Raw genomic sequence first — 283,405 nt, forward strand, 5'->3', positions numbered from 1 at the left:
ATGTCTCCTCTATACAATCTTGGAGACATACTGATGGAAAAATGTAAATCTTCTCTTCTGAGACAGGGTCTCCTTATGTAGCTCAGGATGGCCTGACACGATCCTCCCGCATCAGCCTGGGGCTCAGCGCTGGGGTTACAGATGTGTGCCACCACCCTGACTCAGATTTTGAGCCCTTGGATACCTTTACAGAGCTGACGCCCCATCTTGGAGAGGCAGTCCTTTCTCCAAGAAAAGATCTCCTATCCTTCATTTCCAGCCACCGACCCAGAGAGGGCCATCAGCAACCTCTTTTCTGGAGTGTTTCCCAGGTGTTGTTTGTAATTGTCTTTTTGTTGTGCCGTTGTACCAGCATGTGTCCCTGTGCCTTGCACGTTATCCTGCCTCGGAGCCAACATCACACTGCAGCTCAGTTGTTTTCAGTTCTGTTTCTTCCTAATACTTTATAAAGCTGAGCTCTGAAATGGGGTCTTGTCTGCATCATTTTGAGACATGCACCATGCACAAGAAATGTCAAATAGGGAAGGTGACAGCAGTTAAAATAGAACTACCTCAGAAAATATTCATCTCCATAGAGCCGATAATTGGAAAAATGCCAAGAACCCGGGCCAGAGAGACGGCTGAGTGGGCGGAAGTGCTTTTGACCGAAGCGTGATGATGACCTGAATTTGATCCTTAGAACCCACATGACGAGCTAGTTTCAATGGCATGCGTCTGCAGTCCCAGTGGCCCCACAGCAAGACGGTGGGGTGAGGAGGACAGGAGAAGGCCCTGGAGTTGGTCATCTTCTCGCCTAGAGCGACCTATCAGGTTTGCAGAATGGTGGGTAACAGTTTCCATCCCACCGGGAAGCGCCTCAGCAGGAAGGCATCAACTCAAGATGGCTTCTGGAAGTCCCTGAAACTGACCAGACTCACTTGGCCCCTCCCCGCCAGAGTAAACAGTGAAAGCTGAGACCCCCCAGCCCCTCAAAGGGAAGCTGAGTTGCAAAGAAGACTCTGGGACAGTGACCAGAAAGAAGCGGAACCTGGAGGAGCTGCCTGGAAATGGTTTAGACCAGCTGAGGCACCTGGAAAGGACACCCCGCCGTGCAGAGCTGCTACACGGAGCTGCCTCGTAGAGCTGCCTGCAGGCTGTGGCGTGTGCGTCAGGTTTCCCATCTCTGTGAGCTGTCACTTACGCTGGGGTGGGCTTTGTCGATGCAGCTGCCTTTGAGTCATGTCTGTTCCTATAAGTAACCCCTCACCCACATTCCTGTAAGTAACTACAATAAAAGTCACGGTTCACCGAGTTTGACTTTGGTTGTATCCGCACTTTGGTCTGTTGTGTCACCTCTTCCCAGGAAATGTTTTTTTGTCACACGGCACAGTAGCAAGGGAGACCCTGCCCCTGCAAAGTGGAAGGAGAGGCCTGGTTCCCCAAAGTTGTCCTCTGTCATCCCCCCCACCGCCCCCTCCGCCCTCCTCCCTCCCCCCTCCCTCCCCGCACCATGGTACATGTGCATCTGTACTCACACACGCATAGACATTCACACACAAAAATGTTTTCCTTGTTCAGATATATTGAAGGGGCTCTAGCCAGCCGGAGCACGGCAAGCACGGCTCTGGCAGGCCTGGGTCCTCTCCCCCATCCCCTCTGGCTAAAAAATTGTTAGATTGCATCCCTAAGGCTAGCCACCAAGGTCTGCTCCCTTATCTGGCCACTTCTTCCTCCTGAGGCTGACTACCAAGGTCCGTCTATCAAAGAACTGAAGTCCAACAACCAGAGGCCCCTTTGGCTCACCTAATTAACATGCCCAATTAAAATTAAACACCTTTAAAAAATAAAATTAAATTAAACACCTTATTCTAACACAGGCTTCCCCTTGTACCTTTATAAACTGCCACTAGCCTATGTGTCACATCTGTCCTCCTCTCTATCCAGAGGCAGGCATTTGTTCCAGTCCCCTGGGCAGGGATGGGGGGTGGGGGGACAGGACGCGGACACCTCTTTCTCCTCTCCCCTGTTCCCCTCCCCTTCTCCTCATCCTTTGTCTCCTGTCTTTGTCTCTTATTACTGCTCTTTGTCCCTCCGGGGCAAGTAAATCTCTTTTGTGCTGAGAACTTGGTCTTGGGCGTCCTGAGCTGATACATACAGGTCGCTTACATATATGTGTTATCTTTTTCAGAATTCTGAAAATTGAGAATTTAGTATTTATAATATATAAAAAAATTTTTTTGTTGTTGTTGTTTTTTTTTTTTTTTTTTTCCCGAGACAAGGTTTCTCTGTGCAGCCTTGGCTGTCCTGGACTAACTTTGTAGACCAGGCTGGCTTCGAACTTACAATGATCCGCCTGCCTCTGCCTCCCGAGTGCTGGGATTAAAGGTGTGCGCCACCACCGCCCGGATTTTTGTTTTTGTTTTTATGAAGAACTTTTATAATGCCAGAAAAAACCAAACCAAAACAAACCAAAACAAAAAAATACAACCCAAACTTTAAAAGAGGCCAAGGACTTAAGACAGCTCGTGAGAGAAGGCACTTAAATGGTCAACAACTGCACGAAGAGATGAGCAATCTAATCGTAAGGGGAACACAGGTCAGGGCACCGTGCAGCACAGTGGGCAGCTATTTCGCGCTTACCGTACCGGGCAGTGTATAGTGTAAAGTAATTTTATATGTCACCGCCTATGTCTTCATGTGCTCGCTGACTGTGCACTGTTTAAAGTAAATATCACAGATATACTTTCAATCACTTGATAGAAAATTAACACATTAAAAGTCAATCAAGCCAGGCATGGTGGCGCACGCCTTTAATCCCAGCACTCGGGAGGCAGAGGCAGAGGCAGAGGCAGAGGCAGAGGCAGAGGCAGAGGCAGAGGCAGGCGGATCACTGTGAGTTCGAGGCCAGCCTGGTCTACAAATCAAGCCTGGGACAGCCAAGGCTACACAGAGAAACCCTGTCTCAAAAAACCAAAACCAACACCAAAACCAAACCAACCAAACAACAACAACAACAAAAAATCAAAATCAGCAACTCTATAACATCAGACAAAGGAACAAATGTGGCTCCCACTGTATCTAGAAGGAAAAGTGACCAGAGGAGCTTGTGCAGAAGCGTTTGCGCATGCGCTGTTTCCCCCTTTCACAGCGGTGACTGGGGTCCTAGGTCAGTGGCCCCACCGGGTGGAGCCGCATGGACAGAGGGTCCGCGTCTTCACTGAGGCTGTTTTCTTGGTCTAAACACTCGTGTCTTCTTTGCTGTAGGAAGCACGCGCTGAAGCTGATCGCCATGGTCTACGTGGTCACCATCACTGGACTGTCGTGCTACATACTGTTTGTGGACGCCACGTTTCTCTTCGAAAGGGTGCTGCCCAGCGTGCTGGGGCGCCGCGCCATGTGGGAGCTTCGGGAGATGATGGCGCCGTTCTTGAATTTGGAGGCAGAAGAGTTGCTGCCATTCTAGAGATCCAAAGGTTCCCGATACACAGCTCTCTTCCTCTCCAATAAATTTTACATGTTCCCATAGTGTAGCAGTTAGCTGATTAAAAAAGTATACCATTCAGTATTTTATAAAGGGTATGGTTATTATGTAAAAATTCAGCCGGGCATGGTGGCGCACGCCTTTAATCCCAGCACTCGGGAGGCAGAGGCAGGCAGATCGCTGTGAGTTCGAGGCCAGCCTGGTCTACAAAGAGAGTTCCAGGACAGCCAAGGCTACACACAGAAACCCTGTCTCGAGAAGAACAACAACAAAAAATTTAGTTGATTGCAGAAAAAAATGTAAATGATTGTATTAGTTAAACGCCAGGTCTCGAACTCATGATCCCTTGCCACAGCCTCCCAATGACTGCTTTAATCACCTCCAACCCCAGCCTTGTTCCTTCTCCCACCCCTGCCCCACGTCCAGTCAATCACGCATGCGCACAGCCCCAACGTCCCTGTTGGGAGGAACTCTGAGGTCTTGGAGAAGGAAGGATTCCTTTCTCCTGTGGCCTCGGGCTCGGGAGCAGCAGTGGCAGTTCCTCCTTCCTCTCAGTGTTCATCTCTCCTATGGACAACCGTTGAAAAGACTGTTTCCTTAGCAAATACAACTACAGGTGGCCCTTGCGACGATGCTCCTGTCATCCCGTGTGTAAGAGGAAGCAGGAACAGGCACGCTCATGAACATACACATACGTGCTTGTATGCATGAACACACACCCACACACACGCACACGGGGGCGGGGAGGTTGAGGGGGCATACCACTGTGTTGTTTCGGACATTCTCGGAGAATTTTTAAAAAATGTATGCAAAGAATTGAAGAGGCTGGAACTTTGTTTTTTGTGAGGAAGTCCATTCTGTTTTTCTGCTTAACCAGCCGGATCTGGTTCTGTTACTCACTTTGTAGACCAGGCTGGCCTTGAACTCACAGTGATCCGCCTGCCTCTGCCTCCTAAGTGCTGGGATCGAAGGCGTGTGCCACCACCACCGCTGGGTCCAGATCACTTGTAAAATGTGAGGGGCATGTATGCCAAGGATGGAGGAAGTCATACTGAAGTGCACAGATGAAAAGGGCATAGCAGATATAGCCGGTCTGTGTGGACTGAAAAAACTTAGAGCATAGGACAAGATTAAGCACATGGAAATGTGATATGGACCTAAATATCCTGTACTGAAAAATGTTTTATACAGAATGGTTTTGAGACAATTGACAAAACAACACGCATAGTAGAGCAATGTGTCAATGTTAAACTTCCCCTATTTAACAGCTATTCTATCTATATGAAAATATCCTTGCTCTTAGGAGATGAACACACACACACACACACACACACACACACACACACACACATCAAACATGATGGGAGGGAAGGTGTGACATACACAGAGTTTCAAAGGAATAAAAAAATATTGGGAAACATCAACTAATAGATAAAATGCGCTAGGTTATTTTGTGAAACTGAATAATCAGATATATGTGAATTCTTCATTTTTATTTTTCGATTTTTCTGTTTGATACGGATTTAAAATGAAGGGGCAGGGAAAGAGTATGTGAATATGGGTGTAGTGTCTGCAGAGACCAGCAGAGGGCAGCAGATTCCTCTGGAACTGGTGGGTCTGAGCTGTCTGCTGTGGGTGATGGAAGAAGTCCCTGCCCTTGGCAACACTCTAAACCGCTAAACTACCTCTCCCCAGCGCTCTAAACCGCTAAACTATCTCCCCAGCTCCCCTTGAGATGAAAAGCTTAAAAAACAAACAAACAAACAAAAAACCCTACACAGGTCTGTTGGGATAATCTGATGTATTTTGATGCTAATTACTGCTTGCTGTTTGACCCACCTTTTGCTTAATAAAAAGCCATCCCACCTGGGTAGGGCAGGAGATGGGTGGGGCTTAGAGAGGAAGGATTCTGGAAAGAAGAAAGACTGCCACCAGGAAAAAGAAGAAGAAAGACCGCCACCAGGAGAAGAAGAGAGACCTGAAGTGAGGAGAGGAAGGCCGCCATGGGTTAGCTGGAGGAGAAGCACATGGTCGCTGGCGTGGATGGAGAATCCCGCCCAGATGAAGAACATGAAGAAGTATTTGGGATTATGGATGGGAGGTAGTTTAGAGGTTTGATGTCTGCCCTGCCCCAGGTTAACCAAGGCTGTTTTAAAATATAACAAGTGTCTGTGTCTTGATTGATTGCTAGCTGGGCCTACAGGTAATACAGATGATTTTAAAACAATACACATCTCATTGCATAAAATGTTCTGGGGGGGGAGTTGCAGCCCAACCATGTGAGACGAAAACTTCCCCAGTTCTCTGCCCCTCTTTGTGTAACTGAAAAGCAAAAAGACGGACAAACAGAAATGTGTGTCGGGAATAAGGGTGAGAACACGGAGACCTTAAAGTCCTTCAGAACCGTGCCCTGTGTTGGTCGTGCAGACAGTTCCCACAGAAGGGACTGGATCCGTTGCTTTCCTCATTGCTGCCACCAAATACCTGACGAGAAAGGGAGAGAACTGGCTTTGGTTCACTGTTTGAGGGGACACGGTTCATTAGATGGAGAAGGCGCAGGGCTGGGAACAGCACACAGCTGGTCACATTGCCTCTGCGGTGAGGGAACAGAGAGGTGAATGCTGGCGCTCAGCTCACTTCCCTACCCCCTCTTTTATTCCATTTACGCTTCTAGCACCTTGTGGCAGATCTTTTCCTCCTCAGTTCTCTGTCTCTGAAAAACTGCCACAGACACACCCAGAGGTGCCTGTGCTTGGTCTCCTGGGTGATTCTAAGTCCGCTTGGGTCGACACTGAGCATCATCCTCAGAGGGACCTGCGGTGAGGCAGCTCCTTGGCCAAGAGCCGGGGAGAGTGGATCCATCTCTGTAGCCAGCACTGTAGGCAAGCAGGAAGGGGCTGCCAGGACCTCCTTCCACGGGGAGAGATTAGCTGGCTCCACCCAACACACAACTGGTAGTGGAGAATGTCTCTGACCTGACTTTGAGTCCAAGTTCAAAGCTCTTATCACCACAGCACCCTGTCATCACTCAGAAAGCACGCACACAAAGACTTGTGAACTCTCCTCTCTCCTCACAGTCCCAAACCGAGCCCAGGCATGTACGTACCTATTCAATGACTCAGACATTCTTAGCTAGCAGCGTAGAACGGTGCTGGGCTCAGCAGACCATGGCCCCAGAGGAGCTGAAACAAGACCCGACCAGGCAACCAAGGCCAGCTAACTGCACTGCCCCACACCCCCAATCACTGCTCATGTCACAAAGTTCTCCCACTCTGCAGAGCTGAATGTTCTGACTTCCTGCTTTCCAGGGTGAGATGCTGACAAACTGAAAATAAAGACTGCCACTTTGCATTTCAAGGATAATCTTTCCCTAAAACCAAAATTTGCAGCTTTGTCAAAATCTCCCCCCCCCTCCAAAAAAAAACCAATTGTAGAAGTCGGTGCAACACTAACTTAGCCTTTAGCGTTGTCTTCTTAAAGCCACACTTCATTATTTGTGCTGTATGGTCATCACAAGAGCTTTATGTGAGCTTCTTAACCTCAAAACTTCCTTTCAGGGTTTACAAGTAAATCATCTGGTATTGAATCCAGTAGTAAGAATTTACCAAAGAAGTATAAAATAGATGCACCAAGTTCTGTCTCCAGTCTGGTCTGAACAGGTCTTTTATTTGTAAACAAGTTTTTATCCTACACACACACACACACACACACATCACATCACAAAACCCTTTGAATGTTCATTGTTTTTGATTGTGTGTGCATGTCCTGGAAATGCCCCCTTACCCTTACCAGCCAGTCCTCCCCCCCCATACCCCTCCCCTAAGAAGTTAGTCCCCTCCTGATCAGCCTTGTGAGCTTCATGACTAATCAGTAATCCAGTTAGCTTTTGTCTGTAACAGCCTGGTAGCAGCTTAAACTCTGGACGTTGAGAATTGTCTGGGGAGGCAGAGCTAGGTAAGTGTGCAATCAGAAGCTTCTCTCTGGGATCCTATTGATGGCTAGTTCCAGCACTATCCAAAACCAAACACGTTTCCAACAACCGATAGGTCTTATGGCTACAGAACACCAGCATCAAAGTGGTATTTGGGGCTTCTGAGATGGCTCAGACGTAAAACCACGTGCCACACCACGTGCCTGACAACTGGGCTTGATCCACCAAATACTGCAAGAGAGGTGCACACCTGAAATCGCAGCACTCCTTCATCAAGATGGGCTGCAGAGGCACTGTTTAAAATAAATATCACAGATACACTTTCAATCACTTGATAAAAAATTAACACATCATTGAAAGTCAATCAAGCCAGGCATGGTGGCGCACACCTTTAATTCCAGCACTCGAGAGGCAGAGGCAGAGGCAGGCAGATCACTGTGAGTTCGAGGCCAGCCTGGTCTACAAAGCAAGCCTGGGACAGCCAAGGCTACACAGAGAAACCCTGTCTCTAAATAAATAAATAAATAAAAATAAAGATTACGTATTCCCACTGCTGACCCTGAATCTGAGTGGCAGAGTGGGATGAGGTAGCATCAGGGCCTGCAGAACTTAAGTAATTTGCCCAAAGTGTCAGAGCCAGGTAGACCAGTGTGTTCTGTGTCTCCCTGTCACTCCCTCACTCCCCTGTATGTGTGAGGAAATGCCTTTGCTGTTCATTTGTCATTTACACAAAGAATCCATGTCCCCCTGTCCTTGCCTCTTGTACTGGAACGTCCAAGACTTCAGACCTGTCCATGTTAAGGCACTGTCCACCTCCAGACTGGAAATGCATTTCCTATCTTATGGTTTCAAAGAGCTACCTTAATCCGGGCAGGCTCAGCAAACTCGCGGCTCCCTGCTGGCAGCTTGGAGCTGGCTGAACATGAGCTAAAGAGACTGGGCCACAGCTTGTGGGGTTTGGTCACAGAGGTGTCTTTGTGCAATAATAGTGTGGGTCCCCCTCCCCCTCGCCGGCTCAAATCAGAGTTAGCTGTGCTATTTTGAATCTTCCAAAGGCAGACAACCCAAGAACCTATAATTGTAGAAGGACTGTGCTCGCTGGCAGCCATGTCTGTGTAGGTTGTGAAAAGCAGGTGGGCGGGCAGAGATTCCCAACGGAGATTCCCAACAGGGCAGCGTTCGACCCAAGCTCATCCTGTTGCAAGACAGCAGATCTCATTGTGCCTTCACTTCTGGCGATTAAAAACTCCTCACACATCCTCACACGGATTTACTGCAGACACACACAGAGGACAGGTCTATTTCCTCCCCCGACCTTACTGCCTGCTAGAAACCCTACGCTCTAGCAGTATCTGGAATCTGACTGTATTTGGAGTTGGGGGGCTTTAAAAGGGTAACTGTATTAAAAAGAGGACATTTTGTTGGGTCCAATCCTGAAGAACATGTGGGCAGCTGGCCAAGGCCATGCGGAGGTGGGAGAGGTATCAGAAGACAGCAAACCTTAGGCTCCTTGGCCAGGACTTGGGGTTTCCAGAAAGGTGAGAAATGCCTTCAGTTGTGTGAGCTCCATCCAGTGAGGTTGCTGGGGCCTGGCAAAGTGATGGTGTGTCCTGGGGAAGGCTACTGAGCCCTTCGGGGCAGGCTAAGTGACATGACTTGCAGGTTCAGAGTGAAGGGTAAGGTTTCTTATTAAGAGGCCATTAGGCATTTCAGGAAACGTGAGCGAGCGTGGTGGCTTACAACCATAACTTCAGGCCTGCCAAGTGGGAGAGCTGCTTAGAATTCGAGGCCAAGTGGGCTGTGTAGTAAGTTCCAGGCCAGCCTGGGGTTAGGGAACCGCATAGACACTAAGATTGCCTTGCAGAATGTTGACCCATGTGGGGTGCCCTCCCAGCTGGTGGCTGGGTGAGTCCTGGCTGGCTGCACACTTTACCTGCCCCTAAAGAAGCTGGCTCTACTTTGCGGCCCCAGTTTCGTCATCTAGAAAGCGATGGTTGGTAACGCCACTTACTTTCAGGGTTGGGAAGATTAAATCCGAATCTAGATCAGCTGTCAGAGAACGCGAAAGGGCGACCGACCGCCCGAGCAGGTTGTTCAAAGTTTCTCATTAATCATCTGGCCCGGGTCGTGTCCGGGAGCTATCAATTAGCAGGATGTGGGAGGGTGGGAGGGGGTCGGAGGATGAGCAGGGCGTAGCGGGGCTGACTTATTCTGCTGGCGCGCTCGCTGGCTCGCTGACCTGCTCGCTTCTAGCCTGAGAGGGTCTCTGGTGCAGGGAAGGCAGGGGCTCTCCCTCCTCTTCTCTGGCCTTTGCCTGCTGCGCAGGAAGTCTGCTCCACTTATGTGGGCTTTGGATCCCCGCGCTCTCTGACAAAGGTGTTATTATTTCTACACACATGACTCCTTTATTCTATAAATAAATAAAGCTCCAGAAGAGAGCCAAACACAGCCCTGGGGCTTAAAATAGGGCAGGACAAATAAAGCCGAGCACAGGGGGAAAAAAAAAAAAAAAAAAAAGAAAGAAAAAAGACCGCTCCGAAGGAGGCAAAAGGAAGTCAGGGGGTTTTGAGTGGCCTTTTTGGGTGAGGATAATTACTTTATTGCTTTCTAGAATGATTTAGAGGCCAGTGGGTCGGCTAGTAGAATGAGATTCCCAACAAGAACTCTTTTAGAGGATGCTATGACGATGATGTGGAAACGATTTCTAGTGTAAGACATAAAGCTCTAACTAAACCTTCCCCAGGGTTCGTCACTAGCAGATTTCATGGCTCTTGGTCTTTGGACCTTACTTGCAATTCCACCTCTCTCAGGAAAGGCAAAGCCGCGGTCCAGCCCTTTTCCTACCTCCCAGGGGGACGGACTTGCATCCTTTGATTGACAGGAAAGCTCAAAACACTACAAATAGCTTTATAAGAAAGCAGTACTGTCTTTGTCTCACTCACAGATACGGTCCCTCCCACAAATGAACTCCATGATTCCAAAGGGAGAGAAGTCATTTTATTTTCTTATTTATGAAGCAAAGCTCTGCCCTGGCTTTGTTCCCACTCTATTTAGACCACATCTAAACTCTTTCAGGGCCCCCCCCCACCCCCGTGTGATCTGGCTGCCGGAGTGAGAGATCATGGGAAGATAAATGACAGCCTTTCCTCTTGGCCTTTGCTCACTGGGCCTGTCACCGGAGCGTCTTCAGTCCAGTTGCTTAGGGGCAGAACGAGGTGGCGCAGGGCCATCTAATTAATATAATGATGTTTAATTAACATGCAGTGATAATTACCTGCTGCAGAGTTAACACATTCTGAACTCCTAAGACAGACCAAGGCTGGCCCAAAACAATGGCACCAAGAAACAAGATCAGAAACAAACGGTCTTGGTCACCAGGCCGCATCTCAAGAATCTTCTCATCAGCTCAGCGTTGTCTGTGGCTCTTGGGAGAGTGAGCTGCTCCCACGTGTGTGCCTCGTTAGAGCCAGAGGCGTTAGTGAAGCTCTTTCAGGGCGTCAGATCATCCCAGCTGACAGAGACAAGCGTGGGAGACAACCCTAGTGAGGCGAGAGAGAGAGAACCAGGAAGGTGTGCGCCCCGAGCCTCCTGGGAACTGGACTGTGGTGCCCCAGACACTCTGCATCTGTGTGACAGCCTTTCTTTCTGCAGGCAGTAGGGCCAAACTGGGTGGAATAAAGTTATTTCATAGATTTGTGACCTCAGGGAGGTATGTAAGCTCTCTGTGGCTTCTCCCACTTAGGGAACAAGGCAGGTTTACAGAATTTCTGCGGATACGCGGACCAGATTAAGCTGGTGAGTATTTACTCTCACCGTTATCACTTCTGTTGCCGTAGACACACTCGCCATCGCATCTGCCGCTGCTCTTGCCACCCCCATGACACCATCTGCCTCATGACCTCTGACCACACCCTGCTCTATGCGGGACCCTCAGACCCTTTCAGACTGCTTTATTTTGATCTCTTTTGCTGCCAGGTCACACTCATGCCTACCTCTGGGTCAGCCCGTTGCTTGCTGTCGCATCTTTACCTCTGTTTCACTCTAGTGTCTGGCATTATTTGGGTCCCAAACCCACTGGTGTTTTGAGACCTGATTGGGCCAGCTAGTGACAAACCAATACTGACTTCTGAGATCCTATTCTTGTTCTACCGATCTGTTCAAGTCTCAGGTCACACTCAAGTCTCTGGGTCAAATTTGAGTCCATGGTCCATCCAAACCCATCACATGAAGTCTGGCCGGGTGGTTCAGTGGGTAAGGTGCTTGCTGGCAATTCGGATGACCCAGGTCTCCAGAACCCACACGGTGGAAGGAGAGCCCTGACCCCCACAGGTTGTTCTCTGACCTCCGCATACAAATAAATAATATAAAAATAATGTTTAAAGCCGGGTGGCGGCGGCGCACACCTTTAATCCCAGCACTTGGGAGGCAGAAGCAGGAGGATCGCTGTGAATTCGAGGCCATCCTCGTCTAAAGAGTGAGTTTCAGGACAGAGATGTTACACAGAGAAACCCTGTTTCAAAAAACCAAAGGGGGGGGGAGGAGAAAAAAATGTGGAGGCCAGGTGTGATGATGTGCAACTCCCTTTCCAGGGGCAGAGTTCAAGGCCAGCCTAGTCAACACAGGTTAGCTAGGGTTCCACAGTGAGAGCCCCTCTCTCCCTTAAAAAAAAAAAAAAAAAAGGTAGCAAGGTGTATTACTTTTACCATTATCTTTTGGGAGGCAGGTTTTCTCTGTGGAGCACCAGCTCCCCTGGAACTCTGTAGACCAGGTGGCCTCAAACTCAGAACCACCAGCCTCTGCCTCCCGGGTGCTGAGATTAAAGGCGTGTGCCATCATCACTGGGCTGCCATTATCATTTTTACTGTTGTTGTATTTTCCATCGTGGCTGCAAATACTGTCTGTGTGATACCTGGGGGCTCCTATGTAAGGGACCATTTCAGATTGTGACCTCACAGCTTCCAGCATTTCACATACCCACCTCAGTGTACACTGCCTTTCTCACTCACTACTGACATCTCATTTTTAGGTGGAGAAACTGCAGCCCAAGATGTTGAGTTATGTAGGCCTTACAGCTCAGACTGCATACTTTAATTTTTTTTTTTTTTTTTCTGAGACAAGGTTTCTCTGTGTAGCTTTTGGCTGTCCTGGACTTGCTTTGTAGACCAGGCTGGCCTCGAACTCACAGTGATCTACCTGCCTCTGCCTCCCCAGTACTGGGATTGAAGGCGTGTGCCACCATGCCCAGCCCATTTGATTTTTTTTTTTTTTTTTTTTTTTTTTTTTTTTAACCAAAGGAGAGATGCTGATTTCTCAGGAATGGGGGATGATTTTTTTCTAACGACCCACGAATGGCACCTTGCAATATAGAAGGCACGCCTGCGGGTATTATGCTAGACCTCACGGTGAACTCAAGCAACAGAAGGCCACATGGAAACGGCCTGAGGGGGAGCAGGCGTGGCGGTTCGAAGCATTTAAAAGAGAGACATGCACACTTAAGTAGTAGTTGTGACACTTTCTCTTGGCTTCCTTAATCCCCTGGCTAGTTTAACAGACCACAACACTAATTGCCTGGCAATGGAGACTCTGCAGAGTCAGCATCCTGCCATGAAAGGCTTTGCTGAAAGCCAGGGAAGGTGGCACCCTGCACCCTGCACCCCCACCTCCCTGATGTTGCAGGTCCTGGGCAATACATGCTCCAGCCAGAGATTTATTTACCAGGAACTAGTTTTTCAATTTACCAGGAAGATTCCATCCGTGAAAGCAAATTTTCAAACCAGGGGTGCCTCACTCACCTCACACGTGTTTTTAGACAATTCTCTCCCCTCGGCCTTCTTACACAGAAGTTTCTGGGTTGAAGCTAACAGGTCATTCCAAAACTTGAGTTCTGGCTTAGCGGGCAGATTCTGGCTAAGGACTAGGAGAGACTAAATACGGCCCAGTAGATTAATGGTTGTCCTTGAGCAAAGGTGAGCATGGCAGACGTGAAATGTGTTGGCGTCTGAGGCCTAGGAATGACAGATGGCTCCAGCGCAGAGCGCCGAGGGGAGACATTTCGTTTAGCAGCGAACCTTGAAATAACAAAGTAGGAGCTTCACTTAACACTGTGGCAAGTGAAAAAAAATTTCAAAGGGCAGTTGCTAGTCATGTCCACGCTCCGCTGCTCCTGAGCGCTGAGGAGGTCTCTGCACAGGATGTGTTAGGCAGAGCAACCTGCCCTGTGATGCCTACAGAGGCCTGTGCTTGGGAAGGGGTGGGCGCTATGCAGGTCATCTGCACAGACTGCAGAACAGGATGTGCACCCTTGTCTTGAAAAGGTTGGTCTCTGTCTATTAGAATAACCCGGTTAGCCCACCACCCTGCTCCCTCTGGCCACCCCCCTCCCACACACACACTTTGGACTTGCTGTGTTGCCCTAATTTGGCCTCAAGCTCCTGGCCTTTAGTGATCCTCCCACCTCGGTCTCTTGAGTGACTGGGATTAACGGATGCACACCAGTATCTAATATTTAAAACAATTTAATTAACTAGATTTGTAATAAGATTACTTAAGGGAATTTGTTGAACCTCATCATTAATCAGTGGCCATGAAAGGTGATTGTTCTTTTAATTAAGAATGTTTCCTTGGGCTGGAGAGTTGGCTCAGTGGTTAAGAGTCCTGTCTGCTCTTCCAAAGGTCCTGGGTTCGATTCCCAGCACCCACATGGCAGCTCACAACTGTCTGTAACTCCAAGATCTGACACCCTCACACCAATGCACATAGATTAAAAAAAAAAAAAAATGTTTCCTTCAACTTATAAATAAATGGACAAAATGGATGCATTGAATGCATCTAGGTTTTGTGTGTGTGTGTGTGTTTTAAATCTGGTGGATGACTAGAAAATAATCGTGGGCTGCTAGCAAAGAATGAAGTGAGACTCACCCTCGGGACAATCGCTGACCTAATCCTATGGGGAGAGAGCTGGTGGAGTCACAAAGCCGTCCACAGTGACAGGCGCACTGTGCCTCAGTCAGGATCGTGCTGTACCTGACGCCACAGTCATGGCAGGCAGACCTGCAGCAGTTTTCCTCTTGAAGGAATTCTAAACCCAAGCTTGCTTGATTTGGTGTTGACTCCCGGTTTACAGGGCACGTTTAGCCCACTGGTGTGCTGGCCGTGTGACTGAACGCAGCTGGGGCTCCAAAATCCTCCATGTGAAGAGCTTCTGAAGAGCTTGCCCACAGCAGGTCAGGAGGTGGAAGTGTTTATTCAGTGAGGTTTTTTTTTGTTTTGTTTTGTTTTGTTTGTTTCCCCCCCTTTTTGTTTTGTTTTTGATGTCTACAGGACGAAATACAGTTCTCAGGCGCTGGAGAGGTGGCTCAATGGAGATCTTGCTTGGTCCCCTACACTTCAGAATCCAGCGGAGCATTTTCAATCTGCTCATTAGAATGGTGTGTGTCGGGGCTGGAGAGATGGCTCAGTGGTTAAGAGCACTGACTGCTCTTCCACAGGTCTTGAGTTCAATTCCCAGCAACCACATGGTGGCTCACAACCATCTATAATGTAATCTGATGCATACTGTATACATAATAAATCTAAAAAAATCTCTCTGCCCCTGGTCAAGAGCACTTACTGTTGCTGGAGGGGACCTGGGTTTGGTTCCTAGCACTTAGTGGTGACTCATGATAGTCTGTAACTGCAGTTCGGGAGATCCGAGCCCCTCCTCCGGCCTCTGAGCACACTTTTCCTTCGGCAAGTGCATGCACACATAAAATAAACCTTAAAATTAACAACCCACTCATCGCGTGCATGGTTCAGGATTACGGGGACACAAGGCAGAGGCTTTTGGAGAGGCATGCTGTCGCTCTCCTGGCTGACCTGCTCCTCTTCCTGTGGGAAATGCTGTGGGAGGGCTTCAAACGACCGGGTAGGGTTCCTGTAGGCTCCTACTTTCCCCTTTCTGAGGAGGTTTTCTCCTGCTTTCACTAACGTCTCTTCTAGTCCCCACCCCAACATAATGATAGTATCTGGGTCGAGTAACCAGGCAGAGAATGGCCATGTGACCCACAGGGCTAGCGTGGACGCAGGAACTTTCGCACAAACCAGAGATGATCTGGGTAGAGGTCGGTGCTGGGTTTCCGACCCTTACCATCCTGTTTTCTTCCGTGACAGTGTCCTGCTTGGAGTTTCCCCAACATACACAGACGCCAGTGGCTTCGATGTTAAGTAGCAGAGTTTTAAATTTTATACATACAGAGTTTTGCATGTGTGTAGTGCCTGCAGAGGCTGGAAGAGGGTGTTGGGACCCCCTCGGACCGGAGTTACAGAAGACTGGGAGCCCAGTGTGGCTTTTGGGAGTTGACCCCTGGTTCTCTGGAAGAGTTGAGCCATTTCCGCAGCCCCCGAGGCTATCTCACAGAAATTCAGTATCACAGTAAAATCCAACAGTGGAACAGATCGGAGCTCGGGCTCTGGCGGACAGGAAGGAGGCAGAGGCTGAGATCTCCCCCGCCAGCCCCTCCCCCACTCGCCGTGCAACCCCTCCGCGCAGCGCGGCTGCTCCCGGCGGCTCCGTCTGTTTTCAGCTCCCCTGAGTCTTTTGTTTTCTGGACTTTGGTGGCAGCTGTTATCATTCCAGCTGTAGCGGGAAAGGGAGGCAACTTCCTGTTATTCTATCCTGCCGTCTCCATGGGGGTGGACACTCCCTCCCCCTTCCGGGGCTGCCTGTGGTTTTGGGGGAGCTTAGAGTCCTGGAGGCGGCCGTCCTGTCGTCACGTGGGATGGAGGGGCGGCTGGGAGGGCACCTGGCGAGCGAGGGGTTCAGAAGACAATGGAGGGAGTCAGGGGGGTGACAGGCCGGTGGAGGAGGAGGAGGAAGGGGAAGGGGTGCCGCTGAAAGGACCAGGGAAAGAGGGAGGGAGAAGAAGAAAACTATGAGGAGATGGTTGATGTTTTTGGCTAGAAATAATTTGGGAGTAGACTGTGTTTATAGAGGGGAAAGAAGCGACGCGGTTCATCTTCACCAGCCCCTATGTGGTTGTTAGGCTTTCTTTCTTTCTTTTTTTTTTTTAAGATTTTTTTTTTTTTAATGTGTACAGTGCCCTGTCTGCATGTACACCTGCAGGCCAGAAGAGGGCATCAGATCTCACTATAGATGGTTGTAAGCCACCATATGGTTGCTGGGAATTGAACCCAAGTCCTTTGGAAGGAGCAGCCACTGCTCTTAACCTCTGAGCCATCTCTCCAACCCCCTAGCTTATTTCTGTAGCTTTAGTTTCCGAAATTGTGTGGAGTATGAATAATCAATGGTAAGTTTGTTTGTTTTGGTTTTTCGAGACAGGGTTTCTCTGTGTAGCCCTGGCTGTCCTGGACTTGCTTTGTAGACCAGGCTGGCCTCGAATTCACCCTCCTGCCTCTGCCTCCCGAGTGCTGGGATTACAGGCGTGCGCCACCATGCCCAGCATGATAATTTTTTTCTTAAGGTGTCTTGCCCACGGGTATTTATGTGCCCCAGGCATGTAGTACCCAGGCACGCAGTACCCAGGCACGCAGTACCCAGGTATGCAGTACCCTTGGAGGGTAGAGGAGGCTCAGATCATGCAGAACAGGTGTTACAGGCCACCGGGAACCTGGCTGACACTTGAACTCTGTGTGTTAAAATCATGGACAGATGGGCTGGGAAGAGTGTGTGGGACTCGGTGAATGCGTTCCACATTTTGGTAGAATTGTGGGTGTATGACATATCAATCAAAGAACAATAAAGCCAGCTGAAAAGTCACACGTCACACACTTTAACCCCAGCATTTGGGAAGCAGAGGCAGGAGGCTCCTGAGTTCAAGGCTAGCCTATGCTACAAAGTGAGTTCAAGGCTAGCTTCAGCTACCTAAGAATCTGTCGCAAAAAAACCTCAAATCAAATCCCCAGTGTCCCCTCCCCCCAACACACACACACACACACACACACACACACACACACACACACACAACCTCCTGTTCTGGGGGTGGGCCGGCAACCAAAGCCAACAAAAAGATAAGAAATTAATTAATTGTAGTTCTAGGTGGCAATGGGTTATCGATGGGTAATCTTATGTCCTGGGTCTGGCAGGGGTGGGAGAGGGAGGCTGGGGGGGGGTGATGACGATGGGGGGGCCCTTGAGCCGCTCCCTGACTTTGCAGCCAAGAGGATTATACAGCTAATATCCACCAGAGGGTAAATAGTAGTTAATTCTTAATTGTTAGCTCAGCCACTGCAATTGGTTCAACAGTAATTATTATCATGTGGTTTGAACTCATTTGCAAGGGTTCGTCTCCCTTTGCAGTTGTGCACCAAAACAGCAGTGCAGGGGCTGAGATGGCCAGTTCTGCCCTTCTGCTCTCTTTGCCCAAACGCTGAGTTCAGTGCACAGCCCCTGCCTTACAACTGCCACAACACAGGGCTTCTCACCTCGATGGGCGCGCGTGCACACACACACACATACATACATACATACACGTAATTTAAAAATAACAAAAAATAGCCGGGCGTGATGGCACACACCCTTAATTTCAGCATTCCGAGGCAGAGGCAGGCAGATCTCTGTTCCAGGGCAGCCTAGTCTACATAACGAGAGTCAGGACTACACAGAGAAAACCTTCTGAAACAACCAAACCAAAAATAATACACAAAAACAGATCTTTAAAAAACAGGCTAGTACTGAGTTTGGTGGCGTGGGGGGCTTGTAATCCCAGCTACTAGGAAGGCCAAGATATAATTTGAAGATCAGCCTTGATATATATCATACCAGAAAGGGAGCGAAGGAGAAGGAGGTCCTCGACACAAAAGCAAAATGTAAGTAGTAAAATACACACCAGAGTCCATTTTATTTCCCTGGAAGCTTGCATAGTGCGAGGGTTTTGTTTTGTGTTTTTGGTCACTAAGTGCACGCGGTAGAGCGCCACCAGTTGACCACGCGGAGCCAGAGCGGCCGCACCTGGGATGCTCCGTCCGTTCTCCCAGTCTCGGCAAGTCCTCAGTTTCCCCCAGGGCGCTGCAGGGCAGGAGGCCCTTTCTTCATCCGCGGGGCTCCTCCGCCTGCCGCGTCCGCCCCGTCCGTGACACGGAGGCGCCTACCAGAGCCTCCGCCCGCGCTCGCCACCGCCGCCCACTCCCAGCTCCGCCAGGAATGTGGGAGACCCGGCGGCGCCTGGAGTGACCGCGCGCCCGGCCAATCAGCGGGCCGCAGGCGTCAGGCCCCGCCCCTCCGCCCCGGGGCCTGTTCCCGCCGGGGGGCGGGGCGGACGGCGGGGAGGCGGCACCTGGGCGGCGGTGATGTCAGCCGGGCGCTGCGCTCCGGCCGGGGCTCCTGTTGCCGTGTAGGGCACGGGGGCGACGGCGGCGGGAGCAGCCATCCGGAGGGCGGGCGGGCGCCGGGAGGCGGAACTGCAACTTGTGGAGCTCGGCGGCGGCTGCCCTCCGCCTCAGGTAAGCCGGCGACCCGCGTCCCCCGGGACCCACCCTTCAGGGAGTGGGGGGCGGGCAGCCTCGCCCTGACAGGAGGGGCTCGTCGGGATCCCCGAGCCCTTGAGTCCCCGTAGCACAGGACTCCAGCCAGGGAAGTGTGCTCCCAGCTCACACCCGAACCCTCCTCCACAGAGTCCAGCCAGGGAAGTGTGCTCCCAGCTCACACCCGAGCTCTCCTCCACAGAGTCCAGCCAGGGAAGTGTGCTCCAGTTCACACCGGGTCTCCCCTCCACCCACAGTCCAGTCAGAGTCCAGCCAGGGAAGTGTGCTCAAGCTCACACCCGGACTCCCGCCTACACCACAGAGTCCAGTCAGGGAAGTGTGCTCCCAGCTCACACCCGAACTCCCCTCCACACCACAGCCTCCTGTCAGGGAAATGTGCTGGGACCTAAACACCCCAGACTCCTAATACCCTAGAATTCTAGTCAGGGACTTGTGCACAGTGTTACACAACATGAGTACCTCACCCTGCCACAGACTTAGCCAGGGAAGTGTGAGCCCACCTCACACCCAGACACCCCCCACCCCACCTCACACCCAGACACCCCCCCACCCCACCTCACACCCAGACACCCCCCCCCCCCACAGCCTCTGATACCGCAGAACTCCAATCCGGGAAGTGTGCTGGGGCGCCGGAATCCCCACCACACCACACCACACACTCCACGTTAGAGAGCTTTAGTGGCACCCAGCACCCTGCGATACAAAAAAATAGTGCACCTCTCCACAGTGATACAGAGACTCCAGCCAGGGAACTGCAGTGCGACCCCAGGTTCCCGAGGTAGTACCACAACTCCAGTCTCGGTGCGCTCCAGCCCTGAACCTCAGTTTCCCCCTATTTCCAAAGAACGCCCATCAGGAACATGTGCTTGAACCCAGTCTCCTTTCACTACCACAGAACCAGCGGGGAAGTCATGTGCACATGGGGACAGGGTTCAGGGATATTTAAAAATGTCACAAAAATTTGGGAACCATCATCCCAGAAAGTAAAGAGAAAGTACTTTTATCTTTTCTCAGCTTCCTTACATACTACACTATATGTTGTTTAGTGAAAGACTGTCAGCCAGTCAGGATGTGAGAGACCGACTTGGGTGTATTCACGGCTTGTGGGAAAGCTGGTTTCTTGGGGGCACAGTTCTACAGCGCTGTTGGTGCTTATACACACCAGAGGTTAGGAAGGCTGCTGACAATCTTTAGATCTTGCCTGGGGCTTCTTGAGAAAAGGTTGACTGTAGGCTGCTAGTCCTGTTTTCAGGGCTCATTTTTAGAGAAAGGAGTTTAAATTTTATTTTATTACTTTGTACTTCCAGAACAGGCTTCCACTATGTAGCTCTGGCTGGCTTGAAACTCGCTGTGGAGGCCTCAAAGTCACAGAAACCTGCCTGCCTTTGCTTCCTGAGTGCTAGGCTTAAAGCCTGTGGCAGCGCACAGTTTGGGGAAGGAGTTTTAACAGGGACAGTGGTGGAAGGAGTGGCATACAAACTTAATAACGAGAATACGACTTTTTCCAACTTGAGGGACCAGAACAAACCCTTGCATTCGGGAGGCATTGACAGCCCTGCAAACGGAACTCAGAACGTCTGTCTGTCAGCTGGAGAAAGCAATGTCTATTGGCAGGACTCTGACTTTTACTTCTTGCTTTAGTCTCTCTTTCTTGCCTGGAGATTTTCTGTGCACGAGTCACCCAGTGTGATTTGCTTTCTGGGGAAAATTAACTTTGAACACACCGGTTGTAACACCGGCCCTCTGCGTGTCTCAGGGCTCTTTCTCTTAGACCAAGCCCAGACTTCTGCCTGATGGAAGTTTTCCCTTTCAGGGCAGGAGTTCCTCAGCAGTGAGGATTCTCTGGTTGCCAGGTCAGGAGGAAGTGGGAGTGGACGTCTGCAGTCAAAAGCCGCATCTCAGACTCTGACTTAAAGGGCATTTCCAGGAGGTGGGGAAAGGAAAGCCATCACTTTAGTCTAGTAAACCCAAGTCAGGAAGTGTGGGGAGAGCGGGCTTTAAAGTTGGACTTTAAAGGATGTCTCTATAGCCAAACAGACAAAGTGTCCCTGTGGTCAGAACTGGCAAGGCCATTTTGGGTGTTGTGTGCTTTGTTTTAAAAACATTGCTCTTAGTTCCAGAAATCATGAAGTAGCACAGGGTATGTGAAGAGGAGCATTTTTGACAAGACTCGCCTCTCCTTTGAGATAGGATCTCACCATGTAGCCCAGGCTGGTCTTGAACTTTTGATCTTCTTGCCTCCCCCTGGGATCACGTGTGTGTGTGTGTGTATGAGAGATCATACCCAGCAAGGACAGGCTTATTGAAAAGGGAGTAGTATGTGCTTTATGGAAACAGAACACTTTAAATTTTGTTTGTGTCTTTTGGACTAAGGCATAGACATTGCTAATGGCTCAGCGATAATATTGGACAAAATTTTGGTATTTCTGTTCAGTGAAAGTCTGTAAAACCTACTGTGTTATCTAGTGCACTTTTTTTTTTTAAATTGGGAAGGAGATGTGGATTTCCTGTGGGCACTAGGGTGAGCACTGGGTAGCCTTGATTGACAACAGTATTTAATGACAACATGCAGCTAAAAGATGGAACTTCAAAAGCCAGGTAGTCAAGCAAAAAGTATCTTTAGGATACATACATACATACACACATACATATACACAGATGTATGAATGTATATATTTTTTTTTGACAAGCTTTTTTGTTTGTTTTTGAGATAAGGTTTCTCTGTGCCCTGGCTGTCCTGAACTTTCTTTGTAGACCAGGCTGGCCTCCAACCCACAGAGATCCACCTGCCTCTGCCTCCCAAGTGCGTGGAATAAAGGTGTGTGCCACCCTGCCTTGCCCAATTTTTGACACGTTTTAAAACAGTTTTTTGAGCAATCAGTTATTGTTTCGTACTCAATTTGAAATACCATTTCTCTTTTTCAGCTCATGTTTTATGTTTAGGAAGGCAGGTTTATAGCACGATGTATTTGTATGAGCTCATTGCCTGTGTGTGTGTGCCCTCTGTGCTGTGCTGTGCCTAAGGGGCCCACAGGAGGGCGTCAGAGCCCCTGAAACTGTGGACACTTGTAAAACCCCGTGTGGGTGCTGGGGACAGAACAGGTTCTGTGCAAGAGCCATGAGTACTCTGGCCCCAGCATGGTGTTTTCAAAGATGAGTTGTTGGGCCAATGGAGTAGCTCGTGGGTAAAGTAGCCTGCTCCAGGTCTAGGAGAGAGCGGGGTCTCCCACACGCTGTCTTCCAGCCTCAGCTCCGTGCAACATGTGTGGGACACACACACTGAGTAAGTACATGTAAAAGGAGAGTTAAGGGAGATTTGTTAAAAGACTAGAAAGGTGAGATTAGATTTTGAATCAATTCCTTTTGATAAACAGCACACGCCTTTAATCCCAGCACTCAGGAGGCAGAGGCAGGCGAATCGCTGTGAGTTTGAGGCCAGCCTGGTCTACAAAGCGAGTCCAGGACAGCCAGGGCTACTACACAGAGAAACTCTGTCTCGAAAAACCAAATAAAAAAATAAAAAAAGTAAATTTGCCCTACTGGACAAGAAACTTGAAATCTAGGCCACACTATAGTTCCCAATCAACATTGCCTAATCTGAAAGCTATCTTAAACTGTTCTTGAGAACAAGTTCATTGAGGGAGCATCAGCTAATTGTTCATGCAGTTTCTTTGTCACTCGTTGTACCAGCACAAGATAAATCAGAAAGAACAAGGTTGTTTTCTCCTGTTGTTGACCAGATGAGTCTTCTATACCTACGGACTATTTATATTTTATAGTAAATTATGCTGACAGTTTGTTACATTAAAATTGACTTTTTGAGGTTTTCATCTCAATTTTTAAGGTACCTATACTTTAAAAGGCACATTTTTCACAGTTAAAACTGAAGGAAAATCTTGTTTAACATTCAGCCTTTTCAAAGATGTCACATGTTTCTGTCCTGGTCTGAATTATCTTTACAGAACAGTCAGTGAATGAGTTAGTTAGCATCTACATATCCAGTTGTACTTGGCTCTATGTCTATGTTTTCGTTTGTTTTGTGTGCGTGCATGCGTGTGTGTTTGCATACATGTATTCATGAAAGGCCAGGGGTAGAGGGTAGGCGTCTTCTTCAGTTTGGCTAGGCTCACTGATTCCAACGCTCCAGAGAATTCTCTGCTAGATGTACACGCTGCTGTGGTGGTGGGGACCCACACTCAGCTCCTCGTGCTTTTGTGATGAGGGCATTATTACCAGCTGAACCATTTCCCCAGCCCTGAGAATTGACTCTTCATTTTAAAAATGTCAAAAGGGGAAAACATGAACAAGAAATATAATACAGTCACTTTATTTTCCAAGATTTTTCTAGAAAGTCCTATTAGTTCTGGAGTTGGAGGAAATCACACTTGCTGTGAGCCCTTCCAGAAGGTCCTAAGGTAAAAAGATTTCCATCCCCTTCTCAAATAAAAACATACATTTATCATTTGACTGTATGTATGTATGTATGTATTTGGTTTTTCCGAGTTGAGCTTTCTCTGTGCGGCTCTCTGGCTGTCCTGGAACTTGTTGTAGACTAGGCTGGCTTCAGGCTATCCTGGAACTTGCTCTGTAAATCAGGTTGGCCTGAAACTCAGAGATCCACCTGCTTCTGCCTCCCAAGTACTGAGACTAAAGGTGTGTGCCACCACAGCCAGGCTCAACTTACTTCTTTCTCTCTAACGTGAGTAGATGCTTTGTCTGCTTGCCTGTCCGTGCTCAGCATGCCTAATGCCCTTGAAGGCAGGCCCGAAGAAGGCATTGGATCACCTAGAACTGCAGTTGCAGACACTTGGGTGCTAGAAATCAAGCTGAGCAGTTTCTCAAGCCCCACAATTTAAAACTTGAAAAACCACTATCAAACAGATGAGTTTAAACAGAGATTCAAAGTTGTTAAGGTTAAAGCTCCATTTTGGGGCTGGGTGGTGTGTAGGCATCAAGTAAACAAAGTGTCTGCTGGCCAGCATTTTGGTGTGACTAAAAGTTCATAGAATTAGAGTTAAATCAATTATCAAACTGTCCCAAACTTGTGTGGCTTACGTAGTTCCCTCATGTGCTGTGTTACTTACGCCTCAGATCTATTGCAGTACATGTCAGAACCTATTGCCTCCTAAACCCCTACAGCATTTGTCACAAAAATTACAGATATTAATGCTTCTTTAAATAAAGCTTGTGGCAAAAAACAAACAAATAAACAAACAAACAACAACCACCACCACCACCAACAAAAAACCCCCACCTAAACTGAATGAACTCACCCAGCAAAATTTAAAGAGTTGCTTTTTTTGTCTTCTTTGATGTACAGTAACGATATTTGTGCTAGAAAGCAAACTAGTGAGCTTTCCTTTTCAGTTTTATTTTCTACTTTGAAGGAACTGAAATATCAAAAAAAAAAAAGTTGGATTTTTAGATTAAAAACTGGCCTCTCTGAAAAGATTTAAGTTTACATCCTTGTTAAGCAGTTTCAGGGTAAGAAAGGAGGGTCTGAGTTAAGTGTGGAGCAGTTGGATGCATTAAACAGTCTCTTTCTGAAATGTGGGCCAGGTGGGTCTGTTGTCGCAGTTTGTGACTGCATTGGGTGTTTGTGTCTCACTGGAACGAGGTGTGACTCACATTGTGACCAGCCTACACACATGTCTTTGTTTTTGTTGGCAAGGCTAAGGACTTGAGAATAGAAGACCATTTAGTGCTTTCTGTACTGTGCTACACCTGAAAATGCCCGTGAATGCAGGGATTGTATAAGCTTAAATTGCACGGAAGTGCCAGCCGTCACGGCAAAGAGCGTGGAGGGGGATCACCAGACACTGCATGTTTGGGGGTTGCTTCGGATTTCGTGGACACCCCATTAGCCTGCGTGAGAATGGGAAAGCACACATCTTTAGGAAAGCACGCATGCTGTTCATAGTGTATGCGTTTTTGATAGCAAGGCAGATGCGAGCCACCATGTGGCTGCTGGGAATTGAACTCAGGACCTTTGGAAGAATAGACAGTGCTCTCAACCTCTGAGCCACACATAGGACATGAAGGCAAGAGAGGGATGTGTGTATATGGCCTATCCCAGGGAATAGGGAAAGGGAAGTGGAGTGGTGGGTATGGCCGAGGTATATAATGTACATGTGTGAAATTGTCAAAGCATAAAATAAAAACCATTAAAATATGCTGTTTTCAGTGGTGAGATTTTATGCATAGCAGAGCAAACAGGATACAGGATAGTTCTTGGAAAGCTTATTGCTTTACTTTTGCCATCACTCTTGTCTCCAACCATAGAACTTTGCATAAATCTCACCTCACTGCTCCAGAGCTGTATAGGTTTCTTAGTAGAGAGATTTCACTGAACGTAGAGGAACCTGATGCCTGTCTTTGCTCTTGATTTTAATCAGAGCTCAGCAGCGTGGTGGAGTTGAACAGATGATGTCCGCAGATGTCATCTTTCTCTAAGATGCTGAGTCTCAGACCAACACACAGTACAAGGTTAGTTTTGTTAGAAGTGGAATTTGAACACGCTCTGCTTTTTCCTGTGAATGACGAAAGAGCCTGTGAGCCCGTGGGTTGTCCTCTAAATGAGCTGTGGGCAGATGGGGCCAGGGAGAAGGAGAGACAGGGAAACAGTGAGGAATCAGGAAACTGTCTGGTGACCCTGTGGCTCTGCTGGGACCATATGTACACTGTTATTTGGGTCTCACTGTTTCCCTCAGACCAGCTGCTTGGATGTTGTTGTTAAACTTTGCATTCTCCGCACACGCCCACCCCCCCCCCATCCGTCCCTCCCTCAAATCAGAGTGCAACTGCACAATGAGAAATCTTCTGAACACAGAATTAACATTCTTTTTTTTTTTTTTTTTTTTTTTTTTTTTCGAAACAGGGTTTCTCTGTGTAGCCTTGGCCATCCTGGACTCACTTTGTAGACCAGGCTGGCCTCGAACTCACAGCGATCCGCCTGCCTCTGCCTCCCGAGTGCTGGGATTAAAGGCGTGCGCCACCAACCGCCCGGCAGAATTAACATTCTTGATCATTTTCTCTGCTTAGGGACTTTGGTTCCAGGAACCACAGTGAAGGGAGGTTCAATGTGCCCTTCACATCACTTGGTGGGGGTCAGTGACTTGCAGTCGCTGTTTAGCTAAGTTTAAATTAAAAATCAGTGTATTTTTTTAATAATTAAAAGACATTATGGGGGCTGGAGAGATGGCTCAGAGGTTAAGAGCACTGTCTACTCTTCCAGAGGTCCTGAGTTCAATTCCCAGCAACCACATGGTGGTTCACAACCATCTATAATGAGATCTGGTGGGCAGTCACACACAAAGGCAGAACATGGTATACATAGTAAATAAATATTTAAAAAATAAAATAAAAGACATTATGCTGTGTGGAGGGGGGAAAAGAGTAAGCTTGGCATAGTGTCACATGCCTTTAATCCCAGCACTGAGGAGGCAGAGGAAGGTCTGTGAGTTCGAGTCCAGCCTGGTCTACAAAGTGAGTCCAGGACAGCCAGGGCTTCACAGAGAAACCCTGTTTTGGAAAACCAAAAAAGAAGGGGGAAAAAGCGGGGCAGGACTTGCCCCATAGGTGCTTAACTAGAAGTCTTGCTGTTTAAAACAGGTTGGTTCTGGCAAATTGTTAGCCTCTTTCAGCGTTAGTCTTTCCAATTGTAAAGTGGTAGTATTGATGTTTGTGTCTGGAATTCTTTGAAAGGATTAGAAATACTGGAAATAATGAGTCAAAATAAACATGGCCCTGGAGATAGGAAGCTTGAGGGTTTGGACCGTCAGTTTGGGAAGGTCCCTGGAAGCTGAAAAGTGGATGGTATTCTAGATTTACTAGATTTCTTCCGCCTGTGTCCTGGCACATTTGGCACATAGGTTCCAAGAAAGGATGCTCGCTTTTCTGGGAGGAGCATGTTGTAGGGACCTGAAGGAAGCGTAACTCCAGGTAGGTTCTCAGGTAAGCTAGGGGAGTGCCTGGGTGGGTCAGCATCACAGCACAGCCTCTTGTCTTTGTGTCTTTACTGTCCTTAGCCCTCATCTCAGTCTCACCTCCTTAACCAGAATACCCAGAAGTCTGCTCTGCAGCTCTGAGAAAGTCAGGGAGGATGTGTTTGTGAAAGTTTTACTAGCTACAGCCTAGGGATGAAGGGTGTGGGCTCTGGAGCCGGATGATTGTAGATTCGAATCCCTTGTCCTTGCTAGCTATGTGATTTTGGTTAATTAAATCGCTTGTGAACTGGGAGTAGCCGGGTGGTTAGGAGGATTAGGCATGATAATGTGTGTGAAACACTAACAGCATTACTCTCGGCAAAGGACCTGCCCTGGATTGATGACAGAAACTGTTGTTGCTTCATTGAATGTTTGACAAGCTACTCCCACTTAGTGTTTTTTTTTTTTAAAGGTGTGGAGGAAACTGATTATAAAGAAAGGTTTGGAAATAGTATGCTGGGTATCACTAGGTGAATAAGTGAAAACATGAGAGAGAACAGATGACTTTTAACTAAGAAGAGCACACAAGCAAAAATGGAATTTTAAAGGCAAATATAATGAATTAGTTCAAAATCATACTGGAATTCACTCATAGCCACCAACCTTAGTGTTCTTACTGTATAAACTAATAAGACAATAGACATCTCACTAGGTTTAGGTGAGCAATATCAGGGACAGTAGCTAATGCTTACCTAGGTCCTGCTACACAGTAAAAGCTTGTAAGCATCTTACATGTTTTAACCTAATCCCTGCATTTGCTCTAGAAGAAAGCATTGGTATTGTGTGGACCTGTCGTACAAGGGCTCAGAGGCCGCGAAAGGTTCAGCAGCTTTGTCAAGGTCATGCAGGTTGTGTGAGCTGGGCTCCAGCAGGCCTGGGGTCCGTGCTATAGACCAGGCTGGCCATTAGTCAGCAATGTGAGGAAGGTTCCAGGGCATGTTCCTGCCTCTGCTTTGGCTTTGTAAGTGGCGTGTGAAACACTTTTTAAGCGTTGTGAGGTTGCGGTGGAGAGATGGCTCAGTGGGTAAGAGTGCTGTTCTCAAACCACAAGACTGAAGTTGGAGTCCTGGCGCGAATGTGACCCCAGCTCTGAGAGAGCCCGAGACAGGATTGCTGTGGCTTTCTGGGTTCCAGTCTAGCCAAGAAATAGAAGCCCCAGGTTCAGAGAGAGAACCCTGCTTCAAAGGGGAAAGGAAGTGGCAAGGGACAGAGGGTGTATTCAGTGCCCTCTTCTGGCCTGTGAGTAGTACATACCTGCATAAACACGTGTACACACACTCACACAGACAGACACACATATACATATACATCTTTTTAAAAAACAGTTGATATTATCCACACGATGAAAGTAAACAAAAATTTAGAAATTTAAGTTTGCAGTGTGTGGACAGATTCCTAGGTTGATGGGCGTCTCCAGAGAACAGTCACATAAAAGCTTAGAGTGGATGAAATGAAGAGAAGCAAGTACCCAACCTTCACGGAGCATGTGACGTGTCGGAGCGGTCAGGCCAAAGAAGAGCTACCCAGGGAGGTAGAGCAGCAACAGGAAAGAAAATGGTGGCTGGAGGGAGGGAAGGAGGAGAGAGGGAAGGAGGGAGGGAGGGAGGGATGAGTCCAGTGTTTGGATTATTACACCACTGCAGGCAGCAGCTCATTACAAGGATGGCCTGGGGAGTCTGCCAGGGTTTTTGGGAACTCAGAGCAGTGTGAGTGACACAGGAGAGAAGGGACCGCAGGGAAAGTGAAAAGCTGCAGGCGATCATTTTATCTGTCCCCTCCCGAGGGGACGGCAGAGGAGTGGACGGCAGAGGCACGATACAGTAAGTAGCTGAAAAAGTGTGACCACGGAGAGAGTGCAAGGCGCTGGCGAGAAAGACAGGAGAGAAGCAAAATTGTGTGTAGGGTGGTGGGTTAATTTTGAATTCTAGAGAAGTCTTCCTTAGGTGGGGTGGAAGAAAGCTCTCAGGGAAATGGAAAAATCATGCTGTGGGAAGGGCTAAGTGTTGAGCGAGTTTTCTGCAGGCTGTCTCAGTAGAGGAAGCAGTGAAAGGCACTGAGCTGGCTCTAAGGGTTATTGTTCAAGAGGAAAAACTTGAAATAATGACAGAAATCTCTCATCTAAACAATACGAAGTGACATATTGACCAGGATATGTCTTGAGGCAGTCAGTTAATTTATTGAAGTGGAAAGTAGTGTTAGGGGGAGGAAAAAAAAACCAGACAAAGGGAAACTTGACTTGTTGAAGAAGGAATTTTAGGCAGCCAGACTTCATGGCTTGATGATTCACAGGCTGGCTTCTTGGGGGAATGAGCATTCTAAGTGGTGAGGAACAGCTGGTTTGGGTGCCACAGTCAGTCACTGGCTAAGGCAGAGCTACCACACCAGGAAGTGCTCTACATACAGGAAAGTGCTCTAGCCCCAGGAAGTGCTCTACATACAGGAAAGTGCTCTAGCCCCAGGAAGTGCTCTACGGAAAGGGGTTGGAATCAGAGACCATTGCCTTGGATACTACTTTTGATAAGGCTGTTGTTAACCTTTAACTAGTTATTTCCAGTCAGAGCTTTTGCTGAAAAGACACCGGGTTGCGGTATTCCAGATTTGTTGTGGTGGTGACATCAGGGTGATGGAGCAGAAGAGTAAAGCCATCCAGTAATTAAGACTGTGGCACATAATGATGACTCTTTATGGTTGGTTTTGCATTTTGCTATTTCAGTTATCAGCAGTCAGCTATGGCCCAGCTATATTAAATCAGAGATTCCAGAAATAAACAGTTTTCAAGTTTTAAATCATGTGCCGTTCTTAGCAGCGTGATGAAATGTCACACTGTCCTCTGTTTGCCGAGGAACCGTCCCTTTGTCCAAAGTGTGCATGCTGTGCATGCTACCTGCCTGCCTTGGCTACGCTTACGAGGCAGAGGCTGCGTGGAGATAGGTATGCATCCTACATGGTCTTCAAGAATTTTAGCCAGAGTTTCTTTCTGGGAATTTTTACTTACTGAAATTAAGATTTTGAAAAGATGTGTCTTCTGTGGCCTTTCACTTTGATGAAAGATGGATAGGAGAGCAATATGAGCCGGTCACTGAGGTAAAGAAGGTGGAGTTTATATTTATGGTAGGTTGACCTTTTGTTCTGGTGAAATCTTTACCTCTGGTCTCACAGCTTTAAGCATCTTTCTATTTTCAGTGAAATCTTGCTTAACAGTCAGAATGTACGTCTTTTATTTTGAGAGATTCATTATGGAAGTTAAGGATAAGCTTTGTAGCAACCTTCACTTACTTTTTTCTGTTTCTGTTTTCTTTCTTTTCTTTTTTCTTTTTTCCTTTTTTTGGTTTTTCAAGACAGAGTTTCTCTGTGTAGCCTTGGCTGTCCTAGACTCACTTTGTAGACCAGGCTGGCCTCAAACTCATAGTGATCCACCTGCCTCTGCCTCCTGAGTGCTGGGAACTTTTTTCTTTAAAAGATATATTTATTTTGTATACTGCCTGCACACCAGAAGAGGGCACCAGATCTCATTATAGATAGTTATGAGCCACCATGTCGTTGCTGGGAATTGAACTCGGCACCTCTGGGAGAGCAGGCCGTGCTCTTAACCTCTGAGCCATCTCTCCAGCCCCCTAGTTTACTTTTTAAGGAAAAATATTTCTTGGATTTTGCCTGGCTGTTGTCACAACTGTGTCACTGTGTCACCTCATCTGATCTTAATCTCTTTCTAAACTTGTCTGTCGTACTCCTGTGCAGAGGGAATGGCTTCTGGTGTGCTTAGCAGGTAAGAGCCCTCTTCCTAACTGCGTTTCTTGCTTACACTGGTCTTCCCTTCAGCCCCACTTGAAGCAGTCTCGCAGGAACACTTTGCTGAGAGGCTCCGTCCGAGCTCGGCCTACGGACTCTCTGCCAGGGATCAGTAACCCTCACTGCAGCTCTTAAATGCTCAGCTAATATGTAGGTGAGGAGTTTCAGTTGTCCACTCATTCAGTATTTTGAGTCTCCTAATGGTAGGCTTGTTTATTGCCACTCATTTGGTGTGTAGTTGTTTTTAAAATTTAAATTGTGCTTTGCAACTTGAGTTGTGCTATTTCAGTTAATTAGGAGGCCATATGAGCACTGCTTCTATTTTACAGATGAGGGAAGAGTTGTTTTTTCCAAAATAGAATCTGCAAATAGCTTGTGTCTGGATGACTCTTACTGGATGTATCTCGTTTTTTTTCAAATAGGTGATATGCTAGTTGAAGACCGTGACATTTTTTCCCAGTAGGAAGTAAATAAATATGTAAGGAGGATGAGGTTTCTTGAACCTGCGTGTGCTGAGGTCCATTGTCGGTTCCATTAGGAAGATGTGTGAGACAGGCATCCTACCTGGAGGTGCATGACTCCAGAACTGTGGGTCTTGGCCTCTGGGGGCCCCGTCACTCCGCTTGCCCATCTGTCAAGTGAGGGCAGTAACAGTAAATATTCATGTGGTGGCAGGGGCTTGCAGTAGAGGTGATTTTGACTCAAAGGAGACATTTGATGATGACAGGCAATGTTTCCCATACCATAGCATGGGGATGGGAGGAAAGCTGTCCTGACAGAGCCTCCCCTGTCCTCGGTGGCTGTTGGAGGGTCACGAAGATGAGGCACGACGTGGAGCACCAAGAGTTTGCTGCGCAGTCAGCATTCGCTGTGAGAAAACCAGCTCAGGGACCAGCCTCTGCGAGGGTGAGCCCCAAGGAGAGACCAGCCTCTGCGAGGGTGAGCCCCAAGGAGAGACCAGCCTCTGTGAGGGTGAGCCCCAAGGAGAGACCAGCCTCTGCGAGGGTGAGCCCCAAGGAGAGACCAGCCTCTGCGAGGGTGAGCCCCAAGGAGAGACCAGCCTCTGCGAGGGTGAGCCCCAAGGAGAGACCAGCCTCTGCGAGGGTGAGCCCCAAGGAGAGACCAGCCTCTGAGAGGGTGAGCCCCAAGGAGAGACCAGCCTCTGAGAGGGTGAGCCCCAAGGAGTTACTTTGTGATTTCGACGAGACAAAGCTGTGTGCTCAGAGCTTCCTGCTGTCATGTGCAGAAGCAGACAGGCGCAGCGGAGATGGGTTGTTTTTTATGTACGCTGTGTACGGACATGAGCTGGCTGTTACTCAGAGCTTTAAAAACAATTAATTCGTTTTCAAAGTGTTTCTAGTAAACTTCCTGCTCAACTCGTTTTTTTTCTTTTTCTTTCTTTCTTTTCTTTTCTTTTTTTTTTTTTTTTTGTGGAGATAATTTTGGTGTGTTAGCGTAAGTCCCTTCATAAAAAAGGTTTCAGTTTATGAATTTCCAAAGTATGTTTTGATATGTGGAACATGTAGCCTTTACTCTGACACCAAGACGCCTCCCGTGCTGGGCCAGGCCTTGCTGATGGAATGCCTCAGCTGCAGCTCGTTTGCTACCTGGAGCAGCGTGAGAATCCTTAGGTTCCCATCTATTGGTCGTTATGTACTTATACTTGAAATTGTTATTAAATTCCTTTTGCAGAAAATATGTACCAAGACCCATTTTTTAAAGTGTCATTAGGAGCTGACGAGGTGGCTCAGTGGTTCAGAGCACTCGCTGTTTGTACAGAGGCTCTGGGTGTGGTGTCCAGTGCCCACATTGGGCAGCTGATAAATGACTGTAATAATAGTTCCAGGGGCTCTGGCTTCCTCTTCTGGCCTCTGGGCCCTGCACATATGTGGCACTCATATTCAGCTCTCTGGCCCTCACACATGTGTGCTCAAAAGTAAAAAAAACAAAAACAAAAACAAAAAACCTGAACAAATCCAGGAAGGAAAATTAAAAACAAAACAGAACAAAAAGCCAGAGTCCTCAGCAGCCCTGTCACATAGAGGTTGATATTGTCTTCAAATGTCAAATATTCTGAGTATATAATTTTACTCCCATTAGAAATAATTTAACGTTGTTTTGTTTGCATTTGTGAAATACCTGTGAGCAGTTCTTAGGACTGCATGGTGCTCTGTCTATTGTGGAACATGTTGCTTGTTTTCAGCTTTGATGAGCATCTGTGCTGTGAGCATTTTCTGAGTATCACATCAGCCCCATCTTCACAGGAGAGAAGCTGCATTAAAGGGTCTGGGTGTGTGGAAGTCCTGAGCAGTATTGCTGTAATTAGCCAGAATTAACTAATTTTTGTTCCCATTAGCAGAGTGATGTTATTCTCACTTTGATAATATTTGGGGCTTTTTAAAAGAGAAAAAAACCCATTTTCTTTTCTATGTATTTGCTATTAATGTGATCAGATGTGCTTATGTGACTAAGGGCTTCATGTACCTTGACAGACGCCTCTTGTCATGTGTCCGTTTCATCTATCGTGGATTAGCACTTTTTCTTATTTTTCATAACTCTAGCTCGTGGTTTTTATTTGCCCTCTACTAGTTGTTAAACATATTTTAATCTAGTTTTCTTGTCTAACTTTATATTTTTTTAAAGTGATTTTACTTTTATCTTATTTATATACGAGTGTGGGTTTCAGGCACTTGCTAGCGTGCAGTTGCCTAAGGAGGCTAAAAAGGGTGTGTTGGGGGCTGGAGAGATGGCTCAGTGGTTAAGAGACGTGCCTGCTCTTCCAGAGGTCCTGAGTTCAATTCCCAGCAACAACATGGTGGCTCACAACCATCTGTAATGTGATCTGATGCCCTCTTCTGCAGATAAAGTTCTCATACACAATAAATAAATTAAAAAAAAAAAAAAAAAAGGAGTGTTGAGTCCTCTGAAGTTGGAGTCGCAGGTGGTTGTGAGGTGCTGGGAGTGGAACTGTGCTCCTCAGCAGGAGCAGCGTGTGTGCGTGTGTGCGTGCGTGCGTGCGTGCGTGCGTGCGTGCGCACAGCAACAGCAGTGACTGCTGAGCCATCTCTCCAGCTCCTTCATTTACGGTTTTCTTTTCTGTCTAAGATCTTCGGTTTGTTTCTGTCAGTGTTAAAATGAACTTTCTGCTCTGCAAGTCACCATTTGTGTAAACAGTGTTTAAAATTATATCTCAAAGTAGATGCCTACAGTTTTCTGAGGAGACTGACGTCAGGTGCCTGTGTGCCCACTGTGTCCTGGCGTAGAAACTTTCCTGAGCACATGGGGACGCAAAAGCAGCAGTTGGCAAGGGAAGATGGCGCTCTGAAGTGGGTCAGGCCTGCCTGCTTGGTTGTGTTCTGATTTCCCTTGCCTCTGGGTGGAGGTGAGCTTATTGAAGGCAGGAAGACTTCTGATGATACTCAGTTGGCTGATGAGCTGACCAGCCGCCTGTTCAACAAACTGTGGCCTTTCCTGGTATGTTGTTGTCCCACAGTCAGTTTTTGGTCTATGGAAGGTAGACTGTAGAAGGGCTGTGACAGGTCCCACCATGCCTGCGCCCTGGCCCCTCCGGCCTCTCTTGTTCAGTCTGAGGCAGGCCGTGGACCTGCACTCAGTGACTTCCCAGCTGCACCGGCCCAAGCCTGGAGAGGAAGTAACAGCACGGAACAGGGCGGCTGCATTGGTGAGGCCTTTCACTGCATCTTTTATAGATGCTTCTTACCTCAACATGAGGAGGTTAAACATTGTTTTCATCTCCATTAATTTGGGAGGAAACCACCACTCCACAGAAGCATCATTAACACAGAGCTTCTGGCTCCGGGCTGAGCTGCTCTACTTAGAGAGCGTCCTGTCACTGTGATCTGGCTTGTTTAGTGGAACGGGTAGGTAGGGTGCAGAAGCAAACATCTTAGGTTTTGGTATCACAGGCGCCTTGGGTAGAGCCCCAAGCTATTCCTGTCCTAAGGTTATGGCTCTGAATCTTACCCACCTGAGCTCTGGCTGCTTCTTCAGCAGGCGAAATATCTGCCTCTTAGGCCTCTGGGGTTAAATGAAGATGCCTAGCATAAGGCCTGGTCGTTTGCTGTAGGAGTTCAGTAGCGATTATGTCTTAGTTCAAAACCAAAATTGTAGCTTCTCTTTTTTTGTTCAAAAGTTTTAGAATAACTGGCAAACCTACATTGATTTTTTTTTTTTTTTGAAATTTTTGAAAGTACTACTAGTAGTCAGATATGAGAACATTTCCTTGCTCAGTATGTTCTGCTCAGGTGTTTGCTCAGGTCGTTCTGCTTAGAGAAGCTCATGATCAATCAGCAACTTGGGGCTGTGCAACACAGCCAGGCAGAGTGCACTTGTCCGTTAACGTGCAGCACAGCTCTCACCAAGGGCAGTAGCTCAGTGAGTCCTCTGCACGTAGCTGAGATTTCTGGCATCCTTTAAAGACTTGCTGCTTGCCCTTGATTTATAAACAAGAGCGTGAGAAAAGATGAAGGTGCTAAATATTTAAGGGGAGAAGAGTAAACTTAAGTCTCCACACTGTTTATAAGTCAGGTCTGGGGCCTGGAGAGATGGCTCAGAGGTTAAGGGTGCTGACTGCTCTTCCAGAGGTGCTGAGTTCAATTCCCAGCAACCATGTAATGTGATCTGATGCCCTCTTCTGACCTGCAGGTGTACATGCAGGGAGAGCACTGTATACATAATAATAAATAAATCTTAAAAAAATAAAAGTCAGGTTTGAGCTGTGCTTGTACTAAAGTAAGCCCTTGTGACGTAATGAGACTGGCACTGATACGAAATTGTCTCTGCGTGAAGAATCCAACATGAGGTTATCTTGCCATTTAACTTCTACTGTATGTTTGTTCAGGCTTTGCCATTTTAATAAGCCAAGCAGTTAAAGCTTTCAGGATTCTCACCCAATATAGTCTCTATCCTAGAGTTTAGGAAAGACATCCGTTGGGAATTATTTTTAAAAATAAAGTTTATGTTTTCTAAGTTCCTGCTTTATTTAATTACTATCTCTGAAGCCATGGTTGCATTTACTTTTTTTTTTTTTTTTTTTTTTTTTTTTTTTTTTGGTTTTTCAAGACAGGGTTTCTCTGTGTAGCCCTGGCTGTCCTGGACTCACTTTGTAGACCAGGCTGGCCTCAAACTCACAGAGATCCACCTGCCTCTGCCTCCCAAGTGCTGGGATTAAAGGGGTGCACCACCATGCCCAGCTGCATTTACTTTTTAAAAATTTATTTTTAAAATTAATTTATGTGTGTGGGTGTTTTGCCTGCTGCACCCTGGTGACCAAAGAGTCCAGAAGAGGGCATTGGATCTTCTGAAACTGGAGTTTCCAACAGTTGTGAGCTGCCATGTGTGTACTGGGAATTGAACCTGCACTTGAGCCGCGAGTCAACTTAGTATTGACGTAGAGGATGGGCTGTGCATGTAGGGAAGAGCGTACTGGGCTGCTGGCCAACATCCTTGGTTCTGTTCCGGGAGCTTGGACCTGTTACGGGGTTCCCCCACCTCCTCTCCTGCATCTTGGTAGGATGGAAACAAGATGGGAAATTCTCCTTTATGCCATACATACACATCCGTAACTCGGAATGTGAGTGTAAACTAGGGCATGTGTATTCCTCACGTCAGACATGGGTACCATAAGCATCAGTGATGGATTGATAGGACTTGTATGTTCCTGTACATGTCTAGTATTCAGGGATCAGTGCATCTTGTGACTGCTGCAGACTGAATCTAGGACATTGTAAAATGCTGTGTTCTACCTTACTGTTTCTCTAGAATTCCATGCTTGCTGTATGATTTCTTGACTGGAAGTCAAAGTGGACACTTGGGGACAGAAGTGGAGGTAACAGTGAGGAAAGTTGATAATGGTGATGAGAGAGAATGGAAGAATAAAGCCGATACTGACTTGACTATTAATGGGTGGCTCCAAAGGCCTGGAGAGAGTGTTTTATGGCCTCACGATGGCAGCCCAGCAGGCGGCTGTGTGATGCTCACGTGAAGCCACGTGGCTCCAGCCCTTTGAAACAGGCAGGGGTGGTGCATGCAGGGACACGTGCTGTGTCAGGGCTCTTGTGTCTTGTTGGCCGGCTGGCTGATGGAGTCAGTGCAGTGATTAGCTTTCCTTAGTGTTTGCCTTAGCTGTAACACACCTTCCTGAGGCTGAGCGTGACTCTCTGTTCATGGCGTGAAGACCCCCTTCTGACGTCCACTGTCCCAGCATCGTTTACTGCAGAAACAGAATGCCAACTTGGCATAAGTAAATCATGCAATACCCAGATCTAACCAAGGGACAGAACATTCTCCACAGTTAAGTGGAGACTGGGGACTGACTGTCACAGGATCTCTGGTGCCCCATATTTGGCCATGTCCCTTTGTTGGGGAGGCCCAATGGCACTCGAAGGAAGGATAGCGGACTACCAAGAAGAGACTTGATACCCTAGCACCATATTCAGGGGGAGGAGGTCCCCCTTGGTCACAGTCATAGGGAAGGGGGATTGGGGTGAAAGTGGGAGGGAGGGAGGAATGGGAGGATGTATGGGATGGGATAGAAAATGAGATGTAATATGAATTATTTTATCTTTCAATAAAAATGTGTTTAAAAAAAAAACAAAATAAAAAAGAAATAAAATAAGAGCATCACCAAAAAAAAAAAAAAAAAAAAAAAAAAAAGTAAATCATGCAAGTGCCGGGTGAGTCTGTGCCTTGTCTGCTCCCTTGCACATAGGTGCGCTCGGCATGAGGTGGGCTGGTGAGTGACCTCAGTGATGGTAACCTTGGCCCTTTCACCCTCTGCCAGCTGTAGGGAGGGAATATTCCTTTGGGGATGTGCGACTCTGCCCCAGGGTTTTGTGTCATTAACAGTCCTTGTTCTTATGAAATATTGGTCTCTAGCATGGAGATGGGAGGTAGGGGAGTAGGAAGGAGCCAAACTTTCAGGGGGTTTAAATACAGGTTTGAAGAAAAACATAAGACAAATTGGAACTGGACAGAAAACTCCGAATCTCTGTGGGGAGGAAAGGGAAGAGGGAAATGATGTAATCATACTATATTCTTGATGATGATGATGATGATGGTGATGATGAAGGTGATGAAGAAGCTGACGATGACCCCCCAACTCAGGAACCTGGCAGCCTGACTTCAGTGTCGATAAGTTGTGTGGTCTTAGACAAGTCATGCTGCCAGTTTTAGAGTGAATATGATCATTGTGGGCCAGCTTTCATAGGGAAGGCTCAAAAGTGAGGTGAGACCTAAAATGCTGAAAAACATTGGGCAGAAATGTAAGGTTAGGCTAAGTTTTCATATGAAGTATATTTTCTTCCTTTAAACAACCCTGCCCCAGTCGTCTGGTAGTAAGAGATGGACACAGCTTTTGCTTCAACTCCTGGTGCTGTGGCAGGCTTCCTTTTGTCCCTGTCCTTACCTGGGCTGGGGCCTGGGTGGATCCCAGGCAGCCTCCTGTGCAAGGCGGGCTGAGCCATGCTGCAGCCCCTCCTCTGGCTGCTCTCCTGGGGGCACAGAAATTGCTACCATGGCATCAGTATCAGCCCCAGCCAAGCATTATGCCTGTCAGTAAAGGTTTGGACTGGTGTTGGAAGCTCAGTGCTTATGTAAGGTAGAGCTTGACAAGTAGCTTAGCAGGGTGGGTCTATTGGGGTTTGAGGTGACATTGGCAGTGCCCGCTTGGGCTCCCCTTGTACTAGTGCCAGTGGCAGTTCGTGTTGCGGTGTGCGCATTGCTAGTTTGTTTGGTCTTGCTGTACTCCTATGGTTATTGACTAGCGTGGGCTGGTGTTCAGAAAGTGATCTGAGCTGACTGTCGAGCAGTTTAATTGAGCAGCCACCTAAAAAGTGTCTTTCAAATTTCAGCCTTCATAAGACGTTTGAGGGAACCTGTGGTGTCCTGAGCACAATTTAAAAAGTAACTCTGTCAACCTAGTTTGGGCTCACCAGAAGCTCTAAGCTGGCACTAAGTGGAGCTGTGCTGTGTCCATTAGATTGTCCTAGGATTGTCTAACCCATGGAAAGGAAACAAACACAAGTGGGGTGTGTCGCAAGACACTTCATCTGCAGGGTCAGACGATTTGGACCCTGTGGCCAAATGGAGGGAGAGATCACAACCCCTTTGTTAATTATTAAACAGCAGCTCTGTAGCTTCCTGGAAGCTCACGCGATACTTAGTGATACTTAGGCCTGATGGTGATGTAGTGGGGCCTAGCTTCTGTATTTATGAAATGGCTGACCCCCCAAATTGAGTAATTTTTCCCCAAGCATGAATTACTGCATGATCAGAATATTAATCTGTCTGTATGTATATGCAATGGCTCCCAAGACACTTAATATATGTCGCATTTACAAAACTGGTGGGTTATCATCACAGAGGCACACAAGCAAGCGAGGCATAGAAAATATCTGCCCAGAGCCTCCCAGGAAACACGAAAGTGGAGGACAAATGGAGAGGCTCTGCCTCCTGCTGACACCCCAAATCCCTGTGAGATGTTAGTCATGGCTGCAGGTGGGGACTTTCCAGTTGTTTTAGTTGCTTTTCTTGTCACATGACAAACCCCTGGCAGAGGCAATTTAAGGGAGGAAAGATTTGTGTGGATCACAATTTCAGAGAGTTCAGTCCTTCACAGCACGGCAGGGAGGCTCCATGGAGGGCGTGTGGTCAAGCTCCTCACTCACATGGTAGCCAGGCCAGGAAGTGGAGAGCTAGACACAGTCAGTGGCAGATACAACCTTCCAATGTTTCCTCCTAGTAGCCTATGTCCCCAGATCTACAGTGTCCCCCAGACAGTCAAACCAGCAGGGGACTAAGTCTTGAGAGAATGAGCCTGTGGGAGACGGTCCAGATTCAACACACAACAGAGCTCTCTTGCCAGGAGATGAAGCCAGTCTGCTTTGGTCAAGAGGGAGGCAGTTCCTGGCATTTCCAGAAACCAGTTGTGTTCAGCAAATTTCTGAAACTGTCTGCCATGGTTTGTGGTATGACTGAGCAAGGCCACTGTCTCGTACAGAGATAATCATGCGGAAGCTCCTACCCCAGCCCAGAGTGAGTTGTGTCTGCAGGCGTGAGCATAGGTCTGATTTCCTGTCTTCTGGTGAGTGAAGAGCTTGTGGGTTCTAGTCACCTGATAGGTCTCTAGGCCGGGTGTCCTGCAGGGCCTAGAGATAGGGAAGCCTGATGATTTTGCCTTGGCACACAGCCAAAGTGGTGGTGTGCTGGTGTGTGTGTGTGTGTGTGTGTGTGTGTGTGTGTGTGTGTGTGTGTGTGTGTACTGGCTTCCTAGGAAGCCTCCCTCAACCTGGACAGCTTTCATAATCTTTGATCTACATTATGAGGCTGGAGCTCTCCAATGCCAGGAGGTGGAAGATGCTACCAGCCTGTTACCATGATGTTTGTAGTGGAAGATAAGTAGCTCATTGTTCTATGTTCAGAGACTGAGCAGACTCAAGTTGCCATGGTGACAGGTTTTGTATAAAAACACCCATCTTCGAACCTCTCAGAGGGATATTGGCAGTCTGATTGTTGGTTTGTGAAATGGCTGATCTGCTAGCCAGTTTACTGTGTTGGTTAGAAATAAGAGACAGCATAGAATCAGAAGTTTTCCTTAGATGAGAAGGAAAATTTGTAGCACTATGACTCTTCTGTCAATTAAAAAAAAAAGGCTGCAGATGCCTCTCCGATGTGTGTGTGTGTGTGTGTGTGTGTGTGTGTGTGTGTGTGTGTGCGCTTCCCAGGAAGACTTGGATGGTCTTCTCTTGTGTGAACCCTAGAGCCTTTGGAGTTCTTACTTGGTCTTTTGAACATGCCTGTACCCGTGCACCTACCTGCCTGTCTGCGTTAGACGATTGCCTCTTGCACAGTTCAACCCAGGAATCCCCAGCTGTGCCGTCTCATTGTGACTCATGTCTGCCAAGGATGAAAGAGGAGTTTCCTGGCAGGAAGCTTGGTGCTGTGCAGAGAGAAGTGACTATTGTTAGAAGAAAAGCTGTTGAAGAACCAGAATTTTAAAAAGTCCTATCAGGAAGAGCTGGACCAGAAATGGTCTGCAGTGTTGCCTAGACTTCCGGGAAGTAAGTCAGGACAAGAAATGGAAAAAGGTCAAATGAGAACCGTTGTCACTGAGGACTGGCTGCAGAGTTAGGAAAGAGGCAGGGCCAGTTGGGCTTAGAAGCCACTGGAAACTCTCGCTCACTCCACACAGCGCCACACCGCCCTCTTACCCCACCTTGGCCTCATTCTCCTGCAATAGGAAGATCTGACATGCTCCCCGGGGAGGATGCTCTCTGGCTGTTTGAGGGTGGGACCTCGAAGTGTGGGGGAGGTTGGCCCCCTAATGTCCCGAGGAGGTAGGATGTGGTGGTTAAGGGCAGGCTGGCAACCAGGCTGGCAGACGCTTGGACCTCAGGAAAATAGGTTATTACGAAAGTGTTACCTGATCATAACGAAGGAGCACTCACGGTTTCCATTACTACACACTGAGACTTGAGTTCAGTGTGTACAAAGCACTTTTCTACCCTCCCAGGCCCAGTGTATAGATTGTGAGCCAGCAACTGGGATCTTAAGGACTGGTCAGTCAGTAACCTTAGGCTTTGCGTGCCATTTAAATCAGGGCCAGGTCTGCACAAAGGGTTTTGGGTGCACAAATTTTGTCCTGTTGGAGGGTTCCTGAATTTAGGTCCTGATCTTTGGGGGAAAAAAATCACTCCAGCCAGGATTTCTACATACTCAAAACATGTTAACCAAAAATTTCCAGGGTTAATGTTTTGTTCCTTCCTTCCTTCCTTTCTCCCTTCTTTTCTTGTTTCCTTTCTTTCATTTTAAAGATTCTGTTTTATTTTATGTGCGTTGATGTTTTTGTCTGGATGTATGTCTCTTGTGAGGGTGCCAGATCTCCCAGAACTGGAGTTACAGACAGTATCAAGCTACCCTGTGGTTGCTGGGAATTGAACCTGGATCTTCTGGAAGAGCAGCAGTGCTCTTAACTGCTGAGCCATGTCTCCAGCCTCAAGTTCTATAAAATATATGGAAATTTCTCCAACTCCTTAGCATTTCCTGTATAGGAGTCACCAGATGTGTAATGTTGTTAGTCATCTGTGTGGTTATTTGTGCTTTTGTTATATAAAATGTGTGTCATGGCTATGTATGTATGTTTGTTCTGTAACCCTAAGAGATGTGGACACTGTGACCGATTCATAGAGGTTAAGTAGCTCGCCTAAGCTGAGCATTGAATGGAGCTCACCACTGATGGTAAAACACTTTGTAATTTGTCAGAAAGTAAACCGTGAAAATAAATCTTTTCAGTTGATGAAACTGTTAAGTATCAGAGCCTTGGTTGTCTTCTACCTCATCTGCACCTGTCTGATTTCAAATCGTGTGGTCCTCTGCCCCGCGCCATCACACACAAGTACTTACTACCTCTAATTTGTAAAGGCAAATTAAAACACAAATAAGAGACAACTGCCATGTGTAAGTATTTAAAAAGCGTGGCAATAATAATAATAATACTAACAGTTGGTGTTTATTGGCTACAATGGCATACATTTTTGGGTGACACTCTGTGAACAGGCATGTGGATGAGAGGGAGTAGTGTTTGGCCAACATTGAAGTGATTCCTTCCTTCCTTCCTTCCTTCCTTCCTTCCTTCCTTTTTCTTTCTTTTCTGCCCCTCGAGGCCTTCCAAATGGAATTACTAAATGCATTAAGAATTATGTATTATTTGAAACCTCTTTTAGGAGGCAATGGGCCAGCAACTCTTGCTTAGTGTTCAGGGTAAAACACACTGTCTTGCAGAACTGGGTGGGGCAGGAAAAGGTACCTTCCAGGAGTGCCAGTATTTCCACACAGTTTTGCTTGGGACCAAGCACTGCTTAACAACATCATGTACTTTGCCGAGGCTGCATAGATGTAAGGAGGATTTGGCTCCAAACTGGCAGCTCGCCGATGCTGACTGGCAGTGCTGCTCAGATTCCTGAATCCTGCACAGCATAGTCATGAAGAGTGAGTGAGTGGAGAAAGTACGGGTGGCAAGAGTGGCCACGAGTTTAACTAGTGATGTCTTTCTTACAGCTGCTGTCCCCAGATTTTTTGTCCTAAATTGTTCATGCCTCTTAGAGCAAGTTGATTCTGAAGTTCTGTTAAAAAAAATTTTTTTTTTTTTGGTAGAAAGATGTGCATTCACAGATAATTTGGAACTCAGTAGCACTCACCACAAGGTCCTTAGCATTTTTATCAGTGACTGGCTGGAAGATGTGGTTCAAATATATCTGGGAGAGACAACTGCTGATAGTTAAAATCCAGAAAACAGCCTGGAAGCTGATAGAATTTTAATAGCTGCATAGTGTGAATCTACACTTAAAAAAAAAAAAAATCTAAAATGGGATGCCTTGGTTTGCATAAAACATGAGGAGGTTTGTAGTTCAGCACAAGCCAAGTGTGCAGTGTCACCGCTAGTGGGAGGTTAACCAGCTGGGGTTAGCAGGCTAATGCCAGTTAGTGCGCAAGTGAGCAGTTAATGGCCTTTGTGCTCCTGGCTGGAGCTGCCGCATCTGGAGTCTTTGCTCTCCTGTCTAAAGGGAAGTGTTGCCCACGCCATGTGTTGGCAGTGCTGGAGTGTGGATGTGACGCTGACCAGGCCTGCAACTTGTGCTCCTGCGGGCGTGGTCTGAAGTGGGGGAGCTTTGGGAGGTTAAGGGGAACCTGTGTGTGTGCCAAGCCTAAGAGCAGGCTTATGGGGTTTGATGATATGAATAGTCTTCACAAGAGTGTGGGGCAGACGTGAGTGCTGAGCCCAGGAGGCAGCAGGACTCATCCAAGTGTGGAGTGTGCCTTTGACAGGTGTAACTCTTAGCACGCAGGAGGTAGGTCTGGGAGGGCCATGAGTTCAGAACCAGTCTGTAGAGCAAGACCCTGTTTAAACCAAACCGGACCAACCAAGTGACCATCCTGGAAAATATTTGGATCTTGATCTTAGCCACTGGCTCTGGTCTCCTTCAGCAATGAGGTGCTGTGATTTTGTAGAGTGGCCCTGAGGTGCTTATTGGTGTTCTACATGTCGTTGAAAGGAATGCCCAGCCGCCCGTCCCCAAGGACTGCTGAAGAGGCTCTGGAAAGTCTTCTGAAGGTGGTGTGTCCTGTTCCTGCCTGGACTGTGGAGTCTTGTTTTGTTTTTGTTTCTGTTTTTAGAGACAGGGTTTCTCTGTGTAGCCTTGGCTGTCCTGGACCCACTTTGTAGACCAGGCTGGCCTTGAACTCACAGAGATCTGCCTGCCTCTGGTTCCCTAGTGCTGGCATTAAAGGTGTGTGCCACCACACCCAGCTTGGACTGTGGAGTCTTTATTAGCTTTGATTTTACGTTAGTGGATTAAATAGCAGTGATTATTATGTGCAGTAAAATCACTGCAGTTTTTTTTTTTTAATGTGAAAGCTGAGCCTTGCTTGGCAGATATTTTGCTTTTTTGTGGAGGAAATCATAAATCAGGATTGAAGGTGAATGCTGTTTTGACTCGGCTCTTTCCCTTTCTCTGCAGAGGAACGATCACTTGGCTCCGAAAGAGCTCAGGGATTGATGATACAGAATTAAAAACTCTGTTAGTGAGCGTGAACATCTACAGACTCAGGTAATTTTATGAAGTAATTTGGGGGAGTAGGAGCTCCTGCTTTATGCTTATTTGCCTGATCTCATTGGCGAGCGTATTTTCATTTTAAAGCTACTCTTTACATAGGATTATAGCTCAGTTTTTACATCAGGTGTTATATTTTATGGGTATGTAAATGTGTGTTTACACTTTCATATGTAGAAAAAGCAGTTGCTTGTCAGTGTTAAAGTTAGACAGAATTTGGAACTTAATTGTGAAGCTTAAGTAGAATTATGAATAATGAGTACAGAATATTTTGGAGTTAGCAACTTGCTTAGTGGCTAAAGCTGCTCCCTAAAGACATCTGTTGCTATTGGGGTAGAACATTTTCTTGGCATAACATGCTGGTTTTGAGTAATCTTTTTTTGTGGTTGATAGGCTAATTTCAAGATCTACTGGAGAAACAAAAGCTTCAGTGTAGACTTTTGATTTCTCACACTCTTAACTTTAAGTTGATTTCTGACACACATGTAAATGGCTGAAAGCATTTCCTTTGGCCACCAGAACAAGAAAGACCAGCAGCACAGTTGCTGTATGGTAATGAAACATGTAAGTATTTTACAAACTGAGCTGCCCAGCGTGGGGCTTTGAGCGTCTCTCCTGCTCCCTGCCCGTGGTAGTATTTGCTGGCATAGAGTGGAAAACTGGCTTTGCAGTGTCACCACACAGCCGCTGTCACAGTAGCCGCCAGAAAGGGTCGAAAGACCAAATCCCAGCTGTGTAGACTTTGTTGTAGAGACTTGGTAGGTGGTTGGGTTATGGGAATTGGGAACTGCAAACGGGGTTCTGTTCTGTCATTTATCGTTCCTTGTTCTACGGCGCGTTGTCCTTCCGCACTGAGGGCAGGAAGCAGCTCTGGCTTCTAACTCCGGATTCTCAGGGCCGACAGAATGACCTAACAAACCTCCTCACCTTCATGCTTTGGTTTTCAAACAAGACTTATAAGAATTCTGTGGAGCTAAAACATTTGCTGGGATTATGTGTATTTGGAGGGTGAGGGAAAAGACTGAGAATCATAACTCAGTGAAAGCTGCTCTATCCAGCCCAACCCGTGTCCTCTAATGGGGTTTGGATTTTATTTCTTTGGTTTCAGAATCTGAAATTGTGTTGAGTCCTCTTATGTGAAAAATCCCTCATGACTGGCTTCATATATACTTTAGGAAAAGAAGTCTCTTCATTGCTCGCTCTATCTATCTATCTATCTATCATCTATCTTTCTACCTACCTACTTACTTACATATCTACCTATTTAGGTTTTTTGAGGTAAGGTCTCTCTGTGTAGCCCTGGCTCACTTGGTAGACCAGGCTGGCCTTGAATTCAGAGATCTGCCTTCATTTGCCTCCTAAGTGCTGGTATTAAAGGTGTGTGCTGCCACCACCACCCAGTGTTTGATTTATTTTTAAATTAATGAATGATAAACTCATTTTTCTCCAATATATATTCTTTTTTGTATCAAATTAAAAGTTTTGGGAGTAACAGCACAGTAACAGTATTTACTTTGACAGAAGGAGAGGGAAAAGTCTGAAAGGTTAAAAGGGGTTTAACAGACACAGGACTATAGGATGATATTTGTCACAGATGTTTACCAGGCACGTCTACGGCTTTAAAACTCTGCCTTTTGCTGGGCGTGTTGGCACACACCATTAATCCCAGCAGAGCCAGGTGGAGCTCTGTGAGCTTGAGGCCAGCCTGGTCTACAAAGTGAGTCCAGGACAGCCAAGGCTGCACAGAGAAACCCTGTCTCCAAAAAACAAAAACTCTAAACAAAAAGCCTTCTGCCCTTTGTGTATCGGTGTCTGTATCAGTGCTGTTTTTATCTTTGAGCTAGATAGGGAAGTGGCCAGCCTTGTTGGCGTGGTACGTACGTTTTGTCTACTTAAGCGCTACCTGAGTTGCTGGAGACTTTAGACTAGAAATGAGTGATTTGGATTTATTAGGCACAAACATACAATTACTGGGACATGAGCTGCCTTCCTGTTTCTTTCCCCAGGAGAATTCTCACTGTCTGAGAGATCTAAATAGAGCCCCCAGCTGGGTGTGTTTGAGTGTAAGCCGGCTGGGTTATTTGCGCCACGAGTCATTTGTAAATGCTTTGTTAGCATGCTCACGCTGTTTCTCACACTTTTTGCTTTTCTTAAGATCTCTGCTCTTCTAGAAGTGTTTGGTTCTTGGAAAAATGCAGTTTTTAAGTAAATAAGGCGTCTTGCTGTTAGATCATATGATCGAAGATGGACAAAGCTACTCTTCATCTCCCCTCTTCCCATGGGGGCAGCAGTATAGGGAAGTGATTGTGTGTGTGTGTCTGTGTGTGTGTGTGTGTGGCAGGAGGCTGATGTTGGAGGTGTTCCTCAGTCACTCTCCACCTTGGGTTTTTTTTTTTGTTTTTTTTCTTTTTGGATACAGAGTCTTTGACTGAACTTGGCTAGACTGGCTGGCTGGGAGGCCCCAGGGTTCCTCTTTGTCCCCTTTCTGGGCCTGAGATGGCAGGTACACACTGCTGTCCTGGGCTTATGCAGGTGTACACTGCCGTCCTTGGCTTATGCAGGTGCCTTGGATCTGAACTCTGGCCCTCACACTGACACATTAAGCACTTTGAGCTGTGTCTTCCGCTCTATTCATAATGTTTTCTAAGTGTTAGTAAATATATATATAAAAAAATCTCATCAATGGCAAATTCTGATGACAATTATAATGGCTTACTTTATTAATTGGAAATACCCTTTAGCTAAGATTTCCTCATGTTTCCTGAGGCCTGAGGGGTACAATGGCCCAGGAGAGAGAAGTTAACTGAGTAACACGGTTCAGAGCCCTCTGCTGTTTTACAATTGGATCATAGGGATACCTATGGTATTAGAAAACCTAATTATAGTTATGCCTCATGGCGTAATTATAAGCTTCTCCTCCCAGACACGAAAATTAAATAGTGAAGTTTCTGTACACATACGTAGCATCAGTGTGAGCAACCCTGCGATTTCCCAACATGAAAAAGAGGTGTAAGTGGGCTAAGTTGACATTCTCCAGCAAGGACACAGACTAGGAGGTGGTAAAGTGGTTTATTCCTCCCCTCAAAACCAAACACTATAATTGCCATTTAAACCAGAACCTCAAAAGTCAGTGGCCAAGGCTCCCCGTAGTGACAAAACACACAGTCTGTGCTGTGCTCTTACTTTGTGCAGAGGGGTGCCAACGGCGAGCTTCACACCCTTGACTGTTTCACAGACTGACATTCGGAACTTTGTCCTCCTGTGACATATGTTACACTTCTATCAAAGCCAAGTTTTTTTCCCCTTTACTTTTAAGTAGCACTCAGTAATCTTTTATTTTAGAGTTAAATGATTATCAGACATGGGAGCTGTGGCCTGTCTGCCGTTCCAGGGCTCAGGAGGTGGAGGTCATCCATCCTCATTCACATTATGAGTTCAAGGCCAGCCAGAGCCACATGAGGCCCAGCCTCAAGAACCAAAGTAAAAATGAAAGAAAGAAAGAAAGAAAGAAAGAAAAGCAGTTGGCTAGCCGATGAGGACCTGACTGGAGCCTTGACAGGCGATTGCCCAAGACAGCGTGAGTCTACCCTGGAATGGAGAAATAAGCTAAGCCTATCTGTTTTATTTTGATGCTCTCGGGAAGTCTGTCAATGTTGTTTTCTTTTGAGACAAGGTTCATTGCTGACCTGGAACTCCCGACAGTCCGGGAGTGCAGACATGAACTACTGTGTCCTGAAGGGACTTGTACTTTGTTAAGGTAGACTTGCTGAGCGCAGATGGAGGCCAGGGATGGGCCCAGAGGCGTGTGGCTTGCATCCCACACACCGTGCTAGTGTCCAGGTTAGAGAAGGCCTGGCAGTCAGGGCTTTTGTGATGATGCCACTGTGTATGGTCTGCCCAGGCCAGCTAACGTGGCTCCTAGCCTTCTATTTTAAGATGGGTAGGTTAGGTGGTGAGGGGTTGGTAACTGCAAGGGTGGTGCTTCGGTCTGAATCTGTCCTGGATGGTCCTCCAGGCTGCACACGGGGCCACTGTACTTCTCAGTGCCCGAACCCCACTGCCACCCTGTGCACCATTCCTTTTAGACAACAAGTGAGTAAACCTGGGTGGGTGGAGGTGTTTACAAGTAACCCTGACACCACGAAGAGAGATTCACTGGTAATTTTGGCATGTTCAGGAAAAAGCTTTAGCCTTGCCTGTTAACTTTTGAGTTTCAAGGCCTGTGAATTAAACTGGGGGTGGGGGTGGGGTGGGGGGGGACACAGAGGACTGTGTGCAGGGCTGGTGACGTGGTTAGTTTATGTACTGAGGTACTAGAGACTAGGGGAGGGAAGAAAAGGAGTCTGGGGAGAGGACCCACATTCCTCTAGGAATGGCAAAGGGTCTTCAGAGAAAGCTAAGCTTTTAGTTTTTCTAGCAGGAGACTTGATCCTTCTGCCTGCCTTACAGTTTCCTCCTCCTCTCCCTCCTCCTCTCCCTCCTCTCCCTCCTGTTCTTCTCCCCTCCCTCCTCCTCCTCTTCCTCTTCAGCACATTTTGTTTATTCTCTGATGTGTCCACCCCATTCCCGAGTCCCACTTCCTCCACCCACCATATCCTCCTCTCACCTTCATTCAGTGTCTTTTTTAACCAGTGCAGTTGGGCTGATGCTGCCTGTTGGAGCCAGCTGATCTTGTTGGCTTGATCTTGCGCAGTAGCCACAATTGCTGTGAGTTCATAAGTACAACACCACATCCTGTCAGCAACTGCACAGAGCTCCTCCTGTCCTCCAGCTCTTAATGATCTTTTCTTTCTCCTCTTCCGTGGTGTTCCCTGAGCCTTGAATGGTGATAGAGTTGTCCCATTTAGGCCTGAGCACTCCTGCCTCACAGCCTTGAACTCAATGGAGTTTCCCAAGTGTTTGTGTCAGGTTTACCTTTGGTTTGCCTATTGGTAGTAAAAGTCATTCAGGAAATTAAAAAATAATACATCTATTAATTCATGGTGAATTTTATATAGGTATATAATCTACTTTGACAATATTAACCCTTCCTTATTCCTCCTTGTAACTACTCCTAGTTCACACCCCCAGCCCTGCCTCCCAACTTTCTTTTTTGAGGATTTTATTTTATTTCAAATCATATGTGTTTGCTTGTGTCTTTGTGAGTGTGTGCTGCATGTGTGTGGGTGCCTGTGGATGCCAGAGGCGTTTGAGGATTTTATTTTATTTCAAATCATATGTGTTTGCTTGTGTCTTTGTGAGTGTGTGCTGCATGTGTGTGGGTGCCTGTGGATGCCAGAGGCGTTGGATTCCCAGGAGCCAGAGCTGGAGGTGCTCGTGAGCTGCCTCATAAGGTGCTGGGGATCGGATTCAGGTCCTCTCGCAGTTGTGACGCTGCCTCGCTGGTCCTCCTCTTCCTCCTCTAATAGCCCGTGGATTCAGAGCGTCCTGCCCATGTGCTCAGGTGTGGGGCCATCCTCTGGACTGTGAGGGACACACTAGAGGGCCACACTCTTAGAGAATGTTGAAGCTGCCTCCCCCAGAAGCCACCAGCCATCAACAGATCATAAACTGATCCCATGCTGGGGTGTTGACTGGCTTGATCTTGTGCAGGCAGCCCCAGCTGGTGTGAGTCCACGAGCAGGGGTAGTTTTGTCCTGTCTAGAGGACACTGTTTCTCTAGTCTGTCCTGATTGCTGGCTCTTAAAACCTTTCTTTAACAATGGTCCTGAGTCTTAGAGGGTGTGAGGTAATGCCCTGTTTGTGGCTGAGTGCTCCACGCTGTGTTCTCTGGACTTCAGTCTGTAGTGGATTTTCATGTTAAGCATCATTCACTGCACAGAGAAACTTGCCTGATGAGTCCTGAGAGCAATCCTGAGCTGTGTGAACACAGAGATACAGCTTTGGAGTGCATTGGATGTTATGTCTGTTTAGCAAAATGATAATAGGACATTCTCCCCTAGGGCCTTGGAGCTCCCAGCCAGGGCTTCTGTCCAGCCTAACAGTACTAGGGACACATTTCCTACTTAAATCCAACCAGGAAGCAAGCACGTGGTTACCCCATAATATTCATTGTGCTCAGGGGTGTAACTTTCCGTACTGGTCATTTCTGTAGTTCACAGGGTTCACAGACTGGTTTTGGTCTCTATCCCCCCCGCCCCACCAGCCTGTAGAGTGCCTTCTGGGACTGTGAAAGCTAGCCAGCAGGGAAGACACTTTCTGGTTATTCAAGGCACAGTGGCAACGTCCTGTATTGTTTGGTGAGTCTTTGGAATGTCTGTGGCCAACTGGAGGTGAGGCATCCCACACCTGGGGTCTTTTATTTGGCAACGTATGGATTTTGGTAGAAACATTACTTGCTATATGGGGTAGCTCCAATTAAAAAAGTTTCTTATGTGGAAGAGCGGTGTGTGTGTGTGTGTTTATAAAAAAGTAGGTTTCCATATGGCTTTTCTAGACATCCTTAGGGCTTGTTTTTCCCCCATTCTTCCGACTTATGCCCTCCCCACTGTTCCCCTTTCCCTTTCATACTACCTGTGTTGTCCTCCCCCCCCCCCCCCACTTAAGGCCTGCCAACCTTCTTCACATCAGTGGTCCCTTGATAGCTTCCTAGATTCAACAGGTACTCCGAATTAAACACACGGATCTGAAGAGTCAACACGAAGAGCCATACATGAGTAAGAACGTGCAACATCTGCCCGTCTGGGTTACGTCACTCTTGCTCCCAGCTGACTAGAGTTCCTCTGTGTGTGGGCAGCACATTTTCACTATCCATTCCTCAGCAGCTGAGTGCCTAGGCTGGTGTGAGTAGAGCAGCCGTGAACAGGGATGAAGGCATGTCTCTGCAGTAGGATTGGAGTATCTTGGGCAAGGCCCAGAAGTGGTATGCTTGGGTCAGATGGTAAATCTGTTTCTAGGTTTCTGAGGAACTGCCACACTTATTTCCATAGTGACCTGCCTCACTCCTACCAGCAATTGGCGAAGGCTCCTGTTCCCCAGAGCCTCACTGACATTTGTTGTCTTTTGTTTTCTTCTTGTTCTTCTCTCTCTTTCTTTCTTTCTTTCTTTCTTTCTTTCTTTCTTTCTTTCTTTCTTTCTTTCTTTCTTTCTTTTTTTCCAGACAGGGTTTCTCTGTGTAGCCTTGGCTGTCCTGGACTCGCTTTGTAGACCAGGCTGGCCTCGAACTCACAGCAATCTACCTGCCTTTGCCTCCTGAGTGCTGAGATTAAAGGCATGTGCCACCATGCCGGGCTTCTCTTTTGTTTTCTTAATCTTAACTATTTCTCCTGGGTAAGAGGAAATCTAAAAGTAGTTTTAAATGTATATTTCCCATATGGCTAAGTTTGGTGAATGTTTTAGAGAGTATTTCTTAGCCATTGTATTTCTTCTTTTGAGAACTCACTGTTAAATTCCATATCTGTGCTGGGTGGCGGCGGCACACGCCTTTAATCCCAGCACTCCGGAGGCAGAGGCTGGAGGATGTGAGTTAGAGGCCAGCCTGGTCTACAGAGTCAGTTCTAGGACAGCCAGGGCTATACAGAGAAACCCTGCCTCGAAAACAAAAGTTTTACAGCTGTTGTGCTGTTTTCTTGGTGTTCAGTGTTTTGAGTGCTGGCCCTTCCTCTTCCCCTGCCACCTTTTCTATTGTGTAAACACAAGTTGCACATCAGTTCTGTTCTTTCCCAGGTGTACAGTGTTCATATACGCTGGAAGTTTTTGTTGGTTTATTAAAGTGTTGTCACATACTTTAACAGATTGTTTTCTGCAATTCTTAATGTGTAGGAAATGCTTTTCCGTAACTTACATGCAGTTCAGTGTTGAAGCAGCTCCACCGTGGGCTATGGGGCTGTTTGATGTTAGGCCATCCCTAGTCGCTCAGCAAGTCACTTCTGTGGACTCCCGTAAGTGTTTGTAGGTCCCAGCTTTTGTGCATTTAAAATGTTGCCATCTGCTGCTGCACTGCCCTTCAGTGAAATAAATTGATTTATGGTGACCAATGGTTTGATATTCTCTGGAGGGACACCCAGGAGGCTCTGAACAGGTAGTTGGTCTAAGGACAGGATCAGGTGTGTGGAAATCAGGCATGATGAGGACGCCTAAGGATTAGAACTGCCCTTTGTACCTTCTCCATTTTGTGCCCTGGGCATATGTCATCTCCTCTGCCAGCGAAGCAAGTGCACCGTTACTTCTTGTTTTCCGGAGCCTTTCCAAATAGTGTTCCAGGAGGAGACTCCTTTGTTAAAATGCTTGGCATTGGATGCCTTTCAGAATTCAGAGTTCTTCAGATTTTTGGAATATTTTTATGGATTTTTGGAATGAGCATCAAAAATGCTCATACTTTTTTTTTTTAGTGTATTTGAGATTTGGGCAGGGCTGTTAAGTTCTTACCACAGTTTCTAGCACTGAAAAAAGTCTAATGTTAACTCACATTTCTTAGATTGTTAAAAAGATTTGCTTTAGTTTCAATTTAAAAAAACCTCACAATTTGGGAGCTTTCTTGTTTTAAAAAAAAGTACATTTGAAAAATTTGTGTGTGTGTGTGTGTGCGCGCGCGCGCGCGCATGCTCACACACACTTGTGCATGGCGCATCACAGTGCATGTGTGAACAGGTCAGACGATAGCTTGAAGGAGTTGGCTCTCTCCTCCTCGTGGGTTCGTGGGGTTGAATGCTTAGCTTGCTGTTGAGCACTGCCACCCGCTGAGCCTTCCCCAAAGGCCCTAGACTCATTTTTAAAAAGTTTAATTTGAAAATTCTGAGTCCATTCTCACTACAAAGCAAATAGCAGATCCTGGAAGCTTCAAGGCCAGCATCTTAGCATAGGTGGTGTAGCAGCCTTCCTTGTCTCGGCTCACAGCCGTCAGACCCACCTGGGAGAAGTCTATCTTTAATTCATCTTTTCTGGGCATGTGCGCGCTTGTGGGATATGTAGAGCTCAGGGTTCAGAGTCCAGGCACACCAGATGTAGACGCTGGTTCCTACACCCTGGTTCCTTCTGGTTCCGTGTGCACGTATATGCCATAGCAAGCTTGCCCTTCTCTTCGCAGCTGGAGCTGGTGTATGTGGCATTTTGTGTGTAAGATTGATAGACTTCCTTGTGACAGTTTGAGAGTGAATCAGTAGTATGGATTGAAAACATTCGTAAGCATTCTCCTTGGGGCTGGTGGGTGTGGCACACATGTAATGTGCAAGGCCTGGCATCAAAGCAGCCAGAGCTAGAACACACCCAGTGGTTCATTTCCCAAGTACAGTTCCTTGAATTTCTTTCAGCGCAGTTTACCAAGTCTCATTTTGTTTTTACTTTTTTAAAATAAGGAATGCAATTGAGTGTAGTTGATTTCTAGAAGTTAGAGAAATGAAGTAAACGGAAGCCTGATGTGCACGGTCAGTGCCCCCTTCGTGCTCTCAGAGGCCTCCACTTTACCTCCCGTAGCCTTTGATGTGTCTGCCGTCCAGTAGTTGGCACAGGTATTATTTCTAACTTGCTGCCAGAGGGAGCGTCCTCCTTCCTGGGCCCCTCCTTCTTCCTTTTTGTCTTCCTCCCCTTCTCCCAGGCCACCAGTCCTGCTGACCTGCTTTCTAGGTGTCAGTAATGGCTGCTGTCCTCACCAAGGTCCTGACGAGCACCCTTTGTCTGGTTCAATGTCATTACTACCCTGTGACCTCTGCTTTCAGACTATGGGTACCACTGGGCCAAGTGACAGATCGCTGTTGTCTCTTTTGGCAGAGGGACATACATCAGTCTTCTGATTTTTCATCCTTTGACGTCCTGCCCACTTTTTTGAAGATGTTATGATTTCTTCTCCGTAATTTTAAAGTCTCTTTCTACAGAACCCGCTTACTCTCTAGGGATGATGCTATTTCCTTTATTTATTCAAAAGATCCAGGCCAGGGGTCACAAAGTCAAACGCCAGCAGGAGGCATTGAGATGACTAAACCGAATGAGGAGACAGACAGGGACCGTGTGTGTGCATGTGTGTGCGTGTGCATGTGTGTGTGCATGTGTGTGTGCACATGTGTGCGCATGTGTGTGTACGTGTGTGTGTGTGTTATCCTGTGCTCCATGGGAGCTTGAGCCTCATGTTGCTCCCTCTTCTATTTTCTCTAAGACACTCAAGTGTGTGTTTTTCTGTGTGAAATCTGATCATGTTGAAGTCATACTGGGTAGGCCACTGAACGGACGGGCAGAGAGTCACCTCAGTGTCAGACTTGCTCTTCCCTTTGCCACCTCAGCTTCTTTCATTTGTCACCTTTCTTTGTCTTCAGGGTGTTCTGTGTTTTCTGTTCTGTCCCAGGGGTTTAATCCTTTGTGTGTGACTTTTCTTTTTTCTACATAAAAACATCTCTGCCGTCCCTGTACTCCTGAACTTTCCTGATGCCATGTGTACTTGTGCTGTTGGTCCTGATGCTGTGTGTACTTGTGCTGTTGGTCCTGGTGGTCCTTCTCAGCCTTCGGAAACGGAGTCTTGCCATCATGTCTTTCCCAGCCCCCGTGTTCTACCTGTGCCCTCAGGACCCCATCTTTTTTCTGCCGTGGCTGCTTGAACTTAGAAGGCTTTGCATGTGTTGTTTGATTGGCTGGTTGAGACAGGGTCCCCTGCGGCCATGCAGCCTTCTACGACCTGTGTGGCTGAGGCTCCCTTTGAACTCCTGATCCTTCTGTCTCTGACTCTGAAGTGCTGTGCTTACAGGCTGTCACTGCCGTACTCAGCTATTGCCTTTACTTTTATATAATTTTGCATGTGTAAATTGTATGAGCTGGTATGTTTCACTGTGTATTTCCATAGATACGTATAACGTACTTTGTATCCTCTCTGTCTCCCTCTCTTAGTCCCACACCTGCCTCTTTCCTCACTCCCTTTACACCCCAGGAGCTCCTCACTCCTGTATCCAGCTGTTACCTTGGTAACGTGGTCTTGAGGCTCTGAGACTGGACTAGCTTGAATTTTCGTCTTTGAACATAAGTTTACCACCTGTTTTTACTTGCTCACATTGTTGCATCTTAAATATTTCATCTCAAAGATTTTATCGCTATTTGCTGTTCTTCTGCTGTTGGTGCCCCTTGGCCCAACTCCTCCTCTTGGAATGGGGCTCACTTATCTCCCCTCCCCCACCCAGCTCCTCAGTGGCTCTTCCACCATCTCACAGTGATGTTCTTCCTCCTAAGGCTTAGCTGCTGCTGTCCATGTCTTCCTTTGAAGGCCTTCACTTACAAATTAGCTTATAGGTGGCTTTTCCTTATCTTTCCTGCCTTCTCATGTGCCCAAAGTACTTTGTAGAAAGTGCAGCTCTGGCCAGGCCAGTCCTTGGGCTAGAAAATCCCAAAGAGCACTGTAGGTACTATTCCTTTCTTCTGTTTTCTTCCTTCCTTCCTTCCTTCCTTCCTTCCTTCCTTCCTTCCTTCTGTCTCTATTTAGGTTCTTACATCTCTTCCCCCTTCCATCCTTTTCCCCACCCTAATCCTTTCCAACACACCAACGTCAGGTAGGAGAGACAGAAGAAGGTTAGTGGGGAGAGGGGGCATTGAGATCTTTTTTATACTACTTCCTGCTGACCAGGGGCTTTGAGTTTCTTGGGATAAATCCAGGGCTTGTCTCCTCAGGATGTCTCCAACTTCTTAATCTCTTTTCTTGAGCACTTGATAAACCAGCAACAACAGCAGGAGCAAGAACCAGCAGGAGGAACAGCCGTGCCCCCTCTTGGGACTGCTCTTTCTATACCCTTTCTAGACTCTTCAGCTGCCAGATTCATGTCCCCAGAATCACAAGGCTGATGGGCTGCTGTGGACAGTCTGCAGCAGCCGTGTATCCCACACCTGGGCTTGAAATAAAACCTTTTACATAACATCACTGGGTTTCAAAGAAATCAAAACTCTCACTACAGACCTGAGAGTTAGCAAAGGTTGCTGCCTTTCTTGCCACTGTGGTCAAATGTCTTTCTAGACTCTTCTCTCACGGTCCTTCCAGGTAGCCTGTGCTCCAGCCCACTAGAGCCGTGACTATTGCTAAACAATTTATTTGGCACTGTGCTTCTGTTTTCTGTGTCTGAATTTCTTCTTCTTCCAGCCCTCTTTTAGCTACACGAAGTCTACATTGTTTACACTGCTGTTTGGCCCAGCAGTTCCCATCTGGGTCACGGCGCCTTTGAGGGTCACATACCAGATATCCTGCATAAATGCATTTACGTTACGACTCATAGCAGTGGCAAAATGACAGCTATAAAGTAGCAGTGAAATAATTGTCCGGTTGGGGCTCAGCACGGCATGAGGGCCACGCAGTCAGGAAGGCCGGCAGCCACGGCGGCAGCCCACCACGCCGCCTTCGGTGGCCTTTGGTTGTCCACTTTTGCTTCCTCAGCTCCTCATCTCTGCCTCTCCAGTGACATCTCATTATGTTGCATTAGGTTATTTTGCAGAACATTAACAGCCCTGTTTTCTAAGTCTTCTTCTTAGGAAGACGCTGTGATTTTAAGTATTATACCCAGTGCAGTGAAGTGGTGCGCACTGAACGCAAGCTTTAACTGAGAGTTCATGTTACTGATAGAGCGTAGACCATTGAACTTTTCTCCCCTTCCAGCTCAGCAGATTAGAGTTCATTAAGTCCTTTCTTCCCCCTGAATTCCATACTTGGCACATGACAAGCCACTTGGTCAGAGAAAACACTTGTGTCCCCAACTTGAATGCTGCTTATGCCTGGAAGGTCAGTTCCATGACCGTGTCCCAGAACAGCTGTCTCTAAACTATGGAGAATACATTACCCTGCACCAAGGCTGGGTTTTGTTCAGCAGTGCCGTGCTGGACAGAAATTGATTCAATAATGTACAAACAAGTTAATGTCTTCAATTCAGCTTTTAGTATTTTTGGCTTTGCCTTTTCTGTCAGTTGATAACAATTTTAGTGAGACTATAACCATATGTGCTTCTTGGTTTTAGAAGTCAACCTACTTTTTAAAGATCTTTTTTACATATTCATGGATGTTTACGTTGTTGTGTGCATGCTTTCATGTATGTGCAAGTACACATGCATGGTGTGTGCATGCTTACACATGTGTGTGAGTGTGTGTGTGCATACATGAGGAGACTGAAGTTGGTATCAGGGATCATTTTCCACCTTATTCACTGAGGCCTCTCAGTCAAACCCAGAGCTCACCAACATGGCTGGTTACCTGGATACCCAGAGCTCACCATCATGGCTGGTTACCCTGGATACCCAGAGCTCACCAACATGGCTGGTTAACCTGGATAGCTTGTTCTGTGGGTCCCTGTCTTCTTGCCTTCCAAGGTAAGAATTACAAACAGCCACCACTTTACCTGGCATTTTCTGAGTTCTGGAGCTCCAGACTCTGACCCTCATGACAAGTGCTGAGCCATCTCCCCAGTCTGTTTCACAGGATAATACAGCATTCCTAAAAAGTTTAGTTTATTTTTGAAGTTGTTTAACACTGAGAAAGTTAATTTATATTGTTCTCTTATTATTCTCATGTATGTGTGCATGGTGTGTGTGTGTGTGTGCCCGTGACAGGCAGAGCATACCTTTGTGAAATTAGTTTCTTGTGGTCATATGTCCTTCCGTTCATATTTCTGCTTTGGGGTCAGCTTGGCTGAATTACAGTGATAATGGGTCACCTGCTCCTGCACCTGGGCAAGCATAACTGGCTACTGCAAAGGACAGGTGGGTCACCTGCTCCTGCACCTGGGCAAGCATAACTGGCTACAGGAAAGGACAGGTGGGTCACCTGCTCCTGCACCTGGGCAAGCATAACTGGCTACTGCAAAGGACAGGTGGGTCACCTGCTCCTGTACCTGGGCAAGCATAACTGGCTACTGCAAAGGACAGATGGGTCACCTGCTCCTGCACCTGGGCAAGCATAACTGGCTACTGCAAAGGACAGGTGGGAGGGTGACTGTTCTGTGGAAAGGTAGACACTAGCACCTGGTTGGAGGAAATAGGTCATAGGGAGTGTGTCCCTGCATCTGCCTGAGGGCTTCTCCTGCTCACCAGCCTATGGGCTGACACCTGAAACTAGAGATAAAGTACATAATTCCTCTCTTTTGTTTGTCTTATGTGACGAGAAGAGGTGCTTGACGGATGCCATAAGCTTTTGGTAATTCCTCTGGGCTCTTGTCTTACCTAATATCCTGACAGGAGGATCTCAGGTTAGGCCTGGGCTTTACACCTATAGTCTCAGCACTCGGGAGGTGAGGAGGAAGGATCAGAGGTCAAGGTCAGTTACCAATAGTTTGAGTCTAGCCTGGCCTATAGGAGAACTTTTGTTCAAAAACAGAACAAAAAACCAGAATTAATGGATGGGTTAGACATATAAATGCTTTTCATCTTTTTTATGTAAATAACATCATTGTGAAAAAGATATCTTTAATCATTTGTCCAGCTTTAAGCTTAATAAAAGCATAGTGGAAACTGAGTCAAGGCTATTAAATATCTAATACTGTTGGTACCTATTTCTAGCTTTCATTTTACTGTGCTAACAATTTGTCCTCTTCTAAAATGAAGAGAGAAAGTGAGACAACATAAAGTTTTCTGAAAGAGAGAAGGCAAGAAAAGCTTTGGTGTTGCCCTTGGTTGGTATGGTTTTTCAAAGTGGGCTAGCCTGTGTGTGTGTGTGTGTGTGTGTGTGTGTGTGTGTGTGTGTGTGTGTGTGTATGTTAAAGCCTTTCATGTTAGAGGTGGCTTGCTATTCATGTGTGCACCCCCATTTTTGTTATTTCCTTAACTAGCGATTGGGGCTTATGGGTAGGAAATGTTTTCAGCCTATTCTCCTTAAAATTGTGATGGGGGTCTCTTGAGGCTTGCAAAATTTCCATGCTATTGTGTGTTTCCATCTTTCGTGGAAGCAGAATTTAAAGGGAGGAGTCTAGACCATTGTTGGGTCAGCAGTGCCAAAGTTCCGAGCAGGCTGCCTACTTCCAGCTCTGTGATGACCTCGCTCGGGTTTGTCTGCTGCCATGTGGAGCTCTGCTGCACAATCAAGTGTTATATAGCAGTGAGCCGATGGCACTGGTTTTACTAAAGCATTCAGCCATGTAAAATGAGTGTGTAAGACACACTCGCAGAAGGGGGTTAGTGATCTGGTGGACTGTCTTGGGTGTAGGCAGTGGTGTCTTCAGGGTATCAGGATCGTCTCTTCTTGTTTCAATGGGGGACTCAGCGTATTTCACAGAATTTGTAGGACGTTTTCTCTCTGAGCATGTGATAATTATGTCAGCCATGTGTTTGTACCTCACTGCCACGAGTCTCCAAGTGTGCTGGCCGTGCGGCCACCCCTGATGTTCTGAAGTGCACAGTCACGAAACAAGCCACATGCTTTGCACATCAATGTTAACACACTGCTAGGGAGTTACGCAGTTGTCCATCGTGACTCACTTTGTCTCAGTGCTTTGTTAAAGCTTATGCAGTAGTCTTACGTGTGTGCACAGAACTGATACACTCTGAACCTGAGCCGTGCTCACCCCCACGTGCACTGTGCCACATAGCTGTGCATGTGTAACTTTGTGATAGACTTTACTTGTTACAGTCAGTTCAGGCAGAATTTTCAGAGACTAACAGTGCTTCAGTCCCCAAGCTGCTTAGGAGATCTGAGTTAGAATCTTTCCCGGGGGTAGGGGAGACCTTTTCAGTATTGCCAGGTAAAACATGCCTTTATTCGCCACCACAGATGTGATGAGGAAGCAGCGCTGACGTAAAAGCACGCGGGATCCTTTTGATGTACTCAGGGCAAGTGCAGACACGTTGGGGTTTCCAGGAAACTGTAAGGACCGTAGGGTGTTATTTCACAGGGGAAGCGGGCTGACTGAGGCCCTCAGAGATCACTGTCAGGCCAGTTACCCCTCTGGTTTTATCCTGTTTGTTTATTTGAGACTTGGTCTCTCTATGCAATCCTGGCTGTCCTGGAACTCACCGTGTAGACCAGGCTGGCCTCGAATTCACAAGAGATCTGCCTGCCTCTGCCTCCTGAGTGCTGGGACCAGAGATGTGCACCACCACGCCCAGCTTTAGTCTCCTGGTTCTAAAGCTCAGGGATTGTGCTCTGGTGACATACAAGAACCTGCACACTGTGCCCTTTAACACGGGAGGGAAGAGTCCAGGCCTTGTGTCAGCTCTGGGCCTAGCAACATGCTACAGCCTCCGAACATCCGGTCCCCCCTCTTCACTGTTGTGGTTTTCAGTTTTACTTACTTTATATGTATGGTTGCTTTTTCCCTGCATGTGTCTGTGCACCACATGTGTGTAGCGTTCACTGAGGCAAGCTGCCATGAAGGTGCTGAGGACTGAACACAGGTCCTCTGGAAGAACAGCTAGTGCTCTTAACAGCTGTCTCTCCTGCTCTAGTGTTGTTTGTTTGTTTGTTTGACGCTAACTTGCCTTTCTTGTACTACTCAGCTAGATCTTCGGTTTCATTGCTAGCTTTGGCTTTCCACCTGTCCACAAAGAAAGAGTTTTTAAGTCTGCTCTTAAGAAATTAGACAGGCAGAAAGCCTGTGCTGGAATACAGAGACGTTATCTTGTTGCCTGAGAGGGTCTCCGTGTGACTAGTCACACAGCCCCATTGCGTAGGACGGTCGTCACAGCCCCATTGCATAGGAGGGTCGTCACAGCCCCATTGCGTAGGAGGGTCGTCACAGCCCCATTGCGTAGGAGGGTCGTCACAGCCCCATTGCGTAGGAGGGTCGTCACAGCCCCATTGCGTAGGAGGGTCGTCACAGCCCCATTGCGTAGGAGGGTCGTCACAGCCCCATTGCGTAGGAGGGTCGTCACAGCCCCATTGCGTAGGAGGGTCGTCACAGCCCCATTGCGTAGGAGGGTCGTCACAGCCCCATTGCGTAGGAGGGTCGTCACAGCCCCATTGCGTAGGAGGGTCGTCACAGCCCCATTGCGTAGGAGGGTCGTCACAGCCCCATTGCGTAGGAGGGTCGTCACAGCCCCATTGCGTAGGAGGGTCGTCACAGCCCCATTGCGTAGGAGGGTCGTCACAGCCCCATTGCGTAGGAGGGTCGTCACAGCCCCATTGCGTAGGAGGGTCGTCACAGCCCCATTGCGTAGGAGGGTCGTCACAGCCCCATTGCGTAGGAGGGTCGTCACAGCCCCATTGCGTAGGAGGGTCGTCACAGCCCCATTGCGTAGGAGGGTCGTCACAGCCCATTGCGTAGGAGGGTCGTCACAGCCCCATTGCGTAGGAGGGTCGTCACAGCCCCATTGCGTAGGAGGGTCGTCACAGCCCCATTGCGTAGGAGGGTCGTCACAGCCCCATTGCGTAGGAGGGTCGTCACAGCCCCATTGCGTAGGAGGGTCGTCACAGCCCCATTGAGTAGGAGGGTCGTCACAGCCCCATTGCATAGGAGGGTCGTCACAGCCCCATTGCGTAGGACGGTTGTCACAGCCCCATTGCGTAGGAAGGTCCCCGTGTGACTAGTCACACAGCCCAAACTTTTGACTGAAATTTGCTTCACAGCTCAACTTAGCGCTGCCTGCCGAGGACCATTAGAGTGTGAAGCCAGGGTGTGATCAAACCCTGCAGAGAATGGATGGCAGAGAAAAGCTTCCCTATCAGGGACCAGCCTCGTGCATTCACCTGGCTCCCTACGCACACTATTCCAGCCCAGGTCTCCAGGGTTTGGACTCGGATCTGTCTTGCTCTGGAACCTGTGACATAACCCTTACTATGTGTTACCTGTAGGAATGAGCAGCCAGCCATCACCCCTTTCCTCAAGGTCCAGACCAGGTACCGCTCCCTCAAATCTTTTTAGATTCCATAGTCAAGAGCCTGTGAAACCTTGAACCGTTCGTGCACAGCTTTGATTTAGGCTCTCGGTTACATGTTTCCTCTGCTAGGGTGTGAAGATCTTCAGGGTAGAAATGCCTGTTATGCTTGAGTGCAGACGCCGTGTACTTGCTGTGAGCTAAGAAAACAGCACCTAATAAAGGCTGCAGAGTGAGCCTAGCCTAGGGAAGGAGCAGGTGTGAGAGGCTAAGGGGAAGGGGGCCAGAAAGAAAAGGTGAGGTTGAAAAGCTGGAGTGGTATCCAAATTCTGCTGCTTGGGTTTACATTCAACAGGCATGTAGAGCCAGCGGGGAGCCAGCCTGCTGAGGAGACCTGCGACAGCGCTGTCTACACAGGGCTTGGGCGGAGGAGCCGCTCAGATTCCCTCCAGTGAGCTGGAGCCTCATCAACTTGTTTCCAGTACAAAAGGGCACTAGGTCACATGGAGGTGACACACTTCCTCCAGAAATCCCAGAGAAGGCAGGAAGTGTGGGGATGACTCAGCTAGGGGACTTCTTCCTGTGCAGGATGGGTGGTGGTGGCTGCTGGAGCCCTTCTTTCTAGGCTGACAGGATCCGCTTTGATGATCTGTGTCAGTGTTTGCCCCGCCTCCCCCAGGGGAAGCTCCGTGGGAACAATGAGACCAGGTGGGTGTACATCTGGGAAGTGTCATCCTGAAGTCCAAAGCCTCCAGCAGAGTGCTAGGGTGCTAAGGTCCATGTTGGTCATTAGTGCGCTGCTTTGTCTACTCATGGCAGTAAAGAATACTTGGCTTTTCTCTTTCTAGTAACCTAAGATTAGGTCTAGCTGTCGCACCAGAAAGGACTAAAACCTGTGGGGAAGTCCAACTTATATTAATTTAGATATCTGATTAAGAGGGGGCACTTAATTGTACTGGCATAGCACTTAGAACTAATAAGCCCTTGAGGTTTGACTGTATTTTATGTGGCCGCTAACATTAGGTTGATGTCGTTTAGCACAGAGCTTAAGGGGCAGCGGACGACTTGGGTTCTGGTTCTACTCACCACTCGCTAAGTAATCCCCCTGCCTCAGGTCTTAGTCTAATTTGTTTTCCTCATGGGGGATTTTGCCTGAATTAAATTAAATAATCTTCTTGTGTATTTACTAAAGATAAAGCCCTCAGTATCTGGTGTCTGTGTTTCCAGTAAACATTAGTAATTAGTATATAGGAAGTGATGCAAATAAAACAGCCAAAGGGTAATTGGGTTGGGTAGATACCAGGCAGTGCCATGGAACTAGGATGGTTTTTTCCGTATTCACGGATGTCAATGAAACAGCTTTACAGTACAGCGGAGCAAACCTGTACTTCACGCACCTTACAGCCTCTGTTGGCGGTATGCAGTCCTAGCATTGCGTCTTGCAAGCAACGGCTATGGGCGGTATGTAGACACGTGGACATAGCTGTATCCACGCAAAATTTTATTTACCACAGTGGGTGACATACCATGTTTGGTCATGTGGAGCCCCCTGCCCTGGGCACTTCAGCCAAGCCTGGTTCATCCCACACCCGGAGCTTGAAGGACTGTGAGGACAGCAGCTCCACCTCCTCATGGTCACTTACAAAGGGACTCAGCTTAACCGACATCAATGTGCCCTTTTAGAGGGTGACAGAGAAGCCACTTATTTAAGGGCTTGGAGCATTTTGTCGGAATTTGAACCCGAGGCTGTGGAAAGGATCAGGGTTGGTTTTATTTGATGAATACAAATGCAGACTGTTTTTAATTCTGTAATCGCTATATAGAAAAGGTTTGTGAACCAAATAAAAAGCTCCTTGTAATTGTGCTTGTTGGCACACTGAGGGTTTTCTTCCAAGCATGCTGTTTATATGGGTTTGGATCTTTTCTTGTTTTTCAGTTTAATAACGAGCTCTTGTTTTAAAATTAAACTTGCCAGTGGGCCTTTCTGTGAGTGGCTGACTGAGTTTGTATTTATAGTCTAGGTCTCTTTCTGAGGAAGTGACTAAAGTCTCTTGCATTCCATTAAGACTGCATAACAAAGACCATCATTGAGTCAGGGAAACAGGGCCTATGGTGAAAACTCAAAAGCCTGGTGGTTAGTGTTTATCAATGTTTTTATGTATTCAGCACTGCTTGGGCGAGATAATCAGGGCTTTGTGCTGAGGGCCAGGTTGGACGCTCACTGTCCTGCAGTGATCCAGAGAGAATGGCAACGCTGAACTCTCTCCGTGTTAGAGGTGTTACAGTGGGTGTTACAGAACGCAAGTCTAGACTTTCCTCTCTTCAAAGTGTTCTACCAGAACCCTCGACAATGCCCAGCAAAGAGGTTGATGGGACCCAGGAAGTGACTGATGTAGGGAAATCAGCCTTATTCTTCATCACAGCCTCCTGATGGGTTTCCCCATCTTGCCTTTTTGTGGTACTTAAAACAAACAAACAAACAAGAGGCCGATTAGGTTATATAGGAAGAAGTCTTTTTCTTTTGAGGGGAGGGCTCAGTTTGGAACACCTTCTGCTTGTTCTTGTAGCCAGTGACGATGTGTTGAAGGAAGAATGAGCTAGCTGGTCCAGCCTGGGTTGCCTTAGGTTCTGGGATCCAGGCCTGAACTCATATTTTCCCAGAAGGACCCAGTAGACATGATGGTTGGGACTGGGGCTGGAGCTCACTGGAGAGTGCTCGCCCAGCATGCACCGGGGCTCTGCACATGTTCCCCACACCATCTTTTGGAAAGGAGAGCAGGGCCAAGGAGGACTGGGCTTTGTGTTCAGTGTGCCGTGTTGGCTCCCTGGGTTCTCACACTGTTGGAGTGGTCGCTGTGGTTTGCATTCACTGCTGCAGCTGCTTTCTGCTCCTAGCACTTCCTGTCATCATCACTCACATCCACTATCTCAGTCTTTTCATGAGCAGCTCAGTGAGTCACTGTAACTAAGTTGTGACAGAATTATAAAACAAAGGAAGGTAAACTTGCTCTGCCCGCTGTCAAGTATGTCCACTGGCTGCTGCCTCTGTTCTCAGAAGCACCCTGCTGGCCTTCCTAGAAAGCACCCACATCTGGGAGCTCACAACCTCCTGGAACTTCATCTCTAGGGGATCTGATACCATGTACACACACACACACACACACACACACACACACACGCTCACAGACACACTCGCTCACACATGTGCACACATTCACACGCTCACACATGCTCTCTCACACACACTTAATCACATACACACTCACACACACACAAATATAAATCTTTCAAGATGAGAAATGGTTTATCAGTTGAACTTTATAATTGGAGTGCAGCTTGGTCTAAAATCAGGCCCGTCTTTATAAGCACTATCAGTTGCTGAGGTTGTCTGTGAAGCTTTAAGAAAAGCAAAATGCACGGACACTTCTGATAGGATATTGGACAGGGTGTGGGAAATCTCTAACAAGCAGCGACACCTCCCTCACGATGAAATGCCTTTGCGGGGGACGCTCTGTTTCGGTGTTGAAGCCTGTTCCTGGAGCCCGGAAAGAATAAAAGTAAGTAAGTACCTGTAGCTGGAGCTGATCTTCACTTCTCGCTGGCTTTGCACCTGAGGTTCTCCTGGGTCCTGGTGCGGCTGTACTGCCCTTGTATGCACAGATGGGAGTGGCTTCTTCTTAGGCGTGAAGCATGTAGGAGGGGCAGCGGTACCTGAAGTGCAAGTCTTAGGACTTAGGTGTCGCTGGTGTGCACGTGGCTCCTGTTGGACAGAAGCCTTCCCTCATGGGCACCTCCTTGCTTCTTTTTACCGTGGCACTTACATACCTCTGACTCCATCCTGTATCCTTTCTCCTGCCATTACTGCCTAACTCAGGGCTTCTTAAACTTTCCCCTTGTCACCCGTTTCCAATGAAGAAGCCTGGGAAGTAGGCACATGAGCTAGGGATCAAGAAATGCATTTCAGTGGCGTACAGCAGCAGTTAAAGATGATGGCTGAGTACTTGGTGCTGTGGGGCATTGAGCATCTTCATGTTTTCAGTTGATTAGTATTTTATTTTCAGACAGGGTCTCACACAGCCCAGCCCAGGGTGCCTGAAACTTGAGAAACAGCACAAGGTGGCCTTGACTTTGTGTGACCATCCTGCATTTTCTCAAGAATATTTTTATTTTATAATCTTTAGTGCTGAGAATGCTAATTTGCATTAAATATGTGAGATAAAATGGTTGAAGTATGTTTAGGGATATATAAGACAAATTTGAAATTCTGTTCTAATCCAAAGTCAAAATCCATTTTAACCATTAAACAATGAAATTCAAGCCACAATTCAAACAAACAAACAACAAAAACAAACAAACAAACAAACAAAAAAACAAGCATTCCAGCACAGTATAATCTAAAGATGCTAATTTGCTACTTCTGTGCTGAGGAGCGGAGGCAAGGAGAAAGTAAATATGTTGGGCCGCCTAGTGTCTACAGGGGCAGAAAGCTTTGTGCACGATAACCATGCTGCGCTTCACAGCGTACAGGTGTCTTTCTAAACTTTAATCTTTTAAAGGAAACTTTAAAATGTGAAAACCCATTGAATTACACCAATAAAATACATACAGAGGAAGACAGAAAAGCAAATTACGCTAAGGTGTCTGTGTTCCCAAACTGCTTTCTTGACCTAAAATTTATTCTTTTGTCCCCCGTGGGGGTTGAGTGAGTAAATCTGTTGTGAGTAGTGACAGTGTGACCCTGAGTGCCACAGCCTGGACGCTGAGGTGCTAACTTTGGAAGCAGACATGTGTTTGAGTGAGTGAATTCCTTAAACCTGCTGTGGTGTGAGTGTATGTGTGAGAATGTGAGAGAGTGTGTGTGTGAGTGTGAGCATGTGTGTACAGAGAGACAGAGCGAGGTAAGTAGAATACATCGGTTTTATTTTTTAAATGTTGACTCTGAGCTGAGGTGTCTCAATCCATAGCCAGAGGGCATGTGTGGCACAAAGACTGTGCTGTGTGTTCATTGCTAAGGCTAGTGTTTGAATTGATTTTTGGTCACTGTATATTCTGAACAGAATTTTCATGGGTCTGCATTCAGTTATGTGGTCCCATGTTGGGTATCCACCTGTGGTTCTAGGCAGTATACCAACAGCGTACATAGGAATAAGCATTGTGGGTAACCCAGACGTGATCTTAGCTACACAGGATGGAGAACTTAGGCAATATAGACACGCTGGGCCCTGTTATATAGGGCTTGAGCATCCCTGAGGCTCTGGTTCCTGGGCAGATACAGATTGACAAATATACTGTAAAAACCCCACAGCTGCTCGTGGAGCACTCACCATGTGTTCAGTACTCTGATTGTAAAACTTAATGGTGATGATTGTAGCAGGAAATCCATCTTTAAGGATTGCGTGAGGAAGTGTGGTGTGCACAGAGAGGCGCTGGATGTAGGAGAGGAAGAAGGTGGGAGGAAGCCCTTCACGCGGTTGTCTTGTTCAGTAACTCCATGCTAGTAGCTTGACGTGCTCCATTGACATCACAGTTGACCACCTACACCCTTTTTTCTGCTGGGCTATAATTTTAAACTTGACTATGGTTTGAAGTTTGTCTTAACATAATTTTTGTTTCTTTTCAGTATAGAACTTCTATGGATCAGTTTGCTAAGGACGTGCAAGATTGGAAGAGCTGAGAAACCCCAGTGCTGAAGCTGAAGCTGTTCTTTTTTTTTAAGTGAGTAGAGTTATCCCTTAGCTGGTCCTCTCTGACGTCCTCATACCTGAGTTGGCAGTCGGCACACCACATCTGAGAACTCACAGCACCTCCCTTCTTACAAGAGCAGCATGGTGCAAATGGGCACGTGCAGGTTTAGACGGGTCTCCACGGCACTCAGCGAGCTGGGCACTGAGTGAGCAGCACAGCACAGGCCTGGTAGCATACTGAAGACACGCCCTCTGCCTTCTCAGGTGCTTTGTTGCCTTCAGACTCTGTGGTGACTTGTCCTCAGCATCGAGGCTTGTTCACCCTTCAGTGACCCCACGGGCTGAGGAAGTGTTGTCATGTGGCTCTCTGGCCTCCCTTCTCCCCCATTCCGCTTGTCAAGTGGTGATGCTGTTGCTTGGCTCGTGCTGAGTGGTAGGCGTTCGGTTGGCTTGCTCACACTTAACTCTGTAAGGTCTCCTCCTCCATTTTGCTTGTGCGGGGCACTCCTCTGACCCTGTGGTCTCACCCCTAGGTACTTAATGAGTAGCAAGTAGTAGATACTTCAGTGGCTAAGAGGAGGGAGGATGCAGAGGGTCACAGTGTCCTGCCAGTCACCTGCATGGGCAGTGTGCATGTAGCACGGCCTGACTTGTGATTGCCATATGCTCAATAGCGTTACAGGGCTCGTCCTGCTGGGATGTGGTGGCAGATGCCTGTAGTCCCAGCACTTGGGAGGCAAAGGCTAACCTGGTCTGCAGAATGAGTTCCAGGATAGTTAGGGCTGCTCAGGGAACCCCTGTCTCCAAAACAAAAACCAAACCAAACAAAAAAAACCAGAAGAACGCCATTCCTGTCACGGCGGTGGTAGGACACCGAAGCCTTCTGGGCTGTGGTGGGAATAGAAGTGTAACCCTGGTCCTTCTAAATCCTGACAGGAAGGAAGGGCGGACGCAAGAGAAACGTTGTTCCATGTTAGAGAGAGTTGAGATGGCTGTCCCTGGATCTCTGGCCTTGAGATACCTAACCTCCTGAGGGCTCCATGTTTCACACATCGAGGGACAACCACACACCCTCACAAGATGGTTCATGAAACAGACATGACAGACGTTACAGTAAGGGCCATCTCCACAAAGTCACTGGTGCTGCAGACCTCCTGCCCTTGGGCTCCCAGGAGTCACCAGCGTCCTGACCGTGGGTGTCCTTGGGCAGTTTCACTTGCCTTTAAAATCTGTGGCTAGAATCAATCAGTGTATTCTGCTTTGTGTGCGGCTCATTTTGCCCAGGATGCATGAGAAATCCTCCTGTCACTAAATGTGGTTTACTTTCTAAATTCTCCTTGCTCTGGTGGCAGCTAAGTATGTAGTCGCAGGTCACGTAGGTAGCATTCAGTTTTGTTTCATTTTGTGTGCATGAGTGTTTTGCCTGCTAGTGTGTCTGTTCACAACCTGGGGTCCTGGCACCCGGGGAGGCCAGAAGAGAACAGTGGACCTCTGGAACTATAGACGTATCGATAGTTGTAAGCCAACATGTGGAAACGAGACCAAACCTGCGCCCTCTGGAGCAGCGTTTGTAACTACTGAACCATCTCTCCAGCTCCTTATCTTTTGTTTTAAGGAGGTATATGTATGTGCGAGGAGAGGTGTGTGCGTGTGATGCCCGTGGTGGTCAGAAGATGGTGTTTGACCTACTGGTGAGCCTCCCAGCATGGCCACAGGGTGCCCAACCCAGTTCCTCTGCAAGAGCAGCATGCCCTCTTAGCTGATGAGCCATGTAATGAGATGTGTGGTCTTCCCTCTGTGCTTTCTGAGGTCGGCCGCCTCAGGCCACAGAGCTCTCTGGGCAGTCATGTCTCTTTGTGTCTCTCCTTTGAAAAACTTTTGATTGGATCTTGCGTCAGGCACCCCAGGCCCACTCATCTCGCCATGTCTTTCTACCTGCCCTTCAGCCTCTCACTGCAAAAGGAGATCAGTACACACTCTTGTCCTCTCACCTTCGCTTGCAAGGGCTCACTGCACTGAGTCATTGGTCTGGTTCGAGGCCTCTGGTTCCTGCTGCACCGTCAGTACTGAGTCCCCGCTGTGATTTCTTTTAGATAACCTGTTGTTGCCCTGTGTCATGGAGTTCCTGCAGCCTTGGGTCAGCAGGACTGGCCCTGTCACATGGCTCAGCAGTTCTTAGATGAGGTGGATGTTGGGGTGGGCCAGCTCAAAGCCTGGGATCTGGGTCTGAGTAGTAGACGAGTTGGTCAGCTGGCCAGCTCTCCCACACACCCACCACCAGGGGGAGCTCTCTAGCACTGTACACCCCCACCCCCACCCCGGGGTGGGGGTCAGTTCTCCTGCGCGCAAGCCCTTGGGCTGGCTCACTCAAAGCTGTTGTCTCTTAACTCTCTAACATGGTCTTTCTAGGCCTAGCACTCAGCTTTGACCTCTTAATTATTTCTGGACCTATCTTATGGCATAGGCTGTGTTTTGTTCATTCAAGACCCACTCATCAGTTTAGGTTCTGTGGAGTGATGTGAAACCAGACTTCTTTGAAAGCAGAGATGTTGAGTTTTAGGAGGCCACATGATGGGCCCAGTTCCCTGTGGTGTTCTGAGCACCACACTCACCAGGAACAGGCAATGCTTTCATAGGTCCTCGAGGGCACGGCCAGGTGGGAGTCCTCCCTGGGATGAGTGAGATGCAGTAAGACTGGTCCCTTGGAACAGACAAAGGGATTGCAGAGGAGAAAAGAGAGGTGTGTCTGGCTGCCCTAGACGTTGTGACAAAAGTGACAGCCCAGAGGAGGGCATGGTGTGTAAGACTTCCTGAGGCAAGGGAGGGGAGTAAATGAAAACAGAACTAGTCGAGCAGGCTGGACTCAGGAGGAGCTTTTGAAAGGACATTCTGAACCAGTTCTGAAGGCCTGACTTCTGTTTTCAGAAAGCGTTCAAAAACAGTCTCTAAAGTGTGACTCTTACACCAGTAAGTAACTGAATACAATTACTGAACTGGAGAAATGTAGTTTTCATAACCAGTGTGGGCCTTAGTGCTTTGCTTCAAGGGGACTCTGTCTTCAGGTCACAGCTCTGCGTTCTTCTTTCCTGTGACCTCTTGGTTAGCCTCCTCAACTGTAAAATGGGGATATTATCATGCCCATAAATTTGCCGTTGCAGTTTAGCACAGCCGAGCTACCAGTGTGTGCACTGCCACTCCTGTCACTCTCCCTGGCGCCTTCCTCACTCGTGTTACTAATATCTGTTAAGTCAACATGGTAATTTCCAACTTTTTAGAAAAGACATCATGAAACTGAAGCATTGGGAAACGCCAACCCAAACCGCAGGTTGCAGAGGACACTTGCCCCGGTGTCCTTGGTGTGCCACTCGGCAGGTCCACCAGGGAAGGCCGTAGTCCTTCACTTGCCTTGGCTCAAGAGGCCAGCGGAGCGAGTTCACGGGGAAAGCAGGGTCGTTTTGCACGCTGTCATTTGAGGCATCACACTCTTACTTCTTGCTGGACATGTTGAGCGTCTTGATACTGAGGATCTTGGTGAGGGTCGCGGGGAGTGACAGCTCTGCAAACCATAGCCCGACTGAGGTGTCCTTCCAGCTGACCATGGGCAGTGGCTCCAGCTCTGTGGGAGCTGTGGCACATGCGGAGGAGAGGAAGGAGCAGAGACGGAGCCTCCAGCTCCACATCCCACTTCTCTGCTGTGGCCTCAGTTTCCTCCTGTGTGAAAACCAGGACTCTGGCTTAGGATGGGACAGGAGCAGAGGTGGAGTGTAGAGCACCAGTCAGTGTGCGTTTGTGTTTTCCCTGATGTTAGCCGCTTTCTCAGGCCTGTCCAGGATGAGGCTTTTTTTGACTGTAAGGGAGAGGAATGGTCTTGTGTTCACACATAGAAAACAAGTGACTGGACTGTATGTGAAGCGTGGCTCTATGAGTGTGTAAACCTGTTTCACACCAATACTACTTTAGCCAGCTCCAACATGTGTGCCTTGTGCATTAAAGGCTGTGTATATTTTTATCGGAACTAAATAATAGATATAAAATCCATTGCATGTCTACGTATGGCATAGTTGGATTTTGGGAGCTCCACTTAGGCTTACGTATGTATTTAACAAGCAGAATGTGTGGATTGGCGTGCTTTTGGTGCTTCGTCCTGAAGGAACAACTTCCTGTAGGCTGACAGAACAGTGAATCGGCCAGCACCTAGTGCTACCATTGTGTAAAGCTAAATGCCATGGAGATTCTACAATGTCCTGGATTGCACATCTGTGAAGTAGGTGTCCAGGTTCTGCGCCAGGCTCTCCTTTTGAGGGATGAAGGCGGTCCTTTGTGAGAGGCATACTCTCTGGGGGTTATCACGCTGGGAGGCGTATGTCTGTCTTTAAATTCTCTGTTCCCACATGGTAGTTGTGCAGTTAAGAGTGGGCCACATAAAAGTCGGGTTTGTTTTATTGTTTAGCTACTGAAGAAATATGTTTAAAAGCATCATTTAAAATACTGACATTGTCTGGTGTAGTGAGTGGAGCATGTCTTAATTCTAGCACTTGGGAGGCAGAAGCAGGTGGATCTGTGAGTTACTCAGCCTGATCTATCTGTGTAGCAAGTCCCAGGACAGCAGGGGCCGCACAGAGCCACCCTGGCTTAGACAGCAGCACCCCCTTCCCATTAAATATTAGCATTAAGGTGGGTGTGTTAGGGCATGTCTGCCATCCCAGCACTTAGGGCATTGAGGCAAGAGGATTCTGTCTATGGATGTTTTAGACTACATAGCTGGACCCCATCTCCCGAAAGAATTAAACAGAAATATTGGAGTATGTGGACGTAACAAAATAAGATAGGCATTAGATTGTGTTTTCACTTACTTATCATGGCTGCCGTGAGCCCCACAGCAGGAGCAGCACAAGAAAGCATTGAACCCATGTAGCTTCTCCCTGTGGCCTGGGAGGCGTCCTTGTGGTGTGGTGTTGGCATGGCATCATGCGCAGGAGCACAGCGGATGCCCCGCCTCTCCTCTGTGATACTGATGCTCGCTCTCCCGGCTGCTTGTAGCCTGTTGTACCTGGTTATCCTGCTTTTGGAGATGGCTGGGGCCGTGTGTCAGAACAGGCAGGCCCCTGTCTACATACACCTTTGTCTTCTCTTCCTTGGCTTAGGGAAGGTGGTGGGATCAGACAGCTTCTGCCCACACAGGCCTGCCTATATATCCACATAGCACTTTGCAGCCTCTGAAAAATTGTCACCGCCCACCCCCCAAGGAAAGCACACCCCCATGATTCTGTCCTGTGTGCTTTTTTTCTTCACACATCCTTGCAATCTTTATCACTTTGTTCCATGGAATTGAAGTTTCTATTTTCTGACTGGACCAAGTATACTCAATTTGAATACATTTTACTAAAACAATAGCAACAAACAAAAGATTAAACATTCTTTTTTTCCCCCTCCTCCTCTCCTCCTTCTTGTCCTCTTTTGGTTTTTTTTTTTTTGAACTCACAGTGATCCATCTGCCTCTGCCTCCTGCATGCTGCGATTAAAGGTTTTTTTTGAGACAGGGTTTCTCTGTGTAGCCCTGGCTGACCTAGACTCGCTTTGTAGACCAGGCTGGCCTCAAATTTAGAGATCTGTCTGCCTCAGCCTCCCTGAGTGCTGGGATTACAGCACCACTGCACCTATCTAGACTGAACATTCTTAGTCTGAAATCTGAAGTATTGCAGTACCTAAAACTTCTTGAGAGTGGTACTGAAGTTTGGATTTCGGAATATTTAGGGTTATAGAGTTTTTGGATTGGTAGTAATCTATTGGTAAAGTCTACATGGATATTAGGACTCTGAAAAGAAAATCCCTGAGCCAGAGCCAGTTCAAAGCCCACCCAGGGAGCTTTTCCCCAGTGCTTCTGGGATGGCTGCTCTCACCTGGATGACACAGTGCTCCGCCTGCTGCTCTTCCTGATGGGAATGCAAAACGTCTGATAACGTCGCTCACAAGTGGTTGGGTAGCCTTTCTCTAAGGTCTTTCTGACCACACACCCAGCCTCCTCTTTAGAAGCAAATGGAAATTTAGTTGGATTTTTACCTCTTGAAGTAAACACTTGTGGGTGTGGACTGAGTTTGAGAAAGTCAGGTGCTATTTGCTTATCTTACCAAAGCTGTGGGAGCCTTTTCTAGATCGATCTTTCTTTCTTTCTTTCTTTCTTTCTTTCTTTCTTTCTTCTTCTTTTTTCTTTCTTCTTTCTTTCTTTCTTTCTTTCTTTCTTTTCTCTTTCTTTCTTTCTTTCTTTCTTTTTCCTCTGAGACAGGGTCTCTCTGTGTAGCCTTGCCTGTCCTGGCCTTGCTTTGTAGACCAGGCTGGCCTCGGACTCACTGGGATCCACCTGCCTCCCGAGTGCTGGGATTAAAGGCATGTGTCACCACCGCCTGGCTTGGCCACTTATCTTAATGACTTTGTTTATTCTGTCAAGCTCAGGATGTGTGCTAGGGTCTCCTGGCAAGCAGAACGACAGACACTGCTAGGATGGTGCCTTTGTGTCAGGCTAGGTCCTTGCTATGGTCGGTATTGGTTTTGCCTGTGTCTGACACAGAACAGTCTTTCACCCTCCTTGGGCCTCCTGTCTGGCTGGGAAAGGTTAACACCTGAGCTCCAAGCAGGAAATGATAAGAGTTGCAGGCCTCCAGTCAGTGGCCTTCCCACAGGAGAAAAGAGCACACCTCTAGCCCACAGCACTCGGAACCCAGGTGGCCAGGAAAGCAGCAAGCTCTACTTTATAAGGCTGAGTGATCCCAGAAAGGCAAAGATATCAAACCCACCTGCCAAAGTGGTGCAGGCTCTGGGGCTGAGGGCTGTTTTCCTCAGTCTGTGGCCTGGCCTAATCTTGGGAGATAGTGCTGAGAAGAGGAAGAAAGTGTCTGTGGTGAGGTTCTCACCTCCAGGTCTGATGTCATTAGATGGCTCTTGTCAACTGTCATCTTAGGGAGTTAATGCTCTATGAAGTTGGTGTGAACCTGAAATAACTGGAGGAAATCCTAGAGGAGACACAGAGTTAATTTCCTGCTAGCCTCTGGTCACAGCATTTTTGTCATCCAAATTATTACCTAACCTTGTTTTATGTGTTTCTGTTTAGACACTATTTAATAGTTGAATCATTAACATTTAGCTCACAGCCAAGTGCTTTCTGACCCATGTCTGCACAGAGCTTGGCCAGAAAACATTCTGTTTGTCCCTGAGATTTCTCAGCCTTCCGGGCTCAAGATATCAGGCAGTCCTTCAGCACCAGGCTTGGGGAGAACTTTGGAACAGGAAAGTCTTCAGTGAGAGCTGCACCCATGTGAAAAGCTTCAGGGCACTTCACAGCGCGAGGGCTGAGCACAGTCACCGCTGCTCACGCTGCCCAAGGCCCCAGCCGGAACCACCCTGAAAGCACCTAGAATAGTGGTTTTGGTTTGCGCAGTGTTAGCACTGGACAAACTCATAAACAAGAATGTAAAGACATGTGAGTAAAGTGACACTGGTTGTTGGCCATGAGTCATCCCCTACCCCACCCCCCGCATCCACCAAGTGCGACTCACAGGGCATGTGGTTGAGACACAGATACAATCCCCCATAGAAGCTAGCTGAAGGTTGTGAAAGGAAATGACATTCCACCCCAGATCTTATCTATGTAAAGTGTTTCCTGCAGATTAACCATGCATTTCACCAAAGGTTTACCATGGAGCTGCTGTATGGGAAACTGGGTCAGGGGCTTTGGAGCATGTGGAGATAAGCTGGGCATCAGAGCCTTTGTCTGGCAAGAGAGAAAGATGTGGGTGTGGGTTTCTGTTCTGATTTCTGCAATCCAGAATAAAACGTGACTTTACACACCACAAATGAGTGCTTTGACGACACCAGGAAGGCGAGGTTAAGCCCCCAACCTCACCTGCTCTGCTCTCTAGCGTGACTTAAGTTTAGCCTGCCCCTGAAGGGTGGATGCCTTTAGAGGACAGAGGGACGCAGAGTGGTCCGAGGAAGCAGCGGGAGCCAAGGCCCTGAGGCAGAGGCCCTGATGGCAGGTCTGAGACCAGAGTACTGTGGCTAGTGGGAGGGACTGTAGGGAGACCGTGGCCACCAGGAGCTGTGACAGAACCCTTAGGATTAGGGTGTTGTGTGACTGCAGTTAGCAGCATTTAAACTCTGAGCAGATGTGCCTCAGTACTTGTACTAAGTACTCATTGCTGTGTTGTATTTTAAGGGTTAGTGCGGTGTCACAGCTTACAGATGAGGAAACGGAAAGCACAGAGGCTAAGTCACTTCCTCAGAATTCACAGCAGGTTAAGAGGACCTGGGACTAAAGCTAGGAAGCCTTAACAACTCTGCTCTTTAATGTGGCACTAAAGATAAAACTCTGAGTTTCTGAATGTTCTGAACTGCATGCAGGGTGTTGGTTGTGTGTCCGTGTGTGCGTTTGTTAAGATGGCCTAAGCTTCAGTCCTGTGTTTGCTGGTGTGCACCATTCCCCGTCTAAGCACCGGCCTCTGCTTTTGATGTTGTACTACCCCGTAAGACAAGGAAGCATCCAAAGAATCTTCAGGAACTCTTAGACTTGTTCCTGCCTGGTGAGGAACAGAGGTATGTACAGTGAGAACTCCCTGAGACAGACAAGATGGCAAGTCTTGGAAATGCGAGGTCTTTGAAAGGGTGGGAACTTGCTTCTAATGGGCAAAACGTATGCTTTCTAATCTCAGCAAAGCTGAGTAAACTGAGCTCTTGCTTGAGAAGAGTGCTTTGACGCTGTTCTGCTCCCAGCTGCATCAGCTTGTGTGCTGCAGGGAGGAATTGAGTATTCCCTAACCGTGCATGAAGCTGGAAGTTCTTGGAGCAAAGGAATGCAAGACAGGTCCCCAGATGAATTAGGGTGTCTAAAGAGAGCTGCCCCTTTCATATAACCTGCTGCCTGCTGCCTGCTGCCTGCTGCCTGCCTGCTGCCTGCTGCCTGCCTTCTGCCTGCTGCCTGCTGCCTGCTCCCTGCTTGCTGCCTGGTGCTTGCCTGCCTGCTGTCTGCCTCCTGCCTGCTGCCTGCCTGCTTGCTGCCTGCCTGCCTGCCTGCTGCCTGCCTGCCTGCCTGCCTGCTGCCTGCCTGCCTGCCTGCCTGCTGTCTGCCTGCTGCCTGCTGCCTGCCTGCCTGCTTGCTGCCTGCCTGCCTGCCTGCCTGCTGCCTGCTGCCTGCCTGCTGCCTGCTGCCTGCTGCCTGCTGCCTGCTGCCTGCTGCCTGCCTGCTGCCTGCTGCCTTCTGCCTGCTTGCCTGCCTTCTGCCTGCTGCCTTCTGCCTGCTTGCCTGCCTGCTGCCTTCTGCCTGCTTGTCTGCCTTCTGCCTTCTGCCTGCTGCCTTCTGCCTGCTTGCCTGCCTGCCTGCCTGCCTGCTGTTTGTCTGCCTGCCTGCCTGCCTGCCTGCTGCCTGCTGCCTGCCTGCCTGCTGCCTGCTGCCTGCTGCCTGCTGCCTGCTGCCTGCCTGCTGCCTGCTGCCTTCTGCCTGCTTGCCTGCCTTCTGCCTGCTGCCTTCTGCCTGCTTGCCTGCCTTCTGCCTTCTGCCTGCTTGCCTGCCTGCCTGCCTGCTGTTTGTCTGCCTGCCTGCTGTCTGCCTGCCTGCTGCGTGCTGCTTGCCTGCCTACTGCCTGCCTGCCTGCTGCCTGCTTTTTGAAATAGGATTTTTCTGTGTAACAGCTCTGGTTGTCCTGGAACTCGCTCTGTAAACCAGGCTGGCCTTGAACTCACAAAGATCAGCCTGCCTCTGCCTCCTGAGTGCTGGGATTAAAGGTGTGCATCATCACTGCCCAGCTTATTTTCTTATTTGTAAAGAGTCAAAGGTGTTCTCTTATATAGCCTTAATGTAATTATACAGCATACAGAAATATTCAACTATATCATCTGTTGATAATGACTATGGTGGCTGTTCTTGGTTGTCAGCTTGACTATATCTGGGATTAACTAAAGCCCGTGTGGCTCAGTATACCTATGAGGGATTTTTTTTTCTTAGTTAAATCATCTGACGTGAGAAGATCCAATTTTAATCTGAATCTTTTGAGGTAGGAAGCTAAACTTTATTCTAGATCTTTTGAAGTGGGACGTGGAAGGAGGAAGCCTGGTCACTGCCTGTTTGCTCATGCTGGTGAGTCCATTCCTTCACTGGTGTTATAGCTCACGTTTTTAGGATTCTGGCAGAAGACACCCAGCCTTATGAACCCAACAATACTGGAGTCTTGAACCTTCTGTTGGTAGACAATCATTGTTGGGCTAGCTGGATCACAGCTTGTAAGCCATTCTAATGAGTATATAAATGTAGATTATACACACACACACACACACACACACACACACACACACACATATATATACATTCCTTCTATATATGAATGTATGTATATATGTATATGTATACACACACACACACACACACACACACACACACACACACACACATTCATTCTATAAGTTCTGTTCCTCTAGAGAACCGTGACTAATACAGCTACTCAGTTATATTACATGCTGTCCATATCCAGGTCTTTTCCAGATGCTATGAAAAGTCCTTTCCTTAAGTTCTGTTCACCTTTGTGACGGGAGATCATGAGTAGCAGTTGGCCTTCATGTCTCTGTTGTCTCCATTATGACCTGCCGTGTCTCTGTAATGCTAACATTTTCATTCCAGAGAGCTATCTAGTAGAATGTTCTATAACCTAAGATTTGTCTGACTGTTGCCATACTTGTGCTGAGATTCAGGTCTATCGCTGCCGGCCAGTCTGTGGTGCTCCCTCTCCTTCCCTCCTTCCCTTTCCTCCTCCTCCTTCCTCCTCTTTCTCTTCTTCTTCCTCCTCCTCCTCCTCCTCCTTCTTCTTTCTCTCTCTCTCTCTCTCTTCTCTCTCTCTCTCTGACACACACACACACACACACACACACACACACACACGGCTTATTATGTAACAGTGCTCCGTCTGCATGTACACCTGCAGGCCAGAAGAGAGTACCATATTTCCTTATAGATGGTTGTGAGCCACCATGTGGTTGCTGGGGATTGAACTCAGGACCTCTGGAAGAGCAGACAGTGCTTTTAACCTCTGAGCCATCTCTGCAGCTCTGTTCTGCCTCTCTAGAAAGTGTATGGTGTTGGCTGGGCTGTTTGCCGCATGGGGCAGGTCTCACCTGCGTACACTACCCCTGACAGCCCTTCACCCAGGGGCTTCAGTGTCTGTTTCTGACCCTTACTAGACGAGATTGCTATGTTGCAGTGTGGCGCACATGGACGTCGTGGTGCCGCTTTACTGATGAAAGTGTTTCTTGCCCCATCCCCTTTTTGGGAAAGCTTAAGGACCCAGAGCTGAGCATGGGGCATCTGGCGTGCTGCTGTTGTGAGAAAGTAGGGGTCTGGGGAAGGCGGGGGGGGGTGGTGGTGATGGCTCTTTATTTCTCAGGGTTATTTTAAATCTAACATGATGGATACTGAGGTGGACAAGGAGATGCAAGCCAGTCACTGTTCTCTCCTTCTGAGCAGAGAAGTCTGTGGTGATGAGTTCTTCTCCAAAAGCCGCAGCCTGGAGAGTTGCCCTCAGTGCCTTATACGTGGTTGTATTGTACAGAAACAAACAGCTTTAAAGCAGCGAGCTTCGTTTGAAATGTGGGATAAGGCGGAAACTGTTTAGCGAAGGGACTTCTCGATCTGGGCTGGTAATCTTTTCAGGGCATGTATCCAGGGCTCTTGCACCCACCTCTGCTGAAAACTGGCTCACTCAGCACTGTTATCTGATGGGGATTGTGTTTCTTCTGAAAGCTGACCATTGTTCCGCTTGCTGGGAAGGTAGGGGCAGCAGGAAAAGACTGACGGCCTGCAGGGCAACACGAAACCCACCTGTCATCCTGGAATCAGACACTGTGCGTGCCACGTAAATTCCTCACTTGTGGTTCATAATGAAACAATGTGCTTTTGAACCTCTTGGTTCTTCCTCCTGACTAAGCCCTTCTTTAATGTTGAAGCTGGAGCCTTAACATTCTCTAGGAATTTATTTAGCATTGGCTGTGTTTTTATTCTTCTATCTTTTGGAGGAATTTGAAACAGGGTCTCTGTGTAACCTTGGCTGTCCTGAAACTTGCTATGTAGACCAGACTGGTCTCAAACTCACAGAGATCTGCCTGCCTCTGCCTTCCAAGTGCTGGAACTAAAGGTGTACGCCAGCATGCTTGGAAGATGTTCTTGTGTCTAACTAGCCTTGAACTCATGCCTGCTCTTGAACTTCAAATTTGCATTGTATTGTAAAAATCTTGACAAAAAGTTTGCCTGTGTTTACTGATAGGCCACCCCATACCCCTTATTGGGCGGTTTATAGTATAGTCATGTTAGCATTTGCAAAGTGCTGAATGACTTTTAAGTTTGGTAAATTTTATGCGGTATTTTAAATTATATTACAGTATTGTGAATTCTAGAATACGATTGTGTAAGTTATACCCCGTTAATTCATGCCTTCAGTTCAAGGGTGAGACACACACAAAAGGGATGATTTTAGTTTTCAGTCATAAGGTAATAGATCTCAAAATTTATTGATTAATGAGATTAGCATGTTCCTGACAATTATAGTAATTTTACAGGAGGCTTGAGGGTCTTTTCTTCCAATGGCCACTTCGAGCTCACTCTTTCTGCTTTCGGTGCTTGCCGCGGCCAGCCCCACCCCCAGTGTGCACACGTTGGATAACATATTGGGCACTTAAATGAACTGAGCAGTGCTGGAATATTTCCTATTGGCACATACTTCCAGAGGTCAAATTGAGTAAGCAGGAGCCAGAAATTGTACTAAAGTGGTGGGCTTATTCTTCAGTACAGATGAGATGTGGGCTTGGTGGAAATGGGGTCCTGCTCAACCATCCCCACAGGCTTTCTCCCTCAATAAGCACAGACCTCTGTTGTGTCTTCTCCCAGCAAATTACTTTCACTCAGGCTGAAATATGCTTGTTGGATGTAGACGGCTGAGTTCATTGTTGGAAAATGCAGGTAGTATTTTGCTTCCTAAATGAATAGTCCCACCCTTCCTTTCTCCTCCTTTTTTCAACAGTTTGCTCTGTTTTGTTTACTTGATATGTGCTTACTTTTTCTTTTGTTGACCCTGACCCTCATTTCCAGGAAACAGCATGCGTCCTTCCAGCCTCCCACCATGGTGCGTGGCGTGGGTTGTGCTTTCGCGGGTATAGGTAGAGCTTTTTGCAGCCATGGGTCTAACGTGGAGACAGCGGTTTTGGTGATCCAGGGCACCAGACTGCTTCAGGCACACTTGTTGTTCCCAGCACGCTGGCTGTTATAAGCAGCTGGCTCAGAAGGGACTGGAGAATGGAAACTCCCTCTGCGTGCTTCAAGTCTTGATTTCCTCATTTTGCGAGGTGGGGGAGGGAACAACACACACCTCTTAGAGATGTGGAGCAAGGGGCTTCAAAAGTTTGAAAATCTGGGGGTGTCAGGTAAACTCAATCATTCTTGGGGTCGGATTCTATTGCCTCTAAGAGACTGTATCTTCCTCACTGCTTTCTGGTGCCAGCTGATGGTAGCCTGCCTAGGGTGCTCTCGCCTCCATCGGGAGAAGACTTGTGTCCTCAGCCAGTGGAATACCCACCGAAAGTTCAGACAGGATGTGCCGTGTGAGCGGGAAGGCTCCTCTGCCTGAGCAGATGACATGGAGGAGATCTCCAAGGAGCTCTCTGTTGTCTGCCTTGTCTCCTGCTGAGAAAACAGGATGAGTTAGATACGCGCAGCGTCAGCAGCGGTTGGTCTTGCTGCTCATAGAATCCAAGCCCGTTTGCCCAGAACAGCCCAAATACAGCAAAGCTTCCAGACCTGCTGCCTTGAGCACCCACACATTCACTGTTCATGTGGCTGTTCCTACCATCTTCCCTCCCTCCCTGCCCTAGCTCCTGGGGCCCACCTTGCCTCACAGCAGGTAGCGAGGCTCCACTGTCTAACCCTCTCTTCCCCAGACATGCCCTTGCTCTCCTGGGAGGCATCTCTGCGCTCACCTCAATTTCATCTTTCTGTAGCCTTGGAGGATCCTGTAGGACCTGACACATATCTCGATTTTCCTGCGCTTTGTACTTGGGCAAGTCTTGACAAGCGTCACGTTCTTCGTGACTGACTTGAGCTGTCTGTGGAGGGGGGCTGCTGTTCAGGTAGATGTCTTCCTCGTAAGTAGACTCAGGGAGCACACAGTCGTCAGGTTGCCCAGCTTCTCGGAGTTTTCTCAACTGTCTCAAGTTTCTGTACTAGGTTATCCAGTTTGCAGAGAGTCAGTTTTGTCCTGTCTTTCGGCCACTTGTCCACCCACTGGCTATAGCCATTTAGGTCCAGGTTAGCCAGAGAGTCCGCTTGGTTGGAGCCCACATCATTATCCCAGGCCGGCATGATGCTGAGCTTGCAGAACTGCTCTGGATCGTGCTCCATCTGGTGTCGCTTCCTGAGTAGTCTCCTTAAACTCTCTGTCCCCCAGGTGCCTTGGGCAGGAGGGAGGAAGTGGACCACAGAATCCGCAGAGGCCGTCTCCTCACAGGAGACCATGTCCCCGTCCTCGTAGGAGAACATGTTCTCAGAGGGGAAGTGTCCCACTGAGAGGCTCTGGTTAGATTTGCATTCGGAAGCTGAGTCCTCTGCGCTGCTGTAGTCACTGCTGGAGGGCGAGGCTGTCATGGCGCTCAGGGTCTCCCGTCTCAGGTCTTCCTTGACTCGGGGAACTTCAGAAGAGAAAGTTAGTGTGATATCAGGGAGGAAAGAGCTGTGTGGCTTACCCTGCTGCCTGCTTGGAACCACCCCACTCCATGCAGTAGAGTCCACCCGCCTGTCCCCTCTGCCTCTGTAGACACCTCACAGCATGACAGAAACCCTCTGGGCATTGCTTCTTGATGCTTCCCGTGGTTGACAGTAGCTGACAGGTCTTAGAATCGTAAATGGGAAACTTGAAAATAACAGAAGTGTGAGTGCAGTTCAATGTACCTTCAGCCCACTATCCTGAGGTCAAGGTAACTAATTTTTTTTTTCCTTTTTGGTTTTTTGAGACAGGGTTTCTCTGTGTAGCCCTGGCTGTCCTGGATTCACTTTGTAGACCAGGCTGGCCTCAAACTCACAGCGATCTGCCTGCCTCTGCCTCCCGAGTGCTGGAATTAAAGGTGTGCGCCACCACGCCTGGCAGTAACTAATTTCTTAATATATACGTATATTTGTGCACATATATGTATAGATATATATTAAAATATATGTGGTTCTCACATCAGCAGAAATTTATTATCAAGTTTATAATAATATGCCTGTTCTACATTCTTAACTACTATTAAATAGCCTTAGGTGTCACCTACTAATAATTATTAACTTAGATGATTAATGACCACTAGGTTACTTAAGACCATTAAGTGGTACATGGGGTTAGTGGACCAAAGATCACAAATACACAGTCTTATAGTAGTTGAGAACAGACTGCTTTCTGGAAAGGTGACTGCCACGCACGCGCCCATCCTCCCACCATCTAGTAGCATGTTTATTCTGCATTTCCCATCATCCCCTGTAAGTAGAGCTGGAAGACACCACACACACACACACACACACACACACACACACACACGCACACGCCCATGCACATGCCTCTGTCATGGCCTGCTTTGAGGGCTGCCCACGTGAGACAGACGCTTCCAGCTCCTGAGACATAAGCAAAGGTGTAAGAAACCCTTCAGGTCCCATGTCTTAAGGATATGAAGCCCAACTGCTTCTGAGAATTCTGTGTTCTAAGATTGTTGGTTACTATGGCAACAAAGGAACCAAGTTATGGTCAGAAACATGTGAAGGACCAGGATCTATCCCTTCACTTCCAGAGTATTCTGTGCACATACAGTGGTAGGCTGAACACCATTTGTTACAGTCAGTCACTTCCAGGAGATCATTCCCACATTCCCCCCCATTTCCGTCCCTTAAGATTGCAGTTAAGTCTGCCACATGTTACTTGGGTTCTCACTGCTGTGCTGGGTCTCTAAACAACAGGAGCCAGATCTTGGGACTTCTCAGAAATTCCTTGTAACTGGTCTCTTTGTGCATTAAAATCTCCTATTGTTTCTGTGTCTCTAGAGAATTCAGGCTACTCACTTACTGTGCTGTTTTTGAAATTAATGAAGTGTTTTAGCGGGCCATGGGATACGTACCTATAACATAGCCCTGGGAGACACTGGCAGGAAGATTGTATGTAGCTCAGGCTGGCCTTGTACTTGTGATCCTCCTGCCTCAGCTTGTATTGGATTATAGTTCATTTATTTACATATTTTTGAAGTCCAACAACCGAGCGTCTGTCAAGTTCCAGACTTCTTATGTTCTGCCACTCTTATGTTTGCTGCAGCAGCAGCAAATTATATATTTATTTCTTTATTATCTGGTGTACGTGTGTGCCTGTGCAATCACACTACATAGATGCCCCCGAGTCTAGGATCCCTGTTTCTAGAGTCTGCTGATGTGGGAGCTGAGACCCTCCCAGGAGTCCTCAGCAGGAGCAGTTAACTCTCATTGCCGAGTCAGCTCCCCATGGGATGATTTTAACCTGATTCTGCTTCCTCTGTGAAACAGACATCTTTCCTGCAGAGAGATGGGCGATGGGGGGTTGTATTAGCCATTCAGAGCGATTTATTCCTTTCCATAGTTAATTAAGCACACAAACCTCTCCACTGCCTTGCTTTGGTAGTGCCCGGCCCCAAAGAAAAAGAGTTATTTAACATTTCATACAGAATAATTTCCACCTGCATTTATTAATCATAATTCTGTTTATGTGAAGTTTGCCTCTGCAAACACAAGGTGAATGAACATTCTAGTTAGTGCCTGTTCCTGCCAGCATGGCTCCAGACAGCAAACACCTGAGACTGCAGGAATCATAGCAGAGGAACCCTGAGTTAGTTTTCCTACCCAGTTTAGCATGGGAGCCTTGGTGTAGACTTCCCTTCTGAGTGCATTTGGCCATCTGAGAGCACAGTCCCAGAAAGGGGTCCTGTGCCTAGGAGGGCGACATGAGTGCCATCTGCTCTGGATCTTCAGAAACTGTGGACGCTGTCGACGGCTGACAGTCCTCCCTTTGCGATGTTTTCTACTTTAAAAGAAATGTTTGACAGGAAAGATGGGGAGGAAGTAGGCTCCTCAGGAAACAGGAAACTGGAGAGTGGTCTTTCCTTAGGAGAGTAGTAGCAAGATGCTAAAAATGCAGCCAGTCCTTGTTCGTTCTAGTCCTCATGGCGCTGTGAGGAAGAAGGTGGAAATGGGTCAGGGCTGAGGGGAGGGTGGAAACGCTCAAGGTTGGCTAATGAGAAACGAAGATTGAGAAGCAGAGGTGCTGGCGCCCAGTTCCCAAGTTAACCTAATGGAAAGTGGGGTTCAGGGCTGGGGGTGTAGCTCAGTGATAGAGCACTCGCCTAGCCTATGCCTGCTATAAATAATAATTCTTTTCAGTTTAGTTAGAAGGGACCTGGGGCAGAGCAGACAGGGCTGGAAAGAGTCGGGCAGGAGGCAGTTGCCTGGCTCTGGCTGTGTCACTGAGCGCCACAGAGTCCTCCCTCATCGGCCGGCTGCCAGTCAGAACACCCTGCTTCCCTCCCACTTCTGCTGGCTCTGCACTGTGTGTTTCTACCCGGCTTACTGCACAGATAAAGCTTTTGCTTCACTTCCCCAGGCTAAGAAAAATTAAGCTCTGGGAGTTTCCCCACCTCTGGCTCAGATCTCCCGCGGCATCTGTGAATAGACGCTGTTGTGTGTGTGCACAATGGCCTCCGTTCACTCGAGGACCACTACACACATCCGCTGGAAGACAGCTTAGTGCCCCATGTACATTTGAGGCCAGTTAATTAACTTGATACCGATTAGCAAATATTATAGATGAATCTTTAAAAACTTCTGTGAAGTTAAAAATGAACATTAAATATTATGTTTAAAAGCCTCCACAAAATGTTTAAGAAAACTTACAAGTTACAGGATAGGTATTTTAAGGGAAATATTTTAAAATCTCTTAAAAATAAATATTTTAGGTATACAAGGTAATTGGTAGTTGCCTGGCGCTGGGGCTGGGATGTGGTATTTCCCTCAATGGGCACAGGGAAACCATCTGTCAGTAAAGGGCAATTTGAGGCACAAGTGCAGTCATTAAATTTTTATTTTCTAATAGGCACATAAAGGAGGAAAGACTTGGGTAAGATTATTTTTGCTCTACTTATAGTAATTCATATAAAGTACTGTAATTTCATAAAATATTAAGCTCTTTTCATTTTCTCAGCCATTTCTTTGATGCTGGCTATTTATCTTACATTTAAACCGTCCCTGATTTGGAGCCTGCGCAGTCTCCAGCCCCATGCGCAGTAGTAGCCACACCTGGTGCGTACCTTGAGCAACAAGGCTCATCAGCCGTGGTAGTGGCTACACAGCTGCATGCATTGTCAGAATTTACTAGCCTGTACACCTCAAAGGGGCAATGTTGGCTATATATAGATTATATTTCAATTAAAAATGTTCTTGCAAGCTTGCATGAGCTGATGCATGAATGTGAATTGTGAACAGGTGTTAAAGCTATTTTCTTAAAATGACCTGGAAATGGCATTTGACAAATCTGTAGTCAAAGTCAAGAAAGGATAAGCTAGCCATAAGCTAATAGTTTTCATAAACTTCAGGAGTATGTGCGGGTGAGTGAATGTGTGTACACTTTCTCATGTGCGTCTGTCACCCATGGTTTATGTGCATCTTAACTAGACAGTGCAGCTTTTAGGAAAAGGATTGCCGTGTGTTTGGCAAGGGAAAGACAGGCACAACTTGCTTCAAGAAGACTCAGTGAGAATTTTTGTAAAGAGCTTGCATTTTTTCTTTTTGTGTTACAGCCATTTCTTTCTCTCTCTCTTTTTTCCCCCCAGCAGTGTTAAAAATCACTTACTTCTGATGTTTATTATATATACTTCTGGGTGATTATTTTGACTGCCTGTCTTCAGGTACATGGGAGTGGAGAAAGGTACAGCTCATGGGCAGGGAACAGTGGTTAAGAAGAATGTTAACTTCCATAGCTAAAGCCGGGATGGCGTGGGGCAGAGCGTGGTGCTGACAAATAACATCCTCGTTTGCTACCTATCGGGAAGAAATTCCAGCTAACATTTGCTGAAGCTTGCAGGAGCTCTGGCAATTTACAAATTACTTAAGTCAAGGAAAATAGACGAGAAAATACCTTCAATGTGGCCTCACAATATCTGGGCTGAAAATAAAGTTCAGCAGCCTGGAATTTAAAACTGTAAGTTTGAAGTAGGGAAAACTCTTACCTGATAAGAAAATGAGCCCAGAGTATTCATAGATAAATCTAGAGCGAACACAAAGTACGAGGTGGTTGTTTTAAGACTCACAACCTACAGAATACATTTAAGAAGTGGGCCACAGGCTAGAGCAAAATCATATCCCCCCCCCCTTTTTTTTAGTTTATCCCAGTGTTCTTATAAACCCGGAGGCAGCTGATCTGATCCGAGGTTAATTATCAAGTTGAATTTCATTTACAGATGTAAAGATTAAATCCTACTGCATATTGCAAGTGTGGGTTCTTATGCCCTATTCCAAGGAGTTTCTGGTTAAATAGACTAGGAACAGAATGTTCCTGGTAATTGTGTGTGTTGAGACAGGGTCTTACTCTGTAGCCCAGGCTGGCCTAGAATTTATCGTCAGACTGAGAGCTGACATGGAGCAAGAGTGAGGTCAAGTTGTGCCCACACCCTGACAGCCTCATCTTGAGACCGGCAGGAGTAGGACTGCTCCCTCCCTGCCCTGGGCCTGATGCCCAGGGCATGGAGCCTACCCCCCTCCCCGTCCCTCACCTCTGCCACCTTTGAGGTGGTCACATAGCCTGGCAGCCAGGTTTCAGGTTAACCGTCATTTCTCCTTATAAGGATGTGTCCAGCAGCACCTGGAATTCTTCATTATGCAAGTAAGGTATTCCTAGCACCTTGATCCTGGCCAGTGATGCACACTCACCCTGGAAGCCTCTAACCACCCCCAAAGGTTTAAATAGCCTTTGTTTCCCCCAATTAAATGAGCTGTCTCCAGGAAGATGTCACACTCACACGCGTGCACACACACACACACACTCACACACTCATGCCCCCTCCAGAAGGCGCACTCACTATTGAAGGAGATTCTGCATTGTACTCACCCATGCCCAGATGCCCCCCCCAGCAGTCCAGCTCTGCACAGTGAGCCTGGACACCCCAAGGGGCAGTATTCCTGACCCACCCTTCTCAGCCTCTCAAGTGTTCTACACTTTTGATCTCCCCGTGAGATCACCAGCCTCTGCTCTAGTAATCAGATGCTGTGAGGAGTGCCCTAAGCGGCAGGGAATCAAGGCTGTATGCTCAGCATGGTGCAGTAGGGTGGGAACCAAGGGAGCGTAGGTCGGAAGGGTGCCGCCTCATGACTGTGAGATCTCACAGGGAGGGTGGCATTGCTGGTGAGAGTGAATGCAGCTCGCGAGTATCGAGGAACCCCTAATAGAGAGGAAAGTACAGCAAATAGATGGAAGTGGACACCTTACTGGTTTCTGAGCTTGAGTGTGTTTCCTTGTCACCCAGAGGACTTGTTCCAATACAGTTTCCAGCTCCACCCTCAGAGTTTCTAGTTCAGTAGGTCTGGGTGGAGTCTGAGAATGTTTGCTCTTAATGAATTGGGTGTTTTATTTAAGAAGAACCCACAGATTATGAGAACAAACTGCAGTAGCAAAATAGGGAGGGTGATGACTCGTCTGTCACATGATCTTGATGACCTACCTACCCTTTTCTTCCTTATGAGACTTCTTTACTCTCAGAGCAACTGGTCTCACCAAAAATATGCTGGGGGCGGGACAGGAATGGAGCAGGGCAGGAGTGTGGCCATGGACAGTAGTTTGAGGGAGGGAGCTTCCTGACTTAGAAGCAGCTTGTAGGCTTGGTGCATTTTCCAGTTTTACTTTTGAAAACATAAATCTAGCGTGTTATATTTTAGTACCAACATAACACTGAAGAGCATTTTAACATATCACTTTACAGAAGTCTCAACTCTAGTACTGAATTTATGACCTTCACCATTAGATTTGCTCTTCCTCCAGTGTTATCCATAAGCAGCCGCAGTATCTGCCAGTCCCTCTCATGCCCCAGGCCGGGCATCCTCCTGGTTACACTCCACCTGCAGCTTTTGTCCCTGTACTGTCTCTCAGGAAGCCCTGCAGATTCTGCCTCTTCAAGTGTCCTGACTGTCACTCCCCCCTTCCCAGCTCTGTCCTGTCTAGTTCTCAGGTAGACTTTCTCACACTCTCTCTGGGTTCCTTCAGAAAAGCTAAGGAGCGGTTTTAGAAACATAAGTTCTATCAAGCCACCTCTGTGCCTCAGAGCCCTTTAACTTCCCCAGATGGCCCTACGTTACCTGGCCCTCAGCACTGCCAGTCTCAGTCTATTTCTTTACACTGCAGTTGAGCTGATGACCTCATTTCCCGAACCAAATGTGTCTAAGTCCTTTGCAGTGGTAATCTTAGGTCAGTGACATAAGAGCATCCATCTCAAGGATATTCGTGGGAGAGGGGGTCAATGTGACTCTCCAAAATGACATTTTATTTAGATTAAAGCTGAAAAAATGGTATTGAGAAAATGTTACCACTGGTCCACAGAGAGCGCCCAGTGCGTAACCAGCTGAGTTTCAGTGACTGTTGGCCCAAGATGGGGGGTCGGCCTGCTCCAGGGCATAACTCACATTCAGGACAGGGACCCAACCGCAGCTGTCTGTTTGCTTTCAAGTTAAAATCGGCCTGTTTGACCTACCGCATCTGAAGAACAAAGGGCAGTCTCTAGAAGTCTCTAGAAGTCCCTGGGAGTCCAGTGATGCACCGCTCCCAGTAGATATGAAACTTCTGCCACTGTGTGGTAGAAGGGTTCTTCCTGTGACCAGTGTGACGTCGTAACTGTCTTTCAAGCCAGTGTGGTGGTGACTGCTGCTTGCTAATAGCTGTGGGTTACAGTTGAGGATCAGGTGTGCTTTACAGTCTGGAAGGCCTCTAGCACTGGCAGTCCTTAGCCCACTGTGACTTTACTACGTGGAGGGCCTCCAACATGCCAGGAGCGTCATTCTTTGATCTGGCATGTTTGCTCTTGTGGAAATGGCTAGAAGTGTTTGAGACTTGGCACAGTAGAAGTGGGAGGAGGCCAGATTCTTGCTAGCCCTGAGTCATCCCAGGGACGCACAAAGTAGGCGTCTTCTTTGTCGGTTTCCATGTTGATACTACAACTATGGCTTTGATGTATCAAACGTCCCAGTGTGCCCGTGTCTTGATCTTGTGGCCAATCTGTATTCAACTGAATTAGCACGTAGGGTCATACAGTTATTTTGGATGCTGCGGTGTTTCTCAGGCCACCTGTACTCTGAAAAGTTCTGGGTGTTGGAGGCTGGCTGAGGTCAGACTGTGAGGAAGGAGACACTCCAGGTCTTGCTCTTTGTGTGAGGCCAGTTTCTCCCTATCTTACCCCGATATGTGTCTTCTTCATGCCCAGATTTCTTCCTCATGCGAGGATACCAGTCACATTGGGCTAGGTCCCACCCTGAAGGCTTCATTTAACCTCATTAGTTCTCTGCAGATTCTGTGTTTATATAGGGTCACATTCTGAGTTTCCAGAAGTCGGGGCTTCAGTATACAACTTTTGGGGAGCACAGCTGAGCCCCTCACAGACGATGTGAGCCTCGATGCAGCTAGCCTCACAGGAACATCTGGGCTTGTTCAGAAGTCTTCCATGAACCAGAAACATGGTTCTAAGTTGATTGAATTTAGCTCCTTGTCTGGCCCCACAGGATGTCCTGGCGCTGGTTTCTACAATCAGCAGCACCCCTGGTCTGTTTGGTGGAATGTCTGACGCAGTCTAAGCTCTGAGCTTGTGCTGCGTTCTTACTCTAAGGCTCGGTTCTTACTTTAAGGCCTTGTGTTTGCCTCGCCCTTCTCACACACTCCCCGTCTTCCACAGAAGCCTCGTTTGGCTGTGTGCTTTTGATACTTTGAGCTCTCCAGTGCTTTGGACGGACTGTTTATCCCAAGAGCTCACAGCTGCCTTTTCTGGCAGGTCCTTTAGCTGCTCGGATACTGTCCAGTGACACAGTCAGAGACGTGGGATGTGTTTCTTTTCTCCTCCGCACTCTCCGTGTCTCTGGTTGGTCCAGGGTCTGCCAAGTCCCTCTCTGCAGATCTTGGCTTCTGCCCTACTCTGTATTTTCATTACACTTTTTAAATGCATCTTATTCCTCATTGCTGCGTGTGTCAGGTTTTGGTGTCACTGGTACATACTGTCTCAGCCCTGGGCACTGAGATAACAACCGTGCCTTATTTGCCAGAGACCAGGCAAAGCTAAAACTTTTCTCCTTTCTCTTAAGTTAGTCCAGTTTTGCCTCCCCTGACAAATGTTCTAAAATACCATTGTCTTTTAATAAAACTGCCATGCCTGCAGGAAGTTGAGTCTAGGAAGAATGGCTCACATTCCTCCCTGTTATGCCACTCGTCATCCGGGCCACTTTAGGCCTATAGCAGCGAGGACAGAGAGGGAGCCGAGGGTCCTTTCTGCTTGTATAAGAGGTTGTAGTGACCATTACTGTTGAGGTGAAGTAGAGTATTGAAACCTCCCTGCTCAACAGGGAATGCATGCATTTCCCCAGACAGACAGACAGACCCAGTGCTTCCCTGTTGCCTTGTTTGACAGTCACTGATTGTCTGCCCTCACTAAATACTTTCTAAACTAGGTATTCTCCACAGGTAAAGATCTTTGGTTAGCTTGGGTCCCCACTGGTACTGTCAGTCTCTTGGGAGAATGTTGCCTGGGGAATTCTCCCCTGAACTAGAGTCGGCTTGCACATGTTTTGCCCTACTGGCTTGCTTGCCGCTAAGATGAAATTTAACGGGTGACAGTCATTTTCGCTACCACTTTCATAAGGGACAGGTTGCTCTGTTAAAATGGGCTTTACTGCCACCCCAAAGAAGCAAGCCATGTGTTTTAACAAATAGCATGATACACACTAAGATCAGCCATTAGAGCTGGCCTTCAGATGTGGGTTCCTCCCTCATGTTGTTTCTTTCATGAGATTATTTAAACCTTGAGCCTGTGCCTGTATCTGAGACGAGGCAGGCCTGGGGCATTGCTCTCCAGAGAAAGCCAGACACCCGAAAGCCTCTGTCACCAGTATAACTCTAAGGACTAGCGTTGCATTGAACTTTGTTGACAACCATTCCCTAAGACGTCCCAGAGCAGGACAGGCTTCCAAATTGCTGGGCTGTTAGGAGGGGCTCAGGCTTTCAGTCTCCACAGGGTGAGTGAGTGGTCTTAGCATCTGACCTCTGAAGAAACAAAGTTCACAGGGTCGTATTTAATTGCAGTTTCTCAGTTTTCTAAAATAATCTTTCCGGGGCCAGATACCCTATCAGAGCTTAGATGGGAGGAGATCTTTAAAGTTCTACCTGGAGGTTGAAGTATCCGGCCTAGTAAATGCTTTGGCTGTTTGCGTTAGTCCCTCAGCTGATTTTCAGGAGTACAGGCTGTTCTCCAGTCCGGGGCTGCCACCCTCCCTCACTTCTCCATACTTGTCAGCTGGCTTTGTTCCCTGGACCTGTGCCTGAGGTCTCAGCACTGAGGTGGTTGCTCTAGGTCCAGTCTTCCTTCCTGTTGTCTGGGAAGACTGTCTCAGCACAGGTCTGTGCTGCCCAGCCGCCAGTTTCTCTCTTGTTGCTCTCTTAGCCTAAGGCTTCTCTCGCTGTGTTTAGGCCCAGGACCCACAACAAGGTCAGGAAACATGTTGAGCTGGACAGATGTTCTAAGCTGGCTCTCTCCTGGGCGCCTGATGGTTCTTCTGCGCCTCTCCTGGGTTATTACGGGCCCACTCGCTTGTCCAGACAGCCCGGTGGTCACAAGTGGGCGGAGGCTGGGGGCTGCTGCCTGCACACCTTCTGTTCATTCTCACCCAGTGATCATTGTAGACCCGCAGGAAAGGAAGGGAAGGAGAGCCTGAATCATGAAGATCTGCCCTGGGGAAACTTAAAACAACAAAGACAAAGAAAACCAGCTATGCCAGGTTTCACTTAAACAGTAGCTGTGTAACCAGATTCATAAATCTTTTTACACTTAATTTGAAGTAGAAGCTTTGAAGATTTATATTCAGTAATCCAAAGTGATCATTTATTTCACTGAGAGAAAGAAAACAAAATATCCATGTACTGATTAGGTGGAGGAATTGATGCTTTTGGCTAATGCAAAGACTTTTTAAAACACTTTTTAAAGTTTTTTTTTCATTGTAAATTATGTGTGTATATGTGCCTCTGTGTAGATGTGTGCATGTGTGAGCACAAGTGACTGTGGAGTGCCGCCGATAACCTTAAATATCCTGTGGCTGGAGCTGCAGGTGACTATAGGCTGCCTGATTTGGGTGCTGAGAACTCAACTTGGGCCCTCTTCAAGAAAAAAACACGCTCCTAACCACTGACCCCCCCCCCCCCCCGCCGAGCCCTGAGTTAAGGGGCAGACTTTAAAAACAATTTTGTGTAAGTTGGCTATCCTGTAATCCACTGACCCCCCCCCCCCCCACCGAGCCCTGAGTTAAGGGGGCAGACTTTAAAAACAATTTTGTGTAAGTTGGCTATCCTGTAATCCTGTGTTGATTGGATTTCTGAACCTAGGGAATGAAGTATGGCAGGAGATCCAGTTAAGGAACATAGTCCGCGGAAAGGAGCCCGGTTAGCCTGGGGCGTGATGCCCTCCTCCCTAGCACAGCCACTCACCACCTCTTCCCGTTCCTCTTACCTCTAAGGCCCCAAAGGCTCTGAGTCTCCGAGGCTCCATTGCCCAGCTCCCTTTCCCTAGCCCAGGGTATCATACAAGCAAGTTCTTTGTAAACTTCTGGGAATTAGATGCATAGAGAAAGATCGCGAGAGTGGAAAATGGTGCTCTGAGTTTGTGTTTTGTTGCCTAATGGTGGAATTACAAGATGGAGTATCATTAAAAAGGCCGTAATCACGCGCGCTGCGAGCAAGCCCACCTCCAGCAGCCGGGTGGTGTGTCTGTTTCCTCAAGGAGAGAGTGTTGAGTATTTAACAGTGCAGAGCTAGTACCTAAAAGTCCAGTCAATCATTGTCACCTTTGTTTATTGGGGATGACAGTGATGGCTTGCCAGCTCCAACGTCACGTAACAGTCAGGGACTAGTATGAAGGAAGGTTAAGTTTATGTGGCTAAATCTCACTTTGTGAACTAGGAACACAAGGCCTGCACGGTGTGCTCTGTCCTGTCTCACATTGCCCGGCTGTGTTGTCTTCCACCTAGGGATAGAGGCAGTCCACATTCTAGATGCTGCTGGTGGCATCTGCTGAGACCCCAGTTGCTTTCCCACTGCTGTGGCTAAGGATGTGTCCCAGAGACTGGAGAGGTGGCTCAGAGGCCTTGAGCACTGGCTGTTTGCTCTTCAGAGGTTCAGGGTCAGTTCCCAGCTCTCGCTCCAGGGGTCTGAACTCCTCCTCTGGCCCCCATGGGTACTGTATACAGCACACAGGTACACACTCAAGCACACACACATAAAGTAAGAGTCAGTCTCTTTTTAAACGGGTCCCAGAATACCTCAGGTTTCCACGTCATATTATGGGAGAAGGCCAAGCGTATATGGAAGAAGAGCTCAGGGTTTGGGAGATGTCTGCGCAGGTCAGTTCTTTGCTGTGCAGGCTTGATGACCAGGTCCCCAGAACCCAGTGGCAGGAGAGAACCAACTCTCAAGGGTTGTCTTGTGACTTCTACACACATCATACAGCACACAGTTCCTGCATGCACACATGTGGACACACACACACCACACACACACACACACACACACACACACACACACACGCTTACACGTGAAATAAAAAGAAACAGTTCTCAAGACATCTTAACTTTTCCATACTCACTTCTCTTTTCTGTGAACGGGAGGTTAGCAGTTGGGTTTCTCTAAGTTGCTCTCATACTCAGCACTTGATAAGTGCCATTTCCTTTCCTTTCCCCTTTCCATTCATGTGCCCTCACTGCCATCGTTTTAGTCATAGTATATAAGGTAGAAATTGTCCTCTGCGCTAGCATCGTGCAGAAGAAAACTGCATGTCATGAATACCTAGGGATGCAGAGGTCAGCCTCCCCGTTGCTTCTACACCACCTGTAGTTATTTTACAGTTACCTAGAGAAGTGAAGTCCCCTCCCAGCAGGTGGACTATTCCCCAGGTCCCTCCCATCTCTACTACACTGAGTTTTTCTTTAAAAAAAAAAAAAAAAGTATTTAAAAAATTTTAATTTTGTATGCATGAGTGTTTGCCTGCATGTGTACTACGCACCATGTGTGTGCCTGGTGCCCCTGGAGGACAGAGAGGGCATCGGACGTTCAGGAGCTAGAGTTGTTACCTTCTCTGTGAGCGCCGAGAACCTAGTCCCGGTGCTCTTCAAGAGCAGAACAGGCTCTCAGCTGCCAAGCTATCTCTGTAGTCCCTGGTCTGACGCCTAGGATTTCTTCTGTCTCTGTGAATGCAAATGAATTGGCAGCATGGCTGTCTCTTGTTCAGTGACTGTAAAGGCTCACGTGTCTGCTCCAGGGCGGTCCAGTCGTCTGGGGCAATGTGAAGCCAGCATCCTTGAGCCGAGTACGCTCACCTCTGCTCCCTTTGAGGTCAGAGCAGCAAATACAAAAGTGAGCAAGTCTAGTTACGGCTCTGCCTCCCTCTTGAGCTTCTCACAGCTCAGCTTCACAGCCATCTGCTGAGCACCCGCCGCAGGCCCCTTGCCGTCCACACAGAAATGAAAGGACAGGCCAGTCAGTAAGCATGCGCAGGAACATTAGACAGACAGGACTCCTCCAGGCCTGCTGCCTCCCATGGGCGAACATGGAAATCCTCTGCTGATGGATTTCCGTCAGCAGGGACAGGCTGGGTGAGCTTGGTTAGTGGAGAGGTTAGACACAGTGGCATGTTGCAGAGAGGGAGCTGGGGCTCAGTAAAGATTCCTGCTTAGCACCGTTGGCAGGTCAAGGCGCCATTGCTAGCGCTGGAGGGTGGAGCCGCCTCCTCTAGGGTGGAGCTGCCTCCTCTAGGTCTAGAGGGCAGGCTCAGCATTCACATGCTGCTCTCTAATGGAGGCTGAGCCCAAGTGTTCTGAGACAGAGGGAAGCCAGAGTGTCTGGGGACACAGCAGGAATCAGAGCCCGAGTGCTTTCTTTCTTCCCTTGCTTTTATAAAGCTCGTGACAGGCCCACGTTTAAGCAGAACGCGTTTTCCGATGACTTCGAATCCTGAAGCTTGGAAGTGCCACCTAAAAAAGGTGTGCATAGCTAGAGCAGAGGTTTGTTTGCCTTTGGAAACTGCTCTGGGGTGGACTTGACTGAAAAGTAGGTGTAGAAATGGAAGATAGCCAGTGAGCTGAAAGCTCCCAGGGCCTGGACCTGATTCTGGCACACGGGGACCGAGTGAGACGTGTCACTGAATCCAGTGTGTATGCATGGGAGGAGGCTCCATTGCAGCACTGGTCCTGTCAGATGCTACACAGCATGGACACTCCTGACGCTGACTCTGCTCAAGCCGTTCAGCACACAGCTACAGTGAAGGCAGACTTCCAGGTTCCTGTCAAGGCCTCTCAGAACGCCCGTTCTCTCCTCTGCCCCTCCTCACCTGGTTCCCGCTCACCAGGGTGGTGTTGCCAGAACCTTTACTGAGATAAAAACAAAATCTAGGTCAATGATTTAAGACCTACAGTGTAGGTCTTGAGTCCTACAGTGTACCATCCTTTCGTGTAGATGACTCCGGAGTGTGTGTCTGATGGTGGCCAATGGCTGACTGTGTGCTGATGGATAGACAGCTGTTGCTGTTTTTTCTCTAGGCATCACCACAGTAAGCCTGGTGTAGAACTGCTGGAAGTGATGTCAGAGCGCACAAGACGCTCACTGTGGTAGATACAGCACCTGGTGAGCAAGCTCACCTTCCGGGGACTCAGCGTTTCCCAAGGTCACTGTGAAACAGTGTGCGTGGTGTGTGTGTTAGTGGGGGGGCTTGTGGGGAGGTTCTCCAGTGGATTCCTGGGTACTCTGTCATGGCATGTAGTTTCCTTGCGGCTTTAGGACCACAGGTGGTCTCTTGCCCTGGTGAGACTTTGGCTTACTTTTCATGCTTGGGTGGGGAGTAAGCAGCTAGTCAATTCGGCAAGATTTGGCTTGGTGTGGCATAGGATAGAATTTTTAAGGTGGTCTTGTACTGTAAGTAATCTGCAGATGATTTTAAGCATATGGCAGAATCACACAGGTGATGCACAAATGCCATATCATTTTATACAGGAGACAGCTGTGGGTTTGGTATTTGGAGTCCTGGAATCAGTACCCACAGATATCAAAGGATGACTCTACATGTCTCAGGATGCTGCAGCCCGGCCCAGGTAGCCCATGGGATGGCACAAAGATAAGATAAAGATCAGGATGTGCTCAGAGGGCAGGTCGTACAGCTGTATGGTGGAAGGCAGGTGCTCAGAGGGCAGGTCGTACAGCTGTATGGTGGAAGGCAGGTGCTCAGAGGGCAGGTCGTACAGCTGTATGGTGGAAGGCAGGTGCTCAGAGGGTAGGTCGTACAGCTGTATGGTGGAAGGCGGGTACTCAGAGGGCAGGTCGTACAGCTGTATGGTGGAAGGCAGGTGCTCAGAGGGCAGGTCGTACAGCTGTATGGTGGAAGGCAGGTGCTCAGAGGGCAGGTCGTACAGCTGTATGGTGGAAGGCGGGTACTCAGAGGGCAGGTCGTACAGCTGTATGGTGGAAGGCGGGTGCTCAGAGGGTAGGTCGTACAGCTGTATGGTGGAAGGCGGGTGCTCAGAGGGCAGGTCGTACAGCTGTATGGTGGAAGGCGGGTGCTCAGAGGGCAGGTTATACAGCTGTATGGTGGAAGGCGGGTACTCAGAGGGTAGGTTGTACAGCTGTATGGTGGAAGGCAGGTGCTCAGAGGGCAGGTCGTACAGCTGTATGGTGGAAGGCGGGTACTCAGAGGGTAGGTCGTACAGCTGTATGGTGGAAGGCAGGTGCTCAGAGGGCAGGTCGTACAGCTGTATGGTGGAAGGCGGGTACTCAGAGGGTAGGTCGTACAGCTGTATGGTGGAAGGCAGGTGCTCAGAGGGCAGGTCGTACAGCTGTATGGTGGAAGGCAGGTGCTCAGAGAGCAGGTCGTACAGCTGTATGGTGGAAGGCAGGCGCTCAGAGGGTAGGTCGTACAGCTGTATGGTGGAAGGCAGGCGCTCAGAGGGCAGGTCGTACAGCTGTATGGTGGAAGGCAGGTGCTCAGAGGGCAGGTCGTACAGCTGTATGGTGGAAGGCGGGTACTCAGAGGGCAGGTCGTACAGCTGTATGGTGGAAGGCAGGTGCTCAGAGGGCAGGTCGTACAGCTGTATGGTGGAAGGCAGGCGCTCAGAGGGCAGGTCGTACAGCTGTATGGTGGAAGGCAGGCGCTCAGAGGGCAGGTCGTACAGCTGTATGGTGGAAGGCAGGTGCTCAGAGAGCAGGTCGTACAGCTGTATGGTGGAAGGCAGGTGCTCAGAGGGCAGGTCGTACAGCTGTATGGTGGAAGGCAGGTGCTCAGAGAGCAGGTCGTACAGCTGTATGGTGGAAGGCAGGTGCTCAGAGGGCAGGTCGTACAGCTGTATGGTGGAAGGCAGGTGCTCAGAGGGCAGGTCGTACAGCTGTATGGTGGAAGGCAGGTGCTCAGAGGGCAGGTCGTACAGCTGTATGGTGGAAGGCAGGTGCTCAGAGGGTAGGTCATACAGCTGTATGGTGGAAGGCAGGTGCTCAGAGGGCAGGTCGTACAGCTGTATGGTGGAAGGCAGGTGCTCAGAGGGTAGGTCGTACAGCTGTATGGTGGAAGGCAGGTGCTCAGAGGGTAGGTCGTACAGCTGTATGGTGGAAGGCAGGTGCTCAGAGAGCAGGTCGTACAGCTGTATGGTGGAAGGCAGGTGCTCAGAGAGCAGGTCGTACAGCTGTATGGTGGAAGGCGGGGTGGGGCCCTGTAGATACTTTATGATTTGGGTTAGAACTCAGGCTGGGGGCTCTAGTCAAGGGATAGCAGTGTGACAAGCTCTTGTTCCATCAGTGGGATGCATGCCTGAGCTAGACTAGAGACACGGAGGGCTCTTATCCCAGGCCTGCCGCTTACCCACACTTACACATCTGCTTTTTAGCATCACTTTATTCTAGAAAAACTTGACTGTACTGTGTATATCTTTCCATTGTTTCCATTCTGGTGTGACTACTAAATATTATTGGCAGAACACAGTGGCGTCACTTTGTTTTCCATCGGCCTATTTCCCCTCACTGCTTCCTGGCTTTGCCCGTCGTCCTCTGTGACATGCCATTTTAGCCATCAGAAGAAGGGATGCATGCCCCATTGTGGATGCTCGTTCTACACTCACCGCACAGTTCTCTGTCTGCATGCGGCTCTTCTGTTTTCGGAATGTGCATGCCTGTGTTTGTGTTTATATGGATGGCTAAAATAACAAGTATTCCATTATTTGGTTTGTAGATATTTGGGGAGCTTTTAGTGTGCTTGTGGTTATGACAGAAAAACATTGCTAAGGTGTTTGAAAATCCTGTAGCTTAAAAGTCTGGGTAAAGTGAGAGATTTTCCAATCAAAACTGTAATTTCTTCTTTACAACTGTTATTTTGGGGTTGGGAGTTATAGCGAGGTGGGAAGGGGAATTCAGCTGTTTACTTCGGTAGCTGGTCCCACCCTGCTCATCCTTTCCAGCAGGGCCGACCTGTTAGCTCCACCTCTAGCTGTCTGTGAGGCCTCTGGCCTTCTGCTGGAGTACAGCAAGGATTTCCATTTTTGAGAAACGTCCAGCTGCCACTTCCCCCAGACCACTGACCCAGTAACCCTCTGTGCCCCCTTGGTCCTCCCATTTGAAGATGGCTTATCTGTGCTGAGCTTGTGTTGCTGTACACTGCTGATCGTGGTCAGCCTGCCACTGTTCATCCTCTGGTAGCATCCTGAGAGGAAAGTCTGGTTAAAAGTGTGGGGGGATTGATATAAAAAATTATATTTTCATAATAATAGCACAGTGTGATGCTCTTCCTGCCAGTCTGAATGTGCATGAGCATCTCTCCTTCCTTCAGGTGATGTGTGTGTGTGTGTGTGTGTGTGTGTGTGTGTCTGTCTGTCTGTCTCTGTGCTACCACCGACCCCCAGCCCCGGTTGTTTTCTCTTCAGTCTCCGTGAGTTGTATCTGTCTTGGCCAAGAATTCCAAGTTCACTTTCAGATGCAGACATTTTGGATTAAGCAAGTTAAGACCACTTGGCCAAATGTTAGTGTTATTTTCATCAAAGCTCAACGCAGACTTGCTGATTTTCGTGCAGTCTTTTCTCCTCCTCTTCCTCTTCCTCCTCCTCCTCCTCTTCCTTCTCCTCCTCCTTCTCCTCTTCCTCTTCCTCCTCCTCCTCTTCCTTCTCCTCCTCCTTCTTTCGTTCTTGTTGTTGTTCATATAAAGACTGGGACACTGGTCTGACCTAAAACAGCAGTTAGTCAGCAGCCCTACAAAAACCATGTGCCTGTCCTGCCAACCCTTGAGCCGCCACACCCATTGCTGGAACTTTCCCTGGTATTTTATCCTGTTCAGATCTGCCCTAAATGTATCCCTGACCAAGTCTGAAATTAGACTTCTAAATGTATTTCTGTTGGATCTTGTGTGTGTGTGTGTGGGGGGGGGGGAGATGGGGGCAATGCGCTCCATGCTATAATATATGAATATTATTCTTAGAAATTCCTTTTAAGATTTTTCTAGATTCATACTTACTAGTGAAGATCCACCGAGGTGACACTGCTCTCTGGCCCCATGAACAGTTGCTGCTGCTTGGGTTGCCCAGAATGGAAGGAGCTTTCCCTGTGGACTGTGGCTTTGAACACAAGCACTTGTTTGCTGTGGTAACTGTTTCCTGGTGCCTTTTCCTTCAGTGAGTGCCTTAAAGGAGCATATCGGGGGCTGGAGAGATGGCTCAGATGTTAAGAGCACTGTCTGCTCTTCCAGAGGTCCTGAGTTCAATTCCCATCAACCACATGGTGCCTCACAACCATCTATAATGAACTCTGGTGCCCTCTTCTGGTGTGCAGGTGTATATGCAAGCAGAACACTGTTAAATCTTTAAAAAAAAAAAAAAAAAAAAAAAGGAGGGGGGCATATGGTAGCCACCGGTAACCTAAATGTGAGCTTGCTGCCTTATCAGGGTTATGATGGTGAAATCTTAATTTTCTAAGTGCTTTTGTCAACTCAGAGAGCAAACAAATGGTGGTGAGTGCTTATAATCCCAGCCCTGGGGAAACCGAGGCAGGAGAATTGAAATCTTGAGGCCTTATGTGGAGGTGCCACCGGGTACAGAGACGGAGAGTGAGCACACAGAACTTGTGTAGATACTTAACACTGCCTTACTTCACTGTATTAAAGAAAGACCTGGCAACTGGTCTGTGTGGTCTCGGCACTCACAGGCTCCTGACCAGCATTCAGGCCAGAGAGGCCTGCCCACCATACCTGAAAGAGCACTGGGCTGTTAGTGTTGCTGCCAAGCAAACTCAGGGCCCCATCCATGCCTCCTAGATACACCCTACCACTGCGCTACAGTCCCCAGCCCAGAGGCTGTTATGCTCTACACAAATATAAGTGCTCTCAACGAGGCAGTCAAGTAAGCATGCTTATCCTGTTTTCTATTTTTTTATGGATTAATTTTGGTGAGCATATTTTTCTAATACGGGCCTTGCTTTGTTGTGCTGATATTCGCACATTTATAGCTGATCCTCATGCATGTTGTGTGTTTCTGTCTTATATGTGCATATTCATGAGTATGTGTGGGTGTGGGGGAGAGAGGGAGGGAGGGAGGGAGGGAGGGAGACAAAGTAGATACAGGGGTTCAAAGTTTGGAGGGGTTTTGATTTAAAAGATGGCCCGTTGTGTGTGTATGTATATACTTCTACTTTTAAAATGAAAAAGAATGGATCCCATTTAACCATGAAGCTCAGGGCTTGCACTCACTCTTCTGCTTACTCCTTTATGCTTGTAGTTTTAACATTTTGAATTTTCCGGCTGGAAGTGTCATCGTTAAACTTGTGTAACTCCTCTGTGGACTGCGCCCACGCAGAGCTATGAAAAGTGTGTTTTTGAGACAGGGCTTCTCTGTGTGGCCCTGCCTATCCAGGAACTCACTCTGCAGACCAGGCTGGCCTTCATCTCAGAGACTGCCTGCCACTGCCTCCCAAGTGCTGGGGTTACAGGCGTGCATTACTCTGCCCTGTATGAGCAAATTCTTAAAGCCCTTTGGCTTATAACCTAGCTTGCTTATGCCTCAGTTTCTGCTTGGTTGTATGCATGTACTTGGGCATTTTTGTACTATATTATTTTAATGTAAAGCAATAGTGAAATTTTATGCCTTTTGAAGTGAGTAAAATTTTAGAGGGTTCTTAGAGAAAATTATAAATCAGAATATGGTATGTCAAAATGTTGACTTATTTTGCCTATCAAGTAAATACTTGCTCTGATTGTAAGTTAATAATAAAACAAAACAAGAAGTAGTGTGTCAGAATTGTATGGGATCTGTTAGCAGAAGTGGGAATAGAGAGCTGACCATGAAGCTGAGAGCAGACCTATAAATACATTTATGAAAACAGAGTGGGGCGTGGGGTCTGCTGCTTGGAAACACAGGGCAAAGGCTTCTCCTGAGCAGCATGCCCTGTGCTCCCCAGCTGTTCACTGTAGGACCTGCAGCTTGACACCAGCCTATCCAGGCCTGCTGGGAGAGAACTGCGTGGGCGCTAGCACCGAAAAAGCATTAAAGAATGTGAAAACCACAAGTATTGACTATACCATTGCTGACTGTGGCTATGATACATGCAATTTCACTTCAGCTTCTTAGCCAGTGAAATCATATACCCTCTTCTTTTATCCCAGTGCTCAGGAGGCAGAGGTAGGAGGATCTCTGGGAGTTCGAGGCCAGCCTGGTCTACAGAGCCAGTTCCACTCATGGGTAGATGGTGATGCCACTTCAGAGTAAGTTTCCCACTGAAGTGGGACCAGATAAGCAGTGGACACCACACAGACCTTTGTTAAAAACTCGTGTTTGCTTTTTAAAAATTTCCTGTGAAAATATCAAACACTGTCTGCCTCATTTATAAAATAGAGAGGTGAACTCATTTCATTGCGTAGTTGTCATGGTTAAAAGTTAGGACGAATGGGCCAGGGCTGTAGCTCAGTGTTTGCCTGGCACGCACAGCCATGGGTTTGAGCCCTGTCACCGTGAAACAAAAACAAGATCCAAGGCTTATGGATGATTTATGTACAAGACTGGGGATTGCTGCAGCCCCTCAGTACATGGTACCTATTGGCATATTATAAACGTGTGTGTGTGTGTGTGTGTGTGTGTGTGTGTGTGTTAGTTATAGTTACACTAAAGGACTGCAGGCCAGAAGTATTTGGAAAAGACACATTTCTACTGATTATTAGAAGTGTTTTCTTATTATTTATCCCTCAAACAGTACAAAGTATCAGTTAGTTACAAAGTACTTTCATTGATGAAATACTGTTAAAGTAATCTTGAGATACTTCAAAGTGCTCTGTGCCAATACTGTATAGTTTTACATAAGGAACTTGAGCACCCATGGAAGCTGGTGTCCAGGGTAGTACTAAAGCCAGTCTCCCGTGGATGGCAGGAGACGGTTCTCTGTGTTACTAAATACTTTCCCTATATAAATCTTATATAGAACTTAAAATGGAAAATGATAGAACAGCAATTAGATGAAGCTGATACAGAAAAGTCTGTCTGCACCCCCAGGCCCTCAGCAGGCTCCCATAGTACCCCTGTGTCCTTCAGTCTGTCTGCACCCCCAGGCCCTCAGCAGGCTCCCATAGTATCCCTGTGTCCTTCAGTCTGTCTGCACCCAAGGCCCTCGGCAGGCTCCCATAGTACCCCTGTACACTTCACCGAGACCTACAACTCTGAAGAGCAATGTGGCCACCATCCTAGCAGACTTTATGATTTGTAGTTTGGGGCACTGGGCCCAAAGCCTTGTACGTGAGGCAGACACTTTGCCACCAGGCTTTATCCCCAGCTTCCTCCGGACTTTCATTAACTGGTTAAGACACAGGTGCTGAGGCCTGGTGCCCTACAGCAGGGGGTCAGGTGATGCATGCTGCTTCTGGTGCTCTCTGACTGCTGAGTGGAGTCATGATTTGAAGTAGAATTCATAAACCCACTTGCAAGCATGCACCACTTACAGCATGCTGTGATAACGTCATGGTCTTCCATTTCTTCCTCAGGTCAGAGCTGGAATTTGACAAACAGGAAGATGATGAGTGATGCAAGTGACATGTTGGCAGCGGCGCTGGAGCAGATGGACGGGATCATCGCAGGTAACCCGCGTCACCTGACCTCCTCTACCCGGTCCTGGCCCCTTGCTCTCTCAGTGCTCTCAGGACCCCAGGCTTCCGCCTTTGTGCTACTTCTCCGGTTCTGCCAATTATTCTGAGGTTTTGCTGCGAGATGTCAGCAGCTTCACTTCCATTCCCAGGGCTCTCCTCAAGCTACAGCTTGAGTGCGGTGTGTCAGATGTGGGTGACCTGTGGATCCCCCTAAGGGTGTGTTCTACCCTGCTTCTGTGAGTGAAGTCAGCATCCAGGCCCCAGGGGGCTTATGCCTCACTGAAGCGTCAGGTCTCTGGCTCTGCCAACCACGGCTCTCCTGTGAGGTGCCCAGCAGGTACATCAGTGTCTCAGGGCTAAAGGACAAACTAAAGCATCAAGCCCATGGTCTTTCCTGTGGAGGCGCCTCTGTCTGGGTTTATTTCTTCTTCCATCCGCACTTTCCCAACCCTAAAGGAGTCACCTGGGCCCTTCATGTTCCTGTTCAGTCAATTCAATCCTCCGGCTTCACCCTTTTCTTGATTGTGTTCAGAAGCCTTCCTGTCTTGCTGCACAACTTTTTTTTTTTTTTTGAGACAGGGCCTCTCTGTGTAGCCATGGCTGTCCTAGACTCGCTTTGTAGACCAGGCTGGCCTCAAACTCAAAGCGATCCACCTGCCTCTGCCTCCCATGTGCTGGGATTAAAGGTGTGCAGCACCATGCCCGGCCTTGCTGCACATGTCTTGCTTTGACCTACTGACACTTCCACCCATGTCACTGAGATGGAGCGCCCTGCTCCTCTAGTCCCTCCATCTCGACAGAATCTCCAAACACAGATCTTGTCGTAGTGTCCCCTTGGCCTGGCACCTGCAGTAGCTCTTAGGGGTGGAAGCACAGCTTGCGCCCTGACTTCTCACTAGCAGAGCAGCTGATGCGGAGACAGAGCCTCTGTGCTGCCTTGTCGGGACCACAGAAGTCCTGTGTCACGTTACAGTACTCTTGTGAGCGCCGCAGCCTGTGACAGTAATGGGAGGAGTAGCCATTCATCCCGTGGCTGGTCACAGCTGCTGGGCATCCTCACCCCGCCTCGTCTCTTTTCTGACCATCACCCGGAGGTGGCTTTCTGTTCAGACTCTTCCCCCTGAGGGAGGTGGCATGCTGGCTCCTTGTACTTGCGTGCCCTGGGGGTGCAGCTTCCCTGCCTCAGATCAGGGTGCTCCACTCACTCCTTGACCATCTTTCTCAAAAGCGTTATTTGTAGGCAGAGCTCTAGAGGGGTGAGCTTGATGGTGAAGAGTTCAGCAGTCTGACCAGCTAGGGGCCACTTCACTTTAACACAGAGCAGTGCAGTCTTGCGATGGGTGATGCGTGCTTTCAGACAGCTTTGCGAATACAGCAGAGGTGGGGCTTACTCTGTCATGACTCAGAAACCATAGCTTCAAAATCCTGGGCTCTCACCGAGCACTAACCTCTGAGACTCAGAGAAACCAGAGTAGTGATGCATCGGGAATAGTGTCTAGGCTAGTGTGCAGCCTGCCCTTCTGCTCTAGAGTATTTGTGTGCTGATCCCCATCAGACTGAAGGACCAGGGTTAGAGTCACTAAGGGATAAAGGGCTGGTGAGGTGGCTCAGTAGGTTTCTGCCCCAGGCCTGATTGACCCACATGGTGTGAAGAGAGAGCCAACTCTGTAGTTGTCCTCTGACTTCCACACATGCAGTGCGACACATGTATGCACTCAGTGATGTGTGCCTGTGCATGAGAAAACAACACACACATAGGACAATTAATTAAATAATTAAAATGTTGGAAAATTAAGGACTGAAGAGTTGGCTCAGTAGTAAAGATCGCCCACTCACTGCTTTTGTCCAGGATCTGGGCTCCATTCCCAGCATCCATGTCGGTCAGCTTACACATGCCTGTAGTTCCAGGTCTAAGGGAATCCCATGCCCTCCTCTTGCCTCCTACATGCGTGGAACACATATAAACTCATGTGGGAACATGTGCGTTCAAGAGAGCACACAAATAAATGTTTCTAAAACTTGTAGAAAATAATAAAGAAAAGAACACCAACTTTTAAATCTAATGTTAAGAAGACATTTGGTGGTAAGGCTATAGACAGAGTGACAGAGGAAATGCTTATACACATGTGCTCGCATGTACAAATTACGCATGCAGCTTATTGTACATTAGCCAGGGAACTCCAAGTCTGTAAAACTCATATTTTGTGGGAGGCATGGCTCCACTGAATCAGTCACTTCCAAGCCAACCGAGCTCCTTTTTCTCCTGTCCCCACAGATGATCTTTTGTTAGGCATCAAACCATTCATATTTACATCTGACATTTTTTATTTTTCAATTATGTAAAAATTAGAGAGATAGAGCTACATAATTGAATTATTTTGTCTTTTCCGTGTTCTTTGTGACTGTTGCTGGTGACTGGCTTACTTACCTTTTTCAGGTGTGGTATTTTACCTGTTGCTCTCTGACTTTTTTGGGAACCAGGTTCTAAAGCCCTGGAGTATTCCAATGGGATTTTTGATTGCCAGTCGCCCACCTCCCCGTTCATGGGAAGCTTGCGAGCTTTGCACCTGGTGGAAGACCTGCGTGGACTGCTGGAGATGATGGAAACGGATGAGAAGGAAGGACTGAGGTGCCAGATCCCAGACTCCACCGCAGAGATGCTTGTCGAGTGGCTTCAAAGTCAAATGGTAGTGTCCCTTCTGTCTGTGTGTCCCTTCTGTCTGTGTGTCCCTTCTGTCTGTGTGTCCCTTCTGTCTGTGTGTCCTTTCTGTCTGTGTGTCCCTTCTGTCTGTGTGTCCCTTCTGTCTGTGCGTCCCTTCTGTCTGTGCGTCCCTTCTGTCTGTGTGTCCCTTCTGTCTGTGTGTCCCTTCTGTCTGTGTGTCCCTTCTGTCTGTGTGTCCCTTCTGTCTGTGTGTCCTTTCTGTCTGTGTGTCCCTTCTGTCTGTGTGTCCCTTCTGTCTGTGTGTCCCTTCTGTCTGTGTGTCCCTTCTGTCTGTGTGTCCCTTCTGTCGTCTGTGTGTCCTTTCTCTCTCTGTGTGTCCCTTCTCTGTCAGTCTGTGTGTCCCTTCTGTCTGTGTGTCCTTTCTCTGTCTGTGTGTCCCTTCTGTCTGTGTGTCCTTTCTCTCTCTGTGTGTCCCTTCTGTCTGTGTGTCCCTTCTGTCTGTGTGTCCTTTCTCTCTCTGTGTGTCCTTTCTCTCTCTGTGTGTCCCTTCTCTGTCAGTCTGTGTGTCCCTTCTGTCTGTGTGTCCTTTCTCTGTCTGTGTGTCCCTTCTGTCTGTGTGTCCTTTCTCTCTCTGTGTGTCCCTTCTCTGTCAGTCTGTGTGTCCCTTCTGTCTGTGTGTCCTTTCTCTGTCTGTGTGTCCCTTCTGTCTGTGTGTCCTTTCTCTCTCTGTGTGTCCCTTCTGTCTGTGTGTCCTTTCTCTGTCTGTGTGTCCCTTCTGTCTGTGTGTCCTTTCTCTCTCTGTGTGTCCCTTCTCTGTCAGTCTGTGTGTCCTTTCTCTGTCTGTGTGTCCCTTCTCTGTGCTGTCAGTCTTTGGTGTGTTCCTTCTGTGTTGTCAATCTTCCCAGTTCCTCTCAACTCTGAAGAGAATATAAACTTTTTTCCTCATTTTATTTTATGAATATGAATATTTTGCCTGTGTGTATGTCTGTGTACTGAGTATGTGGAGGGCCTATAAAATCAGAAGAAGGTACCAGATTGTGTGTGTCAGATTGTGTGTGTATGTGTTTATGTATCTGTCTGTCACACAATAGACAGTTGTGAGCCGTCGTATGGGTACTGGGAATTGAACTATTCTATGAAAGAACAGACAGTGTAACCCTTACCCTCCTCATCTCTCCAGACCCTAAAGATAATGTTTGAAAAGACACTCTATTGGATGGGTGCCAGCAAGTTGTTCAGTTCCAGCTCTAGAAAGGACTGGCTTCTGGGTTGTATAAATGACCTGGTATGTCTTAAAGCAAATGTTCCTGTAAGGAGAAGAACCTTGCGCATCACAGGTGCTCTTTTGTTAGCAATGGGGTATGGGGCCACCTACAAGGACTTAATAGTCCAGTGAGTGAACTCTTCAGAAAACAGTAAAAAATTTTTAGCTGTATTTGAGAGGTGCCATCTAGTGGTTTGTGACAGTCATGTCACTTCCGTTTCTGTTAGCTCTTGCACATCTGGGCATCCTTCTCTGCACCGCTGATGTGGACACAGTGTAAATGTCACATCTGGCATGCCTTGAACACAGTCTAAAGAGCATCACAAGCACAGATGCAGATGAGAAGATACAGAGGGTGACAGGATCACTAAGATCCTATGCTTATGACTCGGTTGGTTGTGTTTACATAAAAACTAATGAAAGATCAAGGTCTGTTTGGCACACTGGAGGACTGAGAGCTGCCTGCTCTGAGAGCCGGGATGCACGCCCTGTTGCCGAAGCATTTCCTGTTACGCTGCACAAATTCTGGAGCTCCTTCCAGTCCAAACCTGAGCCTGGTGTTCCTGTTTCCATCCAGTTTGTACCAGTCAGCCATCTTTCAGTGGTGGTGCAGCTACTAGCTGCACAGGGTTAAAGGGTTAGGGACATTGGACTTTTAGAGACAGATGATGTCTGTTCGTGAGACTTGGCACTTGCCCTGTTTAAGAGTCAGGTTTGCTGGTTTCTTTGGGAGTAGCTTGGTGTTGTGAAGCTCACTGTTCCCTGACACATTCCTCAGCCTGTTCCTACTTCCTGTGTCTTTCCTCTGGCGGTCAGCACACAGTGAGAAAGGGATTTATTACTGGCCAAAGGATTTTCTTCTCTTTCACACCAGAGGCCACCGTGGCAGCCATGGCTCCAGAGGACCTCTTGATAGATAATTGACTTGTTGTGCCTTTCGGTCTGGTTAGTGTTTGTTTCTGGGGGCTGAGGGGGACAGGAGTGTCTGTAGTTGTGTTGTTAAGACCTGCACTTAGTCTTAACAAACCCCACTTGTTGAGTTCAGCGAGGGTCCTCTTCCTACCTGCAGTGCTGGCCACCCCCAGGAGAGCTCAGGTGACTTGGTTAATGATGTGACTGGACACTGCTTGTGGGGGTTTCCCAGAAGCCCTAGGACATTTGCTTTAATGTCAGCAGGGGGCGGGGTCTCAGTGTGCTGTTGTGTGACACAGGAGACTAAGATCACTTCCAGGGCACAGGCTTGCGGTGGACCTTGTCTGAGAAAACATCCCTGAGGCTCACATGAGAAGAGGCGCCTTGCAGAGAGCAGCAGGACCTGAGGGGGCAGGAGGGCACTGGGGTTGAGCAGCTGGAACCCTGTGACCCAGAGCAGCCAGAGGCCCGGGGAGATCACATCCCACATCTGAAGTCTAAGTTATGCACATTCACATTTTTACCCTTTAAAAGAATGTGCACTTGGATTGAAGTGTTCTTGTTTTTAAAGCGTAAGAAATAAGAAAGGCCTGTATGCCGACTGTTTAACAGACTGTAGTCTGGCCAGTAACGCCGCATTTCTATGCTCCGATCTCACAAGTGAGAAGCCTTGGTTGGCAGGCACTAAAGTTAGTATCATTCCTTCATTGAAAATGGCCTTTTGTAACCCCTACTGACTGTGAGGAGACTCTCCCGTCAGTCTGTGGCGTGATCTCTTTGCTGTTGCGGCTCTGGCCCTCAGATTGTTGGACTAGAAGAATCACAGTGAGAGTCTGCCAGGGCAAGTGAGCCGTGAGATAAACAGAAACCATGTGCGTGGTCATGCCTTCTATCTGCTGTCCGTAGACACGCAGTCCTCCGTCAGTAATGTCTCTAACACACGCTAGTGTCTCACCATCGTTGGGGGGGGGGGGTTCTATTCTGCCTCAAGAACCGAGCAAGTTCCATATTGGATAGTTTTTTTCCAGCCGCAGGAGACTGACTGCTGAATCATAAATGTCTTCATTTTTTAGAAGCATACAGTTTCAGAAATACTGTTAGACAGATCTACACTTACACACTGTGTCTCCTCTCTGTGATAAGCTATTAGCACATCTGTTTTCTTTTATCTAGCTACCTTCGTTTGCTTGTTTGAAGCAGTGTCTCTGGGTATCCTAGGCAGGCCTCGAGTTTTCATTCTGCCTCCTGGGAACCGCATTGCATTAATTACATGGAATAATTAAGGAGGCCATGGCAATTAGTAAAGAAGCAGTTTACGTCCTCTGGGAAGCCAGGGCCGCTCCCAGACCTGGCAAGGGTGATAATTGGAAGTGTAAGTGCCCACTGCACTAATGAGAACATTAGGTCCCTTAAAGCACACAGACTCTCAAACTGGCCGCCACTGAGTGGGAATCAAGACTTTGTTTGCTTAATTGGAATCATTAACCAGTGATTGTCATGTACCAGGAAGTACCTTTGCAGTGCCAGAAGCATCTGCTCTTTCTTCACCAGCGTGAACTGCTGTGAGGATCTGTACTGCCTCCCTTGGGGGGAGTCCTTTTCCTGTGTGGAAAGGCATCCTGTTAGATCCTTCGTCTGTAAGGTCTGCTGTTGCCTCCAGGCTCAGGGCGGAGTGCGCAGCATGTGTTAGCACAGTTGTACGAGACAGAGAGCATCACCCATCCTTCACTAATGAGGAGATGGAGACACAGAGCTGAGCAGAGCCTGCTGTGAGTTACAGCCCACATTAGACAGAGCCGTGCTGCCTCTATGTCTAGCTATAACCCCGTCTTCACTGCCTTCCTCCCACAGTAACCAACCTCCTCTACGTGATGCTGGACCCAGCTCTCCACTGGCAGTTGGAGGAATTTGCTAGGATTCTGTGCGTCTTGGTCTTGTTTCCTGCTGATGTAAAATACCTGACAATAGCAGCTTAAGGGTGGGAGGCTTTACTGTGGCTCAGGGTTTAAGAAGGAATCCCGTCCTCCGTGGGGTGAGACACGTGGCAGTAGGAGTGGAAGGTGGATGGTCACATTGTGTCGGTGGTTGGGAACAAAGAGAAGTGTCTGGTGCAGTAGTGCTTAGCGCGTCTGCACGGGCACATGCGTCACCGTGCTGTACCTGGAGGAGCCATTCCCCCCTGAACACGCATGCCTGCGCCGTTAGACCGCATCCCCGCTCCCTCTTCCCTTTGTTTAGCTGTTGGCACTCTGTCCTCTCTGTCTGTGTCTGTGAATTGAACAGTTCTAGATACCCTACTAATAAAGACTGAAAAGGGAAGAACGAATCCCAGCTAAACTGTGTATGTGTATGTACCTCCATTTTAATGTATGGACGTACACCCTGGCTTCTGAATACTAAGTGGAGACGTCAGGAAATTGTAAGCATCAGACCTTCTTCCTGTTGGGTTCTCAACGTTGGCCCAGGTTCCCTTTTTCTGAAAAGGAAGTGCACTGTGAGAGGTAGGTGGTAGCTCCTTCATACTCCTGCCTCTGTTCCTCCCGTGCCGCCTTCTGCTCTGTTCTTCATGCCTGTCCTTTGTCTTCTGCTGTCGTTGTCATCATCACCCCTCCCCCTCCTTCTTTCTGTCTCTCTGTGCCTGAGAGGAAGCATTTACTTATTTTTGGAAGGTTTTGGATCAGGAAGAAGGGATAGACAGAATGAGTTCGGCCTGATTGAACAGTGAAAACCCCAACCTCTCTGGATCCACGGGTACTGCGTTCTGTTACTGTTGCAATGGCGTTTTCATTGGCTCTGAGAAAGTATTTGTCATTTTATGGAAACTTTAGCTTAAAATGTCAAATGTGAAGACAGAATACAACCTAAAATAAAAACGAACAAGTAGCCATCTACCCACAATACACTGCGCACCTTCCTGCCTGTAAATACATGTAGTACATTGTTGTCCAAGGAGCAATGCCGAACAGTTATCAAGGTCCTGTTGTGTACAAGCACTGCTCTGGACACGGGGATACAGTGAAGCTTGTTCATTGCTTGAAAACAAATTTCCTTGATTCAAGATGCTGGCCTCCTGTTGGGAATGCTGGAAACAGATGATATAAATGTACAGTAAATGAGAAAGTGGCGAGTGTTGAGAAAACCCCAGCAGGGAGAAAGAACGAATCCGTGTAACTTCAGGCGAGGCAAGCACGCCTCTCGGAGCGTAACTTCTGGGTAAGCATCAGGATGTGAAAGGACTGAGCATAGTCTGGGTGACGTAAGCAGCCCATACATACGTACCCAGCAGGCTTGATGGTCACAGATCTGGCCACTGCTAGCTTCTGAGTCACATTCTTAACGTGTAACCTAAATTCAAGCACCTCCATTATCACAGCACCCTAATCAACACTGAAAGTATTCTGCATGTATGCGCATGCGTGCGTGTGTGTGTGTGTGTCTGTGTGCGCGCGCGTGTGTGTGCATGCGTGTGTATGTATGGAGGCCTGAGTTTGATGTTCAGTGTCTGCCTTGTTCACTCTGCCTGACAGTGAGTCAAGGTCTCACAGTTAACCCACAGCTAGTCCTGCTCGCCTGCTTGCTCCAGGCGTCCTCTCACCGATCCTGTCTCCACAGCCCTGGGGTTGCAGGCAGGTTGCTGTGCCTACCCGCCTTTTATGTGGGTGTGCTCAGGGCTTACTGCCCACCTCATGTTTGTGTGGCAAGCACTTTACCTGCTGAGCCATCTTCCTAGCCACCAGAATTTTTTTTTAAATTTATTTTCTGGGATGGAATCAAGAGCTGTGTACACTAGGCAGGTTCTCTTATCACTGAGCTACACTCTAGTTCTTCAGAAATACATTATCGGACTAGATTGAGTACATGCTGAAGAAAGTATTCTGGGTACAAGTCAGTTTTCCACAGATGCTCTGGAGCCATGGCTGCCACTGGTGGCCTCTGGGTGTGAGTGAGGGTGAGATCCTTTTGCCAGTAGTAAATTCCTTTCTCACTCTGTGCTGAACGTAGAGCAAGACAGGGCAAGGCAGGAGGTAGAGATCGGCAGAGAAATGCCCCAGAGGACAGTGAACTTCAGAAAGTGGGGCACCCACAAGCCCCCATCAAACCGGGGCCCTTCCATCTCTTGGGGAGACGACACTTGGCAGAGTAAGTGTCAAGTCCCACAAGGAGGCACCATCTGGGCTCAGAGGCCAAACGTGCCCAATTGCTCAGGTTGTCCTGTTAGCCGCGCCACTGCTGTCTGTGTTCAAAAGTCCATCCTGCGAGGCTCGGGGCATCTTGGAAGAGGGTAGAAGAAGAGAAGGTAGGAGCTGGAGAGAGCGGTGGACTGTCAGCCGCTGTGATTTCCTGCATGGGATTGGGCCTGCCAGCATTCCATCCCCCTTAATGAGAAGCTGTAGGCAGTCAGTGGTTGCTGGGGGAGGGGGAGACATTTCCTCAGCATCTAGCCTCTGCCCTGGTAAGTGGTTCCTAAGTAACTCGTTAAACTCACTGGGAAGACAAAAGACATGAAAGTAGAACTGAGGATGCCTGAGCAGAAAAAGGGTTCAGCGAGTGGGGACAGGGTAGGAAGGGCACACATACCTGAGGGATTCCACATACATGTATGAAAATGTACAGAACTGAGTATCATGCGTAATTAGCATATACTGATAAGATACTTTTAAAAATCAGTGCAAATTGGTTGGTAACACACGAGCATTGGTGCAAGACTGGACTGCCTGGATCCCAGAATTTGTGTGATGGCAGGCATGTGCCACCATTCCTGGATGATCTGGGATTTAGGTGACGTGGTGACTGGCATCAGTGGCAGAATGTGGTATCAGGGGCAGGGTGTGAAAGTGAGGCCGTCCGACGAGGAGAAGCTAATGACAGTCTTAGAAGGAAGAGCCAGAGCGGCTTATGAGAGACAGGTTGACACAGGCAAGGGGCAGGAGGCGGTGAGCAGAGGTGGGCGCAAAGCCTTTGGGTCAGTGTTGAGAGAAAAACTGAAGAAACTGAGAATAAGATGAGGCAACAATGGAAGCCCCAAGGGGAACTGGGGTGCAAGGTTCCAGAGGGCGAGGTAGGAGGATGAGCTTTGTGAGACTGGCCAGGAGGAAAACAGGAACGATGCATGTCCTTCCTGAAGGAGGGCGTGGACTGAGTCAGAGCACCACCGTGAGGTATTGAGCACCAATGTAAAGGAAAGGTGATTAGCCACAAGACCAAGCACTCAGCTTACACCCAACCCATGTATATGGAGCACTTGTCATTGTACCTTCATCAAGTCAGTGCTCCTACCAGATGCAAGACTTGCTCCCAGTGCAGCCTCCCCTCCCCGCCCCCTCCCTCCATCCCCTCCTCTCCCACCCCCTCCTTCCCCCCACCCCTCCCCCCCTCAGGTAAAAGGAATGGAATGCATGTGTGAGCGTAGAGAGCATGCCGCTTGGAGGAGGGCTTGAGTCACCTGGGAGGTGGATCATGGCTGAAGAAAGGACAGAGGTGACAGATACCTCACAGGCTTAACTTCACACACATTCTTAAGCAGAAGTGACAGGTAGAAAGATGACGTTTGGACAGGGCGTCTCTTTATCTACTTACGTACACTGCCAGCGGATCTTGATAATTATAAGCACTCAAATATCGAGACATTACTTACTGATTTGAATGATCGTTTTGAGTCAGTTCTCAGCATTCACTTTGGAGAAACTGGTTTTGAAATATCTCATTCTCTTATATTTGGATTGAAGGAAAATGCTGCTTATCTAGCTAGCGTTGCTTGCCCTCAAAATAAAGGAGCAGAGGGCCTTGCTCAGCAGTGGAACATGTGAGCATTTCTGAGTGAAGCCCGGGTTCACACACCAACCAGAGCCACAGAAGGAAAAATGAGTGACTCAGTGGCACATGACTATAGTCAGGGTTACCCAGGGTGCTGAGGCAGGAGATTTACTTGAGCCCAGATGTTTGTGACCAACCTGATCAACATAAGGAGCTCCACCCTATCCCTTAGAAGACAAAAAGTTCTACCTCTTGTGGTCACCAAACATAAAGCATTTTTAAACCTAATGAAGTGGGTTTCTAAAACCTCACATGCATAGGATTTTAAAGACAGAAGCCTCCTAATGTGCACAATCGGAATTAGGAGCTGAAGCGCCAGTGTCTGCCTGCACACTTTCATAGGTTAAGAACACACACTGCGTGTCCTGCTGTTTCCAGAAGGCTGTCCTGAGGGGGCTATGAACGTTTCATTTTCATGGTCCCCGCGTGTTTGTGTGTGTGTGTGTGTGTGTGTGCGTGTGTGTGTGTGTGATTCTGACTGCTCCATCAGACCCTCGTAAGTTAATTCTGGACACTTGAGTTAACAGCGTGGACAGGGCTGTGGTAAGGGTGCAGGCATGTGGTCGAGCAGCTGATGTTAGCATTGCACCCACTCTAAATACTGCACACTTGCTAAATTAGCTTCTGAGTTTTCTGCAGCCTCATGGGAAATGTGTACATCTTCAGAAGGAACACCCCAAATTCAGTCTTTTCTTTCTTTTCCCTCCTCTCCCCACTTCTTTGTCCCTTTCTTCCTTTTCCCTTCTCCCATTTTGTTTTGTTTTCAACCTATGACATGTGTCACCCCCAGAACTGAAGTAGGAATCTGGAGAGGTCGAGTGGGTGCAGGTTAGTTCTGGAGGGATAATAGACGTCCCATCACATGTGCCCGGTGAGGAAATGTGCACAGCTCGTGGCTCTTGGTTTTCCTGGTTCTAATTCTGTGTTTTCCTGGTTCTAATTCTGAAGAGATGGTTCTCAGTTCAATTCTGGATATCCCAGCCTGTCCATTTTGGATCCCTTCTGGCTTTTGTCTCTGTTGTATTTAAAGCAATATTCAGGGAACCCTGGGATACACTACATAATGTGGCTATGAAGTTACAAGGAACGCATCACAGTCTGGTCACGGTGGCGCATGTCTGGCACTGAAGCAGGAGAGTTAATCCTGGGCTACACAGTGACAGACCAGAGACGGGGAGGGGAGAGCCGAAGTGGGGGCCTTACAGGCTAGTTTTATGTGTCTTGCTCTTTGTGAGGCTTTTCATGACTTGGATATGGAAACATGGAAGAAAAATCCAGGCACAGTGGCTCATACTTCTAATCCCAGAAGTTGTGAGGCAGAGGCAAGTGAATGACTCTCCATGAGTCTGAGGCCAGCCCGATCTGCATAGTGAGTTCCAGGATATCCAGGGCTGCATAGGAAGATTGTGTCTCAAAAATAAATCAATAAAACTAAAACTGTAGAACAGTATCCGTACTTCCTTGGACAGTTGTACTATGCACAATGTACCAAATCAGATTAAAAGAAAGAAACGCTGACAGTAAGGAAAAGGTGAATGCGAGAACACCAAGCAAGATGCCAGGAAGGTGGAAGCTGATGCCCAGGGTTTGCCTAGGAGCCAATCTTAAGCTGTACCAATGAATAAGCATGTAAGACGTTAGTGAAGCCAAGACAGAAAACGATTACAAGGCTGGTAGGCCCAGCTGGTCAGCAGCACCAGCCTGAGTGTTCAAGCTTTGGTGGGAGGCCGCAGGCTTTGAAGGTTTTCCAGGCAGGAGAGCCTTCTCTTGTGTCTTAGAGAGCTGGGTGGAAAGAAGCCCGACAGACATTGCCCCTGCTGTCTGCTCCGTCAACAGATGCTGACAGTCCTGTGTGGAACCTGGAGAAATGTAGTGTCCTCTACCAGGTACTCAGAGCTTTGTGTGCCCTAAGGCTGTGCCCATGGCCACTGGAGCATTTCAGCAGCCACCGCTTTTTAGAGTCTGCGCTGGTTAGCTTCTTGTGAACGACCCAGCTAGAGACATTTGAGAAGAGAAGGTCCCCATCATCACATCGCTCATAGACAGGCCTGTGGGCGTGTTCCTAATGATCATGTGGAAGGTGCAGCCCACTGCGGGTGGGGGTGCATTTCTGGGAGGTAGTCTCGGGTTGTATAAGAAAGCAGGGTTAGTGGGCCTGAGGAGCAAGCCAGTGAGCAGCACTCACTCTTAAGTCCTCTGCTTAGTCCTCACCTTGACTCCCCTTCATGGTGGGCTGCCTTGTGACATAAGCCCTCTCCTTCCAGGTTGTTTTCACTCAGGGTTTTTATCACAGCGGTGCGTTTAGAACCAAGGCTGTGTACTTGGAAATGGTGTAGGCCAGTCACTTGTGTCTGAATGTTCAGTTGTATAGAAGTGCTCACCGTGCCTGCCCATTTTGAAGTCAGTTAATCCTTACGTTTTTCCACTCATGGCACTGGCAGCTGTGCTGAATTTAATTCAGGCCCTTTTGAATGTAAAATATGTCAGTTTTACTGATTGATAGATAACGTATCAATCCTGAAGGGGAGTTGACCTTTCCCGTGTTACTGTCTTCTTCAGACCAATGGGCACCTACCCGGCAATGGAGACGCGTATCAAGAAAGGCTGGCTCGCCTAGAAAACGACAAGGAGTCCCTCGTTCTCCAGGCAAGTGCCATTTCAGGCCGCTCCTTTCTCAGGATGTGTCGTGTCCTTGCCACTTTGGGTGACATACGTGTAGAGCACATTGCGCCTGTGGCAAACATGCCACCCGGCAGCACAGCAGCTGTCGGTGTGCATTCACATGGCACTGGGGACCGTGCGATGACTCGGAGCATAATAAGAAAGATGTGTGGGCTGTGTGTGAGCACACTGTTCCATGCAGGGACGTCAGCACGCAGAGACCAAGGGAAGACTGAAAGGGCAGCAGTTCCTCCTCACACAGAAACCCGACAGGCTGCTGATAGAAATGGCAGTGCGGTGGAAGGCAGCTGTGGTGTCAGTGTCTCTAACCCCAGCACTCAGCAGGGAGGCTGAGGCCAGCCTGGGCTACAGTGTAAGATCCTGTCTTATAAACAAGAAGTAGCATGCTAGGCCAGCCGTCCATACAGGGAGTGTGCAGGTCTGGCTGGGAGGCCAAGGGCATGTATGCCACCCAGTCCTCAGGAGCAGGTGCTCGACTCGGCCCTCAGGTCAGACTCAGTGCCACCTGAGGTGACGTCACCTGCCATCAGATCTGTGAGTACCTGTAGTGTAAAAACCTCAGTCTGAATGTGTATTAACTGTCAAGCTTTAAAATGATACACGAGCCCAGCAAAGCAGCCAGAGGGGAGCCCGCTTCTGGGAGCTGGCACAGGGTATGCTTGCTTGCTTTCTCGCGGTGTTCCTAAGTACAGAGCAAATGTCTTTATTTTTGTGTTTTGAACTAACTCGATCAAAGTGTGTTTACTCAGCTGGTGAAAACTGAGGAGAGACTTGTGGGCCTGCGTGGAACCCTGGGGATGGAGGGTGAGCCCACTGCTTCTTGGGACACTGGAAAGTTTCGCAGTACACCCTGGCCTTTTTCTTTGCCTCTTTGGTGCTGAGAACTGAACTCAGGGTCCTACACGTTCTAAATACACTGCACCCCTCTTTCCATGCCTTTGCTTTGAGCATGTTTGTGACCAGGTTTATCTTGCAAGAGCATATAAAAATTGAGTTCTTTGTCCATTTTTGTTGTTTTTATTATTGAAGTGTGAAATTTGAATGGTCCTTAATGTTTGTTTCAAATACGGACCTCACTTCCTCTGTTGCCCTCTTAATACTAGTTCCTGACCATCGCCTTAAAAATAAAAAATTTCTAATTGTAGCTGAAATTATTTCAGTATGTAAAGTATTGCCAGTTTCTGATAAGCACCAAGTTTCTCCTAAATCGAATAGGGATCCTTGGGTCATAGGGCCGCAGGTGTCACCCGGTGGTAGAGTGCCTGTTTGGTTGAGCATGCACAAGCCCTGGGTTTGCTCCACACAGAGCAAAACAAACAACGGGGAGCAAGCCCACTGCCCCCTGCTAGGCTGCCGTGAGTGATGGCCTTGGCTCCAGTCAGAGAAGGCAGCATGCTTTGGCGCCCAAAGCCGTTCAAACTCGTCAAGTCTTGGCTTTAAATCAACAGGTGAGTGTGCTGACAGACCAGGTGGAGGCTCAGGGAGAGAAGATTCGGGACTTGGAGTTTTGTCTGGAAGAGCACAGAGAGAAGCTGAATGCCACTGAGGACATGCTGCAGCAGGTGCGTCCAGGGCTGGCGGGGGCGGGGCCTGCTGGGCTGTGGTATCTGAGGGGCCACATTCCTGTCCTGTCCTCACAGCAGTAAATTCCAAACCCATAGATGGTTTGTTGCGTGTAAAGCCTAGAGTAGCAGAGTCTGAAAAACACAGAGATACACAAAGTTAAGAAGCTCGAATAGAACTCGGGATTACAGGAGTTCTAAGTTGACCCTTTGGACTCCATGTTATTTCTGACTCTCACCCAACAGATGATAAACAGCATATGAGACTTGTTTTTAGGCAATAACTCACACAGGCAAGCATGCATGTGCCCACACAGGGCTTGTAGGTGTGATGCAGCGGACAGGGTATGTGTGGAAGCTGAGCTGCTTCTGTTGGACATCGGTCGAGATGTGACGACATGTGACAGGCTCCTGACCTCCCCTGTCCTTCACGTTCTTGCAAACCCTGATAAATTCGTGAGCTTCGTGAGGGACTGAATTCACAAGCACCCTGGTCCCTGGCACACGCGGGCACCACGCACAGCGTCGCCGGTGTTGTCACCAGGGTTACGCGTCTCTGAGGGCGTGATGCGGCTCCCCAACAGTCTGATGACGTGTTTGGTTCTGTTCGGAAGAGGGTCACTAGGGCGAGTGACCCTCAGCAGTGTGGTACCTTGCCATTGCTTCACCCACAGCCTGCACTTAGCCATTGCTGCTTTGCAGTCATGACAGCACTTGCAGGGAAACAGTGTGTGAGTATTTATGTGGAATTCTGACAGGAGCTTCTGAGTCGGACCTCCTTAGAAACACAGAAGCTGGAGCTAATGGCTGAGGTCTCCAACTTGAAGTTAAAACTGACGGCTGTGGAGAAGGACAGACTGGATTATGAAGACAGGTTCAGGGACACAGAGGTGAGTGGTGCAGGTGGTGCTCCTTCTCTCTTTCCCTCCCCTCCCCTCTCTTCCTCCTTACCCACCCCCACACGCACGCCCGTGTGCACGAACACACACACACTCTCTCTCTCTCTCTCTCTCTCTCTCTCTCTCTCTCTCTCTCTCTCTCTCTCTCTCTCTCTCTCTCTCTCAAGTACTTGTGATTAAGGAAACTTTGTGGCCTCTCCTGTCCTCTTACTGTTAATCCTGATTTGGTGTTTGGTTGCGGGAGGCGAGGAGGGCGTCTGTCCATTTCACACCTTCATTTAGGAGGAAACACAGGGCTGAGGACGTAGCTAAGCAGCGGGGCCTTCCCTCCCCCAGCGCAGCCAAGGCCCTCACCACGAATGAAGTGAAGCAAGGGCTGCACACAGCCCTTCTTCAGGGTCAGCACCCTGTGTGCGGTTGGGTTTGCTTGGTTGAGGGTGTGAGGAGGTGTCCTGGGTCAGAGCCTGGCTGCCAAGAGGAGAGGAGGCAGTCATCTCCTTCCCTTTCTGTCAGACATTTGCATACTGACCCTGCGCCACTGCAGTGCCATGGAATGACAGGTGTGAGATCATGTAACCTATTCCACTGTGGCTTCCAAAATAGTTTCCTGTCCAAGATCCAGTTACTGCAGCAAGCCTTGGCTATTTGCTTCCTCTGTGGCAAAAAGAAATCACCATCTTGATTCTTGTTCTAGACTTGAAATTCCTTGTCAGTCGCTTTGAGCACATTCCACCTTAGTCAGACTGGGCTTCTTAAAGCAGAGGCCCTACTCAACCACCCTCCTTCAACCTTTCTCTCTCTCTCTCTTCTCTTTTAAAAAAAAAAAAATCTGTCTGCCTGCATACCAGAAGAGAGCATCAGATCTCACTATAGATGGTTGTGAGCCACCACATGGTTGCTGGGAATTGAACTCAGGACCTCTGGAAGAGCAGACAGTGCTCTTAACCACTGAGCCATCTCTCCAGCCCCCCTACTCAATCTCTTTAAAAGTCTTATTTTTGATGCTTTTTTTCCCCTTTGGTTTTCTGGGATGGAGTTTCTCTGAGTAGCCCTGGCTGTCCTGGAACTCACACTGTAGACCAGGCTGGCCTTGGACTCAGATCTACCTGCCTCCCGAGTGCTGGGCTTAGAGGTGTGCAGCACCGCTGCCTGGCTTTACGTCAGGGTTTTCTGTGAGAATCTGTTGAGATGCTTCCCTTTTTCCTCACCCTGCCGCCCCCCCCCCCTGCTCCCCGCTTCACGGTCTCGGCTGACCTTAAGTAGTGGCTGGAGCTGCAGGTAGGTACTTTTGACAGGGAGATGGGTGGGATCTAGGAGGCTTCCACACGGTGTAGGCAGAGTTGAGGTGAAGTCTTACCCTATACTCTGGTTGTGAGGCTAACCAGTTAGGGAAACGGAAGTGCAACAGGTGTGTTTCGGCTTTTTGTGGGGTTCCAGACCAGCTCCTGCACCTGCGCTCTGTGTCACACCGTGTCTGTGTCACACCGTGTTGCTCCCCGACTCCACTCTTCTCACGCCTTCTCACTCAGACCTCAAGTGCACACACTAACAGGAACATGGTCCTTGATCATTTTCCACGAAATGACCCACACTACTGATCAGATGGAGTGCGCGCATTCACAGGGTCTATTACAGAGTATGTGGTAATTGTTGGTCTATATTAAAATAATCAAAACAGTCCTCACGCGTTAAAACAGAATGGAATATGTGTTCTGGCTTAATGTTCCATTAAAAATACCTTCATCTTTCTATTCCGCAATCTTAAATCTCTTAATACTTTTTGACCAAGAAAACTTTGAAGGAACACTTAGAGCACTTCCAGAAACGAATATATTAAAATCTTTAAACCTTGAGGCTTGCGCCCCCTTCTGGTATAAGCACAGACGGCTAAAGTGAAGAGCTCTGAAAGGAGCCTGAACTGTTAATTGAAGTAGTCTATATTACATTTTTTTTTTAAAACATTTTTCCCATTAAGGAGATAGTTCCATATTTTCCAGCAAGACTTGTCCTGAGCATATCTGGCTTCTTCTAGGTTGGGTCTTTAGATTCATATTTAATGCGACCAAAACCAAGTAGATCATTTTTCTTAAAAAAAAAAAAAGGAAAAATGACCCCACTAGTAGTTCAGCTTTCTATAGTTGTTCTTAGGCTTTGCAGTCACCTCTGAAGGAAGTGGCGATGTTTGCAGCAGTGCCTGCTGGGAGTCCAAAGCTGCCTGTTAACGGTAGCAAAGCCTGTAAGACTAAAGGAAAGCAAGGCCACTCCTGACATCTGTGCAGGGAGAATGAGCTAAGGAGGGAAACTTGACTCTTTTTAAACTTGAATTGAGAATTTTTGGGCAAATTTTACAAGTATGTTCTTAAAGTGGTAATAGAAATGGTGCTAAATTATATTCTGTTATAAAATCATTTGGACTTAATTTCACATATAAAATGTTACTGTATCAGATATATGAATATATTATGTATATAAGACCCTCATCTACATTCAAGTTGAGATTCTTGGTTTAAAGAAATTTAAGTCTGGGCTGGAGAGATGGCTCAGTGGTTAAGAGCACCGCCTGCTCTTCCAGAGGTCCTGAGTTCAATTCCCAGCAACCACATGGTGGCTCACAACCATCTATAATGTTATCGGATACCCTCTTCTGCAGATAAAGCACTCATGTACAATAAATAAATCTTAAAAAAAAAAAAAAAAGAAAGAAATTTAAGTCTATATTTTTGTGGACTAGGCAAATTTTATCGAAATCTTTAAATAACTATATTGTGTCACAGAAAAGGATCCTAGGGTAAATGGCTAGTGTCTAGTTTATATGGAGATTTGAGGGTCCATAGACAATTTTAAATACAGAAATGGGTGCTAAGTGTCTTCGAGTTCAGTGTCAAACTGCCTTTGAGAGTTCATCACATTTCTGTCAGATTGTACTAAGCGTTGACATTAACTTGACACAGCCTAGAATCACTGGTCAGCAGTCCCAGTTGAGTAGTTGGTCTTTGTCAGGTTAGTCTGTGGACATGCCTGTGAGGAACTGGTCCAGCCTCTGCAGGGGGCCTCCATCCCCTGCACTATGTGAGAAAGCTGGGTGGGCTTAGCCAGGTGAGGGAGCCACTGAGAGGCCAGAGCAGCATTCCTCTGCTTCCAGCCTCCACCCTGGCTTCCCTCAGTGGTGTGAGCTACATTAACCCTTTCTTCCCCCTAAGCTGCTTTTGGTCAGAGTGCTTTATCACAGCAACAGGAAGAAAGCTAGGACCCATCACTAAGACAGCTTATAAAGACACGGTTTATTTTAACCCATGGTTTTGGAGATGGTAACTCATGATTGGCGAGCCGCGTTCCTTTGAGCTAGTATTGAGTGACATTATCATGAAATGCATGGCAGACCAGGAAGCAGAAAAGAGAAGGAGCCAGGGTCCCCAAGTCTCCTTCAAGGGCATGCTCCTAATGGTCCAAGGATCTCCGTGCAGGCTTTACCGCTCGCTTAAAGGTTCCACAAACCTTCCAGCTCCACACTGGGGACCTGGTCTAAGGATTCCAAGGACAGCATTTCCTAGTCAGTTATGGCCACATTTTTGTTTTCATAAGCACTTGAGGGCAGAGGGCCTGGAAACTGAAGTTAGTATTAATTTTTTTTTTTAAGATTTTTTATTTATTGTTATGTATACAGTGCTCTGTCTGCATGTACACCTGCAGGCCAGAAGAGGGCATCAGATCACATTATAGATGGCTGTGAGCCACCATGTGGTTGCTGGGAATTGTACTCAGGACCTTTGAAAAGAGCAGTCAGTGCCCTTAACCTCTGAGCCATCCATCTCTCCTGAAATTAGTATTTTAGTGGAAGTGTGCTTTGCCTGTGAGGAATGAATTTCTCCGCATCTCCCTTTGTTGGGACTGGTCCTCTTTAACTCATATCCAAGGAGCTGAGCTGGCTTAGTGCTTTCTGGCTGCTCTTTTGCTATGCCCTTCTCTAACTAATTTTTTTTTTTTTTTTTAAACAGGGGCTAATACAAGAGATCACTGATTTGAGGTTAAAAGTCAGTGAAATGGACAGTGAAAGACTTCAGTATGAAAAAAAGCTTAAGTCAACTAAAGTAAGTTTCTCTGGAAAAACAATAATTTTTAAACATGGCGTATCATTCTGTGAGCGGTATCATAAGAAAGCGTTTTCCAACTGTACACGATAGCAAACATACCTTACAGGTAACTGGTGTCTCTCGCGAGCTGGAGATGCTGAGAGCCAGAGCTCTCAGTCAGTGCAGGGTTGAGTGTCTGCCAGGGCTCAGCCTGTTGTTTCTGAGTTAGCTAGCCTTCTCTAGGAGCGGGTGCTGTTTCCTTCGTTATTCAGCTTCTCTTTCTCTGCCTCGTTTCTCTCACCCCTCTGTCTCTCTACCAGTCTTTAATGGCTAAACTTTCCAGCATGAAAATCAAGGTGGGGCAGATGCAGTATGAAAAGCAGCGGATGGAGCAGAAGTGGGAGTCGCTGAAGGTGCAGTAGACTTCGGCAGGAGCCCCGTGGCATGCTGCCTTCTGGCATGTGTCACTTTGCTGTGATGATGTTCTCAGTAGCATGTGCATTCATTGTGTGTATCTGTTGTCACTTGTCTATTAAAAATACATGCACCCTGGGGCTGGAGGGATGGCTCAGAGGTTAAGAGCACTGGCTGCTCTTGCAGAGGTCCTGAGTTCAATTCCCAGCAACCACATGATGGCTCACAACCATCTACAGTGAGATCTGGTGCTCTCTTCTGGCCTGCAGGTGTTACATGCAGCAGGACGCTGTATACTAAATAAATAAATCTTTTAAAAAAATATACATGCACCCTCATTAAAGAGACAGTGGGATTGCTAATGTAAGTAATGAACAAGTAAAATATAAAAGCATTAGTTTATACATTTATTTCTTAAACTATCTGACCCCTAAGCATCATAAAATACTCGTTAAAAGTTCACCCATGTAAGAATTCCATTTCATACCATCTGGAGCCTGTTCTCTTCAGGGTTGTCTGGAAAGCCAGTGTGTGAGCTCTCATTATCATGGCAAGGAAGAGAAGCCGCTGTTCACAAGCCTGCAGGGCGGGGTGGGGCGGGGCAGCACAGTGCGGGGTGGGGCGGCTACTCCTGCAAGGCTGCGGAGACTTCCTGAACTTGACTCCATCTTTACCTGAGTCAGAGGCTCAGAGCCAGCCTGGCCTCCTGGGTGGGTTTTCCGTAACACTGCGAGTACAGATAGCTGAATGAAGATTCCGAGGGTAAATGCCACACTGAATAAAAGGCACATGTTGTTATTGCGCAGCTCGGGTTTCTGTGACAGATGACAGCCTTCGAAATATAAATTTGCTAAAACTAGTACTTTCTAAAGCAAAACTGAAATTTTAAAGTGTCGGGGCTGCAGAGATGGCTCAGTGGTTAAGAACACTGACTGCTCCTCGAAAGGACCTGGGGTTCAATTCCCAGTACCCACAGGGCAGCTCACAACTGCCTGCAACTCCAAGATCTGACACCCTCCCAGAGACATACATGCAGGCAAAATACCAAAGCACATAGAATAAAAATAAATAAATGATTAAAAAATAAATGAAGTGTTAACAAATGCATCAGAGGCTTCAGAAGCTTTTGCAGATACGTCCTTTCAAAAGGAAGACTTAAGTCCTGGCCTTCTAGATCCTCTTTCCATTGCTGGGGGAGTCTGCCTTCTCCTGATGAGGGTGGGCTCTACCTCAGGTATGGCTACAGTCTCCCCTCAGTGCCCTCCCTGAGGCTACTGAAGCCCAGTGGCCATGCCAGAATCACGAGGCTTACCTCTAAATCTGAGCAAGCGTTTTTGAATTTTATTTTGCTTTTATGGCAAGTATCCGATTGTGTTCTTCATCTTTGACTAATTTGGTGAGACTTTGGATTTAATGCAGACAGAGCTTATACTTGAAACAGTTTCTCCTCACCTTTGCTCAAGAACTTGAAACAGTTACACTGTAATCATTACAAGTTACTTATATGAGTAGTGTTTGCCATCACCTCTGTCTAATTTGTGTTTGTGTGTAAGTTTTTGTGGGTTTTTGTCTCATTCCTACAGCCCCAAGTATTGCTATAAAGAGCTGCGTGCTCTATGAGTGTCCCTCTTCTGCAATAGTCTGCTGCTTTAAAATGAACTTACAACTTGCAGGATGAATTGGCGTCTTTAAAGGAGCAGCTAGAAGAGAAGGAGTGTGAAGTGAAGAGGCTGCAGGAGAGGCTGCTGTGCAGGACGAAAGGAGAAGGGGCCGAAGTCCTCGAGCAAGGTGCGCCCCAGTTCTTGTTAAAGTCCTGTGAAGCACAGGAGAGGGTCTGGTGCTGGACAGCAGAAAACAACTCCAGCGACATGGGTTCTCAAAGACTTACATTTGGATCTGGCCAGTAGTGCGCAGCTGCAGTTCTGGCATGTAGAAACGCAAGCAGAAGGTTGGGCGCCAGCCTAGGTGACAGAGGGAGGCCCTGACTCAGTTATTTATTTATTTATTATTTTTATTTATTATTATACACACAGTGCTGAAAAGGGCATCAGATCACATTATAGATGGTTGTGAGCCACCATGTGGTTGCTGGGAATTGAACTCAGGACCTCTGGAAGAGCAATCAGTGTTCTTAACCGCTGAGCCATCTCTCCAGCCCCTATTTATTTATTTTTAATATTTATTATGTATACAGTGCTCTGCCTCCATGTACCCCTGCAGGCCAGAAGAGGGCATCAGATCTCATTGTAGATGGTTGTTGTGAGCCACCATGTGGTTGCAGGGAATTGAACTCATGACCTCTGGAAGAGCAGTCAGCATTCTTAACCACTGAGCTATCTTTCCAACCCTCAATTATTTTTTTTCAAGTCTTGAAATATAATTTGTGTAAAAGCTGGCAATACTAGAAAAAAATGTATTTATCTACGTATGTACGTGTACATGTTCTAAAGACAGCCGTGAAGCTGGACACCAGAGCAACTTCTGACTCGTTTGGACAGATAGATTCCACTTGCCGGGGCTTTTGTATGGAAACAAGTAGCATTTTATATCTATTTCCTTATCCATCAGAAAACCCAGTTTATCAAGCCTTAAGGAAATAGGTCTTCCTTCCTGGGTTCTGATATACGTAAAACCATAGAACATTCAGGAATGGACCAGTTTCAGGGTTAAATCTGCGAATCCTATGCTGCATCGCTGAGCCATAGTGCCAGTCTCCCTTTAGAGTTTACGAATAGAATGGACACTTAAGTGAGTACACGTGGGCTGGAGATGATTTGCGGGTGCTGCCCACACAGAATCGGGGACTGGAACCAGTCTGAACTGCTCGTTGTCACTATGGGACCAGCTAAGTTCAGGATCTGAACTCAAGGGTTTAGAAACCTCATGGCGGTCTGATCCGATCCTGATACTGTCTGCATCAGCAGTGGACTCAGCTCCCTGAATGGGGGACACACTATTTAAGTGATGTTGGACTTGCGTGCTCAGTTGGCATACAGTCAGGTGGACTGGGCATTAAACTAACATGTGTGACAGTAGCCAGTCCACATCATGGTTGGCTGGCCTTGAGGCCTAACTGTCACACAGAGACAGCAGGTGTGGCAGGACGGAGCTCGGCTGCGGCTCACTGGTTGCACGGCAGCTTTACCCGAGGCTGCAGCACTGCCAGTCAGAGTCTCGGGGGAGCGCGTCGTGTTCTGGCTTATTTGTGAGATTAGAGTCCTAGTGCTTAGGTGAAAGGAAACCAAATACATACTAGTACTTTTACCACCGTTTGTTGTAATAGATGCTAACTTCCAGTCTGATGGGTTTTTCTGTGCAGATGAAAATATTAAAAAGAAGCTCAAAGAGAAAAGTAAGGTTTTGGTGTATTTCCATCGGCTTCTCGCTCGCCACCTCATTCTTTGCATGTTTCAAACGTTCTGTCAACCAGAGTGCGGCCGCTTCATCAACAGGCCTCTCATTTCTCCTCGCTGTGCAAAACAGGCTAGACAGGCAGGCCAGAAAACAAGGAGGAAGTCTTTCCTGCGCCCTGTTCACTCCCCAGTGCAGCAGGACACAAAGGAGTGAGCTCAGAAAGCGCACACACTCTCCAGCCGGTGACGGAGCCGGTGACGGAGATCCAGAAGAGAAGTCACTTGTTCCCAGCTCCAAATGGTACCACACCAGAGCTCGTGGTGCACCTCACTTTGTCTGCTCTGAACTTCATTGTTGAGCTAAGGTCTACATTAGGAGCTTTATGGAGCCCGGCCTATTTAATGCCACACAGAGATAAACCCGTAATTGACCACAGACAGTGAGTTACTTGGTTAAGGGAGCTTGCTTCAAATAAACAAGCAAACAAACGAACAGCAAGCTTCAGCAATTTTCTACTTGAAAACGTGTCAGTGAGATTTTTTTTTTAGTTACTATATTTTTTTTCCTTTTCAGAAGCAGGTAACTTTAGCTGAATAATTTTCCTGTTTCCATGTTTTAACTGTACATTCACTTTGGGGTTAAAATGTTCGTTTTTATTAAAATAGCACTTGTGTGTTTGGTTATCTGATTTTGAGGAAGCCACATTGTGCACACAGTAGCTGTTATGTCTTGATTTTTGTTTTAAGTGCTTTATCGATGAAGCAAGGCACTCTCCCTTCTGTGGAACTACACCCGTGCAAACACTACATTGCTCAGGCTCTCCCTGTAGCCTTTGCAGCTTGCTGATGACCGAGCACCGTCCCTTGACCTCGGTCACTGTGATACCATCTGTCGCTCTCACCCACTGCCCATGGCTTCCTGTTCTGAGAATTCAGTGCTGTCACTGCTGCTGCCACACATTTCATCTTCAGTGTCTAAAGGGGGACCCTGCTGTGTCCGTCTGTGACACTGTGGTGACGTAGGAAGTGCTTGTCTCTTACTGTCCCCGAAAAGAGTCACTGCCGTGTTTACCAAGAGCAGGCGGGTTCTCGCACAGGTTAGCTGAGCTGAAGCACCTTCTAACGATGTTGTGTCCTTTTCAGACATTGAAGTCCAGAAAATGAAAAAGGCAGTGGAGTCCCTGATGGCAGCAAATGAAGAAAAGGTACCAAGTGAAACTCAGCTGTCGCCGCTTTGTTTACGCTCTGCAGCACTGCTTTGACTGTTCTGTGCAGTTCTTTGAGTTCCCTCGGCTTACAGGACACAGTCACAAAACTCCAGTGACGTTCAGGGACCTTCCTTGTCTCTCCCTCCTGAGTGTGCACAGAGTAGAGAGGCGAGCAGCCCAGCTTCCACTGAAGTCCTCATGCTCCCTTTCCCCTTTGGAATTTAGAAACTATTCAGGCCATAGGACTGCTTTATATTCCGATGAGAGGAGAGACAGTACATTCTGAAGGGTGGGGCTCCAACTCCACAGACGTATGCACTGATGTGACACCAGAATTACTTTCTTTATATTCCTGACTTCTGGAGTTGCCTCGCCCTTCCTGAGAGGTGACGTGACAGAGGACAGACACAAGCCAGGCCCGGAGTCATTGCTGGTCCCCACCTTTGTCTCCAGTGCATTAGCCTGGTGCCTGTGTCTTGAGGGCTCTTGGCCGTGGTCAGCTTTCCTCACCCATATTTGGCTTTCATCCTGCTAGGAGCAGAGATGCTGCTGCCCTGGGACAGTGTCCTCCTCAACACTGACCTCACCTGATCTTGGCTGCCTAAGAACCACTGGGTTCAGCCTATAACGTCAGGACTACTCCTTCCTGTGTCCCTTAGTGACTGGAACAAAGGGACATGTCCCAGAAAGACTCATTACACCTTCTCCAATACTTGCTCGTCTGCTTTACATCTTTACTGTTTCCTCTCGTTCTCATCCAGAGAGAGAAAGAGAGGTGTGTGTGTGTGTGTGTGTTGCACACAGGTTCCTGCATATGACATGTTTTCCCTTATCTCTCTCCATCTTGTTGTCTAAGACCGTGAGCACGGAGCTTACCCTCGAGCTAGACTGGCTGGCCTGCAGGCCCTGGGAACCCAGCTCCTCCTCCACCTCTTCCCCACTCCAGAAGTGCTGTGGGGAAGTATCCACACAGCTGCCACGCCCGGATTCTGTGCGGATGCTGGGGCTGAACTCTAGAATTTTATCCACTGGCGTCAAACACTAGTCAGCAGGCTTGTCGCCTACTCGCCTCACCCACTGAGCTATCTCACTGGCCTTTGATTTTTTTTTTTTTTTTTTTTTTTTTTTTTTGTTAAATGCTGTCACATCAGTTTTGTTTTTAGAGACGGCGAATAAAAGAATCTATAAGATCAGAATTGTTGTTTCTGTGTCTTCAGTGCACACTGAGAAGATGCAGATATTGCCACTTGAGTAGTCCTCAAATATTGCACACATTCACAGGTTAACTTACCTTTACTGCTTTAAGAGCACAGCAGTGCTGATGCCCTGTTTTATTCACAGGACCGCAAGATAGAAGACCTCCGGCAATGCCTGAGCAGGTACAGGAAAATGCAGGACCCGGCAGTTCTGGCCCAAGGTAATAAAGTAGAATGCCTCTCTGGAAGCCTCCTGTGCCACTTGATGTTAGCCAGCCATGGACTTACATGCTTAGCCTCAGTTTCCCTCGTAGTTCATGTGTGTTACCCCAGATCTGGCGGCTCACTCACTCGCTGACAGCAGTGCCGGGCAGCTGTTCCGTCAGGAAGCACTCAGGCTCATAAGCGCGTTGTAGGCGAGAAGCTCCAAGAAGAGCGTTCTAGAGCAAGAACTGCAGCCACGGGTAGAGAGCCTCAGTGCTTCAGAAGAAAGGCCAGAGTGGCTGGAAAGTTGTGAGCGGTGCGGAGGGTGTGTCGTGGTGACAGGAGAGGATCTCAGTAGGGCCAGGCTGGGCATCTGCTTGTTAACAAGTGCAGGGACTCCAGTGACGGTTTGCTTTGCCTTGTTAGTCCTAGGGCAGTGGTTCTCAGCCTTCCTAGTGCTGCCTCCTCTAATACAGCTCCTCATGTTGTGGTGACCCTGACCCATAAACTCATTTTTGTTGCTACATCATAACTGTCATTTTGCTAATGTTATGAATTGTAGTGTAAATACTTGATATGTGACCACTGTGAAAGGGATGTTTAACCCCCAGGTTGAGAACTGCTCTCCTAGGGGCTGGAGACGGCTCAGACGTTAAGAGCACTGGCTGCTCTTCCGGAGTTCAATTCCCAGCAACCACATGGTGGCTCACAACTATCTATAATGTGATCTGGTGCCCTCTTCTGGTGAGCAGGTGTACATGCAGGCAGAGCACTGTATACATAAATAAATAAACCTTTTTTTTTTTTAATTGAAAAGGGAATGCTGTTTTAGGGCTTGAACCTAGGGCCTTGGACAAGCGAGGCATGTTCTAGCACTGAGCTATACCCCAGGCCTGGGTAAAGGGCTGAGTAACAAGTCGGCAGGGTGCCCTTTGCCAGAAGGGGGCTATGAGGGACACCAGTATCTAGAGCCCAGGAAGCAAATCAGAGGACTCTTAAAGATACTGTGACTGCGAGTTCTGGTGGATCTGAACCGACTGGGCAGATTACAGTTATGATATGCTAAATTAAATGGTGGGCATGAAGCGAAGGGAAAGAAGTCACAGAGGTAGACACCTGGGCTCTCGCCACCAGGCAGGTGACGGTACCGTTCATCAGGGTGGTCCAGGGCTGAGAGTTCTTCCTCAGATGCATGAAGTTCTTCTGCCTCACCTGCAGATGACTCACACACAGGAAGACTGAGGCTGTGTGAAACAATGTTAGGGTGCCTGCTCCTGTGCACATGTGGTCACCCTAAAATGATAAGCACTGAAAACACATCTTTTGAGAAGTATTTTAGTTAGGGTTTCTTCTGCTGTGATGGAGCGGCATGGGGAGGAAAGCCTTTATTTCAGCTTACAATTCCTTTTCACAGTCCACTACTAAGGAAAGTCGCAGCAGGAACCTGGAGGATGCTGCTCACTGCCTTGTTCCCCATTGGCTGGCTCAGCCTCCTTACACACCTCAGAACCACCAACGCAGGGTTGGCACCACCCACAGTGGGCCCTCCCACATTAATTGCTAACCAAGAAAATGCCCCACAAGCTTGCCCACAGCCTAATCTGGTCGGGGCCTCTCATCAGTTGATAGCTTCTCTTCCTAAATGATTCCAGCCACTCTCAAGTGGACATAAAAACTAGCCAGCAGTGAGATAATTGTGAAATACTCAAGAACTTAAAATTTTATTTTTAAAATTAATTTACTAGTGCTTGGGATCTGCCTCATGTGAATCTAGGCAAGCGCTCTGCCACCGAGCTGCACTCTCAGAAGTTTTAATTCTGGTGAATTCACGATTCAAAAGAAAAGCCTCTGCTTTGGGCCCAGGAGCTTCAAAACAAACAAATGAATAAATAACAGTGGGTATTATCTGTTTTGTTTATAAGGACTGATAAAGTCTGCCACACTCCATGAGCTACACCAAGGGTAACCCATAAGCGTGTCACTGGCCCTCCCAAGAGAGGGTTCTCACCAATGCGGAAGTGCGCTGACTGGCCAGATTCCAGACTGCCTCTTTACGTCTCTAGTGCTAAGGCTATAGATAGACCACCACGCTACCTTCCAAAGATTTGTTTTCTATTTATGTGCACGTGTGTGCTTATATGTAGGCAGGCATCAGATACCTGGAGCCGGAGCTAACGGGCAGTTGTAAGCTGTATAGTTTAGGGGCAGACACCAAATTGAGGTCTTCCCAGTCAGTGTGTGCTCCTAACCTCTGGGCCACCTCACCAGCCCACGCCTACCTTTTATGTCGCAGCTGGAGATCTAAACTCGAGTCCTCAAGGTTACATGGCAGTCACCAAACGACCTGTGGAGCCTCTGCAGTCCCCGTGTAGTAGTTGGAGATCAGATGTGGTAGGGCAGGTTTCACAAGTCATAGAAATCATGCCACAGGGAAGACTTACCAGGAAGAGACTTCTCACCGTGACCTGCGTTTGCTTAGCTACTGTTCACAAAGCTCTTAGAAGCATTTAACGTCTAGTAAAGTTAGAATAAAATGCTAGTAAAACCTCAGTTTAAAAGTTGGGCCCAGGGGTTGGAGTCACTGCTCAGCGGTTAGGAGCACTGGCTGCTCCTCCAGAGGACTGGAGTCTGGCTCCCAGCAGCCCCAGTACAGTTCCAAACAGCACCCTCTGCTGGTCTCTGTGGACACATGTGGCATACATACACACACAATGAAAATTAAGCCAATCAAGCGGGGTGTGGTGGTGCACGCCTGTAATCCTAGGAGGCAGAGGCAGCTGAATCTCTGTGAGTCCAGGCCAGCCAGGGCTGCACAGAGAAACCATGTCTTGAAAACAACAACATACAAAACAAAACAACAGAAAAAAAAGAAAAAGAAAAAAGAAATCTTAAAATACTCTGGTTTAATTGGGCATGAGAGGCTCAGTCAAGATGACCTTGAATTTGATGCCAGCCTGGGCTATGTTATAGCAAGACAGGTTTTTTGTTTGTTTGTTTGTTTGTTTTTTAAGGAGAAGAAAACAAAACAAAAACAAGAGAAGTTAAGGTCTTTAGATGAGTACATGGTTTGCCGGCTGGCACTACTTAGAGAGTAGATCTGTGTTCTGCAGGGATCCTTTACCCCTTGACTGCTGCTAAAACTTCAAACTCAGTGCTTTGATGGATATTTAGTTTCTTTTTTCTGTTACGGTTTTTCTGCTTTGGACTGGCATAAGATCCTTTGAAGGATCAGCTATCATTTTTCTTTTTTTTTATCCTAATTTTCTCTTTGTGTATTTTCCAAAGCACAGCAGTGACAAGAAATAAAAGGCTTAAATGGTGAATTAGATGGTTGTGCTGGGGTAGATAGGAACAGCGGTAGATAGGTGGGTAGGTAAATAGAGTAGATAGGTCAGTAGGTGGGTAGGTAGATGGTGGATGGTTGGTAGACAGACTGACTTTTAAGATAGGGTCTCAAGTAGCCCAGGCTGGCCTTGAACTTGCTGTGTAGCTGAGGATGATCTTGAACTCCCGACTCGTCTGCTCTCACCCTCTGAGTGCTAAGATTAAAGTTATGATTCACCAAACAGGGCTAAGCTAATATTTTTGAAGCCTGAAAGTTAAAAACAAAAGTACAGTGGGTTCTTAAAGTAAATTTACTTTCAAAACAAAACATCTTTTGTGTCGATACTGTTTGAAACCTGACTCCTCCCATCAGTACCACTGGTGGATGCTTGGTGTGGCCTGGGTCCTGGGACTTAGTTGCTTACAGTTTAAGATGCTCTATCTTAGGCTCTATGTTGCTCATTTACATATGACAGCAGGAAAACAAATGACTCGTGTGTGTGTGTGTGTGTGTGTGTGTGTGTGTGTGTGTGCGCGCGCGCTTTGCACTGGCACTACGGCATAATTCCCACTCCTTTTCCGAACATGGACTGTAGCAGCGTCTGCTTCGTCTCTTCCAGGCCAGGACAGCGACTGTGAGGCTCTGTTCCACTCCAGCTCCATCTCCACCTTGTTGGATGTGCAGGGCTTTAGTGACCTGGACAGAAGTACTTCTTCCACGCCAGGGGTGGGGTCTCCCAGCAGGGACCCCCTCAGCACGGGTGCGCCAGAAGAGGTACAGACGGGATGTTGGCATGCTGTTTCTATTGGAGGGGCTGTGTGTTCACTGTTGTGTACTTTCCAGTGCCATGTGACGTGGGTTCTTTTCCCAGCACCATTACTCGCCTCTTTTTAATAAATGCTTTGGACAAAATCAACATTGCTTATAGAACACACTTAAAAACAAAGCAGGCACATTGGCATGTACCTGTAAATTTCAGTTGTTGAAGAGGCAAATTTCTTTCTTTTTTTTTTTATTGTTGTGGTACCAAATAGGAGCTTTATTGATGAGACATAGAGCTGTGACAAAGCCCAGCAAGCCAACTGTGAGGGGAGTAGGGGACCAGAGAGGAAAAGCCTCCATGGGGGCTGCTGCCTGGGGGCCCTTTGTCTTCTTTTAGTTCTTTCAACAAGTCACAAACTGGAAGATCCGAGGCAAATTTCTTGGCTGGAAGTTTGAGAGTAGCCTAAAAGGACCCCAGTCTCAAAACAAACATGAGCATCTTTGAGGCAGCTACCCTAAAATACGAGATTACAGAGTCTGTTTTCTAAAAACTAAGTACAAATAAGTCAGGAGAGGGTAAGTAAGATTGTATATGCAAGTCTAGTTTTGTCGTTTCTGATGACTCACAGTTTTTAGACTTGGAAAAAGCAATCGGAGGGCAGAAGTCTTTGTTAATTCTTGTTCATCGAGGCTCAAGAACATCTGTTTTTATCACCTACTGTCCATCAGCACCAAGCTGGGGCTGGACTGTCAGCTTCCTGAGGAGTCTGCAGGGTGGGCAGAGGCAGCAGGAGCCATCCCCTCTGTGTGCTCAGCTCAGGGGCAGCAGGAGGCTTCTGAATGCAGTGTCTGGTTGTGGAGGCAGCCTGTTGGCTGGGACCTCCACTATCCCCTGGCTGGGACTCCCTGTGACTGCTCAGCTCCCTCACAGCTCTGTGGTGAGAGCACCCTGAGAAGACCAGGCGGGTCTGCATCACCTGTCACTCAGCACCATCAGCATCTCTGCTACAATCACAGGGCAGCCAGACTCTAGCAGACTGACGCTGCCTGTCAGAGCATGTGGAATGAGATGGGCTGCAGCCATTTTGGAAACAGTCACCGGTTACCCTCCTGGGTAAACCAGTTTATACCTTCTCACGTATAGAATGAATGCAGCCTTCCCTTCTCCACAGCTCCCCAGATGTCCTTCCAGGTTGATGTGCAGGGGAGGCCCCTCAGGTCGTTCCTAGGGTATCATCCCAAACAGCGTGCAGAGTTGGGAGCCTAACAAAACAAGTTATCTGTCCCCGCACACCCAGCATGCGTGGTGGGTCAGGAACAGGGTAACTGCTGTGAAGAGGGGGAAATGAGGCATTGGCTGTCCCTGGTCCATAACAGTCCAACCCACTAGACAGGTGTTGTCACTTCTGTATTGGAGGCTCTTTTTCTGTCCAAGTCGGCTTCCTCTTCCCTCTAAGTATTTGGTGGTGGTGGTGGTGGTGGTGGGTTTTTTGGAGACAGGGTTTCTCTCTGTAGCCTTAGCTGTCCTGGAACTCACTCAGTAGACCAGGCTAGCCTTGACCTCAGAGATCCTCTGAGCCTCTGCCTTGTCAGTGCTGGCATTAAAGGTACGTGCCAACACGCCCAGCTCCCTCTAAATATTTCTGAATTAACGTTGTCTCTGCTTTGTAAAGTGCCTTTTGTCCCCTGCTGTGCCTGTTCACATTACCTCTAACAGTCAGAACCCCTAAGAATCTTATAGTCTACCACACTAGGTGAGAGCCTGCCCACGCCTTCCTTGTAGCCTTTTACCCCCAGGCTCGTCGAAGGGCTGCTGGGACAGCTGCTGCTTGTTCTAGCCCTCCTCTGCCTCAGGAGCCCTGGATTCCCCAAGTGCAGATTGGTCCTTGTCTGTTAGAGTAGTTGCTGTCTGGAGAGACTAGGAGCTGGGGCCATCGTCTGCAACTCCGCAGTCATCCTGTGTTCGCTGCTCTCCTCTCCTGCTCTCCCCCTCTGTGTCTGTTGTTGATAATCCCATAGCAGACCAGTCATGTTTGGTGATGACTCTCTTCCTAGTCCTTTGCAGTACTGGGCATGAGTACTCTACACTGACCCACACAGCCAGTCCTGAGCAATAAAGCTGAATTGAATGAAAATTAATCCAAAGAGAAAACAACTAACATTACACACTTAAATGCTGGAGAATAATGTTCATCAATCAAGATATTAATTATGAAATAGGGATGGGGGAAGTTCCCTTCTTGCTAAATACATTTATATTGAAAGGGAAAAAACCCACCTCCAACAACAAAAAAACCCTGTTTCCTTTTGAGACAGAGGCTCACTTTGTTGTCCAGGCCAGCATAGATCTTTGGTGATCGGCTGGCTCAGCCTTCCAAAAAAAAATGTCCTTCGACAGCCAACAAGTATGCTACGTTTAGACAGTAGAGTTTACAGAAGCGAACGCAGAGTCTTTGCTACATGCCTCAGTTTAAAAGTTTGTTTTTATTACAAAAATGCATACGCACACACGCACACATGCACGCACGCACGCACACACACACACTGCCTGCACGCATTTTCCAAAGAGGTCAGAAGAGGGCGCCAGATCCCCTAGAACTGGAGTTAACAGGCATCTTGACCCACACTGCTGGAAGAGCAACCCGTGCTCTTAACTATTCTTCCCCCAGCCGTTGAGAATTCCAGTTTAATGGTGTTTGGTTTTCATAAGCGATTGCTCCAGACTGAATAAAAATGGTATGATGAGAAGTGACGGAGTTCAGTTTTAGTTTGAAGAAAACCAGGAGAAAAGAAATTAAAGTTGAAACTGAAACCTTAAAGTTTGAGAAAGAAATCAAGAACGCATGCCTGTGTGTTAGTGTATTTTCCCCATGATTAGGAATCTAGGGAGGTAGTTGTCCTTCAGGAAACATGGGTGAGGGCTAAGGAGATTAACCTAGCATTGACTGTAAAGATTTACACCAACCCGGGGGAGGGGCATAGAAAAGAACCCTATTTTACAGTGATAGGACTTGACATGCTCTGAGCTTCCATGGTGCCACTGCTCAGTAACAGGCAAAACTCACAGAGTGGGGTTCATTGCTTCCTGGGAGCTCAGAGGCAGACCTGAGTTGTGTGTGGTGGAGTGTGGCTAAGGCGAATTGTTGCTGAGTAGTTGGCACAGGCGTGTGTGTGTTCACTACGTGTCTTTACCTGGCCTGTGTGTATTCACTACGTGTCTTTACCAGGCTCACCGAGGGGTAAGCAGCTAGGCAGTGCAGGAGTGCTGGGTGCACACCTGTAATCTCATCATCGGCTGAGCTCATGGCCAGCCTGGGCTACATAGATGACTGTGACCAAACAGAGAGTTAGAAAAAGAGGTCATGAGTTAGGGCATCAAGCAAAGGAAGATACTGGGGGGCTGGGGGTAGAAAGGGGAAGGAGGAATATTAGTATTAAATTTTAATTTAAAAATTATTAACAAAAAGTATATAGAGAGGAAAGAAAGTAAGTGTGGCTGGGAACATAGCTAGGTGTGAGACACTGACGTTGCTAGCCCACACTGCACATAATTAAATGAAGGGCCCAGTGATCGGCAGGCTTGGACTTCACTGAATAATTGTAAAGTGTTTTCTCTGTGAGTTCCTGTTGTTGTCAATTTACCAGTACAGCCTAATAATGTTTATTATCAGGCCTATAATTATTGTTACAGCAGCATTTTCTAACCTGCTAGCAATCAATCAAGACACAGATGGCTGTTATAGTTTAAAATAGCCATAGTTAACCTGAGGCAGGGCAGACATTAATCCTCTAAACTACTTCCCATAGTACCTGCCCCAGTCCCATGCAGTCTGCTTCTAATAATTTCTGCCCTGCTGCCTCCCATCCATAATCCCATATTGGGATTCTTCATCTGGGCCAAATCCTCCATCCATGCCGGCCATGTGCTTCTCCTCCACCTCACCCATGATGGTGCAGCCTTTTTCTCCTCAGGTCTCTCTTCCTCTCCTTCTTCCCAGGATCCTCTCTGTCTCCCCAAGCCGGGGAACCTTAGCTATGCCTAGCTCATTTGCCCTGCCCAGGTGTAATGGCCTTTTATTAATTAGCATCAAAATACATCAGACCAACAAGCCCCCCATGCCGATCACACTCTGGGCCCCAGTTGTCACACATTACCAGAAATCCTCAGTATTAGAAAGCTTAGGGCTCCAGCCCTGGGACCCAGAGGTCTTTGAGAAAATGGTGCCCACATTTCACTGTTTCCACAGTGTTGCTGTTAGTGGTAACCAGAGTGCATTCTAACCGACATTAGTGCATTGCTCGTCAGTTACGGTGCATGAGTGTTGCCGACTTGTTCACACATTGAACAGTCATTAACCAGCATGCTGTTGTGACTCGCGTTACCGTCTCGCCAGCAAGAACGACGCTGCACACACAGGATCCTTCTGCAGTAAAGCTTTAATGCGTCTTAAGAGGGAGAGCATAAGCTTACGACAAGTAAAATGGAGACCCCAAACAGCAGAAACCCATCCCTTATATAGGAAACTGTTCTCCGCTTAGGATGTGTCAGTCCCTGATTGGCTGTTACTCATCAGGCGATATGACGCCACAGGAGAGGCAGAGCACAACAAGTGGAAAGTTCCTTCGCACATGCGCAGATTACTTGTTTACCAGTTTGGGACACAGGATGTCAGCGCCATCTTGTAATGGCGAATGTGAGTGCGGCCTCTCACATCTCCCCCTTCTCTTTTAATTAAAGGCCTAACTAAAAGAATAGGTGAAAACTGGCGCCACATCGGGTTCGCAGCTCGCTACAGTTTGTTGTATGGCCAATGAGCTTAGGAAAAGGAAATGGTCCGATCAAGGCTGGAGCATGACTCTGGACCAACTGATCGAGGACCATTTTAGAGGTACCACTCAGTGCCATCCCGCATGCAATGGGCAATTTTTCCCGCGGGGTGCAACGGCCACTGGGTGCACGTAGATATAGGGTGCCTTTCGACGTGCAATGGCAACTAGGCCCAGTCGAGTGCAAAGGCCACGCAGAGAGAAGAAAGAGAGAGAGAGAAAACTCGTTGCCCTTTTTTAGGACTTAAAGGCTGCCCGCCAAGCCGCCATCTCCCCCTATTCCTTTATTTAGGAAGCAATAAGACACCCATTAAAGAGAGTGGAGACAGAGGTAAATAGCTCATATTGTCGCAGAGCCATTTTACTGTAATGCCTCATTATGCAACTCTCCAGGGCTGCTGAAACTTACTCACTCCACCTCGTGCAATGAGCTGAGACTCTGAGGGTGCAGGAGCTGAGCAGCCAGCGACTTACTGCTTAAGCATGGATAGCCATATATCAGGGGAGGTCCCACTTTCTACTGCTGCAAGTGCTTGGGCAATAACCACCTTGTCTCTTTTTGTTTGAGCCCTGAGTTTACAGACCAACCATAGGGTCAACACTAACCCACAGCAGATCGCAGCTCCAAATAATCCAACCCCAACCCATTCCTTAAAGAAGGAGAAAGCCGAAGATATCCATGATGAAAGTCCCTCTGTAAGCGACAGATCTAGGCGTGTGGAATTAACTTGAATGATGGCAGTTCTTAATTCTCTTAATGTTTGCTCGAATTCTGTTGTCTAATTCGGCATCGGGAGTGGGAATGTTGACATGATCCCCCAGCATTGTTCCCCCTTTGTTATTATCACTTGGGTCATCACCAGGCTGAGTATCAGCATCTTTTGGAACCGTCTGGATTTTTCTGGTAAGTCTTTCTGGTACCCAAAACGGATTGTCTTCATCCTGTGGAAAAACGCACACAGCTCCCCTGGATCTTATAAGAATAGGATCCGGTCCTTTCCATTTGTTACTCAGAACATCCTTCCATTTGACCATTTCTTTTGGCCTGCTGGGCTCTAAATAGTGTCTTTCTGCCGCAGTATGGCCTTTATCATCTAGATTTAAAAAATTTAGGGTAAAGAGTGCCATGGAAATGGCCACTCTTGGTACCGAGGGAAGAACGCTCTCTATTCCCCTTTTTTGCTTTATTAAATAAGATTTGAGTGTGCGGTGTGCACGTTCTACAATCCCTTGTCCTTGAGGGTTGTAGGGAAGGCCAGTCAGATGAGTCACATTCATCTGATGACAGAACTGTTGAAATTTTTGTGAGGTGTATGCAGGTCCATTATCAGTTTTGAGAATTTTAGGCATTCCCCAAGCACTCCATGCTTCAAGGCAATGCTGTATCACATGTGAGGCCTTTTCACCCGTAAGTGGTGTGGCAAATATAATGCCTGAGCATGTATCAATGGAAACATGTAGATACTGAAGTTTACCAAAGGAAGAGACATGCGTGACATCCATTTGCCAGATTTGTAAAGGTCTTACGCCCCGTGGGTTTATCCCTACATGGGGTGTAGGCAAAAATTCACAACAATTTTTACATTGAGTCACAATGTCTCTAGCTTCTTTTCTAGTTATAGCAAAGCGGCGGCGGAGAGTTTCAGCCGTCACATGAAAGTGCTGATGAAAAATTTTTGCTGCATCCGCCTGGGAGGACAGTGCAGTGGCTATAAGCCGAGTGGCCTTATCAGCCAAGTCATTGCCCCGGGACATTGGACCTGGTAGGCCCGAATGTGCCCTGACATGGGTAATATATATGGGTGTTTTTCTATTTTGTAAGGCCAATTGTATTTGCTGAAAAATAGAGGCGACTTTACTAGAGGACTTAATGATTCCCGCGGCCTCCAATAAATAACAGCATTAACCACATAATAGGAATCTGATACAATATTTAAAGGCTCGGGAAAGATCCTTAAAACCTCTAAAACTACCAAACATTCTACTATTTGAGGTGAGGTTTCTTGGTAATCTTTAGTCATTATCTTATCATTAACCACATAGGCACCAATTCCAGTTTTTGAACCATCTGTATATACTATTATTCCATCTTTAAGTGGGGACTTAACGGTCATTTGTGGAAACACCACAGCTTGATTTAATGCAAATTGTAAGATAGGATGTTTTGGGTAATGATTGTCAATTCGTCCTGAAAAGGAGGTAATCCAAACAGCCCAATCATTGGAAGTAGCCGCCATGGTTTGAAGCTGTGCAGCAGTGTATGGTACAATCAGAAGTCTGGGCTCCTGTCCAAAATGGGTGATTGCGGCCTTTAGTCCCCTAAGGGCTAGTTGTGCAATAGCATTGGGATACCAATTTATAATTTTAGCAGAAGCATTTGGATGGATCCATAATAATGGTCCCTCTTGCCATAACACCGCAGTTGGCAGCTGATATGTCTTAAAGACACATAAATCAAAAGGCCACGTATTGTCCACGCATTGCAATTGTGCATTTTGTAAAGCTATTTCCACCTTTTGTAGGGCTTGGCTGCCTGCAGGAGTAAGATTCCTGGGAGAGGAGATATGAGAGTCTCCCTCCAAGATGTCAAACAAAGGCTTTAATTCAGCAGTAGGAATTTTTAAGAAAGGTCGGAGCCAATTAACATCTCCTAACAACTTTTGAAAATAGTTTAAAGTACGGAGATGATCTCTTCTTATTTCTACCTTCTGAGGCACAATTTTTGTAGGGGACACTATAGATCCCAGGAATTGTCCAGTATCTGCAATTTGTACTTTATCTGTGGCCACATGTAGTCCCCATTGTTCTAAAGTTTTTAGTAAAGAAGAATAGGCCTTTTGAAGCATTGTCATGTCCTTATGGCATAAAAGGATGTCATCCATATAATGAAGCAAAATTAATAAAGGATATTGCCTCCGTAGCGGCAGCAGTGCCTCTTGCACATAAAGCTGACACATGGTAGGACTATTAGTCATTCCTTGTGGCAGAACCTTCCATTGATAGCGCTTATCAGGCTCTGCGTGATTAATCGAGGGAATGGTAAAAGCAAATCTAGGCCTATCTTTGGGAAATAAAGGTATGGAAAAAAAGCAATCTTTAATATCCACAATAATTAAGTTCCAGCCCTTGGGCAAGGCAGATAACATAGGAAGACCTCTTTGTACGGGGCCAAACATATTCATTTGTTCATTAATGGCTCTCAAATCATGTAACAATCTCCATTTACCTGATTTTTTCTTAATCACAAAAATTGGAGTATTCCATGGAGATGTGGATGGTTCAATGTGACCCAAATTTAATTGTTCTTTTACTAGTTGAGTCACTGCTTCTAATTTTTCAGAGGACAGGGGCCATTGAGGAACCCATACAGGGTCCTCTGTTTTCCAAGGTATAGGTCGTGCTGCCTCAATGGCCCCTAGGAAAAACCCAAACCCTGTTTGCTTTGGTTTCCTGCAGGTGAGATGGGTTCGGTTCTCCCTTGTTCTTGCTTACCTAATCCTTTTCCCGTTTTATACCCCATTTTTAGCATGATACCCTTTGCTTGTGGTGAATATCTTTCAGGAGGGGCATACTCATTTGATAGGGTCAAGCCCATATGTTGCATAACATCCCTTCCCCATAAATTAACTGGGAGAGGAAGTACGTACGGTATGAATTTTCCCCGTTGACCTTCGGAAGTTTCCCATGTTAGGACCACAGAGCTAATCGAAGGACAGGATTGGTAGCCCAGACCTTGTAAGGCATGAGATGATTGGGTTATGGGCCATGCTTTGGGCCACCAATGAGAAGAAATTATGCTTTCATCTGCTCCCGTATCTAGAATGCCCTCAAATGCTTTGCCATTAATTTTTAAATGGAGCCTGGGTCTCTCATTTAGAGGGATCATCAAGTAAGCCGAATCGTTGCCTGAAGAGCCCATTTTGGCAACATTTGGTCTAGAGGATCCTCCTCCTATATCAGGGAGGAGTAACAATTGAGCAATTCTGTCCCCTTTTGAAATTGAGAAAACTCCTTTTGGACTAGAACATAAAATTTGAATCTCTGTAGAGTGTTGATTATCTACGATTCCAGGATACACTATTAAGCCTTGTAAGGTAAGTATGCCTCGACCCAGTATGAGGCCGACAGTTCCTTGAGGCAAAGGTGTAATGGTCTCTGTAGGAACTGGTTGGATATTCATTTGTGGCATTAGTAAGAAGTCGGAGGCGGCACGCAGGTCCACTCTTGTAGAGTGTCCTGAGCCGTGTCTCTGTTGTCCTCCTGGGCTTTGACAAACCGGTTCCCATATCTTTGAGGGCCCTGGGACCGAGGGCCCGACGGCCCGTTTTTTGGCGCGTCGGTAGCCTGGCTGTTATCGACAGTTTGATTGTTAATAGGTGGGAGGAGTCTCCCCTGCACATCTCTCACCGAGCGGCATTGGCTAGTCTTATGATATCCTTTGCCACAACGGTTGCAGAGAGTCGGTGTTTCTCCCCTTCTGTTTGAGTTTTTGCAGTCCTTTTTAAAATGTCCAGGCTTGCCACAGTTATAGCAAGTCCTCTGGTTGGTTTTACCAGCAGGGCGTTTTTGAGACTGGAGGATAGCAGCTGCTAGGCCCGCATTAGTAAGCGGTCCTCCGAGGTCTCTACACACTCTGAGCCAATCTTGTAAGCCCTTATTTTTTCTAGGAGCTATGGCGGCTCTGCACTCTTGAGTGGCTTGTTCAAATATCAACTGTTCAATAAAAGGTTCCACCTGCTCAACATCTCCAAAGATACGTCCTGCTGCTTCTGTCATTCTGGCCACAAAAATCGGAAAACGATTCCTCAGGGCCCTGAATAATTTTTGTAAGGCGCCTATTAGCCTCCCCTTTTTTAGAAAGCGCTTTCCAGGCTTTAATAGCTGTCTGTGAAATTTGAGCATAGGCTCCCCAGTGGTAATTTGTCTGATTCACAGTAAATTGACCTTGACCTGTCAACAAGTCAAAGGTCCAGTTTCTCTGTTCAGGAGTAAGGGCAAGAGCATTGGCCTGGGCTTGTGTTTGAGTGGCCTCATACCAGAGAGCCCTCCATTCCATGTATTGACCCATGTCTGGAAGTGCGGCTTTTGCTACCATCTGCCAATCAGAAGGAGTTAAGGTGCCAGTGCCAATTCTATCCAACATTACCAGGGTAAAATTTGCATTAACCCCGTATTTGCGGACAGACTCAGCCAATTCTTTAATTAGGTTATATTCGATGGGGGCATGTACTCGTCCCCCGTTCTCTGTTTCAAAAACAGGAAAAAAATTGTGTAATTTTTTACGAATCTTTTCCAGCCAAAAGGAAAATCCAGACCACAGTTTGTAGAGTGGAGGAGCGGTGGGTGTTACCCTATGAGAGGAGTTATGGGAGGGTTTTTTATTATTTCCTCGTTCGTCTGGGTAGTATCTCTCCTCCTCATATTTGGCTGCCTCCTCCTCTAACTCTGCTTCTTCCTCTGAATCAAGAGCCTCATTGTCAGAGGCACTGGGGCTAGAGCTTGCAGAGCTATCAATATTTAATGCCTCAAGTTCCCTTAATGGGTAAAGTCCTTGTGATGTCCCTTCTGGGGAATCAGGGGACTGCACTCCTTTTACAGGAGGGTTTTTAGCTTCTTTCCTTTTACGGGTATCCCTTTTCTTGCGCACACCCAACCTCTCACTACGTTCGGTTTCTGACATGCTATCCTGAACTTCCTCTAGGGCGACCTGTCCTTCCTCTACTGCCCTCTTGCAATTGTCATCCTCTAGGCAATTTTTTACAAGTAAAAAAATAAAAAATATCACTCCTAGAATCGGCCCAAGAAATTCAGAAATATGCATACCTCTCCGAACTTACCTATCCCTGCAGTTCTGAATCCTCCTTGAAGTCAAGGGGTCTCCGAAGGTGCTGATGATGGTGTGGTCAATTTCCCGGGTTTCGGCACCAGATGTGACTTGCGTTACCGTCTTGCCAGCAAGAACGACGCTGCACACACAGGATCCTTCTGCAGTAAAGCTTTAATGCGTCTTAAGAGGGAGAGCATAAGCTTACGACAAGTAAAATGGAGACCCCAAACAGCAGAAACCCATCCCTTATATAGGAAACTGTTCTCCGCTTAGGATGTGTCAGTCCCTGATTGGCTGTTACTCATCAGGCGATATGACGCCACGGGAGAGGCAGAGCACAACAAGTGGAAAGTTCCTTCGCACATGCGCAGATTACTTGTTTACCAGTTTGGGACACAGGATGTCAGCGCCATCTTGTAATGGCGAATGTGAGTGCGGCCTCTCACATGCTGTCAGCTGTGTGTTAGGCTCATGGTAGACGTAAGGATGCGTGCAGTGCTTGCTTTACCTGTGCTCATGCTGAGGAGCCTGTGCCTTGGTGCTGGCACGCCATGGCTGTTTACATCATCGGAATGCAGCACTTCTTGTGGTGTAAGGAACTTTCTTATTCAGGATACTTGCTATCTTAGAACCAAATTTAATCCCCTTTCTCCACAGTGTTTCCTCTCACTAACACTTCTTTTCCAGGTGTTTCTGTTCTGAACTGTTATAAACACAAGGACAGAGTTCTAAGCACAGGTGTATGTTAGGTGGACCGATTCTGGTATGTTTTGTTACTCTGTGGCCTGTGTTTTGCTTGTTGACTGATTTTCTTTTTACTTACTTTTATTTTTTTCAGTTTCACACTAGCATCTTTCAAGCCCCTTCACTAGTGCCACCGTCTGTGAGTCTGGAAACTTCTGAAATATCCAAGTTGCCTACCGATAAGCCTGAGACCTCATTTGAAGAGAAGTATGTAATTTATGGACTAACATTGCTAATATAAATGTGCAGAGAAATAGAGCAACCAAAACTAAAGGCGCGTCACACTGATTTACAGACATGGCTTTCAGCAGCATTGTGATGACATGAAAGGCATGATCAGGAGGTGACAGGAGGGCCCTGGGGACGTGAGGATTGACGTTAGCGGCCTCTAAGGAGCTTGGGTTGACTGTTAACAAAGGTGAAAAGCAGGGCAGGCACACTTGGTGCGGGGAGTCAACACAACAGGGGCACGGTCATTTCTCCATAGGCAAACATGTTTTGCCAGAAAATTCTCAAATTAATTACCTAAACCGGAATTAGGCTTAAGAAAATGTTTGGAAGTAGAAATAGCTTTCTTTGCACTATTTTTTTTTAAACATTTCTGTTGACTTATATACAGACAGCCCTACTACCTATGGTAGCCTGACCTGTGATTTTTTTTTTTTTTTTGGCTGTAAGTGTGGCCATGTTTCAGTTTTGCTATGGCTTTTGACAGGTACAAGGTAGTCACATGCCCTTTGTGGGAGAGATTTTGCCCAGCTATAAGCTAGTAGGGTGCCATAAATACGGATAAGGTAGACCAGACCAAGCTGTGTTTTTGGTAGATTAAGCCAAAGAGACTTTTGTTGTTGTTGTTGTTGTTGTTGTTGTTTGAGACAGGGTTTCTCTGTGTTAGCCATGGCTGTCCTGGACTCACTTTGTAGACCAGGCTGGCCTTGAACTCACAGCGATCCACCTGCCTCTGCCTCCCAGGTGCTGGGATTAAAGGCGTGCACCACCAAGACCGGCTTCAAAATACACTTTTGACTCAACACTGATTTGAGCTTCCTGTGGGCTCTCTGGGACTTCACCATTGTAAGCCCAGCAATGTCTGTGTGGTTTTCAATTCATGACATTAACGAGTGCTTTTTTAAAAATATATTTCAGTGATGGAAAAGCAGTCCTGGATGCTGCCGCTGAAGTCTCGCTGTGTGATGGTGTTTCGTAAGTCATATATTGTTGAATGTGAGGTGTGCTCAAGGCTTCAAAAAGTGAGGGTCTGTTCCCCCACATCTCGCGCCTAGTGTTTGTAGATTGTTAGTCTCCCTCATCACATTTCATTTGAAGTTCAGCACTTTTGTTTCATTTTTGTGCCAATTAGTACTTTTTTTTTTTTTTTTTTTAAATTCCAACAGAAAAGAATCCCAGCGAATGTGAGAGCTGGCAGGGCTGCTCTCTGCACTTACAGTTTAATAAACTGGACGAATGCAAATGCTTGTCCAAGTCAGAGTCTGGATTAGATTAGGAAAGCCCCAAAACAACCAGGAAAACCTATTTTCAGAACAGAGCTCGGATGAGATGTTTCTGTTTCTCTGTCACTCTTCGTGGTTTGGGCAGTCAGTACGACTGATGACTTACATAAATGCTACAGAGATGCCTTTTAAACTTTGCATAGTTGTTCTAGACAGTTTGTTTTGTTTTGTTTTGTTTTGGAGTAAACACATTCCTTCTTCAGCCTGTTTCTCTGCTTTGCCTTCCTTTTTTATCCTGCGTTGCTGGGGTCAGGCCTCAGGCCCTTACATGCCAAGCACACTCTGGCACTGAAGTACACTCCCAGCCCCCCCCCCCCCCCCCGCACACGCCCAGCCCTCGGCACACACTCAGCCCCCGGGACACACTCAGCCCCCCAGCACACCCCCAGTCCCCCATTTTTTTTGAAACTGGGCCTATATTTGCACATCTAGTTTTGAGTAATACCACATGAACACTAATCATGTGAAAGAGAATTTCTCTGATTTACAGGCTCCTCCTGCCTTCCTAGGCTAGCAAATAAATTACTGTGGTAATAAAGGATTCCTCTAGTGCACTTTCCTTTCTTCCTTCCCTCCTTCCCTCCCTCCTTCCCTCCATCCCAACCTTCTTCCCTCTTTCCTCCGTCCCTCCCTCCCTCTCTCCCTCCCTTTCTCCCTCCCTCCCCCTCTCCCTCCCTCCCTCTTTCCCTCACTCCTAACTTCCCTCTGTCCTTCCCTGCCTCCCATCTCCTTTCTTTCCTCTTTCCTTCCCTTCTCCCCTCATTATTTCTGTCCTTCCCTCCTTTTTTTCTCATTTTTGGAGACAGGCTTCATCTTGCTAGCCCAGGCTGATCTCAGATATTCAGGCAATTCTGACTTGTCTCTTGAGTACTGAAATTACAGGCGTGCCCCACAAAACCTGCCTTCTTATGCTTTGATCAGAACTATTAAGTGACTTGCTTTGCCAGATTCAGAAAATTTATTCCTCTTTGAAAGAAAAGTAAATTTTCATTCTTTCAGTAGGCAGATTAGATTTAAACAGGGCATGAGCGTCTATGAAGTTCCTGGCGCAGATGTGTAAGTGCCACTGTCCATGGAGAACACTGTACGGCCAGGGCAGTTGTAAGTGTTTTTCCAGCTACTGTGACATGTGTGGGACAGTTTGTGTTATTGGCACGACAGTTAGCCACCCTGCTCTTACAGAACTAAACGCTGCAATTTACTTAAGCACATAAGTGTCTGCCTGGATCTAGATCTTCTTTTATTACCAAGGCTCAACCTCCAGACAGTTTTTAGTTTGCTTCTAAGACGGTCTGCTTAGATGCAGGCACCAGAGTGAGCTTTCTATTAACCCTGATTATCATTATTCTGTTTCTAGAACTTCAAGTCTGCAAAAATCCAGCAGCCTGGGACATCTGAAGAAAGAGACATCAGATGGCATGGTGAGTTCTGTGGGATGGTTTTGGTTTTGTGGCCCACACACACTTTTTCCCCTTCCCCCTTGTTATCCTTAGAAGAAAATACTGAAGACTTAGATTTTCATCGGCCCCATTTTTTCACACAGCAAACACTCATTTTTAGCAAGACATTATGGTTTCTCTGATGGGAAGTCACTGGCTACCGTGGTGCAGATCCAAGAGTGTGTATAAAAGACTGAAAATACATAAGCAGAAGGCTGAGGCTCGTGGGCACTGTGGGAAATGAGCGCGACTGAGGCTCTGTGGCGCAGGGTGATGTCGACGGCTGCTTGTTGTAAGAGTGTGTGTGGCAGCCGAGTGTGTAAGAGGTTTGATGGCAGTCTGCCTGGGCTGTCACTGCCTGTGAGCGGGGAAGGGGGCCCACGCAGAAGCATTCAGAGGTAGCTTCTTAAGTTGAGTAAGTGTCCCCACTGCAGGGGACCTAGGCTGTCAGAGCCTCTGTGGCATTAGGTTAGGTGCAGAAAGCCAGCCAGGAGGTGTGCAGCGTGGCTTTGCCTGCAGAGGAGGCCGCAGTGAATAGAGGAGGGTGGGGCAAGGGCACTCAGGGGCTGCGGCTCTAGGAGGGTGTGGTGTTTTGGAACTGGAGGGGTGGTTACAATTCAGAGAAGTGCTAAATACCACCCAACTGTTTATTTTAAGAAGTGAATTCTGAGGGCTCTCGGATGACTCAGTGCTTCTCCAGAGATCCTGAATTCAATCCCCAGCTCCCACATGGCAGTTTATAACCTATGGCTTCAATCCCATGGGACCCAGTGCCCTCTTCTTCTGTGCAGATATACATGAAGACAACACACCAACATACATAAAACACATCATACGTATATGCATACATACATCTTTCTGTAAAGTTAATTTTCAGCTGGGCATGGTCACACTTTTAATCCCAGCACTTGGGAGGCAGAGACAAGCAGATCTCTGTGAGTCTGAGGCCAGCCTGGTCTACAGAGTGAGACCCTCTCTAAACAGAAGTTAATTTTAAGATCTAAACCCAGCACCCAGGTCACAAACTCCTGAAACTCCAGCTCCCAGAGACCCAACATCCTTTTGTGATCTAAACATACATACACGTGCGCGTGCGCACGCACACGCGCGCATTTACACACCCTTTTAAAACACCACAAAAAGTCAAGCAAGCCTGTGGCCGTGCTCTGCAGCACACTGGCCACCTCTCCTCCCCGTGATGTTGCCTGTGTGTGGGTGATCCACTGCCTGCTTTCTCCTCTTCGTCTCTGTCCAAGCCAACTTGGACATCCCCTGCCGGCATTAGTAGGAACGCGGAGGCTTTTCCTGGAGGACCGTCTACTTAGCATATTGGAGGCTCTGCTGGCCTCGAGGAGCTAAGTGGGCTACATCCTGTTACTGCAGACCTGCTGCTCAGAGCCTGGATGCAACCCAGGGCACAGAGCAGAGGCCACCAGAAGCTTTGGGGGAAGCTGGAAGTCTCAGCCAAGGCCATCCTGGTCTCTGCTGTGGACTACTCTTGAAACTCTAGCCTAGTCTTGGCACTGTTTGGTTCTCTGGATTTTCCAAATGCCTTTTCTTCTCCAAGTCATCGGAGATGCAAACAGGGAACTGGAAATAACATGGACCACTACTCGAAAAGACTCCCCACAGCTCTCAGAGCCCAGAGGCTGGCAGCCTGTGATCTGAAGACCACATCTGTACATATGATTACAGCGTTACCTGACAGCAGTTAAGCCCCTGCATGCACATACCGCCTGAAGCAATGTCCATGCAACAGTGGCATGGAGACTGTGTCACCCACACGTCAGAAATATCCCTACCTTGCTGATCCTCTATCATAAAGGGCTAGTGTGAAGCTTGGAAAACAAGTAGACAGGCACGTGTCCTAGATGCATTTCAAAAACCACTCAGAGAACAGAACAGGACTGTGAGATACCAAGCCCTGTCAAACATAAACGTGTATTTAGTGACATCCAGAAGCGGTAAAGCTGTAAAGAAAAGCAGGGGGAGTGGGCTGGAGAGATGGCTCAGAGATTAAGAGCACTGTCTGTTCTTCCAGAGGTCCTGAGTTCAATTCCCAGCAACCACATGGTGGCTCGCAACCATCTGTAATGTGATCTTGTGCCCTCTTCTGGTGTGCAGGCGTACATGCACAGAGAATACTGTATAACTACTAAATAAATATTAAAAAAAGAAAAAAAGAAAAACAGGGGAGTAAGAACCACAGACTGCAACATAGCTGCTAAGAAACAGGGGTGGGAGAATTGCTTGAAAATGTAATAATGAGGGCTGGAGAGGTGGCTCTCAGAGGTCAAGAGCACTGTCTGCTCTTCCGGAGGTCCTGAGTTCAATTCCCAGCAACCACATGGTGGCTCACAACCATCTATAATGAGATCTGGTGCCCTCTTTTGGCAGGCAGGTGTACATGCAGGCAGAACTTTGTATACATAATAAATAAATACATTGTTAAAGAAAAGAAAAGAAAATGTGATAATGAGGGAGCATTTGCCATCAAGCCTGATGGCCTAGGTTTAATCCCCAGGGTATACATGGTGGAAGAGGGGAATAATTCCCACGGTTCTTCTGGGATGTTAATGTCATGTGATTTGATCATCTTCACTGTGGTAGTACCTTCCTGAGGCCCTGCCAAAAGCCCTCAGGTTACCTGCTGTTTGTCCCATACAGCTCTTGTCTATAGGGGCAGGCATGGCATCCTAACAGACCTCAGCATGTGTCCCAGGTCTCCCCTGGGTTCTGATCATGAGCTGTATAAGCTCTGCAGTGGGTAGAAGGTCAGTACAGCATGAGACAACTGTCACCAGGTCCTTTCAGCTTATCGTTCAATAAAGTGATTTGTCAGTGTTAAGATGTAAGTCGTGACTAGATGGTGTGTGTAGACTTCCGGTTACTGTGAGCAGTGGATGGTGTCGAGCCAGTCATCCCTTTGGCCCGTTCACCAGCTCTGTGAGAGAAACGCAGAACGCAGGGGGTGCTAGAGAAGAAATGCATCCAGAAGCATCGCTCAGGATACTAAAACAATGGAACGTTCTTCATAAGCCTACCGCCTCAGAGCCAGAAAGCTCAAAACAAGAGCCCGGTGGGCGTGGTGGCACATTCCTGTAATCCCAGCAGAGGCAGGGGCAGGCGGATCTCTGTGAGTTCGAGGCCAGCCTGGTCTATAGAGTGAGTTCTAGGACAGCCAGGGCTACACAGAGAAACCCTGTCTCAAAAAAGAAAACAAAACAAAACCCTGAACAAACAAAAAACAAAAGTCCTAAGCACATTGTTGCCAGTTGTACCTTCTTCTTGGAGGAGAATGTGTAGAGTAGCCCAGGAGTGTCGCCTCACTGCTCTGTGCTTATCCACTGCCTGCTTTGTAGACGTGCCTTAGTGATTTAAAAGTGTGAACTCACTCATAGCTCTGCATCAGAATTGCTAGAAAAATAAGTCTGCCATCCTGGCATGCAGTGTCTTCACTCCGTGTCTTGAAAAACTGATAAATACATTTTAATTGTTTTTGAACTGTCTTAAATATTTAAAGTGACAAGTGTATTGACTGTAAATGAGAATAGGGCATGCTCATTGCAGTGTTGTTTACTTCTTAGGCTTTTTAAGGTACCACATGGTGCTGGGATCAATGTGTCACTTCAGCCGTCGGCCGAGGGACTGGAGTCCAGCCTGTCCTAAGCACAGTGCACCCTAACACTCAGTACCTCCTTATCACCCCTCAGGATAAAGCTCCAACCGACAGTCGCACATTTGGGACCCTGCCTCCCAAGGTCCCAGGACACGACGCCTCTATAGATGACAACCCCTTTGGCACTCGAAAAGCCAGGTCCTCCTTTGGCCGGGGCTTTTTTAAAATCAAAAGCAACAAGAGGACAGCAAGTGCGCCCAATCTCGGTATGTGGCAATGCTTGGGCCCTGACCTCGGGGAGAGGGAGAGGCTTGGTCCACGCAATCCGTCTTCCTCATTGTCAGAAATACAGGTGAATGCTTTGGGAGAAAAGTTAGCAAAAATGCTTCACTGGATTTAGTTTGCAGTCTAAAGATAAGTCAGCTCTTACCCTACTTCTGCCCAGTGTTAGAAACAGCAGCACGAAAGTGACCTAACCCTGCGGCTGCTCGGTCTCCCCTCTGAGGCGGTGGGAGGACAGCATGCAGTGTGTATAGTCTCAGTGTGGTGCGTGCGTTCCTCCTGTGGCATTTGCCTTGCATGGAGGAGTCTCATCTGTCTCATTTTGTCACCCCTGTGTTTTCTCCATTGGCCTGCGTGTGTTGTGTGCATTGTTGGGATACCTGAAGACCGTAAACGAAGTGCCAGTGCACCCACCTTAGGTACCGTACCCTGCATGCCAGCTTTGACCAGTGCTGATCCCAAACCATCTAACTCTCACTCTCCACTCTTGGCATCTGAGCTCTACCAAGATAGCTGGCCGCAATCAGAAAATGTAGTCTTTTCTAGAATAGTCCTTCGTCTTTGGCTAAAACAGACTCCACAGAGCCTTTGCTTCTGAGCCTACATGCTGTTTTAACCAGTGCTATTGACACCTTGTAAGCAGCTCTGTGGAGATGTTCTGCAGCGTGCAGGGTGCACGGCTGGAATGTGCTGGCTTTGTGCATCCCAGCTCCCTCAGCCACGACTGAGCCATCTCCCTCCTCCATGTGTTCGTATCTCAGCCTCCCCCAATCGTGTCTGTTGCAAGGCAGGAGCTGACTTACTTAGGGGAACATTCTGGACATTTTACTACTTTGAAGTTGGTGATACTTAGTCCTGACAGGTGACTTCACTTGGGATCTGAGGCTCCTCCATCACACTGCTTTTAAGAGAAGTTCATTCTGTCCCCCCATGGGGAGTAGTGTGAAGAAAGCCTTCAAAAAAAAAAAAAAAAAGTATGTTGCTTTCAGTTGGGCTGGGAACATTTTCAGGGTACCCATAACCCTTGTGGCTGTGGGGTGAGAGTGGATAGATGCCCCGGGTGTCCTAGCGAAGCAGTGTCATCTCTGTGGAGCCTGGAGCGGCTGCAGTGAGGGCTGGCTGCATAAGTTAAACTCCTGTAGGTGGATACCCGCTTCCGACTGCTGTCTTCCTCAGGCAGTGGTTGGCGCTTGTTGGCCAGTGCTGCTTGTTGTGACCTGTAGTCCCAGCTCTTCTGCATAGAAAATGCAACTCCTGCAGATCCTCTCAGACACCTTTCCTGTTCTTTTGAACAAGTGTTGTTTTTCTTATTTGAGTTTTTGGTTGGTTGGTTGGTTTTTTTGTTTTTGGTTTTTTTGGTTTTTCGAGACAGGGTTCCTGGATTCGCTTTATAGACCAGGCTGGCCTCAGACTCACAGCGATCCACTTGCCTCTGCCTCCCGAGTGCTGGGATTAAAGCATGTGCCATCACACCCGTCCAAGTGTTGTTTTTTCTTGATAAAACATAAAGTCTCACACTTTGGAAAGCAATAGCCCTGTCTTTGCTTGTGGCTGCTGTCCCAGGAGTGGGCAGTTGCTGTCATGCATATGTGGAAGTCTGCAGTGGCGAGTTTGAATGCTTCTCTTTCAGTGCCAAATTAAGAAAGACTAGGTTTACAGCTAGAGACGCGCTGTGACAGGGTCCTCGAGCTTGAAACCTTTTTGCATTGGCTTCCTGATGCTGGGATTATGGGCGTGCCCCACCATACCTGGCGACCTATTTCTTGAAAAAGAACTGCTATTCCTTTGCAACTGTGTGAACTAAATGGAACAGGAGAGTTAAGAAGAAAATGACATAGAGTTTGAATTCCGTGCCAAATAAAATTTGAGAGAAGGTATTTAGGGGAATTTGGTGGGTTTGTTCTTAGCACATTAAACTGGGACTTGGGTATGGGACTGGCGAGTGAGGTGAGGCTCAGGTTCTGATACCACCTGCCTGTAAAGATAAGGCATCCTTCGCGGCTGAGCTTAGACCAGCTGAGCCTCCTGAGAGCCTGAAGAGGGGGGAGCAGAGTTGGTTAGAATGTAGAAAGAATAGAAAGTGGGTGCTGAGCAAAGAAGAAACAGCAGAACACAGCTCTAGGAGCAAGTTGTGACAGGAGAGTGGGGCAGTGATGTAAGTGGGTGCAAGAGCCTGGCTGCACCAGGCACTAGACGAGGGACAGTCTCATCACAGACTCATGGCCATCAAATAAAGAACACTCCTGAGACACTTTTTATCTTAAAGAGAGAGTCTCACTTTGTAGGCCAAGCTTCTTTCAGATTCACTCCTGTGTCAGCCTCAGGGTCGTGGGTTTGCAAGTGTGCGCCACCACACCAAGCTCTACCGTACATTTTTTACCTCAAAGGGTGATTTTAAGTTAATTAACGATGTGGGAGAGTAAGCTTAAGGGATGTGCACTTATGTACATTTCTGTACTCTGTAAAACACTGGTTTGCAGACCTCCCAAAAAGGACTTCTTAAGTTGGTACTTAGTTGTACTTATATGGCCTTTATTCTATTCTCGGGACAGCTGAGACAGAGAAGGAAACAGCCGAGCACCTAGGTTTGGCTGGGACATCTCAGCCAAAAGGTTCCCAGGGGACCAGTGCATTCCCGATGTCTCCACCATCCCCAGACTCCAGAAAGAAGTCCCGAGGCATCATGAGACTCTTTGGGAAGTAAGTGGAAGGGCGGGCAGGGGCAGCGCCTGTCGCTCGTGTCGCTCAGTGCAGGGGATAGTGGGACGTTGGGATGGGGGTGGACACCAAGGTTTTCTGGAAGGAAGAGTGATAGGGGATTCATGAACTAGTCAGGCCTTGGTTAATACTGGGTCTAATGTACGGCCATATGTGTTGTCCTCAGACTTAGGAGAAGTCAGTCAACTACGTTCAACCCAGATGACATGTCTGAGCCTGAATTCAAAAGAGGAGGAACAAGAGCCACTGCAGGCCCCAGGCTCGGTTGGTCTCGCGACTTAGGACAGTCCAACAGGTAAGAACGCCTGTGATGTCACTATGACTTTGCTCTGCCTGGAAAGAGTGGCACTGCTTTTCAGTGGTTGGTGGCAATTGTGTGGGTGAGGGCTGTGTGAGCATGTGGGGTGTCAGGAACAGGTGTACTTCACTGCTTCTGGCTTCCTGGGCTGGGGTTTTTATATAGGTATCAGTATGTGAGCAGTGTCTGAAGGCGGAGCTGTGTAAAGGTGGGGCCGCCTAGTGGTTAGGAGATGGTTCTAAGGGTTGGGCTTGTGGCTTAGTAGTGGAGACCTTGTGTTGGGGTCCTGGGTCTCAGGCCCAGCACTGCAAGTGGGGGTAGGTACGGTAAGAAATGATCTAGACTCAGGCTTCTTGGACTTCTCTCGGCCTCGCTGTGGTGACCTCGAGCTGTGGCTCGCGTGCTCTGCTTCCCTCCCCTCATCATAATAAGACATGGCACATGTTCCTAAAGGTGGCTGCGAGGATTGAGTTCATACCGGTCAACTGTCTAATCACGACTGATCGATAAATATTAGCGCTTGGTGGAGTCTTTGAAAGTCCCTGAAGACACGTTCCATCAGAATTCCCGAGCTTATCAAGGCCGTACTTTGTTCCACCAAATGCATAATGCCTTGCTATGCTAGGTGGGGGAAGGCTGTAGAATGTTCACTCACTGGGGCTCCAGGAACTTGCCCAGTGCTTTGCTAACAGTGTAGAGCCAGTTTGAAGCCACCGAGGCTGACCTCCTGAGCATAAAAGGGTGGGGCTGGCAAACATGCAGGGCAAGGTGTTGTGCAGAGCCTTTCAGAAGAAGACTCGGCGGCAAACACAAGCTCTCCCACACAGGCCTGGCTGGACACGGCCTTCAGATAGCAGCTGGTCTCACCTGCCGTATGTCCTCCTAAGTACAATAAAGAGCTCCTTGGTGCTTAACACTTAAAAAAATGTTTCTGTCATGTGCACACGCAATATAAGTTAGTTTTAAAAATACATGCCTGTCACCCTCAATTTTTTTTTCAAGCTATAAAACTGTATAAGTGAAAGAAAATAGAACCTTTGCTTGGAGTGTCCCTTCCTGTACTTAGTAGGAGCACACCGTCTTCTTGGGGAATATCTGCCATCCTGCTGAAGTGAATTCTCTTTATACCTGAATTTCTTTCAGTCAAGCAGAGTGTTTCCGGCTTGGGAGTCTGCTCTTCGGACAATGTTGTTTGATTCTGAAAAAGTGACTTTCATAGCTCATCTTAGAGTGTGTTTTTCTTGGTGAAATGTGTGTCACCAGGGAGTTTCCGTATTGATTGTAAGCACAGTTGCTGGCTGTCGACCATAAGCTGTAGGGCTGGCTTAGGATTGCCGCTCCTCTTCCCACAGTGACCTGGATATGCCATTTGCCAAGTGGACCAAGGAACAGGTGTGCAGCTGGTTAGCAGAGCAAGGCCTGGGCTCCTACCTGAGTTCTGGCAAGCACTGGATTATATCTGGCCAGACGCTTTTGCAGGCTTCCCAGCAAGATCTAGAAAAGGTAACTGCTTCCGCTCGGCCTCTGCGTACTTAATAAGAAGAAGCTGGGGTGGGGCTCAGCGTAGAGCATTCGGCATGTGCGAGGCCCAGGCTTCGGTCCCCAGCAACACCTCCCCACACCAGGGTGTGCATGCGGGATCCTTTGCTATTCTAAACTAAGTAGTGTTAGTGGAACCCGCACTGCTATTCTCGAGGGTTAGCCTATGTAATCGTACAGCGGTCATATAATGAGTAGCCTTATGAAATAGATAGAGCCTATATGTCTCAATCATTTTGTAAACGTACATTGACAGTGTGATACATGTAGTTCAATTTATTTCATAAAAGAATACTCCATATTTTACATTGTAATTACTGAACATTGTACACAGAACAGGAGCAAAATGCCCGTTATACATAAAACAGTTTCTTTCTTACAAATAAAATAAATTCCTAGGCAGTGTCTAGCATCCCACTCATCCCACTGTGGTAGGCGCAGTGTTGTGCTGGCTTGAGGGCCACACTAGAGCTCAGTGTAGACGGTTTATTAGCCTGAGGTAGTGTTCTGACGTACACAGAGCTGGTCATGAGTGGGGAGCTTCATGGTGGAGGATGCCGCGCTGTCTGCTGGTGGGTCCATCCCTGACGGGCGGGATCCTAAGGCTCTGTTTGTCGTTTCAGGAGCTTGGCATCAAGCAGCCATTGCATCGCAAGAAGCTCCAGCTGGCCCTGCAAGCCCTGGGATCGGAAGAGGAAACCAACTATGGGAAGCTGGACTTCAACTGGGTCACGAGTAAGGGCTTCTGTGCTTGGAAAGGAGTCAGCGTCGTCACCTACTCCCTCTACTCACAGAAGTGGGGGTTGTGCCCGGGGCCCTGACACTGGCGTTTCTCCCGTAGGGTGGCTGGATGACATCGGCCTCCCTCAGTACAAGACCCAGTTTGACGAAGGGCGGGTGGACGGTCGCATGCTGCACTACATGACTGTGGTAAGCAGCTCTCGGGTAAGGTGCTGCCTGGGAGGATTGTGTAGAGTTTGGCAGTTGGAACAGCTTTGGGGTTATTTGAAACCCAGTTTCAGCCAGGCAGAACTGTATTAGCCTAAGCTATAGAGGATTGATACAGTCGGCAAGGTAAATTCTGAAGTGTGCACTGTGAGTGTTGGTGTTTATGGTGTGTCCAGTTATATCCTATAACTGAGATGGAAAGGGCTGAGGCCTGGTCATCCCTGCATTACACACTCAAGTGTGCTGATCCACGTGGACTGGCCACCTACGGTCATCCCTGCATTACACACTCGGGTGTGCTGATCCACATGGACTGGCCACCGACCTTGCTTTCTTCCTCCCAACTGTTCCCTGAAATGCTCCACTCTTCAGATCAGTCCCAGGAGGTCAGCAGTTCCTGGGCTCAAGGAGGAGGAAGGCTAGACTCGCCCTGCTTCCTCGTCTGTTGATATTTCTAGGCTTCCAGCCAGGGAATAAAGACCATAGTATGACTAATGTTTTATATAAGGTACTTGTATTTAAAGAGCATTTGAAAAGGCAGCCACTAGGTGTTTGCTTTGCTAAGTAAGTACAAAGTTTAACCTGCTAATTCCATAAACTTTTTTTCACGGTGAAAGGAATTTGGAGCTCAGTTCATGGGATTTGTGTTCCTTTACCATTGAGCCAAAGTACTTACAAGCTTGGTGGGAACATCATGCAGGCTTGTGTGAACAACCCTACTGAGTAGGGTGTGTCTTACAGCCACTGTCTGTTCTAAGCACTGACCTGGATGCTTGATTCTCAGTAACTCTTTAAGTAAGTACCATTATCATCGTCACTCTTAAGATGAGGAAACAAGAAGTTGAGAGGCTGGGTAATGTAACCACGTTCCCATGGTTACTAAGTGGTGAGAAGTCCTAAAGAATTTGAACCTAGGCTGCTTCTAGGTTCTTCTCTTCATAGCGCTGTTCCACCCAGGACAAATATAGTAACCTTTGACCTGCCTCTGCCCATGTCCCTGGGATGTGGTGGTCAGACGTCCCATGGGAGTGTGAGCAACTTCAGACTTAAACCACAGGAAGCACATGCAAGACCCTCACGCCTGAGAGACATCAAGTGACCCTGGAAAGTGTGACCTGTGCATCCAAGACAAAAGCCCCTGTTAGGATGTGGCTCCCTGGGTTGGTTCCAGGAACAGAGAAAGGATCTTAGGTGGCAAAAAACAGGAAGTAAAAAGCCACTTTGGGAGCCAGTGAGATGGCTGAGCAGGTAAAAGCACTTGTTCTGCAAACCTGACAGCCTGAGTTCTATTCCTGTGACCCATGCAAAGATGGAAGTGAGGACTGACAGTACAGAGCTGTCCTTGGACTTGGCTCTGTGTGTGTGTGTGTGTGTGTGTGTGTGTGTGTGTCTCCCTATACCATACACATGCACTAATGAAGATAATAAGCCATAAAATTAGCAGACGTTGAATAAAGCCTGTACTTTATTTTCTTATCTGTGCTAGTTTCTTAATTTTGATGTGTGCTTTGTTTCATAGGCTGTGAATATTGGGAACAGCTAGAAAACGCACACAGAGCTCCATGCTATCTAGAAACCTTTGTTAGGTCTAACGCTATTTTAAGATAAACCATGTGTTACTTACTTGCTTTGGTTTTGTTTTGTTTTTGTTTTTTGTTTTTTGAATAGTTTTGGTTGTGGTTTTGGCTGGCCTGGAACTCTCGATATAGACCAGGTTGGCTCTGAACTCATAGAGATTTGCTTGCCTCTGCCTTTCAAGTGCTGGGATTAAAGGTTTGTACCAGAATGCCCAAATGAAAGCAATCCTTGTGAAATGATTTCAAATATATTTTCAGAAATAATTAACATTTTATTATATTGAAAACATTATGCATTTAGATAGACTTTAATTAAATGAAAATAGCCTATACTGAAATGTTTGGAATGAGTATCTCAGTTTTAGATTAAAATATGTTAATTTCTTTTTCTAATTTATCATAAGACACTAATTTTAATAAATTAATCATACAAAATTTAGGAAATAATTTTTTTTTTTTGCTGAGTAGCCTCAAGAATAAACCACTAAGATTCATTTTTACTCTTAAAAACATTTCTATAGTAAGGTAATTTCTTTGACTTTTTTTTTTCCCCACAAGAAATGTGTTGCCAGTGACAGGTGTGCTGTGTGCCTGCATGGGCAGCCCTCTGTTTATCCTCTGGGTGTGTTTACAGGTTCATCTCAGTACTGCCCTGGAATCACCTGCCACTGAGATGGTTTGTTTAGGTGTGTTAGGCATGTTTGAAGCGGCTCCCAGGGCCTCAGACTGCCCAAAGTGTTCCCTTGAAGATGCTGATTGGGGACGCATTAAAACTTAGAAGTCTTCGTTTCTTTACTCTTTTTTACTGTTACCCAAACCCTTGCACTGAGGGGCATATTTTTTTCAACATTGGTCACCCAGGCTGCTAGGTGAAGCAGAGGACCCTGAGCAGGGAACTTGATCCTAAGTGACCATTCTGGCTCGGCTGTGTGCTGACAGAAAGGAAGGGCAGTTTGGCTGCCCACCTCCAAGTCTCCTTTGCTTTCAGATCAAGTTCTGGGGACTAAGGAGGAAACAGGAATTCCCTCAAGGCCCCGCAGCCAGCAGCTTTTGAGGCAGAGGCAGCAGTAACTTGAGTTGGGGCTAGCCTGGCTGCAAGCAGACCCAGCCTCTTCCTGGCCCTTAATAAAAGGCAGACTGTCTTGTAGTGAGCAGCCAGTGCTTCTCAGAGCCCTGGGGTGATGGCGCTCTGCGAGCAGAACACCTGCAAGACTTCGAAAGATGTGGCTGACGTGGGGGAACAATGTGAGCTTGAGGCTCTAGAGGGGGAGTTTGCTGAGGACAGGACAGGAGCTCTGTTACTGAATGAAAACTGAAATCACAGCAGAGTTCTGGGACTCCCTAGGGAGCCGCCTGCCCCTGCCGGGAGCAGCAGCATGAGCTCCTCATTTCCTCCTCTGCAGGATGACCTGCTGACCCTGAAGGTTGTGAGTGTGCTGCACCACCTCAGCATCAAAAGGGCCATCCAAGTCCTGAGGATCAACGGCTTTGAGCCAAACTGCCTGCGGAGGCGGCCATCTGACGAGGTAGCATGTCAAACAAGAAGTTTGTACATAGGACTCGACAGTCCATGTGTGGAAAACTCAGGGCCTTTTTGTTCTGGAGCCTGCAGAAAGCTCCATGCGGCAGATCCAGTCTTACTTGGCTTTGCTTTCCTGCACCCCTCACTTTTATTTCCACAACGGCCCCGCTGTGCCCCAAAGCCCAAGGCTGTTTTTCTGCTTCCTCTTGTTCATGAACTATACTTTTTACTGCCAACTCAATCCACGAACATCACTGCAAATATTTCCTTTACCTTTTCTTGCTACTGCATAAAAAGGCAGTCAAATTAGCAAACACTTGTTTTGTGTTTTCTTTGAATACTTCATGGGACACGAGATAGTGCTCTTCCGTGGCCAGCCCTGTTAGACTGCTTTAGACTGTGCGTTCAGGGTTGGTGTCTCGGGTCCTGTCATCACCACCTGAAGCATATCGTGTGTGTTTCCACAGAACTTCATCACCCCCTCTGAGGTTCAGCAGTGGACCAACCATCGTGTGATGGAGTGGCTTCGCTCTGTGGACTTGGCAGAATATGCTCCCAATCTCAGAGGCAGCGGTGTCCATGGAGGGCTCATGGTAAAGTTCTCTTTCAGTTTGAAATTGTCTGCTTGCTTGGTTTCCTTTAGTTTAATGGGTGAGCAGTCTTGATGTGAAATCTGCATCAAAAGTGGAAAATTCTACACCCAGCTACGGTAGCATAGCTCCTGCATCCGGTTACCACGAGGCTGTGCACATAGGAAGCATAAGTGAGTCTGTGTTGAAACTTGGGTCTTACACCCTAGATGAGTCGTCTCTGCGTGCTGATATTCCAAACTCTAGACACTGGCTCTACACACAGTAGGGAAAGACACTCATCACGCAGCAGCTCGCTTTTAGTAATACTGAGGTGACCCCAGCCCTCCTGGGTATTCATGCTAGGTTGTACTTGCAGAGCATTTTTTAGTGTTTTTCTGAATTAGGTTTTAGCCGTTTCTTTCTGTCGCCCTTCACTCTTGAGCAGCATCCAGCCAGCTCTGATGTGACCATGGTTTAGACCCTGCCGAGATACAGACTATTTCTGCACACCAGTGTTCCATGAGTGCTCGTGTTCAGAGGCAGCATTCTAAACAGGAAGACGTGCTGCTGCCGTGTCCCTTAAAGCCTGGGTTCCACACCAGCACTACCGCTAACTCAGGCACAGTGATGTGTAAATTAAAATCCAAAGTCCAGGCTGGAGAGAGGCCCAGAGTACGGGCTGCTACAGAGGCCCTGAGTTCAGTTCCCAGCACACACGTGGGGCCCAGTAACAGGTAATCTGAGACCGCTTCTGGCCTCCATGGGCACCGCACACATGTGGTACACATGCATGCATGCAGGCAAACACTTTTACACGTTAAAAAAAAAAATGTCTTTAAAAAAAGAGAGAGCGAGAGAGTCCATGCCCTGGGCTGGTGGCGGTGCTATTGGGGATTACCCAAATGAAAGGCTTTGCAGACTGTGCAGTACTTCAGCCTGATCGTCACCAATCCGGATCCTTCTCACAGGTTCTTGAGCCTCGCTTTAATGTGGAGACGATGGCTCAGTTGCTGAACATTCCACCAAACAAGACCTTGCTGCGCAGACATCTGGCCACCCATTTCAACCTTCTGATCGGTGCTGAGGCCCAGCACCAGAAGCGAGACGCCATGGAGTCCCCGGATTACGTGCTGCTGACAGCTACTGCCAAAGTGAAGGTTGGTTCTGGTTTTGACGTTTAATTATTGCAAGATGTCAGCAAAGGCTCCGGTATTCCATTTGTGTGCTGATGGTCCGTGCCTCCGGGGAAGGGAGCTGACACAGAACTGCCGAGACGGAGAACGTTCAAACCCCAGGAATCTCACATTTGAGATTTAAAATCTCAGCCAGGTGTGGTGATGCACGCCTTTAATCCCAGCACTCAGGGAGGCAGAGGCAGAAAGATGGCTGTGGGTTTGAGTCCAGCCTGGTCCACATATGAAGTCTAGGACAGCGAAGGCTACACAGAGAAACCCTGTCTTGAAAAAACCAAAACAAAACCCGAAACCAAACCAAACAAAACACGACAAAAGCTCTCATGCTGAGAATGGACAAAGCTCTTTCCCTTTCCTTGTTTCTGTGCCTGTCTCAGGAGCAGGTGACACAACCTGTTACCTTTGGCCATGCAAACAGAGCATTACCATGGTCCTATCAGAGCCCTCCACGCTGCCCAGGGCTTACAAGTCCTGGGTTCACGTGAAATAAACACACGCATGGGAGTGCACCATCCACTTCACCGAAGACCCTTCTGGCTGTGTATCTGAGCTGTAGCGCTGGGGAAGAAAGCCCTTCTCTCTGAAGAATTCACCGTGGGTCCCAGGCTTGACTGCAGGGCCTTCTGCCATCTGGCCAGGCTCCTGAACCCTTGTTCCAGCTATAACCTGATCAGGCGCCGTGGCCGTCTGCTGCTAAACTGGCTTTTTAAAAGAGCCCTAGCACTTTGCTGCCATGAAATCTCCCAAACTCCAGCAAGACCCTAAATCTTGTGACACAGGTTTTGTTCTGTGCGCCACCCTCCTCCATCTGGAGCCAGATGTTCCTGAGGAAAGCGAACCCAGACACTTTCTGCGGGGAGAGAAATGTGTGCTTCCGACTCAGTGCCCCACCCCCCCCTGGCCTTTCCCGGAACGCAGAACCACACCATTTTCTAAGATTCACCCAGCTTTACTAATGAGTTTAGAATGTCTGTATGTGCACGTATTTATAAATTTCAAGAGCAGAGAAGGGACTGCATGTTGGAAAGTTTCTTCTGCGGTCACTGTGTTTATTGAGGAACGTGATGATGATGCTGTCATCTGTGTGTCGCCTGTGCCGAGGACTGCGACTTGGGTCCAGTTTGTTATCGTGATGGCTTTTCTTTTCCTGTTGGCAAGTGGGTACACGGAGGACTTGGGGTGGGAGTAACTGAGTGTGAACATAGCCTGGCAGGCACGAGGCTCGGGTGTGATCTCCAGTGCTGCCGATGAGTAAACAAACCAATAGGAAGGGTGTAAGTCAGAAAAGTCCTCTAAAGAAGGAGTCAGTTCCTTCTGGCCAGTGGGCGGTTACCACCATGAAAAAAGGCGAGCTGTGTGGTTTCACCAGGCACAGGATCTACTCAGCACACGGGGAGCACTGTGCCATGAAGCATGGGAACGTCTCGTGCGTCAGCATTCCATTCCAAAAAGAATCCTTGGCAGATGAGCTGCACTGCCTGCTACAGAAGCAAACACAGAACAAAAGGGAAGTTGGGAGAAATTCAGAAGAACCCGCTGTGCAGTTAGATCCCAGCGGGCATCGCTTCTGCATTGCCTGCTGATGTGGTGGCCAAGGGGAGTCAGAAGTCGGAGGTTAGGAAAGCTCAGTGAGAGCAGGTTGTCAGGCCTGCCAAGGAAGCAAGAAAGACTAAGCAGACATCAAAGAAGACCGCAGTGGCCGCTGCCAGGGGCCTACAGAGGCATCACCTAAACAGAAGACTGTAAAGCCCGTGAAGGGCGCTGCTCGCTGTCCCCCAGTGCTGGGAAGTGCTATCTTGGCAGATGAGAGTTCTAAATAAAGATTAATCTCTAACTCTAAGAGAGAGAGTCAAAACCAGCAAGAGGCTGAGGCAGGAGGATTGCAGACTCAAGGTTGCCAGGGTTTGAGATCACCTTTTCTTCTTCAGAGTGACTCCTACTTAACTTGTCTGGATATGTTGTTTCCGCATCCTTAATGTGGAAACACCTTAAGAGTTTTCCCAGAAACACCTTTTTCTGTCTGTGTCTTGTCTGCCTTTGAGTTCCCTTCTCCTTTGGGACTGTGTGGTGACTGCGATGCTGTTTCTCTCCAGGAGTGCGAATGCTTTACCACGAGGCAGTCCTACCACTCAGCAGAATAGGCAAGCAGCGTAGCCACAGCTCTGTCACCTGCTGTCCCTTCCCGCCCTGGCTCCCTTCTTCTCTGCTCAACCTGGGATGGAGCCCAGGGTCTTAACCATATTAGCCAAGTGCTTTCCGATTGATCTCTATGCCCTGGTCTGTGATTCGCCTGCCCCAGCTTCCAAGTATCTGCACCTGTAGGCAGACCTGTGCTACCAGGCCCAGTTAGGACCGAGGCTTTTGCTGACCTTAGATTGAATAGCCTCAAAAACTTAGGCTCATCCCCGAAAGGAATCCTGTTAAGTTCTGTCTAATCCAAGGGATCCTGGCATGTCCAGCCTGTGGCATAACAGTGAGATTAGCCTTTCAGAGTTAGACCAGGACCACTTGCGCTATCCGGTTGCCTTGCTTGTGTCTAGGGTGCTTCTGGCTTTCTTAACAATAGTTTGATCATCGAGGTTGCTCCTTGTGTGTGATGGAGTGAATAATTAACTCACATGTGTTATTAGTCCTTAGTCAGAGGCATTTTTATCAAGTCTCTGGGTGTCTTTTTGTTTGATTTTTTAAAGCCGAAGAAACTGACCTTTAGCAACTTTGGGAATCTGAGGAAGAAGAAACGTGAAGACGGAGAGGAGTATGTCTGTCCGATGGAGCTGGGCCAGGTGTCGGGGCGCGGCTCCCAGAAGGGCTTGAGACCTGGCCTGGACATGGGCCTGTATGAAGAGGACGATTTGGATCGGTTAGAGCAGGTAAGGAGCTGACAGCCACTCAGACACTGTTCAGAAGCTTCGCTCACTGTCACCGGCGAAGCGTGCTGCCTTCACATGCCTGAAAATAAAAACAGTGAAGCATTCTGAACAGCTACAGACCGCTACCCACTTCCAGGTGCTGACCTAAGACCTTGCAGCGAAGCTGAGGCAGTGGGTGGCTCTGTCTGCCGCCCCTTCTGCCTTCAGTGCCGCTTATGATCCTCCTGCCTAGACTGTCACTCAGCTAGCTGCACTTGGGAGTTTGTGCAAATGACTTTGTCACTTTATGCGCTGTTCTTGGCAGATGGAAGACTCGGAAGGGACGGTGAGGCAGATAGGTGCATTCTCCGAAGGCATCAACAATCTCACGGTGAGTGCACATAGGGTTGAAAACGCTATGCTAAGAGCACCTAAGGCCACAAACAGCTCCTTGCGTGTTGGAGGCAGGTGTGTAACTCGCTGTCCTTGCATTCCAGCACATGTTGAAGGAAGATGACATGTTTAAAGACTTGGCCGCTCGCTCCCCCAGTGCCAGCATCACAGATGAAGACTCCAACGTTTGACCAGAGGCCCTGGACAAATGCCAGGAGCACAGATGCCGCTTTTTCAGATAGTGTGCACAACAGTTGACAGCTGGTGCACTGTCAGTCATGCCGACTTCTCCTCACCAGAAGTGGGACAGTCATGCAGGGGGATGGTGCCAATCTGAAGATGCTGAGGAAAAGGAGACACTGGTGAACGCAGCATGCTTGTGTGCCTCTATTTAATGTAGAGTCTGTGATGTATCCTATTGAAAGTATTGCACTTACAGTTGGGTATTTACAGATGCTTTGTTCACATCCCCAGGGTGGAGGGTGTGGCCGCATCAGTGTTCACTGCAGCCGTCTAAGCTGAGCACACTGCTCTCCAGATCCAGGCGCTCAACGAGCACTTGGTGTCACCAAATGTAGCCGCGCCGCCACTCCCCTCTTACCATCTTATTTTTATATATTTTTCTAAATATGTGTATATATACAGTATATAGAAAGCAGAACATCTATTTTGTGACAGAGGATCAAAATATCACATTAAAAACAAAGAGACCCCAGTGTTCTCAGTGTTCATATCCAGCTAATTCCTGGAGAGGCCCTAGTCCTCTTTCCTCCACTGATGAATTTTAACAGTGTTACTCTTTCAGGCTAGAGTCTACACGATAGACTCCTTTGGTTCCCACAAAATTGCCAAGCAGTTTAGAAGCTTCAACTTGGATCCTTTGGATGCAGTCACATCCCCCTCAGAAAAGTTTTTGTTAGGATGATTTTAAAAAAAAGCCAAAACCCGAACAGAACCATTGCATGTTGTGTCTGGTTTTCTTCTTCGCTAAACTCCTGCCAGGTTGACTGTGACTTAAACTGCCAACTGAAGGTGCCTCCTGTTATTTGAATCAAGATCCAAGTATTCTGAAGCTGCAGAGTGTTTTACTAATGGCTGTTCTGTCCAATAGCACGTTGCTCTTGTTTTCTGTAACACAAGGCTCAAAGACTTTGTTTAAAAAAAAAAAAAGGTAGAAATCTAAAATGCAGCTGTTGGTGTGGTGTGTGTTTATGCGTGCGTTAGAGACAATCCGTTTTACATTCAGGGCTACACATAAGGAGACCAACTGTTCAGACAGGCGCTCACACACTGTGGGGGCAGGGGACAGCTCAGTCTGTGGCAGTAGACCTGGTGACAGTCATTTCTAAATGTCAGAGTATTCCTTTCTTGTGCTCAGCAGGTGATGAGGCTGCTCACTACAAGGGAACCTTGTGCCACTGCTGTTTATTTCTAACTCAAATCACCTGATGCTCATGGTGACCCCCCCCCCCCTTTGAATGCTCCCATTCATGACTTCATGACTGTTCTGGCTTCTTCCTGTATTGGGGTTTTAGTTTAACATGAGTAAACATCACCATTTGAAAAGCTCAATTTGTTGTTAGAGCCTGGTTGGAAATTCCAGCAGACTGTTACAGATGCCAAATGTTCCTTATTAAGGTCAGTGTGACAACTGATGATGTGTGATAAAGCTAAAGACTTTGGATTATATATTTTATTTACAAAAGCATTATGCACTATTTGCATTATTAAGAGGAAATAAAGTCAATTGGTAATTGCCTTATGTGTGTTTTGGTTTGTTTGTTTGGTTTTTTTGAGACAAAGTCTCTCTGTAGCCTTGGCTGTCCTGGACTTGCTTTGTAGACCAGGCTGGCCTCGAACTCAGAGCCTTGTGGTTTTTTTTTTTTTTTTTTTTTTTTTTTTTTTTAATTAATTTATTCTTGTTACATCTCAATGTTTATCCCATCCCTTGTATCCTCCCATTCCTCCGTCCCCCTCCCATTTTCCCATTATTCCCCTCCCCTATGACTGTTCCTGAGGGGGATTACCTCCCCCTGTATATTCTCATAGGGTATCAAGTCTCTTCTTGGCAACCTGCTGTCCTTCCTCTGAGTGCCACCAGGTCTCCCCCTCCAGGGGACATGGTCAAATGTGAGGCACCAGAGTACGTGAGAAAGTCATATCTCACTCTCCACTCAACTGTGGAGATTATTCTGACCATTGGCTAGATCTGGGAGGGGGTTTAAAGTTTACCTCCTGTATTGTCCTTGGCTGGTGCCTTAGTTTGAGCGGGACCCCTGGGCCCAAATCTGCCTATCATATTGTTCTACTTGTAGGTTTCTAGGACCCTCTGTATCCTTTTATTTTGCTATTCTCCCGTGCGTCTCTCATTTAGAGTCCCAATAGGATGCCCTCCCCTCTGTCCCAGTTTCCTGGTAAGTGAAGGCTTTTGTGGGACATGCCCCTTGGGCTAGTATGCAGATATAAGTGAGTATATACCATTTGATTCTTTCTGCTTCTGGGTTAACTCACTCATTATGATCATTTCTAGCTCAATCCATTTATCCACAAATTTCGGGAATTCCTTGTTTTTAATAGCTGAGTAGTATTCCATAGTGTATATGTACCACAGTTTCTTTATCCACTCTTCTACTGAGGGACACTTAGGCTGTTTCCATGTTCTGAGCCTTGTGTTTTTAATGAACCACTTAATGCTCCTTTGTTCAGAATAACGGAGTCTTGGTTTCTGGTGGAAACAGTAACAGACTCCTGTATGTAAACCTGCATGTTTGTTCGAGTTGGGTCCACAGCATGTAATCAGACAAATTGAGATCTCTGCTTAAGAAGTCTGTATAAAAGGAAATGTGAGCAAGACACCTGGGGAACAAAGGGTCAGGACGGAGGAGTAAAGAAGAGGAAGCAGAAGTGACACAAACCTGGAGATAGCAGGCGGAGACAAAGGTGTTTGCTTCCAACCCATACAGTCACATATGGTCTAGTTTGACTATTTTGCTGGAAAAAGGAACCGCGTCTGAGCAGAGTTTACCAAGACCAAACGTGGTCTGTACATAACCTGGAGCAGAACAGATGTCTTGTGTGAAATTGTCATCTGTCACTTGGCAGGCAGCAGAAGTCTGTGAGCACAGCACACCCAATTGATAAACGGGGCCCTCCCTCACATGTTTGTCCAACCTCAGGTCTATATGGCTAGCCACACCAAGGAAGCTGTGGTGTTTGAAAGCTGGTGATGGTATTAACAGAGGCGGCTTCGCTGAAGAAAATTTCAGAGAGAAGCAACTCCTGGTAACATTTACATGCCTGGTCACTAGGAGCAGCATCTACTCTGTGGGGGAAGATGGGGCAAAAGGCCTCACAGCAGGTGGCTCCGAAGGACAGCCAGGAGGTCCTTGTCATGTGTGAGGTGGTCAGCACAGCCGTTGACCACGCAGCACAGAAGCTGAAGGAGTTCCTCAGGTTTGAGTACCCACTGAGCGGCCTCGGCCTCGCAGCTGGTACGCTGAGTGAAATCTTCCTTGTCCATTTCATCACGTTCTGCCAGGAAAGGGGGGCTGACGACTGGCTCACCACCACCAAGACGACCAAGCACCAGGCCCTGCTGTTTGGAGCAGACTGGATCTGGACCTTCTGGGGACCTGATAAGCAAATACGGCTTCAGGTGGCGGTGCAGACCCTGAGGATGGCCTCCCTCCCTCTGAGGGACCCGAAGTCCTGTGAGTCCAAGGGAGAGGAGTCTTGGAAGAGAGGCAGGTTTGATAAGCTGGGAGAATTCTGTGACTTGGTGGGAGAGGACTGTCTGGGTCTGTTCATCGTCTTTGGTGTGCCGGGAGAACCTGAAGCCATCAGAGGTGTTGTCCTGGACAGTGTCCGAAGCAGGATGGTGAAGAGCCGTCTGCCGGGACGCAAGGCTGTGGAGCAGTTTGTGCTGGAGGCAGAGGATTGTGTCTCCATCAAAGAGCTGCTGGGAAACCATCTGAGTAAAAGAGATGCGCTGAGCAACATGGGCAAGGTTTACATTAGCATCCTCTGACTGGGCATGCTGCTGTGACAGGTCTGTAAGACTGAAAGGAAGGGGAAATCCCTCTGCATAAACTGAAAGTGGTTACTTGAGTCAAAGCTTGTTAGTTTCACAATTATGGAAAGGAAAACAAGAACAAAACAACCCTAGCTGTGTCTTGGGAGAACTTAGACTTTGCTTATTCAAAAATTAAAAACTGGGAGAGAAACAGCTAAGTTGTACATAAAATTTGATTTGCAAAACAAACCCTGTCTTTGTTTGAACTAGTTTCTTTGGTTGGTTGGTTTTTTGAGACAGGGTTTCTCAGTGTAGCCTTGGCTGTCCTGGATTCACTTTGTAGACCAGGCTGACCTCAGACTCACCAGATGTCTGCCTGCCTCTGCCTCCCTGACCTGAGTGCTAGGATTCTAGGCGTGTGCCACCACGCCAGGCTTGAAGTAGTCTCATAGTCACAAGCATAAAATGTTACTGCTGTCGTAGGGGGAGCAACTACTGAGCAGGTGTGGGTACATTTGGGGTGCCAGTTTTGGTTCAGGACTCCTAAACAAAACTTCCCACTGCTAGTCCTCTGAGCCTCCCCTCCCCGCCCCCCCACGCTTGTGCCTTCTGGCAACTTTGCACACAGAGGACTTTTGATGGATTTAACTTATGGTTCAGTTGAGTGTTACTTTATCATGACTTATTAAGTTACATGTGAAATCATTCCTTTTTGCAATATCTGTATTTGCAGTAAGGCATGTGTTTTCAAATGATGGTCATTTTTCCCGAGAAGTCTTTCTGGGGTTTAACACTATAAAGAGTAATTGCCTTTATATACTGAACTCTCATTGAGCCCAGTGCCTTAAATACATTATCACAATTTGCATATAAGGGTCTAATAAGAAGTAGGTGTTTATTTCTATTTGTCTAAGATATGTTTAATTCCCAGTCATGGGCTGTTAACAAAAAGCCGACGCCCCAGCTCTTCCAACAGCACAGAAAGTGGGTCTGACTCGTAGGCACTGCTGGTTCTGGCCACGCAGGTGAACACCCTGCAAGGAGGAAGCTGGGTGTGGTCATCACTTCCTCACTCCTGCTCATACTCTGTGCTGTCCTGTCTTATGCTGTTCCCTCGTGTGCAGCTCTAGGAAAGCATGGGCTGTGCTTGTGTGCTGCAGCCCTGCAATCCCAGCACCGGGGGCCCTGAGGCAGGGTCCAGGTCAGCAAGGGATACTCAGGGAAACTTGTATCTAAACAGCGTGGACCAAATCACTACACACTTACGCTCCAAGAACAGCTTTTCACTCTGATGGCTTCCCAGGGCCTTGGTCCTGTCTGTGTGGGAATCTAGGGCTCTTGCAAGGCCAGGTAACACCATCATGGTTACCAGGAGCATCCTGGGCGGCCATTGGAGTAAGAAGCACATCCGATGTCAGGGCCTGTTCCGCATGGTTTGTTTAGAAAGGCACATTGGAGGCCACTGAGTCTATACCAGGACTCCTAGTGGGCACGACTGTTGAGGAAGGCATGAGGTCACACTTGAAGCCTGTGCTTGTCCCTCTGGACTGCAGCCCTTTGTGGCCTGTTCTGGGACCAGGGCATCCAGGTACCTAGTGGGTCACCAGTAGTGCCCATCTAGCTGGCTCTCCTCTGTGACTCCGCCTTTCCTCTCAGGCCGCTGTCACTCCCCAGGGCACTTTGGTAATCTCTTTTGCTTTGTCTCACCCTTGCTCCTCTGTGTTGTTGTTTGTTTTTTCTTCAGTTAAACTTCAGGGATATGCCATTTGATTTTTTTTTTTTTCCTTCTGGAATCCCACACCTAGTTTTTCCATTCAAAGGTTAAAGATGAAGGGAGTAGGAAGAGTGTGGGTCATACCTGCACTCTGGAAGCCAAGGCAGAATTCCCACAAATTCATATCCAGCCTGGGATGCAGTCTCAGAAACAAAACAAAGACGACAACACCTATCTTGCACTGCTGCTGTTGTTGATCTGAAATCCAGTCTTCAGCATTTAGCACTGATCCAGGCCCACCGAGTCCCACCCCCACCCAGCACACAGGGTGCGCAGGGAACAGAGATAGCTGTTCCCTCAGTATAGGCAGAGTCTAAAGAGCCTGCTCCTGCTCTCTGTCCACTGAGCCTTGTGTTCAAATGGACATGCGCCTTGCAAGTTTAAGCAATAGCAGCCCCCCCTCCCGACGCAAACCACCTGTTAAGAGTGGACACACATGCCTTTAATCCCAGCACTCAGGAGGCAGAGGCAGTCCGAGCTCTGAGTTTGAGGCCAGCCTGGTTTACAAAGCGAGTCCAAGACAGCCAAGGCTACCCAGGGAAACCCTGTCTTAGAAACAAACAAACTCCAGAGGCAGGCGAATAGCTGTGAGTTCGAGGCCAGCCTGGTCTACAAAGTGAGTCCAGGATGGCCAAGGCTACACAGAGAGACCCTGTCTCGAAAAACCAAAAAAAAAAAAAAAAAGAAACAAACAAACAATTGAGTCCATAGCTTCCTCGGCTTTTCCATCCTTGAAACACATCTTTGGGCTGAAGCCCTCTCCTTCAGTTAGAATAAGGGAGGATGAGACAACCCTGGACATTGGCATGAGATGCAGGGTTTATTGTTGTAGTAACTGAGTATCAACATACATGATTACTTACCAATTTTAACTTTAAACAAAGTTTGAAGCCGGGCGTGGTGACGCACGCCTTTAATCCCAGCACTCGGGAGGCAGAGGCAGGCGGATCGCTGTGAGTTCGAGGCCAGCCTGGTCTACAAAGTGAGTCCAGGATGGCCAAGGCTACACAGAGAAACCCTGTCTCGAAAAACCAAAAAAAAAAAAAAAACAAAAACAAAAAAAACAAAAAAAAACCCCAAAACAAACAAACAAACAAAAAACCCAAAAAAACAAAGTTTGATAGGACGGAGGATATAGCTCAGTGGTAGAGTGGTTGCCTAAGATACACAAGGCACTCATGCCCCAGCACTGCAAAATATGAACAGTAAAGATACGGATAGAGACCTCCACTTCCTCTCTCCAGTGGCACAGTATTTATGATGGTTAATCACAAATTGTTAGCATAGCTGGTTTAGAATCGCCAAGACAATACACCTCTGGATGTGCCTGGGAGTTTGGAAGACCCACAGTGAATGTGGGCAGTGCTGTGCCATGGGCATTGGCTGGGGCCTTAGACTGAATAGTAAGAAAGTGAGCAGAGCTGGGTGTGGTGGTGGAGCACACCTTTAATCCCAGCACTTGGGAGGCAGAGGCAGGTGGATCGCTGTGAGTTCGAGGCCAGCTTGGTCTACAAAGTGAGTACAGGACAGCCAAGGCTACACAGAGAAACCCTGTTTCGAAAAACAAAACAAACAAAAAACAAGAAAGTGATCAGAGCGACAGCAGCTGTGACTCTGCCCTGACTGTGGAGGCTGCTCACTGCCAGTCTTGTATCAATGGGTGTATTAAAGAGGCTTAGCATAAATTGATAGGTTTATTCACAGATTATTGATGAATGTCTATTGGACAAAAGCCTGTTTTATGCCTTGTCAACCCAACTATGCAAAGAATGAAGTTATGTTATTGGGTTTTTTTTATGTTACAGTAGATGACACAATAAATATATCTATCTTTTCAATGCATCTTTAGATACTACCAAGGATTCTGTAGCGAAAAGGCATGGAGATGGCTCAGTTGGTCCTGGGCTATTTTGGGGGCAGGATCTAAGTACATAATATGCAGCCTAGTCTGGTCTTGAATTTGCAATCTAATTGCCTCAACCTCTGAAACTCGGGATGCCTCTCCCCCCAAAAAAAACAAACAAAACAGACGCGCGCACGCACAAAGACACACACACACACACACACACACACACACACACACACACACACACAAGGACTTGCAAGATGGACCGGTAGTAATGGCACTTGCTTCCAAGCCTGACAACCTGAGTTCTGTCCCTGGGACATATGCTGTGCACATGTACACACACAAGTTTCTTCATTTAAAAAACAAATATAAACAGATTAAATACAAATAAGGCTAAAAATAGTGCTCAAAGACATTTAGATTAAGTGAATAACACCTCAGAGTGAGCAGGCTGAGGTTTTTTGTTTGTTTTTTTGTTAAGATCTTGAGGTATCTCAAGATATATATATACCTTTCAAAAGGTATATATAAAAAGTATACACACACACACAGGCGTGGTGGTGCACGCCTTTAATCCTAGCATTCCAGAGGCAGAGGCAGAGGCAGGCGGATCTCTCAGTTTGAGGCCAACGTGGTCTATAAAGTGTGTCCAGACGAGCCAAAGCTGTTACACAGAGAAACCCTGTCTCAAAAAACCAACAGAGGAAAAGAAAGAAAAAAAGAAAGAAAAGACAAGGTCAAAATTTAACGCCAAACAATCTAGTTCAAAGAGCCATTTTAAAAAAATTGTGGCCGCAGCCACGCTGTGTCATCCCCCCGGCCCCACACCTCTGGTGTTCGTTATGTGCTCCGCTGCACTGCTGTCACTTAGGAAGCATGAGGGCTGCTGAAACAGTAAAGCAAGTAAAGGTGTGAGCCTCACCACTGGAGTTTTATTCCCAGAAACTAGGTGGTGGGCAATGGGCAAGGAACCAAAGAACCAGCTCTCTTAAACTGTTCTCTTTCTTACAAGTGCGACACACACAGTGGATTTAAAATATATGAAGTGTAGAGCTAGGAGTTATGTTCCATTCCAGCACTTGGAGACTGGAGCAGGATGGCTGAAAAGAAAGGAGGGAAAAAGACGAGGCTGGAGAGGTGGCCATCTACTGTTAAGCAGGGGTTGCTCAGACCCAGGGTCTGTTTTCAGCACCCACACGGAAGCTCCAGAACCTCTCTAAGCCCATGCCCTCTGCTGGCCGCTGTGGGCAACGCAGGCACACACCAATATACAAAAAAAAAAAAAAAAGTAAAAAGGAAAGAAGAAAACCGTCTGAGAGCAGCCATTGTTTAAAACACACAAACAACAACAAAAACCAGAGCAGTAGAGGCAGACTGTACGACGTCTGGGCCAGAGACCCCATCAACGCACACCTGCCACCAGGGAGCCATATCTCCGCCATCCCTACGCCCAGCGCACTTCCGGCCCCAGGCCTACACGCTTCCGGTCCCGCCCCTTCCGGGCGGCGCGCGTCCCCTCCGGCTCGCCGTCCTCCAGCATGGCAGCCGCAGCGTTGCGGCTGAGGCCGACGCTGTGCCCGGCAGCGCGAGGGCTGCGCACCTTCTCCTCAATCGGCATGCCCGCGGCTCCGAGAGCCGGCCCGCGTGAGTGTGGGTGCGCCGCCGCGCCTGGGGGCGGAGGAGGGAAGGGAGGAGGGGGGCGCGCCCCGTGACCCGCCTCCTGTCGCTCCTCGGGAGGTCGCCGCGCAGGTGCAGGAGCGAGCGAGCGTCCCAGCGCAGGGGCTCGGGGTGGGGGAGCGGGGCCGCTGCGGTGTGCACGGGTGCGCCGCGGGAAAGGCTCGGCCGGGAGCGGCCACCTGGGGCCACCAGCTCCCTCCCACGCTATTGCTCTCTTGCAGAGCCTCTCTCTGCAAACCGCGCCTTTCCACTCCCTTGCTGAACATCCACAAATGGATTCCGTATAAATGATAGAGCCCTTAATACATTGTGGTGGCCCGCCATAGCCTAAAGGCGTGTCCCTCTCCCAAGTTTTCGTTCTTGTATCGTAAGCCAGAGCTGCAGAAGGTGGCGTCCCAGTAAGGCTTTGAACTAGTGTAGAGTCCACACCCTGCGTGCACACAGCTTCAGTTACGATAATATGTAATAGTACCGCCAAGGAAGGGAAAGCAGAGTGCTGACAACGGCGTGCTATTGAAGAAGTGACTAGTAAGTAGGGTTAGGTAGTGAGGAGAGACCTCCCAGAGGAAAACACGTTTGAGCAGCCACGGGAAGACTGGAGAGAAGAGCATTGTTGGCCTGAGGAGGGTGTGTGTTGACAATGAAGCCAGCAGGATTTACTGATGGACGTGATGTGGGCCTTGAGGGTAGCGTTCCAGGAAGCCTGGTGGACGCTTCCCCGAGCCTTGGGATGAGTGTCCGTACTGTCTGCAAGGATGGGGGAGGAGGAGGAGGAGGAGGTGGTGGCGGTGGTCAGGCCTTCGCCAAGCACATCAAACCCTGCAGCCCTCTTTTCAGTCGTCTCTTCTTTCCTCAGTATCAGCCATACTCAGTTTGTCTCCGTTTCCTGTCCTGTGTTCTCGCTTCCTAACCAGGAAGCTATTCTACAACGTAAGATAGAAGGGGCGTGTGGCGCTGTGGCCGGTGTGAGCGTTCTAGCAGGCCATAGCAGGCCTCTCTGCGGTGCGATGACTTAGTTTGATGCTGCAGGCATTCCTAGTCTGCACCACCTGAGAGGGGATGGCGCGCATTTCTTTGTGGACTCAGTCCAGATGTGAATGGTACCATAAAATGGCCATAGATTGTCCCATTGTAGCAGTGACTAGGAATTCCTGCTTCCTAAATCTACTTCTATAATTCTTATCTTCTGGCCAAGGGACATCTCTTCAGAATGTTTTGGAATACTCAAACGTTCATCATTGAAAGAGGAATTCCTCTTAGAAATTCAGCCCCCCCCCCAAAAAAAAAAGGAAAGAAAGAAATTCAGGCAAGTGCTGGGTGCATGCCTTTGATCCCAGCACTCTGGAGACAGAGGCAGGCAGAGCTCTGTGAGTTCGAGGCTAGCCTGGTCTACAAAGCGAGTCCAGGACAGCCAGGGATACACAGAGAAACCCTGTCTCGAAAGAAAGAAAGAAAGATTCTGCAGGACCCAGGCTATGCCTAGTCAGAGCCCAGGCACCAAGTAGCTGGGATTCCTAGAATTCTCCCATTGCCTACTAGGGCTGCCTCCCTTCTCAATTTCTAGAATTTGGTATGAAATCCCTACTTTGACCTGATTTGGGGCTTTCTGCCTGAAAACATCCAACAAGCCATAGATTCTCAGCTAGTACTGCCTTAAAAGTTGATTTTTCTAAAATGCAAAGAATGAAATGTTATCATGTTGTGAAAGTATGGGCCCTTCAGGAGTCTGTCTGCCATCCTCATCTCTGCTGCCTCCGCACGTTTTCTCACCTGCCTATTTCCATGGCTACCTGCTGTAAAAGGAACTTACTCTCCTGATTCATTTGTCTGCGAGGCTTATTGCCCTAGTCTGCTAACCTAGGCCTAGTCCCGGAAGCTTCTAGCCTCCATACAGTCTAATCTAGGCTTAGAATGTTTTAGCCTCTGAGCCTCACTGCTGAATAAGCTCACCCTTACTTGTTCTTCCTGAGCTCTGGGATATCTGATTCACCTCAGCTGTTCTGGCTCAAACTCCTCTCCCCACTGACTTACTTAATCTGGCTTCTCTCTTGGCCCAGAATTGCTCTGCTTGGCCTCAGACTAACTCAGCACTCTGCTCTAATCTTCTAAGATGCTGCTGGCATCTTCTCTTTTTCTGGCTCATTCCATCTTCACCTGAGTTCTCTCTCTGCAACCCCTCTCTCTATTACTGTCCTGGTAAAAACTGCCTCCTCTCTCAGTAAAACTGCCCCTTACTTACGTAGCTTCCCTTGCCTCTCTTCTTGAGAGAGTTGGGCATATCCAGTTCTGTCAAATCTTCTCTGATTTGCCACCTTTTCTGCCACTCAGTTAAACACTATTTTCAAACTTGGGTGCTTCCTTCTATAAACTAACTACCCTCCTTTGGAATTAAAGGTAGGTATCACCTCGCCTGGACCTAAGCTTTTTTCCTGATACTTGTGCTATACCAGGCTGGCCTTGAACTCAGGTCTGTTTGCCTCTGTCTCCTGGATTAAAGGCATGTTTGTATTCCAGCCACACAGACCTAGAGGGTCTTTGGAGGTGATCTCTTGCCAGAATGGCCATGTTCTGAATTAACAGTCCTCTATAACTTTTCACTAGCCCGCAAATTTTAGCTTAAAGTTTATGTCCTCTAGGGGATATTGCCCACCTTATTATTCAGTGTTCTCCAGAGAGAGCAGCCTAGCAGCACAGGTGGCAGCAGCGGGGCCCACACAGTCTGCAGGCTAACAGCACAGGTGGCAGCAGTGGGGCCCACACAGTCTGCAGGCTAACAGCACAGGTGGCAGCAGTGGGGCCCACACAGTCTGCAGGCTAACAGCACAGGTGGCAGCAGCGGGGCCCACACAGTCTGCAGGCTAACAGCACAGGTGGCGGCAGTGGGGCCCACACAGTCTGCAGGCTAACAGCACAGGTGGCAGCAGCGGGGCCCACACAGTCTGCAGGCTAACACCACAGGTGGCGGTAGTGGGGCCCACACAGTCTGCAGGCTAACAGCACAGGGAGCAGCAGCGGGGCCCAGACAGTCTGCAGGCTAACACCACAGGTGGCGGTAGTGGGGCCCACACAGTCTGCAGGCTAACAGCACAGGGAGCAGTAGCGGGGCCCAGACAGTCTGCAGGCTAACACCACAGGTGGCGGTAGTGGGGCCCACACAGTCTGCAGGCTAACACCACAGGTGGCGGTAGTGGGGCCCACACAGTCTGCAGGCTAACAGCACAGGTGGCGGCAGTGGGGCCCAGACAGTCTGCAGGCTAACAGCACAGGGAGCAGCAGCGGGGCCCACACAGTCTGCAGGCTAACAGCACAGGTGGCGGCAGTGGGGCCCAGACAGTCTGCAGGCTAACAGCACAGGTGGCAGCAGTGGGGCCCACACAGTCTGCAGGCTAACAGCACAGGGAGCAGCAGCGGGGCCCAGACAGTCTGCAGGCTAACACCACAGGTGGCGGTAGTGGGGCCCACACAGTCTGCAGGCTAACAGCACAGGGAGCAGTAGCGGGGCCCAGACAGTCTGCAGGCTAACACCACAGGTGGCGGTAGTGGGGCCCACACAGTCTGCAGGCTAACACCACAGGTGGCGGTAGTGGGGCCCACACAGTCTGCAGGCTAACAGCACAGGTGGCGGCAGTGGGGCCCAGACAGTCTGCAGGCTAACAGCACAGGGAGCAGCAGCGGGGCCCACACAGTCTGCAGGCTAACAGCACAGGTGGCGGCAGTGGGGCCCAGACAGTCTGCAGGCTCACAGCACAGGTGGCGCCAGTGGGGCCCAGACAGTCTGCAGGCTAACAGCACAGGGAGTGGCAGCGGGGCCCACACAGTCTGCAGGCTAACAGCACAGGTGGCAGCAGTGGGGCCCACACAGTCTGCAGGCTAACAGCACAGGTGGCGGCAGTGGGGCCCACACAGTCTGCAGGCTAACAGCACAGGTGGCAACAGTGGGGCCCAGACAGTCTGCAGGCTAACAGCACAGGGAGCAGCAGTGGGCCCCACACAGTCTGCAGGCTAACAGCACAGGTGGCGGCAGTGAGGCCCACACAGTCTGCAGGCTAACAGCACAGGTGGCAGCAGTGGGGCCCAGACAGTCTGCAGGCTAACAGCACAGGTGGCGGTGGGGCCCAGACAGTCTGCAGGCTAACAGCACAGGTGGCAGTAGTGGGGTCCACACAGTCTGCAGGCTCACAGCACAGGTGGCAGTAGTGGGGCCCACACAGTCTGCAGGCTCACAGCACAGGTGGCAACAGTGGGGCCCAGACAGTCTGCAGGCTAACAGCACAGGTGGCAACAGTGGGGCCCAGACAGTCTGCAGGCTAACAGCACAGGTGGCGGCAGTGGGGCCCACACAGTCTGCAGGCTAACAACACAGGTGGCGGCAGTGGGGCCCACACAGTCTGCAGGCTAACAGCACAGGTGGCGGCAGTGGGGCCCACACAGTCTGCAGGCTAACAGCACAGGTGGCGGCAGTGGGGCCCAGACAGTCTGCAGGCTAACAGCACAGGTGGCGGCAGTGGGGCCCACACAGTCTGCAGGCTAACAGCACAGGTGGCGGCAGTGGGGCCCACACAGTCTGCAGGCTAACAGCACAGGTGGCGGCAGTGAGACCCACACAGTCTGCAGGCTAACAGCACAGGTGGCGGCAGTGGGGCCCACACAGTCTGCAGGCTAACAGCACAGGTGATGGCAGTGGGGCCACACAGTCTGCAGGCTCACAGCACAGGTGGCGGCAGTGGGGCCCACACAGTCTGCAGGCTAACAGCACAGGTGGCGGCAGTGAGACCCACACAGTCTGCAGGCTAACAGCACAGGTGGCGGCAGTGGGGCCCACACAGTCTGCAGGCTAACAGCACAGGTGGCAGTAGTGGGGCCCACACAGTCTGCAGGCTCACAGCACAGGTGGCAACAGTGGGGCCCAGACAGTCTGCAGGCTAACAGCACAGGTGGCAACAGTGGGGCCCAGACAGTCTGCAGGCTAACAGCACAGGTGGCAGCAGTGGGGCCCACACAGTCTGCAGGCTAACAGCACAGGTGACAACAATACTGAGCAAAAGCTATATTGTATTGGTTACTGTGCTCCTAGTTTGTGATGAAAAGAAATATATCAAAGAGATGGAGTGGGGGCAGAGAAGGGGAAGAGCCAGGATCCTGGACGGGAGGGGAGGTGTGGTCCAAGCAGAGAACATAGTTGAGAGGAGAATTAAAAAGCCTGGTACTAAGCTCACTGCAGCTGTGCATCTGTTCAAGGTCAGGCTGGAGACCAGGGACCAAAACATGAGACATTGCCTGTCTGCTGAAGTCAGCCTAATTTCTTGTCCTTTGATTTCCTTGACTAAGGTAGCGTCTAAAAGGACAGTGATGAGACTTGTATTTGTCACAAGGAGTAAGGCTAAATGACCTAGCACAGAACATGTGTGTACCGGTGCTTAGCAAGTGGAGCACTTTCTGCAGAAGCATTCTCTTAGCATGCTTAGCATTCGTGATGTCAGAAGTGCTTTTGGAACGTGAGGAGCCCACCGGCTTCGGCAGTCCTGTGACTTAAGTGTTCGGTTCATGAGCTTTGTTACGGGTCATTTTTGTCATTAGACATTTCAAATCTTTAAAGATTCAGAATACTTAATTCTAAGTAGGCATTAACTTCAGAACATGAACTTTCTGTGCTGTAAACCTTAGAATTAGTGAAAGTATTTCCTTAGCTGCTTATGGATGTTGCACACCTCAAACCTCAGCACTTGGGAGGCTGAGGGAGGAGCGCAGCAAGTTAAGGAGCCGCTGGGCTGCAGTGTCAGACCCTCTTACTTCACGGGGCGGTCCTTAGACGGTGAGTCCTAGTTGCCATGGAATGTCTTTATTCCCATTATTCTAAACCGGGAGAAAATAGGTTACTGTTGCATTTTCATGTCACTAAATACTAAATAAGTTGAGTTAAATCTGCAGGCCAGTGGCTTTGAACAATAATGCTTCTTTAAATTCTTGTCTCTTAGGTTCTGCAGTATCCAGGAGTGAAAAGCGGACGAGAAGAAAGGTGCACGTGTATTTATTTTGCTTTGCTCCGTGCTAATGATTTCTAACTTCTTAAAATGAGGCCGAGGCTGCTGCCAGAGGAGGCTTCACAAGGTCTCTGGGCTGCTGCTGTAGCCCTGCTGATAGCGAGCCTTCAAATGCATCAGCTTCAGACAGTAGATGCACTCACGCATTCCCGGGACATGGTGCAAAGCCCGGAGACAGATTGGTGCATGGTGCCTCCTTCAGCGATTAGCACGAGTCTCACCAGTCGCCCTCTGGGCATCTGCAGGAGCTAAGGTCAGATGAGGAGCATGGTTACCTAGAGCAGTGACGCTCAGAGGAGCACTGGTCACCTAGAGCAGTGACGCTCAGAGGAGCAGTGGTCACCTAGAGCAGTGATCCTCAAAGGAGCAGTGGTCACCTAGAGCAGTGACGCTCAGAGGAGCAGTGGTCACCTAGAGCAGTGATCCTCAGAGGAGCAGTGGTCACCTAGAGCAGTGACGCTCAGAGGAGCAGTGGTCACCTAGAGCAGTGATCCTCAGAGGAGCAGTGGTCACCTAGAGCAGTGACGCTCAGAGGAGCAGTGGTCACCTAGAGCAGTGACCCAGAGGAGCAGTGGTCACCTAGAGCAGTGATCCAGAGGAGCATGGCGTTCTTGGACATGTGCCACCCTGACGTTGATGCTTAGAGGGCATTATTAAGTTTTTGTCAGCCTAAGGCACACTTTTAAAAAGTACTTAATTCTGTTCATACATTTGTATGTGTGTGCATGAGCTTGTGTGTAGCTCATGCATGTTGGGGGCCTGTGCAGGCCAGAAGAGCATCAGCGTGCCCGGAACTGCACTTACAGGTGGTGGTGAGCTGCCTGATGTGGGTGATGGGGACAGAACTTGGGTCCTGTGCAAGAACAGCAAGTGCTCTCAGTCACTGAGCCATGCCTTTAGCCCCAAACCCTACTTTCTGTGTGGGGGCCATCTCTTCTATATAACAAATACATACATGTATGTTGATGTAATTGGCAAGTTATCAGTCATTTATCTCTGGGCCTAGGACACATGGATTTTTAAATCTGTTTAACCTTGATTAATCTCAAAGTGATTATTCTTTATCTTAATGTTTTTAAGTACATGCATTTGTGTGTGTGTGTGTGTGTGTGTGTGTTTGCAGGTGTAGGTTGTGGCACACTTGTGAAGGTCCGAGGACAGCATTCAGTAGTCAGTTCTCTCTCTTTGTGGGTCCCAGAGGTTGAACTCAGGTTGTCAGGCTTGGGATGAAGCCCCTTTACTTGCTGAGCCATCACACTGACCCCTGAGTGTTTACACTCTTATCTTCCTTGTACCCAGCTCTTCCATACGACTCCCACACTGCCTGCACAGCCCCCTCCTTTTGAGTTGGGCTCTTGTAGCCCAGGATGGCCTCAAACTGCGGGGAAAGAAATATGACCTAGAACTTAAAAAAAAGTTAACGATTTATATATTTTAATTTTATTTGTATGCATGTTTTGCCTGTGTGTATGTGCGTGTGCATGTGCACTTGTCTTAAACAAGCCATAAGAGGGCATCAGGTTGCCTGGAAGGAGTTACAGACGGTTGTGAGCCACCGTGCAGACCCTGGGGACTGAGCCTGACGTCTCTGCAGGAGCAGCAAATGCTTGGTACTGCTGAGCCATCTCCAGCCCCTGGCCTAGAACTTGAGACCCCTTTCCAGGTGTGGCATTGTCGGTGTACACCACCATCCGGGGCTCCATGCACTCACTGTGAGCAGCACTCTGCCAGCTGAGCTGTCCCCCCAGCCCTGTCTTCCCACTTCCTTGTGCGTTGATTTACATAGTTGAGGTTTTTAAAACTATTTTTAAATACATTTTTAAAATTTCATAAATTCTTGTGAAGGAAATGTGACATTAAATGAAATCTTGTCACAGATACAGCTGTGCAGATATTTATGCTGAGTTAATTATTTTTTGACCTAACAGATCTGTTGGAAATGAGCCTATTTTACTTACTGTTATTGATGTGTGGTGTGTGGGCGCATGTGTCACAGGTGGAGTGTGGAGGTCAGGCCCACATTGGAATCTCTTCTTTTTTTTCACCTTAGCTTGATGCCCAGGGTAAATTCTAGTTGCCAGCTGTGCACAGCAGGCACCTTTCTCAGTTCCTCATAGTCCTGGAAATTAGTTTTAGTATAGGATAATTCAGCTTTTATGTAGCCTAATTATAGCTTTTGTCTTAAAAGCAAAGAATATGTACATATTTTAAAATTTCACGTATTTCATGTTTCTTAGGCACTACCCCCTAGGACGGAGAAGATGGATGCTGACCAGGACTGGCCCAGTGTTTACCCTGTGGCGGCGCCATTTAAGCCCTCGGCTGTTCCTCTGCCTGTTCGAATGGGGTACCCTGTAAAGAAGGGGGTGCCCCTGGCAAAGGAGGGGAACCTGGAACTTCTGAAGGTGAGAGGCTGGTTCTTGGCTCAGCCAGCTCCGCAGGAGAAGACGTAGAGCCGTGGGCATAATATATAGATTTAGATCTATAATACATGCAGGCAAAATATTCATATACATAAACATAAAAATATATATTTTTAAAAAAGAGCATGTGAGATTCATCTTTAAAATATGCTGGTAAAAGTTGCTTGCTTGGAAGATCTGACTTTATGTCTCACTGTGTCAGTGTGAGTGGATCCCCGACTTCATTAAAGTGGCCAACTAAGAGCTGGGAGTGAGAGGGCAGAGCAGGTGGGTCGCTGGGAGTTCGAGGCCAGCCTGGTCTACAAAGCAAGTCCAGGACAGTCAAGGGTACATGGAGAAACCCCATCTTAAACAACAACAACAACAAACTAAGTAGGAGTGGTGGGACATGTTTGCAAGGCTGAGGCAGGAGGATCAGGAGTTCATAGTGAGTTCCAGGCCAGCCTAGGCGACAGGAGACTGTTTTCTCAAAAAATTAATTAATACAATCAGCTGTCTAGTGAAGATTTGCTAGCTTCATTCATTCAGTTTATAAAGTGCTTATTATGTGCAAAGAAAAATATACCAGGTTTCTTGAAGAATTGGGTGATTGACAGATTGCTATCCTTAATGCTTCCATGTCTGTCTGTCTGTCTGTATGTATTTTTTGAGACAGTCTTGCTGTGTGGCCCACCGTGACCTTGACTTGATGACCTCCCTGCTGTAGTCCCTGAGTGCGGTGTGTGCCTTTAGTCACTGTAGAAGCTATACATGAGCACTGTAGATACCTGCCACAGAGAATGCATGACTGCAGTCTTATAGACACCTTTGAGTCTGACAGAGCCGTACCGAGTCCTACAGACTCTGCTTTGTGCTTAGAGCAACTGCTGTGGGGAAGCCATCTCTTTTTGCCTGGATGATGTACTAGGCTGTGGTTTAGTTCATGGGATTAGGATCCTTTTTATGTGTTTATGGCACAGCTGGCATGGTGCCGTGTGCCTGTGGTCCCAGCTGCTCAGGAAGCCAGAAGGTCACTTCAGCCTATGAGTTTGAAATTATTAGGGAAAAATAGACTCCAGGTCACAAAAACAAACAAAACAAACAAACAAAAAAGAGGGTGCTGGTAGGGAGAATTTGGGTGTAATTCATTTTCTTTAAAACATCTCTGTTTTAGATCCCCAATTTTCTGCATTTGACTCCTGTGGCAATTAAGAGGCACTGTGAAGCTCTAAAAGGTACGTTTCCCTCTGGGGGCTTGTTGCTGGATGAACATACAGCAAAGCATCTCAGGCCTAGTGAGACAAGGCCTTACGTTCTGTGTCACTGTCTTTTTCTCTACTTTGGTTTTGTTCATAGGGTCTTGCTCTTGTGTGCTAGGTAGCCCAGATTGGCTTGAACATTGCTGTGCAGCCAAGCTACACAGGGCACTCCTAACTCAGCCTGTGCCATGCCAGAGTACCGCCTGCCTGCCTCTCGCCACTAAACAAAGGTTTCTGACTTGTTTAAGAAGTTATGTGTGGCAGAGGCAGGCGGATCGCTGTGAGTTCAAGGCCAGCCTGGTCTACAGAGTGAGTCTAGGACAACCAGGGCTAACACAGAGAGACCCTGTCTCAAAAAACCAAAAACCAAAACAAAAAAACCCCAAAAAACAAGTTATGTGTGTGAGCGGTTGATGGTTGTTATTCTCACTGTCGTGTGTGTGGATGTTTTACCTGCATGTGTATTTGTACACCATGTGCATGCTTAGTATCCTAGGGGCCAGAAGAGAGCACCAGATCTCCTGGAATTGTAGTCACAGATGGGTGTCAGCCACCACTGGGTGCTGGGAACCAAACCCGCGTCCTTCCGCCTGGAACAGCAGCCAGTGCTCTTAACTGCACAGCCACGTCTCTCAGCCCTTTTGTAGGTAGTTATTTGCTGAGCACTATAGGGTCATAAAAATTAAGTAGGGGTTGAAACCAAGGCACGGTAATGTACACTGTAATTCTTGCACTAAGTAGGCTGAGACAGGAGGATGGGCAGTTTGAAGCTAGCCTGGACTGTTAAAATATCAAAAAGCCAAACTAACAAACAAGACAAAAAGAAACAAAAACCAAATAAAGCCATATATTTCTTAATCACCAGATGGTAGACCCTGTTACTCTGGGTTCATTTTACATTTAAAAAACAAACATTGTCGTGGGTATTTAGTGGGTGTGCAGCAGCAGGAGGGACGGCCAACACCATGAGTAAGGAAGTGATTCTCCCCCCCCCTAGGAAGACACTGGCCATCGGTAGCTCCTCCCACTCCATGTGGCTGGAGTGATCTGTGCCAGCAGCCACAGCTACTGAAGAGTTTGTGAACGCAGCAGGTTCTTCATGTCCAGACAGCTCCACTCTGGTCTCCCCTGACTTGGCTTTCACAGTCTCTCCACCTCCGTTTCTGTGACGGCCACTAAGCCTTGGGTGGGTAGAGTGGTGCCACACATGTTCCCTTTTTACTGAGCATTCCACAGACACTTTACCCAGTTGTGACGCTTGTGTTAACCATTGTCCCCTGCACAAGGCCGCTTTGATGGAGTCCTGGAGCTGCCCTAAGTTAGGGTATAGAGAGTGAATTTAGAGGGCACTGTGTGATACTGTGTCCTTACCCGGATAATAGCAGTATGTTCGCCCTGAGGCCTGTGAGGTGTCCACTCACGGCTTCTTGACCAGGTTTATTGTCTCAGGCGTGTGTTCCTCCTGTGGAGTGGGCCCTAAGGCCAGTCAGAGAGTGCGTGGCTACATGCACATCTGTATCAGTGTTGCACACGTGGGCATATCTTGCCACATCATTCGTTATTGTAATTTGTGGTTTATAGCTGGGTAAGACTGTTGATGACTTATTCCTGGCAGCCTGCAGAGCGACTTCTGGAATTGTGTTAACTAGCCAGCGGTGGGGAGAGCCTCCTGGTCATTAGCAGTGTGACATCTTCATGCCCTGTATCACGTTGTCTTCAGCAGCAGTCTTACTCTCAGGCTCTGATGGACAGAAAACCAAGAGTAGTGGTAATAGCTGTGCAGTTTCAGAGGTCTCCAGGACATCCCTGACAGCGACTCTGGGCTTGACAGTCTTCCCAAGCCTAAGCCTTGCTCATAAACGGGCTCAGTACTTGCTGTTGACTTGTCTAGACTGAAGAGAACACTGCAGTTTGTCAGTAGATTCAAGTGAGTGAGACTTAGAATAGCAGGGCAGGCGGATGCTGAAGGGCAGAACAGCAGGGAGCGGGGGGAGTCAGTAGGGGCCTACTACACAGCAAAGAGCTAACCTAGAGTTATTTTGTTTTTAATTGTTTTGAGACAAGGTCTTGCTGTGTAGTCTAGGTTGATCTGAAACTTGCTGTATAGAGCAGACTGGCCTAAACCTTGTAGCCATCTTCCTGTCTCTCTCTCCAGAGTGTTAGGGTTACAGAGTTGACTTGGTTGTTTTAAAGTGTTGACAAAAAGTGGTTCATATATGTGTTTACTCAGATAGTAGAAGCCTGCTGCTGTTTCCCCCTGCCTCAAAGTCGGTACTTAGTTCTTGTGACTGCCCCAGAGGACTGGGTTTGTTGTCTGCAGTGCACGGCCCCTGCTGTCAGCTGACTTGGGGCTGGGAAAGCATGGCTGTGGCTGACAAGCTGGATTGCAAAGTGGCTTACTGATCAGGAAGCAGATACCCCCCACACCAGTTTCCTCCAGTCAGGCCCCACCTCCCAAAGCTAGGTCTCAAGCTCATGCAAGTGAACCTGTGGAAGATTGTCACCCCCAACAGCGTGACACAGAGGCACTTATTGCCATGTGGTTCTGTGTGTGTGTGTGTGCACGCGCGCGCGTGTGTGCGTGCGCGCCTGCATGTGACTAACTGTGCTTATCTGGTTAGCACCTGGTTATGGACAGGAAAAGCACCTTTGATTCTTCCTAGTCGAAAATCCCAGCAGTCAGGGATTCTGTACCCAAATTAGTGCCTTTGGACATTGTCATAGTGTGCCTTGACTGTCCTGTTAAGGCGCTCTGTCTGTGTGCACAGGACTTGGTCTGACTTTTTAGGAAAAGACCAAAACCAAGGACATTTTTAAAACTGACAATGGTTCCAAATTGGTGCTGCACTTGGCTCAGATTGAATTCCAACTTTTTAATCTTGTAAAAGCCAGTTAACAAATGCTTTCCTGTACACCGTGGTAATTCCAGTTTCACCTTTTTAATTAAAAAATCTTTTTTTAAAAGATTTATTTATTTATTATGTACACAGTGCTCTGCCTACATGTACACCTGCAGGCCAGAAGAGGGCATCAGATCACTTTATAGATGGTTGTGAGCCACTGTGTAGTTGCTGGGAATTGACCTCAGGACCTCTGGAAGAACAGACAGTGCTCTTAACTGCTGAGCCATCTCTTCAGCCCTAAAAGTATTTTGTAAATTATGTTTTATTTCTCCTGTGTATGTGTGTGTGTGCATGTGTTGGCCTGTGCTTGCCATGGTGCGCTTGTGGAGGTCAGGGACAACTTAAGTCAGTTCTCTTCTTTCAGCATGGGGTCAGATTCTGCAGTCAGCCTTGGCAAGAGGTTTCTACTCACTGAACCATTTTGCCAACCCCATTTTTCCTTTTTAAGCATTGTTTTTAAATGTGCTTCACTCCAGCAAGCGAGGGTTTTGATAAAGGCGTCTCTGGTTGCTGCTCTGAAATGGAGCTTTGTGTAGCACGTTCAGGGGCAGCGCTGCAGAACATGCGTGGGCATTTTCATGTTTCCTTAATTGAACTTCTGCCATCTACAGCTTGGGATTGCATCTTCCAAAAGACTCGGGTATTCAACATTTCTTCTCGGTTTTCTTTCGAAGTAGGTCACTTCAGATTTTATATCTAACTTGGAAATGGAAAATGTGAAATGCAGGAAAGTTCAGTAATTTACCAAAGCTTGAATAATCAGTGGCGAGGTTAATAAGAGCCAAGGTTCTTCAGAGTCTGCCCATGGCGGCACCTATCATGAGGAGACACTAATGGGGGCCTATTATGTGCTTTCCAGTTGGCTGCGCTTTTTGGACACATAATTTAGGTAATTTAACGTAAAAACTGTAATTATCATCTGGTGATTGAAATGACTTATTTGCAGTTTAAAAGAAAAAATATCCTGAGCAAAACCAAAAGTCATGTGCTTCAACAGACTGGTCTCTTAGGAGTGTTGGGCGGCCCGTGGCATATGGTGCCATGTGAGAGCAGATGACAGAGTGATGGTCAGCCCTGCCTGCTCTCTTTTTCTCTTCAGGCCAAACATTCTCCATTTCAGTGATGCCACCCTGTCCTGAAACACAGGCTTTAGGGGCTGTTTGTGGGGGAGTTTCATTTTGGTTTGGTTTCTTTGAGACGGAGTCTCACAGGGTAGCTTGGGCTGGCTGGCACTTCCTATGTAGGCCAGGGTGGCCTTGAATTCACAACCCGCTGCTGCCCCAGGGCAGGTCAGAGAAGCTCTGTGACTCACAGTGACATTTTATTGGCCCTGATCAAACCTAAAGGAAGATAAACAAAGTACTGCTGTCGGGGAAGTGTTAACTTGGGGGAATGTCACAGGAGAAGGGCCTCTCAGTGCCCCCTAGCTTATCTGCCCACAGATCCCACGAGAGGAGGACACCTGGGCCTGTGAGATCTAGCGCTCATAACCTGAGGGACCGACAGCCATGACTTGTTCTTAGAGTGAGCCTCTTGAAGGAACGAGCAGTCTTCTTCCTCAGCTGCAAGTCCCTCTCCATGCCGCCTTGGCAGGGCAGGGCCACGTGCAGCCACACATTCATGACTGGGAAGCTGCAGCGGCTCCCACCCACACACTGGGAACTGAGGTTATACTTGTGTGTGGGGGTGAGAGAGCCCTGTTCACAGTGCTAGGAAAATTGTTGTGGTCTAGTGTCAGACCTACGTCTGTGTGGGCTGTCCTGCTTGAAGATGGAGACAAGCTGTTGATATTATCCATTTCGCCCACTGGCTCATTGGGGCTCCATGAGGAGCAGGAGTTAGTGTTAGGACCTTAGGGTGACGTCAGTAAGAGCAGGGGTTAGTGTTAGAACCCTGGGGTAACGTCAGTAAGAGCAGGGGTTAGTGTTAGGACCCTAGGGTGACGTCAGTAAGAGCAGGGGTTAGTGTTAGGACCCTAGGGTGACGTCAGTAAGAGCAGGGGTTAGTGTTAGGACCCTAGGGGGACGTCAGTAAGAGCAGGGGTTAGTGTTAGGACCCTAGGGGGACGTCAGTAAGAGCAGGGGTTAGTGTTAGGACCCTAGGGTGACATCAGTAAGAGCAGGAGTTAGTGTTAGGACCCTAGGGTGACGTCAGTAAGAGCAGGAGTTAGTGTTAGGACCCTAGGGTGACATCAGTAAGAGCAGGAGTTAGTGTTAGGACCCTAGGGTGACATCAGTAAGAGCAGGGGTTAGTGTTAGGACCCTAGGGTGACGTCAGTAAGAGCAGGAGTTAGTGTTAGGACCCTAGGATGACGTCAGTAAGAGCAGGGGTTAGTGTTAGGACCCTAGGGTGACGTCAGTAAGAGCAGGAGTTAGTGTTAGGACCCTAGGGTGACGTCAGTAAGAGCAGGAGTTAGTGTTAGGACCCTAGGGTGACGTCAGTAAGAGCAGGAGTTAGTGTTAGGACCCTAGGGTGACGTCAGTAAGAGCAGGAGTTAGTGTTAGGACCCTAGGATGACGTCAGTAAGAGCAGGGGTTAGTGTTAGGACCCTAGGGTGACGTCAGTAAGAGCAGGAGTTAGTGTTAGGACCCTAGGGTGACATCAGTAAGAGCAGGGGTTAGTGTTAGGACCCTAGGGTGACATCAGTAAGAGCAGGGGTTAGTGTTAGGACCCTAGGGTGACGTCAGTAAGAGCAGGAGTTAGTGTTAGGACCCTAGGGTGACATCAGTAAGAGCAGGAGTTAGTGTTAGGACCCTAGGGTGACGTCAGTAAGAGCAGGAGTTAGTGTTAGGACCCTAGGGTGACATCAGTAAGAGCAGGGGTTAGTGTTAGGACCCTAGGGTGACATCAGTAAGAGCAGGGGTTAGTGTTAGGACCCTAGGGTGACATCAGTAAGAGCAGGGGTTAGTGTTAGGACCCTAGGGTGACGTCAGTAAGAGCAGGAGTTAGTGTTAGGACCCTAGGGTGACATCAGTAAGAGCAGGGGTTAGTGTTAGGACCCTAGGGTGACATCAGTAAGAGCAGGGGTTAGTGTTAGGACCCTAGGGTGACATCAGAAAGAACAGGAGTTAGTGTTAGGACCCTAGGGTGACGTCAGTAAGAACAGGAGTTAGTGTTAGGACCCTAGGGTGACGTCAGTAAGAGCAGGAGTTAGTGTTAGGACCCTAGGGTGACGTCAGTAAGAGCAGGAGTTAGTGTTAGGACCCTAGGGTGACATCAGTAAGAGCAGGGGTTAGTGTTAGGACCCTAGGGTGACATCAGTAAGAGCAGGAGTTAGTGTTAGGACCCTAGGGTGACATCAGTAAGAGCAGGGGTTAGTGTTAGGACCCTAGGGTGACGTCAGTAAGAGCAGGGGTTAGTGTTAGGACCCTAGGGTGACATCAGTAAGAGCAGGGGTTAGTGTTAGGACCCTAGGGTGACATCAGTAAGAGCAGGGGTTAGTGTTAGGACCCTAGGGTGACATCAGTAAGAGCAGGGGTTAGTGTTAGGACCCTAGGGTGACATCAGTAAGAGCAGGGGTTAGTGTTAGGACCCTAGGGTGACATCAGTAAGAGCAGGAGTTAGTGTTAGGACCCTAGGGTGACATCAGTAAGAGCAGGGGTTAGTGTTAGGACCCTAGGGTGACGTCAGTAAGAGCAGGGGTTAGTGTTAGGACCCTAGGGTGACATCAGTAAGAGCAGGAGTTAGTGTTAGGACCCTAGGGTGACATCAGTAAGAGCAGGGGTTAGTGTTAGGACCCTAGGGTGACGTCAGTAAGAGCAGGGGTTAGTGTTAGGACCCTAGGGTGACGTCAGTAAGAGCAGGAGTTAGTGTTAGGACCCTAGGGTGACGTCAGTAAGAGCAGGAGTTAGTGTTAGGACCCTAGGATGACGTCAGTAAGAGCAGGGGTTAGTGTTAGGACCCTAGGGTGACGTCAGTAAGAGCAGGGGTTAGTGTTAGGACCCTAGGGTGACGTCAGTAAGAGCAGGGGTTAGTGTTAGGACCCTAGGGTGACATCAGTAAGAGCAGGAGTTAGTGTTAGGACCCTAGGGTGACGTCAGTAAGAGCAGGAGTTAGTGTTAGGACCCTAGGGTGACGTCAGTAAGAGCAGGGGTTAGTGTTAGGACCCTAGGTTGACGTCATTAAGAGCAGGGGTTAGTGTTAGGACCCTAGGGTGACATCAGTAAGAGCAGGGGTTAGTGTTAGGACCCTAGGGTGACATCAGTAAGAGCAGGGGTTAGTGTTAGGACCCTAGGGTGACGTCAGTAAGAGCAGGGGTTAGTGTTAGGACCCTAGGGTGACATCAGTAAGAGCAGGGGTTAGTGTTAGGACCCTAGGGTGACATCAGTAAGAGCAGGGGTTAGTGTTAGGACCCTAGGGTGACATCAGTAAGAGCAGGGGTTAGTGTTAGGACCCTAGGGTGACGTCAGTAAGAGCAGGAGTTAGTGTTAGGACCCTAGGATGACATCAGTAAGAGCAGGAGTTAGTGTTAGGACCCTAGGGTGACGTCAGTAAGAGCAGGGGTTAGTGTTAGGACCCTAGGGTGACGTCAGTAAGAGCAGGAGTTAGTGTTAGGACCCTAGGGTGACGTCAGTAAGAGCAGGGGTTAGTGTTAGGACCCTAGGGTGACGTCAGTAAGAGCAGGGGTTAGTGTTAGGACCCTAGGGTGACGTCAGTAAGAGCAGGAGTTAGTGTTAGGACCCTAGGGTGACATCAGAAAGAACAGGAGTTAGTGTTAGGACCCTAGGGTGACGTCAGTAAGAGCAGGAGTTAGTGTTAGGACCCTAGGGTGACATCAGTAAGAGCAGGGGTTAGTGTTAGGACCCTAGGGTGACATCAGTAAGAGCAGGAGTTAGTGTTAGGACCCTAGGGTGACGTCAGTAAGAGCAGGAGTTAGTGTTAGGACCCTAGGGTGACATCAGAAAGAACAGGAGTTAGTGTTAGGACCCTAGGGTGACATCAGTAAGAGCAGGGGTTAGTGTTAGGACCCTAGGGTGACATCAGTAAGAGCAGGAGTTAGTGTTAGGACCCTAGGGTGACGTCAGTAAGAGCAGGGGTTAGTGTTAGGACCCTAGGGTGACGTCAGTAAGAGCAGGAGTTAGTGTTAGGACCCTAGGGTGACGTCAGTAAGAGCAGGAGTTAGTGTTAGGACCCTAGGGTGACATCAGAAAGAACAGGAGTTAGTGTTAGGACCCTAGGGTGACGTCAGTAAGAGCAGGAGTTAGTGTTAGGACCCTAGGGTGACGTCAGTAAGAACAGGAGTTAGTGTTAGGACCCTAGGGTGACGTCAGTAAGAGCAGGGGTTAGTGTTAGGACCCTAGGGTGACGTCAGTAAGAGCAGGAGTTAGTGTTAGGACCCTAGGGTGACGTCAGTAAGAGCAGGGGTTAGTGTTAGGACCCTAGGGTGACATCAGTAAGAGCAGGGGTTAGTGTTAGGACCCTAGGGTGACGTCAGTAAGAGCAGGAGTTAGTGTTAGGACCCTAGGGTGACATCAGAAAGAACAGGAGTTAGTGTTAGGACCCTAGGGTGACGTCAGTAAGAGCAGGAGTTAGTGTTAGGACCCTAGGGTGACATCAGTAAGAGCAGGGGTTAGTGTTAGGACCCTAGGGTGACATCAGTAAGAGCAGGAGTTAGTGTTAGGACCCTAGGGTGACGTCAGTAAGAGCAGGAGTTAGTGTTAGGACCCTAGGGTGACATCAGAAAGAACAGGAGTTAGTGTTAGGACCCTAGGGTGACATCAGTAAGAGCAGGGGTTAGTGTTAGGACCCTAGGGTGACATCAGTAAGAGCAGGAGTTAGTGTTAGGACCCTAGGGTGACGTCAGTAAGAGCAGGGGTTAGTGTTAGGACCCTAGGGTGACGTCAGTAAGAGCAGGAGTTAGTGTTAGGACCCTAGGGTGACGTCAGTAAGAGCAGGAGTTAGTGTTAGGACCCTAGGGTGACATCAGAAAGAACAGGAGTTAGTGTTAGGACCCTAGGGTGACGTCAGTAAGAGCAGGAGTTAGTGTTAGGACCCTAGGGTGACGTCAGTAAGAACAGGAGTTAGTGTTAGGACCCTAGGGTGACGTCAGTAAGAGCAGGGTTAGTGTTAGGACCCTAGGATGACGTCAGTAAGAGCAGGGGTTAGTGTTAGGACCCTAGGGTGATGTCAGTAAGAGCAGGGGTTAGTGTTAGGACCCTAGGGTGATGTCAGTAAGAGCAGGGGTTAGTGTTAGGACCCTAGGGTGATGTCAGTAAGAGCAGGAGTTAGTGTTAGGACCCTAGGGTGACATCAGTAAGAGCAGGGGTTAGTGTTAGGACCCTAGGGTGACATCAGTAAGAGCAGGGGTTAGTGTTAGGACCCTAGGGTGACATCAGTAAGAGCAGGAGTTAGTGTTAGGACCTTAGGGTGACATCAGTAAGAGCAGGAGTTAGTGTTAGGGCCCTAGGATGACGTCAGTAAGAGCAGGGGTTAGTGTTAGGACCCTAGGGTGACGTCAGTAAGAGCAGGGGTTAGTGTTAGGACCCTAGGGTGACATCAGTAAGAGCAGGAGTTAGTGTTAGGACCCTAGGATGACGTAAGTAAGAGCAGGAGTTAGTATTAGGACCTTAGGATGATGTAAGTGGGTTCCTGGAAGCTGCGACCGCCCTTCAGCTGAACCCTTTGAGTCAGCACTCCTTCTCACTGCTCACAGGCAGGGACTCTGGGCGTGGAGCTGGGTGCCTTTTGTAGGGAAGGGGGACGAACTAAAAGCAGCAACTGCTCCCGGAGCCTGATAGCCACCAAGGCAGTGTCCTTAATATCAGGGCTGGGGCTGGGCTGTGGACATGGTAAGCTTCCCCAGCTCTGTGCTCCCCATCAGACATGACCTTCTCAATCACCCCGTTAACCAAGCTTCCTGACTAGGATGGACCCCAGAAAAAAGGTGAGGGAGCAGCGTGTGTGCTCACTGTGAAGGGGAGCCTGTGCGCACTTCTGCCTGTCTGCCAGCTCACGTTACAGTGCGGAGCACAAGCTGTAAATGAGCTGACTTTTCTGTCCCTAGATTTCTGCACGGAGTGGCCAGCTGCTCTGGACAGCGATGAGAAGTGTGAGAGGCACTTTCCAGTTGAGATTGATACAGCTGATTATGTGTCATCGGGACCATCTGTTCGGAACCCCAGAGCACGAGTAGTGACATTGAGGGTAAGAGCTTTAAAAATGTGTTCATTTTATATCTGCATTGTAGTCCTTCCCTCATGTCCTCTCAGACCTGCCCTCCCTCCCTCCCTCCCTCCCTATCATGTGACCTCAGCCTGTCAAGTCTCATCAGGACCGCCTGCATCCTCTTCCTCTGTGGCCTGGCAAGGCCGCCCAGCTAGGGGGAGTGATCAACAAGTGGGGACCAGAGTCCACGTCAGAGACGGCCCTCCTCCCCTACGCCCCTTAGTGTGGGCCCCCCAAGGAAGCTGGGCTGCCTGTCGACTACATCTGAGCAGAGGGTCTAGGTTTTCTCCATGTGTGGGCCACCACACAACAAGTGAGGACCAGAGTCCATGTCAGAGGTGCCCTCCTCCCCTACGCCCCTTAGTGTGGGCCCCCCAAGGAAGCTGGGCTGCCTGTCAACTACATCTGAGCAGAGGGTCTAGGTTTTCTCCATGTGTGGGCCACCACACAACAAGTGGGCCCCAGAGTCCACGTCAGAGGCGGTCCCCTCCCCTACGCCCCTTAGTGTGGGGAGGGTGAGAGCTTTTTGAACGTTGTGAGTAGTTAGATGTATTTTAAATGCATTTTGTATGTGACTATACTTTCCTGTGTGTGTAGCTGCCTGTATGTGCTGGTATGTTGCTGTGTGTTTGGTAATCACGTGTACTTAGCAGGAGTAAACCTGTCTTTTACTAAGCACTCACTGGCTTTGTTTTGTGGAGCTGGTTCTCTCCTTCCACCTCATGAGAATTCTGGGGATTAATCTAAAGCCGTGCGGTGAAGGTGAGAGTGCCGCAGTGTCAGCCGTGCCTCTAACTGCTGAGAAGCAGTGCTTAGCGGAGCCGCCTAGGGCAGATTCATCTTGGCGAGCAGTTTGATGGTAGGAAAGCACGGAGGCCGGAGAGTTCTCTCCAAGATGGCAGCAGTGTAGGCAGCTTGTCCCATCTCTGCATCTTCAAGCCAAGAGCTTGACCTGGAAGTGGAGCCAGGCCATAACCCTAGAGGCCCTCCTCCCTGCACCCCAATTCCACCAGCCAGACCCCACTTCCCAAAGGTTCCAGAATGTCTCAAAACAAAGTGTTGAAACACATGAGCTTGTGGGGACATTTAACATCCAAACCACAGAAGTAATATTTAGAAGGATCACATTTATTTTTGTATGTGTGTATCGTGTGTGCACATGTGTGTATGTTTGTTTCTCTGTATATGTGTGTGCATGTGTAGTGTGCTTTCTACATATGAGGGTATTTGCATGTGTATATGTTTGTTTCTGTGTGTATGTAGTGTGTGTGCATTTGTATGTGTGCTTGTGTGTATACTTGTTTGTGTGCGTGTGTGGTGGTGGTGTATGTGATGTGTATATGTGTGTGTGTGCGCACGCGCGCGTGTTCATCTATGTAAGTGTGGATGGCGGCCCTAGATGCATCAGGAGTCACCCTGTATTGCTCTCCACCTCATTTAATTCGGCAGGACCTTTCATTTGGACCCAGAGCTTGCTGGTCTATGTAGCCGCCAGTTTACTCAGGGGACCCACTGTCTCTGCCTGAGCGAGAGTTACAGGCGCCCACTGGTGTTTACATGGGTGCTGAGGATCTGAATGCAAGACCGCACATGTCTGCAGCCATCCCCTCAGTCCCCACACTAGGAATCTAAAGAGTGAGATGTTTTTCTTAAGAGTCAAAAAGTAGTTTGAATTAAAGACACTTTATGTTTGTCTAGGAATTTAATTTTAAAAGTGTTTTCTTCTGTTTATCTTGTGTATTTCTACGAAATAATCTTGTGACTTAAGTAGTCCTGAGAAAACTGAGTCTTGCTGGAAGGTAAAGTGACTTGAAGTCACAGAACAAGTGGCAAACCTGGAAGCCTAGCTCGGCTCCGGTCGTACGTGTGGTACGAGTTCTGTCATATTTCATTTACACTTCACGTACCTGGACGTCCTTTGGTGGGGTGCAGGCATTTCACTGCGGCCTCCTGTGAGCAGAAGTGGCAGCGTTGTTTAGGGAATAATGTTCACAGCACAAAACTGTGGCAACAGCATCTTGTGAGCATGTATTTTAGATGAGATGCCGTGAGTGGTGGTTGACCTTGACGTCGAGGTAGTTTTGGTCCAGCTCAGACGAGTTTGCGGTGCCTCTCTGGGCTAGCAGGTGGCATGAATGTGCCACACAGCCACTTCTGAGTCCCTTTTATGTAAGATACTAATGTGAATATGAGTTTTAAAATAGCCATTATAAAAAGTCAACATTGTTGCCTCTTTTTCAACAGAGGCACAAAAATTGGAACTGAAAATGTTATTGTTTTTTGTTACAGTTTCATAGATGTTTAAAAAAGAACAATCACTATGCTCTCATTACCCTACTGTAGAGGTTCCCGTCACCCTACTGTAGAGGTTCCCGTCACCCTACTGTAGAGGTTCCCGTCACCCTGCTGTAGAGGTTCCCGTCACCCTGCTGTAGAGGTGCTCGTCACCTACTGTAGAGGTTCCCGTCACCCTACTGTAGAGGTGCTCGTCACCCTACTGTAGAGGTTCCCGTCACCCTGCTGTAGAGGTGCTCGTCACCCTAGTGTAGAGGTTCTTGTCACCCTGCTGTAGAGGTGCTCGTCACCCTACTGTAGAGGTGCTCGTCACCTACTGTAGAAGTTCCCGTCACCCTGCTGTAGAGGTGCTCGTCACCCTGCTGTAGAGGTTCCCGTCACCCTACTGTAGAGGTTCCCGTCACCCTGCTGTAGAGGTTCCCGTCACCCTGCTGTAGAGGTGCTCGTCACCCTACTGTAGAGGTTCCCGTCACCCTGCTGTAGAGGTGCTCGTCACCCTGCTGTAGAGGTTCCCGTCACCCTGCTGTAGAGGTTCCCGTCACCCTACTGTAGAGGTTCCCGTCACCCTACCCTACTGTAGAGGTTCCCGTCACCCTGCTGTAGAGGTGCTCGTCACCCTGCTGTAGAGGTTCCCGTCACCCTACTGTAGAGGTTCCCGTCACCCTACTGTAGAGGTTCCCGTCACCCTACTGTAGAGGTGCTCGTCACCCTACTGTAGAGGTTCCCGTCACCCTACTGTAGAGGTGCTCGTCACCCTACTGTAGAGGTTCCCGTCACCCTGCTGTAGAGGTTCCCGTCACCCTGCTGTAGAGGTTCCCGTCACCCTGCTGTAGAGGTGCTCGTCACCCTGCTTTAGAGGTTCCCGTCACCCTACTGTAGAGGTTCCCGTCACCCTACTGTAGAGATTCCCGTCACCCTACTGTAGAGGTTCCCGTCACCCTACTGTAGAGGTTCCCGTCACCCTACTGTAGAGGTGCTCGTCACCCTACTGTAGGGGTTCCCGTCACCCTACTGTAGAGGTTCCCGTCACCCTACTGTAGAGGTTCCCGTCACCCTACTGTAGAGGTTCCCGTCACCCTACTGTAGAGGTTCCCGTCACCCTGCTGTAGAGGTGCTCGTCACCCTGCTTTAGAGGTTCCCGTCACCCTGCTGTAGAGGTTCCTGTCACCCTGCTGTAGAGGTTCTCGTCACCCTGCTGTAGAGGTGCTCGTCACCCTGCTGTAGAGGTGCTCGTCACCCTACTGTAGAGGTTCCCGTCACCCTGCTGTAGAGGTGCTCGTCACCCTCCTGTAGAGATGCTCGTTTTTCTGACTGTTGTCACTGTACATGCAATGTGTGTACATTTGCATCTTTTAATATAGCTAGCGTGTTTTGCTATTTTTATATAAATATTTCTCCATATTGTTATTCAGATTATCATGGGATGAGTTGCTCGTTGGTGAAGCTAACAACCTGCTTGTTGATACATGGGAGGAGGGAGAGGAACAAGTTTTTTTATAGGCTTTACATCCTTTTTCAAAAGTGCATTAATGCCGGGTGGTGGCGCACGCCTGTAATCCCAGCACTCGGGAGGCAGAGGCAGGTGGATCTGTGTGAGTTCGAGGACAGCCTGGACTACAAAGTGAGTCCAAGACAGCCAGGGCTACCCAGAGAAACCCTGTCTCAAAAAAACAAAACAAAACAAAAAAAGCATCCATTTGTGTGTGTGTGTGTGTGTGTGTGTGTGTGTGTGTGTGTGTGTTTGTATGTGTTTGTATGTGTGCATACACAGTGCCCTTGTATAGTGGTCAGGTGCAACCTGTGGGAATGTGTTTTCGCTTTGTACCATTTGGGGTTGGGGATGGAGCTCGGGTCCCTGGGCTTTGTGGCCAGTATCTAAGCCATTAAGCATTAGCCTGCAGGAGACGTTCTTGACAGCCTGTGGGGCGATGCCAGCGTCTGAGGAGTGTCAACTCTTCCTGCAGCTCTTGCTTCTCTGGTGTGATGTCCTAACCCTGGAGCTTTCCAGGCTGGGTGCCATTGATGTCCCTGCGCCAGTGGCAGAGACTGGCTGGGAGTGCTCGGGCTGTGCTGTCTGTCCACTGCTGCCAGTAAGCATCTGCTCTCCAGTGCTTCCCAGTGTGGACCCTGCGGGGAAGGCACAGGGAAGAGCTCCAAACCGCTTTCACACTGTCCTCCTGCTTTCCAAGAGTAAGCTGGGCTTTGTGTTTTTCTCACCACTGACTATACAGAGAGGTTTGGGAAGTTTTGTTTGTGTGATTTCATGTTGCTTTAAATAGCTGTGGTGCTTTTCTTCATGAAGCAAATTTTATGATTTTTTAAACATAATTTTTCTTGTATTTTTAAGGTTAAACTTTCCAGTTTGAATTTAGACAATCATGCAAAGAAGAAGCTTATTAAACTTGTAGGAGAGCGGTACTGCCAGACCACTGATGTGCTCACCATCACAACGGACAGGTGGGTGTGTATGTGTGTGTCTGTGTGTCTGTGTGTGTATGTGTGTGTGTGCTGCTGCCAGACCACTGATGTGCTCACGGTTATAGCAGGCAGGTGTGTGTGTGTGTGTGTGTGTGTGTGTGTGTGTGTGTGTGTGTGTGTGTGTGTGTGTGTGTGTGTGTGTGTGTGTCTGAGCACCATCTGATAATGCTGGGGTTTTTTCTATAGTTATATAGTTTATTCTAGCAGCTATTTAGAGTTAAAGGACTTTTTAATAAGCCACACAGTGCTCTTATTATTACATATAAAGAGATTGGAGGCAGCTGCCACCTTTTTCTATTTTATTACTCTAAAAGTAACATATGACAATCTCATATTAAGTCTTACTTATTATTGGGGTGTTAGTTCAACTTTAAAATAGTAACAGTGGATTTACAGTACAGCTCATTTTTGAAAGTATCAGCATCTGCTTTTTAGAAAAAAAAAATATTTCTGTTTTATGTATATGAATGTTTTCCCTGAGTGTATATGTGTATACCATGTACGCGAAGTGTCCTTGGAGGCCAGAAGAAGACATCAGATCCCCTGGAACTAAAATTACAGATGGCTTTGTGAACTGGTGTGTGGGTTCCGGGACCCGAACCCAGGTCCTCTGCATGAGCAGCCAGTGCTCTACCAACTGAGCCATCGACTGGACTCTAGCAGAGATGGTCAGGAGAACTTGGCTTGGGCACGGTCATGTGTGAAGCAGCTTACAGCTACAGTGCACAGATAACTACATGAGTGATGAGAGCAAAGATAGAAGTAGCAGCAGTGTTTAGCATGCTGAGCATTCTCATTCTGTCTCTCTGCCCCTCCCCGCTTCACCCCCCGCCCCCTTCTCTCTTTCTTTAAGTCAAGGTCTCACCTTGTTGTCCTGACTAGCCTAGAACTCAGTATGTAGACCAGGATGGGCAAACTCACAGAGATCCAGCTACCTCTGCCTTCCAGTGTGCCACCAAGCCCAGCTACCTTGAATATTCTAAGCACAGAACAAAATATGTTCTTTGCCATCTTTAGAATGTCTTAGGAATTCTCTGTATGCTGAGACTTCTGACCTCTTCTTCCCTCCTTAAAGATGCCCTTTGAGGAGGCAGAACTGTGACTACGCACTGTACCTGCTCACCGTCCTGTACCATGAATCCTGGGTAAGTGTCTGATGCGCTGCGTGGGTGCATGACGTGTGTGTGAGGATCGGGGGGTGCATGATGTGTGTGAGGATTGGGGGTGCTTCTCTTGGCCCATCTCAGGACAGTGTTCCTCCTCCAGCTCCTGAGTGCTGGCCTTACAGGCCCAGGTGCCATGCTCTGCTCTTAGAGATACAGCAAGGTGGAAGTGATGGCAATAAAGCCATCATGATGTCTACTGAATGAGAGCTTCCTAATGGAGCCATCCAGTCATCCAGAGATGCAGTGGCTTCTCGTGGGCATGGTTCTGGGTGCTGGCCCGAAGTAGGGGGCAGGAGAGAGGCATCTCCATGGTGTCAGTGGCAGCACCTGGGAACTGATGGTGAGCACACGTGGCTGTTTCCAGTGCTTGTGGCGTTTTTGCTGTTACTGGTAATGATCGTGAGAGTTCAAAGGAGGGAAAAACAACATAACAACAGGCAGCCCCGGAATGAATAACAACAGGAAGCCTCTGGAAGGAATAACAGCAGGCATCCCCTGGAATAACAGCAGGCAGCCCTGGAAGGAATAATAGCAGGCAGCCCTGGAATAACAACAGGCAGCCCTGGAATAACAGCAGGCAGCCCTGGAATAACAGCAGGCAGCCCTGGAAGGAATAACAACAGGCAGCCCCTGGAATAACAACAGGCAGCCCCTGGAATAACAACAGGCAGCCCCTGGAATAACAACAGGCAGCCCCTGGAATAACAGCAGGCAGCCCTGGAATAACAACAGGTAGCCCTGGAATAACAACAGGCAGCCCTGGAATAACAACAGGCAGCCCCTGGAATAGCAGCAGGCAGCCCTGGAATGACAACAGGCAGCCCTGGAATAACAGCAGGCAGCCCTGGAATAACAGCAGGCAGCCCTGGAATGACAACAGGTAGCCCTGGAATAACAACAGGCAGCCCCTGGAATAGCAGCAGGCAGCCCTGGAATGACAACAGGCAGCCCTGGAATAACAGCAGGCAGCCCTGGAATAACAGCAGGCAGCCCTGGAATAACAACAGGTAGCCCTGGAATAACAACAGGCAGCCCCTGGAATAACAACAGGCAGCCCCTGGAATAACAACAGGCAGCCCCTGGAATAGCAGCAGGCAGCCCTAGAATGACAACAGGCAGCCCTGGAATAACAGCAGGCAGCCCTGGAATAACAGCAGGCAGCCCTGGAATAACAGCAGGCAGCCCTAGAATGACAACAGGCAGCCCTGGAATAACAGCAGGCAGCCCTGGAATAACAGCAGGCAGCCCTGGAATAACAACAGGCAGCCCTGGAATAACAGCAGGCAGCCCTGGAATAACAGCAGGCAGCCCCTGGAAGGAATAACAGCAGGCAGCCCTGGAATAACAGCAGGCAGCCCCGGAATAACAGCAGGCGGCCCCGGAATAACAGCAGGCGGCCCCGGAATAACAGCAGGTGGCCCCGGAATAACAGCAGGCGGCCCCGGAATAACAGCAGGCAGCCCCGGAATGACAGCAGGCAGCCCCGGAATGATAGCAGGCAGCCCCGGAATAACAGCAGGCAGCCCCGGAATAACAGCAGGCAGCCCCGGAATAACAGCAGGCAGCCCCGGAATAACAGCAGGTAGCCCCGGAATGACAGCAGGCAGCCCCGGAATGACAACAGGCAGCCCCGGAATAACAGCAGGCAGCCCCGGAATAACAGCAGGCAGCCCCGGAATAACAGCAGGCAGCCCCGGAATAACAACAGGCAGCCCCGGAATAACAGCAGGCAGCCCCCGGCTCTTTTCTTCTGCAGGTTCATGCCAGGATTCATCTGAGCTTTATATCCTGGCTTTGGGAATGGCACAGTGACAGCACTTAATCTCTTTTTTTGCCAAGTGATTGAGAACTGCTGTTGGCTTGAGACAATTAAGTTCCCTTTGAACCAAGAACATGCTTGAGTTAGCTACAGGTCCATAGCTGCCGTCACAAGAGTTAATAACAAACAACAAAAGCAGCCAGATTAGAGGCTCTTGTTCAGCCAGCTCCCTGTGAAGTGAATTTGCCCCAGAGGAAATGACAGGCACGGATAAACTCAGTGGGGGCTGATTTACCAGATTGTGTGACATGGAGCTCAGCAGCCTGTCGTCTGAATTCATGCAAGAAGCCTCTCGTCTTTCATGCTAATTATCTTGACGCCAGAGTAAGCAGCCACATATGACTAAGTTCCTATATTAAAGCTGGCTCTTGGTCCCTTGTAAGATGCAGATGAGCCGGGGAGCTTTGCAGGACTGCTAGAACAGGGTTTTATTGGGCTGAGTTCTTTTCTCCTTCAACAGCCTGGAATTCGTTCTTGAAACTGATGTTGCTGCCTGGCGTTTGATGCCCCTGCCTAGCGGCTGCCTCATTGTCCATGGCTGGTGGCTGGTCGCTGGTGCTCGACATGCATCTCCCTTGGCATGATGGGTTTCTGTGGAGTCTGTGACAAGAGTGTCAGTCACTCACAGCATGGCGTCGGGCCCAGGGGAGTCTGTGACAAGAGTGTCAGTCACTCACAGCATGGTGTTGGGGCCAGGGCTTCAGAGGTCACTGAGTGCTGGCAGTGAAAACAGCTGCGCTGGAGCAGTGTCCTGGACGGGCTCAGCTTGTGCAGTGTTTCAGTTTGTGCTGTGAGTCAGCCGTGCAGATCTGGGTCCTGCCTTTGGTTCTGTGACTTCCTACATGGGTCATCAGTCTAAGAATGCAGCCATGTGCAAGCCGTCTAGGCTCTGGGTGGAACAGGGGATTTTCTGTAATAGCCAGTAAATAATGGGCTCTCAGTAATTCCCACTATTTCTGGCTAAAAGTACTAAAATGAAAGTTTTTTCCTAGAATTCAAGAGCATTTATTTCAAATTCCTGTGTACAGCCTACACATTTATGTGGACAGAGAGTTCTGTGCGCTGAAGTCAGGGTGAAAGTCTGGCTGCCAAAAACTGCTTGCCTTTGATGCTGACAGTGTCTCTAAGTTGGTGTTTGTGTGAGGTGTTGAGGAATCAACCCAGACCCTGAGTTAGATCATTTTGTACTTATCAAGAGAATTCATTTTAAAGAGGACCCTACAGTAAATACTTCTGAAAAAAATGAGGAGTCTCTTTTCACACCACAGAGGCTGCGGGCTGATGGGCAGTCCCTGCAGACCTGTGCATCGAGCTAGCCTCGGCAGAACCCGCATCGGGCTAGCCTCGGCAGAACCCTAAGGCGCTGACGCTGTGGCAGAAGCACTAGTGATCTCCTGTCTTCCCTGATTGAATATTGCTCTCACGCTGGCTGCCCTCTGCTCTCTGTCCCTCCAGGAGCAGCATCAGGTCTAACGCTGAGCCTGCTCAGCCCTGGGGTTTCTTGTGCTTGGCCGTGAGTCCCTCTTACGTGCTGGGCTTGCCGTCAACACCATCCCAGTCAGCCCCGCTGTTAAAGAGGGGATGTGTGGTCTGTCATGCAGGTCACCCCTCTGTTCCTCCCTCCCACCGTCACCCTGCTGTTCCCAGTGAGCCCCTCTTGAAAGTGCTTCAGAGCAACTTTTTCTTTTCTTTTTTTCTGTTTTAGCACAAAGCATTTACGTGCCAGGCCACCCCTTTTACAGTGGTCCTGACCCTGAAATCAGTAATGCAAGACTGATATATGACAACTTCTGTTTTTATGCTGAGAAACTTTGACCTGGAGGAAAGGTACCCAGGCCTACAAAGGAGCACAGCCCTGAGCTGCAGCTTTATGGCTGACTGGTTAGTGTCGGGCTCAGAGTGTAGGCAGGAGGATGGAGATGTTTGCAGGCAGGAATCTGGACATGGGGTGGAAGCGACAGCATCGCCTACAGCAAGGCTTTCCTCCAGCGCTTGCTCACCCGCTTTTCTCTCCCTCCAAGGCTGAGATAAAACACCTGAGGGTTAATCCTTCTCTTCTCCCTGTCTGGTATGTTACCGAGTCCTCCTGCTGGGCCTGGAGTGTCTGTTGATAGTTCCCTCTTTATTCTTCCCGCTTTGCAGCCTAGTGCAGGCCTCTCTTCATCCTCACCCGAACCCCTGCTACAGCCGCTGCTTGGCCGACACTGACTGGGTTCCCATGGTTTCACACACAGGCTGACTCCAGCGTGTGCCTTGATTACTGGTCACTTGGGAATCCAGGCCGTGTACCCCCATTAGCCAGGGACTGCGGTCCCCACGCGTCATGGCTTTGCTGTGTCCTTCGCCACGGTCAGCCTTCCAGATGCGCGTCTGTGACTTACTGAAGGATGGCACTGCTCCTGGATGCTTCACACTGCCCTCCTTCCTTCCTGGGGCACACTGGTACTTTTGTGATAAGCGCCTGTGCACGCATCTGCCTCACGGTGGGCAAGGATAGTATTTCACTCATCTCTGCTACCCAGCATCCCACACAGTGTCTGATACACAGCACTCAGTAATTGCTTTAAACTGGTCTAAACTGAGAGGATCCTTTGCAGTTAAAATTTACCCTTGGCAGCTGAAATAACTAGCAGGATTTTTTTTTTCTAACTCATCTATTAATTTTCTCAAGTTAACTGTTTTATATCTATATTAATTACAATTACATGTTTTTTGTGAGTGTTTGGGAGAACAGCCACACATGTCATAGTGCCCCCTGGGAGTCAAAGGACACCTCTGGGAGGCAGTTGCTTCCGAGTGGGTTCCAGGTTCTTTACAGCAAGAACCTTCACCTACTGAGCCATCTTGCCAGCCTCCTCCTGCTCCTCCTCCTCTTCTTTTTTAGTGGTTAAGCTGTTTTTCCTTGTGTAGGACAATGGTGTCCTTGTAATCATAAATAGTGAAATAGCACTACGACTCATGTCCTAGTCAGAGAGCTGCAGATACTGTGGTGGAGCTGAGATGTGCGTGTGGAAGCCCTTCTGTCCCTGCAGTGCGCTGAGCGGCTGTCGCACTAACTGGAGCCATGTTGTCTGTAGTGAACTTGTGCCCACAAAGGAGAAGGCTGTTAGGTTCACATGGAGCTATCCTTCTGCTCTGAGCTCTTCTCCCCAGGTCTGTGCTCCTGAGAACACGCTGTCCCACCACTGCAGCCCGCTGTGCTTGGGACGAGTTATTCAGTTGCTCTGGGCTTGAGTGTCCTGGTCTGTAAAACAGATACTAGTTGTAACTCAGCAGGGCTGTGTGCCAGAGGTCGGTGACTTAGTGGTGTTGGAACCTAAAACAGCGCCTGCTGTGGAGTGAGGCTCCCGTGTGGCTGTGTCCGTGCTGCTCTGCCTGGCTGGCTCCATCCTCCCCGTCACTTGCTGGTGTTGGGACCTTTATGAGTCTGTTTTCCCCCTGGGATCCTTGCTTCTGCAGTTGCTACTGGCTCACCATCAGGCCCCGCAGTGGGCTGAGGCCGCAGGAGGGCACAGGGCCGACCTCACAGTTGATTCATACCATTTATTGAATGAGTGAATAGATGGATGATGGAGCCAACTGGAAAGGAAAACAAGATCACATGGCATGGAAAGTTGCTACTTCTGAGGTTGTAGTCAGGCAAAGAGAGGAGGGTTTGTGTGTGTGTGTGCGCGCATGCGTACTTCTGAGGTTGTAGTCAGGCAGAGAGGAGGGTGTGTGTGTGTGTGTGTGTGTGTGTGTGTGTGTGTATACTCGAGTGTGCGTGAGCATGTGTGTGTGCTCATAGAGACCAGGAGAAAAGAATTGGATCCCTGGAGTTACAGGTGCTGGCTGATGTGAGGCTGAGAACTGAGCTCAGGTCCTTGGAAGCAGCAGTGTTCTTACCCGGAGCCGTGTCTGCAGTGTTGGTGGACACGCAGCTGATGCTCTCCCTCTTTTCTGTGAGAGTGTGTATGGGTACAACCTGCAGCTGCTGTGTCAGACCTCACCTCTGCATTCCTGTCCTGGGGTTCCCAGGTGTACATGCATGTGCACATGTGCACACTTCTTTGGAACATGGCTTTTCACTGGAAGGAAGCTGCTGCTTGGACAGGCTGGCCGTGAGCTCTTGGATCCAACTGTCTCTGTCCCTTGTCACTGGGGCTAAGGCTCCGGTAGCCATGCCTGCTTTCCAGATGTACTGGAAGTTGGAACTCAAGTTCTCATGCTTGCAAATATTCTTAGTTACTGTGCCATCTCCCCAGCCCCTAGCCTTTTAATTTTTTCTTGATTTTCGAGACAGGGTTTCTCTGAGTAGCCCTGGCTGTCCTGGACTGACTTTGTAGACCAGGCTGGCCTTGAACTCATAATGATCCCTGTGCCTCTGCCTCCCCAGGGGCTGAGATTACAGGTGTGTGCCACCATGCCCAACTTTGTCCTTTTATTCCTAACCCCTATTTTTAAAGGTGAGATAGTGAACATTTTCTAAAAGATATAAAGTTGGTTTTTTTTGTTTGTTTGTTTTTGTTTTTTGTTTTGGTTTGATTTTGTTTGGTTTTTTGAGACAGAGTTTCTCTTGTGTAGCCTTGGCATTCCTGAACTCGCTTTTGTAGACCAGGCTGGCTGATCCACCTGCCTCAGCCTCCCAAGTGCTAGGAGTAAAGGTGTGCACCACCACGCCCAGCCTAAGACATTCAAATTAAGAAAAAAAGGTTTAAAAGGAAAATTATGACCCAGAGGTCATTTTAAGTAATATAAATAAGAAAGGCTCACTTGAGGATTGTTCCTAGGAAAGGTGCTCATTTCAGGTAGTGTGAAGGGTGGAGCGTGTTGTGTGTGTCTACTTCCACCTCAGCCTGCTCTTCAAGATGTTGAAATTTACCAAGGTCCGTGCAGCTCCAAGCAAGCAGGACAGAGCTGAGGGTGGCAGGAGCAGAGCCTGCAACAGTGCTGTGGAGGACTCATCATCTCTCAGGACTGACTTTCAGCTTACAGGATGAAAGCATGGCTTTGGCCTTGACTGTTATAGCCATCAAGAGGCTGTGCAACGCAGGAGAGAGTGGAAAGTCCCTGCTTGCACTCGGCTCCAGGGCCCGTGTGTGCTGCAGACTGGGGCCACGCAGGCTTGCACTCGGCTCCGGGGCCCGTGTGTGCTGCAGACTGGGGCCACATAGGCGGGGTTCCCAGCTGTGGACCAGGGTCTGCACATAGCACATTGATGGTGAAAAACTGACTTAGGTCAAGCTACTGTGAACTTAGATGTGACCAAAGTGATCATTGTACTGACCTTAAAACTTAAAAATAGGCCCTGTTTGTTTTAGCAAAATACTGGGCCAGCAGAGCTGGACCCAGGGGGTCTGCACAGACTGGCGCACCAACCAAGGTCAGTTCAGGATGAGAACCTAGACCCATGCTCAGAGGTAGCTGATGGACGCTCATGCTCCACATGTGTGTGGGGGTGGGGGAGTGGGGCTGCCTCTGACCGCTGCCCCTTGGTGGGGAGGCCTCTCGGGCACACAGGGGAAGGGGATGCAGGCTCTCCTGAGGGGACCTGATAGGCTGAGGTCAGACGATGGGGGAGGAGGCCCTCCTTGTCAGAGGTCTAGGGGAGGGGAATAGGGAGGAAGAGGGAGGGAAGGGGACAGGAAGAAAGAACAAGGGGATAGCAGCTGGAATGTAGTGTGAATAAATAAGTAAAAGGAAAAAGAAGAAAATATTGAGTTACTGTCAGTGAAATGGCACAATATTTGGGATTTCCTTAGAATGAATGTGAACTGAATGCCCCAGCAGTCTGTAACCCAGCGCTTGGGAGGCTGAGGCAGATGGATTGCCATGAGTTTGAGGCCGTCCACTGCTTGTTCTGTGGTTGTCAACTACATTTTCCTTCTATTTGCAGCTTTGTTTATTGCACAGCAAATATTCTCTTTTCCTTCATTTATTTATCTTTAATTGTGTATGGACGTGCCTGTGCAGGGAGTATGTGCATATAAATAGTTCCCTCAGCGAGCAGAGGAGGGTGCCTCGTTCCCTGGAGCTGCATTCTAGGCACGTAGTGAGCCCCCTGATGTGGGTGCTGAGAACCAAACTCAGGTCCTAGAAGAGCTGTGTATGTTCTTAGCCACAGCGCCATCTGTCCAACCCTGTCAGGTTTTTGAGGGAAGATCTGTCTGAGCGCAGGCTTGCTCTGCACTACAGCATCTCTTCTAGTTGTGTTTCCCATAAGCCCCTGCCGCTCCAGCTGATAGTGTCCACAGAAGGGACTCCTCCCCCTGAGCACCGGCACCTCAGGCTTGTCATAGCCATCCTGATCGAGTCAGTCTTGGCTGGGCTGCAGTTTCATGACTTAGTTTCCCTCAGTCCCACTGTTCCAGGCTTGGGTGAGTGACTTCTCATGTAGGAAGGGTGGCTGTTTGTTCCCTCAGAAGTTGGGGTATGACCCAGCAGGCCTGCAGCGGACGCTCCCTCAGTGCTGTGGGATTACAGATTTCAGTGTGTTTGCTTGAAGCTGGTCCTGCTTTCCAGCTCCCTATAAGCAGAACAGAACTAAAGCCAGCGACCCACGTAGCTCCCCAAATTCGGGCCTGGCTTGCAGGCCCTGGCCATAGCTCAGTGTCAGGGTCCCTTTGTATAAAGCAGACACTACTCTCCGTAATGTGCAGCATCAGAGAGTGTTTCAAGGAAGAAAGTGGCCAGCAGTTTCCAGAAAGACTCTTCCCATGGGCTTGCAGCCCGGGGTTCCCACTCACGTGGTCCTGGTGGGTTGTGTGACCTGCAGTGTGCCCGCTGGGGTGGGGCTGCGCTGTGTGACCTGCAGTGTGCCCGCTGGGGTGAGGCTGCGCTGTGTGACCTGCAGTGTGCCCGCTGGGGTGGGGCTGCGCTGTGTGACCTGCAGTGTGCCCGCTGGGGTGGGGCTGCGCTGTGTGACCTGCAGTGTGCCCGCTGGGGTGGGGCTGCGCTGTGTGACCTGCAGTGTGCCCGCTGGGGTGGGGCTGCGCTGTGTGACCTGCAGTGTGCCCGCTGGGGTGGGCTGCGCTGTGTGACCTGCAGTGTGCCCGCTGGGGTGGGGCTGTGCTGTGTGACCTGCAGTGTGCCCGCTGGGGTGAGGCTGCGCTGTGTGACCTGCAGTGTGCCCGCTGGGGTGGGGCTGCGCTGTGTGACCTGCAGTGTGCCCGCTGGGGTGGGCTGCGCTGTGTGACCTGCAGTGTGCCCGCTGGGGTGGGGCTGTGCTGTGTGACCTGCAGTGTGCCCGCTGGGGTGGGGCTGCGCTGTGTGACCTGCAGTGTGCCCGCTGGGGTGGGGCTGCGCTGTGTGACCTGCAGTGTGCCCGCTGGGGTGAGGCTGTGCTGTGTGACCTGCAGTGTGCCCGCTGGGGTGGGGCTGCGCTGTGTGACCTGCAGTGTGCCCGCTGGGGTGGGGCTGTGCTGTGTGACCTGCAGTGTGCCCGCTGGGGTGGGGCTGCGCTGTGTGACCTGCAGTGTGCCCGCTGGGGTGGGGCTGCGCTGTGTGACCTGCAGTGTGCCCGCTGGGGTGGGGCTGTACTGTGTGACCTGCAGTGTGCCCGCTGGGGTGGGGCTATGGGCCTGCTTTTCTTCACGTGCACTGCTGTGGGCCTGCTGCATCTTGTTTTAAAGTAGCAGTTGTAAGTCAGTGGGGCATTAGACATTAATAACCCAGCGTTTGGGCCCAGGAGACAGGTTCGCAGACTCAAGGCCAAAAGAAAGACTGAAGAAGGAAGAGACAATAAGATTTGCTTAAAAACGAAAGAAAGAAAAAGGCTGTGTTTATGCTTCTTAAACACAGACTCTTTCAAAATGATGGACCTCATAAAAACAGCACTATGTCCCCCACTTGCTGGCTTAACTGCCATGGTGCTGTATATTCCCTGTCATTCCCAGGTATGTCAGAAAGACAATACTTTTATCAGTTCTTTATTTTAACATTAGAAATGTGAAGTAAACCGTGAGCGGCATTAAACACCTGTAATCCCAACCCATGAGAGGCAGAAGTTCAGAGCCATCAGCAGCTACATGGGGAGTTCGAAGACAGACTAGGCAACATGACATCTTGTCTAGTATTAAATGTCTTCATCTGCTCCAGGGCAGAGGCTGCCTAAGGGGCACCTCTGGGAGCTTAGCGGGCAGCTGCCTGCAAGGGCGGTCTCTGTTCAGGGAAGTTGGTGAGGCAGGGCAGCCCTCCTTGAGGTTGGCCTTGCGCGTCGTGCACTGTGGACGGGGCCTTGCGCTATAACCTCCTCCTTCCCAGAACCAACAAGCAAAGGGACTTCGTCTTTTGATAACATTTCTCAGAGTTCTGAACTTTCTTTTTCTTTCAGAAAACTGAAGAATGGGAACAAAACAGGGCAGAGGACGACATGGACGAGTACGTGTGGGAAAAGAGCTCCTCGGAGAGAAACGTCCTCCAGACGCTGCTGCGGATGAAAGCGGCAGAGAACAGTGCGCCGCCGAGCAGGGAAGAGCTGCTGGGCACTAAAGAGGTCGGAGATTACCAGAGGAGTCTTGTCCGTCTCAAGAATGAGGGGGAGACCGAGGCGAGCCTCGCGCAGTACAAGGAGTCCGTGAGGAGACTGTTAAATCTGGTGTGAGGTCTGATGGAACTAGTTGGAGTTGACATAAACGGGACAGTACTTACGACTGTTGTCTTGTGTCCGCTAATGTCGCCCTTTTCCGGCTCCTGTGCACTGTGGTGTGTTTGGGGTTTCTAACTGACACGGGCAGGGGCACCACTTGGCATCAGTGGCTTCTCTGGTTCTGGGGCATTTTCACTTTGTCTTACACAACACCTCTGATTTGTTAGCTCATGTGTCTTCACTTCCAGTAACTATGGTTGCTGTAGCAGTGTAGCCTAGCAGCTGACGAGTGGCCAGCCTCAGCGAGGGCTGCGGTCCCACAGGCAAGCGCTGCAAGCTCCTGCTCCTCACCTGCTGCAGCTTCACACACTGCTCTGCTCAGAAACTTGACTGAACAGCACACAGAAACTCTTGCAGATAGCTGTTCCTCACACCTGCCCTCTCTGTGGCCTTAGGTGGTCATGCAGCAACACAGCACCAGTACTAATAAAACCTGTTTCTGTTAGAGACACAGCAATCCTGGAGGATGTACCTGCACCCAGCTGTGTTGCCACCTCCTGATGTGGGCTTGGGTGAGTAGAGGACTGGAGGCTCTGTGGGCTGTGCAGCCCGCCCGCGGCTCCTGCCTTGCAGTCTGAAGTGGTCTCTCTCCCTCCTGTGGCCATGTCTCTTCAGCTCTGATTAGCACCCTACTCTGCCTCTGGAGTGCATTGTCTCGAGTCCGGGTGGGAGGAAGAACAAGTGGCGAGCCAGCCACAGCCTTCCCTGCTCCTCAGCCCCTGCAGTGCAGTAGCTCAGGGGTCAGGAGAGAAATAATGGCAGGCGGACGGCATGGCCCTGGAGTTGAGGGTGGGGCGGCTTCTTTTATACCATGTGGACTTGAACCCAGGGCCTTACGAATCCTCAGTTCACACTGCTGCTGAGCCGCAGCCCCAGCCTTAGGCCAGTATTTTTGTTTTTGTTTTTGTTTTTTGAGACAGGGTTTCTCTTGTCATGTCTTGGCTGTCCTGGACTCGCTTTGTAGACCAGGCTGGCCTTGAACTCAAAGTGATCCACCTGCCTCTGCCTCCCGAGTGCTGGGATTAAAGGTGTGTGCCCCCATGCCTGGCCCCAGGACAGTGTTTTTAAGTGGATCTGGAAGTCACTGAACGATTGTGGAAAATGAGGCTTTGGGACTATTGATGCCCAAAGCAGACAGATTGTAAAGGACAGAAGAGAGCCTTGAGCTTAGTAGGCGTGTGTGTGCGCACAGACACACTTGGCACAGGGTCACGTTGCTGCATACAGGTGAGTTAACCAGAGAGGTAAATGAGCTGTTTTGTTACTTGGAAAGCTTATATTTAGAGACGTCGTTAGGGCCGAGTGGCGCAGATACATGTTTCTAGTACTCAAGCTGAGGAGGGGGGTGAGTTTTTTTTTTTTTTTTTTTTTTTTGATTATATGTTCATGTGTGTGACTGTGCTGTGTATGCTGTGTGCATGTGAGTGCTGGTGCCCAGGGCCGATAGAGACATCAGATTCCCTGGACACGGGTCCTGGCACTGAATTCAAGTTCCCTGAAGAGCAGTGTGTGCTCTTAACCCCGAGCCATCTCCTCAGCCCCCTTTTAAAGGCATATCACCACTTTAAAGACACATGTGGCCTGAAGGGAAGCAGGTTCAGGGTAGGGCTGGAGGGAGCACAGGGCAGATCCTGACTTCAATTCTCAGCAACCACATGGTGGCTTACAGCCATCTGTAATGAGATCTGGTGCCCTCTTCTGGCCTGCAGGTGTACATGGCGGCAGAATGCTGTATACATACATAATAAATAAATCTTAAAAACATAAAAAAAAGACCCAGCTGAAGGAGAGTTAGGTTTATTTGTTTCTCAAATTACAGTCATACCTGTAAGATTCTTCAAGGAACGAGTCAGGTTCCCAGGAGGAACATCTCTTTGTACCTCTACTGTGTTGGAAAATCCCTAAGTGAGTCATATAAATTAAAAGTAAAGTTGGGGCTGGGCGTGCTGACACATGCCTTTGTCTTAGCACTTGGAAGATCAGGAGCCCAACTCTGCTACCTATCAAGACCCTCTCAAAAAAGCAAGAACCATGAATAACCTTTAAAAGATGGTTTGAATACAGATATTTATCTATAGATTCTTGAATTTCTTGTTTAAATACAATTTTAGGGGCACGAATCCCAGCAGTGCTCACATGTACACATGACTAAAACTTCCACAAATGATGTGGAGCTTTATATTCTGTTAGTGAAGAAGTTGATAAGGTTTATGAAGCCTCATGCTTTGACTAATGAGCAAATCAAGGTAAATTTTTAATCAGATTTTTGCTTGATACTTGATACTCCACTGATAGACATGTTTTCTTTCTTGTGCACGCATATGCCTGTGTGTGAGCGAGCAAGCATGCGAGTGCATGCCTGTGTGAGTACGCATGCCTGCACGTATATGTGTGTTATGATCACGTGTGTGGTATGTGGACACATGTTTGTGTGTGGAGGCTTGCTGGTATCTGGGTGCAGGCAAGGAAACAGCTTTTTTGAGGTTGGTTATTCTGTGGGTCCCAGGGGTTGAAAGCCTGGGGTCAGGCAAGCACTTACACATGCTGAACCATCTCTCTGGCCCTGCCTTTTTTTATACTAAAGGAAATTGCTACTTTCCACCTAATACTGGGGAAAGAGAAAGAAGCATCTTTTAAGCCACTGGATAGTTTAACATCTGAGGAAATGGTTCTTTTAGTCATTGTTTTCTTTAATTTTTCATTTTTTTAAAGGAAGTTTATTTTTTAATCATAAGATAGATATTCTATTACATTATTGTGTGTGTGCACATGCACATATGGTAGATATTTTATTACACTTATTATTTTGGTGTATATGTGTGCACACACATATACATGCGTGCATGCATGACACAGTTCTCTTGGAGGTCAGAGGACAACTTCAAGAGTTCATTCTCAGAGCAGTGTGAAGAAGCAGCAACAGTGACCGAACCCGCACGCGCCGTATCCCCGCGCCAGCGTCCCCCACAGCCGCCATGACCAAAAGAAAGGCCAGCGGGGATGCTACAGGAGAAGCAGCTAGGGTGAAGGACAGGTCACCGAGGAGCTCTGCGAGGCTGTCTGCCAAACCTGTTCCCCAGAGCCAGAGCCCAAGCCTGAGAAAGGGAGAAGGGGAAAGCTGAGGCAAGTAACCCTGCGGAAAATGCAGACGCCAAACCAGACCAGGCACAGAAAGCCGAAGGTGCTGGAGATGCCAAGTGACGTGTGTGCCTTTTGGGCAACTGTGTACTTCTGTTGACTGTACAGTTTGAAATACTATTTTTTATCAAGCTTTATATAAGATTTTTTTTAAGCTATGATGTTAGCACATAGAACACTTCATTGTTTGGGGCTGGGGGAAACACGTGTCACAAACAAAATGTCTGGACTCATGATGGATGTCATCAGGAAAGTTGACAGTTACCATGCCTTGGCCTTTGGCTAGGAATTGGTACCCTGGGATAGCTTTCTAACACGGTGTTACAGAGAGCTGGAAGCATACTCAGCGTGGGCTCCAGCGTTAGGAACGCCCCTTCGTTGCTCTGTGCTTTGACCCAGAGCCCGGCTTCTGCTGTCCCAGGTGATACCAGCCTTGCTGTTTGGTGCAGCATCTGGACGCCCTGGCGACAGCACAGCAGCACAGGCAGAGGACAACAGTGCCCAGGGTCACAGAAGCCAGCCAGACCCCTGCAGACACCGGAGCTCCATCCCGAGACGCTTCCTCCTCGGATGTGTGGTTTCCACCCTGGGACCCCTTGGTTTTGTTGAGAAACTGTTTGCTAATGTTGAGCCGGGATTGGCTGGGCGCCTGAGACACTTTTGTGCCTGTCGGTCCAAAGAAAGGAGAAATAGTCTTGTCCAGACTGTGGGGGAAGCCTGTGCTTGGAGACACCGTGCTGGCCTTGGTGGCAGTAGACACATCCACAGAACTGAATCCTGTCTCCACCTCTGTGGTTGACTTCCTGGAATAACTGATGCCTGTGTTTGTACCCAAATCTTGATGTGTGTTTGATGCTGCGGCCTCTGCAGATGGCAGTGTGTGGTCATCTGTGGATTCTCCCTTACCTACATTCATAGCTTTTAGAATCTGCAGTCTATCCCACCGTTCAGACGAGGAGCGGGTGTTTGGATATGTGCGAGATGAATGCTCAAAAACCAGCAGGTCTGGATCTATGCCTGAAATATAAATGAGATCTCTTAACTAAAATAATAATAATAACAACAACAACAGCTTGAGTATTTCACAAATGTGTGCAACCTATTACATTTACTTTCCTAGTGACAGCCTTAGGCACAGCCTGGGACCTGCGGGTTTGCCATGCTGGCTGGCTGAGCTGAGCCAAAGTCCAGTTCTAGCTGTGAGGTTCATTGCAGGCTGGGTGCCACTTACCCTAATGTCCTAAGACACTCTGCTATGGACACAGATGGCTGTACCGAGAAGAGGCTTCATGAATAAAGAAAGCTTTGTGCCAGGGTCCTCACAGTGCCAGCAGCCACGGGGAGTACCACACACTGCTTTAAAATAAGCTGGCAAAACAGCCAGGGAAAGGGACCCTTTGAAGTTGGGAACAAAGCCAGCAGTCTCAGCCTCCCTGCTCTGGCTGTGTCCTCAGGGGCGAGAAGCCTGTGCAGCTTTCCAGTGCTCCAGCCCTGGCCTCTGGCAGTGCTTCATCCTCGTCGTTTGCTAAAACGTAAGTTTCTGAGACAGACAGACATTCTGACTTACTGGTCACTTGTGCCCCATCAGTGTCTCTGGGGCTCCATCCAGACTGCCTGCCTCTCCTTTAGCCTTCTGCTGGTTGTGCCAGCCATCTGCCCATCAGTCCTGGTTACTGTTGTCAACTTGACATAAACTCAAGCAAACTGGGAAGAGGGAGCCTCCTTAGATTGGCCTGTGGGCATATCTATGGTGTGTTGTTTGACTGATGGCTGATGCAGGAGGACTTGGTCCACTGTGGGCCTAGGCTGTGTAAAAAGTAAGCTGAGCGCCTCGACCTCGGGTTGCTGCCCCGATCTCCCTCTGTGATGGGTTGTGAGCTGGGAGTCAGAGTGTAGGATGAAATGACCCTACACGTGCACACACCCAATAGTCACTTTGCTGTTGCTGTGATAGAACGCTGTGACTAAACGCCACTTACAGAAGGAGTTTACATTGGCTTATGGTTCCAGAAGTAGACGTGCATAGAGGCAGCAGGCGTGGTGCTCAGAACAGGAGAGACCTCACATGTTGAGGTGCAAGCGTGGAGCAGAGAGAGCAAGCTGGAAGTAAGGCAAGGCTGTACAGTCTCAGCGCCTGCCCCAGAGATGTGCTTCCTCTGGGAAGTCTGTACCTTCTAAGCTTCCCCAAGGAGCACCACCATTGGTGAACTAAGCATCTGAATGCTCAAGCCTGTGGGGGACACTTATCACTGAAACACTGCACTGTACTTTTGCTGTGTTTATCACTGCAACAGAAAGCAAACTAGAATGCCGTCCTTGGTCTTCAGTTATGTTTTCACTGACCTCACCACAGACACACGAACCCCACAGCTGTCCCCACAGTACTGATGGTGCTGAAACACCCGCCTAGCCCTTCTCTGCGTTCCCAGAGCTGTACTTTCACCTGGACACCCCGGCATCTTTGCGTGTGCCCAAACCCTGACCTCTGCCTCCTGCCTCCTCTTGCCCGCACCATGATGTCTGGGCTGTCAGCAACAGGGTTGTCCCTTCTCTCATTTCCTTCATTTAAAAGGTAACTAAGTGGGTAGAGATGTGACTCAGTGGGCAGCCCCAGTACCACACACAACCTGATGGATCTTTCTTTCCACTGTTGGGATAAACCCCGTCAGTTCCAAGGCCTCCCTGACTGGGCGGCTAACCTCTATCCTAAATGTTAACAGCCTAGACCAAGGCAACCATGTGTCTCTGTATTTGCAGCGTTTTCTCAGCCCATGCTTGTGCTCAGTCCTTATTTCTTTTCGTTGTTGTTGAGACGGGACCTCACTATGTAGCACAGGCTGGCCTTGAACTAGTAATGCTCCTGTCTTGGACTGTAGCCAGAGCGCTAGGACCACAGGTGTCCTACCATGCCCCACTCCCTCTTTCTGAAAAAGTCAACACTCTGCCCTCTTGAAGCTATGTCCACTGTGGCTCCTAATGTCCCCGTTCATCAGGTTTCCCGCTGTCCTGATGGTGGCTCAGGGCTCCTTGGTCTGCCTCTGCCCAGTCTCTTGTTTTCTGCAATTTCTTGTTTTCCTGGCCATTGTACTGAGGTGGAGTATGTGACCATGTGCATGTGTGAGTACCTGTGTGTCTGTGTGTGTGTGCGCTTGTGCATGTGCGAGCATGCTGGTGTGTGCAGGAGCACATGTGGAGGTGAGAACAGAACCTTGGGTCTTGCTCCTCTGGCCATCTGAGGCAGGGTCTCTCTCAATGCTGTGACCATGTGGGGAGCTTCCTGACCCCCGACTTCCAACCCTACAGGGTCCTAAAGCCAGGTCCACAGACCTCAGGTAGCCTGTGAGCACTTCTTTGCTTCCCAGCCTCTGCAGTAAAAAACACCTACTTTCGCTTTTGCTGAGTTCCCAGTATAATCCAACCTCAGAGCTTTTGGTCTTGTCCACCTGTGCTTGAGCTGTCATCTGGAATGAATGCCACCCGGATGTGCCAACAAGGAGATCTTTCTGTCCTCGTGGCCAGACCATCTGCAGACAGAGGTTGCTGGAGAACACGTCTGGGACTTTTTGCCTGGGTGTTGGCCAGCCGGATTTTGGAGGCTATGAGCCCCTCTAGAGAGCTAGCACTCTCTTCCCCAAAGCCTTCTGAGGCAGGCTTACCTGCTGTTATGTTGTACAGGATGGCGCTGGTCCCGGGCTCCAGGATGCAGCTCTCCAGGGTCGGGCAGTGGACGTGGAGGCAGTTGACATTGTCATGGATGGGGTCATGGAAGAAGACAGCCACGTTGCAGGAAACTGAAAAGGCCAAGGGAATCGGCGTGGGCCCAGGCTTCCACACTTGTGTGTGTGCACGAGAGAGTCAGGGTCTCACTACATAGCCTAGGTAGGTAGGCCTTGAACTTATAACTGTCCTGCCCAGCCTCTTAGTGCTGGGGTCACAGGGACAAAACCATCAAGCCTAGCTTTGCTACCAACCAGATGGGCTCTGAGTAACTTATATTTCTTTCTGAAACATTGAGTTAACCTAATGTTGTGCTGTGGTTGGACATTTTACAGAACAGTATGAACGACTGAAACTGTTCAGTGTGCCTACCCGAACGAGAGGATTACTCCAAATACTTTCTGGTACTTTCCTTCTGCAGAGGACACCTGGAGTTTTTTGAGACAGGGTCTTGCTAAGTGGCTGTAGCCTGCCTGGAACTTGTTATGTAGACCAGTCTGGACTCAGGACTCACAGCAATCCTCCTGCTTGGGACTGTGAGTGGGAGCCACCATAACCAGCCTTAGGTTGATGGACTTTGTTTATTTAGAGACAGAGTCTAACTCATTGTGTGGCCTCTGTTGGCCTGAAACTCACTATGTAGACCAGGCTAGCCTTGAACTCAGAGACCTCCCAGCCTCTGCCTGCTGGAATTAGCGGCACATGCCATCTTACCTCACAGAATCATTATCTTTCAGTCTTAGTAGTTTTTGTGCAGAAAAAACATTGTGTGCTAAAGCTCTGGAAAGCACCCGCCTGGTTTCCAGGCATAACATGCTCTCTTGAGTGCTAAGGTCCTGGGGCCACCACAGGAAGGAAGAGGAGCATAGAAAGAAAGGTGCTGCAACCACAGGCGGGAAGGACAGGGTGGTGTCAGCCTTCCCAAAAGAAGCTGGCTCATTGGAGAGCCAGAGGATCACATGACACCTGAGGCTGTGGACCTGGGTACAGACCTATTCCGAATATTCCCTGATAGGGCAGGGCATATATGCGTGTCACATGCTCATCCTGATCTCCCTGTCCAAATCAGAGTCAGAGTTCCAGGAGGATGCACCCTTCCTCATTCCCATGAGGAGCAGCCAGGACCAGGTCATGTGTCACCTGACTCCGGTGTCACACTCTTTAATAAAACAGGATTAGGGAGACACAGTGTCCCACTTGAAGCATTGCCAGGGCTGGGGCTGGGGTGGAGCAGGGGTGGGAGCCAGGGCTGGGGTGAGGGCAGGGATGGGAGCCAGGTAGGAGGAGCTACGGGGGAGCAGGGTTGGGGGTGAGGGCAGGGGTGGGAGCCAGGGCTGGGGGTAGGGGGGTCTACGGGGGAGCAGGGCTGGGAGCCAGGGCCAGGGGTGGGGGCCAGGGAGGGCACTGATGTGTGGAGCCCTGCTCTGCCTCTCTGGAGGGCTCACCATGGGGAGCCACAGCTGCAGGCTGACTTTGGGGACACCCTCAGGATCCTGCAACGTTGCCTGCTTTTTCCAGAGGAGAAATAATAGGACAAAATTCTTTGCTAATGCGCTGGGTTGCAAAAGCAGCCCCTGAGGGTAGTGCTGGGACGTTGTAAGGGAAAGGAACTGTAAAAGTTCTTACTTAATATTTAGATTTGTGATAAGAAAGCCATTGTGTGATAAGAGAACAATATAGGATCTTATCCTTGAACTCAGATTTATTATGTATCCCAGAGTGACCACAAATTCATGGCAATCCTCTTGCCTCAGCCTCCCACGTCCTGGGATTATTGGCATCAGCCACCACACCTGGCTTACAGAGAGTGATGTTTATAGGAATAACTCTTCTCATGAAAGTCTTACTTTGATTATTTTTAAATATGTGTACTTGTGTATCTGTGAGAGGGTAGGTGTGGTCAGTGCAAATACCCATGGAGAAGAGACATTGGACCCCTGCAGCTGGAGTGACAGTTGTTGTGAGCCACTGACATGGGTGCTGGGAACTGAACCTGGCTCCTCTGCAAGGGTAAGAGGGGCTCTCAACCACTGAGCCATCTCTCCAGCCCTTGGGAATGTTTTCTATGGAGCCAGGATTATGGTGTCCACATATAACCTCAGCTCTCCAGAGGCCGAAGGGGAAGGATCAGGATTGTAATGTAGGGTAGCATGGGCTACTTCAAGGAGGGAAAGGAGTGAGAGCAGGGAGGGAGGGAGAGCAGGGAGGGAGGGAGAGCAGGGAGGGAGGGAGAGAAGGAGGGAGGGAGGGAGAGAAGGAGGGAGGGAGGGAGAGAGGGAGGGAGAGAAGGAGGGAGGGAGAGAAGGAGGGAGGGAGGGAGGGAGAGAAGGACCCTATATTTCATGCGTGTGTTCCAGTGCTCAGCCCTGTGCAGGCCTGTGACAAGTCTGGCCCTGCCTTCCTGCCCTGACTCTCAGGGTGCAGAGGCTCTGGGTTGGTGGAGAAGATAACCCTGGAATGTTTTCCTATTTAATCTTGCATGTGTGATATGCATGGGTGTGATATTTGTGAGTGTGATATGCGTGAGTGTGATGTGTGTATGTGTGATGTATTTGTGAGTGATATGCGTGTGTGATATGTGTGAGTGTGATGTGAGTGTGAGTGTGATGCATGTGTGTGTGCATGTGATATGCATGCGTGTGTGATGTGTGTGTGTGAGTGTGCATGTGTCAAAGTATACAGTGAGTGACAATCCTCCTCTCCCACCTTGTTTGAGTGCCCTCTCTTGGTGTGTGCTGCGGCTTACCCTGGGTGAGTTGGCTTGCAGGGATTCCTGTTCTGCCTTCCATCCCCCTTTAGGGCTGTTGGGGATTATAGACGCTCAGCCCCCTGTGCCCGCATTAAGTGGGGTCTGGGGATGCAAACTTGGGGGTCTCACACTTAACTGACAAACACTTTAACCACTAAGCCACCTCCCCAGCACGTTTGTTTTTTATTTCAGCAAGATCTCACGTATCCTAAACTGAGCTCAAACTCATTATGTGGCTGAGGACAGCCTTGAACTTCTGGTCTGCGTGATTTCACGGCAAGTGTTGACATTGCAGATGCAGCCTCCACCCGGGTCTGTGTGCTGAGGCCTCCAGTGTGCCGGGCAAACGCCCTACCTTGACTGTGCTTTGAGAAGATTCCTCTTCATCAAGTCGGTTGCTCTCTGTGCCTCATTACCTTCGGAGGTCATGGCTTGTGACAAGTCTCTCCCCATGTTCCTTGAAAACCTGGCCGCTCTCTCCTACACACTCTAAATTTTACTTTAGAAACGTGCATATGTAATTGGGTAAGCAATTTCTTTAGTGGATAATCAGTGTCAACTTATGGTTAGAAAGAAGGTGAGGCCACTGTAGTGGCTGCTCTTGTTTCTTCCCATGTAGCTTTAAAACTAGGGAAGGCTGCTGTGCTGGAGAGGCCCACCTCAGGCGGCTGTGCTGGAGAGGCCCACATGGCAGCTCACAACTATCTGTAGCTCTGGTTCCATAGGATCCAATCTCTCACAAATGCAGGCAAAATACCAATGTACATAAAATAAAAATCTTTAAAAATTGTTTAAAAAAAAAAAAGAACTAGGGAAAACTGAAAAAGAAATGAAAGCATCTTCAGGCAATTGTGACCTTGAAGGCTTGTGGCTCTCTGAGTGGTACTTATACCCAAATCCCATTTATAGAGAAAAGAAATCTCTTCCGGAAGTTTGAAGATGGCCGTTGCCCCCCAGTTTCTGGTCTAGTGTGCCCCACATCCCATAACCCTGAGACACAGCTTATAAAATGGGTATGGCACTAAAACCACCAAGTTATTTTAAGGAGAAACTGTTAAACTTGGTGGGTTTTGCCTACAATCCTAGCACTTGGGATTCTGAGATGGATGGCCTAGAGTTCAAGGCCAGCCTCCCCTGAAAAGTAAGTTCAAACTGGGCCACGTGACAGTACGTGTCAACAAACAGACAGAAACACCTCATGAACCCACAGCCCTAGGTGGCCTGGAGGATCTGGGTGTGGGAAACTGGATTCAGTGGGAACATTGTATGAAATTGAGAGGTGATGAGGGAACTGGGAAAAGTTAAGAGGGAGGAGTAGGGGGCTGAATATGACCAAAACACTAAAATTCTCCAAGATTTGAAAAAATACTTAAAAAGAAACGGAGCAAAAAACAATACAGTTTAAAAGTAAATTATTGTGAATTCTTTTTGTTATTTTATTCTGTTTTTGAGTCAAGGTCTCAACCAGGCTGGCCTCAGCTCACCGTGTGACTAGGGCTTGCTTTGAACCCATTGCCTCCAGCTCCTAAGTGCTAGGATTACCGACGTTGGCCACGGCACCCAGTTTATTGCAAACATTTTGGGATATGAAAAAAACTCGTTAGCCCTGAGAGAAATATGTCCACTTAGCACTGTACCAAAGAAAGCAGGATGCCATGGGTTCCACAGCGTCATGAAGACCTTGTTCAAAACCACCTGCCCCGAAGCTGCCCGCTGCCCGCCTTGGGGTCCTTCCTGGCCCAGCCCCTCTGCCTGGGCCTCGTGCTGGGACACCCGCCGGCCTCAGCCGGCCCTGACTCACCGTCCTTCCGGAGGCAGCAGCTCCGGCCGCACCTTTGGCCGGTGTTCTCCGAGTAGTACCTGAGGAACTGGGCCCCCAGCCTCTGAGACTCCTCCAGGTCCAGGAGCAGCCCCGGGAAGCGGCGGATCCAGCAGTCCCTGTAGAACGCGGAGGGCGAGCAGAGCCCGTGCGCAGTGCGAGCCAGCCCCAGCCCCAGCAGCAGCAGCAGCCCCGCCGCCTGCATCTCTCCGTGCTCGCACGGAGGCCAAGCTGACCATGGGCCTAGGGCAGGCTGCGGCCAGTGGCCAGGGCGCCCTGCTGCTGCCTCCTGAGTCTTTGTCCCTTCCCAGCTGGGCCCCGGGAGAGCTGGGCCCTGGGCCTTGTCTCTCAGCCCTTCCCAGCAGGCTTCGGTGTCCTGACCCTGCCTTTAGGCCGGGATGCTCCCCTCAGCTCTCCTTTTTTCTCCAGGAGTGAAGCGTCACTGACACCTTTTCCTAGGCAGATGGGAAGGCCAGGAGAAACCCTAGCCGGGAGCCCTGCTGAGAAAAAACAATCACCTGGTCTCTTGACATCAGATTAAGGGAGGTTCTGTTGTCAGAAACAACGCATTGTTTTGTGAGGTGTTCAGTCTAGGCTGGAGGGCTGGTGACTGCATTTTATTTTTTTAAAGTTCTGTTTGTCCAGGCTCCAGAGAAAATCAGTTCACGTCCTTGTTTGACATTTTATTATACAAACAAAACACCTTGAAAAAAAGAAAAAGAAATATACTTAAAATGTTTAATTCTTTTTCGATAACTGCCAGTAGTTTTCAAGAAAGCCAGTCGAGAGCTTTCTTCCTAAAAGAAAGGAATGATTATACCCGCTCACCCCAAACAACAGCTATTAAAGGACATGCGTGTGGTTGGCTCCTCAGGCCTAGCAATTCCGAGTTCCATCCCCAGTGTCCCCTGTAAATAGGGGAATGGAGCCGACCCCATGTACCTGACTCTCCCCCCTCTCCCCAACATCGCGCATGCGCACACTTCACACCCTGGTGCCCATGTGGTGGTCAGAGACAAATTCCCAGAGTTGGTGTTCTCCTACTACCACGTGGTCCCAAGGTTCAGACTCAGACTGTCTGGCTTCCTCAGCGAGACCCCACAGCCACGTTCCCGGCTGGCCTCGAACTCAGATGCTCCTGCCTCTGCCTCCTGAATGCTGGGACTAAAGGCCTGTGCTACCTAAAGGCATGGGCCACCACAGCCAGGAAGTTTACAGTTCTTTCTTTTCTTTTCTTTTTTCGAGACACAGTTTCTCTATGTGACAGAGCCCTGCCTGTCCTGGACTCACTTTGTAGACCAGCCTGGCCTCGAACTCACAGAGATCTGCCTGCCTCTGCCTCCTGAGTGCTGGGATTACAGGTGTGCGCCCACCACACTTGGCTACTTATTAATAACAGGATGTTTTCCTTTCTCGGTGCTCGTGTGGAGACCGAGGGCCTCGAGTGTGCTGTGTAAGTGTTCTGCCCTAAGATGTTCTTGAGAGAGTTTAAAAGTGAGATGTGCATTTAAACAAAAGCTTTACACCCCAGCAGCCTAATCCAGTAGGTCTGCTGTGGAGATAAAAGTTTTTATTTTTGCACATGTCCTGGCTGGCATCCTAAGAATTTCGTGAACATGACGCTTTCCCACTCTCTCAACCCTCATGTTTTTGAGACACGGTCTCCCTGTACAGGTCTGGCTAGACCAGGATGGCCTTAAACTTAGGGAGGGTTTGCTGTAGATGCCCATTTAGGGCTGGGCACTCGGTCACTTATTCTCAGCCCTGTGCCCGGCCCTTGGTTTCCACTCTGCTGCCCAGTGCAGAAAGAGGCTTCCGGGGAAAGGTGGAGAGTGAGACTCATCTGTGGGTGTGAACACAGGACACACATTTAGCAAAGCAGCAGTTGCTAGCTCCCTGAGGGCTGTGACCTCCTGCGCTGGAGGCCTTTGAGCACAAGTTATTGCTATGTAATGATCCATGACAGCTCCATCCAGTAGATATAATGGCATTAGGCAACGTAGTCACGGAGCCTTGAAATCAGAGTGTAGCTGCTTTGTAATGAAGGAGTGTTCATATTTGTTTGTCTTTATGTCCAGCTTTCTAGAATACTCTGTGTGGCTTATGAAAATTATTGGGTCTTTTAAGATGTCCCATTGTGTTGTCAGAGGCCAAAAACCTTGTGGGACCGGTGCCCAGTATTGTCAGAGCACACGTCAGGGTCCAGTCCAGCTGATCTCACTGTGGTAATGTGACCGTGGCTGAACTGACTCCCTAATGAGAGTCAGTCTCAAAGGTTGGCTTTTTGGTTTGTTTTTAAAAGGCAAGAGAATACCAGTTGAAGGCATCTCTATGGTCTGGAAACAAAAGCTTCCATTGGCCAAGATTCTAAAGAGCCAGAGACTAAGAGCCTGTTCTGGTGACCCACTGAATCCTGCCTTGTTGCTGATGGAGGCAGAGACGACAGATCCAGGACTGGCCTCTTTGAAGTCGGCGCTCCCAGGAGCCCCCAGCCTAGTATCTAATGGTAGATGTGGCACTTTGCCTTGCCACAGAGTCTGCTAAATCCTTGGCCCCTCACCTGCACCCCTCCTCAAACCCCAAACACTGAGAGTGACAGATGGCGACAGGAATTCTTTGGGGACCTGTCAGTCACAGGGTAGTGTCCCAAATTTTTCAGAGAATCCAAGAAAGTGACACAGTATACCAAGCCCCATGCCATGTGTCTGTCATGTCCCTTCCCCTTGGAAGGCCGGCCCCGCTAGAACATCTTCTAGGTCCTTACCCTTGATTGTATTACAATGGCTGACAGACACATCACGTCACCGCAGCCACGGCCCTTGGGATCCAGTCTTCCAATAAGCGTCCCACCAGGGAAGCCGGGAAGACCTTCTCTCCTAACGGCTATGGTGGGATATGATGGGGGTGGGTGTGAGAGTACCTGGGGTCTAACTTCTCAGAGGTGTCCTGTCCATCCATCCACCCTCCCCTTCGGGTGCTCACTCTGAGGCCGGCTCTCTTCAGACACGCTGCTCGGTCTCTGGTGCTGGGGAGTGTTGGGGTCCCCACCATGCCATTGCCCTTCCTGTCTGTCTTGTCCATGGAGTAAATAACTCGTTTAATAAACTCCTTAGCCCAAGAACTCTTAAACCGCCCGGCCAGTCCCAAGCTTCACACAGTACTGGCTGGCCCAGGAAAACTCACTCAGGGACGGTGGAACTGCAGGAAATACCAGGAGAACAACTACAGTGACTTGTGGGTCGGGGGAGGGCGCCGCGAACTGACGCGTTTGCTTCCTAACCAATTGTCAAAAACTTTAAACTCTGTGCCGGGAGGAAATGCACAGTGGGTCAGAGTGCACGCCGCTGCAGCGGAGGACGGGAGCTAGCTTTCCGCGTAGGGCGGCTCACAACCGCCCAAACCTCGGGATCTGGCGCCTTTGGCTCCCTGGCACCTGCCCTCGCGCGCACAAGCCCACACAGACACGTGGAGAAAGGACACGGCGAGGCCTTTAACTCGCGGGGCGCGTGATGCACCGGCGGGGCTGAGCCCCGGGGCCGCGGCGGCGGCGGCGGAAGGAAGCGCGGGCGCAGGCCCGGCTCGGCGGAGGCTGTGCGCCCGGGGGAGGAGCCTGCGCGGCCGGGCGGCGGGCGCAGCGGCCCAGCCATGTCGGCCGAGGAGATGGTGCAGATCCGCCTGGAAGGCCGCTGCTACCCGGTGAGCAAGAGCAAGCTGATCGAACAGAGCGACTACTTCCGCGCGCTCTACCGCTCCGGCATGCGCGAGGCCGTGCGGCCCGAGGCAGGCCCCGAGGTGCAGCAGCTGCGCGGCCTAAGCGCGCCCGGCCTGCGCCTGGTCCTGGACTTCATCAACGCCGGCGAGGGCTGGGGCCTGGGCGAGGACCAGCTGGCCGAGGCTAGCTTGCTGGCGGAGCTGGTGGAGGCTGCGTCCTTCCTGCAGGTCACGGCGCTACTGCGTCTGCTGCTGTCGCATGTGCGCCTGGGCAACTGCCTGGAGTTGTACCGCCTGGCGCAGGTGTACGGGCTGCCCGACCTGCAGGCTGCCTGCTTGCGCTTCATGGCGCTGCGCTTCCACCAGGTGCTGTGCCAGCCGCAGTTCCCGCTATTGGTGTCGCCGCCGCAGACCCCGGCGGACTTCAGCCTGAAGAAGCAGCTGAGGGAGGCCCGCATGCGCGGGACCCCGGTCCTGGTGGCCCTGGGGGACTTCCTCGGGGGACCTCTGGCCCCGCATCCATATCAGGGGGAACCCCCGTCCATGCTTAGGTACGAGGAGACCACGGAGCGCTGGTTCCCGCTGGCCAACAACCTGCCCCCGGACCTGGTGAACGTCAGGGGCTACGGCTCAGCCATCTTGGACAACTACCTCTTCATCGTGGGTGGGTACAGGATCACCAGCCAGGAGATCTCGGCCGCACACTCCTACAACCCCACCACCAACGAGTGGCTGCAGGTGGCCTCCATGAACCAGAAGCGGTAAGTGCAAAGCGGGGCCTGCGCCCTTCATCCATTGCCCTGGTGGTTGCTGGCCAGAGGCGATGGCATCTCGCTGACTGCTGCTGGCCTGTTGCCCGCGGGCAGGGTTCCCAGGGGAGCCTGGGGCTTGCAGGTGAGCTAGTCCAGTGGCCTTCTTACAGGTGTGGGTCCCAGGTAAGACTGCTTTCTCTGCCTCCGACGTGCTTGCAGAGAAGGGTATTGGCGAGAGGTGACTGCTGTTTGTTTCTTCTCTTTTCTTCCTAGCCTGACCCGAATTATACGGACAGTGGCAGTAACTGGTAACTCTGGCTTGGGGAATTTTCATAGCTGCTGTCAGTGACTTTGAATCCTTCTACACTTTGGCACACGCTTCCCAGGATGATGTACAATTGCCCTTCTCTTTTCCTTTCCATTGGCCCTTCTTTTGTTTCTTAATTACTCCCCAGACAGCAATCGGCTTTGACCAAAACTCGAGCCTGAAGCTGTCACTACAGAGGGCGGGCCCTTGCCCTCCCAGTCTGTTGTTTACCAGGGGTGCCTCAGATACCCGTCTGGACGCCTGAGGCCCTTGTGGCTGTAGCATTTGCATATAGCCTGTATACACCTTCCCGCATGTGCTCTCGCTAGTCTCCTTGTTCTCGGTGTGCTCCTCAGGCTGGTCTTGAACTCCTAAGTGATCCTGCTGCCTTCCAGCCTTCAGAGTGCTGGGATTAAAGGTGTGCACCCCCTCAGTGGCTTTCTGCAGTGCACAATCCCCGCCTTACTTATACCTTCAAATGTAACAGTGTCTACCAAGTCAGTGGTTGTCAGATTGTATCCTTCAGGGAATGACAGAAGCTAGCCTGTAGTGTTCACTTTTGTCCCCTTCTGCTTGCGTCTGAAGCAAGGAAAGGAATTAGGTTAAGAAAATGAAAGCAAAAAAGTAAGTAAAGGAAGAGAAAGGGCGGAAATAAAGATGGTAGGGTCTGGCTGCTGGGGGGAACTGAGGTGTTTGTAGTGCAGGCCTGTTGTCCAGCTGCTTAGATAGAAGGCTGAAGCAGGCAGGGCCTAAGTTAAAATTCTTTCTGGGTTACAGAGTGAGTTCCACGCCAGCCTGGATAAGGTAGCAGAAACAAAAAGAGTGGGGTAAAGGTGTCTCAGCCGGAGAGCCATAGCCCAGCACTCCGGAGGCTTTGGACTCAATTGCCAGCATCCCAGAAGTCAGAGGAGTGTAACTAAGGACCGGACAGGTGCTCTTTGCTTGGTTGGTTGTTCTTTTATTTTTATTTATTTATTTTCTTTTAAACAGGGTTTCTCTGAAAAGCCCTGGCTGTTCTGGACTCTCTCTGTAGACTAGGCTAGCCTCACAGTGATCTTCTTGCCTCTGCCTCCCCAGTGCTGGGATAAAAGGCATGCGCCACTGCCCAGCTGAGGACGGGCACTTTTTGCCAGGGCACCTGATGCCATCCGAGTCCCACTGTGGTCTCTTTCAGGTCCATCACAGGATGAAGGGACCTTTAGGGCAGACATTATTTGTGGGAACATTCCCTGTTCTGGTGGCTCAGAGCTTAAGGGCACTTGCTGCTCTTGCATAAAGCTTGTGTTCAGCCCCAGCACCCACAGTGGGTGCTGTCATTGCTGCTCCCGGGCATCTGATGCCCCCTAGTGGCCTTCACAGGCACACACACCCACACCCACACACCCATACACCACCCCCACCAACCCCAGTCCTGGCAAGCTGAAGTGTTAGAAGCAGAGGTGAGTGAGTGCATGACTCCTCCCCCTTAGGAGGTACTGCAGAGGGGCTGTTTTCATTCAGCTCCCTGTAATATGAAACCTATGTCATCCAGATTATACAGAGGGCACAGCAGTGGCCCACCTGTAGTCACAGGGCTTAGGAGGCTAAGGCGGAGGCTCTGTAGTCTAGCCTGAGCTACAGCGACCCTTCCTGAAAGCAAACAAAAACAAAATAATAAAAGGATTTCTTTTTTTTTAAAAGATCTATTTATTTATTATTATGTATACAGTGCTCTGCCCACATACACCTGCAGGCCAGAAGAGGGCATCAGATCACATTATAGATGGTTGTGAGCCGCCACGGGGTTGCTGGGAATTGAACTCAGGACCTCTGGACGTGCAGTCAGTGTTCTTAACCTCTGAGCCTTCTCTCCAACCCCAGGGATTTCTTTTAGTATCAAAATCATTTAAAAATAATTTTTAGAGGTGGCGCATGCTTGTAATCCCAGTACTTGGGGAGGCAAAGGCAGGTGGATCTCTGTGAGTTTGAGGCCAGCCTGGTCTACAAAGAGAGTTCATGACAGCCAGGACAGCTAATAATAATAACAATAACAACAAAATAATAATAATAATATTATTATTAAGAGCCTTAATTGAATCAACAAAGGTGGTGCTCCGAGAGTGGGCAGAAGGCCCTGGGTTCTGTCTTGTTTCTTCCCTGAGTCTCTAGCTCCTTCCACTTGGACTCTGTGTCCTCCTTAGCTCCACAGTCCTGACCTCTCACAGGTCTCTCATTTTAGCTACAGATCCATGATCTGTTTTCCTCAAAATGTTCTTTCTGTTCTCTTTAAGCATGGTCATGTTGTCCTTGCTCCTGCCTCTGGTGTCTGCCTTAGAAACTGTAAAGTGAGCGGGTCTGCGTAACTACACTGTGACAAGCCCCTGAGGCAGCCTTGGAAAGGGAGGGCTCGTCTGGTGCAAGGTTCCCGGGTGGAGAGGCATGGCGGCGAGAGCCTAAGGTAGCTGTCGGATACAGAGAGGGTGGACTCCGGACGGTGGGACAGTGCCGCGCACTGTTAGGGCAGGTCTCCCCTTGTCAGCTCATCTCGGTTCCTCACAGGAGCCTGTCTCTGTAGGTCCAGGTCCTGCCACACTGACAATGTTAAGCAACCCATGTCCCTCGATTATGTCATTGCAGTGACTGGCTGAGACAGTAAGGGAAAGCAGGTGTGTGGAGAGTAACGGCTGAGAGTGCATAGCGGAACAGAGTGCTTCAGCTCATGGCAGAGAAGGAAAATGCCCCTTCCACCTCCCCTTGGGACCTGCTTCCTCCAAGGAGGCCCCACCAGCCGGTTTCCACCACATTCCAACCAACGTGCATACTGTTGGTGTAACTTTTGTCTGCTTGTCTTGTTATTTTAATAATTTTTCCTGAGACAGGGTCTCATGTATCCCAGGCTGGCCTTGAACTCTCCGTGTATCTGAGGAAGACCTTGTCTTTCTTACCCTCTGCCTCCACCTCATGAGTGGATGACCAGAAGCCCACACCAGTGCCCTGGGCTGCTGTTTTGAGAAAGGATCTCATTCTGTAGTCCCAGCTGGCTCTGTCAGTCAGGTCCTGCTTTTTACAGGTGATGGAATTGCAGGTGTGAGCCACACACACAGGTGATGGGATTGCAGGTGTGAGCCAGCTACTTCTGTCCTGTTTATGGTATGTGGCGTCCTGGGCTGTGGCTGGTGGCATCTTCTTGTCCCTGGAACAGTGCTGTTTACATCCTGGTCTATGTGTGTAACTGTCTTTGGCACATGTGAGTTGGTTCCAGGTTAAAATCTAGGAGTCTCTGGGTGAGCAGGGCAAGATGCGTGCACATTTTATATTTTGGCTGCTGCTGCCCAGTTGCCCGTGACATACTAGTGTAATTTTCTCATCAGCACTGTTGGATTTGGCCAGTCCCCTCTCCTGCCAAGATCAGATGCACTGTCCACCCTGTGCAGTGGGGCGGGGCCTCAGTGTGGATTCCTCTCACCCGAAGATCATTCTTGGCAGATGCTTATTGACTGTATTTTTGTAAACAAATGATTTTTGCCTGTTTTAAAAGATTGAGTTAGCTGAGCATGGTGATGTACCCCTGTCATCCCATCACTAGAGGAGCCAGAGGTGGGCGGATCTCTATGAGTTTGAGACCAGCCTGGCCTGAAAAGTGAGTCCTGGACAGCCAAGGATACACAGAGAAACCCTGTGGGAGGGGGGGGGGGGGGGGGTGGGGGGGTGTTATTTATTTAATATAGGAGTGCTCTGTCTGCCTGTACACATGCCTGCCAGAAGAGGGCACCAGATCTCATTATAGATGCTTGTGAGCCCCCATGTGGTTGCTGGGAATGGAACTCAAGACCTCTGGAAGAGCAGACCAGACAGTGCTCTTAACCAGGAGCCATCTCTCCAGCCTGGTTTAATTATTTATATTGTGCATGTTCTGCCTAAATGTATGTGCACCGTGTGTGTGCAGTAGCCACAGATCCCAGAGGAGGGCACCAGATCCTCTAGAACTGGAGTGACAGGTGGTTGTGAGCCACCACATGGGTGCTGGGAATCAAACCCGGGTTCTTGCAGTGGCAGCAATGGCGGCGGCAGCAGCAGCCACACCGCCGCCATCGCCACCGCCAGTGCTCTCAACTGCAGAGCTACCTTTCTGGTTCCAGCTTATCATACTGGCAATTTTACATGGCTAGATCTGTAGGTCTCTGGCTGTTATACAATATTGAATGTGGTTTTTTTTTTTTTCCTACGCCTATTTTTTTAAAGTATGGCTCAAAGCTGGAACCCTAAATTGGCAAGGCAGGTGATGTCAGTGCATAGAGAGTGGGTAGGAGTTGTGGGGACCCATGGGCTCCGCCCCCTGGACCACACTGGTTATTCCCCAGTGGAGATGAGGAGGTTGGGCGGTCAGACATGAGGTATTTCATTTTTTAATGTTGGCAGTTTATTCTATCTTAAAAAGAGGCAGAAACCTGGCAGAGCAAATGGCATGGTGCTGGGTGTGTAAGCCCTGAGTCCTAGGCTTTGGGTTTAAATGACTTCTCCTAAGAGACAGTTCTGGCTTTTTGGCTGAGTTTGCCGTAGGTGTCGATTTTTATACCCCAGATGAGAAAGACCTGCCTCTCAGTTCTGCCTCCTTAGACATAGACATGAACCTTTAAATCTCTCTTCACAGCATAAAGTTATAGGCATGAAGGTGACCGTATGGGCTGGCGAGATGGCTCTGGGCCGGGCACAAGCACCTGCTGCCAAACCTGGTGAACCGAGTTCAAGGCCTAGGACCTACATGGTAGAAGGAGAGAAGTGATTCCTACAGTTTGCCCTTTGTCCCTCCCATGTGTGCCGTGGCCTGTGTGTAGATGGTCACACACGCAAACAAATGTAGTTCAAACAAAACGCTGTACAAGTCTGGAGGCCTCTTTCAAGTGTACAACGCCATCTTCCTTTTTTTCCTTTTTTTTTTTTTTTTTTTTTTTTTTTTTGCCTGAAACAGATTTGTCTCTTGACATGTAAAAGCTTGTTTGACCGCAAAATCGCCTCCCCTCCCCACCTTAATTAGGGACGGCTTGTTAGAACTGCAGACGTCCTTTGGGAATGTTTTTTGAATTTCTAAGATTGTCTCTCGGGTCTTCCTCAGCCCTGGCCTTCTGTTCTGAAGGCGAAGCTGGGTGGGTCCTGTTTGTGTGAGAATGCGGCAAGGCCTGAGAGGCCTCGCCAACAGCTGTCTGCTGGCAGAGGGGCCTGGACGGGGAGCACTTTGAGAGGTTTGGTCCTCGCCTGTGGCGCCCACACAGCTGGGCACCAGGGCAGGAGAGAAAACAGCAGGCCTGTTCTAACCTCCACAGCCGAGTTCTGGGCAACAGCTGAAACTGCTTTTGATTTTTGCTTTCTGGGTTTCCCACAGGTGGTTGTAGGGGCCACAAAGAGTGCGTCTGTTTTCCTGTCTCCGTCCTGGTCCCCAGCAGAGGTCACTACAGCCGAAGAAGGACAGAGGGACTAAATGGGCCCTGTACACCTTCTTCCAGGCCTGGGGCGGAGCAGCACTTCACAGTGGCAGGATTGTCTGTAGCAAGCCACTGCCACATTCTTGTTTCTGCTGCCTCTTTACCGGGTCAGCTGTTGTGGTCACTTTGTTGTCACACTCCGGGATCTCTGTGACCCCGTTTCCCCACTGAGTGTAGTTTGTTTTTACAGAAAGGCTGTCGCCCTCCTCACTGTGTGTGGTTCCTGTGGCTGGTTGGTAGTCTGTGGTCGGGTATCACTTAGTTTTTGTTTTTCGAGGCAGGGTTTCTCCCTGCAGCTTTGGGGGGCCTGGAATTTACTCTGTAGACCCCGCTGCCCTTGAACTCACAGAGATCCCCCCACCTCTGCCTTCCAAGTGCTGGGATTAAAGGTGCGCACCAACTGGCCCAGCAACACATCACTTCGTTTTCAGGTGTGTGTGTTTGAGTCGGGGTCTTGCTGTGTAGCTCAGCCTACCTGAGCTTTGTAATCCAGGCTGGCCTTGAGCTCTGAGACTGACCATCCTCCCTCAAGCCCTTACACAGCTCTCCCACTGCTCCCCTACTTCTGCTCTGGGGATTGAACCCAGGGCCTCAGCCGTGCAGAGCCGATGCTCTGTAGTCAGCAGGCTACAGCCCTGTCGGGCTTTGTTTCCCCCCAGGGAAATGGAAACTAAACGGCAGTCACGTCTAATTTTTCTCACCGTTTACAGCTATAAGATGAAGGCTTTACAGTTGTATTTGGCATGACAGTTGTATTTCTTCCTGAACATAGTGTGTCGGGGGTCAGTATGAAGGAGGAAGAGATTGTTGCGAGGTAACTCACGGCTCACATGTGCACTCCGTGGAAGTGGGGCTGCCGGCATCTGTAGACAGGAGCACAGACTGCAGAGTTTCTGGAAGCCATCTGTGCTGTGATGAGAAGAAAACTGGGGTTCAGGGCTGGAGAGAGAGCTCCGGGGGTACAGGACCCGAGGACCTGAGTCATGTGGCTGAAGTTGTCCTCTGACTCCGTCTCTGCACTGTAGCACACACACTCCGCACGCATGCAGATGCACATGTGTACGCATATACCCACCGGGAGACACAATAAATAAATGTAATAAAGCTTAAAAACAAAGAGGGGCCAGAGGGATAGTTTGGTGGTAGAGGTCACACACTGCTGTTCCAGAGGACCTGACCTCAGTTCCCAGAGTCACAGTTACCATGGGCACCTGTACACATCTGTACACACCCCTATATGTGCACGCATACCTTTAATCTCAGCACTTGGGAGGCAGAGGCAGGCGGATTGCTGTGAGTTCGAGGCCAGCCTGGTCTATAAAGCAAGTCCTGCATAGCCAAGGATACACAGAGAAACCCTGTCTCAAAAAAGCAAAACAAACCAAAACAAAAACCAAACAAACAAAAAAACAAAACCCAAAACAAAAGAATCAAAAATAAAATCTTAAAAACAAAAACCAAGGCTTAAGACACAAAGAATACCTCCCCCCCAACCCCAGGCAGACTGTCTACTTCAGAAGTGGGGAAACTGAGGCACAGATCGACTGAGCGTCAGTCACTGTCCCAGATCACACAGCTGTTTAGCAGTGGAATTTAGATTTCTCTGGAAAAGCCTGGAGTTGGAGCCCTGGGTGATGTGGCTCTAAGTTCAGCCCTTGGTTTGTTTTCAGGTGGCCAGCCCATCAGCCAGCGAACCCAACAGTAACAAAGCTTCCTCTTGACGGGAGCTTGCGCGTGTGGGGCTGGAGGGATCGGATTGTTTGCTTAGCTGCCTGTCCGTTCAGTACCAGAAAAAGACCTCTTGCCTGTTTGCTTAAGACAGATGAGCACGGTGGGGGAATCGCACGCGCTGTCTTGATATTACAAAATTTACTATCTGTGTACCTGTGGGAAGTGAAACCAGCCTGGGCCAGTTAAGATTTAGTGCTTGTTTACGAACGTTGTTTCCTCTGGTTCAGCAGATCTGCACACAGAGGGGGCATCATGGTTGGATGTTAAGGACCATTGGCAGTGGGGCGAGTAAGCAACATGAATTGGGACAACCCCCACCTCCCGCCCCCTGCTGCCACCAGGGCAAAGTCTGGCTGGCTGGCTGTGTTTAATGGTCTTGAGGCTCCAGGTGAAGAACGCTGGGTTCACCCCCTCATTTGGAAAACAAAACACCCCACTGCTCCCTACTCCCACTCCTGCTGTTGCCTCGACTTCCTTAGCTGCTGCTTGCATTTTCCCAGGATGCCATTCTTTCTGGAGCAGTCCTCGTTGGAGTTAGACACAAGGGCTGTGGCTCGAGGTCGGGCCTGGGCCGAGGCATCTCTTGCTTGTGAGTTCCCACTGGGGTGAGAGTCCCTCTCCTTAGAGAGGAGGGCCTGAAATGGTTGGGCCATCCGGCTGGTTCTTAGGAGCTGGGGCTGAGCCAGGCAGAGAGGTGCACGTCTTTGCGTTGTAGCTCACGGCTGTCTGTGGACATACCTGTTGTGTGTCTCTGCAGAGGCACACATCCTCCAAACAACCAACTTTGTCTGGCTTCGCTAGTATTTGAAGCCGATGACAACACACTTACTGACATACGGACTTGTTTACTCTCTCTCTCTCTCTTTTAAAAGACGTATTTTTAAAATATTTAAATGTGGGGCAGGCAGTGGTGGCGCACACCTTTGATCCCAGCACTTGGGAGGCAAAGGCATGTGGATCTCTGTGGGTTGGAGGCCAGCCTAGCCCATGGGATGAGATCTAGGGCAGCTGAAGGTACTTGGAGAAACCTGTCTTCAAACAAACACACAAAGAAACAAACAATAAATTTCAGTGTGATGGTATGCCACATGTGTGCCGGTGACTGAGGAAACCAGAAGAGGGCATCAGATCTGGAGCTGGAGTTACAGACACATGTGAGCTGCCATGTGGGTGCTGGGAACTGAACCTGGGTCCTCTGCAAGAGCAGCCAGTGCTCTTTACTACCGTGTCCTCTCTCCAGCCCGTGCTTTCTCTCCCTCGCTTACCCGTGGAAGGAGTCGTTATCTCCTAGCCTTGGTGGGTTGTGATCTGAACTGTCCCAGCCCCTGCTCCGGTTTCCCTGCTCCTCCAGGCTCAACCCTTGGGAACTTCTTTCTCAGATGGTGGTGCTGTTTGGAGGACTTGGGGACATTTAGAATGTGGTCCTCTGGGCAGGAGGGGGCCCAAGGGGGGTGTAGTCACAAAGGGTGGGATTTGAAGGCCACACCCAGCGGCTGCCTAGTTCCTTCTCTTTGCTTCCTGCTCCGCTATGGTGTGACAGTCTCATGCCCCTGCCACCGAGAGCTGTTCTGCCCCTTAAAGCACTCTCTGCCACAATAAGCTGAGATCCTCTGAACTGTGAGCCAAGAGCCCTTCTGTGAGGTGTTTCTGTCCAATATGGAGACCACAGTGACGTGAAAGCAGTACATATGGCTGGGGACCGGTTCAGGGTCCGTATGTAAAATGGCATTAACTGCACATCACTTCAACACCCCTCAGTCCTTAACTCACCTCGGACCGCAGGTAACGTAATGTAATGACTGCTCTTCGGGTGGTTGTCACGCTGTGTGGTCTAAGCTGGGATGTAAGTGCATGCCCAGTGCAGATGCCAGAATGCTATTTACACATTTGGATCTGAAACTACTGACTGGATCCAGGCGCGACAATTTCAGATGAGGAAAATTGAGTTTAGTGTGGAACAGGTGCCCCGTTCTCGGCCTCAGGCCCATAAGCAAGATTGTTTCTTGTCAGCCGATCGCAGTGGCGCATGCCTGTAATCCCAGGACCCAGGGAGGCAGAGGCAGGCGGATCGCTATGAATTCGAGGCCAGCTTGGTCTACAAAGCTAGTCTAGGACAGCCAGGGCTACACAGAGAAACCCTGTCTCGAAAAACCAAACCAACTAACCAACCAAAGATTGGTTCTTGTCACCAGGGGCTACCTGTTTGCAGTTGCTTGTGTCTGTGGATTCCCGTTCCTGACCAGCAGAACGCGGAGTCGTGGGTGCCAGAGTGACATCTGCGGGATGGCCCTGACTTGAACAGTTCCTCACACCCCGTGCTGGAGTGCTCCTCTCCCTGCCTCACAGTCAGTGCCGACCTTAGCGGCTTGTGTTTGTCTTTCTTTCAGATCTAACTTCAAGCTCGTGGCCGTCAGCTGTAAGTTGTACGCCATCGGCGGGCAGGCTGTTTCTAACGTGGAGTGCTACAATCCTGAGCAGGATGCGTGGAACTTCGTGGCCCCCCTGCCCAACCCTCTGGCTGAGTTCTCTGCGTGCGAGTGCAAGGGGAAGATATACGTCATTGGCGGATATACCACCCGAGGTCAGTTGCCTTTGCATAAGCTGCGGTGGCCGGGGTGGCAGGACTGGCCAGGTTAGGCCGTGTGTCTGCATATGTGTTTGCACCAGATGCTATGTGCTTGCCTTTCTTAAGGAACAGAGCCCTGATGGCAGGAAGGACTTGGACGACCTCATCCGAGCGTGGACACTGTAGAAAAGGGAATTATGTAGGATTAGGAATGTTCTTTCTGCTTCCAGGTTTTTCTCTTTCTTTTCTTTTTCTAAAACAGGGCTTCTCTGTGTAGCCCTGGCTGTCCTGTACTCACTTTGTAGACCAGGCTGACCTTGAACTCACAGAGATCCGCCTGCCTCTGCCTCCTGAGTGCTGGGATTAGAGGTGTGCACCACCACGCCTGGCTCTTTGTGCTTCTAGAAACCCAGCCTGTGGTCAACACCTGGAACTTGGCCACGTTGGAGCGTAAACTAAGGACCCTCTTCTCCTCAGAGTTGGGCCCACACCAGTGGCATGCCAGAACTAAGTCCGGCCTTCGCTTTACCAGACAGAGACCCCGAAGCCCAGCTCTGGCCCCTGTGCCTATGTCCTGTGGGTGGAAGGACATGAACTCAAGTGAACTCTCTAGACCGGATGCTAATGCCTGTGCAGCGTGTTCTAACGTGTGCACGTGCTCTTCTCTCCGTGTGCTGGGCATTTTATGGTAGTAGTGTGGAAATAAGACTGTCCCGGGCTTAGTGCTGCTGCACGCAGGAGGGAAATCCCAGAGCAGAGAGCATCATGGTCCATGTGACGGGGATGATGCTGATGTGGGAAAGAGCTGAGCTCTTCCTGTTTCCCTCCCTTGAGAAGTCTGCCACTGAGCCGTCTCTCAGCTGTTTGGTGCATCTGGTGTGCAGAGCCCACAGGTGAAGGAGAGGAGAGTCCCTGGACCCGCAGGTGCTGATGTCACGTTTGACATGCTGCAGCAAGGGCATGCTACTTCGTGGCATAGTGGGGCAGACGGAGCTCTCTAGCCATGGCTGACCCCTGCAGGAAGGAGGCTCTGGGGCTACAAGTGACCACATGCAACTCTGTAAACGACAGATCCTTGGATAGTATTCACACAGGTAACCCAGATGTGGGTGTCACGGTGCCCTGGGGAGGTGGAAGTCGAGGGCCAGCCTGGGAGATGGCAGTGCACACCTCTAGGAGAAGAAAGAGCCTCCTGAGATTCCAGTGTGGGCCACCATGCCTCAGCGAGTGATGCAGAACGCACCTGACACACCCGTGTGCCCAGCTTCTCCCCCCGTGCAGGACCTGCCGGTGGCACTGTTCTGGTAGATTTCCTGACTTTTCCATGACCTTGGCCTAGCAAATGGGCTGTGTATTTGACCTGGAAAACCCTTCTTGTGTGTTTTGATCTTCAGAAGCCACCACTAGTGTGCCTTCCTCCCTTGGGCCACCCAGGATGATGTCTGCCCTGGATTCCCTGTGCCAGAGGCCATGGTGTGCGGTCAGAGGTGGGCTGGCTGGGTGTTTGTTCTACGCTGAGAGAGCGGCCCTGCTCTCCTCTAGTCTGGCTTTCCCAGCACTTCCCCCAGTTCCCATTTTAAAAAGCTCTTCCTAATTGTTATGGGGGAAACAAAGCTAACCTGGGACTTGAGTTGGAATCTCATCCTGCTGACTTCTTAAAAGAGACTTTTAACATTCAGTGAATAGTGACTCATGACTTTTTGTCAGTTTTTGTGGGGACACAGGAGCTCTGTTATGCAGCCCAATTCATAAAGATCCACCCGCCTCTGCTGGGATTAGAGACATGCATCTGCCTGGTTCAGGACTTTTATAACAGATTTTGATTATTTTATTTTTTATTTTTTATTTTGGTTTTTCGAGACAGAGTTTCTCTGTGTAGCCTTGGCTGTCCTGGACTCGCTTTGTAGACCAGGCTGGCCTCGAACTCACAGCTATCCGCCTGCCTCTGCCTCCCGAGTGCTGGGATTAAAGGCGTGCGCGACCACGCCCAGTGAGATTTTGATTATTTTAGTTCTTTGCCAGGCAGTAGAGAAGTGGGGGTGGGGGGTGGTGGCAGGTATGGTAGCCTGTCCCTGTCATCTTATCACTTGGAGGGCTGAGGCAGGGTTAGGATTCTGCTCCAGTCTGCCTGCCTGCCATGGGGGCGTGGCCCTGCCCAGTATATAAAAGGACAGACCCACCTCTCCCCTCCCTCTCTAACCTCTTACCCCTCTCTCTCCCTCCCCTTTCTTCCTCTATCTCTGTCTCTCTCTGGGGTACTCCTCCCCCCTTCCTTCTCTCCCCATGCTCATGTAATAAACCTCATGTAATCTACTATCTGTTGCCTGGCATCTTATTTCTTACATCTTATTTTTTAATACATTAAAGGCAGGAGGATTGCTCAGGGCCATCCTGAGCTACATAGCAAGATCCAGGTTAGGTGAACACAGGATAAAGAACGAGACCCCATCTAAAAAACAATAAGACAAACAAGCAACAAAAACAACAGCAGAAATTCAGTAGGAAACCCTAGTAACCCTCAAGGGCAGAGGAATCTGTTTTAAAAGTTAACGACCCAGAGATTCTCTACGCAACTCAGGCGGCTGCCTAAGCCCGTGCTCAGCGAAGGGAGCTTGCGGCAGAAGACCGAGGGAGCCCTACAGGAGCTCCCTGGTGACCCAGCCGCGTGTCTTTGGTAGATTAACCAACCACACCCCGCCCATGGCTGTCTGCCTGGGTGACCTTTAATATCCAGTCTCTAAGTAGATACATGCATGAGGACCGGAAAGAAGGCGGCGTCCTAGGGGCGGAACGCTTGTGGGCACAGGGACCAGCATACGCTAAGGACCTGCCTGGTCTCCCCGCGTCTTGCTAGCTTGGAAGCAGATTTGGCTCTGGGGTTTGTTCGTCTCTCTGCCCTCCCCTCCCCTCCCCTTCAGTTTGCAGTCCTGCCTGCTTCAGCCTCTTAGAGCTGTGCACAACCATACGAGGCCTGACTGCAGATCTTTCCACAGAGCTGCAGGTGGGTGGGGTGGGGGTTGTTCCGCCATTGCTGTGGGCGTGTCTGCTGCTGTGGGCGGGCTTGTTGCTATGAGAGGCTCTGGTCCATTGCTGACTGTGGGTCACTCTCTTGTGGACTCTGTTGTGCGTCCATTATTGTAGGCTAGTCTGTTGCTGTGGGAGGGTTCATTGCTATGGGCCTGTCGGTTGCCCGCTGCTGTTGGGCTGGCTCCTGACCTTGAGCTGTTTCCTCCACTGATAGGTTTTGTTGTTTATTTACAAATAACAATCAGGAACTTCATTTTTGGGAGTTGCTACTAACTTTTGTTGTTGTTTTGTTTTGTTGCTGTGGCTAAGGACATTTATGTTTTTCTAGAGAAGAAAATATTTTAAAAATCAGTTTGAACCCTGTCTTGAAAAACAAACAAACAAACAAACAAACAAAAAACCAAAAAAACCCAACCCTGTCCCCAAAATCAGTTTGAAAAGAGAAAAATGAAGCCATGTATGCTGATCCTCCCAGCATTATTTTCTGTTTCTCTCATTTTCAGTGTTGGGAACCTCACCAGGTCTTCATGTTTCCCAGCAAGTGCTCTGCACACTTAACCATCTTTTTATGTTTACTTTGAAGCAGACTCTCACAAAGCTGCCTGGGCTGGCTTTGAACTCACTCTGTAGCACAGGCTAGCCTTGAACTTGAAACCTTCTTGCTCAGCCTCCCAAGTAAGACAGGTTTCCCCCCCCCCCTTGCTTTTGTTTTGTTTTGTTTAAGAGAGACTATACTTTCCCTCAAAGAAAGTAGCTATTTGTTAAAAACAACAACAGAGAAAGCTTTCGCCTGGTCCTGGCTTCCATCAATGGGACCTCGAGCAAGGCCAGAGGTGGTGCGTTTGGCCTGTCTCCTACAGTTGGGAGGCATGTCTGCAGGAGCTGATCTGCCTGTGTCTCCTGACCCTGGAAACCCTGCTTTTGCCAGTGGCTGTTGGGTTTCTGCATGGTTTTTAGGGTCTGTCAAGAGCAGAGTCTCCTGGGACTGGACCTGCTCTTTAGCTGAGAGTCTGAGGCTATACAGCTCTTGTATGCTGAACTTGCGGCACAGTGGGTTGCAGGCAGGAGGAGGGTGGAGAGCAGTGTCCCCTGAGGCGTTCTGAGGGTCATGCAGTGCTCCCTGGGCTCCCACCTCCAACCCCCAGCAGGCAGCACTTTTTCAGTGCTTGGAATCCTGTTGGTTCAAGCCTGGTCAAGTAGGACTCTTGTCTGGGGCCTCATCTGGATTTTCCAGGGGGATGTCCCATCATTTGGGTGAGGAATACTGTTTTACAACCTGGGCTTTCCATTTTGTGTAAGGCAGCATCGGCCCCTGGAACTCAAACCTCTGATGGCCTGAGCTGCTCATTAAAGCATAACATCTGCTACTGCGGTGTGAGGACGCCCTGAGGCAGGCTCCAGCCAGGGCTTGCTGAGTTGTCTCTTCCCTCAGAGATGTGGCCTTGCTCTGAGGTACAGCATCTCAGCGTAGCCATACCATCTAAAGCACACAGCCATAGTCAAATCCAAGCCGCCTCTTCCCAGGCTGCTGTGAAACCCATGGTCCTTCCTCCTGCGTGGGCTTCCCTAGTGCTGGGCTTATAGGCATGAGCCACCATGTCTGGCTTCTGGCTCTGTGGCTCTGAGGGACCACAGAGAGGCAGGTATCTGAGGGAAAGGTAGCGGAGGAGAGCCTACCGGCTTGGAAACCATTTCTCCAGCCCCTGCCTGCCTTTCAGAGTGAGCGCCAGCCGCCGACAGCCGCATGGTATGTGTGGAGGAAGATGCCTCCCCAGTGCCTGGGCGCCGTCACAATCGCCTCTCTCTGTGTTTCAGATCGCAACATGAACATCCTGCAATACTGCCCGTCTTCGGACCTCTGGACGCTGTTTGAGACCTGTGACGTCCACATCCGCAAGCAACAGATGTTGTCCGTGGAGGAGACCATATACATCGTGGGCGGCTGTCTCCACCAACTGGGGCCCAACCGCAAGAGCAGCCAGAGCGAGGACATGCTCACCGTGCAGTCCTACAACACGGTCACCCGGCAGTGGCTCTACCTGAAGGAGAGCATGTCCAAGTCGGGCCTGAACTTGACGTGCGCGCTGCACAACGGCGGCATCTACATCATGAGCCGGGATGTCACCCTGTCCACCAGCCTGGAGCACCGAGTGTTCCTCAAGTACAACATCTTCGCGGACAGCTGGGAAGCCTTCCGGCGCTTTCCAGCCTTCGGACACAACCTCTTGATCTCCTCTCTCTGCCTGCCCAACACTGCAGAGACCTGACTCACCCTAGCAGCGTGTTGAAAAGAACAGTCTGGCTCCAGGGAAACAAAGGCAGCCTTTCGGAACTGACCCCTGATGGGACAGAGTGGGCTAATGTCGGTCATGTGTGTAGGCGGCTCAGCTGTAAATAAGCTTTCTTGAACCGATTACTTGAAAACCTGGGGTAAAGAGACCAACATTATTCCTTCTAGGTGGTTCTTTACGTGACGGGAACATATGTCCTGATGAGTATTCACCCAAACCAAACAGTCTTGGGCCAACAACTGAAACCCAGCGTTGAAAACTGATGGCTGGGGCCTGCTTTGTAAGGCCAGGGCCAGCAGCTGACGTGACAGTGGTGACGGTTCTGTTCTGTTTTCCCTGCTCAGACGGAACCCAGGGCCACATGCTAGTCTGGTAAAGATGACTTTAATACACCGTTTCTTAGGTCACCTGAGATGTCATTAGCAGGGGACTTTCCTGGGGTATTTTTTGTTCTTGTTGTCTGTTTTCTTCGAGACAGGGTCTCTCTATGTAGCCTTGGCTGTCCTGGACTTGCCTTATAGACCAGGCTGGCCTCGAACTCATAGAGATCCACCTGCCTCTGCCTCCTGGGTGCTGGGATTGCAGGTGTGCCTGGTTGGGGACTTTTCTTTTTGTGATCAGTTTATTGACAAATGTCAGGATCCACCTCCTTACCTTCCAGCCTCTGGTCAGGCATTTTGTCATATATTTGTTTTCAGGAGTCCTAACAGGTGTTTCCAACCGTTTGACATTTAGAAATTAGATTATCATTTGTAAAGTTTGTGCACAATTAAGTTACCTTAAAGAAAAATCTCTTAATGTTTTAAGTAAGTTCCTGATGTTGTGTTGGCTGCACTCATAGCTGTCCTTGGGGACCACAAGCCACGGTGACAGAGAATCCACACAAACAACCAGTCATTCAAAACACGCGGACAGGAGCGGTCTCTGCTGCTTTCTGTGTAAGTGATGTGTAAGTGGACTAGTTAACCTCTTACGTTGTACGTGGCAGGTCTACGTGGGTCACCGTGGCAGGTCTACGTGGGTCACCGTGGCAGGTCTACGTGGGTCACCGTGGCAGGACTACGTGGGTCACCGTGGCAGGTCTACGTGGGTCACCGTGGCAGGTCTACGTGGGTCACCGTGGCAGGTCTACGTGGGTCCCTGAAGCTGCACAATGAGGTCTTTGTTTTTAGAAGATTGCTATAAATGTCTTACAGATTGAGTTCTGAATGAGTATGCGTAAGGAAAACTATGAGTTACGTTTATTAAATGTATCTGACTTAGTTCTTGTTTCAAGATTTGAAACAAAACAAAACAAAACCCTTTGCACATTTAGATGAGGGTCCCTCCTAACTTAGTCTGAACCTCAGATGTGCAGCCGAGCTTTGCCTTTTTAAGGGAAAGGTGGCTACAGCTCACGTGTGCTAGAAAGCAGGGGGGATGTTCTTTGCAGGCCTGGAGCGACCTGCGCTGGCATTTCTGAATTGAGGCTAGGTGCTGGCCTTACGGTTCTCATGCCAACAGTAGTGAATAGCTGGAGAAGTTTCGCCAAGTCAGTTCACAGTGAGTAGAAGGCCCTGCCAATCATAGGTCTGTGTCTCTTAAGAAACTCAAGGGCCCACTTAGCATTCACAAGAGGCCCAAGGCTTAATCTCCAGCACTGACACCAACAGCAACAAGGCCCTCACTCGAGGGATTTTGATTGCAGAGCATTTGCTACAGCTGGGTAGTATTTGCTCTCCCGTAGTGGAGTCAGCTAAGTGAACCGACTCCATCTCTGCAGTAGTCCCGGGCGGTGGGCAGAGCCCTTTCAGGGGCAGCTGCCTTGCGTATTTATGAAAAGGAAAACAACTGGCAGAGTGATTCCTAGGGCTGCTGCTCTCGCAGTGGCTGGTCATGGAGGAGGGGGGAGATGGCCCCAGGAGGTCTTCAGTGTCATGAAGGAGTCACTTCAGGGTTTCTTTATAGCCATTGCCTCTAGTATAACCATAGAGCCTAGTTATAAAACTTATTTGCACAACTATTTAGAAGTTCTGTTAGTCTTTATTTGGGACATGGTGACAGTTCTTAATGCCTTGTCACCAAATCTACCAGTGCTATCCAATCAGTAGCCTGCTTATAACACTGTTGGAAGCTTGCAGGCCAGTTCCAAGTCACATCTGTTTTCAAACACTAAGTCTGTTTCTCTCTCTCTCTCTCTCTCTCTCTCTCTCTCTCTCTCTCTCTCTCTCTAAGACAGAGTATTGCCTTACAATCCAGGATAACACAACACTTGGGAGTCTTCTTCCCCTCTCAGCCTCTAAGTGCTGAGACTGTAGGCCTCTCGCCACCATTCCTGCCTTTATTATTTTTAAAGCTGTTTTGCTGAGTTCTTTTCAAAAGACAGAAACTCTGAGCTGAAATCTTCACCCAAAAAATGGTATTTATATAATAGATTTAATTTATATTCACTATAGAATTGAATTTTTAGGAAGTCTATAATTTCATTACTGCACTTTAAAAATCTAATTTATGTTTGTGTTGTGGGTCTTCATTTCATGCAGTCTAGTCCCGAATATTCAGAGGAGACCCATCAGTTGAATTAGCAATGGGCAAAGATGGGTAGCTGTCTTGTGAAAAACCACATCTTAAAGTACAGTAGTGTGTCTACCAGTCAACGGGTTCTCTTCCTGACCCATCTTTGCACGTATTTCCTAACGCCAGCAACTTGATCCTCGGACCAAATGAAATTGTGACACTGTCGCCCACAAAGCTCTTACCCCTCGCCCCCCAGGCTTGACACGCTGCCCCGTGCAGCACGGAGAGGTCTGCTGTTCTTGCTGCCAGCTGTGCCTGGGCCTGGATGGGTTCTGTGACATCTGTCTGCTTGCGCCCTTTCCCTGCATGGGCATTTTGAGGGCACTCGCGTTTATTCCTGCCGCCTGCTGGTACCGGTTGGAGACAGCAGCAAGGACGACAGAGTTCCTCTGAAAGTCTTCCTCAGGCAGCTCCTTACGTGACGCTGTCTTTGTATTTTCCTCCGGTTCTCTGTTGCATCCCCGCCCCCCAGATGCTTCTCAGGGGTGCTGATTCCCACAGTGTGCCTGCCTGCCAGAATCATGGGCGTCACCAGATAGCGTGAGTGGAAGCGTCTGCTTCCCTGACTTCAGCACTCCAACCTCAAGGGGTTGCTCCCCTCAGCACTGGAGAGGTTCTGAGATGACTGAGAATCCATAACTTCAGCAGACTGAGCTAAGACATCGTGTCAACGAACCTAGAAGTCCGGGGATGCCAGCAAGGATCTCAAGCCGTTTAAGATTAAGTGTGAAACCAAAGAGACTTTGGCCCTGCTGTTTTCTGTTTTGTTCCTAAAGCCAAGAACCCAAGCAATTCCAAATGCCTTAGGGCCTAGTGGGGGTGAGGGTACTGCGTCTCTATCATGAGAGGACAGAGGGAAATGTTTCCTTTTTATAAAAGTTGTTTATAGGGCACTAGGGGCATGGTCTTCAGATTTCTAGATAAAGTTACAAGCCTGTTTGGCCAAAGAGGTAAATAGAAGGTCCCTGATGTCTTTATGAAGGTGTTTAGTGGGGGGTGAGGAGGGGGCGAGACACTGCTGACCTAGGGGGGGTCCACGCTGCAAAGGGAGAGTGTTGAAGATGCCTTGTTCTTAGGCAGGAATGGAGACTCTGAGGTGCCTGCCACTCCTTCTGTGCCACCTGACATTCCTGCCAGCCTACCGGAGTGACCTGAGTACCAGTCCTGCCCTGCTTCAGAGACAAGTCGGCAGGGGCAGGCGTGAAGGGAGTCGTGGCCTCTGGAAGTAGTGAGCTGCATCAGCTCCGATCCCTGGTGACCAGAAACACTTGAGTGTCAGTGTGAGACCGTGCTTAACCTGGGGACACCAACCAAGCCACTGTCCCTGTGACCATGTACTCTCATTTCCACCAAGGTGTTGTCAAAGATGCCCACGTTAGTCGGGCACCCTTCGCTCAGTCTGGTGGCCTCTTGTGTCTTGGCGCAATCTGCCTGCTGCCTCCTGATTTAATAACGCCCCCCCCCAGGCAGTCTGTCCTTAAGTCTGAATGTCGTATCCCGTGTTTCAGTTGTTTTACTGTGTGCATTTTTAAAAGTTAACTACTTTTTGCAATCCTTGCACTTTGCAGTTTGTGAAAACACAAAAAATGACGTGGAATCTGTTTTATTTAGAATTCACTCGGCACTGTAGCCCCACAGATGGTTCTAATGAAGGCCAAGGGAGGCAGCGGGTGAAGATTTGGCACCGGCGCGTGCAGCGCTGGCCCATTTCCGCCTGTGCCTTTAAACATTCCCGAGAAGGAGCTCAGCGGTGCGCCCTGGGACGCTTTTGTCTGCTGACATTGCTGAGTTTGCCTGGCTTATGACTGTTGACGGGTTAGTGTGCACGTTTGTTTGTCACTTTCTTCTGTGAACACAGCGGGGAACACGTGGTGGTGGCCCGTTGCCAGTTTGACATAGCCATGTCCACCCATTACTACAGGAAGCTCGTGAAATGTAAAAGGGGGTTCATTCAGAAGAGCCCAGGGTGCTCCGCGCTTCCGTAGAGCTTGTTGGTGCTTTCCGCTTTCCAGGGTCGCTGGCAAAGCGAAGGAAAATGTGACTCGCGTGCCATCACTTCAGAGTGGTGCACTTCACTGACCTGCAGGGTTTCTTACCCAGTGGGTGTTCTTACGGAAAAGGATAATCGAGTTATGCTCTGTAAGTTTGGAGTGTGGCATAAACACACACATCAACACTGTCACAGAACCATAGCAGTGTTTGTGTCTGACACCCGTGAACCACAGCACTGTATTCATCTTGTCTCTCTGGTGTACGGAAGGCAATGCCTTCAAATAAAGTCATTTCTTGATAGATTCCCGTTGTGTGATGAGCAAAGCTGGGAGGGATCTGTGCGAGGCTGCTGGTGGGCGGGGCATGGATCCTAAGGCTCCTTGCTCAGTCTGCAGCCCCTGTGTCTTCTTGGAGTCCTGGAGTCCCGAGCAGAGGTCAGCAGAGGTCAGCCTGGCCAGTGTGCTGTGCCATCGCGGTGCCCCCCTGAGCCCTGACATGCTTCACCTTTCATTCCAGGAAAGTAAGAGCACACGACTCCTTGCTTTTGTGTTAATTTAATTGTGACTCGGGCCATGAGTGCTGTTCCATCCATGTCCAGAAGAGGGCATCAGACTCTGTGGAGCTGGAGCTACAGGCAGTTGTGAGCCACCTGATGTGGGTGCGGGGAACTGAACCTGGTCAAGTGTGCCGCCTGAGATGTGAACTGTAAAAACCTGTCTTTTGTTTGGTGTGGTTCACACACACCTTTAACCCAAGGACTTTCTGTTTAATGTAAACAAATTATTAAAGTGAGGTTCAGCCCTAGCACACACCTTTAATCCAAGATTTAATAAAGTCAACCCTAGGTCAAGAGGCAGAGCAAGAAACCAGCTGACAGGAATTAAAGAGTAGGAGGGACTTTGAGTTGAGGGGCATTTAGACAGTGTGTAGGAGAACACTGCCTTAGGTGTGATGGTTTGGCAGTGAAATGTCTCCTGTGGTCCCGTGTGTTAGAATATTTTAGCCCTCAGATTGGTGGTGGGGTTTTTGGAGGTTCTAGGACTGTTGGGGCGGGTCTAGCTGGAGGACATTGGGTGTCTGGGGTGGGTGTTGAGGTTTATAGTTCCAAATCCCCAGGTTCGATGCCATAAAATAAGAAGGCATGCTCTAGAAAGGAAGATCAAGCTGGCACGCAGAGACACTGAGCCTGAGGTTGGAGGAAGGGGAGGAGCCAGCGGGGGACTCAGACAGCCCTCAGCTGGGTGAGCACGTGGAAGGGGGAGGGGGGAGCTGGGGGGGGGGGGGAACAGGGGCGGGGCCTTGGGGAACAGAGGGGCAGACTGGAGAAAAGTGAGGCTCTGCTTCCTCAGTGGGACATGAAGCAAGAGCATGCAGACCCTTTAGGCCTTTTCTTGGGATTTGAGGAAAATGCCTCCTGTTTCCAGACGTTACCGCTAAGTGTCCCTTGCACGAGGGCAGGAGATTGACTTTGCACCCTGGGCCAACAGAGAGTGGGCCCTATTTCTACTTCTGCAAAGGAGGACACGAGTCTTGTGCCTGGGACATTTGCTTACTGGCCTCTTCTTCAAAGCTGAGTTGACGCTCTAGGTCACTTTACAATGTTCTGGACTTGTACACCAGTCACTCGGGAAGCCACCTCTGTTATCCTGGGACATTCCTCCTCTGAGGTCCAGGGAAGGGGAGTGCTTCTCAGGTGAGTGTGCATGCGAGCGTGTGTTGACACACTCACACACCTTTACTTGATCTGAGCCAAAGGGTTTTTTTTTTTTGGAAATGTGGGGGTGGGGAGGGGGTGGGGTTGCAGAGGCTGACCTCAGGGCCTAACTTCGTCCCCTTGGCAAACTCAGTGCACCCTTGACTATGAGATGGTCAGCTGGGATGGTCAGCTGGGATGGTCAGCTGACATGCAAGAGTACTACGGCACCTTCAGCCGCCAAGGAGTGCAACTAGCAGCTGCTGAGTGAGGTGTTCTGTAAAATTTGGCCCCAAAGAGGGGATTTTTAAGTGCTTGAACCTGCTAGGTCACTGTTGAGTCTGGGTGGGCCATTTTGAACTTTGAAATAATAGAGAGTCCAGTAAGAAGGGTTAACGGGAGCTGGGAAGCTTCCCTGGGAGGCTAAGACAGCTTGGCGTGGATGCCTCATCCCAAAGGTGAGCCCTTCACGAGCCTCAGCTTTAAAATTTAAAGACAGAAGGAGCTGGTGGCAGGAATTAGGAGTCTATGCTTTCATTTAGTCTCACACTCTTTTAAAAGAAGGGGGGGGGCAGAAGGTGAGAAACGTCAATATGTATTTTGTCCCTGGTGTGTGTGTGTGTGTGTGTGTGTGTGTGTGTGTGTGAGAGAGAGAGAGAGAGAGAGAGAGAGAGAGAGAGAGAGAGAGAGAGAGAGAGAGAGAGAGAGAGAGAGAGAGAGAACAAATTTGGCAATCATCAAACCATCTCACCAGTCTCAAAAAGGTTTTCCATTGGACTCCTCCAGGTGTCTCCCAGATCATAAACTTGTAAAGGAGCCAGGCCTGGGAGATGGCTGAGGCGGGAAGCCACTGCTGCTTAGGCACAAAGACCGCTTTATTCAGTCCCCAGTACTCACATGTAGAAACCTGCCGTGTGCTTTAATCCCAACCCCAAGAGGCGGAGGCAGGAGGATCCCTGGTTTACTGGCGAAGCAGATTAGCCTTACAGGCAAGTCCCAAGCTGCTGAAAGACCCTGTCTCTAACCCTGACCTGACCCTGTCTCAACATGGCATGGTGAGGAACTGTACCGAGGCTGACCCTGTCTCTAACCCTGACCCTGACCCTGTCTCTAACAACATGGCGTGGTGAGGAGCTGTACCTCCGGCCTCCGTGTACACACATTGATGAGCCACACCCACATGCACAGACATAAACAATTATTTTAAAGTGCCTTCCCAAGCTGTGCCCCTTTGTGAATTAGGCCACACTGTGATTGACCCATTTGTCCCTTCAGGATGGGCAGATGTCCACGCACCATGGCTAATGCTCTCTGATTTCAGCTCCTTTGGTCTTTTTATCAGCAACTCTGGGACTGACCAGGAGCAGTTTCCTCTGCACACAGCACTGCCTCTGAGGGGCGTTTGGGAAACTGCCAGGGTGTGTGTCTGACACTTCAGCCATTGTTCTAGGTGTTGGAGGCTTCAAGATAAACAGAACAATCCTGCAGTTACTTGGATTGCCCAGAATTCTCAGTGACCTCCGTGTGCCCCGAAGTATCTGGCACCCTCTTCTGGTGCCCACAGGCACCTGCACTTACATGTGCACACATGCACACACAATAATAAATCTTAAAAAACAAACAAACAAAAAACCCTATGTCAATTTGTATCTTTTTAATTGCACGTAAACACACACACACACACACACACACACACACACCTATTTGATACAGGGTAGCCCAGGTTGGCTTTAAACTTGTGAACCTCCTTCCTCATCCTCCCTAGTGCTGAGATTTTAGGCCTCTATCACCAGGCTCAGTATCTAAGTCTGTAGTGTATGTATGTGTGTGTGTGTATTTCACATCATGTCTTTTGTTTGTTTGTTTGTTTTGTCTGAGACAGGGTTTCTCTGTGTAGCCTTGGCTGTCCTGGACTCACTTTGTAGACGAGGCTGGCCTTGAACTCACAGAGATCCTCCTGCCTCTGCCTCCCTGAGTGCTGGATTACAGGCGTGTGCCACTGTGCCCTGCTACATCATGTCTTTTTAAACAAATAAGCAACAGAAGGGCATGGTGCCACACACCTTAAGCCCCAGCACTTAGGAGGCAGTAGCTGTGGGTCTGTGAGTTCTAGGCCAGCCTGGTCTACATATCTACTTCCAGGGCTACAGAGTGAGATCCTGTCTCAGGAAATCCAAAAACTACCAGCACAGCAAGGCAGATGGGCACCAACTACTGCCGTTATTAGTGCAAGTGTGATTGTGCAGGAGGTTTCCAGGAGTGTGACTGCTGTGAAGCCTGTACTTTGTTGCACTCATTTGACGGGAGCGGAGGAGATGGTGGCTTGGCCAGTAACGGCTCCTGGTGCCAAACCTGGCAACCCGAGTTCAACCTCCGAGGCCCAACGGTGGAAGGAACCCAACTCCAACAAGCTGTAGCCTGACCTCTGCATTTGGACCATGGTGCTCATACACACCCATACACTCCCCCCCACACAATTGATCACACACCCATACACCCCCCCACACACAGTTGATCACACACCCAAACACCCCCCACACACAGTTGATCACACACCGAAACACCCCACACACACAATTGATCACACACCCATACACCCCCCACACACAGTTGATCACACACCCATACACCCCCACACACAGTTGATCACACACACATACACCCCACACACAGTTGATCACACACCCATACACCCCACACACAGTTGATCACACACCCATACACCCCCCACACACACAGTTGATCACACACCCATACACCCCCCCACACAGTTGATCACACACCCATACACCCCCCCACACACACAGTTGATCACACACACATACACCCCACACACAGTTGATCACACACACATACACCCCCCCCACACAGTTGATCACACACCCATACACCCCACACACACAGTTGATCACACACCCATACACCCCACACACAGTTGATCACACCCATACACCCCACACACACACAGTTGATCACACACCCATACACCCCCCACACACACAGTTGATCACACACCCATACACCCCCCCACACAGTTGATCACACACCCATACACCCCACACACAGTTGATCACACCCATACACCCCACACACACACAGTTGATCACACACCCATACACCCCACACACACAGTTGATCACACACCCATACACCCCACACACAGTTGATCACACCCATACACCCCCCACACACACAGTTGATCACACACCCATACACCCCACACACACACAGTTGATCACACACACATACACCCCACACACAGTTGATCACACACCCATACACCCCACACACAGTTGATCACACACCCATACACCCTCACACACACAGTTGATCACACACCCATACACTGCCCTCACACACAGTTGATCAGCATCTCATTTAAGAGGATTTCGTCCAGCAGTGCTTGCCTTTGTAGGGCCACCATGGGTGTCTTAGCCAGCACAGCACCCCTTTGTCAATCGTTCATAACGGTCACATGTGATGGCCGCTGTGTAAGGCTGTCCGCTTACTCCTTTTCTTCTTATCTCTCTGAGGCAGTGTCTTGCTACTGTCATAGGATACAGCAAAAAGGAGGAACCGAGTCTGATAGAGCCAAGAGCCCTGAAGTTAGATCAGCCTTTTGGCACCCAGTACCCACAAGGGCACAAAGGTCCGAGCAAGTGGTCAGAAGACACTGAAGGAGGGCTGAGGACCAGCAAGCACCTTGTCTGCTTCGAGTCTCCTGACTGGTTTTGGTCACCCTGTGGATGGAACCTAGGCCTCGGCATGCTGGGTAAGAGCGGTACCCCAAAAGTATCATTATTGTTGTAGTTTATTCTGGCTCAAGGATTAAAAAGTCAAGGCGTTAGGATAAAAAAGGGTGTCTTGGAGAAGGAAGTTGTTCATGACCGGCCAAGGCTGGTCATTGGGAACAGTCACAGAGGTGCCGTGGACACAGTTCGCCTACAGTCTCAGGCCGGTGAGGGGAGCCTTTGAGGTCAGGTTTTCTCAGGATCTGTGGAAGGAGATTCTGATCCCTGCCAGTGGCCTGACTGTTTCCTCATGAATATAGGTAAAACAACAACAACAAAACCAAAAAACAAAAATATAGGAGAAAATAAGTTAAAGCTTCTCTCTTAAACGTCAGAAAATGTGAGATGGAGATTACTTGGCGGCAGCAGGCAGCACACATTGGATCTAGTGAGAAAGACGCTGAACCGCTGGCTGCCACCAGACAATGTCTGTTTGCCCCATCAGACAAGTTACAGCTGCTTTTAAAAATAGGACTTAGTTTTTACAGAACGCCACAATTAAGTAGGATTTTGTGTTATAAACTTTTGTTTTACTATGTTGGCTTAATATTCTCTCACTCTGCTTAAATATCAAAGCCTGTTTTATCCTACCTAAAGTTGTAACTTTGTAAACTTTGAAGTGGATCAGCTCTGGGGAAAGTGTGCTAGCGCTCCAGAAAGCCTTTATAAGGTACACCCAGCATCCTAGGCCACCTAGCGGTAGAAATCTGAACTGCAAGCATCACACGTGTGCTGAGCCGCTTATTCTAAACCGTGGTTGAGGCGCTGGCCAGCAAATGCCAGGCTCCTAGCCACAGCGACCATGTGTGGTCGTCTGTGGCTCCGTCATTCCTCTGGGGGGTTTGGGAGACCCAGAGGAGCTACTTATGACTGCCTTTGTGGCTAGAGTGAGCCCAGCCCATCCCTTTCAGAGCTGTGTGTGTGAAGAACCTACTCTTTCTCAAACTGTTTCCAGTTTGTGAATAGAATGTATACAACCTTTTTTCTTTTCTTTTTTGTCTATCTGATAAAATATTGCAAAGAAGCAATTTAAGGATATACTGTGGCTCCTGGTATGAGGAGACAGTCCATCTTAGGGGCAGAAGCATGAGGCTGGTTTTAGATATATCAGGAAATCAGGATGTGCAATCTCTCTCTCTCTCTCTCTCTCTCTCTCTCTCTCTCTCTCTCTCACTCTCGTCTTTTGTCCAAGACCTATGTTACAGGGAGGAGGGTCTTCCTCCTCAGTCCTCTCTGGAAATACTGTCAGGGACCTATCCAGAGGTGTGTATCATTGGCCCCTAACAGTCTTTTAATTTAATTGAGCTGACATAAAAATTAGCCATGATAGCGTGGAGGAACCAAAGCATTGAAAAACCCCATAGCCTCCAGGAAGCTTATGCAGGTGATCAGAGGCCATAATAAAAATCATACAGCGAGGCTGAACCAGTTGTTTCAGGCTGTAAATTCCTGCTTAAAGCTTCTGGTCATGAGGTGCTGTGACAGTGTAGAGGTTGCTCTGGTCATGAACGAACTCGGCTGCGGACACTGGCAAGCTTTCCCAGCCTCAGTTTCTCTACTCTTAAAACCCGAGACTATCCAGAGTGCATCCCAGGACTAAATGACACATGTGGCTGAGCCAGAGCAGTGGGCCAGAGTGTGATTTGGAGCGGAGGTGAGGTGGCGTGGACTCTTTGGTTTCTCTGTTTGAAGCACTCAACGTCTCCCCGAGCGTGTGTTCACAACAGCACCTGGGCGTGAGCTCACTCTTGAGTCAGCTCTCAGGACAGCTCTGTGTGATTCACCTTCCTGAGGCTCCTTAGTCATCTGCACTGGTCCAGACACGGCTGCCCCAGCTGGGGACCGCTCACGCTTTGCTTTGAGTCAGGTTGCGCTATTTACTGCAGTCTTCCCTAGATGCCTGGTGTTTGTGTATGGGCCTGTGGTGTGGCCAAGGAAACACGTGTTCTCCTGAGGCTGGGGAATTGTAAATAGCCACAGAGGCCTGGAGAGTACCTTTCTGCTGGGATGGCGGAGGCAACTCAAGGGGGTTCCCCAGCACTCGTCCTAAACATTAGGCATTCTGATAGTGACAGCCACAGTCAAAGCTGTAAGTGCCACGTGGCTGTGCTGGTGATGAGGATCAGTTATGCAAATTTGACTTACGATTTGAACAAGTATCAAACTCACCAATTATAACTACTGTCCTATCTTTTTCTTCAAGACAAAAATTTTTGAACTCACAATTATTAATTGTGTGTATCAGTGAGTCTCGCTGGGACATTTCCACATAAGCACACGGCTTTGGTCATGCCCACACGGCTTTGGTCATGCCCACACGGCTTTGGTCATGCCCACACGGCTTTGGTCATGCCCACACGGCTTTGGTCGTCATGCCCACACGGCTTTGGTCATGCCCACGTGGCTTTGGTCATGCCCACACGGCTTTGGTCGTCATGCCCACACGGCTTTGGTCGTCATGCCCACATGGCTTTGGTCATGCCCACACGGCTTTGGTCGTCATGCCCACACGGCTTTGGTCATGCCCACACGGCTTTGGTCATGCCCACACGGCTTTGGTCATGCCCACATGGCTTTGGTCATGCCCACACGGCTTTGGTCATGCCCACACGGCTTTGGTCATGCCCACATGGCTTTGGTCGTCATGCCCACACGGCTTTGGTCATGCCCACACGGCTTTGGTCATGCCCACACGGCTTTGGTCATGCCCACACGGCTTTGGTCATGCCCACACGGCTTTGGTCGTCATGCCCACACGGCTTTGGTCATGCCCACACGGCTTTGGTCATGCCCACACGGCTTTGGTCATGCCCACATGGCTTTGGTCATGCCCACATGGCTTTGGTCATGCCCACACGGCTTTGGTCATGCCCACACGGCTTTGGTCGTCATGCCCACACGGCTTGGTCATGCCCACACGGCTTTGGTCATGCCCACACGGCTTTGGTCATGCCCACACGGCTTTGGTCATGCCCACACGGCTTTGGTCATGCCCACACGGCTTTGGTCATGCCCACACGGCTTTGGTCATGCCCACACGGCTTTGGTCATGCCCACACGGCTTTGGTCATGCCCACACGGCTTTGGTCGTCATGCCCACACGGCTTTGGTCGTCATGCCCACACGGCTTTGGTCATGCCCACACGGCTTTGGTCATGCCCACACGGCTTTGGTCATGCCCACACGGCTTTGGTCATGACACACGGCTTTGTCATGGCCCACAAGGCTTTGGTCATGCCCACACGGCTTTGGTCTGCCCACACGGCTTGTCTTCATGCCCACACGGCTTTGGTCATGCCCACACGGCTTTGGTCATGCCCACACAGGCTTTTGGTCTAATGCCCACACAGGCTTTGGTCGTCATGCCCACACGGCTTTGGTCATGCCCACACGGCTTTGGTCATGCCCACACGGCTTTGGTCATGCCCACACGGCTTTGGTCATGCCCACACGGCTTTGGTCATGCCCACATGGCTTTGGTCATGCCCACACGGCTTTGGTCGTCATGCCCACACGGCTTTGGTCATGCCCACACGGCTTTGGTCATGCCCACACGGCTTTGGTCATGCCCACACGGCTTTGGTCATGCCCACACGGCTTTGGTCATGCCCACACGGCTTTGGTCATGCACACACGGCTTTGGTCATGCCCCAACACGGCTTTGGTCATGCCCACACGGCTTTGGTCATGCCCACACGGCTTGGTCATGCCCACACGGCTTTGGTCGTCATGCCCACACGGCTTTGGTTGTCATGCCCACACGGCTTTGGTTGTCATGCCCACACCCCCGTTTCCCCCTTCCTCTCCCCTCCCCGTCCCCTCATCCAGTTTTTGACTGTTTCTAAGTTCTGGTTCTCACGTACAGAAGGGAACAGTGATGGCAGCCTTTCTGAGGCAGGACCTTTGGTTCTTCTGTCACCTCACGGTAGCCAAGGAGAACTGGTCCAGGACACTGCCCCCCCTCCAGTAATGGCAGTCTTCGAACTCTCAGGTGCGTGTGTAAAATGGCAGAGCATTTGCTTACAACCTGCACACATCTTCCTGAATACGTTAAGCCTTCCCTGGATGGTAGTGATGTCCAAAGAAGAATGGAGACACACAAACAGTTGTTACGCTGTCCCTCGGGGTAAGGACAAGAAGAGTATACACAAGTTCAGTAGCGAGGTCTTGCTTTTATTCAAGATCTTTCTGGTCTGCAGTGACGGTTCTGTGTGGAATCTATAGATGCAAAGGACTGAGGGTGCATTGTGATGAAAACCTTAGTTCATACAATGAGGTCCCTTGCACACCCCTTCATGCCCAGCAGTGCCTTGCACACCCTTTCATGCCCAGCAGTGCCTTGCACACTCCTTCATGCCCAGCAGTGCCTTGCACACCCCTTCATGCCCAGCAGTGCCTTGCACACTCCTTCATGCTCAGCAGTGCCCCAAGTCTGGACAGCAGAATACATGGACATCCTGCTCCTGTGCCGTCCACTGCCCTGAGGAGCAGCCAGTATCACACAGTGGCCAGTGGCTATAGAGTCTCCCTTCTCACAGCAGGGTCTGATCAGAGTGATGAGACATCCACGCTGCAGAGGGCAATGATCCAGGCTCTGGAGAGAGGCTGGAACATCTTAGAGTAGCTCAGTGCCTCTACAGAATATAACTGGCACACCCCGCATGTGCGCATGCCCCTTTTCCGCTGTAACTGGGGCTGGAAGTGGGGCACAGTTGGAGGGACTGACTGACATGCATGAGGTCCTAGGTTAAGTTTCCGAATAAGCTATGCTTGGTGGAGCAATCCTAGCACTTGGGAGATGAAGGCAAGACGATCAGAACGTCAAGGTCACCCTTGGCTATGCATAATGAGTTGGAGGCTAGCCTGAGCTACATGAGATCCTGTCCACAAAAACAGATAACAAAAATCATAGGAGTAGCAAGGCGGCTTTATGGGGGTGCTTTCCACCAAGCCCAATGAGGGACCTATCAGGTAGAGAGAACTGACTCCTCCAAAGTGTTTTCTGACCAGCATGCATGTATGCTCATACACATGCAATAAAAAACAGCAAGAAGGCAGGGTGTGGTGGTGCACGCCTTTAATCCCAGCACTTGGAAGGCAGAGGCAGGCAGATCCCTGAGAGTTCGAGGCCAGCCTGGTCTACAAAGCGAGTCCAGGACAGCCAAGGCTACACAGAAAAACCCTGTCTCAAAAAACCAAAAACCAAACCAAACCAAACCAAAACAAAACCCAGCAAGAAGCAGAACTGTTTTCTTGTCCCCTCCTGTCAGATACATGTTTAAAATCCCAGCATCATGGAAAAGCACAGGAAAAGCCTCTTCTGTTATAGCCCTAAACTACGCCCAGAGTGGCCACCTGCAGCTACGTTACTTCTCTCACCAGGGACATTGGGATGATGACCCTCCAGGTGCCTTCAGGGGAAGGCTCTGCTGCACAAACATGCTAAAATGCAGTTATTATCATCATTGCTGCCGGGCTCCTGGAGCACACAATTTTTCACTTAGCCACTATACAGAATGGTTTCTTAACCTCATTTGTAATAAACAAAAATCCCCCAGTCAATGTGGAAATGTGAGTTTTCTGAGGGGCCTCTATTCAAGTGTTGTTTTTAAGCAAATATGCCTGGGATCAGTCAGTCCAGACATGGGACCATCATCGTGGCTTCTAGGGACTGGTCCTTCCAGGTGGGGCTTGAGTGTCTGGGTGTGTGGGAGGCCGTGGGCAGGACACTGACCTTGCTGTTTGTGGTGTACCTGTTCAGTCGTAAACAGAGAGCCTTAGTTTCCATCTGGCTCTTCTCACTGGCTCCACACTCAGAAGTAAGAGAAAGAAGGAGAGAAATGAAAGGGAGAGCCATCTCAACTGTTCCAGGGACAGGGTCAGAACCCAGCCTGGTCCCACGATGCCAGGTTCTGATGTGGTCAGAATGAGGCAGGAGATGGAGTTTTCTGAAATTAAAAGAAAAAAAATCCCCTCGGAGGACGTACTTGGACTGTGCACACCAGCTCTTGTCAGTTCCCAGTGATGAGCGCTGAGCTGTAGTCAAAACATCCCACTGAGCTGAAGGCTGCTGACAAGACCCTCCCTTTCCTGTTGCTTTATTTAGTGCCCGCCAGCTCCAGCGTCTTGTCAGGCAGACATTATGGAGGTGCCTCCGCTGTCCTCACTACGATGGAAAGTGTGACTCAGGGTTTCACTCTTTTTGGGCTCTCTAGCCACCTCCTCTTCCTGGCTCCACCCAGCTTCAGTCCTGCTAGGTTTGAAAACCCCTGTCTCCAGTTTGAGGGACCCATGGTTTAAACTGCCGTGACCCAAATGTCCAGCCCGGTTTGGTCCCTCTGTCTTCTGAGGCTCTTGTGAGATGATTCTGGGTGAAGAGACTGTGACAGCGCATGTCACCTCCCTGTTCTTTGTGGGTTGGGTGTGAGGCATTGGCAGCAGGCTCGTGTGCTCGAACACCAGTCTTCAGCTGGCACCTGTGCCCAGAAGCTTGTGCAGACAGGCCTTTGGGGCTCAGAGCCTGCCCCCTCCATTTTTTCTTTCCGCTTTCTGTTCTATCAAGATGTGAGGGGATGAGTCACCCCAATTCCTGCATCCATAGCATCACGACAGACTTGATGAACTGTGTCCCTCCAGACTCGAGGCCGGGCGAACCCATCCTCCCCTAAGCTGGTCTTGTTAGGTGTGCTCTCTCAGTGGCCAGGACAGTAACCAGCTCCCTGCCCCTCAGTTCCAGAACTGTTTTGGCACCAAGTCTGATGTAGTAAGAGTTTTCTCTCTGCACAGTTTTAAAGTACTTCCTTGAAAACCAACAGGTCACAAACTAGTATCTTTTTCTACAGATGATAGCTTGATTCTACAAAGCATTTTTTTTTTTTTTTTTTTTTTTTGGTGTTTATCTCTCTCACAGACACAGAGTGAGTGACACACGGTGGCCAAGTCTTGATGATTGTACTTTCTGTCATTCGATAATAAATGCAGTCGTTCAGGTCAATGACAGGCTGAAGAACGGGTGGCTGTCCCCTAAGGTCATATTGCCTCATGATGCTGTGGTCATCTGCGCTTGAGTGAGGATGTTCACAGCTGGGACACCTCTGGTACTGCTTCTAAGAATAAGCTATACTTGACTGTACATACCTTTAACAGGACAGATGGCTGTTGCCTTTACTCCACTGCTGCGGCACAGTAATGGATGTTTCTGGGGCTGCGTAGATGGTTGGCTTGGCCAAGGGCTTGTGATGCAAGCTCACAGACTGGAGTTTGGATCTCCACCACCCATGTATAAAACAGAGTGCGGCCACACTGCCTATTACAGAGTGCTGGGGAGCCGGAGGCGGGGTGCCCGGAGCTCTGTCATCAGCTAGCCTCACTGATCCCCTGAGAGAGCTTATCTCAAAAAAGCAAGGTAGAGAGTGAGTGACGAAGACGTCTGACATCAACCTTTCGTCTTCACACGCGCTCACGTGCATTTGTATGCCTCCAAATGACACAGCTGTATGTGCAGAAAAACACACACGCGCCCACACGTTATTCAGCGTGAGCCGTCTGTACTGGTTATGTGTCTGGGTTTCTAGTGACGACTCACCTTCAACCTCACCACCTCAGTCAAGAAATATTTATCACTTACACGCTTCATGAAGGGAGGAACCCGAGAGCAGCTCAGCCGGGTGCATTTGCCTCGGCGTCTCTCAGCAGCTTTCAGTTAGGCTGGTTGGTGGAGTTGCAGCTGTGTGACAACTCAACATGACGAGGGTGTTCAGCTCCAGGCTCAGCGGCATGGCTGTTGGGGCAGGCTTTGTCTTCTTATGTAGGGGTTTTCACAGGGCGGCTCACGGCATGCCCTCTGCTCCCTCCAGTGTCGTCAGTCTGAGAGAGACCCTGTACTGCTGGTCACACAGGATGTCTCTGGCACATTGTAGTAGGGGACAGAGAAGGGTGAGAACCTAAGAGGCTATCTTGGTTGGCCAGCACAGCCCATCTTTTAGACCCTAATCTTTACATCCCTTCTACATGTAAAAAAAGAAAAAAATACACGCAACCCCTCATAACATTACCCTGAATCCCATCCCATTGTAATCCCTCCTCAGAATCTAGGATGTTGTCATCCAAGTTCAATCTGCATGCAGACAGGCTCTTCTGGAAGTTTCCTTTATGACATCCCTGCAGTGTCTGTGTCAGGAGTGAGGGGATGACATGCATGTGTGTATCAGTCAGGGAGCACTGAAGGAATAGAGCTGATAGAATGAAACACACACACACACACACACACACACACACACACACACACACACACACACACACGGATACAAACATACCTGTGGGATTTATTAGTGTGGCATACAGTGGAAAGGCAGAAGATATGATATCTGTTCAGTCCTTGAGTCTGGATGCTTTAACAATTCCAATCCAGTGCTGGAGTACCTGGGAGCTCCCAGAGAGGGGCCAGTTCCACCAAAGAAGCAGCTTCTAACATCAGTGAAGGAGTGCTTCAGCAGCAGGGTAGGTGAACTTGTCAGTGGCAGTGAAGGGAAACAGGCAAAAAGCATATGCTTCCTTCTCCCATACCATCTTGCTGGGCTGCCACCACAAGGTGTGGCTCTGATCTAGTGTTGGTCTTATGACCTCAGTCTAGCCAAGAAAAATCCCTCATGGGTGTGCCCAGCTGCTTAGGTTTTACTTAATTCCAGATGTGGTCAAGTTGACACTAAGATGCCATCATGAAGCCGTAAGACAGCCTTGGGGGTTGTGCTACAGAGACAGGGTCTCTCACTGGCCTGAAAACCAGCCAAGTAGGCAAGCCTGACTGGCCACTGAGCCCCAGGGCGGCTGCTGTCCCCACCTCCCTGCTACAAGGGATTGCAAGCTTGCCGCACCATACCAGACTTTTAAATGTGTGTTGTGGGGACCAAACACCCATCTTCATATTTGCATGGCAAATGCCTTAGTTACAGAACCACCTCCCTGCGCTACCTTTTTCTAATAAATGTTGGTTGACACACAAAGAAATAGGTCTCACGCTGACATTTTTATTTTGACTTAGTTCTTATTTACCCTCTGGCCACAGACCCCACACAGTTCCCCTCTGCTTTTATTACGTCTTTGCCTATTCTATTTTCCTATCTTATTACGTCTTTGCTGATTCTATTTTCCTATCTTCTTCCCAGCTCCCACCAGGCCTCTCTGTGTCTAACCTGTGAGCCACTAGGCAAGTCATTTCCCCTTGGATAACTGCCCTAGCACTTCCTGCACCCAGAAACCCCAGGCAGCCCCGAAACTCAGCAGAGGGTGAGCCTGAGCCTTCCTTGGCACTGCCACACCCCCAGCTGGGGCCCTCAGCGTCCCCTCGCCTCTGCCTTTTGGGCACTCTGACCTGCGAGCCATCTCCTCTTCCATGTCAGTCAGTCAGAGTTCACAACGGAGTGTTTTTCTCACTGTTTCTTCTTGCGTCACAGAAGCCTTGAGTCTGCGGCTTTGCGTTTTATCTTTTCTGTGCTTTGCAGTCAGAGCTGAGCGTGCCTCAGGCGTCTGTAACAGCTTACGGGTCTTTTGTGACTGGTTTTGGGGTTTATGGTACTGGAGGAAGGACATGCACGATAAATTAAAAAATGCCCCTTGAAGCTACAAGCTTCTGATGCGGGACAGAATATGCCGTTACGTCCTTGAAAGTCCTATTATTTAGCTGAATGAACTTGCGACTCAAACCATAAAGCTATGCAGCGTCTTTCGCCGCACAGTGCACTGTCTTCGCTAAGTGCCTTGGATTTGGTTTTCACTTTACGTCCTTTTCTGAAACGCATGACCTAGAAAGGCTGAAAAGTTTCAAAGTCCTTGTATTTAATGGTTTCCTGGCTGGTTCTGTCTAGTAAGGGCTCTCTAGAGGAACAGAAATCATAGACTGAATATATATAACATGATATATGGACATATGTTAATATATGTTTATATTAATACATTTTGAGGGGATTTATTAGAGTGGCTTACAGGCCGTGCTCCGGCTCGTCCGACGGTGGCTGTCGACCAATGGGAAGTCCAGGAAGCCACTAGCTGCTCAGCCCACGAGGCTGGACGTCTCAGCGCTGGTGCCAGGGAAGGAGTGGACTTGTTGGCGCTAGTGAGAGCAAACACTGCCTTCTCCCATGTCCTTTGCCCAGGCTTCCAGCAGAAGGCGTGGCCCAGATTAAACATGTATCTTCCCACCTCAGAGAGCTGAATGGAAGTTGTCTTCCCACTTCAAATGATTTAGTTAAGGACAGAGTCCCACAGGTGTGCCTGGCCACTTGGCGTTAGCTAATTGCAGAGGTAGTAAGGTTGACCACCAACAACAGCCACCACGTCCATGCTCTACCTGCCGCCACCACGTAATGCTCCACATGCCGCCACCACGTAATGCTCCACATGCCGCCACCACGTAATGCTCCACATGCCGCCACCACATACATGCTCTGCATGGATCCACCACGTACATGCTCTGCATGCCTCCATCATGTACATGCTTTACATGCCTCCACCATGTATGTGCTCTACATGGCTCCACCATGTGCAGAGTCAATAGAGCCCAGAATTGTAGGTGGGGATTCATGAAGCCATAAGATAAAATGTGTGCATCCTCGTTGAGATGCATGTCAGGTCATAGCCACAGAGAACTGAAACACGCCGGCGTTTGTCGTGGCGGAGTCGCACTTCACAGGGCTGCAGGGTTCCCCGCTGGGCTGCTTGGCTCACCAGGGACTTTCTTTCCACAGACTGCGAATGGCCGCAGAGCTCTCTGCTTCATGTAAGATCTGCGTCCTCAGCCACAGTTATGGTCCAGCGTCATATAAACCGTGTTCTTTCACGTCTCACTAATGCTCTCCTCGCAGTCTCTCCACTCCTCCCCTTTCCACCCACGCGCAGCGCCAAAGCCGCCTCCACTCTGCATGCCAAGACCATGGCCGCAGTCCCAGCAGACCGCCTGTCTGTCCCTCGTGCACCCTCGCGTCCACTGGCCGGCCGGAAATGTGGGCACAACAGTTCCGGTGCTCGTTGCTCAGACATGGGCAGCGGCGGCTTCCCAGGCCATGGCTGTCTGCAGTTGCCGCGGTCTCGGTGCGAGCACAGGGTCACAGCTCTGGCCTTGGTGATGTCCCTGTGTGGGAGTCCTGGGCTTTTAGATAACCGCCATCTTATCAGTGAAGGAAACATGGTCTGTCAAGGTCACTCAGGGCACAGCATTATTAGTGTCAGGGACAATTCAAGGCGGTTTGACTCTGTTCTGAGCTCTTGGCACCCTGTTTTTTGGAGGCCTTGGGTCCTTTAGGAGGTGGGGTGTAATCTGTCATGATAGGCAGGTTCTGGCGAGCTGTAGCCCCTGGGCTTTCTGCTCCCCTGTGCTGTGATAGCCTCTCCTCAGGCTCCTGCGGCGTGGGTGGCAAGTGGGCGACGTTCTCCACCATCTCTGCCCTGCTTTGATTGGCCTGAGACCTTTTGAAACTGTGAGACAAAATCAGGCTTTTCTCCCTGTAACTTCCCTTCGGCCTTTGGTACAGGGACACCCCTTTCTGGCTGGACACGGAGGCACAAGGTGTCCCGTTTCCTAAGGAGCTAACTAGGGGACCCTAAGTGTCTGCATTTAGGGTGGCTTGAGTGAGAAGCACCGCGGGGCGTTTCTCTCAGGTAGACTTGTACTGACTGGATGGGGCAGAGCCGGGAAAGTGGAGCTCAGCCTGGTGGAGCCTCCACTGCCGTCCTCCCACGCAGACTTGGGAAATTCAAGTTCCAGCTCTTGTCCTGGTCCTGGGGTTGTCTGAACTATTCTGAGTCTGGCTTCAAAACAAAGATGCGGAGGATGCCGCTGAGATGCCGAGGAACACCTGAAGACCTCCGTGATAAGTTCCTCACAGAACGCCACTGCCGAAGTCTGGCCTCTCCATCTCTCAGCGTATGAAAGAGCCTCATTCTGAGGCCCTAATGCCCCTCCGGCTCCAGCCAGGGCCCACGCTTCATTAAATCCTGCGAACTGTGCCAATGTGTCTGGGGCTTTATGAGGTACATGAAAGGGGTCCCGGAAGCGACTCTCGGGTCTGCCCTGGCTCAGGCCGGTGTTTGCCCCCAGACCCGTGTGGTGAGACCACAGCTCCGGCTCCCTCGCCTTGCCGCAGGCCTGGCCGCTCTCAAGGGCCAGGTCATTGATCTCGCCCCCAAGGTTTGGAACGAGGCTCAGCCTTATCCGTAGGCCTCTTGAGGCTACACAGTCAGCCTCACACTTCCACAGGTTTATTCCTGGTGGTAACCAGCCTCACAAAGTAGGAAAGTATGAATTTGGGGCTTTGTGGTCAGTTTTATGTAACAGTGTTTCAATACATAAGATGTGAGCATTGAGCTTTCTCTGCTTTCCAAATGGTGTCTGTAGCTTGATTTTTAATGTGCTCCCGACCAAGGCGGTCGGCCAGCTCTGGCCAAATCTGGTTATGAGGCGCTCCTGTGCCTGGAAAGGGTCCCTTGAGAAAGCACTTCAAGCCATTTATCCAGCACTCGCCTTGTTGGCTCTTGGCTTGGACCGCCAGCTTTCCACCGCCCGGCCACACAGTGGAGCACATCCTCCCGGAGCAAGCAGGTTGCAGGAGCCATAGCCGGGAAGCCCATGTTGTTAGCGGGTCCTGGCTGAGGCTGGCATGAGAGTACAGTAGCTTCGTTTCAGCTGCCTCCAAGGTGGGCCGCAAGGCTGTGGTCCAGAAGGCGGGCTTCTCCCATTTGGCTGAGCCTGCATCCTGAGCATCTCTGGGTGGAGACCACTTCACCTGGTGTGTGACTTGGTAACCTGGGTCTGGGAGGGACTGTTTGATGATTCGAGGCTCAGCTTGAGCGCCGTGGAGCCGTCAGTGAGGAGCTCTGAGCCAGGAGTCTGGGTGTTTCACAACCACCCAGTTTCCACGTTACTTTACCTGTTATTTAAGGCATAAAAAGGGATGGAGAGTCAGAATCACAGCAGCGGGGAGAATGGCACACTGCCAGCAGCTGGGTCAGTGTGGCTGAGTCAGTGTCAAGGAACACATAGGGAATTTAGGTAGAGGTTGTGCCTCAGTTTCCTGTTTGGAACCTTAGGCTGTCTCCCTGGCATCTTCACTCTGAAAGAACATCTTGGTCAATTCAGTGTCCTTTCCCTTATCAGTCCTTTTGGGGACTGTAGTGACTCTTGGCACATGGCAAAGGAACCACTGCAGAGTGGGCACTTGCTTAGCAGTTAGAGTTAGATTTCTTTCTTTCTTTTTTTTTTTCCTTTCTCCCAGAGAATTAACATAACTTTTATTAGTAATTTTTTTTCTTTTCTTTTTCCTTTTTTGGTTTTTCGAGGCAGGGTTTCTCTGTGTATCCTTGGCTGTCCTAAACTCACTTTGTAGACCAGGCTGGCCTTGAACTCACAGAGATCCACTTGCCTCTGCCTCCTGAGTGCTGGGATTAAAGGCGTGCACCACCACACCAGGCTAGTTGTTTCTTATTGAAATGACCAAATACTGGACAAAAAGCAACGTAAGGGAAGAAGAGCCGGTTCTGGCCGGTGGTTTGGAGGGGAAGACACAGTGGCAGGAGCAGCCTATGGCTGTGGCAGTTGGAGTAGAAGGTGGCCTGTTCATCTTGGTAGACCAGAAAGCTGAGAGGAAACAGGAAGTAGGGAGAGGAAAACCTGGGCCCTCCCCCAGCAACCGACTTCTCCAGTGAGGCTTCCTCCCCTCCTAATAATTCTACAACCTTCCAAAACGGCGCCACTAGCTGGCAAGTAATTGGCACAGGGGACATTCCATGCCCCCAGGATGCTGACTTTGACCATATTTTGGATAAAGTTAGCTCACATCATGGAGGGCTCTGCGAAGCTTCCGAGCACTGGGACAATCTTCTTGCCTTATTGGCTACGTAATGAGAGACTATAGCAAAAAATTTTTTTGTTTTTGTTTCTCTATGCAGCCTTGACTGTCCTGGACTCACTTTGTAGACCAGGTTGGCCTCGAACTTGCAGAGATCCACTTGCCTCTGTCTCCCAAGTGCTGGAATTAAAGGCATACGCCACCACGCCCAGCCTAAACATTTTTATATTTATCATTTCTTTGCCATTTTTTGACCTGATGGAAATCAGGACCAGCTCTGAGGCTTTCTTTTCTTTTTCTTTCTTTCTTTCCTTCCTTCCTTCCTTCCTTTTTTGAGACAGGGGTTTTATGTAGCTTAGGCTGGCTCTTGACATAGCTCGTTGCCATAACTGAGGAGGTCCCAAAACTTTGGATCCGCCTGCCTCCGCCTCCCAAGTGCTGGGGTTAGAGGCACATGATCACAATACCAGGCATCTGGCTTTAATTCTATTTTATTTTTGGTTGCTGGGGTTGAGCCCAGGGTGTGCCAAGTATGTGCTTGACCACCGACTCCCACCCTCGGCTTCCCCAAGTGTCATTTATCTTCAAGGCCAGGGCACAGAAGGTTCTCCGGTCTTCTAGGCTTGGGGTTTTCTGTTGATGTTGGAGTGTGCATCAGATGACGGTGAGTCAGGCTGGAAGGCTGCAGGCAGCGACAAGAAGCGTTTGTAGCTTCCTACACTCTAAGAGTGTTGTGCCAAGCTGGGCCCTGGGCTGTGTGCATATTCATTCATTTGGCATTTCTTTTTTCCTCTCCTCTGCGGGGTCGGCCTCCGTGTTCTGAGGAGGCATCTCTGTTGGTTATGATTTGTGAAATGATCTCATTAGCGTCAGGCTTGTTTCAGTTCTGAGCTAGGCCTGTGGAGTCCTTCCCAAATACAAATGAGTAGAAGCCAGAGGGGATGGCGCTCACCCCGGTGCTCGGCAGGAGAGTTGCCAAGGGTTAAAGGCCAGCCTGAACTACATAGTGAGCACTCGGCCAGCATGGGCTACAGGGTGAGACTGTCTCAAAACAAAGACAAAACCAGTGGGCGAACCCAGTAAAAACCCGGTTGGGGTGCGGCAGGGAGAAGCAGCTGCCCGGCGATGGGATTGTATTGTGGAGGCATTTGACGTGGGTAATTTGAAAGGTAGACTTTCATAGTGACCCTCAGTGGCTGCTGGGTAAATGGCACTTGTACCCCAGCTTTCTCAGAGGCTTCGTGTTTTCTACGATTCTGTGTGCTGTACAGATAGACGTTAGGGTGACAAGGATCTAACACAAGGAAGTGAGGGCAGACGCAGGGGGCGTGAGGAACGGGCCACAGGCTGCTACAGGTCAACTCTTCCTTCCTTTCCTCCCCTCTTTCTCTCACACATTACCTCCCCCACCAGTTTCCCCTCCCTCCACTTCTCCCAGTTCTTCCCCCTCGCCCCGCCCCTAGATCTACTCCATTTCCATTTCCCTTAAAAAAGAAAAGAGCAGGCCTCCCAGAAGCATTAAATAAGGCTAGATGCAGACCCTATATCAAGGCTGACCGAGGCAACCCAGTACGAGAGAAAGAAAGGGTCCCACATGCAGGCAAAAGAGACACTCACCAGCTCCTACTGTTGTGAGTCCCACAGGAATGCCGAGCTACACAGCCGTAAAGTGTATGCACAGGACCTAGTTCAGACCCACACAGGTCTGTGTTTGTCGCTTCAGTTTCTCTGAGCCCCTGTGAGCCCTGCTTAGCTGATTCTGTGGGCTGCGCTCTTCTGATGTCCCGATTCCTACGTCAACTCTTTCTGTTCCTTTCAGGATGCAGGTCTGGGCCCCTCTTGCATGGTAGTGATGTGCTGGTGACAAATATCCAGGGGTCTTGTGAGATCCAGAACCATCCCTCTCTGTGCCTCCATACGGTGACTGGCTTTGAATTTCCACTCTCCCTAAGTGATAGCTACCAGACAATAACCAAACATTTCTTTCTTTTTTGGTCTGCATTTTCTGATTAGCAATATCACTATCAAATACAAATGACGTCCTGGCTAGTTTTATCTCATCTTGATACAAGCTACAGTCATCCGAGAGGAGGGGGCCTCATTTGAGAAAACACCTCCATAGAGTCTGGCTACAGGCAACCCTGTGTGGGTGGTGCTACCTCATAGCTGGTGGTCCTAGGTGCTATGAGAAAGCAGGCTGAGCAAGCCATGATGAGCAAGCCAGTGAGCAGCAGCCCTCCAAGGCCTCTGCATCAGCTCCCGCCTCCAGGTTCCTGTCCTTGGGGTCCTGTGCTGACTTCTTTATGTGATGAACACTGATAAGGAAGTGTAGATAGATAAACCCTTTCCCCCCACGTTGCCTTGGTTACGGTGTTTCATCACAGCAATAGAACCCCTAAGAGAAATGATAGCTATAAAGTAATATCTGATCCTTTATTGTCTTAGAGATAAAGGTGAATTGTTCAACTACAAGTATAGAAAAACTGAAAGTTGGTCCACAGCTCACGGCTCCCCCCTCCCCCCCCTTACCCCCTCCCTCCCTCCCTTTCTCTCCCCCTTGTCTTACCCCAGCCCCCTTCCTCTTCTCCCCACCCCTCCCCATCCTCTTTCCTCCCTCTTTTGGGTGGTCTTAGAATACAGCCCAGTCTGTTCTTGAGCTCACAGTGTAATCCAGGCTAATCCCCTGCCTCAGTGCTGGGATTACAGTAGCAACACCCTGGGCCGAGTTGCTCTTCTCCTGGGTATTGCACTCTGTGTTCTCAGCACTGCAGGGCTCTGCCACACAGCACCCCTCTACCTCCGCAGTGCTGCCTCTCAGACAGAAAGCTCAAGTCCCGGTCGGTTCTGTCTCAAGACTGGGAGCAAAGGCTCACTCCCTCAATCAGAATGAAAAGACACTGCAAGTCTGGACAGGCCACTGTGTGTGAAGTGTCCTGCTCCAGGGCATCTCACGGTCTGCGAAACCATCTTCAGTCTAGTGGACCGAGAAGGCAACAGGATTGCACTCTGAATGCAACAAAGAAGATGCAACACACCCTGAGTGCATTCTTTGAAGCACAAGCTGCATCCTGCAGTTAATAAAAGATCCAGATTTTGTTTGAAAGCAAAACACATAGAAGTATCTTGAGAATCTATTGTTAAGAGCCCAGGAGTGGTGGGGCATACCATAATGCTAGGACATGTGTCTGGGGGAGGGAGGCAGGATAATTGTGATATTTTATTTTTTGTGATTAAAAAAAAGTGCTTAGTTTATTTTACATATATGAGTGTTTTGCTTGCATGTTTGTCTGTGGACCATATGCATGTCTGATGCCCAAGGAGGCAAAAGAAGGTATCACATGCCCTAGAAACGTGGTTACAGGCAGCTGTGGGATATCATGTGAGTGTTGGAAATTGAACCCTGGTTCTCTGCAAGAGCAGCCAGTGCTGTACCTGCTTAGGAATCGCTTCAGCCTCCAGCACTGTGAATTTGAGCCAGCCTGGGCTATCGACTCAGGCATTTGTCAAGTTATTAACTCAGTGGTGGTATGCTTGCAGATGTACCCATGCTGTTGGTCTGTCTGCTCATGAATCCCCCAAATTCTTTATAGTTTTGAGAGACTTTCACTGGCAATTAAAAAGTTCTGTAAAACTTAAGTATGGTTTTAAAATGAGGGGATGAAGAGATGGCTCAGTGGTTAAGAGCACTTTCTGAGTTCTTGGCTTTGCATCCCAGCACTCATCCAAACACTCTACAGTCAAAGTGTAAAGAGGCGTCTGCCAGTAGGATGTGTGGCCACCGGGTGTCAGAGAGTTGGGACCCTGAACCCCAGGGGAACAGCTCCGGGTCTAACAGCTGCAGTTGCTGTTCCACAAAAATCATCAGTGTCTCAGGATGTCATTAACCTTTGACCTAATGCTGATGGATTGGAAAGTTAATTTATATTTTAATCAGAGACTTTTCTGCAAGTAGCTAAAACATTAAAAAAAAAAATTAAATGGCTCATCAGAGATGCTGCAATTTCTTGTTCCCCACTCCTCCCTTGCCTCTGTTCCCACAACAGCCATGCTTACTACTCAATAGCTGTCTTCTAGGAGTAACTGTCTACGCCAATCTTCTAATTGGTTATTTTATTCATCTCAGTTTTCTTTCTTTCTTTCTTTTTTCTTTTCTTTTTTTGAGACAGGGTTTTTCTGTGTGACAGTCCTTGCCTCACTTTTGTAGACCAGGCTGGCCTAAAACTCACAGAGGTCCACCTGCCTCTGCCTCCCAAGTGCTGGGATTAAAGGCGTGTGCCACCACCACTTGGCTCACCTCCGTTTTCAAACATCCACCCTTTCCATTGGTTTTGATTTCCCACCGGGAAAAGTTGTTTGAATGTGGAATGTCCTCATGGGCTCATGTGTGAACACTTGGTCCCCAGATGGTGGTGCAGGCCTGGAAGATTCTAGAACCGTTAGGAGGCGAGGCTTTGTTAAAGGAACTGGGAGTGGGCCCTGGGCTTTCATAGCTTGGTTCTGCTTGTGTCTGCTCTGGGTTGCCTGACCACCAGCACCACCGAGATGGTGCGCATCCATGCTTACCTAACCCTCTCTTCTTAGGCTGCATTTGCCAGGCATTTTCTCACAGTGTGGAGAGTAACCAGCAGTGGTAGGCTACAGTGCCTTTTCCTCTCCAGGGATGGCTTATTCCTCCATAAGATCACATGATGAGGTCTTCTCATATGCTCTTGAAGCGTTATGAGGTCACATGTATATTTAACTGCACCAGTGAACCTACCAGCCACTGCAGCACTTCCGACTCCCCACTTCCGGGAGGGGAAGGGTGTGGCCCACTTCCGGGAGGGGACCGGTGTGAAGGAAGCACTACCTGCCCACCATGCAGAGCACCATTCCTTCTGCCACAGTGCACCTTGGGAGTGCTAGTTCATTTTTTTCTAGGTGAGCCTGTGGCAGGGGCAGAACTAGAGTCTGAGAGAGCCTTTCCGGGATGCCCTTGGTGTCACAGGTGCCTTGAAGTCTGGGATTTCAACTGTTTGCTTCTCAATGCTATAGCTCCCCTTTGCTTCCTCCCTGGACAGTTCTGAGTTGGTCTTTCCACCTCCAAGCTAAATTATTTACCGTTTTCCTGTCCCACAGAGGTGACTAGGAGATTCAAGGAATGTAAATTATGTTAATGTCATAAAATATTATTTCTACTCCCCATTAAAATATTTATTTAATTTTTTAAATATGTCTGTGTGTATGTGTGTACTTGTGCGTGTGCCCGTGGAAGCCAGAAGAGGGCAGCAGATCCTCTGGAGGTGGAGTTAAAGGCAGCTGTGAATTACCTGAGTTCTGGGAATTTGGGTCCTTTGCAAAAGTGTCCTTTGCAAAAAGTATTCTTAACTGCTGAGCCACCTTTCCAGCCCTTCTATTTCCTGTTGTTCTTAGTTTGAAGTGATTGGAAATCTCTTTGCTGTCACACGTGGGACCAGATCTCTGTCTCTCTCTCTGTGTGTGTGTGTGTGTGTGTGTGTGTGTGTGTGTGCGCATATGCGCTGCACGTGTGTTATAGTCACACGTGTGAATGCAGCTGTATGTACTTCAGAATACCTGCAGAGGCCAGAAGAGTATAATGTACCTGTCGATGCCAGAAAAGGGCATCTGTGTCTTGTCTTTTCTTTTCTTTTTTAAAGATTTATTTATTATGTATACAACATTCTGCCTGCATGTGTGCCTGCCCACCAGAAGAGGGCACAAGATCTCATTACAGATGGTTGTGAGCCTCCATGTCGTTGCTGGGAATTGAACTCAGGACCTCTGGAAGAGCAGACAGTGCTCTTAACCTCTGAGCCATTTCTCCAGCCCCAGACATCTGTCTCTTGTTCTATGAGACTCTGCTCTATTAAGGCAGGCCTCTCACTGAAACCTGAGTTAGGCTGGTGGCCAGCAAGGCACAGGGAGCCTGCTGTCTCTGCCCCTCACAGTGCTGGGGTTACAGACATGCGTGACCAAGCTCGGGTGCTGGGGACTTGAACTCTCCTCAGGAGCAGGGACTAGGGAGCAGACTCCTGAGTGTGCTGCCCTGACAGCTTCATCCAGGCCTCCCAGCTCATTTGTCTCTTTAACCAAAGTCAGATCCAGAGCTCAGAAAGTCAGACTGTCCAAGCTGGGATCATTTGTCTTGCACCTAAGCAGTTCTGGGCCAATAGAAATGGGGAAAGGGTGTCTAGAGAGCCGAGCAGGCATAGCCTCTGTTCAGGTACCATTTTATAGCGTCAGAGAGGTGAGTGGATTCAGCTTTGCCTTTTTTAAAATTTTATTTTAAGAGTGAGAGAGGGATTTTAAATAAAAATTCCTGAGCTGTGCCAGGGCCTCTGGCAGACCTCTTTTTGATGACAATATGCCTGGCTGGTACAAGGTGTCCATATTAGGGGGAAAACACTTGCTACTAAACACTCTCCTGAACTCTCTTCGGCGAAACATCCCCGAGGCGCTTTTCATAGGATGTTCTGGGCCAGAATTAAGAAATCTCTCTAGGAAGAAAATGTTCCCCCAGCCCCTGCCCCGTCTTTCTTTTTCCACTTGTCTGAGTAATTTCTTTCTAAGAAAAATACCTGGAATAATTATTCATTTTTTTCCAGTGGAGAAGCATTTAGCTGTGTAGTGTAGGTTCCTATGAGGGCATTTGCAGGGTGGCCAGGGAGATTTAAAGCCTGGAGCTTTGGAGGTCGGCTCTCAAGCATCTGATAGTGAGAGAACGATCACAGAATGTTCTCCTAAGTTGCACTCTTTGCAGATCAAGTTGTAATCTTCTCAGCCAAGCACCCATCTAAAACAACATCCGTATTTCAGTCTCAGGGGCAAACAGCCTCAAAAGTTTGCATATTGTCAGAGTAATTAAACCAAGGCTTTGGCACCGCACAAAGAGATTTCCCAGAAATCTTGGGCTCCAACTAGGACTTATGTCAAACAGAATTGGTTCAGCTCCCTTCAAGAAAAGGAAAATTACAGTAACACTTACAAGCAAGATCAGCATAAATCTAGTGTTTTCTTACAGTGATCATGATTCTGACTTTGCCAGGAGAGTGATTTGTATAAATAACGTGGACTTAAGGTGAATCTTTGATGCTTGGATAAAAAGACCCCCAAGAACAGTGCTTCCTCCTGGGAGTTCTTTCAGGTGCCGTTTCTGCAGATGGGTCAGCCACACAATGTGAACTTAAAGCGGACAGGTGTGTACCAGGTATGTACTTGGCCGGCCCTTTTCTAAACCTCACCAACCAAACACATGCATTCTGTTCTCCTTGTAACACAAATGAAAGTCTCATATTTGAAGTGCTGATGAGGTCAGGGCCTGGGGGACCCACGGAGCCCATCATGGTCTGCAAAAGCCTTGGCGTGTAGCGGGTGGCCGTGAGATGCCCCATGCAAGATGGCAGTGCCAGTCATTTCGCTACAGCTCAGCATGAAAAGAAAGATGAGCAGCAAGGACTGGCCTCAGGAAAGATGCGTGGGAGTGGGCAGTGGGGGATGCTCTGAAAGTCTAAAAGGACCTCAGCTTGTAGTTCTCCCCCACCTGAAATGTGGCCCTGGAGCCCTGCTTCTCAGAAGGCAGGCACCACTTGACGCACGGCTGAAAGTGGTGGACTGAATTCAGCACGGAACCGAAGTGCGTTGCTTGGCCAGAGAGACGGTCCAGCCAGCGAAGCAGAAGTCTTAGCTCTAACCAAGACAGGAAGTGGTTTTGTTGTTGTTTGGCTGGCTCTAAAAGCTAACGGCAGCGCTGGGCAGAGGGGACTGGGGCTCCAGCTCCAAGCTAAGTGGCCCCAAAGTGGGGGTAATTAACTAGGGCTTCAACCAGCTCTTGGAGAGCATCTGCCGAGGTATGAGAAACCTAAGTTTCCTATTGTCCTATTTCAACTGAAATTGTCCTATTTCAACAGCACAGTGATGTTGGTCCAGTGAGATGATTTGATGGGTAACTGCTGCCAAGCCCCGTGACCTAAGTTCAACCCCTGAGTTCTACACGGGGCAGAGAGTTTGTGCCCCAGCACTGCCATGTTCCAACACGCCACACTCTGCAGGTCACTGCAGGTGACATTTCTTGCGCACCTCCAATGTTTTAATTAACCTCGCTGTTTATATCAATGCTTCTAGACTGTATAATAGTGAATTCCTTGTGAAACATCCCAGGCAGGTCATTAATTGCTTTAAAGTACAATTTAATGCACTGCTTCATGGCAGGAAGTGAGTAAGACCATAAAGACCTTTATTGCCGAAAACCACACTTAATATTTTTATGGCCCAGTTGGCCTGACAAAGTTCTCTCTGTGAGTCATCACTTCAAAGTGAGGCCTTGGGATTTAGGAAAGACATAACAACAGCTCACGCCCATTGTAGAAAGGCCCAGGAGCTTGAAGTGTTCAGACAAGACCTTCCTAATGTAAAAGAAATGCACAAGAGAGAGAGACTGCAAAGTGGTCTTGGGAGACACGTGACCAGGTGTGTTTACTGCAAAAACTTCAATCGCACGCACGCACATTGTACAACATAGATATGTGTGCGCGTGTGAGTGCATATGCATGTGTTTATGCGAGTTGGAGGTCAGAGGTCAGCCTTGAATGTTGCTCCTCAGGAGCTACCTCATCTGTTTAATGAGGGGCCTGGGGACTCACCTCCTGTCTCCACCTCCCCAGCACGGGACTACAAGCGTTAGTTATCATGCCTGGTTTTATACGTGGGTGCTCGGTGAGGACTTTATTGGCTGAACTGTCTCCTCGGCTCATTGACTTTATTTCTTAGGCCTTAGCTTTTGCGACTTTTATTGAGTAAAGTAAGATTTAGATGGCCTTGCTTCTTACAAGCTCCAGGGGGCAGAAACCTCATAGCCTGTGTGGACCCATTGCTGATGTCTCAGCTTTGTCACATGGAGGAAAGTTCCCCCGTCATCCCACCTAGATCATATCACCTGTTATTTGAAAGCATTTTCTCCTTTTAGATTTCAAAGGCGCTGGATCCCCACATTATTGAGGTTATTCACTGAGAGGCTGGAGAGATGGTCAGTGGTGAGGAGCACGTGCTGCGCTGCCAGAAGACCTGTGCTCAGTTTCCAGAACTTGTATGATAAAACAGTTAAAGCACTACTGGGGAACCTGTACCCTTCCTCTGGTGTCTGTAGGCACCCACATACAGCTCAGCATACCAGCACACACACAGACATACGTATACATAAAAGTAAACTAAATCTTAGAATAGTAATTTGCGGAGCATGTCCCACGCCCCAGGCACTGCTCAGCGCAGGTGACTCGGAGGGTAAAGGCAGTGGCCTGACCCACGGAATAAACGTGGTGCTATAGGCTGTCTTTCTGCCCCATTCTACATGTGAGCTGACCTGCCAACCTCTGTTGAGCATGTAGAATTTTCCAGGCTTCCTGAAGCAAGCCAGTTATTAAGCTAAGTGGTTACCATCTGGCTTTCATCTGTTCTGGACCACACTTTATCCTCTTCTTCCCCGTGCTTGCGGTCCTAAGGTGTACACAGTTTCTTGTTTTTCCTCTTCATATTTCCTAAAAGAGAAAAAGTAAAAGGCCATAAACCATCACCAGAGCCACGCATGCAAAGACACCCGGGATTGATCATCTTATCTCTGTTATCATCAGAGTTTTTAAAATTTTATTTTAACTTTTTCTTTTTTGAGATATGTCTTATTATGTATCTCAGGCTGGCTTCCAGTGTATGAGCTACCTGCCTCAGCCTCCTCAGTGTTGGGATCACAGGTGTGTGCCACATGCCTGATGGGATAATTAACATTTGATAACAGTGCTGGACCTGTGTTGAACTGGGTTCGTGTATTCATATAATAAACATTTAAGGCTGTGCATTTATTTGTAGAAATGCCAGCTCAGTACAAAAGTCCTGAGATGTGACTGCTTGCCTTGAGATCTTGGCACGGATGCTTCTGGTCTTGTATTTAATGGAGAATTTCACCAACTGGATTGGTTTCCTTTCTTGTTGCTAGGACCAAATGTCTGAGAAGAAGCAAGAGAAGGGAGGACGGGAAGGGAGGAGGACAGGAAGGGAGGAGGACAGGAAGGAAGGAGGACAGGAAGGAAGGAGGACAGGAAGTAAGGAGGAGGGAAGGGAGGAGGAGGGAAGGGAAGAGGTGTTTCTTTTGGCTTATGGTTTAAGAAAGGGCACAGTCGATCATGGTGGGTGTCCATCACGTGGGTGTCCATCATGTGGATGTCCATCATGGTAGTGTCCATCATGTGGGTGTCCATCACATGGGTGTCCATCATGTGGGTGTCCATCACATGGGTGTCCATCATGTGGGTGTCCATTCACATGGGTGTCCATCATGTGGGTGTCCATTCACATGGGTGTCCATCACAGTGGTGTCCATCATGGTAGTGTCCATCGTGTGGATGTCCATCATGGTAGTGTCCATCATGTGGGTGTCCATCACGTTGTGTCCTAGTTTGCTTTCTGCTGCTGTGATGAGCATCATGACCAAAGGCAGCTTGAGGGAAGGGTTTATTTGACTGACAGGTCCCAGGAACACTACATCCCTGAGGAAGCCAGGGCAGGAAGTCAAGGGAGGCAAAAGCCTGGAGCTGGAACCTGAGGCAGAGATCATGGAGGAACACTGCTTCCTGCCTGGCCCTCTGCGCTTTGCTCACCACCTGCCCAGGAGTGGGCGCTCCCACACCAATCATTAAACAAGAAAATTCTTCACACATAGAGTTGCCTACAGACCAACATGGGGGGAGGAATTTTCTCAGTTGACAGCCCCTCCTGCCAGATGAGCCTAGCCTGTGTCTAGTTGATGGAAAACCAGCCAGCATGGTGGACAGGACAGGGTGTGAAGAGGACCAGCCAGCATGGTGGACAGGACAGGGTGTGAAGAGGACCAGCCAGCATGGTGGACAGGACAGGGTGTGAAGAGGACCAGCCAGCATGGTGGACAGGACAGGGTATGAAGAGGAAGCAGCTGGCCGCTTCCAGGAAGCAGGGAGCAGACACAGAGAGGGCTGAGCATAAAACCCCAAGGCTCCCCCGCAGCAGCGCCCTTCCTCAGCAAGTCTCCACCTCCTAAATGTTCCACAGCCTTCCAGAACACTGCTACAGGCTGGGGACCAAGTACGCAAACCCGTGGGCCTGTGGGGATGTTTCATGTTCAGACCGATAAGCACTAAGCCTAATGACCGACAGAACTCAACAGCACCCACTGGGTGCCTTGCTATGCCCACTGGGTGCCTCACTGTGATCGCTGGGTGCCTCACTTTGCCCACTGGGTGCTTTACTGTGCTTATGCACCCAGGAGAGAGGTTGGTTTCTATGGAATCTCTCCAGGCGCTGCACAGGGCACAGATGAATGCCTCGCTGTAGCTCTTCTTGTGCCGTCCTCTCACTCGCTGCCCACTTGAGTCCTTACCATCCAGCCACAAAAGCTTGTCTGTGCACCCATGAGCTCAACCCAGCAATGGCACTTCTGTTATCTAGAAAATATTTGGGTGTGGGTTTGGCGGTTGGACTCCCCTGGATTCAAAGGCTCTTGTGAACTGGGACTTGACCGCAGATGATTAAACACACACACACACACACACACACACACACCCCTGTAACACACATACACACTCCATTGGCTAAAATAATTAAAAGATATTATAAATAAGTCAACTTTGACAGCGATTGCCCCTAAGGGTGGTGGTGGTTGGGGGGAACATCAAGTCATGTCTAGGCATTGCCCCAATTCCCTGCCCCCCCAAGTCATGTATTTCAGAAATTTCTCAAGAAACCTCTCCTATTCATTTGAGCCCCTGGCCACCTTTTTCAGGAATCCCCTGTGTCTGACCTCCCTCAGCGGTGGCTCAGGAGATGTCTCCTGCCTGGAGTGAGGCCGTGGAGAAGGCTGGCCGATTGCCACTGCAGCCCTGTCAACCCTGAGCTCAGAACAGGGTCAGACACGATTGGTCTGCCCCTCCCCTGCCAGATGTTCTAAACAGCGGGCCTTTTACAGCTGGGGAAACGCCAGCCCAACCTGCTGGCCATGCCACACAGTCATATGTGCCCCCCCTCCTGTCAACAGAGCTGATAACCAAATGGGGATGCTTGGCTCTCTGTCCCTGGTGGCCTTGCCAGCCCGCTGCCCTCCAAGTTCCAGTTATGAGGCAATGGCGCTCTGACCAGGAGGCAGGAGTTGAGGGTTTGTTTACCACATAGTTAAGGGGCAAATACAACTTAATCACAAGGAAAACAGCTTTTATGAGAACCATGGCGAGCCGACAGCCCTATTAAGAGTCCAGAAAGCTGAAACCTAGACTTCCCTCCAGGCTCGGCCCTGCTGTAGGAGTGGCAGGCAGGACAAGTGGCGTGGCCTGTGGTTTGGCTTTTTTGCGGACACCTGCCGGAACCCATTGTGTTTGTGCGATCCTGCCAGGTTGGGCTGCTGAGAGACACAGGTTGACTCAGGAAGACCCCTGTACACTCCTTCACAGAGGAGACGCCAACTGCACGCACTTCTGCAGCTTTGGAAGGCTGCGCATTTTAAGTGTTAAAGTCGCCCTTGGGATCCAGTCTGATTACATCTGAGAGGAGGCCAGATCTGAATGGCTGAAGTGATGAAGTCGGACGGATCCCAGTGACGTCATCTGAGTTTCAGGTCTAGGGTGTGGTGGTCTGCACCTGTAACCCGGGTGCTTGGGAGGCTGAGGCAGGAGGGTCAAGAATTCAAGCTCAGCTTGGGTTACATAGGAAGAGCTTGTCTTAAAATGAAATCCCAAGTGAAAAAGGAACAACAGCCCGCATCCCAAGAAGGGCCTCCAAGCCGGGCAGTGACCTCTCAGGGACACGACTTATCAAGAAACTTTTGAGCTGGAAACTGGGAGTGAGCATTTTGCTGGGGTTTCTTGATTCTTTAAAGGTTGGCATATATTGTATTCAACACATTTTAAGATCTTGAATATTTATTTATCAGTGGAAATCAAGTCTGTCCCCGTGATGTGGAATTGAATCCGTGACGATGTAACGTGAATGTCCTGTAGGAAGTGTGGCAGGGACAGGCCTGGCAATGCCCAACTTTGCCAGCATCTGTGTACTTCTACCCTGACCTTACCTTCGTTTTTCTGCCCACTTACAGGTTACCATGGTTAGTTTGGGTTATCAGCTTGCCTGACTGAGAGACATGTGCCTAGCAAGCTGGTGGTGCCCACCCCTGAGTGTGTCCACAGGGTGTTTTCAGAGCTGGTTGGCACGCACGGCTGGAAACTGAATCAATAACGGGGTAAAAGAGACCTGCTTGCAACGTTCCGTAGGCCGAGGGCCCAAGTGGAGCAACAGAGGGGGGTGGGGTGGGGGAAGGCTCTGGAGGGCACACTTGACCCACGGGGGAGTGTCTGGGCATCTGCCCTTTTCTGTGGACTTCACAGTCCAGTCTTCAGCCTTGGAGTGTGGACTGGGACCAGCTACGGGCACATCTTTCTCCAGATGCTAGGAATGGGTGGACACCGGGGGTTGCATTGGCATAAGGCTTGCTTTGGCTTACAGTTTGAGGGGATACAATCTGTTTTGGTAGTGGGGGTGCCTGGTAGCAGGAGTGGGAGGCAGCTGGCTCCCACATTGAGTTGACAATCAGGAAAGCAGACGACAGACAGGATGTGGGGCTGCACTCTCAAGCCAACAAGGTCTGCTCCCACTGATCCTTTTCTTCCAGCTCCACTGCCTAAGGGCTTCTAGTTGTTCCAAACAACACCCTCAGACAAAGTCACATGTGAGCCTGTAGGGGACAATTCATGTCCAAACCGCAACAGAAAGTCTTCCTTTTTTCCCATTAGAATATAATTTTTAATTATGTATATGCATTTGTCTGTGTGTGTGCACACAGAACTCACAGGGGCCAGGAGAGAGTGTCTGGTCCCGGAGAGCTGGAGTCACAGGCAGTTGTGAGCCACCTGATGTGGGTGCTGGGAACTGAATCCAGGTCCTCAGCAAGAGCAGCGACCTCTGAGACATCTCAGGCCCAGTTAATGTTCATTTGAGCTAAAGTCAAAGTTACATTTGGCTTCTTATACCTAAGTCACCCTGGTGGCATTTCCTCTGGACTCAGTAATTTCCTCCTGGAGGGATCAGAGAGGCAGAACTTGAGTGAGTTTGAGGACTCCTAAGGGTGCTCTGATAAAAGCAATACATAGTTTCCAGCAGAGAAAAGACTCCCAGACAGCATTGCCTGCAAGTTGTGCAAGGACACAGAGAACTCTGGGATACAGCTCTCCTGACCCACGCATGCTGGGGTTGGCCTTTCCCTACTGTAGCCGCCCATGTCTCCCACAGTAACTCCGCCATGTGCGCTCCTGTGAGTAGCTCAGTAAACTAACTAGTTCACCAAGGTAGACTTGGCTGGTCTATAGTTGATGCCCCATCTACAGCAAACAGGCATTTGTTTATTCTTCCCAGGGTGGGGAAAATCACAGAACACCGGCTGTTAGTGTGAGGAGTCACCACACAGACCCAGGGAAACCAGCATAGGGGATGTCAGCCTTGGACTAAAAGCACTAAAAAGACACAGCTATAGTACAAGGGATGTGTTCTGGCTTTGTTTATATTACTCTGGTCAGACGCTACAAGGGAAGCAGAGGAAGGATATATTTGGCTTATACTTCCAGGTCATAGTTCATCACCGAGGGAAGTCAGGGCAGGAACTCAAGCAGCAACGTGAAAGTGGGAACCAGTGAGGAATGCCGCCTGCTGGCTTGTCCACAGACTGTTTTTCTTTCTTTCTTTCTTTTTTAAGATTTTATTTATATTTATTTATTATTTATGTAGTATTCTGCCTCCATAGGTGCCTGCATGCCAGAAGAGGGCACCAAATCTCACTACAGATGGTTGTGAGCCACCATGTGGTTGCTGGGAATTGAACTCAGGACCTCTGGAAGAGCAGCCAGTGCTCTTAACCTCTGAGCCATCTCTCCAGTCCCCCCACAGACTTTCTTATATACCCCAGGACCACCTGCCCAGGGAACGGTGACACCCTCAGTGGGCTGGTTCTTCTTACATCAACTAACAGTTAAGACGACCTCCCACAGACGCGCCCTCAGGCCAGTGTTTGGATTTGACTTGGACAATCCTTTAGTTGGGTCTCCCTTGCTGGATGAGTCTAAGCTGTGTCAAGTTAACAGTTAAAGCTAGGATAGCTCACACAATAAACAGAATTATCTAATTACGTTGTGACAACAAGCCAAGGCAAGGGAAGCACAGACCGCTGCAAGACAGAGAACCTGAGAGCCTTAACAGCCGCTGGATTAGAAGGTTCTGGAGAGGCCCCGTCATTCTGAAGGAAAGTGGGAACCTCAAGTTCTTGAATCGCTGGCCTAGAACCCGCAGCCTGCGACCGGGGGAGTTTCTATGCGTGTGCTGAATGCACTCATCTCATGAGCCACAGAGTAGCTGCAAATCAGACAGCGTATACGGAAGCTCGCCAAGGTGCATCATCAGCTGCATTTGAAACTTACTGAGAATAGTAGGATCCACAAACTGAAAGGGATTCAGGCTACCCTGAAGTTCCGATTGTTAGCTACGGTACTAAGGCAATACTGCAGACTTGGCCCAAGTTCCTGGAGCCGGAAGGGACACTGCTGATGTGACCAAGGCTGAGGACCTTGAAGTGCGGGGTGGGGGTGGGGTGCCGGGGGAGAACTCTCTCAGTTACACAGGAAGCCCAGTTTAATCCTGTGAATTCTTTTTTCCCCCCAAGACAGGGTTTCTCTGCATGGCCCTGGCTGTCCTGGACTTGCTTTGTAGACCAGGCTGGCCTCGAACTCACAGCGATCCGCCTGCCTCTGCCTGCCGCGTGCTGGGATTAAAGGGGTGCGCCACCACGCCCAGCTAATCCTGTGAATTCTTAAAGGCGAAGAGGGAGATATGACTTTGGAGGAAAGGTCAGACAGATGAAGTGCTGTTGGCTCTGAAGGTGGAGGAAAGAGCTTTAGCCACCAGGTGGGCCTGGCCCTTGGGAAGCTACAAAAGACAAGGAAGCAGCCTTTATCCACGTGGCAAGGGCCCAGGGATTGGGACTAACTCAGGCTGTCTTGACCATGTGAATTCCCCTTTGAGAATGTGTCTTAGCAGGGACTGACTGCCCCAGCAGGGCACAGGCCGATGCTTGTGGTCTGAGCTGCCCTTTGTGAAGTCACCTTTCTGTCAGAGAGAAGCATCTAAAAGCATTTTGTCATTGAATGGAGGCTGTAAGGCAGGGCTCGAAGACATGAGGAGACAACATTTAGTGGTACTTAACTTTGTTTTCATGGTCTGCTCCCGTCTCCTGACAACCACGTCCTCGCTCTGCATCTGTGACATCCTGTGGAGTCTCCAGGTGTCGGATGACTGAGGAGGAGTATTTGACATCTGGTTCTAGGTGGCTTTGCACAGTATACAGAAGTAGTGTTGTGGCACTGCGGTTCCCTGAGACTTTGAGTGAGAGTGGGTGAAGGAAGTGCGCTGTCTTCCCTGAGGGCTGTGTGAGTCAGGGTTTCTATTGCTGTGAAGAGACACCAAGACCAGGGCAACTCTAGACAGGAAAACATTA

General features: G+C 48.9%; 6 protein-coding genes and 1 long non-coding RNA gene across 12 annotated transcripts; 5 read left to right on the forward strand and 2 right to left on the reverse strand.

The window, feature by feature from the left end:
- Positions 1 to 80,989: 80,989 nt before the first annotated feature.
- On the reverse strand, positions 80,990 to 82,311 carry C13H12orf71 (chromosome 13 C12orf71 homolog). Its single transcript, XM_051154636.1, is given in 3 exon segments — positions 80,990 to 81,354; positions 81,648 to 81,873; positions 81,875 to 82,311. Coding segments are annotated over 3 exon segments (912 nt in total). The 3' UTR covers positions 80,990 to 81,105.
- A 21,667-nt stretch (positions 82,312 to 103,978) lies between these two features.
- Positions 103,979 to 166,518, forward strand: Ppfibp1 (PPFIA binding protein 1). 2 transcript variants are annotated; one of them, XM_051155607.1, is made up of 26 exons: positions 103,979 to 104,066; positions 106,557 to 106,762; positions 117,287 to 117,373; positions 118,858 to 118,971; positions 119,730 to 119,861; positions 123,866 to 123,958; positions 126,028 to 126,142; positions 127,674 to 127,706; positions 128,851 to 128,912; positions 130,257 to 130,332; positions 134,260 to 134,414; positions 145,895 to 146,007; positions 146,947 to 147,003; positions 148,669 to 148,732; positions 152,464 to 152,635; positions 155,204 to 155,351; positions 155,536 to 155,664; positions 157,020 to 157,170; positions 157,830 to 157,941; positions 158,048 to 158,136; positions 161,135 to 161,257; positions 161,721 to 161,846; positions 162,794 to 162,982; positions 165,709 to 165,888; positions 166,193 to 166,258; positions 166,365 to 166,518. In XM_051155607.1, the coding sequence occupies exons 1-26, from the start codon at positions 104,003 to 104,005 to the stop codon at positions 166,449 to 166,451; spliced, it is 2,943 nt and encodes a 980-aa protein (XP_051011564.1). In that variant the 5' UTR covers positions 103,979 to 104,002; the 3' UTR covers positions 166,452 to 166,518. The 2 variants fall into 2 exon arrangements, with proteins under 2 accessions (XP_051011564.1, XP_051011565.1); XM_051155608.1 differs by lacking the exon at positions 127,674 to 127,706.
- A 3,017-nt stretch (positions 166,519 to 169,535) lies between these two features.
- Positions 169,536 to 170,307, forward strand: Rep15 (RAB15 effector protein). Its single transcript, XM_051154637.1, has one exon. The coding sequence runs from the start codon at positions 169,595 to 169,597 to the stop codon at positions 170,285 to 170,287; it is 693 nt and encodes a 230-aa protein (XP_051010594.1). The 5' UTR covers positions 169,536 to 169,594; the 3' UTR covers positions 170,288 to 170,307.
- Positions 170,308 to 175,433: 5,126 nt separating this feature from the next.
- On the forward strand, positions 175,434 to 211,745 carry Mrps35 (mitochondrial ribosomal protein S35). Its single transcript, XM_051155609.1, has 8 exons — positions 175,434 to 175,539; positions 181,548 to 181,588; positions 183,851 to 184,018; positions 185,190 to 185,250; positions 195,181 to 195,320; positions 199,984 to 200,093; positions 201,190 to 201,259; positions 211,411 to 211,745. Exons 1-8 carry the CDS (start codon positions 175,434 to 175,436, stop codon positions 211,678 to 211,680), a joined length of 966 nt encoding a protein of 321 aa, XP_051011566.1. The 3' UTR covers positions 211,681 to 211,745.
- Positions 178,265 to 180,686, forward strand: LOC127197629 (uncharacterized). Of its 5 annotated transcripts, none has more exons than XR_007831709.1 (4): positions 178,265 to 178,377; positions 178,907 to 178,949; positions 179,391 to 179,454; positions 180,551 to 180,686. It is a non-coding gene; the product is annotated as an uncharacterized LOC127197629 (long non-coding RNA). The 5 variants fall into 5 exon arrangements; XR_007831706.1 differs by having other exon boundaries at positions 179,391 to 179,477; positions 180,531 to 180,680; XR_007831707.1 differs by having other exon boundaries at positions 179,391 to 179,433; positions 180,531 to 180,680.
- Positions 211,746 to 215,219: 3,474 nt separating the features above from the next.
- On the reverse strand, positions 215,220 to 223,353 carry Mansc4 (MANSC domain containing 4). Its single transcript, XM_051154638.1, has 3 exons — positions 223,131 to 223,353; positions 218,520 to 218,654; positions 215,220 to 215,880 (listed from the first exon to the last, which is right to left on the reverse strand). The coding sequence occupies exons 1-3, from the start codon at positions 223,351 to 223,353 to the stop codon at positions 215,225 to 215,227; spliced, it is 1,014 nt and encodes a 337-aa protein (XP_051010595.1). The 3' UTR covers positions 215,220 to 215,224.
- Positions 223,354 to 226,727: 3,374 nt separating this feature from the next.
- Klhl42 (kelch like family member 42) lies at positions 226,728 to 242,979 on the forward strand. The gene is made up of 3 exons (XM_051155611.1): positions 226,728 to 227,620; positions 237,496 to 237,689; positions 242,517 to 242,979. Exons 1-3 carry the CDS (start codon positions 226,794 to 226,796, stop codon positions 242,966 to 242,968), a joined length of 1,473 nt encoding a protein of 490 aa, XP_051011568.1. The 5' UTR covers positions 226,728 to 226,793; the 3' UTR covers positions 242,969 to 242,979.
- Positions 242,980 to 283,405: the final 40,426 nt, after the last annotated feature.

The sequence above is a fragment of the Acomys russatus genome, chromosome 13 (genome assembly GCF_903995435.1).
Source record: "Acomys russatus chromosome 13, mAcoRus1.1, whole genome shotgun sequence".
In the NCBI taxonomy this organism is placed as follows: Eukaryota; Metazoa; Chordata; class Mammalia; order Rodentia; family Muridae; genus Acomys; species Acomys russatus.

What these genes read in the sequence shown, in the direction of transcription:
- Mansc4 (XM_051154638.1), bottom strand. Translation starts at nt 223,353, where the DNA reads ATGCAGGCGGCGGGGCTGCTGCTGCTGCTGGGGCTGGGGCTGGCTCGC. An exon ending in CTGCTGCCTCCGGAAGGACG is followed by an intron (nt 218,655 to 223,130) that starts GTGAGTCAGGGC and finishes TGGCCTTTTCAG; the next exon opens with TTTCCTGCAACGTGGCTGTC. An exon ending in CCTGTACAACATAACAGCAG is followed by an intron (nt 215,881 to 218,519) that starts GTAAGCCTGCCT and finishes TTTATATTTCAG; the next exon opens with GCATAGATCCAGACCTGCTG.
- Klhl42 (XM_051155611.1), top strand. Translation starts at nt 226,794, where the DNA reads ATGTCGGCCGAGGAGATGGTGCAGATCCGCCTGGAAGGCCGCTGCTAC. An exon ending in GCCTCCATGAACCAGAAGCG is followed by an intron (nt 227,621 to 237,495) that starts GTAAGTGCAAAG and finishes TCTTTCTTTCAG; the next exon opens with ATCTAACTTCAAGCTCGTGG. An exon ending in TGGCGGATATACCACCCGAG is followed by an intron (nt 237,690 to 242,516) that starts GTCAGTTGCCTT and finishes TCTGTGTTTCAG; the next exon opens with ATCGCAACATGAACATCCTG.
- Rep15 (XM_051154637.1), top strand. Translation starts at nt 169,595, where the DNA reads ATGGGGCAAAAGGCCTCACAGCAGGTGGCTCCGAAGGACAGCCAGGAG.
- Mrps35 (XM_051155609.1), top strand. Translation starts at nt 175,434, where the DNA reads ATGGCAGCCGCAGCGTTGCGGCTGAGGCCGACGCTGTGCCCGGCAGCG. An exon ending in AAAAGCGGACGAGAAGAAAG is followed by an intron (nt 181,589 to 183,850) that starts GTGCACGTGTAT and finishes CATGTTTCTTAG; the next exon opens with GCACTACCCCCTAGGACGGA. An exon ending in GGAACCTGGAACTTCTGAAG is followed by an intron (nt 184,019 to 185,189) that starts GTGAGAGGCTGG and finishes TCTCTGTTTTAG; the next exon opens with ATCCCCAATTTTCTGCATTT.
- Ppfibp1 (XM_051155607.1), top strand. Translation starts at nt 104,003, where the DNA reads ATGATGAGTGATGCAAGTGACATGTTGGCAGCGGCGCTGGAGCAGATG. An exon ending in GGCCGAAGTCCTCGAGCAAG is followed by an intron (nt 126,143 to 127,673) that starts GTGCGCCCCAGT and finishes TTTTCTGTGCAG; the next exon opens with ATGAAAATATTAAAAAGAAG. An exon ending in CAGCTACTGCCAAAGTGAAG is followed by an intron (nt 162,983 to 165,708) that starts GTTGGTTCTGGT and finishes GATTTTTTAAAG; the next exon opens with CCGAAGAAACTGACCTTTAG.